At 39.9% G+C, this 288358-nt stretch overlaps 4 protein-coding genes across 12 annotated transcripts; 2 read left to right on the top strand and 2 right to left on the bottom strand.

The window, feature by feature from the left end:
* The first annotated feature begins 9342 nt into the window (after positions 1–9342).
* Positions 9343–116691, top strand: ap3d1 (adaptor related protein complex 3 subunit delta 1). 3 transcript variants are annotated; one of them, XM_087976042.1, is made up of 35 exons: positions 9344–9617; positions 52548–52697; positions 53847–53942; positions 54616–54696; positions 59254–59334; positions 59466–59573; positions 59677–59806; positions 60411–60550; positions 67738–67811; positions 71376–71425; positions 74702–74751; positions 75217–75265; positions 76047–76192; positions 77120–77268; positions 77446–77676; positions 78552–78783; positions 81402–81547; positions 82362–82506; positions 87193–87264; positions 88298–88373; positions 89071–89264; positions 91217–91290; positions 92953–92976; positions 94124–94277; positions 94925–95038; positions 96420–96473; positions 98195–98269; positions 101116–101253; positions 103131–103178; positions 105199–105388; positions 106350–106438; positions 106525–106610; positions 110041–110162; positions 112740–112819; positions 115983–116691. In XM_087976042.1, exons 4-35 carry the CDS (start codon positions 54622–54624, stop codon positions 116097–116099), a joined length of 3513 nt encoding a protein of 1170 aa, XP_087832168.1. In that variant the 5' UTR covers positions 9344–9617; positions 52548–52697; positions 53847–53942; positions 54616–54621; the 3' UTR covers positions 116100–116691. The 3 variants fall into 3 exon arrangements, with proteins under 3 accessions (XP_043577129.1, XP_087832168.1, XP_043577130.1); XM_043721194.2 differs by lacking the exon at positions 52548–52697 and having other exon boundaries at positions 9343–9617; XM_043721195.2 differs by lacking the exons at positions 52548–52697; positions 92953–92976.
* A 1879-nt stretch (positions 116692–118570) lies between these two features.
* Positions 118571–134707, top strand: LOC122565332 (uncharacterized). The gene is made up of 5 exons (XM_043721196.2): positions 118571–120938; positions 125349–125711; positions 129550–129870; positions 132827–132922; positions 134576–134707. The coding sequence occupies exons 1-5, from the start codon at positions 120854–120856 to the stop codon at positions 134626–134628; spliced, it is 918 nt and encodes a 305-aa protein (XP_043577131.2). The 5' UTR covers positions 118571–120853; the 3' UTR covers positions 134629–134707.
* A 6029-nt stretch (positions 134708–140736) lies between these two features.
* LOC122565099 (diencephalon/mesencephalon homeobox protein 1-like) lies at positions 140737–160797 on the bottom strand. 4 transcript variants are annotated; one of them, XM_043720739.2, is made up of 6 exons: positions 160589–160797; positions 157843–157925; positions 153900–154122; positions 147503–147681; positions 144520–144796; positions 140737–141176 (listed from the first exon to the last, which is right to left on the bottom strand). In XM_043720739.2, the coding sequence occupies exons 3-6, from the start codon at positions 154066–154068 to the stop codon at positions 140821–140823; spliced, it is 981 nt and encodes a 326-aa protein (XP_043576674.2). In that variant the 5' UTR covers positions 154069–154122; positions 157843–157925; positions 160589–160797; the 3' UTR covers positions 140737–140820. The 4 variants fall into 4 exon arrangements, with proteins under 4 accessions (XP_043576674.2, XP_087832354.1, XP_043576672.2 ...); XM_087976228.1 differs by having other exon boundaries at positions 160604–160797; XM_043720737.2 differs by lacking the exon at positions 160589–160797 and adding an exon at positions 158238–158338.
* Positions 160798–180615: 19818 nt separating this feature from the next.
* Positions 180616–262852, bottom strand: rexo1 (REX1, RNA exonuclease 1 homolog). Of its 4 annotated transcripts, none has more exons than XR_015751832.1 (18): positions 262557–262852; positions 260558–260593; positions 233127–235006; positions 222762–222857; positions 220745–220949; positions 218979–219142; positions 216851–216985; positions 215850–215973; positions 214963–215088; positions 211351–211491; positions 197661–197774; positions 195132–195205; positions 192449–192559; positions 190740–190855; positions 189100–189238; positions 185713–185833; positions 183903–184295; positions 180616–183546 (listed from the first exon to the last, which is right to left on the bottom strand). XR_015751832.1 is itself a non-coding variant. In XM_087976039.1 (18 exons), the coding sequence occupies exons 1-17, from the start codon at positions 262720–262722 to the stop codon at positions 184207–184209; spliced, it is 3837 nt and encodes a 1278-aa protein (XP_087832165.1). In that variant the 5' UTR covers positions 262723–262852; the 3' UTR covers positions 180616–183546; positions 184158–184206. The 4 variants fall into 4 exon arrangements, 3 of the variants coding, with proteins under 3 accessions (XP_087832165.1, XP_087832164.1, XP_087832166.1); XM_087976039.1 differs by having other exon boundaries at positions 184158–184295; XM_087976038.1 differs by having other exon boundaries at positions 180616–184295.
* Between the last annotated feature and the right edge of the window lie 25506 nt (positions 262853–288358).

Here is a 288358-nt window from a genome sequence, read left to right as displayed (position 1 = left end):
TGCCAGTCTGACCATTACATTGATATCTACGTCCTCACCCAAATTTTCCCAACACTCCCATCAGCAATGTGGCCATTTTCTGGATGAGCTGAAAATTTCTTAATTATGCCCCTTATCCTTAAAACTATACCATAGAACATGGAATGGCACAGTACAGAAACAGGCCCTTGGCCCACATGTCTATGCCGACCATGTTGCTATTCTAAAGAATCTCATGTGCCTACATATGGTCCACATATCTCTATTCTCCACCTGTTTGTGTGTCTATCTAAATGCCCCTCAAACTTTGCTTTCTTATTTGTTTCTACCACTTCCCCAGCAGTACACTTCAGGCAACTATCAAACTGTATAAACAAAACTTCCTTCACACATCTCCCTTAAATTTTCACCCTCTTATGCTCGAAACATCGAACCCCTGCTTCTCGGATGCTGCTCTGCTTTCCCAGCAACACACTCGTGACTTAAACCTATGCCCCCTAGTATTTGACATTTCCACCCTGGGAAAGAGACTGAATATCCACCTTCTCCATGCCTCTCATAATTTTATATAATCATTGGTACTTACTTCAAAAAGCAAGTGACTTAGTGCAATTCTGGACTTGAAAGTCAGTGCAGTTACTTGGTCATTTCAGCTCTCTGCTTGCTTTTCCAGCTTTCCATCTTTATCAACAGGCACCAATATCTCAGGGCATACTCCATAGGCAGTGGCTGCACGCACATCCATCATTGGATCTTTGTAGCCTCATTGCATCATCATAGCAGATTTTGAATCCACCAGAATGGTTCTGCACTTCAATGGTGCACTTTGGAGCATCATTCAACACTTCATTGGAAAATGGGACTTGTCGCTCCTGATGTTGAGCTACTCCTCACTGGCCACCTCATGCAATTCTCCCAACTTCCTCGCATATCCCTACGTCGCTCAGTGCACGTCAAGTTTCCACCCTTTGTGACTGGAATGCTGTTTCCTGTGGTGTTAGAAGGGGTTCAGTATGGTAATACTTGCCTTTGTGGTAGATATCTATGATTGTTCACAACATTGAGAAGTTCCTCACTGCCAATGTCCAATAGTTTCCCAATTTCCTCACTAATGTTCACATGATTCAATGCCTGGAAAGATTGCACCCGTTATGTTTCGCTCAACAATACTGCAAATTCCTCCACATAATATTTAGTAGTCATCAGTGGTTATCTCATGTAAATTTGTTGCTAAATAAAGATTCCAAATGACTCGAGTTCATTTTGGACCTAATCTTCATATTTAGGTATGGCGCCACTCAACTTCATGACAAAAAATCATGATAAAAAAACAAGGTATATGATAGGCAGACTGCAGCATTAGTTTAAAGATAGCAAAAATGTGTTATCCTGCAATCATAATGACTCATGTTAATTGCATATTAAGACTGGGATAAGTTGGATGCATGTTGAGTATTCGCTGAGGATTCATTTGTGCTTGTCTCAGGGATCAAAGAATTTTCTTTCCAAAGTCTCTATGTAAGACTTCCTTAAGGGCTACGTTTTTGATTTTTAAAGTTTATTCTGCATTCAGAGCTCATTTTCCACTCTTAATGTCTACTTTGTTAGTTGATGCTACCGAGTCATAACATTAACTTCTGTATTTGTGTTGAATTTCATGCAGAATTTTCTTCCTGCGATTGACAACAGTATAAATATCAAGGGTTATGTTACCAACTTTTCCAACTTGTAATTTATAATTGTTTTTGTTAACTTATTGTAAAAAGAGATATCCTACATCTCTGGAGTTTAAATTTGACTTAATTGGTGCAAGATGACTTATTGGGAATGAGTCTTACATCTGCAGTCCCTTTAAAAAATAATTTGAAACAATTAGCAACTCTCCAGCTTTTTTTGGTTTTGTTTAGCTAATTTCAGGTTTCTTTCCCCTCATACTGTCAGAATACTGACTTCCAAAGCTCCAGCTGTGCAACAAGACAAAAAGATACAATTTAGTTCTGCAACTCCAAATTACAACTATCAGATTACGAATGTTTTGATTCACAAATACTTCACATTTCAGTGAATGTTCGAAGCTCATACACCCCCTCACACAATCATCTGCTCTTTAATGAAACATAGCTTGGATAAACCAAAGAAATGTTAACCGTGATTCTTCATAACCATGTTAAAACTGAGCCAAGGTCTTGACAGCATTCATTATAATCTGAATTCTATTGTTGTCAGGCAATTTTAATGATCCATTTAAATGTACAATTCCAAGAGATTGAGTCAGATTTTGGAATTAGGGAAGAATCTGAACTGATTCAACTTTAGTAGATGACCTAAGACATGAATTTCCACCTCAAAATTTGATAACTAAAGGGATTTGAATGAACTTCAAGCATTTTCTCATATAAAGTTTTAAATAAGTATTATTCCTTCAGTTTCAAGACCACACACACACACTATAATCAGCCCCTGTCCCTGCACTGTACATCCTTGTCCAACACTTGAATCTTGGTCCCACTGGCACTGATAACTTGGGCTCTGCTGACACCCCCACTGCCCAGTTGACACTTGTGTACAGCCTCAGTGGACACGCAAATCACCTGTGGCTTCAGCATCAAGGAATAGCCCAGTGATGAACCAGAGTAATTCAAGCAGCTGTGCCAATTGCAGGCTCCCTCCCTCCTGTCTCCTGTACTGGTCTTACAATCATAGATTCTGAATAGTGAGGAGCAGCAACAACAAGAGAGGGAAAGTACAATCAGAGGAGCTGGAGATGCCTCCATGGGAGAGAGAGAGGGCAAAATTTTACAGGGGCCTAAGCAACATGGTCTGTGGTAAGATGTGTGGCAGAATCAGCTAAGAAGCCCACTGAGGCACATCTCAATGGCAGAAGCAACTCCACCCATTTTTTATGTTTATCTGGAGCTGCAAGGTGAGTTTCACAGGACAGAAGAGAGGGAGTCTGCAGTTGGCAGTTACTTATTCATCATTGGGCCATTCCTTGATGCTCAAACAACAGGCAATTTGAGTATCCACTGAGGCAGACACAACAGTTAATTGGGCAGTGGGAGTGACAGCAGAGCCCAAGTGTCAGTGCCAGAGGGAGCAAGGCTCAAATTACAGAGCAGGGTGTACAGTGCGGGGAGATGGGCTGAGTACCATGTGTGTGTGATCTTGAAACTGAGGGAATAATGTTTATTTAAAACTTTACATGAGAAAATTCTTGGAATTCATTCAAATCATTTTTAGCTATCAAAATTTTCAGCTGGAAGCTCGTACTAGGTCATCATCTACGAAATTCTGGATTAGTGGTGCTGGAAGAGCACAGCAGTTCAGGCAGCATCCAAGGAGCAGTTACTGCTCCTCAGATGCTGCCTGAACTGCTGTGCTCTTCCAGCACCACTAATCCAGAATCTGGTTTCCAGCATCTGCAGTCATTGTTTTTACCTATCTACGAAAATTAAGTCATCTCAGATACTTTTGTGATCAAGTTAAGGGGGATTATTCTGGTTAAAATTCTGTTTGTTGGCCCAACATGCCTCCTTAATATTTAGGCCCTATCTTACCAAACTCGCCAACGAAGCTGGACATCAGGAAAACTCAACATTGAAACTAGTTCAGGTACCTGGCATATTCCGCTTACCATTTACTCTGGGCAACTTCCACGTTGCCTACAACCAAACCACAGCCCAGGTGCGATCCAGGGTATGTCAAAGAAGTCTCTGTCATCAAGCAGGATCAAGTCCAAACAGGATAAGCAAATGCATCAGAAACCCAATAAGTTTACCCACAATGATTTGATATGTAACATGTGCAATCTGACCTGCAAATTGAAATTGCTTTAGCATTATATATGAGATACATATTAACCTGGCCAGAGAAAAATCAGATTCCTTACTAAGCACATATCCATCAAAGTGACGGAGAGTCCATCATCAACACTGAACATCATTGCCACAAGCTAGATTATCACTTTACATCGTGTATCTTGCAGTATTGTGCAGGAATTGTACAGAAATAGAAAAATGACATGAATTCTTTGTTTTAAGGTGGCAGATAATAACAACTCTGTCACAATTTAGAACTGAAGATATAAACAATGAAGCAGCTTTCTTTACAGTTAAGCGGTAGTACAAAGTCACCCAATAATTTTCACATGATTAAAGAATTTGTAATTTATTCAGTTTAACATTCATACATAAACACAGACTTTCCTTCATCTGCCTTGATAGGGTTTAAAGGATTTTGAAAATCTGCCACAGACATACATCTTATGCCATTTGAGGTCCAAAGCTAGGATAAGGACTTTAGAGGATTCTGTTCCATAATTACACAAATTTTTGAAAATTCAAGTAATGACTTGTTGACCTCAATCTAGATACTCAGCTTGAACTTAGTTGCATGTCTTAACGAACCCATTATTTAAGATGAGTGTTGCAGGATCAAGAAATCATGGGTGGAATCCACTGTGGTGAGTTGTGGATGAGAATTCCCACAGTCTTCTTCCCTCCAGCCCGAATAATTCCATGAAAGAAAGGCCTGTGGATGATCTTCCCACCCTGTCACGAACAGACACTGTTAAAGGGACAATTATTACTGTTGTGAACGAGATTACAGGAATGCACTATACCTCTATTCACACCACTTCATGTGTTACCATATCAAACCTGCAAATTGTAGCGAAGTCCTGACATAACAATCAATTGTATACTTTTTTTATTTTACAGTAGTCCTGGAATGAAAAGATTCATCAACCAAGTATCTTGAACTGAAGCAAAATTATTGATATATTATGGAACAAAATCAGTTCAATTAAGACACAGAATCAGTTAATACAAACCATTTGTAATGTGAAAAGATAGACATTTTCCCCATTATATAATCCAAAACAAACATACCCACAAACACAATGGGGAAAGTGGATAAATTGGATTTCTTGTTGTAGAGATTCACTGGCCAAAAGGTGCTTTTCTTTTTAATAGGTTGATCTGGATTCCTTGCATGTGTTGTCAAATCACTAATATACAGTTATCTCTGGTGTCTCGACAGACACAGCTTGTTCAGAAATTGCAGCATTATGAAGTTCTCCCAATTGCCCTTCCAGGATAACAATTAGGTTTCATCCTAATCTTATGACAAACATTATTTTTTCAGAAACAGGAGACTCAGAAACAGGACAGTCTTCCTCACAGGCTTTTTGTGGCTGAGTAAATCCAGATACCAAAAGAACACTCCACGGTCCTCACTGTTCAAACAGAAGTGGTCTATCACAATACAAATAGTTTTCACAAGACTTGAGATTCAAAAAAAAACACCTTGTCAATAAAACTTTCATATTATTATATGAAACCCCTAATATTATGGAACAAAATCAGTTCAATTAAGACACAGAATCAGTTAATACAAACCATTTGTAATGTGAAAAGATAGACATTTTCCCCATTATATAATCCAAAACAAACATACCCACAAACACAATGGGGAAAGTGGATAAATTGGATTTCTTGTTGTAGAGATTCACTGGCCAAAAGGTGCTTTTCTTTTTAATAGGTTGATCTGGATTCCTTGCATGTGTTGTCAAATCACTAATATACAGTTATCTCTGGTGTCTCGACAGACACAGCTTGTTCAGAAATTGCAGCATTATGAAGTTCTCCCAATTGCCCTTCCAGGATAACAATTAGGTTTCATCCTAATCTTATGACAAACATTATTTTTTCAGAAACAGGAGACTCAGAAACAGGCCAGTCTTCCTCACAGGCTTTTTGTGGCTGAGTAAATCCAGATACCAAAAGAACACTCCACGGTCCTCACTGTTCAAACAGAAGTGGTCTATCACAATACAAATAGTTTTCACAAGACTTGAGATTCAAAAAAAAACACCTTGTCAATAAAACTTTCAATGGCCAACAGCCTTTCAGATACCTTTTCTTGCAAGTAACTAATCCAGATACCCGCAATGAACATGGAGTATATCTTTTTGCTTCCCATTGAGAAATATAAAGTGTCTTCATAACAATACCCATTTTAGGATCATATCCTGCCACTGCTTGCCTTATCTCAGTGGTGACAGGAGGCACAGCATACATGGAACCCTAAAGGGGTTATTTGCCACCTCCAAGATAGTGAAGGAATCCATTCTTCAAAGGTATTTATAGCGTGGTTAAGGCATCCACATGGAGAAGGGGTGGCCTGCTAACAGTAACTTTCCTACTTTTCCTGCTGAAACCCCACACTCCATAAACTGCCTCCACCATCCTTCACCTGTACCTGGATCCATCAGCAATGCTGTATCTTATGTAGTGGCATACTGGCAGCAGCCATACGTTCCCCAGTGGCATTGCTCAATGTAGAAAGACTGCTAGCCTCTGTCTGGCTGGCAGCTCTCAGTGGGTGGAACTTCCTTGATCTTGGCAGAAGGTTTTCCACTGATCTGTCAAGAGTCTATGATACAGAGTTGAAGAAGGGTTACACCTGAAATCATTGACTTCTCCACCTCCTGATGCTGCCTGGCTTGCTGTGTTCTTCCAGCCTCCTGTATGACTATAGGGCTGCTGTCAACTCTCCAATCAGGGGCCAAGAACCCCATCGCTCTATTAACTCAAGCCCACACATTTGATGAGTGGTTTCCATTTGCATTTACAATTGGCACATATTTGAATGGATGTATTTCCTTCAATGACAGCAAATTAGCATAGGAGAATTCACTGGAGAATTTCTTTCCAAGTGTGCAACACTAAATTTATCACGATGAGCCAGGTCTTTAGAGCTATTGTCTCGTAGTGCCAAGTGTTGACACTTGTCACTAAGCTCAAAGCAAAACGTCCACATAGATTGAACAATTTCTATATCAAAGATTTCACCATTACTGACGTAAATTTCAATTTGACTCCTTGTCAAAGTGATCTCTCATTGTTTAGCAAAATAAACTTAACCAACCAATCACACTAAAATAGTCTTAGGCTGCAAACCAGGAAATAAAATGCACTGATCATCCTTCACCTTTTATAGATTTCCACGGAGTGAAATAGATGTTCAGATCATACACATTTGAAGCTTAAATCACATTTTAAAACTGGAATATGTATTAAAACATAGAATTTTAAATGGACTGGAAATTCTTTTTCGAGAGAAATATGGAATTAGTTTTCCTCAGCCAGAGATTATTCAGCAGTGTTACACCCAGTCACACCTCACCATGGTAACTTTGGGTTAGGGTGGTGGTTAAGAGCAATATTACAGCATAAAAGTTCTTTGTTTGTTCAGTCATTTCAAACTGATTACAGTTTGAGGAAGTTCAACAGTACACCCTGATGAAATGCTTAAAATCACTAACAGCAACATATGTCTCCATATGTGCATAATTGCAAGAGATTACTTTTGTTTTAGAGGAATATCAGTGGCAATTTTCCATCGTCATTGCCAGCACAAAATAGCGAGAGAGTTCAAAAATAGGGGCAGGGATGTCTTGCTGCAACTATACAAGGTATTTGTAAGACTATACCTGGAACATTGTGTGCAGGTCAGGAAGGTCTCCTTATCCGAGGAAGGATATTGTGATTATTGAGCGAGTGCAAAGAACCAGACTGATTCCTGGGACAGAGGGACTGACATACAGTGAGAGATTGGATCTGTTAGGACAATGTTCACAATAGTTTAGAAGAGTGAGGGGGACCTCATCGAAACCCAGAACATTTTAACATAATTAGGGTGCAGGAAGGATATTCTCAGTAACCAGTTCAGAACTAACTGTCTCAGTCTCAGAATAATGGGTAGGCCTTTTAGGATTGAGATCAGAAGAAATTTCTTCACCCAGAGAGTAATGAGTTTGTGGAATTCTCTGCTACAGGAAACTGTTAAAACCAAAGTTAAAATCACACAACACCAGGTTATAGTCCAACAGGTTTATTTGGAAACACACTAGATTTCGGAGCGCCACTCCTTCATCAGGTGGTTGCTTTCACTCCAAAAGCTAGTGTGCTTCCAATTAAACCTGTTGGACTGTAACCTGGTGTTGTGTGATTTCTAAATTTGTACATCCCAGTCCAACACCGGCATCTCCAAATCATGTTAAAACCAAAACACGGAACACTTTTAAGAAAGGGAAAGATATAGCTTTTGCGACCAAAGGGATCAAAGGATATGGGGAGAAAACAAGAACAGCACGATCATATTGCATGGCAAAGCAAGCTTGAAGGGTTATTTTTCATATTTCTATATAAACTGGGCTCAAAAGGAAAAGACCTTAAGATCTGTAAATCAGAGTCTTCAATGTTTTGGGACTGAGGCAGATAGATAGTTGATAAGCCAATGGATAAAAGATTGACGGGTCAGATTGAAATGTGGAATAATCAGATCATCTATGATTTAATTGAAAAGCATAGTCGGCTCGAGTGGCCTACTTCTGTTCCTAATTCGTATCTTCATATTCAACTGACCCAGTTTAATTTGTATGGCCCAACTACAAAATCAGGCTAACACAGGAAACCAGAAAACAATGGTGAGATTTTAAACTTTCTCATCAGGCGTGGGGAAGAGATATGTATCAATAATAGTAATGGGGATACGGTATTGAATAACATTTTACAATCCTGTCAATGCTCTCTAATTACCCCCAACTCTAGGACTCGCCCTGCCCCAGTCCCGCCCCATTCCTGCCTCAACCCCGCCCCCTCCTGCCCCTGCCGTCTACGCCCCGCCCCCTCAAGCCCCGCCCCTTCTATCAAAGCCTCGTTCCCTCCTGTCGCCAGCCGCAGGCACCACCCACACCGTCCTTCCCTGGTTACGTCATAACGCGGCCCACCCCTTTCAAGACTCGGAGATGCCGGTGTTGGACTGGGGTGTGCAAAGTTAAAAATCACACAACACCAGGTTATAGTCCAACAGGTTTAATTGGAAGCACACTAGCTTTCGGAGCGGACCTGATGAAGGAGCATCGCTCCGAAAGCTAGTGTGATTCCAATTAAACCTGCTGGACTATAACCTGGTGTTATGTGATTTTTAACTTTGTACACAGTCCTCGCCCACTGCAAGGCCCCGCCCAGTCTATCAGAGTCCCGTCCTGACCTAGGCCCCGCCCTCTCCCGTCCCAATTTCCGCCTACTGCAGGGCAGACCACACTCACTATATGTCCCGCCCTCTCCTGCCAAAGGCCTGGACCCCTCCGTCACAGGACTCTCAGAATCCATCCCGTGAACTCCACCACAGGCCCCCCCCCCCCCCCCGCAGCATTCCAGGCTCCACCTCCCGTTCCCGCCGCGCCCCCTTTTCTCCCCACCCCACCCCCACAGGCAGTTGGTCACCTGACTCCAGCCCAGCGGCCGCCATTTTCTGTCGCTATCTGTAACCTGTAAGGGGGGGAAAAAAGAGTGCGGAGGCAAGATATCTCATAGTTATCAATGGATGGTTGGCGCCTTACCTTTCCTTTCCACGGTTAAGTACAGATTTAAGAGACAAAAACTGGCATGTTTCGCAGCATTGGTTGTTGCTGAAGGAGCGACGGGTTTGTGCAGCGCTGAAGAGGTTCCCGGAGAAAGCCGACCCGAAGGAACATGGCTCTGAAAATTGTGAAAGGCAGTATTGACCGAATGTTTGACAAGAATTTGCAGGACCTGGTACGTGGCATCCGGAACCACAAGGAAGATGAGGTGAGTTGGAGCTCTTTTGCGGTCACCGTCACATCCCTCGCAGATGTGAATGAGGAGTGTTAAAGAAACACGATAAAAGTAACTGCAAATGAATGCACCCGAGGCCTAGCAATGACAGGAACGGGACAAACCGATCTTTCCCTTCCTCACTTCGGCCCGACGCTCGGAATAGTTCGTTTCCGTCTGGAATCTGGGCTGTCGGGCGAGTTGCTGCTGTTGTCAGGAACTCCCAACAATCGGCATCACCTTTATTCTTCTAACCCTGGCATTTAGTTTCCTCGCGAAAATGTAAATTCTGTGTTGTAGGAAATGTTGAAAGTTATTTTATTTCTTATTGCCACCCCCTTTCCATTTCTCCTCCAAATGTAACATTTAATTTTGATCAAATTGACAACTGACAGTTCAGGGTCCAACTGTGTTTTGGTCCATCAGCTGATACTTTTGCTGACACTCTGGGGTTTGATCGCCAAGCGACATACGTGTTCAAGCTTCTGACTTTGCTGTCACCTTATTGCTTACTTAATGGTGCAAGGAAATGCTTTAGATTTGTTAGTACTTGGCATATGTAAATGGAAGATATGCAAGTATTGATGTCGTGATGATTTGCTGTAATTTTAAATTTCTCAAGGCATTTCATTTTGTTTTGATATAGTTGTTCGCTTATGAAAATCGTCATTCACTTTCATTTAGTTGTAAAACCTTTGGTCATATTCCAATAGACCTGTAGTTTAATCCTTGTTTGATAATTCTGATACTTTTTTTTGTGTTTCTTTAGCTATTGACCAAATTCATTTACTTGCCCACTTTTTATGTTAGACATAATAGTGCTTTTCAAAATAGATGTTTTGTATATAGTGGAAAGCTCGCTCTTCTAACTGAGGAATAGCTGTACTCACTCTGCTATGGTAGTTTATACTTCAGTACTAGGTTCAAATGTTTTGTTTTAAGGTAGTGAATGGAACATTAATGATTGAGGTTTTGTGCCACTTGACAAGCATATACAGATTTAATCAGATTTTGATTAGTTCACATGTGCTGTTAACTCATCAATTATGTTGAAATATTTAAACCCCAGTTATTCATTATGAAATGTTGGTTGGATCGCTGATTTAAAGAACTAGTTTTTAAATGATTCCCTTTGTCTTTTGTGGGTGAATATGTGGCATGAGGGGGAAGGGTAAGATGGGTTTAATGGCACATGTTATGTTGGGATGGGGCAGGCTTGTTGGACCAAACTGGTGATTCCCCGGTCCAGGACTGGAGTGCTTAAAATTCGTGGTTGACACTGCATGCTTTGTGAAGGACATTACGTTGTTACATGTGCCATCGTGCAAATGAAAGCCGTCTGACTATTCAGGTGGGCATTAACATTTCGATAGCACTAATTAGTAAAAGATCTGGGAGTAAATTCTGATGTTCTAGTGATCTTTTAGTCCACGATCATCATCTTAAAAACCAATGTCTAGTCCCTATATTGGCTGTGAGAACATGATGTATGCAAAACATTTCAAAAATGCTTTCACTGTAACATTGTTTGAATAGTTGTGAAAGGTGTAACAATGGAAATGTTGATTTTTAGGTTTTAAAGAAATCAGATTGAAATAGTCATACTGCTGCAAGGAAATATTGTTAAGAAAATAATGTCTAAATTAAAATTGTCAAAAGTAATTTGATCATTTTCAAATATAACTTACGTTGAAATTGCTTTGCATTTTGAGTGGTTATATGCTTTTCAGAAGCAGCACAATCCCAAAATCTGTGAAATCATCTGCAGTAGGGATTCCAACGACAGCCCTTGAACCTCAGTGTTTTGATTCTTTCATTTAAAGTGAAGCTTCTAAATTATGTTTAGTGTGTTTGCTTCATTTGATTAATGTAAGCTACAAGTATTTGGATATGTATCTAAACTTTGTGCAGGTTCCAGAAGTTTCACCCACCCATGGCTCTGTGCACCAGAGGAAATTACAAAAAATGGAGAAAGGAAATATCTGTGGAATTGATTTAGGATGGTAGCAAAGGAGAAGCTCAATCTGTCGGGCTGAAATTCTGTGGTTCCACACTTTTCATTCTGCATAATACTGAGTAACATTATTCTGTTCTTAAGTAGAGAGTATGTGATTGCATCATCCGACATTGGCGGTATTGCAAACCATTTAAATTGAATTTACATGACTAAATGTAGCCCACAGATATTGATTATTGACATTTTCTAAGGCTGCAGTTTTGCTTCAACTCTGTTGATGCAAAAGTGCTAATGGCCAGATTGGTGAATCAGATCACCAAATGCATTTTAAATTAAAGTTGTATAATTCTTTCTAATAACTGGAAAGCATGACCTCTGTGCTGCACATCAGCTATAGCAATCTTCTCTCTGTCATTTCGGAGCAGGCTATCAGTGTTCCATGAAAATGATCAAGCTAGTCGCATTTTTAAGAAACTGCATTGCAGTTAACTAAGTGTTTAGAATCTGTCTCACTTCAGAAAGACACCCAATTGTTGAATGGTGAACTTTAAAGTTGAGGTTGGGGAAACTTCTGTTGTTACACCATCTTTGTCATTTGGAATATTCACGAAAGCATCTTTGGACACTGGAACTGTTCATGGTCGAGGTTTGGAAGGAATTCTGCTTGAAAAGATCTGTTACTAACTTGTGACTTGCAGTTTTGACATTGCAAGCCAAAGAAATTGTTGCCTTACTTAATGATTTACTGTTCTCGTGCCTAAACTAGGAAACATTTTTCATAAATGTGGTGACTTGATTAATTCAGAACTCAGTTTTCATTTATGAAAGCAAATCTTGTGTCCTTGTGAGCTGAATTTCCATATCGGTTGTAATTTTAGTAGTTAATATGTACCTTTAGACATGAAGTCTTCAGTTTTGTATTATGATCCTAGCTGATAGTAATGCCGCTCAGGTCAGATTCAAGAATCAAGCCTGGTTTGGTAGATCATATGGTTGTTGCAGTTGGTAAGCATGGTTGTTAGTCCCCAGGAGTTCAGTTGGCTGGACAGCTGGATTATAGTACAAAGGAATGCCAACAGTGAGGGTTCGATTGTGACTGGAGATGAGGCTATCATGAAAGACTCTTCTCAACTTCTCCCCGTTGCCTGTGGCGAGGTGACCGTCTCTATAATGAGTCAGTTGTCTCTCTACGGTCAGGTAAGACGATGGCATATGTACCTTTTACCTTTTTTGTCACTGAAATATTCTCACATGAGGCTGCAAGTGTTCTTTAGCAACAGAATATGACTTCATTACACACTAAATAAGCAGAGCAACATATTTTTCTTACTGATATATATATAAATGGTTTTCTTCCTTTGGACTGCTGAAATAATTTTCTTTAAAAGACTCCTTTGAGTCTGCTAGTTTGAACCCTACTACATTCCAATGGCCTAAGCATCTGTCCAGAAACCACTGCCAAGGTGTTTTGTTCCCCTGAACTAATTTAAACAAAACACTGAACAGTCGTCCTGCTAAGAGAAAATCTGTTTTCCAAATGAGCCCTGGGTTCATACAAACTGAGCCTTTGAGCCTTCTGTTCAGAACTTAAATCTAATATCTACTTAGAATAAATGTTTTAAGACAGTTAATTTATCTGTCATAAAACCAGGCGTACAAATATTTGTAAATGGATTAACATTTGGTGGGAATAAATCAGGCATTTGCTGCAGTCATAGAAATGGACGTACTTTGGCTACAGTCCACATTTCTTTTTTAACTTTGAAAACAAAACGTTCATGCAATGGTCAAAAATCCACTTTCCTCTTTTAAATCTAAATCCCTAAAACAGGAATAATATGCACATTTATGAAAGTTGACAGGATTGTAGGGGCTGTTGCCTGTGTATCCTTTCTTCAGTGCTGAAGGCAGTTTGATTTTGCCATGTAACTCTAGACCCATTATGTTTGTGTGTTGTTCCAGAGTGACTGACTTCTGCAAAGCAACGTTTTGGGATTTTGTTGCCCTCATCTGGGGAAGTGAAAGTGTAAGAAATGGTGGTCAGTTTGCTGTGCATTTCAGCACATTGAGCGTGTGTGTCGGTTTGTGAAATAAATAATTTTTGTACATTATTTGGAAACCTGTTTGTATTTTTGTAGTTATGGCATGTTTCGTTGGCATTGATATCAAATTATTGTGATGATGTTCAGAATTGCAATCAGTCGTAGCAATTTGTCCATTCTTGGTTTTATTTTCCAGTTGTACTTGTAGAGTTTTAAAATATTTATTGCTGAGGGAAGAACGCATGGTAATTTGAATGCATTATATTTATCAACACAGCATATTTTCCTCTGGTAGGAAATATTGCATTCTAAGTTTCTGACCAAGAGTTGTGTTCACATCAAATCAGTGAATAAACTTAACAATATTCTTGTGTACTATGCATTTTTATTGTAAAATACAAGCCTGAAGGAGAGACACTTCAATTTTTATCATGAGAATTAGCAACCATTGAAAGCATTGGAAGAAATGGTGAAGATTGACTTTTTTTACCAACATCTATGTGGAGGTGAAATTGTCCTATTTTTATGACAGAATAATTCATTAACTTTGTGCCACTGGTCAAAAACAAAAAAACATTTTTGCCTGGTGCATAATTAATAGCAAGTTTGTTCGTATTATGTGACCAGAAGCGTTTAGAAAACATATGCTAAATTCCAGAAGGGAATTTCAATGAGATGACTCATTCTTCTGACAGCATAAAAATAGCAAGTGCTTTTTACAGATATTTATTGACAGTGATATTAATATCTGAATCTTATGCATACTTTTATGTGCCATTACAGATTGAGATGTAGGAAAATGTTCAAATCTAGCTTTGAGAATTGAAAAATCCGTGGAAACCTGTGATATCAGGCTTTAACAGATACAGAAAATAGCATTGTAAAGTCTGGTTTTGAATTTTTGTTTAAATATTTGTTGCTGGTAGAAATGACTTGATCTGCTTGGATATTTTGACATTTTAGGACATTACCTTAACTTTCCCTATCACACCAAAGATTAATGTCATGTCTCATCACTTTTTTGATGGTCTATTCTCTCAGCTTTGTGCATGCCATTGCCTTGTCCCTGCAACCAAGTTTTGAAGTTGAACATTACAGGGCATCTTTGTTTAAGGCTAAAACATGTCAAATAAGGGCAAACTGGAAGAGGAAGTGAAGATAACTTTTTAATATATTTTGTGTTTATTGCTAATCATTTGTGGCATTCATGTCCTTTCAGTTATAATTGTGAAGAGATTATTGCAAATTATTACCAATTCTCAGCTGCACCTCGTGTTGCTGTTATTCAAACATGAAACCTGTACAGAATTATGTTCAAGTTTCAACGGCCATTTGGTTCAACTGATTAATGACTGCTCAACTGGAAAACAAATACAATCGGTTTTAATTTCTCCCGTTGAAAGATTTAGTTGTAATATTAAGTATATGGACAGTTTTCGTCTTGGGTGAAAATTAAACTTAAAGCATTTTATAATTTAAGCTTCCAATTTCTTTAGAAGATAAAAGTTTGTTATGCAACCCATTTGTAATTTTTTCTTTAATCTAATAGTGGCCCCAAGATATTTTTCTATAAAAACTGTTACTGTTGGTTGCAGTTTTAAACTTCAGTCTGCAGCAAGAGATAGTCAGCGTAATGACAAATAAGTGGCACTGGGGAACTGAAATGTTTGGACCACTAAGTACACATCAGATGTTTTGCTTCAGAGCGAGGCAAGACTGAATATCAGATATCTGATTTGGACTATGAAGTATCCAATCATATGCCTATCCATTGGAATTGTGAACTGATGAATAAAGGAAAAGTTGCCATTCTTCTGCCTAGGTTAGGTAGCTTCTGGCCGTGGAGCTAAGACTCAAAATTACAGGCACACAGTTTGACTGAACTTTCCTAATGCAGTGCATTGACAATTGTAGCACAAAAAAAGTCACTTTCTCCACTGGTTCAGCATTCACAAATGACTAGCTCTGGTTCATTCCTACAGCTTAATTGCAGTGTCGTTAATTTTTTTTACATCCAATAGTACTAGAGCAATCTACCTGCACAGAAGTAATTCAACTATATTTCTAGTGACACTCAGCTCACTGAGCTGATGTCCCTTAAAATGTAGTTTGTAGAACTTGATTGAACTTCACTAGAACTAAAAATTGGGAGAGGTTATTTTAGTATTAGTTCATGCTGCTGTACAATAATAATTCTTACAAATGACCTGTAAAATACTGAAAGCTTAAAATTTCACTGTTATAAAAACTTCTCATAATTCCATTGTAAGCATAGGATCCTTCTACTACAATGCTACTTACTTGATCAAGGGTAGAAGATTAAGTACACTGGAGCCAAATGTTTGTTAATAGATACTTGAGTGAAAAATAACAAGTTACTATTATGCATTGTCATAGTAAAAGCAAATGTAGTGACTGGACAGTCTAGCAGTGTCCATTAACAAACTTGATGTAATTATCCCTGTCTATTACTGTGTTGGTCTGTTTGTGCATTCTGATAATGTATTTAAGTGTTGTTAACAAACCAATTATTGAGTGGGACAGAATTATAATGGTAAAGTAAGCAAGACTGTCATAATTTTTCACCATCTATTTATTCTATAGACAAGGCCATCATAGATTTTACTAGTTTCCAGTGATAACTCCAAGGGAGTTTCTAAAGTAGTTGAGTCTGTTTTAGTTTGGGGAAGGATAATTCTTCAATGCGTTTAACTCAATTTGAATGGAGGCCACTTTTTAAAAGAATGAACATTGAAATTATTTTGAGAAAGTTTTGAGCGAGCTGCAACTTAAAATTAAATAGAGTTCAGTTGTGTCTACTAAGAAAATAAAAATAAAGAAATTTGACCTTGTGGCAACTCAGTTAAATACTAACTAACAGGAAATAGTTTGATCAGGTTATTTAATGAGGAAATAGGCATGTCCTGATTTCTCAGAACTGAATTTCTTACAGATCTGTGGCTTTTACACATCTGTTCATTTTTCTTTGGGGCAGGGGAGAATTGGTCAGATCATCAAAGCCATTGAAAGAAGTAAGACCTGATGTAATACAGATCTCTTCTCGCATCAGCACACGTTTCTTTTCGTTTTCAGATAGAGAGAATATATATTTAATACTACTTGTCACCTTCCACATGAAGCTCTTCCAAACCTGTAATGCCCTATATCTTGTCCTCTAGCTTGAATAAGCTTCATTGTTGGCTTGCCATTTCCCAAAAGCTCAAATACAAAACTTCTCATTCATACCACCCCACCCCACCTGCCTAGCTCCCCTCTGCCTTTATTGGCAGCTTGTCAGGTGCCTGGAATACTGAGATTCAACCCTTCAGTCACCTCCTTCCTTGAAACCTAAAACAAAAAATTGGAGATGGCTGAAAATTGAAAACAGAAACAGACATTGCTGGAAGAAACTCCAAATCTGGCAGCATCTGTGGAGTGAAAGTAGACTTAACGTTACAGGACCCTTCTTCAGAACTGAACCAATATAAATATTGATTTTATTTTAAAATTGCTCAAAGCTAAATCAGGATGGGTGCAGCTGTTGTCATGGACATGCCCTCTGTTGTTTGATTAGGATGGTAATTTAATGCACTGAAATCCATCTTGAGCAAATAGTGAAGGAGATTTTCATTGGTCACTGAGTAACTGCCCAAACAAGCGGTTACAGTTTTTAATTGGACATTTTCAAACCTCTTAATAAAATGGATTTTACTAACTTGTTTTAGAAATATTTTATTAAAGAATTCCTTTGTTTATTGTAAATTCCTGCTGTTAATCCAGTCTCTAAAATTTAGAGTTAAGTACAGACATTGAAATGTCCACCAAAAAGTGTAAATTTATTGTAAGCTAATACAAAATGATAGAGATTAGAGGTCTCTTTTGTGGTTAAAAGGAGATAGATACCGATCTTTATGGGCTTTACAAATGACTCGGCTTTGTTGCATGTTGTCACCCACACTTATGCTTTGGAAATCTGTTTGAAATTTAAGACTAATGTTAAACAGAAGTTTCAAACTGACCAAGATTTGGATGAAAAGTCTTAGCTCAACTCTTCTTAGATTTTTATTAAATGGTGATAAATAAGGTGTGATATATCAGTGGTGAGCAATGGCACATTCAGGATTTAATACAATGCAGCAAGATTCTTGATGTTAAAGTGAAAACCTGTAACACTGTAGTCAGCGACTTTCTTTAATCAAATTTGACTTGAAGCAGATATATCTGAGTATTGTACATGTTTTTCAAGGCAACAACTTCTGGTCAATGCAGGAGTTGTAGAATTTCCTTTTTCTTTATTTTTCTGCCTTTTATTTTCATTTAAAATCTGGCAAATTTCCAGTGAAAAAAGTCCTAAAAACTCCATTGATGAAGAAATTATCTGTTGCCCGAAAGCTTTGAAAGAAAGATAAGTATCAGAGTAATATGTCTGGGGAAAATTAAATGATCTCATAGGAGGAAATTGGATTCTTTCTTGTTGCCAGTACGTTTTTATTTGTATCAAGTTTTGCAGTAGTTGATTACATTTTTAAATTGACAGTCGCCTTGAAGTTTTGTTTTTCCCTTGGCATTGGCACCTTTTAAATCTGTTTTCTTAGCTTTTTTTATTTAGTCATGGGATGTTGGCATTGATGATTCAGTCAGCATTTACTGTCTATCTCCATTTACCCAGAGGGCAGTTAAGTCAACTCCACTGCTGTGGGCCGAGAGTCACATGTAGGTCAGACCAGGTAAGGACTGCAGTCTGCTTCACGGAACAGTATGAATGAATCAGGTGGGTTTTTTCAGATGATTAATAATGGTTTCCAGGTGGTCATTAGACTCTTAATTCCACCATCTGCCAGAACAATACTGCTGAACCATCACTACCTCTGCATTTGGATTGTACGTCCATCCATTCATTCTTGAAGTTGTATATGTATACAGGTTATTGTCCCTGTTAAGTCACTACATGGTAACATACTTAGAATTCTACTGTTAGGGAATGTTCAGGGGAAATTGGAATCTTCAAATATTATGGCATGTTGCTTCTATGTTATATAGGCCTTGGGTTCTTCACATTGGAAACTGAACTTGTGCTTATACTATACAAAGTAGGAAATTAATGAAAAGCCTTCACAAATTTACTTCAGTATTTCTGGGTTGGTTTGTTTTTAAAGGGACTGAGATATGGAACCTTGTATTTGGAGCGGAGAAAAGAAACTGAATAAATGAACAATATAAACAAGTTTCAAATGTAGAGGGAATTCAAGGTTCATGTTAAGTTGAAAAAAAGTTGCATTTCAGAATTTCATATTATAGAGGAAAGGAAATCAAATATTTTTAAACCTCAAAATCAAGTTGTTTTAATTGATACAAACTTGTTGAAATTCTTTGTCCTTTCACCTGTCCTTGGATTTAATAGACTGGAATTGTGAACTGAATCAATTGACTGGCTGTTAGCAACTTGGAAGGAATTACTCAAGTATATGTAGGGCTCTGAAATCAATTCAAGCATAGTTATTTCGCTTATTCCAAGAATTCTTCGGATAAATTTGCCTTGTTTAATATTTTACTGAACTGCTTTTAAAAATTGAAGTGTAATATTAAAAGTTGAACTTGAGTAGCATGAAATGCCTCACTGTAAAGTGTCCTTGCATAAGTAGCTTTTTGATGTGAAGTGAAAATAAGCAAAAGGGTAATATTGAGGTTCATTGAAAAACTTGAGTTCTGTTTAGTTTTTGTTTCGATCAACAATTCTTCAAGATAACTTAGTTTGTCAACACTCAACAGTGTTAATGCAAACAAGAAAACAATTAACATTTAATGTGTCAAAGGTTCCCCCTCCCCCCACAGCTGAGTGTGTCCCCCCGGCTGTGTGTGTGCCTCTCCTTATCCAACTCGGAGTGTGTTAGCTTAGCAGCAGTTAGCTGTACTGCTGAACAATGAAATTTCTAACACAACATCCTCTCAATGTGCTATAGCACAAAAGTATTACGTTCTATAATGCAATTAATAGTTTTAATCGTGTTTATCATTATCAAATACTTTGTTTTTGAGATTGGTTAATTATTTTGCCATTGTTTGAGTTACCGTACATGTCTGAAATCTGACCCATCTTCCATGTTCGCACTATGCCTCTGAATTTCACAAGGTTTGAAGTACCATGGTTACACCATGGAGGCTGACACATGATCTATTTTGTTGTCTTTACTTGTGCTAATGTTACTATCGTATCAAATTCCTTTGGTGACTTTTTAAGTAAATTGGAGCCTAATGCTGAAAGTAGGCTTTTGGTTTCAGCATCAACCAATCAACATAAATATTTCCACCTTCCAAAAACCAAGAGGAAAATAAAATTATTTGCTTCACTCGCTTGAGCAGGAGTGAATGTTAATGGGTTAGTGTTCTTGCAGGACTTTGGTAGTGGTGTTTGTGTTAGCGGAGAAAGTGAGGTCTGCAGATGCTGGAGATCAGAGCTGAAAATGTGTTGCTGGAACAGCGCAGCAGGTCAGGCAGCATCCAGGGAACAGGAGAATCGACGTTTCGGGCATAAGCCCTTCTTCAGGAATGAGGAAAGTTTGTCCAGCAGGCTAAGATAAAAGGTAGGGAGGAGGGACTTGGGGGAGGGGCGTTGGAAATGCGATAGGTGGAAAGAGGTCAAGGTGAGGGTGATAGGTCAGACTGGGGTGGGGGCGGAGAGGTCAGGAAGAAGATTGCAGGTTAGGAAAGCGGTGCTGAGTTCGATGGATTTGACTGAGACAAGGTGGGGGTAGGGGAAATGAGGAAACTGGTGAAATCCGAGTTCATCCCTTGTGGTTGGAGAGTTCCTAGGCGGAAGATGAGGCGCTCTTCAGTACCCAACTCCTGTCATAAGATCCTCCTAATGGACCATTGCAGACCCGCTACCATCTGATAACACACGAGACAAAGTTGTGCCTCTGTCTCTGTGTACTTAATTTAAATTTCATAGAATTGTTACATCATTGTGGTATTTTCTACTGTCAATTAGTTTTGTACTGGTGAATTTTGCACAGTCAAGTCAACTGACTAGGAACCACAGACCACCAAGCTCACTGAGCATACAAGCCACAAACAAGGAGCTTTAATCTCAGCTAGGTCTTATGATGCAGTGGTAGTATTCACCAAGTCTGGATTAGAATCCCACCAGGTAAAAACAATGACTGCAGATGCTGGAAACCAGATTCTGGATCAGTGGTACTGGAAGAGCACAGCAATTCAGGCAGCATCCGAGGACAGGCAAAATCGACGTTTCGGGCAAAAGCCCTTCATCAGGAATAAAGGCAGAGAGCCTGAAGCGTGGAGAGATAAGCTAGAGGAGGGTGGGGGTGGGGAGAGAGTGGCATAGAGTACAATAGGTCAGTGGGAAGAGAATCCCACCAGTCTTGGCAATGTCATAAACCTTGAGTTGAAAATAATTACCAAATTTAGAATCCCCCTACCAACATTACCTTCCTGCTCTCAAAGAACAAAATCCATAAAAAAAGTGAGCGAAGGATGAAATTAAAACGTGGTCATGATAAATATACCCAATCTGTATTTAAAAATTCAATACAATGGATACCAATCTCCTTGATCTGTTTGGTCCAAAATTCCATTATCTTCATTTAAAACCGAGAAGTAGTGAAGCTCCCTTCACAGCATGGGATTCCTCAACATTTCCACTAGAGATCCTCCACATTCATTATTACAATATAGTGTGGGAGGAGAGAGGTGGGCAGCAATTTTGGAATTCAACAGGATTTTGAGAAATGGAGAGAGAGTGTAAGCTTCCAAAATGACAATTAAAATCACGAGGAAAACAGATTTTAAAGAAAAGGCAAACTTCCTCATTCGAGGTTTGGTGGGGGGGGGGGGGGGGCAGATAATCCACTCAATCACAATATCAGGAGCTACAGTTCCTTTTAGAAAAAGTAACAACCAAAAGAATTCACTTCCCTGTCAAGATATGAAAGTAGAGGACAGGCCGAGGAAAGGCTCAACTTTTATCGAGCAGAAATTTGGTAATTATTTTCAACTCAAGGTTTATGACATTAGCATTTACTTGAGCTATCTATTCAGAGTTCAAAGTATATGTACCGACTTGTCCAGCCTGTGAATCACTGTGATGGTGGAGCTCTCATGGATAATGGTTTTGAAACTTATTACATTTATTTTCCGTTGAGGTTAAAATATTTGGGTGAGTACCAAGAATCATAGCTATTTCTAAGGCTCAAATTGAAGTTTGGTTTCATTTCTTTGCTTGATTTGCCTTCGTTGTTGCATATTTATTGGTATCAAACTGTTATTCATGTGAGATATTGTTTCAAGTTATCTTTACTAACTCACCAGCTCACTATATTCATTAACACTAGGTCCCTGTTCATTGATTTACAACCCTTTACTAACCCGTAGTTCACTATAACCGTGGTTTCGTTGATTCAGTTACAAAACCTGTTTTGTAGTATAGTCCTCTATTACAGTTTAGACTAAAATTAAAATATCCCCTTCACCTTATACCCTTATCAGGCCTATTTCTACATTTGATGTGGAGGAGCTGGTGTTAGACCGGGGTGGGCAAAGCTAAAAATCTCACATCAGGTTATAGTCCAACAGGTTTAATTGGAAGCAGTAGTTTTTGGAGCATTGCTTCTTCAGGTGGTTGTGGAGCAAGTCCATAAGAGACAGAATTTATAGCAGAAGACTGCAGTGTCATACAACTGAAATGATATGTTGAACAAACCTAATTTGCTGTTAACTCTCACATCTTTTAGAATGGGGTGCAAGTTTCGGTTCATTAATATGTAAATCCGAGAACTACTTTAAGTCACATTCTTAAGATAGCTTAAGGTTTTATGAAAGAAAAAGTGACATATCAGCTCAGACGATATGTTAAAGGTGTGCAGTCACCGTCTATCTGTATCCCAGTCTTGAGTCAGACTGGTTTCCAAAGTATGAAGTTATAAAATATCACATGGACTGACTGCCTGCAGATTGTGTGTGTTTTTTGAGCAAAATAGAATGTAATTCTGCAAATGCACATTCAACCCCATAGACCTATGTGTGTTTGTGTGTGCACAAGCTTGGTAAAGTGTCCATGTCAGAGAGAGAGATTGAGGCCATCCTCGTGGGTACCGAACTTGGCTGTCAGCCTCTGCTCGGTTTCTCTGCGTTGCTGCATATTCCGACCTCTGCTTTGGAGGATGGTCACCCAAAGATCCAAGGCCGTATGTCCCTGACCACTGAAGTGTTCTCTGACTAGGAGGGGACACCCCTGTCTGGCAATTGTTTTGCAGTGTCCATTTCAGTTGTTGTAGCGTTGGTTGATCTCGTCAATGTATCATGCCTTGGGCAATCCTTGCCTGCAGCATACAAGAAAAACAACGTCAACTGAGTCACATGAGTGCCTGCCACATACATGGTGGGTAGTGTCCTCATGTGTAGTGGTGGCATCCATGTTGCCACTCTTGACACATGTTTCTTTGGCTGACATAGTTGTAGAGTATTGTGGGCAATGTTGGCATAGAGATGTACAGTACAGAAACAGACCATTCAGTACAACTCATCCATGCTGACCAAATAACCCAACCTAATCTAGTCGCACTTGCCACCACCTGGCCCATATCCCTCCAAACCCTTCCTATTCATATACCCATCCAGATGCCTTTTAAATGTTGCAATTGTACCAGCCTCCACCACTTCCTCTGGCAACCCATTCCACACATGCACCACCCTCTGCGTGAAAAAGTTGTCCGTTAGGTCTCTTTTATACCTTTCCCCTCTCATCCTAAACCTATGTCTTCTAGTTCTGGACTCACCCATCCCAGGGAAAAGACTTTGTCTATTTATCCTATCCATGCCCCTCATGATTTTATAAACCTCTGAGGTCACCCCTCAGCCTTCGCTCCAGGGAAAACAGCCCCAGCCTGTTCAGTCTCCCCCCAACTGCTCAACTCCTCCAACCCTGGCAACATCCTTGTAAATCTTTTCTGAACCCTTTTTAAATTTCACAACATCTTTCCGAGATGAAGGAGACCAGAATTGCACACACAATATTCCAACAGTGGCCTAACCAATGTCCTGTACAGCCACAACATGACCTCACAACTCCTGTACTCCATATTCTAACCAATAAAGGAAAGCATACCAAACTCCACCTTCACTATTCTGTCTACCTGCGACTCCACTTTCGAGGAGCTATGAACCTGCACTCCAAGGTCCCTTTGTTCAGCAACACTCCCTAGGACCTTACCATTAAGTTATAAATCCTGCCAAGATTTGCTTGTCCAAAATGCAGCATCTCGCATTTATCTAAACTCCATCTGCCACTCCTCAGCCCATTGGCTCATCTGATCAAGATTCCATGTAATCTGAGATAACCTTCTTTGCTGTCCACTACACCTGCAATTTTGGTGTCACCTGCAAACCTACTTAACTGTACCTCTTACATACAAATCATTTATATAAATGGTGAAAAGTAGTGGACCCAGCACTGATCCTTGTGGCACTCCACTTGTCACAGGCCTCCAGTCTGAAAAACAACCCTCCACCATCTTCCTCTATCTTCTACCTTTGAATCTGTATCCAAATGGCTAGTTCTCCCTGTATTCCATTAGACCTAACCTTGCCAACCAGTTTTCCATGGGGAACCTTGTTGAACGCCTTGCTGAAGTCCATATAGATCATATCTACCGCTCTGCCCTCATCAATCCTCTTTGTTGCTTCTTCAAAAAGTCAAGCAATTTTGTGAGACATGATTTCCTATGCACAAAGCCATGTTGACTATCCAGAATCAATCCTTGCCTTTCCAAATACATGTACATCCTGTCCCTCAGGATTCCCTCCAACAACGTGCCCACCACCAATGTTGCGTTCACCGGTCTATAGTTCCCTGGCTTGTCCTTACCTGGCTTAAATACTGGCACTACGTTAGCTAACCTCCAGTCTTCTGGCGCCTCACCTGTAACTATCAATGATACAAATAACTCAGAAAGGCGCCCAACAATCACTTGCCTAGCTTTCCGCAGAGCCCTAGGATACACCTGATCAGACCCATCGAATTTATTCACTTTTATGCATTTCAAAACATCCAATACTTCCTTCTTGGGAATATGGACTGAAGGCTGGGCAGTTGGTTATGAATAGTGGTCTGATTAAGGTTTGGCGGTTGTTTCAAGGTGAGAAGTGGAGATGTAGGGAAGGTCTTGGCAAGGTGCTCATCCTCATCAATAATGTGTTGCAGGCTGTGAAGAGCATTCGCAGTGTTTACTGTCGTCCCCATATTTTGCTCAAAAGCCACACAATCTGCATGCTGTCAATCCATGTAATATTTTATAAATTCTCCTTTGGAAATAGAGCCAGTCTGACTCAAGATTATGATACAGATCCTAACCTCACACCTTTAAATGCATTGTTTGAGCTGAGATGTCACCTTTTTGTTTTATAAAAGGTCAAGTTATCTTGAGAATGTCACTTAAAAGAAATTCTGGGATTTACGTACTAATTAACTGAAACGTGCAACCCACTTTAAAAGATTTAATAGCAATCTAGGTTTATTTAACATGGCATTTCAGTTGCATCTCACTAATATTTTGCGATAAATTGTGTCTTATGGTCCTGCTCCCCAGCTACCTGATGAAGGAGCAGCGCTCTGAAAGCTAGTGCTTCCAAAAAAATCTGTTGGACTAAACCTGGTGTTATGTGATTTTCAGCTATTTCTACATCAAAAGCTGCCTCTGAATAGCTGTCAATATGGTAAACCATACCATACCCATCAAGTTTGCTTGAAAGATTATAATATTGATAAGCCCTCACCAACTGTGTCTTGGACGTGAATAGATTCCAGAAAACCAAACATTTTCCCCCTGTAGTATGTATTTGTTAAATACCTTTTTATTGGGCCGTTACGCCTTAGGAAACTAGCTGTCAAAACAGCGTTTAGGTGTAATTGAATGAATGAATGAAACTCCCCAGCAAATCCTAAACAAATCTCTCAACCCAGCTGTGGTAATCTGTTTAATATGCTTTATTCTTTAATTTGAAAATTGTACCTGTACTTTCATTAGTTAAAAAATCTCTCAACCAGGTTTAGTCCAACAAGTTTATGTGGAAGTACTCACTTTTGGAGCACTGTTCCTTCGTCAGGAAGCTGGCGGGGCTATGATCCTGCCCCTTTAGCTACCTGACGAAGGAGCAGTGCTTCGTAAGGTAGTACTTGCAAAGAAACCTGTTGGACTAAACCTGGTTTTGTGATTTTCAACTTTGACCATGCCAGTCCAACACTGGCACCACCTCGTCATAATTTAGAGCATATCGGCCTAGCATTTTTACTAAAATTTATTAACTTAAAAGACAAAAGGACGAACATTTAATTGTGCAAGCAGATCAAACAGATCACCTTAATCCTGTCACGAGTAGCACCCAGCATTTTAGCATATGTTTTAACCCATCTCCTCTCTGCCAGGGCAGAAGCTCCTCAAACCTTTGTCTTATCTGTAATACATAATGTAACAACTCAGGAAATTTTTAATATATGTAAGAACTATGTTGAGAAAGTGAGGTCTGCAGATGCTGGAGATGAGAGCTGAAAATGTGTTGCCGGAAAAGCGCAGCAGGTTAGGCAGCATCCAAGGAACAGGAGAATCGACGTTTCGGGCATGAGCCCTTCTTCAGGACTATGTATACAAGGGATAGTGTAAGAACAGTATTTCGGGATTCTATTGCTGCCTCGAACTTGCATTACTTGGAATTGCTGAATGAAGGACGCTATTTTCGCCATGCATTATACAGGTCACTCAACTTAAAATTTGTATAATTTCAAGGTTCTAACTTGTTGATAGCCAAACATCAGATGGTAGCAATCTAACCGTTGCTTTGGAAAAGATGTTTCTAGTGTTTGATTGGGCAGACTCAAACTGGCACTCAGTGCTTCCATAACAAGTTTCAAGTATTGTAACTTGTAGCAGGGTGGGTGCATCCTACCTATGGGCCAGGAGACCAGGGTTCAAGTCCCACCTACTCCAGCGACTGATTAAAAGAGATTAGATTCCCTACAGTGTGGAAACAGGCCCTTCGGCCCAACCAGTTCACGCCAACCCTCCGAAGAGTAACCCACCCATACCAATTTCCTTCTGACTAATGCACCTAACACTATGGGCAATCTTGCATGGCCAATTCACCTGACCTGCACATCATTGGACTGTAGGAGGAAACTGGATGAAACCAACGCAGAATGTGCGAACACCACGCAGACAGTCGCCCGAGGCTGGAATTGAACCTGGGACCCTGGTACTGTGAGGCAGCGGTGATGACCACTGAGCCACCATGCCGCCGTTACTAAACTATTCTAAATTAGAAAATATCTGCTCTTGGTGCGGCTGTTGCAGGATGGATATGCAGCTGGGTTTGCTTCAGTTTAATGAAGTGCGAAAATTTGGGTCAATATGCTTAAGTTCAATAATGCTTTTGAAATCAATGCTACCTGGTCTGGAGAGCTCAAGGAAAGCTGTGTAAATCATTTGTTTTTTTTAAATTCAATAGTTCACGAACATACGGATTGGTTCCTGTGAAGTGAAGGATGGTCATGTGGTTTCATGTATGTTATAAACCTCTATAGCCCTCAGCCTCTGACACTGTAGGAAAAATAGCCCCAGCTTCTCTCTATAGCTTAAACCCTCCAACATTGGCAATTTGGTTATCAATCTCTTCCGAACCCTTTCAAGTTCACATCATCCTTCCTGTAGCAGGAAGACCAGAATTGCATGCACTCTTCCAATTGTGGCCTGACCAATGTCCTTGCTGCAGGAGTCCAGTGGCACAGAAAGGCTAACAACCAGAAGCATTTGGGCAGTATGTAAAGTGTCTATTTGTTTAGAAAGATAACGTCAGGAGCAGCAGAAGTACTGTTCACAGAGCCATCTCCAAATCAGTTTGGACTGAATTTCTGAGTGGCTTAAAGTCAGCAAGGGAAAATCTCTGAAAAGTCAAGGCTGTTGAAGAGGATTTAAGACTTCTGTGGTAAGAATCAAATGAGCAGTGTAGCAATTTCAAAGCCTCAGGCCAAGACATAAACAATGGCAGGTGCGTTTAGGTGAATGTAAAATTTTGCTAGTAGAAATCAGTTACAGTCAAGCCAACTAAACTGGCATTTAAGTTGGAGACAGGGTGACTCTTCTGTGGTTTGAATGTCTTTTATGTGTTCTTTTTAAGGGTGTGTGGTGAAAGGGTTAAAATTGTGTCCCAATACATGTGTGAATCTAACCGAAAATGGAAGGTGTCGCTTAGTCCCGTGTGAATCTTATTACACACCTTCCCGTGTGAATCTTCTTATCTGTATGTGACCAGAATGGAATGTGTTTTTCAGCCTTGCTCTGCTGTTCACATGAATGTTTAGATCTCGAAAAGAGTATATCAGCTGGAAAAGTCTCCAGTTCGGTAGAGTCTGCTCCGGGGTTGCGTTTAACCGCCGAGCGTGGGTTGTTGGCAACCGCTCTACGAGAACTGACGGCTCCCAGTTCCGGTAACACGTAGAGTGAGTATAAACCAGACCCGTTGTAAGTACGAGACCTGGTTGTGGCGACGCTGCGGGGAATAAAACACTTATATTCTAGCAGACTCGCCTCTTGGCTGTTTGTTCTGTGTCAGACTACTTTCCTGCGAGCCTGGTCCTTGACCTTGAGAATTTTTTAAAACATTTTGGCGTAGTCGGCAGGATCAATCGCAATTGAGGAAAGATTTTGATACAGAACAATGTTTTGGAAAAAGGCTAAGAAACCAGAGGAACAAACTGTGGAGGTCCCGACCGTCCCGGGATGGCATGGACCGTGGCATGGCGTGGCAGTTTGTTTGAGAAATGGTGGGGGGCGACCGGAGAACTGGGAGGCCGAGGGCGTAGGAACCCCAGGGTCGCTGCTGTCCACCCTTGAGAGGATCCCAGTCCTGCCGAAGAACCCCTTGCCTGGGGTACAGCGGAGGATGTGGGCCTGTGCGGCGGCTTGTAGACAACAGTCAGACAAGCGCCAAAAAGCTGAAGCAGAATTAGCCCTCCTGAAACATGAGCAGGGACTCAGTTCGGGAGATGCCTCTATGTTGAGGCAGGAAATTATGAAGTTAAAAGCTGAATTGACAGCATTAACTGAACTAGCAGGACGAACTATTATGTATCTGTCTGCTAAGAAACGGAAAGAGAAAAGGAAGGTCCCTCGAACCCCGGACCCAGTACAAGTACGGGCGTTTGTAGCCCAGTTAAATAACGGGGATCGGTGGGATATCAATCATTGGGATGGGAACATTTGGGGAGATTCAGATGATCAGTACGAAGAGGACCTACCCGTACTCCAAGCTAAACCAGTGGTTAGGAGAAAGCAGGTTCAGAGACGTCTCCCAGTGCAACGGGAGGTAATGTTAGATGAGGAAGGAAACCCTATACGGAATGAACAAGGGGAGGCAATTATGCATGAATTACCGCGGGCTCAGCCTCCTGCAGAATTCTCTGAATTAACGGAAGATTTCACTACCGATGAGGTGCTGTTTATCACCCAGAAAACCCGACGTAATCCTGGGGAGCCATTAGAGCTATGGCTAATTCGGCTCCTCGAGGAAGGGGGGCAACAAGTGCAGGTAGACTATCAGGATGCTCCCAAGTTTGGTGGATTAGCAAAGGATGCTGCCATAGACCTGGGGTACCGCAGACAAGCCAAGGATATGGTAATAGATCGCAGTATGGGGACCTTATTTGGGATGTATGCCAGGGCAGTGGCCGAACAGTATCCCTTCCCCTCCGATTGGCCCCCCTTGGAAGGAACTTGGACAACAATTAAGGAAGGGGTTCAGAGGCTAACCCGTTTGTGTGTGCGGGATGCCCTGTTGCTGGGAGTGCTGGACGAGGTAGATAACACAAATGTTAGTAGACAGACTAGAGACCACCTAGTGAAGACTGCCCCCCCCCCCATTATAAACCACTGTTATTAACCATAATGTTGAGTGGACGGGGAGAAACCCTAGGAGATGCCCGTAGTATGATGAGGGAGATGGGTGGTTTGGGGGATTGGGGACCCACAACCCGTGCTTCTCAGGGGGGCACGGAGGGGCGTCGCCCTGAGGCTCGGGCAGGGGGAAAAGTAAACCCTAATCAAGGAAGTAACCAAGGCCCCTCACGGCGTGCTTTGTGGCAAGCTTTGATACGGGCGCAGGTCCCAGCATCGGAGATTGATGGCCTACCTACACCGGAATTAAAAGACTTATGCAGACGAAAGGGACTGAAGGTGTCCCGGGTAGAGACGGAGTCCCGACCCACTATGGAAGACCTAGTGGAATTACTAACACAAAAATGTCAGACACGGGGTCCGGTTGTTAATGAGCCTCGAAGGGGTAGAACTTCCACTTCCCAGCGGTGGGAATCCTCGGAGGACGAGGAGGAGGTACGGCCTCCCCTCCGAGAGTGTTATAAAGTGGATAGGCGTGGCCGGAAACCTAGTAAGAAAGGCAAGAACAAAGAAGGGCGAGGCAAACGTCTTTACCCAGTGCTGTCTGGGGAAGATGAATGGGAGGAACAATAGGAATCGGGCCAAGCCCCAAGGGTTTGCCCACGAACGAGCCAATGGTCAGCAGACGACATTCGACCTCATGTATCATTGACTATCTATTGGCGCAAATCCGTCCAAACCGTTATGGCTCTAGTGGACACAGGGGCGGAGGCCACCTTAATCTATGGGACGCCCCATAAGTTTAAAGGAACCCCAGTCACGCTGGTTGGGCTGGGAGGTAATCTGATTGAAGGAAAAACAGTACAATTGCCCCTAAAGATAGGTACAATGCCCATTAAAACTTATTCAATTATCATTACACCAGTTAGAGAATGGATCCTGGGAATGGACATTCTGGCCGGTTTAACACTTCACCTCCAACAAGGGAAGTTTGAATTTGGAATCACGAAAATGGCTTTGCGCTGTAGGACGGTGTTAGTGGGAAAGGTTAAAATGGACCCCTTCCCCATCCCGATCGCCGATTGCGTAATAAGTCTTAGACAGTATAGGATTCCCGGCGGACATAAAGAAATATCCGCCACAATTAAGGATTATTTGGAAGCGGGAGTGCTTAGGACATGCACCACGGCGTGGAATAACCCCTTATGGCCCGTACATAAAGCCGATGGGTCATGGCGGATGACGGTAGATTATCGGCAACTAAACCGTCACACTCCGGCCTTGACGGCAGCGGTCCCAGATGCCGTCACTATTATAGGACGAATCCAACATCATCCAGGAGTGTGGTACGGAGTAATTGATTTGGCTAATGCCTTCTTCACAATTCCTATTCCCAAAGATAGGCAGGAACAGTTCGCATTCACTTGGGAGGGTAGACAATTCACGTTCACGCGATTGCCCCAAGGATATCTGCATAGCCCTACTATCTGCCACCGGATAGTTGCAGAACACTTGGCTGCCTTTAAAGTGCCTGACGAAGTGATGATCTCGCACTATATTGACGATATGATGATACAGGGGACAAGTCAGAAGCAGGTTCAGGAATTGCTGGACCAACTGGTTCAACATATGCGAGGATATGGGTGGGAGATCAACCCAGCCAAAATCCAGGGTCCCTCACAAACGGTAAAATTCTTAGGAATCGTGTGGAACAAGGGGGAAAGGGAAATCACTGCGAAAGCTAAAAATAAGATTCAGGTCTTTGCCGTCCCTCACACCCAGAAGGACGTGCAGCAATTTATTGGGTTATTCGGATTCTGGAGACAGCATATTCCCCATTTAGGACAAATTTTAAAACCTTTGTATCGAGTTACGAGGAAAAAGGCAGCGTTCGAATGGACGGAGGTCCATCAAACTGCATTTGAAATGGCCAAGCAAGCGATACAGCAAGCTGTATCCTTGGGAAAGATACAGTCAGGACCTGTAGAACTGCAAGTCTCAGCACAGGGGGATTATGCCAATTGGAGCTTATGGCAAAAACAGGGAAGAACCCGTAAGCCATTGGGATTTTGGTCCCGAAAATTACCCCCGGCAGGGGAACGGTATACCCCCTTTGAGAAACAGTTATTAGCATGCTACTGGGGCTTGGTGGAAACCGAAGCCCTGACCATTGGACATGAAGTGATCATGAGAACAGCTATCCCTATTCTTCCGTGGGTACTTAGTGACCCCACTACCCACCGAATAGGAACTGCCCAAGAGAGCAGCATCATTAAATGGAAATGGTATGTGTCGGAGAGAGTGCGGACTGGACAGAAAGGAGTGTCAGTCCTACATGAGCAAGTGGCGGAGGCCCCTGAGGAAGGGGAAAAACGGTTTGAGGTGATTGAATACAAGGAATCACCCGTTAAGATGGGAAAACGGTATGATGAACTGACCCCGGATGAACAAGCCACGGCTTGGTTCGTAGATGGGTCAGCCCAATGGAAAGCGGGACAGCGTAGATGGAAAGCTGCCGCCTTTAACCCAAAACAAGGCACTACCCTAGAAGAATTAGGGGAGGGAAAAAGTAGTCCGTGGGCAGAATTAAAAGCAGTGCATATGGTAGTCATGCAAGCAGGGGTCATGGGAGTTTGTTTGTTCTCTGACTCGTGGTCAGTGGTTAACGGCATGACACAATGGATGCCAACTTGGCAGGCCAATCAGTGGATGATCCAGAATAGGGAAGTATGGGGTAAACAGTTATGGGAAGATATATGGGAGAAAGCTCAATACCTGGTCATATACATCACCCACGTAGATGCCCATACATCTCGAAATGATGTGGAAGCTCTACATAACCGATATGTGGATGGTATCGTCCGAACCATGATTGTGCAAAGGGGCACCTCAGTGGACCTAGCTAGATGGGCACACCTTAAGGCTGGGCACTGGGGAGTGCAAGGAACCTTGCAATGGGCTCGAGACCGAGGAATAGATCTTATGGTAGATGATGTTAAGACTGCAGTAAACCAGTGTGAGCAGTGTCAACATCAGCGGCAGGGAGTGCCCCAACACATGATGGGACATATCCATCGGGGGGATGGTCCGGGACAGAGCTGGCAAATGGACTTTGTGGGTCCCTTACCCTCCTCACAAGGATGTAACCACATATGTACAGCTGTGGACACTATGTCTGGGGTTTTGGTAGCCCATCCCTGTCGTCACAACAATCAACAGGCTACCTTGCGATGTTTAGATTTGATTGAACAATTTTATGGATTGCCCATACAGGTCCAGAGTGACAATGGCTCCCATTTCACAGGAAGGGTGGTAAAGCAGTGGTGTCACGATAACCACGTGGAATGGGTTTATCATGTACCCTATCACCCACAAGCTGCGGGACTTATAGAACGAATGAATGGGCTTCTGAAGTCCTCACTACGAAAAGCAGGAGGTTGCAATGACTTAACAGGTTGGAAGAAGCAACTAATTCGGGTGGTGAAACAAATTAATAACCGCCCATTAGGAAATGGGGTAACACCCTTGAATAGGATGATACGAGTATGTGATACCCCAAAGACTCAGCCTATTAAAATGTGGAAATTCGCTGAGGAAGCTGATATTCCCGTAAGGGTCACGCCGGCTTCGGCTGGACTGGACCTACGAGCACTAACTGCCCAGACTTTGATCCAACAGAAACCTACGGTGATTAAGACCGGATTAGGATTGATTTGTCCCCCTGGAACCTATGGGCATATCCTCCCGCGGTCGGGACTGTCACTAAAGGGGATTGATGTGATGGCAGGCGTAATTGACGCGGACTACCAAGGGGAGTTGGGGGTGGTCCTGGTCAACATCACTGCTGAACCTTACGTGATACAGAAGGGGGACAGAATAGCGCAATTGGTCATTAAGCCATGTAACCTTACAACGGTGGAAGAGACGGGAGCTCCCGTTACGGTTACTGAGCGTGGGACGGGGGGATTTGGGTCTACTGACACTAAGGGGGCCAAGGTATGGGTGCGCCAGACGACCGGCCCCCCCAGGCCGGCCGAAATCATAGCACAGGGGAAGGACAGTCTGGTCACCATTATGTACCCCGGGGACCCGACCTGGGCAAACGTCCCGGCGAACCAGTGCTACTTACGTGAGACCTAAATAATGTTGTAATTGCTATGCACCCGCAGGCTGGCCCTCCGCCTTGAACATGGGGTGGTCATGGGGATTGCGACTCCTATTGGCGATGTTCGCGATCGGATGGCCACTCCAGGGCATCGGTATCACGGCCTGGACGCTGGTACCGGTCGCCCGCCATGAGGTGCGGTGGGAGGCCAGTAGCCAGCGACGGACGCAGGACAATTTTACATGTGAACCCGGTCAGCAGTGCGTTGTTCTGACTCTCACCAGCGACTGTCAATTGTACACGCGTGCACAGTGCTACATGCGCCGGGATGGGGAAAAATATGACATATCGTTCATACCGCCTAATTGCACCCTGGTGGTAAATGCCCAAGTCAAGACGTGTTTGTGGGACCGACGCACCCAGACATGCGGGACAACGGGGACTCATTGGAGCGTCACAGCTCGGGGGGAAGATCTGTGGCTGCGCAATGCCACCGATATTCGGAATCGTCATCGATTCATGTGGTTAATAATGGTACTGCCCTCGACGAACGCCCCGTCTGAGGCGTTATTAAACCCCACGCGGGGCGGGCCAGCACCGAAGAGGGGTGCCACGGGGGGCGTGCGGTCGCATCGAACACAGTTGGCCCCTATTATGTCAACTTGTCAACAGATGGCCCGGGCGGTACTGCACACTGATGTTCATTGGCGGGTACAGTTGCCCCTCATACCCAAGTGTCATACCAAGAGGCGGCGACGAGCGTGGTACGACACCCTGCTGGGAGGCGCAGGAACTGTTATGGGTATCTCGAATGCCATTGACTCTGAGGTAACCCGTACTAAATTATCTAACACGGGACAGGCCACCTCACAAGGACTACATACTATTGGAAGGTGGATGCCATCCGTAATGATGACTCAAGGAGAGACAGCTGAAATAATGATACGATCTCTGCAATGGGAACTGGATGTCTGGGGTGCCACTCAGGAACTGTTTGAGAACATTACGGCTCAGTTAAATTGGACTGCCTGTCATATTCAAATGTTGCATGCTCAAATACAGAAAGAACGCTTTTTGCGTGTGGTAACATCCCCCAATGTACAAGCGTGGAGGGGAATATGGAATGTATCTGAGAAATTGTGGATGATAACCCATCCAGAACGAACATGGTGTAACGCAACTATGTGTAACGGATACTTTGTTACCATGAATGTAACCCACACTGTTACGGTCTGTCGATATTATGTATTACCAGTGATTACATCTTCTGGATATTATTTTCTGAAGACAAGGGGACAGTGGTTTAGCCCAGATACCAATATTACCTATGATCTGTCCGCTTGTGAACAGACTGATCAGGGGAAAACTTGCCTACTGATGGACAGGTATCGGGACCCTTGCTTGACTAAGGGAACGGCCCTGTGCGAATGGACTGTTGAAACTCCAAGGGACATGATGTGGCAGATTGGGCCACACACGCTCTGTGTGGCTACCAATAATCCACATCCTATGCTTCCCTCAGCACCGTTCTCGGGATGCCTCTCAAATGTCTATCAGTGGCACTGGCAGAATCGGACCTATCTGTTGACCACTTATAGCAGTGCTCGCCACTTTACCAAGGTGCAGTGGAAAGTGCTGATGAATCCTTGGAACATTTCCCTGGATCGGTTTAAGCGAGCATTGGACCGATCCGAGGAGCTTAAGCAGATATTACGAAAGCATCAAACCAATGTCACCAAGGTTACGGTGTCTACCTTTATACATGGACAGGAGGTAGTACATGCTGCCCGTGTAGTGGACGTGGAGTCAGCTCATCATTGGTGGGACATATTGAGTGGTATGTCCTCCACTGCGGGGACATTCCTGTTCCCACCCTTGTCGATCCTGGTAGCGGTCCTGGTGATTTTAACATGCTGTAATGTCCTGACTTGCTTGTATATTTGGCATGTACGTAGGCGCTTGTTAGAAAGAATACATATGGGCATAATGTAACACATGTATTGGGCCAAGCAGTGGAATGTGGTGTGTCCCAATACATGTGTGCTCATAATGTAACACATGTATTGGGCCAAGCAGTGGAATGTGGTGAAAGGGTTAAAATTGTGTCCCAATACATGTGTGAATCTAACCAAAAATGGAAGGTGTCGCTTAGTCCCGTGTGAATCTTATTACACACCTTCCCGTGTGAATCTTCTTATCTGTATGTGACCAGAATGGAATGTGTTTTTCAGCCTTGCTCTGCTGTTCACATGAATGTTTAGATCTCGAAAAGAGTATATCAGCTGGAAAAGTCTCCAGTTCGGTAGAGTCTGCTCCAGGGTTGCGTTTAACCGCCGAGCGTGGGTTGTTGGCAACCGCTCTACGAGAACTGACGGCTCCCAGTTCCGGTAACACGTAGAGTGAGTATAAACCAGACCCGTTGTAAGTACGAGACCTGGTTGTGGCGACGCTGCGGGGAATAAAACACTTATATTCTAGCAGACTCGCCTCTTGGCTGTTTGTTCTGTGTCAGACTACTTTCCTGCGAGCCTGGTCCTTGACCTTGAGAATTTTTTAAAACAGGGTGAAAGGGTTTTTTTTTGATATTTGTAACAAATTAGTTTCAGAATTTGTAATGTGTACCTTATCCTTTTTTTTGTAATGAAGAGTTGTTTATGTATATTGACACCTTTTTGTGAACATGTTCAGTGACTGAAGACCATAAGTTTGTTTTAGTTTTGTTATCAAGCTAATGTCACTTTAGGATCTGACTTGTATGATAGTACCATCAGAATCATTTCTTAGAAATAGTTTGCAAACCACCTAGTGATACCTGAGTGTTCTTGGTGGGCAGTGCAGGTTTTGTGACATTGCTGTTTGTCTTCTCCCTCCAATCTATTTGTACTTCCCTCACACCCCTCCCTCCCCCCCCACCTCCCTCCCTCCCCACACCTCCCTCCCTCCCTCCCCACACCTCCCTCCCTCCCCACACCTCCCTCCCCACACCTCCCTCCCCACACCTCCCTCCCCACACCTCCCTCCCCACACCTCCCTCCCCACACCTCCCTCCCCACACCTCCCTCCCCACACCTCCCTCCCCACACCTCCCTCCCCACACCTCCCTCCCCACACCTCCCTCCCTCCCCACACCTCCCTCCCCACACCTCCCTCCCCACACCTCCCTCCCCACACCTCCCTCCCCACACCTCCCTCCCCACACCTCCCTCCCCACACCTCCCTCCCCACACCTCCCTCCCCACACCTCCCTCCCCCACACCTCCCCCCACACCTCCCTCCCCACACCTCCCTCCCCACACCTCCCTCCCCACACCTCCCTCCCCACACCTCCCTCCCCACACCTCCCTCCCACACCTCCCCCCCCCACACCTCCCCCCCCCACACCTCCCTCCCTCCCTCCCCATACCTCCCTCCCCACACCTCCCTCCCTCCCTCCCTCCCCACACTCCCTCCCTCTCCTCCCCACACCTCCCTCCCTCCTCCCTCCCTCCTCCCCACACCTCCCTCCCTCCCTCCCTCCCTCCCCACACCTCCCTCCCCACACCTCCCTCCCCACACCTCCCTCCCCACACCTCCCTCCCCACACCTCCCTCCCCACACCTCCCTCCCCACACCTCCCCCCCCCACACCTCCCTCCCTCCCTCCCCATACCTCCCTCCCCACACCTCCCTCCCTCCCTCCCCACACCTCCCTCCCTCCCTCCCCACACCTCCCTCCCTCTCTCCCCACACACCTCCCTCCCTCCCTCCCTCCTCCCTCCCCACACCTCCCTCCCTCCCTCCTCCCTCCCTCCCTCCCCACACCTCCCTCCCTCCCCACACCTCCCTCCCTCCCTCCCCACACCTCCCTCCCTCCCTCCCTCCCTCCCCATACCTCCCTCCCTCCCCACACCTCCCTCCCTCCCTCCCCACACCTCCCTCCCTCCCTCCCTCCCCACACCTCCCTCCCTCCCTCCCCCACACCTCCCTCCCTCCCCTCACCTCCCTCCCTCCCTCCCCTCCCCACACCTCCCTCCCTCCCCTCCCCACACCTCCTACCTCCCTCCTCCCACACCTCCCTCCCTCCCTCCCCACACCTCCCTCCCCACACCTCCCTCCCCACACCTCCCTCCCCACACCTCCCTCCCCACACCTCCCTCCCCACACCTCCCTCCCCACACCTCCCTCCCCACACCTCCCTCCCCACACCTCCCTCCCCACACCTCCCTCCCCACACCTCCCTCCCCACACCTCCCTCCCCACACCTCCCTCCCCACACCTCCCTCCCCACACCTCCCTCCCCACACCTCCCTCCCCACACCTCCCTCCCCACACCTCCCTCCCTCCCCACACCTCCTCCCCACACCTCCCTCCCCTCCCCACACCTCCCTCCCCACTCCTCCCTCCCCACACCTCCCTCCCCACACCTCCCTCCCCACACCTCCCTCCCCACACCTCCCTCCCCACACCTCCCTCCCCACACCTCCCTCCCCACACCTCCCTCCCCACACCTCCCTCCCCCACACCTCCCTCCCCACACCTCCCTCCCCACACCTCCCTCCCCACACCTCCTTCCCCACACCTCCCTCCCCACACCTCCCTCCCCACACCTCCCTCCCCACACCTCCCTCCCCACACCTCCCTCCCCACACCTCCCTCCCCACACCCTCCCCACCCCTCCCTCCCCACACCTCCCTCCCCACACCTCCCTCCCCACACCTCCCTCCCCACACCTCCCTCCCCACACCTCCCTCCCCACACCTCCCTCCCCACACCTCCCTCCCCACACCTCCCTCCCCACACCTCCCTCCCCACACCTCCCTCCCTCCCCACACCTCCCTCCCCACTCCCTCCCTCCCCCACCTCCTCCCCACACCTCCCTCCCCACACCTCCCTCCCTCCCCACACCTCCCTCCCCACACCTCCCTCCCCACACCTCCCTCCCCACACCTCCCTCCCCACACCTCCCTCCCCCCCCTCCCTCCCCACACCTCCCTCCCCACACCTCCCTCCCCACACCTCCCTCCCCACACCTCCCTCCCCACACCTCCCTCCCCACACCTCCCTCCCCACACCTCCCTCCCCACACCTCCCTCCCCACACCTCCCTCCCCACACCTCCCTCCCCACAACCTCCCTCCCACACTCCTTCCCCACACCTCCCTCCCCACACCTCCCTCCCCACACCTCCCCCCCCCACACTCCCTCCCTCCCTCCCCATACCTCCCTCCCCACACCTCCCTCCCTCCCCCACACCTCCCTCCCTCCCTCCCTCCCTCCCCCCACACCTCCCTCCCTCCCCACACCTCCCTCCCTCCCCACACCTCCCTCCCTCCCTCCCTCCCTCCCCATACCTCCCTCCCTCCCCACACCTCCCTCCCTCCCTCCCCACACCTCCCTCCCTCCCTCCCTCCCCACACCTCCCTCCCTCCCTCCCTCCCCACACCTCCCTCCTCCCTCCCCACACCTCCCTCCCTCCCTCCCCACACCTCCCTCCCTCCCTCCCCACACCTCCCTCCCTCCCTCCCTCCCCACACCTCCCTCCCTCCCCTCACCTCCCTCCCTCCCTCCCCTCCCCACACCTCCCTCCCTCCCCTCCCCACACCTCCCTCCCTCCCTCCCTCCCACACCTCCCTCCCTCCCCACACCTCCCTCCCCCCACCTCCCTCCCCACACCTCCCTCCCCCCACCTCCCTCCCCACACCTCCCTCCCCACACCTCCCTCCCCACACCTCCCTCCCCACACCTCCCTCCCCACACCTCCCTCCCCACACCTCCCTCCCCACACCTCCCTCCCCACACCTCCCTCCCCACACCTCCCCCCCCCACACCTCCCCCCCCCATACCTCCCTCCCCACACCTCCCTCCCTCCCTCCCCACACCTCCCTCCCTCTCTCCCCCACACCTCCCTCCCTCCCTCCCTCCCTCCCTCCCTCCCTCCCCACACCTCCCTCCCTCCCCACACCTCCCTCCCTCCCTCCCTCCCTCCCCATACCTCCCTCCCTCCCCACACCTCCCTCCCTCCCTCCCCACACCTCCCTCCCTCCCTCCCCACACCTCCTCCCTCCCTCCCCACCCTCCCTCCCTCCCCACACCTCCCTCCCTCCCTCCCCACACCTCCCTCCCTCCCTCCCCACACCTCCCTCCCTCCCTCCCTCCCCACACCTCCCTCCCTCCCTCCCCACACCTCCCTCCCTCCCCTCACCTCCCTCCCTCCCTCCCTCCCCACACCTCCCTCCCTCCCCTCCCCACACCTCCCTCCCTCCCTCCCTCCCACACCTCCCTCCCTCCCTCCCCACACCTCCCTCCCCACACCTCCCTCCCCACACCTCCCTCCCCACACCTCCCTCCCCACACCTCCCTCCCCACACCTCCCTCCCCACACCTCCCTCCCCACACCTCCCTCCCCACACCTCCCTCCCCACACCTCCCTCCCCACACCTCCCTCCCCACACCTCCCTCCCCACACCTCCCTCCCCACACCTCCCTCCCCACACCTCCCTCCCCACACCTCCCTCCCCACACCTCCCTCCCCACACCTCCCTCCCCACACCTCCCTCCCCACACCTCCCCTCCCCACACCTCCCCTCCCCACACTTCATTTCAAGCATTGGATCAGCTGATAGCAAGTTAACTGTTGCAACTATGTAGTAACATTTGCACAAGACTTGCAGAACAGCGTGTCAAAAAATTTATGCTGACAGCAAGAGTGAAGTCTTTTTAAAAATTTGAACCTGTTTTTCTAATCAACCTGTTCAGATGTTAGCATACAGCTCTGGAGCAGGTAGGTCTTGAACCTGGGCTCTCTGTTCCAGGAGCAGAAATGCTATCACTACACCACAAAAGGGCACCCTGAAAAATCTTGAATTGCAGTGCTAAATGGATGATGTCACAATATTCTGATCATTATAATTAGATCTTTGAATATTTAAACACTAATTCAAAATTTTATCAGTTTGTCAGCACTTAATATTTATACCGAAACTTAATAAAATGTATTGTAGAATTACTAAACCAACTGATTTTTTTTTTTAAAAAAATGTATGTTCAAAGTCATACAGCATGAAAACAGACACTTGGCTTCAACTTGTCCATGCTGACTAAGTTTCCCAAACTGAACTAGTCCCATTTGCTTGCATTTGGCCATATCCCTCTGAACCTTTCCTATTCATGTACCTGTCCAAATGTCTTTTGGCATGTTATAAGTGTACCTGCATCTACCACTTCTTTTGCAGTTCATTGCACTTATGAAGTACACTCTGTTTGGAAAAGTTGCCCCTGTGTCTTTTTTTTAATCTTTCTCCTCTCATCTTGAAAATATGCTCCCTAGTTTTAAACATCAACACCGCCCCAGGAAAAAGGCCTTTGCTATTCACCTTAGCTGTTCAATGAAATAATTAGTGTACCATCTCACCAATCATAGGTAAAATGAGTGTTGAAAGTAACAAATTTAAATGAATTTTGACAGACAGTAGTCAAGAGGAGTTAACTTATCATATAGACAAGGGGTTGAATTTGGGTCTTTCCTCACACATTTGGCCCAGCTACTCACAAGTAAATGCAGTGAATTTTATTGGAAACATAATGTTGTGTTAATGTCATCCAGTTATCTTTGTGCAAATAAGCCAGCAAGCTCAAACATTCGGAGATAAAGTGAGAGTTATAAATCTTCAAAATGTGCTCTTAACTATGAAAAGGTTGTGACCCCATCATCTGCTTCACACACATGGCCATAATTATCTCATTTCCACCACCGCCGGATCCCCCCACCCTTGGCAAATCCTAACATCTCTCAACGTAACTGACAAATGCATACCATGTATAATTGGATCACAAATGTTACTGCAATTTCATTTCTAAAGTATCATGTTTTAAAACTGTTCCCTTATAGACACTTCTGTTAAATACAGTTGGTTCCCTTATTTTAGCATATTGAATGAAAGAGGGTGGTGTTTGGGAAATCAATCCAGATAATTAATCCTTGTTGTTTGCTTCCATGACATTCAAGTCACTTTAGAGTACAAATCTCTGTGAGCTCAGCAAGCTATAATAAAATGTAGCTGACTTGTTCGAGGTGAATTGTTAACCAACTCTTCCCCTTCCATTCCCAGAGTGAGGCAGTCCCTGAACTCAGTGCTACTAACAATGAAAGAATATTTGTAGACATACCTACGAGCATAATACCAGAAGAAACTGGGCCCTTAACCATGAAAACGTTGTGACATCACCATGCTGCTTTCTAGTCATCTGCCTTACTCTTCAAAAGCATAAAACTAAATGCAGTCATCAAAACAGATGCTGCATGAAGACAATAACCCTCCAGCCCATGTGGAGTAGATATGTGGGAACTGCCTTGCTAAATCCAGCGACATAACCCAACCAAATTCACTCCAATTCATCATGTGAAAAAAAAGCATCAGAACTTTGTGTACAAATACAACTTTAAAACTTGGGAGCTAACTAACATTATTCAACCGTAGGCCCAGGTTCAAGGCCTACTTATTCCAGAGCTGTCATTGGATGTCTGAATAGGTTGATTAAAAATATTTGCATGGTGTACGTCAAAGCATACATACCATTTATATTTTCATGATTTTCACCAGACTATTTCATTCCAGTCATTGTGGAACTTTGCAAATTCTGCAGCACAATTATTCAGAATATATATTATTTATGCTGCAGGTAAAGTCATTACCACAAGATCCAAAATGATGTTCTGACAGACCTTGTCATTACAGACATTTTATAAAAGAATGTTTTAAGCAACAGCCTGACTCTCTTACGCACAGTATTCCATCATTGTGGGCGGCACGGTGGCGCAGTGGTTAGCACTGCTGCCTCACAGCGCCAGAGACCCGGGATCAATTCCCACCTCAGGTGACTCTCTGTGTGGAGTTTGCACATTCTCCCCGTGTCTGCGTGGGTTTCCTCCGGGTGCTCCGGTTTCCTCCAACAATCCAAAAATGTGCAGGTTAGGTGAATTAGCGAGGCTAAATTGCCCGTAGTGTTAGGTGAAAGGGTAAAAGTAGGGGAATAGGTCTGGGTAGGTTGTGCTTCGGCGGGTCGATGTGGACTTGTTGGGCCGAAGGGCCTGTTTCCACACTGTAAGTAATCTAATCTAATAACACCATTTGGATGTCAACCAATATTCAAGTCATAAGATCAGCATAGAGGATTGACTACTCTGTACATGCCATGAAAAACAAACAAAGAAGATGGAAAACTATTTGTTAAATCTTGTATTTTGAAAAAAAGGGTGATGCTCTTAGGATACTTTCACCTAATAGACCAACTGAACACAGGCAGACAGAAATGCAATCCTCAATTTCTTTAGTCATCCAGCATCCCCTATACCTAACAGCCTTTCCTTTTATCCTAACAGGAGTCTCTGGAGTCTCATTATCTAATTCCTCATTATCTAATTTTCCAGCTGTCCCTTTTCCTGCGAACATCAGCTTTTGAAAGTTCTTGCCTATACCGTCAAAATTGGCCTTTCTCCAATTTGAATGATCAAGATCTCTTTTTGTAATCTTGGATGACATCCTTCCCTGTCCATTACACCACCTATTTTGGTGTCATCTGCAAACTTATTAACCATGCCCTGTATATTCTTATCCAAATTATTTATGTAAAAAAGGTCTATGACTCTATGGACCCAGCACCGATCCCTGCAAAATACTGCTCGTCACAGGCTTCCCTCTCTGCCCTGTCCCCTGTCAACAAGTCAGTTTTTGTATCCACTTGGCAAGTGATCTAACTTTACCAATTAGACCTTGTCAAAGGCTTTATTAAAGTTCACGTAGACCACACCCATCACACGACTTTGTTTTTTGAGGAAGTAACCAAAATATTCATGTTAGTGAGACATGATTTCCTACGCATAAAGCCTTGTTGACTATCCCTCGTCAGTCCTTTCCTATCCAAATGCATGTAAATTCTCTCTGACTCCCCTCAAGCAACTTACCTACCAATGATGTTAGACTGACAGGTCTGTAGTTCCCAAGCTTCTCCTTACAGCCTTTCTTAAATAGTGGCACAACATTAGCTACCCTCCAATCCTCTGGCATCTCACCATGGCTGTAGATATGGCTGCAGAGGGCCCCACAATTTCTTCCCTAGCTTCCCACAGGATCCTTTTTGAAGTTATCTTTGGCTCGGGGACCTTGTGAATCAGAGGGTTGTGGTTTCAACTCCTGGATTTGAATGTAAAATCAAGCTCTGGCTTCAGTACAGCAATAAGAGTGTGTTGTGCTTTTGGATGTGTCACCTGAGTTCCGATAGTAACCTGAAGCCCTGCCTGCTTTCAAAGTAGATGAGAAATATTCCAAAGCACGATTTCAAAGCAGAGCAGAGGACGTTTTTCTGGTGCTATGACCAATAATTATCCCTTAATAAAACTGTATAAACAGATTACCTGGTTGTTATCAATTTGCCCTGTGCCGATTGGCTTCCTAATTTTCTTGTTTTGAAACAGGGACTACGTTTCTCAAGTATTTAAATTTTCTGTGAATATCTTGAGGATGGGCTCTGGTTGTGAAAGGTGGTGTAGAAAACAGGCCTTGCCCTTTACCTTTAACATTTGGGATCAGTGACATATCACATGTTGGCTATGATAATTCTGTTGCGACGTTGTACCACGGAATAGTTCAACTAATGACTTTGAGAGTTTATCCAAATAACAATGATTTGCCTTCAATTAAATCCTTGATCAAATCTGATCTGTTTGCAGGACGTGCTCAACATTGAGCGACTCCCTTCAGGGCCCCCTGGCCGTTACAACTGTCTTGATTCATTAGATGTCTCTGTTAACTTTTAGCTAATGTGCCATTTGAAAGCAGCTCAAAACGTATACGTGAAAGATTTGTGGATACATGTTGATGTGACAGTGTAACACATGGACTTCACTCTAAGTTCATTCCTCTAAGTTCATATGACCCAAGGATGACTTGGACCATCTTCCTGGAAATCATTGGAACCTTAAAGTAATTAAAGTAAGTATTTTGCAGAGTGACCTCTAATGGTAGTCAATGGTAGTCTAATGGGCGGCACGGTGGCACAGTGGTTAGCACTGCTGCCTCACAGCGCCAGAGACCCGGGTTCATTTCCCGCCTCAGGCGACTGACTGTGTGGAGTTTGCACGTTCTCCCCGTGTCTGCGTGGGTTTCCTCCGGGTGCTCCGGTTTCCTCCCACAATCCAAAGATGTGCAGGGTCAGGTGAATTGGCCGTACTAAAATTTGCCCGTAGTGTTAGATAAGGGGTAAATGTAGGGGTATGGGTGGGTTTCGCTTCGGCGGGTTGGTGTGGACTTGTTGGGCCGAAGGGCCTGTTTCCACGCTGTAATCTAATCTAATCTAATCTAATCTAATCTAATCTAATCTAAAAGAAAAAGGCTGTCCAGAATTTGGCCTAAAAAACTGTAGTTTAGCTTTTGTCAAAGTGCAGTCATTGGTTCAAAATACAGTTGTCTCTGAAATTGTTTGACAGTATCAAACTCTGAAATTGAGAGTATACTGTATAAAAGATGTTTGGAATATCTGTAAAACACTGAAGGTTAAGTTAGCATAGTCTTAGACCATAGGACTGCTCTCTCATTGGAGAGAGATGATTTGTGGTTTAACCGGAGGATCACCATGTCTTGGGTGAGGGGAGAAGTTGAGAAAGAGAGCCTTTGTTGGTAACCTCAGCTGCTGCAGGAATTGAACCCACACTGTTGGTGTCATTGTGCATTGCAAACTAGCCATCCAGCCAACCAAGCTCAACATTGATATGTATGTAGATTGACATCCTGGGAATTAACTGTGACCAGGAACTAAATTGGGCTAGCCATATAAATAGAGTAGCTACAGGAGCAGATCAGAGGCTAGGAATCCTGCACTAGGTAACTCACTTCCTGATTCCCCAAGGCATATGTCAAGGTGTGATGGAATACTCCCCACTTGGCTGGATGACGGCAGCTCCAACAATATGCAAGAAGCATGAGTCAATGGATGTGAAGCTGGGAAAGCATAGCAGATCAGACCACATCCAAGGAGCAGAAAAGCCAACATTTGGGCTCAAACCCTTTGTCACAACTGGGGAGTGAGGGGGGGACTACAGAAATAGAGGGGATTGGGGCGGGGGGGGGGGGGGGGGCAGGGTAGGGTAAGTGGAACGGTGATAGGTGGATGCAGATATGGAGTTCTGGTGATTTGGTCATTGGGAAGGGTGGAGCAGATAGGTGAGTAGGAAGATTGGTGGGTTAGGTCGGGGAAGGCTGGACGTAGGATAGGTTGGGGCGGAGGGATCTTGAAGGTGGTGAAGTCAATATTGAGGCCATTGGGCTGTAAGCTCATTAGGCGAAATATGAAGTCTTGTTCCTCCAGTTCATGTTTGGCCTCACTCTGACAGTGGGAGAGGCCAAGAATGGACATGTCCTCCAGAGGTTGGGAGGGGAACTGAAAGGGATGGTGCCAGAAGGTTGGATTGTTTGATGCGTCCACAAGCCTGTGTTTGGTCTCCCTGATAGAGAGGAGACTACGTCAGGAGCAATGGATACAACAGATCTGGTGGTATGAATAGCGGGTAAATCTCTGTTTGAGGCCTTGGACAGAGGTGAGAGGAGAGGTGTAAGAGTGGGTATTGTACCTCATGAAGTTGCAGGGAAAGCAGTTTGACACCATCTCCAGGACAGAACAGCCTGCTTGATTGGTGTTGTGTCCTTCAATAATCATTTCTTTTACCACTGACCCAATAGCATGTGTTCCATCTAGAAGATAGATGGCAGAAATTCACCAAGGGTCCTTTGATATTTTTTAAAACCATAACCATTAGCACCTAGAAAGATGAGCAACAGCTATAAGCCAAAACCACTACCTGAATGATCCCTTCTCAGCCACCAATCATCCAGACGCCCTTCGGTGTTGCTGGGTCAAAATTCTGGAACTCTGTTCCTAACAGCACTCTAGGTGTATCTACATCAGATGGACTGCAATGGTTCAATAACACAACTCATCACTTGTTAATGGAAATAGGAATGGGCAATAGATGTTAGCTGAGCCAGTGAAGCCCACTTGTCAATGAGTTCAAAAAGTCTAAGGACTTAGATTAGTTCCCTATAGTGTGGAAACAGGACTTCAGCCCAACAAGTCTACACCGACCCTCCGAAGAGTAACCCACCCAGACCCATTTCCCCCTGACTAATGCACCTAACACTATGGGCAATTTAGCATGGCCAATTCACCTGACCACATCTTTGTGACTGTGGGAGGAAACCAGAGCAGCCGCAGGAAACTCACAGACAGAATAATGTGCAAACTCCACACAGACAGTCACCTGAGGCTGGAATCGAACCTGAGACCCTAGTGCTGTGAGGCGGCAGTGCTAACCACTGAGCCACCATGCTGCCCCAATTATTAATCTATCACGATTATCAGTCTACGCATCTACCACCCCCTGAGAAACATCACCATAGAAAATGACATCACAAACCCAAGGAAACCCACACATACAAAGCAGGAAATGCCAGTAGTGCTTCGACTGGAGACTCAGTGAAGATGTTACATGATATGGTGATGAAACGTCTGAGAATGAACCTTCCAGGTCAGCGAGTAAACCTACATCCAGAACCTCAACCTGAGCTACATATCTTCTCAAAACTTGCTAACTTATTATCAAACCTTTTCCAAACTTGAGCAATCCTTTGGAAAGAGTTAGTGCTTTATTATGCAAGTTTATTTTATCTACACTAATTTATCCATTGGGGATTTTTCCTCTCAATTTACAGCTTTCCTTTTAATGCCAGCAATTTAACTGAAGTAAATGACTGAAGACCTTCGAATCAGACCTTGTCTGATTTAACCTAAAGATGTGTGTTAAATGCAAGGTTTTTTGATTTCATCTGTCACTATTAAAATCAGAAAGTTGCGTGCTCTCTTTCAGCTGTGTGCCTTAGTTGAAGGCCTGAGGCTCTTATGTCAATGGTGCATGACAGTCAGATCAATATCTATATAAATATATCTTTCTATATTACATGTCAGACCCTTGAGCCATTTAGACAATGTTAAAATGGCTGGACCAGAGGGAGAGGTTCTTGAAGAAAAGAATTGTAGCTGTGGAGGCAACTATCTTTATGTCCTGGGTTCTCATTCTGCTGTGTTATTAAAAATCTATCCATACTATTGATAGTTTGCCTCACTGATGCCATAATTGGACATATTGCTGTTAAAACGGCAACCCATTGTGCTACCACTGGCTATCATTTTCTACTCATAGTTGAATCAAAATCAGCCATTAAGTTCCCTCTACCAGAAATTATATGCCAACTTAATTTGGAGCATTCAGCCCAACTGAATATTTCCCAGCTTCCTGATCATCATATTTGTGGTAGCTAGTGGAAATTTTGAGTTTACAAGAAATGTTATCTGGGTTCAATGTCATTGTTCGCTTATGAAAGTGGAAATTTTGTCACAGCCTGTCTTACCAAAGGATCACTAAACCTTGGCCAAAGGACCAAGGTGTCTGAGTATATTGTTTGCCATGATCCTGAGCACGCGATCTAGTAAATTTCTTGATAGTTGACAAAAGAGAGTTCTAGAAGTAAGGCAAGAGTGACAGCCTTTGACATAATTCGATGGAGTGTGGGTGACATTCGTTCACTATCGTTGGGTCAAAATTGTACAATTCCTTCCCTGAAGGGCATTGTCTATCAACCTACAGCATGTGGACTGCAGGGGTTCAAGATGGCACCACTACCTTAAGAGCAACTGAGGATGGGCAATAAATGCTCGCCCACGTCCCAGAAGTGGTTAAATACAAAAATAGTTGCTTAACTAACTTTTCACCAAATTTTGATTTGAATTGACTGGGTGCAAAAACTTCTTCTCACTTGCAGGTTCAGTTTTGAATCAATTGGGTATGGAAGTACATAATTCTGAGAGAGCTGTGCAGACTTGATCAAATTTATACAAAGCAATCCCTGAAGCATAGCTCATACTCGGACCATTCCTGTATCTGTCAAGTTTTTAAATTAGTGTAGCATCAGAACAACAAAAATGGAGACTATGTTCCAAACTGGCAAAGGCTTTGGAATTCTGAAGCACAAAGGGATTTGGGAGTCCTAAATCAAGAATCGCTTAAGGTTCACATGCAGGTTCAGTTGGCATTTGGGAAAACGCATGCAGGGAAGACAAATGTAATGTTAGCACACGTTTCAGTGGACTAGAATATAAGAGCCGAGAAATACAGTCTGAGCAGTACAAGGCTTTGGTCAAACAGCATTTGGAATACTGAAAAGTTTTGGGCCCCATACCTAAGGAAGGATGTGCTGATGTTGGCAGGGTCCAAAGGAAATTTATAACCATGTTCATGGGAATTAAGGGCTTGCTGAATGAGGAGCGATTTGAGATATCTTGGTCTGTGTTTGATAGAGTTCAGAAGGATGAAGGGGATCTGATTGAAACTTACAGCATTCTCAGAGGCCTGGATAGACTAGATGTGGAGAAGATATTTTTACATTTAAGAAACTAGGATTCATTGAGGCTGAGATGAGGAAGAATTTCTTCAGCCAGAGGGGTAGTTAATCTGAGGAACTAAGTGCTGCAGAGAGCTGTGGAGGACAAGTCACAAGTGTATTTTAGACAGAGATGGGTTCTTAATTAATAAGGGGGTCACGGCTTACAGGGGAGAAGACAGGAGATTGGGGTTGAGAAATATATCAGCCATGGTTGAATGTTGCAGACTTGATCGGGAAAATGGCCTAAGTCTGGTCCTAATCTTGGTGCATAATGGTTTTTGAAAATTGGAATTGGTGTTCTTGGGTAATTTTTCTTCTGTGTAAAGAAAGAAAGGGTGGTGACATAGGACTGATTAAAATGTTAAAATCACAACATATTAAAATCATGTTCTGTGTGTTACATGCAACATTTGTACTGTAAGCTGTTCCTAAAAGTGATCCATTAGCCTCTCTGTTTGCTGAAAAATTATTTTTAAAGCTTGGTTGGTCACCCTGTACTGGTACACAGCATGAATGGAGTTAAAGAAGTTGTAATTAAAGTACAGCGTCCCATTTTCTGCTTGGGGACTCTGTATTTTGAGTTCAATTTGTTTTATGGTCTGAGCACTTTGTCCCATATTTGTACCCTAACCCTCATACTGCCACATCTTGCCATTACGTGGGTTACTACGACTGCTACCTTCCCATTGTTAGCCACTGTGGTCACAATTTGCAGCTATTTATTTCCCCAGACTCCCCTTTATCCACTCGTTTATCTGCCCAAGTGTTCTCTCTGTAGATTAGCTCAACCTATCATTTACTACTGCCTTTTATCCTCTCCCCACCCCATCTTCAGTATATATGCCAACTTTACAATCCGTTCTGAAGAAGGGTCACTAGACATGAAACGTGAACTTTGCTTTCTGTTCACAGATGTTGCCAGACTTGTTGACTTTGCCCAGCAGTTTCTGTTTTTGCGAGTTAAGTTTGAGTTTAATAATGTTTGAAGGCTCCTAACACTAATAACGGATTGAGGAAGTTAATGTATAGGTGGCATAAAATTTGTCAAAAGGATCTCTGCTCTGGACTCCCTGATACTCAGGCACATCCTTGCTCTATTTACCTTTTTGAATCGTGTTGGAATTTTGTAGAAGTTTGAGATTTCCCCCCTTTTTTTTCTGAGCTCCTTTGAATATCATTGTAATTTAGCCAATCTCTTTTGATACATCTGTCCTGCCATCCCAGCAATCTGCCTGGTAAACCATTATGCTCCTCACTCCATAGCGAGCACATGCGAAAGGTCTAGCTTTTAAAGGCATGGATGTACTTCTGAAGCTTTATAAGGCTTGGTCAAACGTCATTTAGAATATTGTGAACAATTTTGGGTCCCAAAAGTCAGCAATGATGTACTGGCCCTGGAACGTCCAGAATAAATTCATGACAATGACCCCCAGAAGGAAAGACGTAACACAGGAACGTATGAGGATTCTGGGTCTATACTTAGAACATAGAAGAATACAGCGCAGTACAGGCCCTTCGGCCCTCGATGTTGCGCCGATCCAAGCCCACCTAACCTACACTAGCCCACTATCCTCCATATGCCTATCCAATCCCCGCTTAAATACCCATAATGAGGGAGAGTCCACCACTGCTACTGGCAGGGCATTCCATGAACTCACGACTCGCTGAGTAAAGAACCTACCCCTAACATCTGTCCTATACCTACCCCCCCTTAATTTAAAGCTATACCCCCTTGTAATAGCTGACTCCATACGTGGAAAAAGATTCTCACTGTCGACCCTAAAAAACCTCTAATCATCTTGTACACCTCTATCAAGTCGCCCCTAAACTTTCTTTACTCCAATGAAAACAACCCCAAGTGCCTCAGCCTTTCCTCATACGATCTTTCTACCATACCAGGCAACATCCTGGTAAACCTCCTCTGCACCCGTTCCAGTGCCTCCACATCTTTCCTATAGTATGGCGACCAAAACTGCACACAATACTCCAGATGCGGCCGCACCAGAGTCTTATACAACTCATGGAGCTTGATGGAGCTTAGAAGGATGAGGAGGAATCTAATTGAAACTTAGAGAATTCTCAATGGCCTGGACAAACTGGACAGTGGGAAGATGTTTCCATTGGTAGGAGAGGCTACCTCGCCTCAATTTAGGGGTAAGGGAAGGCCCTTTAGAATGGAGATGAGAAACCTCTTCAGTCAGAGTGGCGAATCTTTTGACTTCATTGCCACAGAAGGCTGTGGAGGGCAGGTCATTGAGTATATTTAAGACCGAGGTAGGTTCTTGATTGTGAAGGGGTTTAAACGTTTTGGAGAGAAGGTGGGAGAATGGGATTAAAACTTATCAGCCATGATTGAATGGTGAAGTAGACTTGATGGGTGGAATGGCCTAATTTGTGCTCCTGTGTCTTAGAGGAGAAAGTGAGGTCTGCAGACGCTGGAGATCAAAGCTGAAACTTTATTGCTGGAACAGCACAGCAGGTCAGGCAGCATCTAGGGAACAGAAGATTCGACGTTTCGGGCACATTCCTGAAGAAGGGCATGTGCCCGAAACGTCGAATCTTCTGTTCCCTAGATGCTGCCTGACCTGCTGTGCTGTTCCAGCAATAAAGTTTCAGCTCCTGTGTCTTAGGGTCATCCTATGGTATATCCATCCTCTTTTAAGGATTCCAAAACTGCGCACAATAATCCAGGTATGATCTCATCAATCTGCCCTCCTCTATCACCGCAAAACATCCCTGCTCTATACTCCAATCCTGCCACTATGAAGGCCAGCAAGGTAATTGTTGCCTTTACCACCTGCTGAACCTGCATGCTTAGCTTCAGTGACTGTTGTACAAGGACACAGGGCTCATTGCACGTTTTCCTATCTCAATTTGTAGCCCTTCAGATAACTTGTCTTTCAGATAAGTTGGATACCCTCACACTTATCCACTTAGTTCATCTTACTTTACCCCTCAACTTATTGAATGAAACATCTGTTTCCTCCTTGCAGTTGACCCACCCACCCAACTCTGTTATTTGCAAACATAGAGCTCTTTATCTTAGTTCTTTCAGCGAAATCTTGAATATATATTATAATAGCTGGCGTCCAAGCATTGATTCCTTCTGTGTGCCACCTAGTTCCCTATTCATGTTGTCACACTACCTTCACTCCCATGCACTTTACATGCTAATCTCTTGTGTGGGACTCAGTTGAACGCTCTCTGAAAGTCCAAGTAAATCACATTTACTGGGTTCCCTGCATTGTTGAGTTGCCTCCTTGAAAATTTTCAGCAGATTTCTTAAGATTGATTTTCCCTTGTGTGCCATGTCCAATTCTTGTTACTGTTTTCCAAGTGCTCTGTTACGAAATCTTTCACAGACTCTTGCATTTTCGCTGATACTGATGTCAGGTTAAACAGTCTCTTATTCATTTTTCTCTTCACCCATGCATGCATGTTAAATTTTTTTTTTAGATTGTTCTCTGCTCCACATCATTCTCTCGGCAATAACCTACCCAGTACTGATAAGTGATGGATGCCTAAATGACATGTTTGTCAGAAGCCAGCAGTATCAACTGTATGTTGTTAGCACGCCATGCCACTTTTCGTTTCAGTTGAAATCAAGTGAGTAGAATTGTAAACATGAATGTGTTCCTGGTCAAAACAGAAATTGGTTGACCGTGATGATTCTTTTCAAATAAGGTACCTTTTTTGACTGACGAAGCAAGAAGTAAAATCTGAATTCTCTAACACTTGAGGCCAAATTCAACCTCTACCTAACAGCTTGCCTTTTTTTTTGTCTCAACAATGAAACATGGCATGTTCGATGAGCAAGCTGTGCTGCAAACATCTAGTAGTCATAGGCTCATAATATTTAAATATTGCGTCTCAGGCAACAGCAGCTTGAATAGCAGCTTTAACACAATGTCCTGAAGTGTTTCACAATAGAATAATGGAGCAAATTTGTACACCCAAGACATGGGGCGCAGGCAGCAGCATTTTGGAGACTTCAGCTTTATGGAATGCACCATGTGGCAAATCGGCCAGGAGACCATTGGACTACTCAAGTTGAAATACAAAAGTATGAATTAGAGTTGAGTAACAAATGAGCAGAAACGGCAAAAAGAGTCTTGCTGTCTTCCAAAGTTGGAAGAGGGCAAAGTGGCCATGGCAAGGATATATGGTCAGGAGTTCATTTTGGTGTTGAGTATAAAGCCCAAGGTTGCAACATTCTGAGTCGGTCTTGGACAGTTTCCAGCAAGAGGATTGGATTCAGTGGCACAGAAGCTGAGTTTGTAACAGGCAATGAAGAAAATGGTTTCCACCTTTTCAATATAAAAGCAGAGGAAGTTTCTGTTCATTGTATTGAATGTCAGCTTAGCATTCTGTCAATCTAGTGCTAGTGGCAGAACTCTGTCATTTACTAAAACCAATTGGACTAGCTAATGACCTTAGCAATACTGTTCAACATCTGCCAGTGATTTCAGTCGCCAGTTTTTGCTGTATGTTGTCCATTATTATATTGTACTTGCCCTTAGTTGTATTCATTTGGTCTCCATCTCTTTTCAAGGGAAGTAGTTGGAATGTTTATTTGTATGGCACGTGCATTGTGCAAGCTTTAGTGGATGTTTTTGTTTCTTGGTGTTAACTGATGAAAGTGAGTTATTTTATAATTTACGCATGAAAGATCATACTGGTAGCTCTTCAATTTTGTAAACATTATCTGATAATTTTGCTTAACTATTCAATGTTTTGATGTTTCTTAATTTTCAGGCCAAATACATTTCACAATGTATTGATGAAATAAAGCAGGAGCTGAAGCAGGATAATATCGCGGTCAAGGCCAATGCGGTCATCAAGCTTGCATATGTAAGTAAAATGTGGCAAATTTGAAAGAACCTGTATAAAATTAAATTGTGCAGTGTGCTGGCAGTATCTATGTTTATTTAGTTAAGTTGAATACAACTGACATAAATCAGGCCCTTGGGTAAAATTCTCAATTCATGTTCGACTTTTAAGGTTGATGTTTATTGCTCTTTGATGTGTTCTGCATAAGTTCCTCCTTTAGGTGCAATAGTTAAGAACATGTATTTGAAATTGTTTTCGCAACCCCAATATTGTACTACTCAAGTACCAAAATGGCACCAAAGAAGATACGGTTGTCTTATACTTGAATTAAATATTGAGAATTTTGCTTTGTACCATCAAAAGACTGAATGTGACATTTGAAATAGAACAGCAAGTCCTGGAGGGACCTTTAGTTTGTTTTGCTAGCTAATGAATTCAGATCTTGACACCTAAAGTATGTGGAACAAGTTTCAACTTGGTAAAGTTGAGACTGACACTAAACTTGTGGTTTAAGTGCTTCATTGTGAGACAAATAGAAAAATAATTCTATGTGGAATCTTTCTAAAAAAAAAATCTATTTTGTTTACTATTTTCTTAGTGGCTTTCGTGTAATTGTTTTGAATGCTATCTTAAAGTAAGAGTACTTGTTACAGTTACAGTTACAGTTCAAAATGTTTTTCCACCCCCAAAACAGCTGCAGATGCTGGGTTATGATATCAGCTGGGCTGCCTTCAACATTATAGAAGTAATGAGTTCATCGAAGTTTACATTCAAGGTAGAAATGTTTTCTCTTATCTATACAGTGGCCTTATAAATGAAGGAACGATACAGTAATATGGCAATATGAAAGATCGTTCTTTACCACTTAAACAGTGGTATGAACTGCTAAAATATCAGAACATTTATTTTCTGGGAATTCACCTTGAGATTTACTGATGACAAATAGTCAATTCATGAACTGAGAAATGAATTTTAATTTTTGGTCTTCATGCCTCATGGTACAAGAGAGAAAAATCTTTGGCTTAGTTCAAAAAATCCATTGTGGGAGCACCTTGCACTCGAATGAAATTTTAGTTTTTGCAGGTGAAGTTGTAGTTCAACTTGTTGCTCAAACTTGTATGTAATCACAAATGATGGGTTCTCTGTGATCAGTGTGTGGTAAATTGGTGCAGTTTTACTTTTGAAGCTGAGAAGGTATTTATCACAAGCATTAATAAAAACACTATCCACCCCATGGGTGACAAAATTTTAAATGACTGAAAATGACCTTTTTTAAATAACCACCCTTCTCATTTCAGTAAGTACTGGTTGTTACAAAGAAAGAAAATTTACAGCCCAGGAACAGGCCCTTCGGCCCGAGCCGATCCAAATGTACTGTCTAAACCTGTCGGACAATTCCTAAACGTTTGTAACCCTCTGCTCCCCACCTACTCGTGCATGTGTCCAGACGCATCTTGAATGAATCGACTGTGCCTGCCTCTACCACCTCTGCTGGCAATGCGTTCCAAACACCCACCACCCTCTGTGTGAAGTACTTGCTGCGTGTATCTCCCTTTAACCTTTCCACCTCTCACCTTGAAAGCATGACCTCTGGTTATTGAATCCTTCACTCTGGGAAAACGTTTGAGTCTATCCACCCTGTCTATACCCTTAACGATTTTGTAAACCTCAATCAGATCCCCCCTCAATCTCCTTTTTTCTAGTGAAAATAAACCTAACCTACTCAACCTCTCTTCATAGCTAGCACCTTCCATACCCGGCAACATCCTTGTAAACCTTCTCTGCACCCTCTCCAAAATGTCCACATCCTTTTGGTAAGATGGCGACCAGACTGTACACAATATTCTAAATGTGGCTGAACCATTGTTTTGTACAATTTTAACATATCTTGCCAGCTCTTATACTCAAACCCTGTCCAACGAAGGCAAACATACTATATGCCTTCTTGACCACTCTATCCACCTGTGCAGCATCCTTCAGGGTACAATGGACCTGCACTCCCAGATCTCTCTGCCCATCAACTTTTCCCAAGGCTCTTCCATTCATTGTATAATTCACTCTAGAATTAGACTTGCCTAAATGCATCACCTCGCATTTGTCTGGATTGAAATCCATCTGCCACTTTGCCACCCAAAAAGAACAAAGAAAATCTTGCATAAATTAGAGATTTCAGTATTTAAATGTATTTACAAGATGCCTATTTGTGTAAATGCAATAAATAACGTAGCTTCCTTGAAAGGCCACAAATACAATTGGGGAAGTTTGTCACGCTTGGTTTAATTATAGACATGGCCAGTTTTTTGACCAGGACTGCCTTCCTATCTGCTGTTTTTTAAATTATAAAACATTGGTAAACTTGTATTGGACATTCTTTGAATTTTTGAACTATTTTAGGTGAATTGGGTAAAATTGTATTACTAACTAGTAGAATGGAAACTCTTCCTGTGCACATCCAAGGTTTTGAGTCTTGCTTATTGCATGCCCTTGTTGTCATTCTATTAAATACTAGTTCTTCTCTTGCCAAACTGACTTTCGCCATATGTCGTTTCAAGTTTTTGAGTCTTCAAGAATAAAGTCTGTCTGTCTTTTTTTTTTCCCCACCTTCCTGGCGTCAGCTGTATCTTACAATTCACTTCACAAATACTAGCAGTTGTAAATTTTGATGAAATTTGTATTTTTTCGCATTTCCTTGAAATTGAGCATTCATCGTGGTACCTTAGGCTGTGTCTGCTGTCTTTGGTCTGATCTGCTATTGCCTTTGCTTTACTAATGCCTGCAGCCTTGACTGGATCTGCTTATACATTTCTAGCTTGCAGTCCAGTCTCTGCCTCACCATAAAAGGACCAAAGTAAAGAGAGAAATAGAGCAGGAGGAGATGAAAATTGGGGGGGAAAAAAGGGAGTGAAAGAAAAGGATCAGTCAGAAGGGAAGGTGGTGAGAAAAGTGGTGGTACTAGATAATGAGACTGGCTTGTGATTATAATAACTGGTCTGTGTCCAGATCAAACTTCATTCTGATATGTAACAGACAATAAATAAATCACTTAGGAAAGGAGTGAGATCAAGAATCCAGTTGAAGTAGAGAAGGAGTGAACAAAACAAGTCCTAAAATGGTGATGCTGAGAATGGATTAATGTGATGGAATGATTTTGAGCCCACACAAGCAATGGGTGGCAAATCATATAATGAGCTGAATCTTAAAAAAAAAAGGAGAAATTAATGCGGGACAATTTAATGCATGGGAGTTCAGTAGAAATATGGAAAGAGGTCCTTCAGATATTTTTTCTAAACATTGTACCAAAATGAGAGCCTTAGAGAAAAATGAGAGTCTGGGCAATTAATGGATATAAGTAGATAGCAGGTGAATTGAACAGAGTTTTCATTAGAAGATGCAAGTGACGTGCAAAAATTGCTATAAACAGAATTGAGTAACTCCATGAAATGGCAATCATAAGGGGAGTGGTACTGAGCTCCGTGGAGCTATGAGTGCTGATGGACTTTATCCTTGAGTCTTATAGCAAGTGCCTTGTGTTAAAATTAATGTACAGCTTTAAATTTTGCACATTTCCCTAGATTTTGGGCATGTTCTAGAAGATTGAAAAGTAGTGTGTGTGTACCCCTTCATTCAAAAAGGGAAGACCAAACCACTGGGCAGTTAACTTAATATCTATCATAGAGAAAATGTTTGAAAGTATTACTAGAATACTACAGGGCACTTTTGACAAGTTCAAGGTGAACAGGCAGAGTCAGTGATTTTTTTGAAAGGGGTATTATATTTAGTCAACTTATTGGAATTATTTGAGAAAGTTATGTGCACCATGCATGTAAATTTTCAGGATTCATTTAATAAGGAGTCACATCAACGGTTAATGTGGAAAATGAACGCTCATTCATTCTGTCAGAGCTACACATTGGCATGGCTATAATTTACACAGTGGCTAGCAGTGGTGAGGGTCATGAGTCCTGAGAACATTCTTCCTTAAATTGCTTCCACTGCTTTTTTGAATTTTTTTTAAGGTCAAGGTAGAGATATTTGATAAGACATCAGTGAGGTGTTATCGAAGCAGTCAGCAATGTGGTGGAATAATCATACAACTGTGATCGTCTTCAATGGCAGAGCAGGCTCAAGGAATCTAGTAACTGACTCCTCCTGATTGCTATGTTTGTATGAATGTGATGCATTGCAATATGCATGTCTATCATTTCTCACTCTTATGCATTCCTTCTGATTTTTCTGACAATCTCTGTGGTTTGTTATCATGCAAAATCCAAGTAATGGTCAAGACATAGGCATCAACTTTGTTTCTTTGTTTCTCCCATCCTCCCTTCTCCTGGATAGAAACCAAATTTTGTTGCAAAACTTGTCTTTGCCAGTAGTAGTTTCCTCATCCTGATGCTTTGGGTCTTCCTTCCTGAATTCATAAGACTGATTTTTTGAGCTTCCATTCTAAGAACTTCCTTGAGCAAGATTGAGATTTACCAATATCTTGTAAATCTGCAAACAATGCTTGCAATTTCTCAAGGTTAGAAACATCCCAGTTATGTTACAGGTTTGAGAATGTGCTGTCATGGAGTGGCTGCTGTGGCTGAGCTTTACAAAGGAACAAATCGTGAAATGGACCTTTTGTGATTTTTGTCGTAAGCCCTGGTGATAATAGAGTTCATAACCTTTATAAGACGTTGTCTATTTACAAGCCTTTATCTTAAGGTTTCAGAAATTGTTAAATGTACGAATGCAATTATTGCTTTGTATTTCAAATTTATGCACAGTAACCTGATTAACTTGTATCTTTGACCAAATCTGAGACTCCATTTATCTGGATTCCATCGTTCTGAACTGACGTGAAGAATTCAGCTTTTTGACAATTCAGCTTCCTAATTTTCAGTTCAGCATGCATTAGTTTCCGCAAGTCATACTGTATCTGCACAGTTGGTAATAGTTCAATGTTGGGCTTCTGCTAGTTAGCCACGAGTTGGACAATATAGCTTGCTTCCAACTTCCAGATTGAGAGAACTTGGCAGTACACCTTTTTCATTGCATACAAGTGCTGAAAATTTACAATTGTGCAATTTCTTTTGAAGCTGTAAATTAAAACCATTTTGGTCAGACTTAGCAAGGTTCTCATTCTGGGCTTGAATTTAGACTGCACACTGTTTCTCATCGGAAGTCCATTTCAACTTAATTTTTTTCTTGGAAATAATTTTCTGTGCTAAAATCATGTAAGCTGATAAGCAGCATCAACTAATTGTTTACTTCAATATTGAGCATGACTAGAAAATATACTCATTTAGAAATCTTTGATTGCTAGTTACTTGTTTTTGCTTTATTGCAGAGGATAGGGTATCTGACTGCCTCTCAGTGCTTTTATGAAGGGACTGATGTAATCATGTTGACAACTAATCAGATTCGTAAGGTAACTTGAGAGATGTTTCCAATACTTTTCAATTCAGAGCAATTCTAAGTTGTGGTGCAAAATTGTACCTTTGTCTTCATTTGATCATATCGTATTATTAATCCTAATTGAAAATTTTACAACATTCACAGGACCTCAGCAGCCCAAATCAGTATGATACTGGAGTTGCTTTGACTGGTTTATCATGTTTTGTTACCCCAGATCTTGCCCGAGATTTGGCAAATGACATTATGACACTGGTAAGTGCTTTGGATTTGGAACTTGTTTATGCTTTATAGGAATTCCTTGTTGGATCGCTACTTAGATTATTCACTAACAATATACTTGACTTCTGGTCCACAGATGTCTCATACAAAGCCTTACATTAGAAAGAAAGCTGTGCTTATTATGTACAAGGTATTTCTCAAATACCCAGAATCCCTGAGACCTGCCTTCCCTCGCCTTAAAGAAAAGCTGGAGGATCCTGATTCTGGTGAGTTATCTTCTTCATGGCAAGCAAATACCAAGCAACGCATCGGAAGTTATTAAGACTTTCCCATCATGTGGTGTTTTGCGTTGTATAAATAAAGAACTCCATGGCTGTACAACTGAACTAGAGAACTTATCATTTCTTCCAATAATAATTAGGAATTCAATTAAATTAATTGCTACTTCATTAAAATGCTAGACAAGACAAATTTGAGTCTGTGTTATGAGGAATGTACTGATTTTACTTTAGTTCCCACATTAGCCTTTAATAAGAACAGGAAGTGTATTACTTGTACACAAGTTGTTCCTCCAGTTCTTGGCTAAAAACATGTTCTCAAACTCTACTTTTAGATGAGAACAGTAATGCATTCCCAATTAGACAATGCTTATGGTATTCACAAATGGTAATTTGCATTGTTTTCATATCTCATTTACAGATTTAACATTTTGAGATATTTAAGTATTTTAGTTTTAAATTCACAAAAGAGGAGTGCTGTACAAGGCCACAAACTGCTGAGCAAGCACAGTGCTAGAACATTTTCCAAGAAGGAACATGAAAGCAGATCCAGATCATTCAATGTTGACTGTTTACTCTGCCTGTCTCATAGGTGTCCAGTCTGCTGCCGTGAATGTTATCTGTGAGCTTGCCCGTCGCAATCCGAAGAATTATCTTTCCCTTGCTCCGTTGTTCTTCAAGCTAATGACTTCTTCAACTAACAACTGGGTCCTCATTAAAATCATCAAACTAGTAAGACTCAATTAACTGTTATTAGGGAAGAAGAAACTTTTGGGCAGTCAGTTATAGAAAATCAGGAAAAGTGTTAATTATTCATGGAGCTTTTCCCGTAGGAAGCAAAGTACTGTTTGTTTGTTGTGATGAATCATGAGTGTTTGACCCTATATTGGAAGCATTAAGTGGTGGATTTGATCCACAACAAATATGTAAACATGGCTTACGACCACTGTATTCAGTTTGCAAACAAATTGTGTAATATAAAGATTAAGTCTGTGTAGTCTGAGTAGACCATGGAGGTGTGCCCTCATTAGGGAGAGACAACTGGTGGTAGTTTAACCTGGGGATCACCACCTGACGGAAGAGTTGAGAAGGAGACTTCTCTTTTATGATAACTTGCGCCAGTGTGAGTTTTGAATCCACTCTGTTGACATGACTCTATTGCAAACCTGCTGTCCAGCCAACTGAGCTAACCGATCCTCAGATTATCAGTTCTGTGTAATATCAAGTATTAATCTATTGTTAACATTAAAATATTAGAATTAAGTGCAGCAGAAATTATTCTATTCTAGTAATATATGTTACTACTTCCATAGGTTGGAGGTTACCTTTTTGGTTTTACTGATAAAATTTCATAAAATTGACGTCAATATTAATTGGTGCTGAAACTTCTGGAAATATTGGTTGAGGTGTAGTTAATCTAGTATCATGGGATAATGCAAGTTTGAGACAAGTTCCGGAGCCTAGTAGAATACACAGAGGCTATGTCTCTGAGTTTAAATACCAAGCATCGATTGAGTAAACCTCCGAGAAAGCCTTACTTTTAATATGCCTTCCATGATGACTGTTACCTTATAATGCTTTCCAGTCAATACATCTTTTTGAAGTGTTATTGCTGTTGTAATGTTGAAAGCATGGTAGCATCAGGAAATTTGATTGTATTTTCTATTTATTCAACTGCTTGTAATAAGACATAGTTGTCATTTATCAAAGTGGAACTTCAGCATTTGATTCAACTTTGGATTCAATGAAACAGGGCTTTGACAAGAATAATTCTAAATTTTGTTATGACTAACTTCTCAAGAAAAAGGAAAATGCTATGCTTTTGAAAATATTTTCCTACCTAGATTTTAACTTTTAACACTGTTTTTATCTCCACACCCAATAATCGGCAGTTGCTAATGGGTTTTTTTGGTTGAAACCGAGTGTTATCATATTGATTTCATGGTATTTCAAGGAGCTTGTTGGGGAATTTGGAAAGAGGGTTGGGAGCTCTGAAGGAGGAGGCAGAGGGACCTCTGTCAAATTGGAATGCTGAGGTACAAAACTGCTTTTTATGCAGCTAATGGATAGGTGCCTTACATAGAAAAATAAATTTGGTAACATTTCTCACCTGGAGAGAATTTGATGGCGTTGGTCAAAATATTAGCATATCAAAACTCCAGAAAATGGGTTTCTGCAGAGCAAGTAGAATATAATGCTGAAGGACGTATGTTAATACTTCCAATTCCTTCAGCAGTCACAGCTGAATTTACAAATTGAAAATACTTTGCATGCAATAATTTAGGGACTGTATTAAACAATCCTTCTCTGTTTATCTTGATATTTTGTTGTGGAACCAATGTAACTACAGAACATGTGATGTTTGAAACAGTGCTTAATGCTATATTAGATTTTTAATTTGTCTGGTTTTTATTTGCCATATAAATTTGTCTAATGAGAGAGCTTTAAACTTATTGGCAAGGGAGGTTTTGGGAGAAGGAAAATGTAAACTTATGAAACAAAAGCATCTGTTGGCATTGCAGTACTCAGAGTAAAAACATAGAAAAACTGCAGCAAATGGAGTCAAAGAATGAAAAGATGACTAAAGGCAAGATTAATACCTCTTACCATAAATGTGTGGAATATTAGCAACAAACTAGATGCATTAATGGAAAAAAATACAAGTTGATCACTATGATCTTACAGCTATGATGGAGACATGATTGTAAGGCCATCAAAGATGGGAACTAATTGGTCAGCTATTTGTGACTTGTCGAAAGAACCAGCAGGAAGTTAATATTGGTGGAGTAGCTTTGTTAGTAGGAGATGGTATGTGTAAGTTTCCAAGGAATTACCTTGGACCAGATATTGCAGAATCCATTTGGGCAGAGGTAACACAAAAAAAGAAGACAGCCCTGGTGGGAATCATCTACAGAACCCTGCCCAAAGTTGCTGCTATTGAGTCATAGAGTAATAGAGATGTACAGCATGGAAACAGACCCTTGGGTCCAACCTGTCCACGCCGATCAGATATCCCAACCCAATCTCGTCCCACCTGCGAGCACCCGGCCCATATCCCTCCAAACTCTTCCTATACATATACCCATCCAAATGCCTCTTAAATGTTGCAATTGTACCAGCCTCCACCACTTCCTCTGGCAGCTTATTCCATACACGTACCACCCTCTGTGTGAAAAGTTGCCCCTTAGGTCTCTTTTACATCTTTCCCCTCTCACCCTAAACCTATGCCCTCTAGTTTTGGACTCCCCAATCCCAGGGAAAAGACTTTGTCTATTTATCCTATCCATGCCCCTCATAATTTTGTAAACCTCTATAAGGTCACCCCTCAGCCTCCAACGGTCCAGGGAAAACAGCCCCAGCCTGTTCAGCCTCTCCCTATAGCTCAAATCCTCCAACCCTGGCAACATTCTTGTAAATCTTTTCTGAACCCTTTCAAGTTTCACAACATCTTTCCGATGGAAAGGACACCAGAATTGCATGCAATTTCCCAAAATGCAGCACCTCACATTTATCTGAATTAAACTCCATTTGCCACTTCTCAGCCCATTGGCCCATCTGATCCGGATCCTGTTGTAATCTGAGGTAACCCTCTTTGCTGTCCACTACACCTCCAATTTTGGTGTCATCTGCAAACTTACTAACTGTACCTCTTCTGCTCGCATCCAAATCATTTATGTAAATGACAAAAAGTAGAGGGCCCAGCACCGATCCTTGTGGCACTCCACTGGTCACAGTCTGAACAACAACCCTCCACCACCACCCTCTGTCTTCGACCTTTTGAGCCAGTTGTGTATCCAAATGGTTAGTTCTCCCTTTATTCCATGAGATCTAACCTTGCTAATCAGTCTCCCATGGGGAACCTTGTCGAATGCCTTACTCAAGTCCATATAGATCACATCTACTGCTCTGCCCTCATCAATCTTCTTTGTTGCTTCTTCAAAAAACTCAATCAAGTTTGAGAGACATGATTTCCCACATAAGCCATGTTGACTTATCCCTAATCAGTCCTTGCCTTTCCAAATACACGTTCATCCTGTCCCTCAGGATTCCCTCCAACAACTTGCCCACCACTGAGGTCAGGCTCACCGGTCTATAGTTCCCTGGATTGTCTTTAGCGCCCTTCTTAAACAGTAGCGCCCTTCTTAAACAGTGGCACCACGTTTGCCAACCTCCAGTCTTCCGGCACCTCACCTGTGACTATCGATGATACGAATGTCTCAGCAAGAGGCCCAGCAATCACTTCTCTAGCTTCCCACAGAGTTCTTGGTATACCTGATCAGGTCCTGGGTAATATATCCACCTTTAACCGTTTCAAGACATCCAGCACTTCCTCCTCTGTAATCTGGACATTTTGCAAGATGTCACCATCTATTTCCTTACGGTCTATATCTTCCATATCCTTTTCCACAGTAAATACTGATGCAAAATATTCATTTAGTATCTCCCCCATTTTCTGTGGCTCCACACAAAGGCCACCTTGCTGATCTTTGAGGGGCCCTATTCTCTCCCTAGTTACCCTTTTGTCCTTAATATATTTGTGAAAACCCTTTTGATTCTCCTTACTTCTATTTGCCAACGTTATCTCATGTCCCCTTTTTGCCCTCCTGATTTCCCTCTTAAGTATACTCCTACTTCCTTTATATTCTTCTAAGGATTCACTCGATCTATCCTGTCTATACTTATGCTTCCTTTCTCTTAACCAAACCCTCAACTTCTTTAGTCATCCACCATTCCCTATACCTACCAGCCTTCCCTTTCACCCTGACAGGAATATTCTTTCTCTCGATTCTTATCTCATTTCTGAAAACTTCCCATTTTCCAGCCGTCCCTTTACCTGCGAACATCTGCCTCCAATCAGCTTTTGAACGTTCTTGCCTAATACTGTCAAAATTGGCCTTTCTCCAATTTAGAACTGCAACATTTAGATCTGGTCTATCCTTTTCCATCAGGATTTTAAAACGAATAGAATTATGGTTGCTGGCCCCAAAGTGCTCCCCCACTGACACCTCAGTCACCTGCCCTGCCTTATTTCCCAAGAGTAGGTCAAGTTTTGCACCTTCTCTAGTAGGTATATTCACATACTGAATCAGAAAATTGTCTTGTACACACTTAACAAATTCCTCTCCATCTAAACCCTTAACACATTGGCAGTTCCAGTCGATGTTTGGAAAGTTAAAATCCCCGACCATAACCACCCTATTATTCTTAGAGATAGCTGAGATCTCCTTACAAGTTTGTTTCTCAATTTCCCTCTGATTATTGGGGGGTGTATAATACAATCCCAATAAGGTGATCATCCCTTTCTTATTTCTCAGTTCCACCCAAATAACTTCCCTGGATGTATTTCTGGGAATATCCTCCCGGATATTACAGCACAGCTGTAATGCTATCCCTTATCAAAAATGCCACTCCCCCTCCTCTCTTGCCTCCCTTTCTATCCTTACTGGAGCATTTGTATCCTGGAACATTAAGCTGCCAGTCCTGCCCGTCCCTGAGCCATGTTTCCGTAATTGCTATGATATCCCAGTCCCATGTTCCTAACCATGCCCTGAGTTCATCTGCCTTCCCTGTTAGGCCCCTTGCATTGAAATAAATGCAGTTTAACTTATTAATCCTACTTTGTCCCTGCCTGCCCTGACTGTTTTGATTGACTTCTGTTCTCAACTGTACCAGTCTCAGATCGATCTCTTTCCTCACTATCTCACTGGGACCCCCCCCACAAACCTTAGTAGTTTCAATCCTCCCAAGCAGTTCTAGCTAATTTCCCTGCCAGTATATTAGTTCCCTTCCAATTCAGGTGCAATCCGTCCTTGGACAGGTCACTTCTACCCCAACAGAGATTCCAATGATCCAAAAATGTGAATCCTTCTCCCACACACCAGCTCCTCAGCCATGCATTCATCTGCTCTATCCTTCTATTCCTGCCCTCACTAGCTCGTAGCGCTGGTAGATATTATTACCTTTGAGGACCTTCTTTTTAAATTTCTGCCTAACTCTGTTATCTCCCATCAGAATCTCAACCTTTTCCCCTTCCGATATCATTGGTTCCAATGTGGACAATGACCTCTTGCTGGCCCCTCTCCCCCATGAGAACATTCTGCACCCTCTCTGAGACATGCTTGATCCTGGCACCAGGGAAACAACACACCATTCTGCTTTTTCTCTGCTGGCCACAGACGTCTGTCTGTACCTCTGACTATAGAATCCCCTAACACAATTGATCTCTTGTAAACCGACGTACCCCTCGTTGCATTAGAGCCAGTCTCAATAACAGAAACTTGGCTGTTTGTGCTACATTCCCCTGAGAATCCATCACCCCCTACATTTTCCAAAACAGCATAGCTGTTTGAAATGGGTATATCCACAAAAGACTCCTGCCCTAGGTGCCGACCCCAGAGGCAATGAGTGCATTTTCAAAAGGCAGTACATTAATTATGGGTGATGCTTCAGTCATGTAGATTGTAAAAATCAAATGAGCTAAGGTAACCATTAATTTCAGTGTATTTTGGACAGTCTCCTAGAATACTATGTGGGCTCAGGCTATTTTGGACTTAATAAGCAGTCGCAGCATAAATAATTCTCCAGGGAACACTGCCAAATACAGAATTTCGACAGGGAGAAACTTTGGTTAGAAGCAAATGTACTGAACTTAAATGAGTTAAATACAAAGGAATGACAGCATAGTTGGCTAAACTGCATTGAGAAAGGAGATGATCAGATTGGATACAATTGCAGATGTTTAATAAGTACTTAATTCTCAGAATAAAGATATCCCAGTGAAGCAGAAGGATTCCAGGAAGGGGTTTGATTGTTAACAAAGAAAGTTGAGGATGTTGTCAAATCGCAAGTAAAAATGTGACCAAGATGGTAGTGGTGTGCCAGAGGACTGGGGAAAGTTTTAAAAATTCAACATCCGAAATTTGACCAAAAATAAACCAAAGGAGAGGAAACTGAGGGTAAACTAACAAGTAAAATCAAAACACAGTAAGAGCTGCTTGGAGTGCAGGTTCATAGCTCCTTGAAAGTGAAGTCACAGGTCGATAGGATAGTGAAGAAAGCATTTGGTGTGCTTGCTTTTATTGGTAAACGTATTGAGTACAGGAGTTGGGAGGTCATGTTGCAGCTGTACAGGACATTGGTTAGGCCACTGTTGGAATATTGTATGCAAATCTGGTCTCCTTCCTATCGGAAAGATGTTGTGAAACTTGAAAGGGCTCAGAAAAGATTTATAAGGATGTTGCTAGGGTTCGGGGATTTGAACTACAGGGAAAGGTTGAATAGGTTGGGGCTGTTTTCCTGGAGCGTCAGAGGCTGAGGGGTGACCTCACAGAGGTTTACAAAATTGAGGGGCATGGATAGGGTAAATAGACCAAGTCCTTTCCCTGGGGTCAGGGAGTCCAAAACTAGAGGGCATAGGTTTAGGGTGAGAGGGGAAGATATAAAAGAGACGTAAGGGGCAACGTTTCTCACAAAGATTGGTACGTGTATGGAATGAGCTGCCAGAGGATGTGGTGGAGGCTGGTACAATTGCAACAATAAGAGGCATTTGGATGGGTATAATGAATAGGAAGGGTTTGGAGGGATATGGGCCGGGCGCTGGCAGGTGGGACGAGATTGGGTTGGGATATCTGGTCGGCATGGATGGGTTGGACCCAAGGGTCTGTTTCCATGCTATACATCTTTATGACTCTAAGTAATTAAAAAGGAAGGGTGAGGTCATAGTGGAAATAAGTCCCTTAGAGTAAGGAGATTGTAGTTGGTGGGGACAAGACAGGATAGTGGATTTGAGGATTGTCATAGCAGACTTGATGGAAAGATTATCTATTTCTGCTCCTATGTCTTAAGAGAGTTCATACGCTTAATGTCTTAGTAGTTGAAGTGAGCTTGTCATATTGTATGACAACTACTTTTTATTTCAGTTTGGAGCCCTTACCCCACTTGAGCCACGGCTGGGAAAGAAACTCATTGAGCCACTGACTAATTTAATACACAGGTGAGTAGTTGTATTTCATGCAGTGACTGTGTGCAGATAATTTTATAAGTCTGATTGTGCTGAGATGAAAGTTGTTTTGTTTGGTATGTTTGCTGATCTTGCTAAAGGTTAACAATGAACTTTAAATTGTTGTACCTGTTAACAAATCTACATTATTTCTCAACATCCACATTTTTAAATTCACACTTGTGTTGTGAGCATCTCTGGCTCAGCCAGCACTTATTGCCAATCAGCTGCATTGCTGTGGGTCTGGAGTCCATTGTAGGCAAGACCATGTCAAGAGGACCGATCCCTTTCCCTCAAGGGCATTAGTGATCCAGATGGGTTTTTCTGACAATGTCTTCATGGTCTTTGATTCCAGATTTTTATTGAATTCAAATTCCACCATCTGCCATGGTTGATTTGAACCCAGCTCCTAGAATATTAGTTGAGTTATTGGATGTTGAGCGATAATACCACTACTACTTGACCTCACTTCCCCCATTATTAGTGTGAGTGCTGAATTTTAAAGTAACACTGTAACAATAAGGTAGCTAAAGATTTACAAAAGGAATTAGTACCTGAAAGGATAGTGCAGCCTGAATTTGACAAAATTGTTGAAGTGCGCTACATATCCAAAAAAATTAGAATTGCTCATATGGTTTTGGAAAACCAATTAAATAATGTCGTACTGTACAGATGTTTCACTTGATAAAATTTGCACAAAGCATTCCACTACTCTTGGACAGTCAGCCTTTTCTGATTTGAATTGCTCCATATTTAATTTCAAGTGTTGTACTTGAAGTATGTTTATCATAAATCAACTTGCATATTTGTTGTTTGGCATTTAATTTCATCTTTATTAAGCTAACTTTATTCACCTTCCTCTTGCCAGCAGAGAATTATTGGTTCTTAATTTTAGAATTGTTCCTATTGTGATAGCAGCAAATCTGTGTTTCTAGTCTCTAGGTTTCCTGAATCTGTTTCATATTCAGTATGGCTAGCAAAGATGTATGGTTTTTGTGTGTCATGATTAGTCATTGCTGCTTTCACTGTTTTTACATTAAATCCTAAATGTTACATGTCACCAATTTATGCCTGGAAAGGTGTATTAGAGTCATAAAGATGTACAGTATGGAAACAGACCCTTCGGTTCAACCTGTCCATGCCGACCAGATATCCCAACCCAATCCAGTCCCACCTGCCAGCACCCGGCCCATATGCCTCCAAACTCTTCCTATTCATATACCCATCCAAATGCCTCTTAAATGTTGCAATTGTACCAGCCTCCACCACGTTCTCTGGCAGCTCATTCCATACAAGTACCACCCACTACATGATAAAGTTGCCCCTTAAGTCTCTTTTACGTCTTTCTCCTCTCACCCTAAACCTATGCCCTCTAGTTCTGGACTCCCCGACCCCAGGGGAAAGACTTTGTCTATTTACCCTATCCATGCCACTCATAATTTTGTAAACCTCTATAAGGTCACCCCTCAGCCTCTGACACTCCAGGGAAAACAGCCCCAGCCTGTTCAGTCTCTCCCTATAGCTCAAATCCTCCAGCCCTGGCAACATCCTTGTAAATCTTTTCTGAACCCTTTCAAGTTTCACAACAACTTTCTTATAGGAAGCAGACCAGAATTGCACACAATATTCCAACAGTGGTGTAACCAATGTCCTATACAGCCGCAGCATGACCTCCCTACTCCTGTACTCAATACTCTTACCAATAAAGGAAAGCATACCCAAACGCCGCCTTCGCTATCTTATCTACCTGTGACTCCACTTTCAAGGAGCTTTGAACCTGGACTCCAAAGTCTCTCTGTTCAGCAACAGTCCCTAGGACCTTATCATTAAGTGTTTAAGTCCTGCTAAGATTTGCTTTCCCAAAATGCAGCACCTCTCATTTATCTGAATTAAACTCCATTTGCCTCTTCTCAGCCCATTGGCCCATCTGGTCTAGATCCTGTTGTAATTTGAGGTAACCCTCTTCGCTGTCCACTACACCTCCAATTTTGGGGTCATCTGCAAACTTACTAACTGTATCTCTTCTGCTCGCATCCAAATCATTTATGTAAATGACAAAAAGTAGAGGACCCAGCATCAATCCTTGTGGCACTCCACTGGTCACAGGCCTCCAGTCTGAAAAACAACCCTCCACCACCACCCTCTGTCTTCTACCTTTGAGCCAGTTCTGTATCCAAATGACTAGTTCTCCCTTTATTCCATGAGATCTAACCTTGCGAATCAATCTCCCATGGGGAACCTTGTCGAATGCCTTACTCAAGTCCAAACAGATCACATCTACTGCTCTGCCCTCATCAATCTTCTTTGTTACTGCTTCAAAAAACTCAATCAAGTTTGTGAGACATGATTTTCTACACACAAAGCCATGATGACTATCCCTAATCAGTCCTTGCCTTTCCAAATACATGTACATCCTGTCCCTCAGGATTCCCTCCAACAACTTGCTCACCACTGAGGTCAGGTTCACCAGAACTTGTCACCAGTTCCTTGGCTTGTCTTTACCGCCCTTCTTAAACAGTGGCACCATGTTTGCCAGTCTCCAGTCTACCGGCACCTCACCTGTGACTATCGATGATACAAATATATCAGCAAAAGGCCTAGCAATCACTTCTCTAGCTTCCCACAGAATTCTTGGGTACACCTGATCAGGTCCTGGGGATTTATCCACTTTTAACCGTTTCAAGAGTTCCAGCATTTCCTCCTCTGTAATCTGGACATTTTGCAAAATGTCACCATCTATTTCCCTACAGTCTATATCTCCCATATCCTTTTCCACAGTAAATACTGATGCAAAATATTCATTTAGTATCTCCCTCCATTTTCTGTGGCTCCACACAAAGGCCGCCTTGTTATCTGTCTATTTACGATCACTGTTTACGTGAGGAAGAGTACTTGCTCATCTCTTCTAAGTTGAAACCCATGGTACTCCTTTCAATAGTGGCTTTCTAAATGTACTTCACCATGTATCCATAGAATGGAGAGAAAAAGAGGTATACATCTGGTGTGTCAGGAAAAGGCAGTGAGGCCAGAATTAAAATATTGAGTTTTAGCATACCCAGTGGCTTGTTACCAGTTATAAATATTTGTAAATGTGTTCTCTGAATAGCCACCTATTGTGTTTATTTTCTTTCAGTTGCAGCTATTTGGAACAGTTTAGCTGAGGAGGGAGCGGTGTCTGTGGGGCAGTGGAAGGGGATTAACATCTGGCCTGTTTGGAACTGCAACTAGAAGAATGAAAAACTGAAATTGGAGGGGTGGATTACCAGTTCAGTTGAATGCAATCTGTGCAGGGCCATCTTCCCAGATAAAGTAGAATTTTGCCATGTCATTGAAAAAAAATTGTGCTATCTCAAACTGTCTCTTGACGTATGGCCTTCAAAGTGTACAATGAGAAATTGAGTGGCGTGTGAAAAAGGTTTTGGACAGCTCTTTGTAGTTGATATTACAGTGTAAATACAACAACAGTACTGCAAAAATACGTAATATTTATATGCAATACAACTGATGTCAAATCTTGCAAATCTTTTAACTGAACAAAATACTTTCTTTTCATTGCAGCACCTCAGCTATGTCCCTTTTGTATGAATGTGTGAACACTGTGATTGCAGGTAACAAATAGTTTGTCTACTGATGTGGATTGTTTTGTTTTTCAACGTGAATGGTTGTTCCATAACCTGTTTAGTGGAGGTTGCGGAAGAGGGGCCTGGATTACATGAATTATTTATTTTAGGGCCACTTCATAATATTTGATTCAAAAAGGCAAATTAAAGCTAACCTGTATAACTTGATCGAAATACAAGTGATAAAAGTCATGCTCACCTAAAAAAGGCCTTGGTTCGATCCTAATTGCTGCCAACCTTTTGGAAAGATATGTTGACCTTAGGAGTGTAATTAGGTTGACTAGAATAATAACCTGACTCCCAGGGTTAAATTTGCAAGGAAAAGTTCAACAAATAGCATGGTATTCCCTGAAACAAGGTTCATGGGTGATTTTTTTAAAAAAAATTAATTTGGATTTTCCAGATTTTTGAAGGGAATAGTTTATAATTTGTTCCGCTGGGGCAGTATAGCGTAGAAGTTAGAATTTGTCCTTTTGGGAGTGTCATTAAACATGTAAACATTGGATGCACACTTGTTGGGAGGAAATTAGAACTTCATGATAGAGTAATTGATCAATTTAAATAAATTTAAAATTACCATATTGATTTCTATTATCTCAAGGTTTTGATAGATATGGAACCAAGACAGGTTAATGGAACTGGTTCAGAGTTAGCTGCTGTGTCATTGGTGTGTACAGGCTTGAAAAGATAAATGGTCTACATATAAAATTATTTGAATTGATGATTATTTGAGCTGCTACGTCATCGTCAAAACAATTAATTATGAAGAGACACTAAATTTAGAAAATACTTAATAAAAGGAATTAGACATTCATAAAGGCATAAAAATTAGAAAAGATTATCCTAAACAGAAAAATACTTGTGAAGCAAGTTAATTGAATCAAATTATGGCAAATAAATTATGATCAATAAGTTTCTGAACATCTATAATCATTTCAAAAAGATTTAAATTTGCTTGACTTCTCCATTTTGGAGGTTTCTTATTAGTTAAGTGGTTACAAAGTGTACATTAACAGAAGTGAAATGAGAGTTTGCAGAACTTCATGTTAGCTTGGTTCATTGTTCATCTGCTTGACTGAAAGGTAGATTCATTGTCGCATTCTTAAATCATGATAGTGATAGAAACCTTGTTTGAAGTGCTACCTTTCATATAAGGTGCTAAACTCTCCTCTTTCTTCAGGTGGACTTCACAGATCTCTAAGCATTGTTTGAAGAATAGCAGGGGGATTTTTTGTCCACAATTATACTTCAACCAACACCCACAATAGTTTGTTTATTTATTTCAGGGCCGTTCGTAGACTTTGAGGTGCATAGATTGACTGACATATTAGTCTGCATCCATGATTATACTACTCAGACCTCTTAGGAAATTCAAAATGAATTATTTCCTCCTCTTGCAATTATTGTAATAAACCCATTTTCCTGATCCCTCCACCCTTAACTCTAGCAAGTTCAATGTTTGTGATCAGTAAGTTGGACACTGTCTATTTAGCTGCCTCTGCTGCATTTCAATTATTCCCTTGCCTACCAAGTCACACTATCTCCAAGGAACTCCCTGTCCTAGCTTTGAATTTGTATTATTCTCATTTCACTGTGTTCATTTGTGAACTTTATAATTACTAATCCATGAAACCTGCTGTTCGTGATTTGATCTGCAGATCTTCATTACTGCTTAAAAAGACAATTCATCCAAGCTTTTCGACTTGCACTGGTCAGGATAATTCACAAGAAATGCCAATTGAATGGTTCCCACAAAATATCTTTGTGGTTCTGTTCGCCGAGCTGGGAATTTGTGTTGCAGACGTTTCGTCCCCTGTCTAGGTGACATTCTCAGTGTTTGGGAGCCACCTGTAAAGCGCTTCTGTGATGTTTCCTCCGGCATTTTATAGTGGTTTGAATCTGCCGCTTCCGGTTGTCAGTTCCAGCTGTCTGCTGCAGTGGCCGGTATATTGGGTCCAGGTCGATGTGCTTATTGATTGAATCTGTGGATGAGTGGCATGCCTCTAGGAATTCCCTGGCTGTTCTCTGTTTGGCTTGTCCTATAATAGTAGTGTTGTCCCAGTCAAATTCATGTTGCTTGTCATCTGCGTGTGTGGCTACTAAGGATAGCTGGTCGTGTCGTTTCACAAACTTTGAAAATGTCTTTGTTTCTGGCAAATCTGCTCTCTCGATTGCATTTCTTCACTAAATATGTTGACTTCTGTCCTTCCCCTTCTGTCAGTTAACACAGTAGGATTCTATCTCCTTGGATTTTTGCACCTTTTCTGAACCATTGTTCCTGATGAATCAACCCAAAATATCTGTCTTTTTAAAATACAGTAGTTCCCCCAATACCTGCGGGGGCTATGTTCCTAAACCTACCGCGGAAGCCCGACACTGCAGATAGGAGCAAACCCATTCATTTAAATTGGAAATTTACCTTCCTGGCAGCTTCTTGGTCTCTGATTCTGGGAGTTTCCCTATAATATGTTTGGGCCGCAGTAAACTGCGGAAAATGATTTGTTTTCCTGTAACCTGTTTCCAACGATTTTGTCTCCCAAATTCTTGATTGCCAATTTACCACTTCAAAAGTTCATACTTATTATTCTTGTAATATCACGCGTAAACCTATTGCATGAACTTTAGCCAGTTCCACAGCACTGAAGGCACTTGAATCAAAGTCACAAATAATGTCCACAATATTTTGTGCTTATGACCATGAGTACCTTACTCTTCCTTATTCTCTCAATCCCTCTGTCATCTGAAATTTGTGTGAACAATACCACTCTCCTGCAACTAATTTCCCCCATTATCCATCTCCATGGAGTTGTCTTCAGTCCGACTATCAGATAGCTAATTGGAGATAGAGCATCTCCACAAGTAGCTTCTCTTTCAACTTGTACCATCACTTGAGGATTCAGCAAGGATCAAATTTTGGAACTGCCAGTTTTTGTGCTATTTCGTCACAATGTCTAAAGATAATTAGAGTTATCTGTTGTCAGCTCGGTTTATGAAAATTGAAAGTGTTCTGTCATTGAATCAACTGCAAGATAAAATTTTTGTGAGGCTTTTTCACCCCTTAAGGTTCATAATTCAAATTTTTGCACTTTTGAATTGTGACATTAATCTTTAAATGTTACTGTGTCGATGGCAGTTATTTTGGATCATTGTTTCTTTGATGTCTAAAGCATTGATGTATAAAATCTATTTCATTGCACTATTGAATTCAGTGTTTGTAGGAAACAAATTGTTGCTAAATTCAGACTCCTGTTTTATTTTCTCTAGTTCTCATCTCTCTATCTACTGGAATGCCGAATCACAGTGCGAGCATCCAGGTAACACTTGCTATCAAGCAAAGAGAAGCTCTGCTCAAATACATTATTTTGTACATGTGCTGTATGGCTTAGACTATTATCCTATATGTGCATGTATGTAATTCTTAAACAAATACATTGTTCTGTATAATTTTGAATTTGGGCTTATTTCCTCCACTGCCTTTCACCTTCGAAGATTGAAGATTGAGTTTAAATTTAAATTTTAGACCCATTCAATAAATTAATTTGATTAGCCCTTTCAGTGATTTTTATATTGGAATCATGTTAGTGTTTAAATGTTCAGGTTCTTTGGTAACCCTTAAGGACTTGATTTCTATCTACGGTACTCAAACATAATGTCCTGTTTATTGAATTGCTATGCCTTGTAGTAAAATTAATTTTTTTTGTTTTTCTGCATTGATAGTTCTAAATTATTGATGGTACACCACTCATTACTTTAAACTTGACATTCATGTTTTCTTTCAGCTTTGTGTACAGAAATTGCGAATACTTATTGAAGATTCTGACCAAAACTGTAAGTGGGTATTTACATGGTGCCATTAAATTTTATTTCTATTTTGGGATCTTTAAGTATGTCACTCTTGAATGCTTGTCATTGTTTCCTGCAATCGAGCTGAAAAGACTGCTGAAACTATGCATTTCCCAAGCTTCACCAAAATCAAACCTTAGTTGTGCAACAGTCATTACTAATTTAGTGTTGACACAAGCTGGACTTTTCTTGGGAGATGGGATGTTTTGCTGTGAACAATTTTTTTTTTTTTTGAAGCAGTCTTTGAGTCATTCTCAAAACCTCCCATTCCATTTTTGTGGATCATGCAAGTGCATCATAACATTTTCTGGTTTTATTGGTCTTTATTTTCTGTAGAAAGATAACGCACAAATACCAAAGATTGTTTGTACATTCGTCAAATTTTTAATTAGTAAACACATGTGACATTCTCGTGTAATTTAAGATTGATGAATTTTCCATCCTCCATTTTCAAAATGGGTCACATACGTTATGACCATCTGTTTTCCCCATCCTAAAATATAAGTAGGTCAGTTGGTTGATAATTTGCAGAAACGCAACTAATGGAAAGGTACCTTTTTGTTTGAGGCCAGCTAGAAAGATTATTTCACAGACCACAGTTAGAGAACCACTGCTTTAACAGAAGTCTAATACTTTTAGAAATAGCTTCCAATTTCTGAACTTAAGTTTCAAAATGTCTTTATAGGTAACAATAGTTTTTCCGTAAGGATCTGTTTATGTAGTAATTATTCTGTCCAATAGTCAAAGATTCTGAACTGTCTTGCAGTGAAATACCTGGGTTTGCTGGCCATGTCAAAAATTTTGAAGACTCACCCTAAGTCTGTACAATCCCACAAGGATCTTATTTTACAGTGCTTGGATGACAAAGACGAATCTATACGACTCCGTGCTTTAGACCTTCTGTATGGAATGGTAATTTTAAAATTATCCTTTACTGATTAGATGTGTCACTGTTGAATGTTTCGTGAATCAAAAGAAAATTTCAGTTGCACCAAAGCAGAATACTTGAGATGGTGGAAATCTGAAATTATATGAAGAAATGCTGTAAACATTTGCCTGCCAACAAGATCAATGAAGCAAGTAACAGCTGTTCACACTGATGACTTTACAATCAGAATTGGATAATATTGAAAGATGTAACTGATTTTAAGCCTGTCCAAAGTTGAATGAGTAACAAGAGGAAAAGTTAGTGATGAGATGAAAAATAGGAGAGATTAAATTGAAAACAGATATGCTAATGGGGCAAATAAAATAAGATGAGTTTAGAGGAGGTGTAAATAGGAATAACAAAATCATTGCTGACGGGTATAGTAATTCCTCATGTAAGATCTCAGTTGTATTCCTGAAAATTATAACTTTAAATGAATTATTGTTCCACTGATCAAGTGTCAGCACTGCAACTGATGCAAAATATTATTTCCAACAAACTATGATGAACCAAGTTGTCAGTTCCTGTTTTCCAATTGTTATCATATTTAATCCAGTAAAAGTTTATTCAACATAAATTTTAAAATGTTTACCTATAGGTATTGCAGATCCATCTTTTAAAAGAAAATTTTGTCTCTCTAATGTTAAGTGATTTATGAAATTGTATTTGTTCAACATGAGTTGCTTTGAATGGTGCTTAATGAATATGTCGTAAAAGATAATACGAAAAATATAACGTTGAACACCTCACTTCTAAAGATGTCAGCGAAATAAAAAATATAACTATTTTGCCTTAATATCAGGACGACAGTCTGTATTCATTTAAAAATATTGGGTAACCACTGAGGCTTAGCAGTACTAGCTGTAATTGTTCGCACTTAAAAATTTTCTCATGGACTTAAATATTGATAGGTTTCAAAAAAGAACTTGATGGAGATAGTAAAGAAATTAATGATTCACGTGGATAAAGCAGAAGGCACAACGTACAGAGATGAGCTTCTCACAAAAATCATTGACATTTGCAGTCAGTCCAACTATCAGTATATCACCAATTTTGAATGGTAAGTTTTCAGTAGTAACAGTTTTATAAAAAGAAATTGCATTGTTTGTGTCCGCGTAGAATTTACTCTTAAGTTTTAGGCTTTATAATCAAACTGCCTTAAAGTTTAGCAAATGTTAGTCAAATTATTGGTTCATATTTAGTTCCCAAATTTCTGGTGTGCTTATTTTAAATACAGGTATATTAGTATCCTGGTGGAACTGACGCGACTGGAGGGAACACGACATGGCCATCTAATTGCAGCACAAATGCTTGATGTAGCTATTCGTGTGAAAGCTATTAGGGCATTCGCCGTGTCACAGATGGCAATGCTGTTAGATAACGGCCATCTGCTTGCTGGCAACATGCAAAGAAATGGTATCTGCGAAGTTCTGTATGCTGCTGCCTGGATCTGTGGTGAATTCTCTGAGTATGTACTATTTAATATTTTTTAAAAATTCAAGGCTGTTTGAAGGTGATTCCATTTATTTCTGTTCTCAAGTTGGAGCATTTTAATGTCAAATGGAATATTTTTAGGTCCTAATATCTATTTCGTGCATTCTGAAATCATACTGCACCAAACAAATGCATTTTTGTCTCTGAGTGCAGTGATGATTTTTCAACTCCACCTCCAACACTGAGAGTCCATTCGCAGCAGTCTGATATTTTAACATTTTCTAAACTAGCCATCTTTTGAAACAGTGTTGGAGATATATATCTGGCAACGTCTGTGGAGAGAAAAAGAGGGTTAAAGTTTTGAGTCTAATTATAACTCTGCTTCAAAACCTTCGAATATTTGAAAGTATTTTTCATTTTGTCAGAGGCAGATAAGGAGCAAGGAGTCAAATGATGTTGAGGTCCAGTGCTAAAAACATCTTAGCCATCCTTTGGCCTGTCTGATGTCATTGTTGAGTTTGGTACAGTTCTTGTCCTTTATGGTTGTACAACTTAGAAACAGCACATAATCATGTTCAAGTTGTGTAAAAACGGGAATCTGATTGGCTTTGTAAACAGCCATTTGCCTCATGGAAAATAGCCCAAACCAAAACTTTTCCACAGAAACTAGAGCAGGTCATGCAGTTCTTCAGTTTTCTTTCCATGTTTTCATTTGACTTTTGCTAATCTATACTTGAAAGATATTTACCTGCCCTTGTTGCATACGCTCCAATTTTTCACCCAACAGAAATCCTTTGATCTCAATCAAAAAATATTCACTTGACTATGACTTTGTTATACCATTAAGCAATTCTTATAGCTCTTTGAAAAATTTGGCATACATACAGTTTTAACTTATATATTTTTCAGATATCTTCAAGAGCCTAACCAAACATTGGAAGCTATGCTGAAATCCAAAGTCACAACACTGCCAGGGCATATCCAGGCAGTTTATGTGCAGAATGCTGCAAAGCTATATGCATCGGTTTTGCAACAAAATGAACAAGCTGGCAACAAGGAAGCTGCTCAAGAAATAACACAAATGTTGATTGACAAGCTACCCCAATTTGTTCAGAATGCAGACCTTGAAGTACAGGAGCGGGTACGTGAGCAGCCTTTACTTTCACCACAGATGAAGATGCAGTTTCACTGTGTCCATCATTATGGTATTTTAGATACTTTCTTCTCTTGCTACAGTAATTTTAATTTGAAAGCAAAATAACTAGATTTTGGGTGATCTGTTTCCTCCAGCCCAGGAGCAAAAAGTATTCTATTGAATAAATGAATATTATTTTTGTCTTCAGCTTTTGCCCATCTCATTTGAAAACGTTTGATTTATGTTGGATTTGTGCTAACTAATCACCAGAACTGGTATGTTACTTGCACAAATAGTCATGCATAATTCTTAACCATGACTGTGGAAAGGCTATTGAGTCATTGAAGATATATTTATAGGCAAGCATTACTTTCTTCCTCCAGTAAAGATAGCTGGTTCATTGAAAACATAGATTCTGTTTTCTCACTTAATCAAGGGCTGTTGTGGTGATGAATGGACACTGAAACTCATTCTTTGTGTCTTCAGTAGGTTTGATTAAGAGTCATTAGGCCTCACTGTTCATTCATTCATCTTTGCCTATTCCAAGACATTGTGTTAATGTTGTAAGAATCACTGGGAGCACTACTTCTTTGAAGAAACTTTTGAACTTTCTAGCATTCCACAAACAAAAGTCTTGCATGATTAAAAGTATTATTGATTATGATAATGCACAAATACAATGAGCACACAAATACTTAATTTTTTTGTAAAATAACCTTCAGCTTTTCCTGCTACAGTGGCATGTGTGTCCTTGAAGCTGCTGTATGAATTTGAGCAATTACAGAATTAGGAAGTTTGGAATATAGCCATTACATGATGGTCTCTTCTGCAGCCACCCTTGCCCCTGAAAAAATGTGCTAATTATTTCAGTCCTTGCCAAACTCCTGTTTGACCTTGCTTCACCCATTTTGTCTGATATGTACTCGATGAATCAATGCAATTGATGTCTTAATTATGGAACCCTTGTCCCATATTCAATACTTCCAAGTATTGTTGCTCATTAGAAAGCATTACAAAATTGACATTTGCTGTCTCTTTCAAACACTAATACGATAGTTTTAGTAATCTGCACTACTAACTCCGATTTTAATGTATGCTTCCTCTGAATGGCAAGAACATTTTTTCTGCTCAAAATTTGATAGAAAAATAGGATGTAAACTGTTGACGTCTTGAGCCTCCTTCATCATTAAGCTAGAGCATAATCAAGTTTTGACAATGCCATTTTCCTATACTACCCTCTTGGTGTCATTAGTGTCAAGAAAAATATTGATTTCTATCATGAACATGCTTGCTGATGGACTCTGCATAGCTTTCTATGGTAGAGAACTTTCAAGATTCATCACTGTCTAAGTAAAGAAATTTCTGATTATCTGTATCCTAAATGACCACTTCACAATCGTGAGACTGTCCTGGTTCTAGACGCTGTACCCAGGAGACTCCTCCTTCCTGTATGTAGTCTCTTGATCCCTGCAATAAATTTTTTGCTACAATGAGATCACTTTCATTCTTCTTAACCTTTGAAGAATATAGACACTATCTCCTAAAAACTCATTTGCACCATGCCAGGGAGCAGTATGAGCATGAGTTGCATTTTTTGTCTGACAAGTTTATCCTCCCTCAGGTGAGGGGACCAGAATTGTATGCAATACTCCAGTTCCAGTCTTAGCAAAGCCCTGTAAGATTGTTGCAACATTCATTGACACTGTACTGAAATCCTATTACAGTAAAAGCCACGATATCAAATCTGTTTCTTACTCTTTGTCAGACAGATTATAATTTTTTAAAATAAAAATCTTATCACTTGTGAATTCTCAACAAGTAGGCAGCTTAGGTAAATGGGCTAGAATATAATACAATGTGAATGGTGTGAAGAAATCCTGTTTTAGAAAGGACAGAAAACTTCTTAAATGGTGGGTAATTTGGACAAGTTGACATCCAAAGGACCTTGATGTTTTTATTCAAATCTTTCACAAAAATAACTCATTAATATGCTGCTTGTTTAAAATCCAAATACTAAAAGCCGCACGTAGGGTATGTGTGTCCACTCACCACCCTGAATGGAAATATGTCACCATTCCTTCACTATTGCTTGCTCAAAATCTGAGCTTCATTCTTAACAGAACTGTGGTAGCCCTCAGGACCTGAGGACTGCAGTGGTTCAAGAAGTCAGCTCACCACAATCTTCTCCAGAGCCTCCTTGCACATGTGGATGGGCAATATTTGTTGGCCTAACACCCTATGAATAAATATAAAAAATAATGTAGATGAGATATTTCCCCAGATAGTTTAGTGCCCTGGTATAAGTAGCCTGAGGTTAAGATTGGGATGAAAAGGAATTTCTTAGTATGTGGTCAATATTTGGAAACCTGTGAAAGTTCAGTCAGTATGTACAAAACAGAAAGCAATTATTTCTGGGGACTGTTGACATCATGGTTTTGAACTAGCAAGGCAAAATGGTGAGGTCTGTTGTCAGCCATGATCTAATTGAATGGTAGACCAGGCTCACTGAACTGTATAGTCTCAGCTGTTTCTTTATGCAAGGTATTTAATATAAAAATATAATAAGGCATCATTATCATAGAACTATCTTTCTGTGGGTCTCATATTTGATTTTTATTTTTCAGGCTTCTTGTATTCTTCAATTGATAAAATACATTCAAAAGCTTCAAGCGAAGGATGTCCCTGTCGCAGAAGAAGTGATGGCTTTGTTTTCTGGAGAGCTTAACCCTGTTGCTCCCAAGGCACAGAAGAAAGTTCCATTGCCAGATGGGTAAGAAGTCTTATTAGGCAGCATGGTAGCTCAGTGGTTAGCACTTCTTCCTCAAAGCACAGAGACATGTGTTCACTTCCATCCTCAGGCAACTGTCTGTGCAGAGTTAGTATGGGCTCGATGGGCCAAAAGGAGTCACTGCACTGTAGGAGTGTTATGACTGCTTATTTCCAATGTTCCAGGTGCATTTAACAGTATTGCTGTAAATTTGAAGAGCTAAGCTTTTTATTTGTTGGAATGATTTTTGCTGTGATTGAGCAAATATCTGTCCACACTAAAGAACTGAAGTGACCGATTGTCAACAGATTGATGCATTATTTACTTAAGAAAAAGATGAATGGTTCACTTTGTGGTTCTGCTATTGTTTTGGTTCCCAAGTGAGTTTCAAATAGTAGTGCTAAGTGAGTATAATTGTGTTTTACAGCTTTTCATTGAATGTCTAGGGCAATTGCTGAACTTAACAACGAGCCAAGTCCACTGAAATACCTAACTGAACAGATTAGAAAATTCTTGAGGACAGTTCTGAGTCTTCACTAATTTCACCCAGGATACTTCTAGAAGCACTTGTTCAAACAGGGAAGTGTGTGCACATTTGGACATGAGTGACTGCAGACTGTCTACTCTTTGTTCCTAAAGATCAATAGCAGCTGATGCCCACCTCACATTAAGTTTATACATGAGAAGTTGTGTCTTAGACGAAAGTATGAGCATTGTCCACAGAACTGTAACTTAGCTTCTTGAGTAGAAAAAATGAGAACATGAATTTGTGTGTCAAGTGTGGTAAGTCTTCTGTTTTATTTCTCTTTCTCTTCAGACTGGACCTTGATGCCTGGATCAATGATGCACCTTCAGAAAGTTCTTCAGATGATGAAAGCCCCAAGAAAATGATCTTCCATGAGGAGGAACAAAGGAATGTCAGGCATAGACAGCCAGAACTGGATGAAGACGAGCTTGCTCGGGTAATTTGTACATTTTACATTCTTCGGTTTAGAAAATTGGAACCTTTGTCTTTCAGTTCAATTTCTGTCAAGTCTCAACCTTTCCTTGTTTGCAAATCTTAGAATGCATTGTTTCTAACTCATTTAATCAAGCAGTTTTGATTCTGCCCAACCCAAAGTACTAAGAATTTAGCAGTCACAAGCAATAATGGTGTTCTTTGCATCACCGACAGACACTGGTAACTTTTGATCTTTTCATAAGTTCAAGTCAAATCAAGCATCTCTCCTTTCTGGGCTACTTTGATTGCATCTAATGAACTTTGTTATGTATGTGTTACCTCAGCAATGCATTTGGAGCCGTAAGACGTAGTAGCAGAAGTAAACCATTTAACCCATTTGAGTCTTTTCAAAACACTTCAATTAGTTCAGTGGCTGATCTGTTAAGCCTCAACTCCATTTTCTTACCTTATTCACAACCCTTGATTCTCTTATTGATTAAAAATCTAACTATCTCAGCCTTGCACGTCATTCATGACACAGCCTTGACAGCCTGCTGTGGTAAAGTATTTTGCAGATTCATTACCCTCAGAAGAAATTCCTCCTCGCCTTTATTAAATGGGTGACCTCTCGATATTATTTCCTTTGTTCCTAGACTGTTCCACAAGTGGAGATAACCCCTCAGCATATACCCTTTAAGACCATAGGGTATAGATGCTGAAGTAGGTCATTCAGCCCATGGTGTCTACTCGACCATTCATTGAAATCATGGCTGATGTCATCCTCAGTCCACTTTGCTACCTTATTTACATAATCCTTGATCAAAGTTTGTGAGAAGATTTGTAGCTTGGGTGCTCATTGTTGTGGTTCTGTTCGCCGAGCTGGGAATTTGAGTTGCAGACATTTCGTCCCCTGTCTAGGTGACATCCTCAGTGCTTGGGAGCCTCCTGTGAAGCGTTTCTGTGGTGTTTCCTCTGGCATTTATAACTACCGGAGGAAACATCACAGAAGCGCTTCACAGGAGGCTCCCAAGCACTGAGGATGTCACCTAGACAGGGGACGAAACGTCTGCAACCCAAATTCCCAGCTCGGCGAACAGAACCACAATAATCCTTGATCCCTTACTGATTTAAAAATCCACGCCCCCTTGAATATTCTTACAGACACAGCCTTAACGCCTTTTACAGTAAAGAATTTCACGATGCACTAACCTTAGAGGAAAACTACCCTCATTTCTCTATTACATATGCGAACCCTTATTCTAAGGTTATTCTCTCTGGTGCTAGACTTGGTCCTGGGGAAACAACTTCTCTGCATCTAACCTGTCAAGGCCTTTGACAACCGTAGGTGTTTGGATAAGGTCACCTCCTATACTTCTGAACTCCAATTAATCCAGGCCCCAACCTCCTTTACCACTTCTTTCCAGACCTGTATTAACCCAGTGAACCTGGATGGTCTCCAATGCCAGTATATTTTTTCTTAGATAAGGGACTAAAAGTGTTCACAGAATTGTGGTTGAATTAATGCGTATATTTTTAGCGACACTTTATTTTTAATTCCATTCCCTTTGAAATAAAGGCCAACATTTAACTTGCATCCCTGTTTTAGGTAGGAAACCTGAATGATAGCTTTTTGTGACTAATGCCAAAATGCCCCAAAATTCCTGTTCTGCAGCTTTCTGCAGTCTGTCGTTTTTAAAAACAATTCACCTCTTCCATTCTTTCTGCCAAAGTGCATAATCTCACATTTCCCACATTATGGTTTTGTCCACTCACTAAACTTCTCTGCATGTCTATAGACTGTCATCTTCACATTCGCAACTTTTATGTGTTGCCAACACAGAACCTATCTCATTCCATTAATAAGTATCAGGTTTCAGCCAGTATTAAATGCCTCTCGAAAATAAATTCTTAATTGATTGCACTCATGCCTCACCTCTGCAGAAGCTTTTACGCTTATGATGGCACTCAAATTTACTCTGTGATACTGGTGTTGACTCTTTAAACATCCATGTATGTTCAACTGTCCAGCAATTACCAAGTCCAAAACAATTCCGCATTTTTAAACCTGAAACCATTTAATTTCCATACCTTGTGCCTGATTTCTTGATTGGCTTTGGTCGTTTCTTGTGATGAAAGGTGTATAATGTATATATAGATTTATAGATTTTCTTGGAAGTTGGATTTCAAAATCAAGACACATGGGTCTTGGTTACTTCTGAGAAGGACATTTTTTAAAAATGATCAGGGTCCTTCTGGAACAGTGACAAAGTCCAGCATTTTGTCAAAAAGCATGTGTCCACATGTCCTTGTCATGTTAATGGAAAGATATTTTATACTGTAGTGTTAACAAACAGCATGAACAGATAAGGATATTCGTTTGTTTTTCCATTCAGAAGAATTGAGTTTTGAGCAAGGTTTTTTTAACTGCTTAATTCAGAGGACACCAAAGTTGAATTCAGAAACTCATTTAGTATTTCTTCTAATGAATAATTGAGGGAGCAAGTCACCTCAGCAGCAAGGTTTCTTTTCTGAATCAATCAAACCAAGTGTGTTAGGTTAGAAATCATGTTACTGTGCAGAAAGATGCCATTTGGGTCATGTTTTGACAAGCAAGATCATAAGTTATTGAGACTGGGCAAGTGTAAGCTCTGATTTGTCAAAGTCTTATCAGCAGATCACTCATTCAATTGTTTCTGCAGTCCACAGTTGAAGAAACTGTTGGGAGTCAGTTAAGTAGAACCCTAAAGATTTGAGCAAGGGGTGTAACTTCATTGGACTTGATTCTCTTTAATCGGGAAATGGATTAAAACATAGTTTTGCTGTTTAATTTAAATATTATTACTGTTTGCTGTTTAGCTTGGTTTATCTTTTTCTTATTTTGTACAACAAACTTCATTTGTCAAAAGAAATGTATAACCTTGTGTGAGTATCTTTCAGTGACTCACGGCCATGTTAACTAACTAAATGATAATGAAACCTTTTTATTAGATCTCATTTGTGCTACTATCAGCTAGCATCATAGAATCTGTTGACCATGTGCCACAAGGATTGTTGCTTGGTCCACTGCTTTTATTATATAAATGATTTAAATGTGAATGTAGGAAGTATGATTAGTAAGGTTGCAGATGACACCAAAGTAGGTGGCATAGTGAACAACAAAGGAGATTCGCTCAGAGTACAGTAGGATCTTGATCAGATGGACCAATGGGCCGAGAAATGGCCAATAGAGGTTAATTTAGATAAATGTGAGGTGTTGCATTTTGTAAAGCAAACCAGGGCTGGGCTTGTACACTTAATGATAGGGCCCTAAGGAGTATTGCTGAACAAAAAGACCTTAGAGTGCAGGTGCATAGTTTGTTGAAAACTGAGTCGCAGGTAGACGGTGGTGAAGAAGGCATTTGGCATGCTTGACTTTATTGGTTAGTGCATTGAGTATTGGAGTTGGGAGGTCAAGGTCATGTTGCAGCTGTACAGGACATTGATTAGGCCATTTATGGCATACTGCATTCAAATATCTCCCTGCTATAGTTAAGTTGCTATGCAACTTGAAAGAGTTCAGAAAAGAATTAGAAGGATGTCTACAGGATTGAAAGGTTTGTTATAGGCTGAGGCTATTTTCCCTGGAGTGTTAGACTGAGGGGTAACCTAATAGAGATTTATAAAATCATCAGGGGCATGGATAGGCTGATTAGCCTAGGTCTGTTTCCTGAGATGGGAGTGACCAAAACTAGAGGCCATAAGTTTAAGATGAGAGGGGAAAGATTTAAAAAGGACCTGAAGGGCAACATTTTCATGCAGAGAGTGATGCCTGTATGGAATGAGCTGCTTGAGGAAGTGATGGAGGCCGGTACAATTGCAACACCGAAAAGGCATCTGCATGGGTATATTAATAGAAATGTTTTAGAGGTAAATCCGCCAAATACCGGCAAATGGGGCGAGGTTAGATTGGGATGTCTGATAGGTGTGGGTGAGTTGAGCCAAAGGGTCTGTTTCCGTGCTGAGATTCTATGGCTCAAAGACTTATTCACAAGTTCTTAGAACTGTCTCCCTTTCAATTCTAGCTAAACAAAGAGTACATTGCTTACAATCCCATTTTAAGTCATTTTCAATCCATGTCCAAATTCTCACTTCCCTTTGATTTAGTTTTCCATTCTTCTGCATTAACTTCAAAATAAATACTGATTTTAAAAATCCAACGTCTTCCCCTTCCAATTCTAGCTTACTCTGCTTCACCTGTCCTTTGGCATGCTACTAGTTGTATTTTGTTTCAGCCAGGCTGAGTTTTTTTCCCTCACTCAAGTTTCTTCAACAGCTGGTTTTTCTCCATTTTGAACTGCTGCAACACAGATTGGTATTTGTCTCCCTCCAATTTTAGACTTGGTGATCCATTGTACTTCTACCAAAGGATAGTATGTGCACTGATATATTTTATAACATACATAAAGTCTATAATGCAATGTTATTGGAGTGTCTTAAATTCAAGTTCTTAGTTTTTAAGGTGCATTGTCACATCTGATGTTCTTCTTCATGCCTGTTACATTGTCCTTTAAAGCTTTTCAGGCAGTGTTTTTTTTTAACCATCTTCCTTCAGACTATTTTGCTGTGATCAATCATTTCTATGGGAGTTATAAACCTAGAATCTTTAAGTTGGTGTCAAGCTTCAAGTAAAATGTAATTTGTGATTTAAAAAGATTTGTTTGTTTCCTAGCGACGAGAAGTAAGGAAACAAGAACAGGCAAATAATCCATTTTACATCAAGAGTTCTCCATCTTCTCAGAAGGTGAGTTGGTCACCCGTAATTTCATACTACCTTGTAACTTTTCCTTTCAATATTGTGATGTATGTTTACTCATTCTTCAGTTTGGTAATGGGGTGGGGAGGCTTTGTGTTAAAGTGGATATTGGACATGGTGTCTGTGGTTTTCTCTTGTTCAGTTTACCTGATGAAAAGAAAATATGTTGAAGTCCTCTAGATAAAAGAAGAGCTATTCCCTAACATCTTGATGGAACGAGACATAAGCAGTTGTAAGCCTAAACCATATAGATTCAAGATACCTTAGCTAATATGAGCAGTAGCAGTATTTTTGCGGTATGGCATTGGCATTGAAGCCTTTGAGCTGAAAAGGAAAATAGAATTACACAGGATTTCACCCCAAATTCCACAAATAACTTAAAATGTCAAAATGCTTTTGGGCCAAAATACTATGAACTCGAATTTTGGTCTTCAATCTTGACTGGCATCCACAGCTGCTGGCAGTTGATACTTGGACAAGTTTCAAAAGGTTTGTTGCTTCCTTGTGGGCATTTTTCAACTAAGGTGACTGCCTGTAGAAAGAAAGGGGGTGACCTTTGGCATGTGTAGAACATTGCCGAATTTCCAGTTGAAATTAAACAGATACTTCAAGGAAATAAACTTGCAGGGTGACAGGGATACAGTTGGAAATTGGAACTGACAGGATATTCCACAAAGAAGCCAGCATGAGTTCAATGGAGGGAAGAGCCTCCTTGTTTACTGGGATGACTCTGTGACTAATTATTTTCAGAAATGATATCATAGTATGGGAATAATTGTTGTAGCTTATTGGTAAGAAGACTGACATCAGAATGGAGAAAGATCAATTTATAGTTAGTATCTTTTGTTCTTTAAGTAGTTCCATGGTATTTACTGTTTATGCATTGAACTGAGAAAAGTTAAATTTGTGCATATGAAATTCTTGCATTATTGTCATTATTCTAAAATAACTCCTTGTAGACAATGAATACAGGAATGGTATTGATTAATTTCATGAACAGCTGCTATTATTTTTATTCCAGAATTACCAAGATGCCAGTGGCGTTGATCATATACCTGTGGTGCAGATTGATCTTACAGTACCATTGAGAGTACCAGGTAATTGATAAAATTATTGCAGTTCTCTAGCTCCTGTCTATTGCATGTAAAGTGTATTTGCAATATATTGCACTGTTAATGTTTTTTATAATGCATATCTGTAACTATGTAGAATTAAAATAACAACATTCCAGTGAAGCTGCTTTCCCCCTAGTCCAAATTTTCCCAGTATGTGGTCATTGATCTGCCATTCCTGATGTATTTACTAAATACACTCAGGGAGGAATATTGTTTTTTAATCTGTCACCAGTACCATTATGCATCTCCTGTGAATGGGCAAGTCAGAACTGTCTGGCACCAAGTTAATGTGTGCAAGATCACAATGGTTCTTGATAGTGGCAACAACTGAGCAGAGGGATAAATTAGCAGTTATTGTCCACAATGTTGTATTATTAATTCAGCAAACTATCTGTATGCTGTTTAATCAGGGTTTGAGTAAATGATTAGCTGATGCCAAAAGCTTTCAAAAGGATGCATTTGGCTGGCAGTTTCTATTTTGGGAAATTGTTCATTCATTGCTGAGGTCAATGTTTTTGAAAATTGTAGCAGCAGAGTCAATGTCAGACTTTATTGTGTGTATGAAATAAATTAAACTGGTGGAAAGGATCCATGCAGTCTCCCTTTTTCCTGAGATTCTTGAAACAGCTATAGTCATGTGTAGCTCAGATGCAGTCATCTGTTATATTTATGTACACAGGACTACCTTTGTCAGATCAGTATCTTAAACTGGAAGAAGAACGCAGGCAGCAACAAAAGCAGGATAGACTGAAAAAGAAGAAAAAACAGAAGAAAGATAAAGGCAAACGTCGCCATGATTCACTTCATACTGAAAGTGATGAAGACATTACTCCAATTCATCACGTTGACATTATCACAGAAGAAATGCCTGAGGTTAGTAGTTTACTGTTCATCTCTGTTGTCCTGAACTGCTAAAAGCAAGTAAATTTAGATAATTGGCAATAGATTTGACACAGCTGAAAACAAGAGTACAGTCTGAGCAGTAGATTGGCCTTTAAAACTTGCACTAAAAACAATTTGCACGCTTGTAAAAAATCGCATGCGATTTCTCTTGATATTGCCGTGGTTTAAGTTATTTGAAATTGTACACAATATGATTAATGTCAACTGTGGTTTCCGTTAGCAATATTTTGTGTGAGGGATCAAGTTAGTGAAGTTTTGAAAATTATTGCACTATTTTATGTTTGGATGAAATCCTAATCAAAGTGGTCTCTGTCAGGCTAATTTGAGAGATCACTTCTAATTCTTCAAATGTTTAGGAATTCAGGTGTTTCCACAAGAAACTGCTTGTGGTCATTTATTGCGTGCTGTTTGGGTAATGTGACCACTGTAGAATTGGTCCTTAAAAGTATTCTTAATGAGTTCAGAATTAGCTATCTGCTTGAATCGCTGCTCACAAAAGTTTTCTTGTGTAATATTTTGACAGATTTGTCTGAAAATGATGTATCAAGGCAGGTCTTTTATTTCCCTTTACTCTATCCTGAATGCTCTTGATCTCATTCTTTTGGATCTGGATCTTTCATTCCATTTGCTTTCTTGTATTCTTGCTGCATCTCAATTTCCTGCTGTCATAAATGCATTCTGTTGCACATGCGTTTGCATTTGCACTCTGACTCTGATTGCACTATTGTGAAGTACTATTTCTCATCCTTTTGTTTACGTTTTCTCTTTTGCTAATGCTGGTATGCTTGTCTCACTTGAATTTTAGTGAGCTAAAGGAAACTTTTTACAACTTGAAGATATCTTTTAGTATCAAGAAATTGTTTTTTGTTTTAGGCTAATTTGTAAGTCAACATGTATCTTATGGCATCAATTCAGGTCAGAAATTGATGTTTTAATGGGGAATAAAGACATGACAGACCAATTAATTACCTAAAAGTAAATCAAAAAAACTACAGACAGGGAAGATCTGAAACAAAAGCAGAAATTGCTGAAGAAACTTGGCAAGCCTAGGAGCATCTGTAGACAGAAAGCAGAGTTAACATTTTGAGTCCAGTGACCCATCTGAAATCCTTTGTGGCAATGTAATATCTCCATGTTTGCAGACAAGACCTAGCTGGTTGGCAGGGTGATGTGAGGAGGATGTAGAGATGCTTTGGTATGATTTGGGCAAGTTGAGCACATGGGCAAGTGAATGGCAGATGAACTATGATGTGGATAAATGTGAAGTTATCCACTTTGGTAGCAAAAACAGGAATGTAAATTGTTATCTGAATTGTTATTTGTCAAAATCACAACACACTATCCATCCCTTCCCTCCTGCTTGGTCGGTCTAATTATTTTCTTTTTCACTATTAATGCACTCAAGAATATTCCCATCAGATAGTTTATAAATATTTTGGATGGGTTTATTGCCTTTATTCAAGCAGATCATTCTCTAGGTCTCAGTGTAATGTGTTTTTCACAGATTATGTCAAACTAATTAACATAGTACTCCATGACTGTGTGTCATTCTCTGGCACTGTCTTGAGTGACATGACATTTTTAAAATGTCTTCCATTGAATTCTATCCTGTTATGTTGCTCCGTCATCTGGCTGCTTCCCTATTAGATATGGACATGAATTTGACCTTTTGTTTTAACTTAATATTTGACAGAACCCTAAAAAATGCAATGGTGCTCATGTTGAAATGAAATTGTAGTGGGGGACATAAGTAACATACAATTAAAGTTATGTTTTGGACTTCTGAAAACCTCCAATAATTTATATGTACTGCGATCCATTTCTTCATGTCTTCAGATAACTTCAGGCTATGGTATTTTTTAATACAACCTTTTATTCTGAACTCTGCCATCAGACTTCTATTTTGTGTTGTTTGCTTATAGAATGCCTTGCCTAGTGATGATGATGATAAAGACCCAAATGATCCATACAAAGCATTGGATATTGATTTGGATAAGTAAGTGTACATGACTTTGTCACAAAGTCAAGTTTTTTTAAGCTATTAGTCTTAATTCTGTTTGCAGCTGGCATTTACAAAAGTTGCTTAAAGCAGATTGTTATTGGCTCTGGTACAGCTTTAGGTGATTTACACAAGTGTCAGCTGAGATTCAGCTCATCAGCACTCTTGTCTGAGTTAAAAGTTGAGTTCAAATTTTATTCCAGGAAACCAAAAACTATGTGATAGTCTGTTGTGACTTAAGGAATGGTGCAGTGTTGGAAGTGCTAACATTTAGTTGAAATGTGAAATTCTGGCAAAAATGTGCACTCAGCTATATGTATAAGAGCCCATCGTGTATGTTGAAGAAAGTCAGAGAAGTTATCCCTCCACCCCCAGCGTCTTGGCCAATATGTATCCATCAATAAACATCATAAAAGCAGATAATCTGTTCATCACATTGCCATTTTCTGGAGTTCACTGTGTAACTTGCCTATTTTGCTGCATTGCCAAAGCACTTTATAAGCCAAAACGCACTTTACGATATCCTGTGGTTGTGTAAAGCTCTATATCATTGCAATCTTTTATTCACCAATTCAAGGTCACGTGTACTAACCTCAAGTTGGGATTGTTTAGTGTGCCAGGAAAACTAAATTTTGACTGTCCGCGATGTTCATTCTAATTAATTTTCTTTCACAGATCATTTTGATTCTTGTCCCTATGTTTATACATTTTCAACAAGAAAATTGGATTTCGTACATGGTTTTAGAGTTTGAAATTTAAATGTGATTGAAATATCTGTGGTTTTAGACTTAGTACCCTTTTCTTGGATTTCTTCTGCCCCTCTCTGTAGATCTAGTTCTATCTTTTGCTTTCCTTGCCATTTTATAACCTTCTCAAAATTTTGACTGGCAATCTTTCCCTCCTGCAGATGTTTGGCTTTGCATTGACTGAGCTGTATGAGCTGACTGTTTTCCTTTTCCTTTTTTTTGTGTCTGTCTGTCTTCCCCTCAGTCCCATCTATAGACACTTGCACTGCATTTCCCTTGGTAGCTTGGTCATGAGCAAATGTTGATCGTGGGAAATTATGAAGCACCCATAATATGAAGTGGCATATCAATATTAAAGGGATTTTCGAGGCTTTTTATTGGGCCTTTATTGGTTCAAACAGATTAACTAATTTTAAAATTGCATAATGTCGCATATGCGAGCAACAAATAATTCAACTAAACTTGAAATGTTTTTCTGAAGTTGTGTGGGTGCGTTTTCAACTGTACATACTGTTGAATGCATTACTGTACTTTTGAACAGAAGTTCACTCATGCCTGTACATTTGTTCACCAAACCTTCAATACATTAGTCCCACTTCTATCTTTTATAAAATCATAATTGTAACAAGATTACATAACTGGGTATAGCCTTTTCCTTGAAAATGCTTGATTGCAAATGTAACTATAATAGGAAAATATGTTTTGCTACCAACTGTTTAACATCAATGCGAAATGTTTTTTTTAATTGTTCAGAAGTGCACACCACTGATCTATGGCTTTTTGAGTTCTGTGATTTCTGTCTCTTCCCTTCTCTCCTTCTATATTTAATATGCCACTCCAATTTTTTTCTGCCATTCTTTCTGTCTTTCTTTCTACTGCTTCCACAACCAACATCTTTGTGTCCCAACAAAAGCCTAAATCCCATGAAAAAAGGAAGGTATGTAAAGTGTAATGCTTTGTGTTTTAAAAATTGTGTACTTCTGAAAACTTGACTTGGAGATGAGTTTGAGTGTGCTTTTCAAGATTTAACCCTTTGTTTACCCTGTATTTGCATTTTTGAAAAGTTAAAATGTTGTGTTTGTTGAAGCTGAATATTTGAAAATCTGAATCTGTCATGCAACTCATTTGGCTGAAATATTAAAATCTGCAATTTTAGTAGTCAAAGGGTTAAATGAAGACATGATTCATTTGCCTACGATTACCGGTGTTTGGTAAAAATCGTATCAGTGAGTTACACTAGAAAACTGTGGAAAGTTTGAAAGTATTAGTTCTTTAAATCAATCTCCCAAGATCTCAGAATGGACAGTTTATTGTGGTTGCGACTACTCATTACATCCAATTTGTTACTTCCTTGTTGCAATTCTTTAATTTTTGTGAAATGGCAATGACGATATTGAGTCCATTTCTCCAATATGGACATAATTAAGAACAAAAACAAGGTTCTGATTTTCCCAGTTTAATAAACATGCTTGGCATTCTGACCTTATTCAAAATTTGTAAATGCTTTTCACAGTTAGTCAACGTTAGCTGTCTGTTGCTTTCTAATCTTAACCAGCTTTTTCATGTTCTGAAGTCTCTCAGGAAATCTGACGACTTATTATACCTGTCAATAATGTTAAAATATTTTATCCCTTGCCTTATCTCATAATTAGACCCAGAAGTATCGGTGTTCCATTTATAATTGATCAATGGTTCAAGTTGTGTCAATTGTTAAGTTGCCTGATTTAAATATATTACATTGATCTTGTAAATGGAGTATCGGAAAGCTGTGTGACCTAAGAAAGCATTCAATTCTCATCAGTAAAATTACATATAATTGGTCAGACTTGATCAGTAACATGTTTTCAGCAGGTTCAAGATTTCTTCTGAATGTGGACATGCAAGTATTACACTGGAATTGTCTAGTTGCGGCATTATACCCATATTGTTCTGTGAATGGATTGTAGAATGGATTGACTGGTTTTGATTAAACTAACATTATGGAAGGGTGAATAGAATGCAAAACTTCCCCAATCTTGTATCATCATTACTTTAACCCTTACTGTCATTTAATTGTACAATTTAATTTCCCAATTATTTTTAAGGCCTTTAACAGATAATGAAAAATTACCTGTGAGAACACACAGAGTAACTGAAAAGAAAGCACCAGAAGTTGAGGCTGCCTCAATAGAGGATAAAAGCAAAAAACCTAAGAAAGCAAAGAAAGAAAAAGACAAAAAGAAGGATAAAGAAAAAAAGGTAAAACTGAACTGTTTTGAATTTTGATTAATTTGTGGAATTTTGTTGTTCTCCAGTGTTATTTTGGGTAGCTTTATTCAAGACAAAGCAGATTATTTTGCTGGAGCAATGTCTAAGTAATAAATATATATAGTCTGAACATTGGATAGTATCATACAAGAAAATCAGATTACAGAATAGCTATGAAATATTTCAAGATAGACCTAGTGCAGAACTACAACACAAACGTAACAAACATTTGGTTTTAGTGGAAATAATTAATATCAAAGTTACATTGGTGTGTCAGGTTGTAAATTTGAAGTTGAAGTTTAGGCACATTGTTTGCAGAGACCAGAATGGAAGACCTTTGTTCAACACAAAGCCTGTGTTAATGATCTTAATATGTCAGTTTATGGATGAATTATGTGAAACAATAAATAAAACTACAACCTTACATTCTAAATTATTAGCCGGCTGAAAGACAAAAACTGTTGTGCAGTGAGCTTCTCTGGATTTTTCTATCTTTTCCGATTAAGCAGCAGACATGAACATGTTGATAAATAGGAATTGTGTTGAGAACTTTAGCTTGCTGCCTGGAAGGAATTTAAATATATTCTTCACAAATGTGGTTGCTTTATATTTCTGGGCTATCTGTTCTCTTGGTACAGAAAAGTAAAGACAAAGTCAGCAAAAAGCAGAAGTCTGCTGAAAATGCTGCACCTGAAGAAGAAATTGTTACACCTACATCCAAAGCAGAAGAAAGTGAAAAGCCCACAGGAGAGGTTAGTTCTGAAGTGAATATTTTATTTAATTATTTATTTTACTTTTTGAAAAAAATCAGTTTCCCTTAATTATGCTTGATGGCTGTCTGTTGCATGCACCTTCATTTGTTGTGCATTCGAACATGATATGGTGCCTAATTGCAGCCCTGCATGGTTTTCCACAGCAAGGTGGAACAGTTTGATTTTGTAGTGACAGATAAGACTTTCTAGCTTGCCTTTTGTCATTGCTGCTTTGAAATCGGATGTAGGTGACTCTTAGAAAAAGGGCCACCTCTGGCGAGCACCCCAGTAAAATTAATATCTAATCGAAAAAAAACAATTCTTCTTTGGATTAAGTTGATTTCTAGTTTGATTTTTGCACTGTTGCTATCCTCTTTAAGTCAAAAAGGTTGTAGGTTTACGTCCTACTCCAACCTTGAGTTGACTTTTCAGGCTGATGCTGCTTTGTGTTATTGTCATATCTGGGATGAGCTACAAAATCAAGTATTGGATTGTTCATGCTGGTGATGATAGTTATTCTGACAGAAATAAAATCTCCTACCCTGCAGTATTGAAAACCGTGCTAACAAAGAATTCAGCAGCCATACCTGCAATTCAGGTACTACATCTGTTCAGGTCCAGGGCTACTCTCCACCTATCTCCTTGGGCATCCATTAACTGTTTAAAATACTTTACTAAAACTTTGGAGGCTGACTAACTGTTAGCACACTGATAGCAGCGTCTCCCTGAAAGATCTGGTGCTCGTGGTCTGACCTAAGTAGTGCAGGTGAGAGTCAAACAACTTTGACAATTTTTTTTGAAAGAGAACATGGATTATAACATTTCTGTAGCAACCCTGAAGTTCTATAAAGGAATAAAGGTGCTGAGATAAGGAGTTAAGCAAATTGGCTGAAGGAATAACCATTGCATAGTGGAACAATTAAAGGAAAAAGGAACCTTGTCAAACACCTTACTGAAGTCCATCTCTGGTATTGAGAAACAATTGACAACAGCATTTCAAAAATTGTCAAAAAATTGTTTGTAAATTTGTTTCATCTTTCACCTGGAGCTTTGGAATATGAAAGTGAGAGTATGAGGTTTTGATTTAGAATGTTTTTTAAAATTTAAAAATATTTCATTTAGCTGCACAATAATTTATAAATATAAAGTTTTATTGTTCAACTTAATATTTCAATGTTCCTTTTTTGGAAAAGAAGGTCCAATTTGAGTCTCACTCTAACTTTTATGTTGCTATCTAAGGCAGCCCACGATTCCCTGAAAGTAACAATTTTCAGAAACCAAGCCATAAAATATCTTTAAGTGAGGAGTGCCTACAATTTTTAATTTCTAATTTTGAAACATTAATTTTGATTATAACCTTCCTGGATTTTTTCATCTTAAGGCATCAGATCTGGACTTCTGGTTATCTCCTGCTCCCGTACAAAGTAAATCACAGGTATGTATATTTGGCACTCTATTCATCTGTTCATCAATACTCATTTTAGATCGTGCTCCTAAGCTGAATAGCTTGCAAAGGATTCCATGAAATTTACAACCACATCTCAAATTAATCTGGCCTTATTTTACTTAAGTTTTCAGAGTGCTGCATAGTATCTGTATTTATTCATTGCGAATATGTTCGGAGTTGTTGAAAATGTAAAATTACTGACAGTATCCAATACTATCAGTGCAACTTGTGATGTGAAATGCTGCAGAACAACAGTAATCTAGCTGAATCACACCTGCCCATTCGGTGTAGAAACATATTAAGTAATTATATTTGGCTTGATGTGGAAATAAGTGTTGGACCTTGAGCTGAATTGGGGTGTTTTCTATACACAAATGGGGTGAGGGCGACTAGACTAAAAGTGGTGTTGTTAACTTCAATTTTGGGGTCACTAGTCCCAATCTCAAAAGTCTCCTGTATCCCCCACCTCACAACTGCTCATGATTGAGTCAAGGCTATTTTCTATGGCCAAAGTAGAATCAAGTAGAATCACAAGTCTTTGGGAAGCACTAATTTTATAAATTCAATTATTGGAAGATATTAAATTAAAGAAGAATTGTTCCAAGTAGTAGTTTACAATTTTGTCAGGATATTTTAGAATTTGGGTATTGCTTCCACTCAAGTTGAAAAGTTGAGAGCTACCTTACAAAGAGCTATTCATATATCTGAAACATTATTCTGATAAATAATGAAATGTTTGCACTTTACCTTGAGTAGCAAGGGTATAATTTTTTCAAGGTAGTAGCAAGAGCATAAATGGTAAGTTGACAGCAAAAAGCATCAAAGAAGGTTATAGGAATCTGCAATAAATCATTGACATGATTGTCAATTCTTGTGAAAATGAATCTATTTCTTGACAAAGCATGAAAGGACATGGGTAGTAAAGAGGATAATTATAATACACAAAGTGACTTATGGAAAGGAACAGGATGGTCAGAAACTGGATTTTTCCATTTTGATCAGTAATGTTTTGAATAATGCTTTTGTGTATGGTTCACAAGAATGATTTGCTAATTTTGTTTTTTTTTGAAGTGTGAATTTAGTGATACATTTAAATTGTATTTTTGTATAATAATTAAACATTAGGGAGAAAAAGAACTTTACGACCTGTGTTTGCAGATAATAGTCTTTACTTTTAATCTATGCTGAAGTGCTTATGTCTAATCAGCTTCCAATATATGGGACCCTTATGTTTCCCTATTGAATAGCTGAAATGAAGTGAAGGATTTATGCTCTGGTGTTAATATTTCTGCCGGGGCATCATACAGTGATGTTTTAGTTATGGTACTACACTAGTGACTCACGTTGAATTCAAATTCCATTATGACGAGTTGTGAAATTGAATGCAATAAATCTAACAGCAAATCAAATGTCAAAATAATGCTGAAAGAACTATCTAGTTATTATAACAACCAGAATGATTTTGTTCTGTTCCTCAAGGAAAAATACCCACAAGGCTAGTAAGCAAAAGTAGGAGTAATAAATGTAGCCTTGTAGGTATCTCCCACAATCATGGAACAAATGTCTTTGAACCTTGCTGACACTAGAAGAATGATAATATAGATCCTAATTTACAGTTGCACAGATTGATTTCTATTGAGAACTGAAGTCAAGAAAAATTGTTGTAAGTGGATAATAAGCGGTTTGAAAATGTTGGTATCTTTTTGTAGTCAGAGCCGCATAGTAACGAAGTGGCTTCTGAACCTGAAGAGACATTGAAAGAAAACAAGAAGGAGGAGGATGCAGTAAGTATTTAATTTACAGAGACTTACTTGCCATCCAGCTGTGCTTTAAACAAAATACCTCTGAGGGATTCTTGTATTATTTTGTGCTATTCCATTAAGTCTAAATACCTTCTGCAGTTAAACAGGTTTAGTTAGCCACCCTGTGATTCTTAGGGTCATGTTAGAGTTTGTCCTTCAATCATTAGTATTTCTAATCTAAGTAACCTTTTGTTAATATTGTACATTCTGTTATCAGATTTTGCTCCTTTCAGCAGTTGCTTGCAAAAATGTTAAAGTATCAACACTTTTTTGTGTAAAGGGGAGGCAATGGCCTACTAGTATTATTACTGTACTCTTAATGTTAATGTTCTGGGGATTTGGGTTCAAGTCCTGCTATGGCAGATGGTAGAATCTGTTGTCAATAAAAATCTGGAATTATGGGTTTAATGACCATGAATCCATTGAATCCATGCTGATTGTCTGAAAATCCATCTGGTTCACTAATGTCCTTTAGAGAAGGAGACTGCCATCTTATCTAGTCTGGCCTACCTACCCACAGCAATATGGTTGACCCTTTACTGCTCTCTGGGCAATTAGGGATGGGCAATAAATGCTGGCCCAGCCAGCAATGCCCTTATCCTGTGAATTTTAAAAAGTAACTGTTGAAATATTAAAGCACCATTTAAATATAGTGTGCATGTAATAAGTTTAGCATGACCTTTGGACTGCTGTGACCTTGTTTTTCAAAAGCAAGTTACATGTATACATTATTTTTAAAAATATTGGCGATAAGTTACAAACAAGTACGTATTGGTTTTGAATACAGTATATGGCACTTCAATGGTAAAAGTTCAGGTGGTCAACACTGTCATTACTCATGTACCCTCTAATGTCCCAAAAGTGAAATACTACAGAAATTGGAATCTGAAAAAACAAAATGCTGGAGAAATTAAGTAAGTCTGGCAGCGCCTATCAAAAGAGAAACTCAGTTAATGTTTCAGGTCTGTTATGATTCTTCTTCTGAACTAAAACAGATTGTCGGAAAGTGATAGCTTTTATACTATAGAATGAGGTGGGGAGCAGCAAGGGAAAACATCACGAAACAGAAGTAAAAGGAATGGTTATGTTTGTAGAGAACATAGATCCAGATTGACGCCAGATTAACACCCAGCAAAAAAGACATTGGAGAATTGGGGTCGGAGAACTAATCAAAGTGGAGGACAGTACATGGTCGGAAGTTGGTATTTCCAATATTGAGTCCAGAAGGCTGTAAAGTGCCCAAGTAAAATGAGGTGCTGTTCTATCAGTTTGTGTTGGATTTCGCCAAAACAGTGCAACAGGCCGAGGACTGAAATGAGAGCACCAGAGCAACTTGCTGTGTAAAAATGACAAGCAACCAGAAGGTGGCGATCATGCATGCAGATTAAGTGGAGGTGTTCTGCAAAAACGTCACCCAATTTGCATTGTTTCTCTAATGTAGAGTAGACCGCATTGTGAGCAAAGAATAAAATAGACTCGACTGAAATAAGTACAAAGAAATTGCTGCTTCATATGGAAAATGTGTTTTGGGCCTTGGAGAGGGAGAAGGTTCATAAGCAAGTATTACACCTTCAGTGATTTCATGGAAAGGTGCCACGGAGGGCAGGGGAGATTCAGTATTGAGGTGACAGAATGGATTAGGATGTTTCAGTGGGAGCAGTGCCCTTGATGTAAACTCATCGCGCAGTTGCTGCCAAACATGCTTAATTCCTCCTGTGTCTTCTGTTTTTATTTCCCTCTCATGATCCTTTGCTGTGTGCAGCCCATTCATTGCATTGCTTGGTCCCTCTAAGATTGTTCTGTCTGTGTGCCGAAATATTAGTGTACGTTTTGTTTATTCCCTGCACAGTATTTGTCTGTTTGCCATGCAGCCATATACCAACACAGTTTGAGGGCAATCTGGTCATGCACCATCTGTGTTGGGTAATTAAATAAGCACAAAGCCAATTTAAACTTGTCGGGGCGGTAAAAAATTTTTTAGTGCTATTTCGTGGAAGTTTGACCAGATCATTAGTACCCGAACCAAAGGACCATATAATGGTTACCAAGGGTTTTTTTCTAAGAAAATTTAGAATAAGGTCTGGGTTGAGAAACAGGCAGGAACTTACAGAATATAGGGCTGGTCTTGATGCCAAGATTTTGGGGTTTAGAGCTCCAAGATAATAGTGGCTGTTCTGGAGCACAGACTGGCTTCTGGCAGCTGAGAGATCTATTTCTGTACTTGGGTTTTCTTTCTACGGTGGGCATGTCTGATGGGATGTTTTCTGAGGCCTATTTGCTGCTGAAAATGTCTGTGGAAAGGTAGAGGGTTCATCTTTGTGAAAATTCCATCTTTTGATAGATTTTCTCCCTTAAAACTCAACTCCCATCTCAACTGAAATCCTTCCTTCCCCATAGCCAGCTTAGCAACATACAAAGTCACCAGATTTTTCACTCTAGTCACAACATCTGAAGCATTAAAAGGGATCGCACCAGGGGAAATGCTTGGAAAGCATTGCTATACCTCCTATGGCTAAGGCCATGGCCATCTGTAGCAGGGAAAAGGTGACTCAGGAACCATGGACCAGAATCTGGATCAAAGAATTGTGGAGATGTACTGCTGGAGGATATTATGGTGTAGGTATATCAACAGTGCAGTCAGGAAGTGGATTCCATGATTTTGTCTCCAGGAGATTGAAAAATTGGTGAAATTGTTCCAAGTCTGGCTGTTTCGTAAATTGGCATTACTGAATATAGATTATGGTTATGAATTTCTCAAAAAAGGCAAGTCAGTTTTAAATGGAACCTAAAATAAGATTTTTCTGATTGCTGTGCTGCTACTGCTTTAGAAATCATCGAAGCATAAAAAGAAGAAACACAAAGAAAAGTCAAAGGAAGAAAAGAAATCCAAGAAAAAGAAACACCACAGTGAAGAAGAGGCTCCAGAGTCTGTTCAGAATGGCAGCTTGGACGATGAGCCCTTGCCGGTATGCTAATTTGTACATTAGCAGGTTTTCAAGTTGTGGCTAATCCTTTTGTACAGAGGTATCAAAACAAAAATGATCGAATCACTTATGTTTTGTTGCCATTACCATGCTGTAGAACATAGAACAATACAGCACAGAACAGGCCCTTCGGCCCACGGTGTTGTGCCGAACATTTGTCCTAGCATAAGTACCCATCCATGTACCTATCCAATTGCCACTTAAAGATCACCAATGATTCTGACAATGATTCTGATTCTGTAAGACCTTATGATACTTGTTTTCTTTAGATGATGTAGGAAACCTTTTCAAATCTTTAGATTTGCAAACTGTCATGAATTTGCAATTGAATTGTCAAGTATCATTGTTAAAAGTAATTGATACAAGTAACCTTCAGGTTCATAAGCTCATTCTAAAAGTTTTTTTGGTGCATACCCTTCTTTCTGGCCCATTGCATCTGTCTGAAAAACACATGCATTTGAAGGGATGAGAATCAAAACTCATTCTGTCGTATTCTTTCATGGCCGTTAACTCTGGTCTGAGTCAAAAAGTGTGGTGTTGAAAAAGCACAGCATCCAAGGAGTAGGGGAGTCAACGGTTCGAGCATGAGCTCTTCATTAGGAAGAGCCCAATCCATATCTCGCTCTCGCTCGCTCTCTTGCTCTTTCTCTCTGGGACCAAATAATGGGGAACTAAGAGGGGATGAATAAATGCTTTGCAGTTCTCTTCATGGTACAAGACACTAATGCCATTCCAAGAATACTAAATCATGAAGGATGTGGGGAGTAGAGGAGGAAATAAATGCAGTAACTATCATTTATAGCAGACTTTTAGGGAAACTAATGGGCTCTGGGGCAATAAATCCCCTGGACCTAATGAGTTGCATCCTAGGATAGTAAAGGAAGTAGGTAGAGGGATGGAGCATGTGCTGACAGTATTCTTTCAATAATGCATAAATTGTGCAAATATCCCAAGGATTGGAAAGTTGTCAATGTAAGCATCTTTTTCAAAAAGGGAGAGAAACAAAAACAGGAACTATAGGCTGATTAGTTTAGCAACTGTCATTGGAAAAATGTTACTTTCTATTAAATAGGGTGTAATAGCAGAGCATTTAAAAAATAGATAATTTAGTCGAGTTGAGTCAGTATTGCTTCACAAAGGGAAAATCTTACGTGACAGATCTATTGGAATTCATTTGAGGGGTAACAATCAAATATTTGTAAAGGTATTGTTCATCAGGTTATTTAAAAGAATAAGAACCCAGGGTGTTGGTGTGTAGTACATTAACATAGATAAACAATTGACAAAATGCAGCATTTTAAAGATGGCAATCTGTAACAAATGGAGTGCCGCAGGGAAGAGTGTGCTGCAACAATTATTCACACTCTATATTGACAGCTTGATTGTGGGATGTGAATGTGCAATAACAAAGTTTTTGAATGATACGTAAATCGGTGGGAGAGCAGGTAGTTAGAAAGACCAAATCTACACAGGCTTAGACAGTTTTTGCCCACTGACTTAACAATCATGTGGGAAACTGAGGTTATGCATTTCGGCAGGTGAACTGAGGCTGTTTCTGATTGGAGTGGACTTCACATTCATATCAGCAATAAGTAACCTGTAATATTATGCATAATCATTGTTATTTGCGGAACTTGCGTCATTTATCTCGGGCAGAAAGAGAGGCAATTTTCTGTATCTCTTGTCCACCCAATCCCATCACTCCAAATTGGATTGCTTTTGTTTTCTCCCCCTTTTCTCACAAATTGCAGACTGTATCAGACTGGCTGGATAAACTAATGACTCTACCTGGCAATCATTTTTATGTTTTTGTTTGTATTTTTGTATATCTTACCAATTTTATTTTAAATATTTTCTAGCCAATGTCCAACTATTGCCTTCTAGCAGAAGATTCCTATGTTAAAATGGTGAGTACCATAATACATCAATTTACATTGTCATATAAGTTGCATTTTATATGTAGCATTCCATATTTTGAAGTAGCTCCAGAATAAGATTTCCTCAGTTTTGCTCTAATTTAGTACATTTTAATCCTTCACTTACATTTGTTTGAATTTCTCGCATCTACCGGTGAGCAACCTACATAGTTTAGGCCATGGCTTGTTCTGTTAATGTGTGACAAGATTTCATTTGATTGAGACTCTCAGGTTATTTTTAATGAACATGTTTCTATTACATTCTTTTAATGTAATGAATATGGAAAGATGGTGGTGCATAAAATGGTATCAGAAATTCAAATCTCTCAAGTTCTAGCTCAAGTGTATCTGACCATCTATTTGCAAACACTCTGATTTTTGTACCACCCCAGAATTACAATTCAACAAGCACGTAAATCAACAGAAATGTGTCATTCAAGCACAATTCATACAGTTGGCAAACATCACAAGATGATTTACTTGTAAATCTGTCTTTACACTGGACACAGAAATTCATAGAGGAAAATATTGCATCAAAGATTGAATTCTTGACTGAGTTGTGGGTGTAGCAGGCAAAAGGATTGTTCCTCAACTCTGAAGTATGAGAAAATAGGTGCTTGATCATCCACTCCTCTGATTTATTTGGACTTCAATATTTCACAGTTCAGCCAACAATTTGTTCAATTTTGAAAAAGCACTTCGTTTAATAAATTAATTCCTATTTCATTCTTCATTTTGTGTATTTTGTGAAGCGGTGATAATGACCTGCAGTGCCAGCTGGGCCTGTAGGTGGTGGTGCAATAGCCATTTTCAGTATTAAACTCTGGCTTCTATTTTCAAGTGCATATTTTTGGTACTGAAATAACTTCATAACTGAGCAGTATTTTCAAGTGTGCTGTGCTAATTTAGAAAATGTTTTTACTCATACACCAGTACAGAGAACCCCTATACTAATTGCCTGAAAAAGCACAGTTTAAACTTATTACTGGAATTACTGCCCCAGTCAACATTTTTCTCTGACTTTGCCAACTAACCTCCACTGATAACTTTTCCCAAGATTTAAAGGCACACCTCCACCCACCCAGGTTGAAGGAAACCTGACTGCAAAAGGCAATTCCAGCTAATTAGAATAGAAAAGCTTTCTGAACCAACATGAATGTGTGATCAGGGCAGAAGTGGGCGAAGCAGGTCCCAGAACAGGTAATGGATAAAAAAAACACACAAAAAAGTTAGGACAATGGCTCAGTGGCTAGTGCTGCTGCCTCATAGTGCTAGATGCCCAGGTTTGATTCCAACCTTGGGTAGCTATCTGTGCGAAGTTTGCACATTCTTTCTGTGTCTGGGTGGGTTTCCACCGGATGCTCCGGTTTCCTCCCTCAGTCCATAGATGGGCATCTTACGTACATTAGCCCCAGTTAATGCAAGTTACAGGGGTAGGGTAGGGGAGAGAGTCTGGCTGAAATGCTGTTTGGCAGATTCGTGCAGATAGGCTGAATGCACTGTAGGGATTCTTTGCTTTCTGTTCCATAATTCTACGATTGAGTGAAAAGTTCAGAACTTTCCTTTCCCCACCTCACCCTAAATTACACAGCCATGTCTCTGGTAGTTCAATTAACTCAATACAAATTCTCCATGAATAAATTAAATCTTTGTGATAAGCACCATGTTCAAATGCCATTTGAGTTGAACAAAGCTGATGCAAAGTTTGCACTAATAAACTGAAAAAGGTTGAGGCTGCCATTTCCCTTCTCGATCAATCTGTCATTAAATTACATGCTTAGATCTGACAGTTGAACCCCACCAGCTCTGTTTAGCTTAGAACTGTTTGCTGCTGGCCGTTTTCTCACCTTGTTCCATCTTGTTTTCTTTGCCCCTTAGCCTTGCACTCTACTTGGCCTTTATTGACTTTGTGCAATGCCATGGGTGATTGAGTAATGTATTAAATATGTTGAATGTTTTTGTAGTATGACATTATTTAAGTAAAAACATGCTCTTTTGAACTATTTACTAGATGTATGATACTCAAGGAAATCTTCAGGATGGAAGCCAAGTTGTTGTATCAGTTATCTTCCAAAATCAAAGCAATGGTTATCTTAAATCAATGGAGTTCAATGTTTTAGATTCTCTCAACACTAAACTGGTTCGACCAGAAGGATCCTCTATACATGATGGTATATCTGTTCCTTTCCAGCTTCCACCAGGTAAGACATTTCATTGCTATGGTATAATCAGTTATACTATTTACTTTCAGACTTATTTTCAGCTAACTCCTAACCATTTGAGTAGTGCTACAGGATTTGTGCTACATTTCAAACTTTGCAACAAATTAAATGCTTGAAGAACAAACAACAATGTACAATTACAAATGCAAATTTTTAAAAAGCAGCATTTGCCAGAAATCTGAAAAGACAAAAAGCCCAATCATCATCATTTGTTGAAATGTTATCTTTAATTTTGTTTGGCACTAAGGATCTGATTGCTTTATGGATTTCTACTGCCCTGTGAATTTCTTCAGTTTCTAGTTTAATTTTGTTATTCCAACTGAGTTGTGCATTTTCTTATTTTATTCAAATAATATTTTTTAAATAATCACGGACAAGTTGCTACTTGTCTCACCTGTATCACTACTTGTGTCTCATGTCTACACATTTGGTAGCACAAATCATGTGTCTGTCATCATTTTAGTATTGCCATGTTCATCTTTTTCTCTACAATGCCTGCATTTCAGTGATATCCACACGTGGGAGAAAAGAGCGAACTACCTATGCAATCTCTTAACAGTGGAAAGATGGGTATTCTGCAAGGCTACAACACAAGCCATTTTTTTTGCCATGTTTGTGCAACATAGGGAGTATTTATTTCCTATCCCTGCCTGTCCTTAAGGTGGTTGTGAACCATCCTCCTTGATCACTGTAGGTTCAAGGATTGAAGACAGCTATTTGGGAGTTCCAGTGTTTTGACTGTGATGATTTCTAATTCAGAATAGTGTGTTACTTGGAGGGAATGTTTGCAGCATCTTTGTATTGTGGTGAAATTCCAATAACATTTCAGCATTGTCTTTCTTTGTGCTTGGTAGATTTACTTGAATTGATGGCTGTTGAGTTGTGTATAACAGTGTTTGTTAGAATGTTAACCAGTTCAATTGTATTTTTTAAAATACAGAAGTTTCAAATGAAGCTCGGTTTGTGTTTACTGTGAAAAGCATAATGATGCCACAGAAACTGAAAGGAACGCTGACCTTTATAGTAAAAGTAAGTTCAATCATTGAGTAGATTTCCGTTTTCTGAATTTTTCTTGTATTCTATTCAGTCCTTCACTCTCCTGTTCTTTTTTCCAGACAGACGATGGATCATCTCATGAAAAACTTGATTTTAAGTTGCACTTCACTAGCACTTCCTACATGATCACGACGCCTTGTTATAGGTTTGTTTCAAGTTATACTAGGATTTATTCTGCTTTGAGAATATTGGTGACACCCAAGACAATTCAAGTATTAATTATACTTTAATGCCAATCATGAAGTGGTGATACTATTAAAATGAGGTCACTGAAGTGAGAATAGAAAACTTGCATGTACAATTGTGATCTGAAGTTAAATATAGGTTAACATTAAGGTCCTTCTTGAGAACCTTAAAAACCTTTGCTTACAACTTAGTTGCAGTTGTCTAATGGCAATATTGTCATTCTTGCGCATTACGCACTAACCTGGTGGGCAGCACGGTGGCACAGTGGTTAGCACTGCTGCCTCACAGCGCCTGAGACCTGGGTTCAATTCCCACCTCAGGCGACTGACTGTGTGGAGCTTGCACGTTCTCCCCGTGTCTGCGTGGGTTTCCTCCGGGTGCTCCGGTTTCCTCCCACAGTCCAAAGATGTGCAGGTCAGGTGAATTGGCCATGCTAAATTGCCGTAGTGTTAGGTAAGGGGTAAATGTAGGGGTATGGGTGGGTTGCGCTTCGGCGGGTCGGTGTGGACTTGTTGGGCCGAAGGGCCTGTTTCCACGCTGTAATGTAATCTAATCTAACCTAATTGTTCAACTGCCTTGAGCAAATTTGCATTTCTTTTCTCTTTCTAGTTATTTACAACAATGTCATGTTGCAGTTGTATATTCTTTTGATCACGGTTGATGGTAATGCTGGACAAGTCAGATCTCAATGAAACATAACTTAATAGTATAAAAACTAAAAGAACTGTGGAATCTATAATTCACAAACGAAAACAGAAATTTCTGGAATAGCTCAGCAGGTCTGGCAGCATCCATGGAGAAAGATCAGAGTTAACATTTTGGGTCGAGTGACCCTTCCTCAGAACAGGATGGACTGTGTGTTTATTTTTGCTGTCGATTATTGTGGTGGTTGGTTACTAAAGCACACTCGCATTCATATGGTTACACAAAAATAACAACCATAGCAATATATAAGCGTTTAGTTCTTAAAACCAGTAACAAAGTTTAAACCTATTTGCTAACATTTTTCCTAATGTTTGATTCCAGAGAAACATCACTCCTATCTCAAACTCATACATTTTAAAATTTAACTGATTCTTCATGCTTTTCCCCCATGGATCGCTGAGAAACTTTTAAAAATCATTCCCAAGTCTGCTGACTTTCACAATTTTGATGGCCTAAACTTTGGGTTTTAGTATCTTTAAGACTTCCATACAAGCTTACTTTGCTTGGAAACTTTACAAATTCCATACTGAGAGAAAACTGATCTGTGTTCTGAATTGAAATCCTGATTCTTCTGATCTGCTTCAAGAAAACTACTCTCGCTTCTGGTTTGAAGTCAAAAGTTAAACCACTAGCCACTAGTTTGTTGTAAACTTGGCAGTATAAACATTCCATCCATTCACCACCGGTGTCTTGCCAAGCATTTGACTGAACTCCTATAGCTTGACAATGATATATCTAGATCATTGACAAGCAACTTCATGATTTTGACTTTTTTTTTTAAGAAAAGAACATTAACTTCATAGAAGTGGCCCAAGTCTATCTGTCTGTTTATGAAAAAAATCAAATCCTGAATGATATATTTTATACTTCGTAATATGTGGATTAGGTCTTCACATCCTGTAGTGAACAATATGATGCAATGGTGTACTATTTCTGTTTAAATGAATAAGACAGTTTGCGTTTTTTTTTGTTTATATACAGAAAGATTTGCTTTTGTGAGTACACAACCCTTCTATAGGAGCATTCTGTTCTCTGTCTTCTAACTTTTTGTGGAATCTATGGAATTGGTATCTGGAATTGTTCAGCAGTGACTTAGGAATTTCTGTAAAATAACTCCAACATTTCTTTAAAAGGACCAGACTCAATGTTTGAGTGTGTGTCAAGTTTTTTTAATTGGTTAAATCGAAGGAATTTCAAGATCTTGCTAATTAAAACTTGAACACATCATGGTCTTGTAATGCCAAATGCTGTCATGGTCTCTTGTTTAGCTCCTGGAGTAGTACATTTGACACTAATATACTTGCTTGGTATAAATCTACTTTTACTTCCCTCTCCAAATGTATAAATGACTGTTTTGGTTCACTTGTTGTTTTAACCTGTTCCTGCCTATCTGAACTTGTTTCTTTTTAACTTGATTTTTTTCCCCTCTTTGGTCCAGACTCTTTCTCCCTCCACCATAACTCTAATTTCTTGATGCTGGCCACCCCTTCACGAGGGGCATCCAACCTCTCTGTACTTTCATTCTCCCATCAAGGTAGTTTGAGAGCTCTCCTTGACCCCCTAGCTTCAAGTTTCATATAATTTTAACTTGCCACTTTTTGCTCTCATGCCACAGTTCCATCCTCCAACCTGCAGTGGCCCAATAAAGCTCGAGGGACAGCACCTCACTTCTGAATCAGCACTTCACAGCCTTCAGGACTCAGCATGGAATTCCAACAGCGTCAACATTCAGCCTGTCCTCTTTTATTTGGCATGTTTTGTCTTTAGTTTTAAGTGCCCAAAAGCAAATTCATGAAACAAATTTCTTTATCTTCATATTCACACTCACTTTGAGCAAATGTTTGTTTACGACAACTCCTTGTGTCGTCTTTGTCATCATTGCCTTTTAACATTATCTAGCCTTACCGTATCCCAAATGAGTCTATTATTCACTCCTCCTCTTCATCGCTCCTCCCCCTTCATCGCTCCTCCCCCTTCATAAAACCCATTACCTTTCTACTTAACTTCAATTCTGACTTGATACAATGTTAATTGTCTCTCTCTGAACAAATGCAGCCAGACCGCCTGAGTATTCCCAGGACTTGGTTTTTATTTAGTGTAAATTTCATAACTCCTTGAGCTTATGACCAGTAAAAGTGGGCATGATCAATGTTAACAGGATTATGCCAGTGAATAGTGACATAATTTAGTAGCTATCATACTGGTATGCATCCCTCTGTCTAGCTCTAACTTCAGTATGTTTGAAAATTTGTGGATAGACAAGTGGAAAAAACATTGCATGGAAGTTGTTTGCTTTTTAAACCCAAGTAGTTCACTAAAATACTTTTATGCAAAGGAACCAGTCACTTCTTCGTGGCCTGGTATGTATGTGACTTTAGTTTAGTTACATATATAGGGACTGTGTGTCAATTAAGTTGCCTTTCAGGCCCCTCAGTTGTTAACTATTATTTTTCAAGGGTGTCCACTGCCTTGGCAACCTTCCCATTTGCCAACAGCAGCTATTTCATGTTTTAAATATTCTTCAAACTTTCACATCAAGAATTTTCTAACGACAATGATGTCAATATATGGAGTAGTTGGTTGGCTTGTTGTGTAATTACACTCTCTACAAATTAGACCTTTCTTATACTGAAAGGTTCTTGATTACAAAGTATTGTTTCTAAATGTTTTCTCTTGCTTTGCAGTGACGCGTTCGCAAAATTGCTAGAATCTGGAGAATTGAAGATGTGTTCAATAAGAGTAGATGGAATAAATATTTCTTTCCAGCTGCTTCTAGCAAAAATTTGCTTTCATCACCACTTCTCAGGTACTTCTTTCTGTACTGATATTTGTTTTGTTGTATTCACAGAGTTTCCTTTGAATATTGATGACCTCTATATAGCTGACATTGTATTTTTGAGTTAATTGCATGTAGACTTGCTGTCATAGCCTCACAATGTGCCAGCAGAACAAGTCAGAGTCTTTGTATAAAACTCAAAGCCCATAGAAAATGTACGTGGCCTTACATAAAGCTGAAACAAACAATTTGTAGTAGCTGAACATAGTTTCTTGCCATCAGTTTATTTCATGTGGGCAGAATGTTTTGGACTAGCACAGCTGTGTTTTCTTTTCCATAGCAAAGCATTCTTACTGAAAGTTTGTTTTCAACAGTGCATGATTATTTTAGTTTTCAACAATGTTTGTACTTACTGTTTGCAATCTCCAGATACCTTCAAAATTGACTGAATCCAGGATACCTTTTATATAGCACATTTGATGCCAGCCCTAATTTTTACTAAACAATGCATTTCTGATATAACCTGATGGAGGAGTGGCGCTCCGAAAGCTAGTGCTTCCAATTAAACCAGTTGGACTATAACCTGGTGGTGTGTGATTTTTAACTTTGTACACCTCAGTCTAACACCGGCATCTCCAAATCCTGATCTAACCTGGCCATTGACACGTAGAATTGCAACATTAGAATTAATCTCGCACTAAACAATTGTAATACAATCACAGTACCATTCTTTGCATTGTGCCTTGAAGATTGCTAATTCTTCCTATTTGCCTGAGACTGATGGACTGCACTTCATTGGTGAAATTAAGGGTTCGTTCTTGCTAGAATGCACATTAATTTTATCCAGTATGTATCAGGCCAGCACTGAAATCATTCAGTTTAGTTTATATGCTGCACGTATTGGATTTGCATTTAGTTACCATGTGACTTTTTAAAACTTTCGTTTTTGCAATTGCTATTCGGAAATAACTTCAAAGCTTGCCTCAAAATTCTGACTGAATCTTCTTCATTCTGGTATAGTTACACAAATCTCTCACAAATAGGTCATAATTGTTCCACTATCTAAAAATGAACACTCGTTTTCTGGACCTGACCATCCAATGCATGCAACTCGAAAGATCCATTGGTTAGTAAAAAATGTAAATGGCCTTCCACTGGGACTTAATCTTGAACAGTGAAACATTAGTCATTCTATTTTTCATGTTCAGCTATGTTTTTGCCAGGAGGTCAGATCACAAGACAGATTTCTTTTTATATTTTAATAGGGTGGTCTCTTCAAATGCAAACACTGTTGTAGATTTGGTTTTAACAATAAAACAGATCTTCATTATGCAAAAGAAATGAAGGTAAAATAGATTAAACCAAGTTATGTAGTTTAAATCTAAAGATTTTAGAGAACACGGTAAAAATAAATCCTAGTAATCCAAACAGCATTACGTTATAATACTGTTAAGGGCTAGAAATCATTTGCTTCACCATCCCACATAAGGTTTGACTTGGCTGTGAATTAAATTCCTGGCTGCGAAAATGTGATAGCCTCTGCTTCGTCATTTGACTGAGCTTAAACCTTTTCAGCTTCACATAACCGCTCTAGTGTTTTAACCAAACACACTGGTGTGGGGCTTTTTAATTTAAACACTTTACACCGCAAGTGTATTTAGCCATTCTAAATTATCTTCTCTCTCCGTCAGGACATCCAGCTTTAGTTAAGAGCCCAAAATTTAACTAAAATATACCTTTTTTTTTCCAATTTGTTTCCCCTAAGCCTAAAACAAATTTCAGAATTTCCTATCTAAGCGCCTAATGCACTACCCTATTTACTTCGCTCACCATAAACTCTTTCAGTTAAAACCAAAACCCATTAATCGCCGTGTAGCCTTTTCTCACTTTTTAAAAAAAATCTTCGTGGCTGGAGAAATATAGATATTAAACCCTTCAAAAACACACAACCCAAGTGCCACTAATTCAAATTCAAGAATGGAAACTCAAAAATAATTAATATTAAAACATCTAAACAGTATACCATACATCAAACCACTTGGTTATAAACAGTTCTTTTACTATCAATCTGAATATCTTGATAATGTAACATCTTGGAAAGTGCTTGTGCTAACACGTGCTAATTGATGAGGGTACTATGGGACAAGGTTATAACTGGAATGGATCATCTATTTTCAGATGGCCAAGAAGAGTGTGTGATAGATCTACATTTATTTTACTGGTTGCTATCAGCTTCTTATTGCAAAGAGCTCTCCTGTTAATTCTTCAGGCTTGTTATCTCCTGAAGAATGAGATATTCTGATTGAAACTCTATTTGTAAAATTTTACAAATAATGAGAGGAAATACTTTCTTTTTCCTCCTAGCACCAAACCAGGAGTATTCATTTCCTAGAGCGGTCTTGAGCCATCCTGGTCCTTGTACTTGATTAAAAAATTCTACAAAATGGGTTCATAAAACTTAGATGTCCTGCTTTAGCATTTTTAGAATTTCCTTATCATAAACCAATTTTACTCAAATGAGGTTCTGCTGTATAACATGTTGAGTGAATTTTTAAATTGTATTTTGTGGCATAATGTGTGCAATAATCTTTCTTTCCATCCTCATAGTTGTGGAACGAATCAATTCATGTGCATCTATGTATAGTCGTTCTATCCAGGGTCATCACATGTGTCTTTTGGTGAAAATGGTGAGTATGAGCCTGTAAGTAGAATGTTGTGATGTGTCCGTGTCACAATCCTTTTGCTTGTCTGTAATCCTTGGCCTCTATCAGTTTTGAAAGCTAGGACGAGACTCCAATACTTTTAGCATACAGTGAGAACTTAATCACACACTGTAAACATTCCATTAATAATTGTAAATAAAGAGATGGAAGTGAGGGAAGACTATCTCAAAATTAGAATCACTAGGGAAGCAGAACTGAGCAAACTGATGGAGCTGTGGGCTCACAAGTCTCCAAGTCCAGATCGGCTTCATCCTAGGGTGCAAGGTTCCTGATGAACATTGGTGTTAATTGTCCAAAAACCCCTAGATTCAAAAGGTTCCATCAAATTGGAAAATAGCAAATATGAAAATGGATCATTTATGGAAGTTATAGCTGTGCACTGAGAAAATCTGAAGGCATTCAGGAAGAGTTTCAGGGATTCCGCATGGAAATTGTTTAACAAATTTATTAGATGACTTTGAAAGAGTAATGTGCTGTGGATAAAGGTTGGTTTTAAACATAGTTTACTTATTCCAGAAAAGAAATTTAGAAAATTTGATCAAGTGCCACATCCAAGGTTATTGCAGAAGGTAAAAGCCCATGATGTAGGGTGTGAAATGATAGCATGGCTAGAAGATTAACTGTTAACAGTAAACAGGATATTATACAATGGATCTTTGACAGGGTGCAACAATTGGAAACCCACAGGGTTCTGTGCTGAGGCCTCGACTTTTTATAAATGTCACCAATGACTTAGATGAGCGGAATGAAGGCATACTAGCTAAACTTGCAAATGACACAGTTCAGAATGTACATTATGAAGAGGCATAGGAGTTCCCAAAATGGAAGGTTGAGTGAATGCGCATAAATCTGACAGATGGAATATAATATGAGGAAGTATGAAGTTCTTCATTTCAGGAAGAATGAAAAGCCATATCACTTAAATGGAAAAAAACTAAGGAAATCCAGTGGCAGGAGAGTTGAGTTGTTCTGGTGCACATGTCTAAAATGTTAGTATGCAGGCAAAGCACAAGGTTGATTGGATGCTATCCTTTATTATGAAATAAATAGAGCTTGAGGACATTGGTGAGGCCACAACTTGTAGTGTGTGCAGTTTATTTTCTTTCTTAAGGAACCCCATAAGATCCATATTCTGTAGGAACTGAAGTAGGTCATGCAGCTCATCAAGCCTTCTCTGCAATTCATTGAGGTTATAGCTCCTGCGACAACCCTCAGCTCTGTTTTCCTGCCTTAATGCCCATAAACCTATGATTTCCTCAATGATAAAATTCTGTGCATCACAGCCTTGAATATACTTAAGGACCCACTCTCAACAACCATTTGTCAGAAATAATTCCACAGATTGATCACATGCTAAGAGAAAACCTCCTTGTCTGTCTCTTAAATAAACTGCCCTTTACTGTGAGATTATGCCCTTTGGTGCCAGATTCTCCCGGAAGGGGAAGCAACATTAGCATCTACTCTGTCAAGACCCATAAACCCAAATGAATACAGTCTCACCTTACTTTCTGAAGAAAATTCTCTGGACCTTCTCTGGACTTCCTCCAGTGCCAGTATATTTTTCCTTGCATCAGGAGATTAAAACTGGTCACAGTATTCCAGCTAGTGTCTTGATTAGTTTTAGCAAAATGTCCCTGTTTTAACACTCCATTTGCATTTAAATAAAGCAACAGTCGGTTTGCAATCCTAGTATTTAATGAACCTGGAATTTAGCTTTTTGTGATTCATGCACAAGGATTCCCAAATCCCTCTGTGCTGCAGATTTCTGCAATCTTTCCCCATAATGTTCAGCTCCTTTATTTTACTGTCAAATTTCACATCATCCCACTTATTCCATCTGCTAAGTCTTTGTCCACTCAATCAACCTGTCTGTTTTCTTCTGTAGACTAATTCTCATCCTCATTACTTGACTTATCAACTACATTTATTGTCCACAAACTTGACTATTGCACCTTCACTTCCATCATCCAAGCAATTTATGTTGTAAATAACTATGGCACCAGCACTATTATTTTGGAACTCTGAAGTACTCATTTCAAATTTAGAATTTTGAAGCTTGTGTAATACTTTTGGAAGTGCTCATTTAACTGTCGCATTGCAATTAGAGTCATAGAGATGTACAGCATGGAAACAGACCCTTCGGTCCAACCCGTCCATGCCCACCAGATATCCCAACCCAATCGAGTCTCACCTACTAGCGTACGGCCCATATCCCTCCAAACCCTTCCTATTCATTATATCCATCCAAATGCCTCTTAAATATTGCAATTGTACCAGCCTCCACCACTTCCTCTGGCAGCTCATTCCATACACGTACCACCCTCTGTGTGAAAAAGTTGCCCCATAGGTCCCTTTTATATCTTTCCCCTCTCACCCTAAACCTATGTCCTCTAATCTTGGACTCCCCGACCCCAGGGAAAAGACTTTGCCTATTTATCCTATCCGTGACCCTCATATAATTTTTTAAACCTCTATAAAGTCACCCCTCAGCCTCTGACGCTCCAGGGAAAACAGCGCCAGCCTGTTCAGCCTCTCCCTATAGCTCAAATCCTCCAACCCTGGCAACATCCTTGTAAATCTTTTCTGAACCTTTTCCAAGTTTCACAACATCTTTCCGATAGGTGATTTGTTTGTCCAATTATCTCAGATGTCATTATGTTGTATATTCTCATTGTGACAGCTATCCTGTAAAGATAGGCAATGAGTTTGCAAATCAGAGGCCCTGTTCCCAGTGTTATGATTTCTCTAATCCAGTTACTTCATTTGAATCTTACTGATGCCAAATAAAAATGTCAGCATCCCACTTGAGATTTCTAATAGGGCTATATAGTTGAATTTAGGAATTCTGATCACAAAAGGTGCTACAGCTAAATGAGCGCATTCAACAGTGCCAGGGCTGATTGCAGTGCCCTACAATTGTGCTAACACAGCCAAACAATAAAGCATGATCTTTAGCTCAGGGTCACTCGAGGGTCTGAATTTGCGCACTTATTTGGGGAAGCTCAAGATTTTATCGAGTGTTTTTTGAGCTGAAATATTGCAGGTAAACTGCTTCAAGTTAGATTTTATCTTATCAAAAGTGAATAGGTGTGTGCCATTTCAAGCATTACAATTTTATTTTAAACAGGGTGAAAGCTCTGTCTCTGTGGATGGGAAATGCAGCGATTCTTCCCTTCTTGAAAATCTACTTGACGAATTGAGGGAGACGTTGACAGAATTGCTGAGCTGTTGTAAATCACACTAGAACTGTATTATGTTTTCCCTGAAAGCATGAGCTACGTAACACAAGGCATGTGAATTATTTATCTTCACAGTCATTTGCAGTTAGACATCTTAGTCTCGTGTTCAAGATTTTCTTTGTTTTCTTTGGCCACTACTCCACATACGGTTTCATCACAAATCCATTACGCAACCATGTGTATTATACTGGTTACTGAGACCAGCAGCCGTTCAAATATTCAAACTCCTAGAGTGTATTGAACCGGTTTGTGTATTTCAAATTGATACTGCATTCCTGAAGAACTGAATTGTAGTGACGCTGTGTAAGCAGCTGTAAACCAAAAGTAATCTGCCAGTCTCAGTCACAGACTGAACATTTACTTTAAATTTGTCTTAATTAAATGTTTATTCCAAAAATAGTGGTGTTTTGTTTGATGGTCAAAACTGTCAATCTAGCATGTAGAGTTCTCTCATAGAATCCTGTGTGTTGATTCTAGGATTTTGAACAATGTGTTTAAAATTATTTACTATCAACATTCCCTCTTGGAGGTTAAAAATAATAATGACAAGCTGCTGTATCTTTTGTGTCGATAAACCAATAAAAATGTAAAACCTTCTGTTGGCTTGCTTTTTTGAAAAAAAGGCCACCTCCTCCTCAGTTTTAGTTTTAAGCCTCTTGCAGCAGGTGTTTTATCATCCTGTAATTCACTATACGATCAGGTCAAAGCATTTGGACTTGGTGTGTTGCATCCGTTCTGGTGTCAGCTAGCAGCCAGTCACTCCACTTGATTCCAAGGAAATAAGATTCTTATGAAATATTAAAGGGCCAGACAAACTTTTCCTTTCTTGCTTATAGTGAAGGATATACAGTTCCCCTCGACACATCTTTTGAGTCCCTTTTATTACTTATAAATTTGCTAGGCTTCAGGCACCATGTGACCACGAGATTCTGTGGCATTAATTTCTTAGGTAATCCTACTCCATCAGCTCACACTATATTTTCCTGACTTCATTATAGCCAGGAGACAGTGAGAACTGGAGATCAGAGTTGAGAGTATGTTGTTGGAAAAGCTCAGCCAGCATCTGAGGAGCAGGAAAGTCGACATTTTGGCCAGAGCCCTTCATCAGGGATGACCTTCATTACTACCTGGTTCAAACATAGCCAACAGAGCTGAATCAGAGTTCAGATGGCAGTGACTGCCCTTGACATCAAGACTACACGTGACTGAGTGTAGCATCAAGGAGCTGTACTGAAGCTGGAGTCAATGCGAATCAAAAAAGATGTCTGCTGTTTGGGAATTATGCCTAGCACAAAGCAAAATGGTTGTGGGTGTTGGTCGGTTATCTCAGCTCCCAGACGTCTCTGCATGAGCTCCTCTAGGAGGACAGGGTCCTAGGCCCAACCATCTTTAACTGCTTCATTAATGGACTTCACTCCATCATAAGGTCAGAACTTGGAGATGTTTGCACGATGTTCAACACAATTTGAAACTCTTCCAATTGTGAAGCAGTTGACATTTAAATGCAAAAAGACCTGGACAGTTTCCAAACTTGGGCCAAAAAGTGGCAAGTAACATTTGCAATACACAAGTGCCAGGCAATGACCACCTCCAAAAGAGAATCTAGCCATTGCCCTCTGACATTCAATTGTATTACCATCATTGAATCCCCCACTATCAACCTCCTGGGAGTTACCATTGACCAGAAACTCAACTGGACAAACCAGAAAAATACACTGGCTGCAACAGGGATTTGGAATTGTGCAGCAAATAACTCTCACCTGTCTCCTCAAAATGCCTGTCCTCCATCTATAGCGCACAAGTCAGGAGTATGATAGAATAGTCTTCCCTCACTTGCCTGGATGAGTGTAGCTGCGACAATGTGCAAGGAGTTTGAGCCCCATACACCTAACCCACTTACCTGATACTGCATCCACAAACACCCACTCCCTGGGTCATTGGCACTGTGTAAAGGTGATGTGGAGGTGCCAGTGTTAGACTGGGAGTGGGCAAGGTCAGAAGTAACATAAACCAGATTATAGTCCAACAGATTTATTTGAAATTACAAGCTTTTGGAGTGCTGCTCCTTCATCAGGTGAAGTACTGTGTAAAGATGCAGAAATTCACCCAACCTCTTCACACAGCACCTTCCAAACTTATGACCACTTCCATCCAGAAAGACTCAGACAGTCGATGTATGCAAGTACCACCTGTCTGTTCCCCTCCAAGCCACTCACCCTCCTGACTTGGAAATATATTGCTGCTCTTTCAGTGTCATTGGGTTAGGGTTATCTCATTTTTGGTCTTGGAACTCCCTCCCACATGGGATTCTGGGATCTACATACAGTATGTGGACTGAAGAATCATCAGCTTTTGAAGGCACCCAAATGCTGGCCAAGCAAGTAATGTTCACATTGCGGAGTGAACTTTTAAAAAACATCTTAAATTCATCAACTAAACATGGGCCGAATATCTGTCGGCTTACTTATGTTGAGGGTAAATACAACTGGAAAGTATATAAAGGAGCAAAAAATGATCAAATTATCATGCAAAGAGGAAATGTGAAATAGAAATAAAAATAAATAATTAGCTTGGAAATAACAAAATAATTTACAAGGCATATTGTAATATCACAATTCGCGCACTGAATTACTTTTCCAAGTACCTTGCGCAAACCTATGGTAACAATATCTCAGCAGTGGTGAAATTCATGACCAGTTAATCATTTTTGTGATCATGTTTGCCTGGAAGCCTCTTCACATCATGTCCCCTGAGGAATTCTGATAAAATGATGCTACTGTAGTACTATGCTGGGAATAACACATTATGTGCTGTGGGCAGTTTTCCTCCTTTATGAACAGCACCAACAGGAAATTGACTGCATTGGTTTCTTTAGGTATGCTGTGCAAATATTAAATCTCCAAGGTCCTTTATCCTGCAACCCAGAAGCTACCTGTTAGCTTTACAGGAATGTGTTAATGTACAGTTGAAGCAATGCACCTGTAAATAGAAATCATCAAAATGATATGATTTCCCAAAAGCCTGAGGTTCTGGTGACCCAATTTTAAAAACATTATGGTAGGTACTCAATGATTTAGAGACCAGAAATGCAATGGGTTCAAACCTAATAGGAGAATCTAATTCAATCCTTACTAGTTGTAAAGAAACAAGAATAAATAATTCAGCCTGAGTCTACTCATCGTTCCATCAGATCACATCTGATCTGTACCCCAACTTCATTTACCTATCTCTGATCAAGTTGACTTGCCATTTTAAATATTTTTGGGCACATTTTCAAAATTTCAATTTACCCAGCGGTATCTACAGCCTGTTGATTTTTGGGTTAGCAATTGGAGGACCTTTATTCGTTTAGGCCAGTCAGAATTACACTAAGGTGTGGCAGAAATGTTTCTTTACAAGTAATAGAGATGTAGAAAATTAATAAGTGATGATTATTGTCTGGAGAACAGATATTCACCTCAATTCTCAATCTACTCATGAGGGGCAGGTGTAGCATGAATAGCCAAGGTATTTTTCCTGGAGTGGGGCGAGTCCAAATCAAGGGCATAGGTTTAAAGTGAGAGGGGAAAAATTTTAAATGAATTTGAGGGGTGCCTTTCCCGTTGAGGGTGATGTGTGTATGGATGAGCTGCCAGAGAAAGTGTTGGAGGTGGGTACATTTGCATTTAACAGGCCTCCTTATGGGTATATGAACAGGTAGGGTTTAGAGGGATATGGGCCAAATGCTGGAAAATGGGACTGGGTCAGATTGCGATATCTGGTCGGTATGGATGAGTTGGACTTAAGGGTCTATTTCCATGCTCTATGACTCTACTGATCATTTTAAGAAAATACGGTGCAGTATTGACAAGTTCTGCAGTTTAGCTTTTGTGAGCTTGCATCCTGGATAGTTGAGAGTGTGTCATCCTGTTACTGTCCATTTAATGTTTAAAAACATTGTGCCCATCCTTGTCTCACTGTTGTCAGCGTACTGGGTTAATGAATACACTGCACTAATGTAAAAGGACCAGTTAGAGAATGCAACATGGCATGTCTCAGACTGAGATCTGGTGATAAGGATCTTTGATTTCCTGATCCTTAATTTATTCTGTATCAGTACTAGACATCCTGCTGCATGTATGGCTTCTCTATTATCAACCACTGAAAAGTTCATGAATGCATTTTTTATAGCAAAAGCAAATTTAAACTTATGGCCACAGACCTTGTCTAATTGCTCCTCAGTTGAGGGATTCAATCAATAAACCCAGAGGGGACTTTATACTCCAACAGCAAACACACCTCTAAACTATTTCTTTGATTGTGAAGTATTTTGAGAGGTGCTTTATAAATGCAGTCCTCGAATAGTAATTTCACAGCTACGCTATTAAAGCACACCACCTTAAGCAATAAATGAAACCTGTTAGATATTTTAACCAGCTTACTTTAGTTCCAGATGAATAGAAGAATACTTTAGCAAGTAATGCAATTTAAAAAAAAAGAAAAGATTGCCTCGTTCTGAAGGATGTGAAGTCATTAAAATTTAAATAGAAAGTTGAGCATGTGAAAAGATCGCATTCATACTCATCAACTGATGATAAGATTGCATTGTTTTAATTTTTTTTTAAAAGCCACTTCCTGTTCGCAGCAAAATATTGTCCTTCGTCCCATCTTCGAGTTCAGGCAACAAAAGAAAACACAGTGCTGTGAGGGTTGCTTTTGTGGACAAACATTTGTTTAAAGCAAAACTTGTACTGAACATAGCACTTTGAAAACAGCCAAGATGGAACGTCAACAGCCTAAGTGTGTAGTGTTGCCTCTCAGCAACGTATTCTTGTTAATTACTTGGTGGATGTCCACTGTACAAGGTAGGCATATTTGTAAAATTCAGTAATTCAATGACTTCAAGCCTCACAAACGATGTTTTTTTGTAAATACTTTGTTATCAAAACAATAGGATTGTAAATATTTCCATGTGGAAGAGTTCTTTTAACCATCCTTCACCCAATTTGCTAAAACTCCACATTGTAACTTCAATCTTTCTGTTCAATGTTCAAATAGCCTTTGCTAATACATAGGAAAACCATGTTTTGTAACACTCAAACAATTGCATGCAGTTATATTTGAACTATTAAACGATTGCATACTCTATTAGCTTTCATTATGTTTTCTTGGTTTGTGAAAAAGATTGTGCTGGTTTACTTTGAGTTTGTTCACTCTTAAATAATATTAAAGACTTTTCTTAGAGTATGTAACAAATAAATTTATTTCATGAAAAATGTAATTGAAATTTATGCTCCACTAAAGTATCTAAAATTATAAAATTTTATAATAACACGGAAGGATGCCATTTGTACCCATGTTGGTTTTCCATAAGCAATTAGTCCAAACCATTCCCTATGTCTTCATGAAATCAGTTTCTGGGGTTTGTCAGCTCAGTTGGCTGGATGGCTAGTTTGCGATGTCAGTGATACTAGCAATGGGAGTTCAATTCCTGCACTGGCTGAGGTTACCATGAAGTATTCTCCTTCTCAATCTCTCCCTATCCTCAGTGGTGGTGATGCTCAGGTTAACCATACTAGTCAACTGTCTGTCTCTAATACAGGAGACTGGCTCTGTGGCCTGGCAAAGTTTTGGTGGCTTTACCTTTCTAAAATCTTCCAGTATGTAAGTATGTACGCGGAGCTGGGTAGTTGATTTGCAGACATTTCATCCTCTGTCTAGGTGACATCTTCAGTGCTTCAAACACACTGACCTAGACCCAATATACCAAGCACTGCAACAAATGACCGGAACCAGCAACTGGAAGCTGCAGGAATGGAATCAAGTAAATTCCAAAAGGGACGGTACAGCAGCGCTTCACAGGACGCTCCAAAGCACTGAAGATGTCACCTAATAAGGGGACACAGCATTTGCAAATCAATTTCCCAGCTCGGCAAACACACCCACAACCACGGCAACTGGCACATGAGCTACAAATCTTTACATAAACCTTGATCTTGTAAGGGCACCCAACCTACGGTCAGCAGGTCACAAATGGCTCATTAGAGCACATCATACAGTTCATTCAGAGGGTTCCCACCAATAATTATACAATATTACACATGATGTATGATACACCAGGAAAAAATGATGTAAAGTGAAAGTTTTATATGTTTTATTTGAAGCCAGAGTTTCACGTGCAGTGAGGGAGAAGAGAAAGGTTTTGCAAATAGTTGCTGCTTCCATCAGAGGCCCTTGCTCTCCCACGTGTACTGCTGCAGGCCTTACTGGTGAGGCTATGATCAGCATACATGGAACAGAGGCAGTCTGTATTTGGAAAAACAGTGAATAGCCCTTGGCCTGGAGTCATTGGACCAGCTTTGGGATTGGGAGGCTTTCAAGGAGACACTGGCTGAGAAAACGAGGGAGGAGATGACAGTCACACCACAGGGAGAAGATTATGAGAGTTGAATGGAGGGGGAGTGATAGGCTGACCCTCCCGCTGATTATTCTTCCATTCAGTTTTCTAAAAAGAAATCGCCTTTTGCCAAATTGGATTTGAATCTCATTGGGAAAAAAACATAGCCACTTTCATTTCAATGTGAAATGCTTGTTTGTGGGATGATAGTGTTGGTGGAAAGCTTTGGGGTGCAAAGCCCCATGGGGGAGGCAGAGTAAGGTACAGAGTGAGAGGAGTAAGAGAAAGAGGCTGGGTGTGGAGAGAGGGGCAAGGGTGAGAGAGAGGAAAGAAAAGAGTATAGGGAAGAGAAGATGGAGAGAATGAAAGCAGGCCGAGAGAGGAGGGCGTCCAGGTCGAAATTCAACTCTGTTCCAATCTGTAATTTCATGTGAATTCTGATAAGGTCAGCTTAGCGTATGCCCCATCAGAGGCAACCCAGGGTTAAAACTATTTTGTTTTTGGCTCCAGTTACTACCTTTTTCCCTGGTGATCATGAATTGAAGGTAATTCCATGTATTAGAATCTATTACAACAATGTATTTACTTTCTTGTTATAGGGAGGTGGTGGCATTGTGCCGATGTTACAAGTAACCCAGTTCTGCAGGTTAATGTTCTGGGGACCTGAGTTTAAATCTCACCTTGGCAGAAATTTGAATTCATTAAAATCTGAATTAAAAGTTAACCTTATGGTGACCACATAGAGACACATCTGGTACACTAATGTCCTTTAGGGAAGAAAATTACCATCTCCGGTGGGTATGTAACTCCAGACTTCTCAGTAGTGTCTCTTAAATGCCTTCTCAATGTATCAGTCTCAAGCAATTCTTTCATTAGTATGATGACAATGTAAATATTGTCAAACATAAGTCCTGTATATCTTGACATTATGTATTTGCTTTTGCTCTCTATGCCTCTCTTTCAAAAAGTAACAACCTCATTTCCTTTTTCAGAGCTTTAGCAATTTGTCCTCCTATTCTTATATTTTTGCTTCTCATTTTAAAGTTCTATGAATGAGTGCATGTTTCCTTTTTCATTTTCCCTACATAAATAAAGCATGCCCATTTTCTTTTGAGATCTATCTAAGCAATGCACTGACCCATTGTCTTTCTGAAATTATTTTATAGTTAAACATGTCTTTTGCCATCTGAAAATATTTTCATTGGCTCCAATTCTATTTTCATTGTCTGGATAATGAGCTCTTACAAGAAATAGCAGAGCAAACTGATAAAGGTGTACAGTGGATGCTGTGTATGTGGTTATTCAAGATGAGTAAAATAAAGCATATAACTGAGTGAAGTGAACACATATGATAGTGAAGTGAACCAAGTAGAAAGGATAGTACATGATACATTTTGTGTTTGTGTTGTTGCAACAAGAATAGAAATTTGGCTGAAGGATAGCAAACAAAGTTGTAGTCACTCAATAATTTGAAGACTGTTAGAATGTTACATTCTTAGTAATAAAAATTGATCAAGCTGTATTGGATTGGAGTGTGGCAGGGACCACCACTGTTTACGCCGCTTCGTTTATTTTTTAAAAAGACTGATTTTTCAACCCCTTTTACTGTCCAGTAGGTTAAAATTTGAAATCACTGGCCTCAGTCATAGTAGTAAAACAAACCTTTTTCCTCATTCCTGAAGAAGGGCTTATGTCCGAAACATCGATTCTCCTGTTCCCTGGATGCTGCCTGACCTGCTGCGCTTTTCCAGCAACACATTTTCAGCTCTGATCTCCAGCATCTGCAGTCCTCATTTTCTCCTCAAAGTTTGTAATATCCAAGTACATAAGCAGTAATTAACAAAACCCCAAAGATAATATTATCTGGTCTGATTTAAGAGGTAGGCTTGAAGAATGCAGATGGCTTCTTCACACCTATAATTATATTTCTCTATGCTATCAAAAGCCTATAATTGTCTAGTTGCAGACAGTTCCCTGGTGCTCTATCTTAGTTTCTTTCACTTTCTATACCATGTTTGTCTGTTTCTGTACAAAGGCAGAAGTCACACAACACTAGGTTCTATTCCAACAAGTTTATTTGAAATTGCAAGTTTTTGCTCTTCCATCAGGTGAACAAAAAGCTTGTGGTTTCAAATAAATCTGTTGGACTGTAACCTGGTGTCATGTGACTTCTGACTTTGTCCACCCCCATCCAACACCAACACCCCCACATTATGTTCCTGTACAATTAACTCATGGACTTTGAAGTTAACAATAACTTCAAAGTTATTGGTGGCATGGTTGCTTAGTGGTTAGCACTGCTGCCTCACAGCACCAGGGTCCCAGGTTCGATTCCAGCCTCGGGTGACTGTGTGGAGTTTGCACATTCTCCCTGTGTTTACATGGGTTTCCTCTGGCTGCTCCAGTTTCCTTCCACAGTCCAAAGATGTGCAGGTTAGGTGAATAATGATAGGTGCATCAGTCAGAGAGGGGTGGGTTACTCTTTGGAGGGTCGATTTGGGCTGAAGAGCCTGTTTCCACACTGTAGGGAATCTAATCTAATAACTCAAGCTATTTGAAACTTCAGTCTCAACATCATCTTTTTGCACTTTTCAAAGAGCACATAAAATGATACAAGAAATATAACAAAAATGGAAACTTCATTTCCATTCAATGCAGCTTGATCACTTTTGTCACAATGGATATTATTTTCTTCAAGATAGCAAGTGACCACGACTTTTTTCCTATCCTTTAGCCAAATGTTGTAGATCTGTCTGCTTCATTCACTTCAGTACCATATGTATTCATTTTATTCAAACACTCATAACACTGACTAATTTTTATCAATTTATTACTTCACAGAGCATCGAATAGTTATTGTTATTTTTCTCCTCCTCAGTTTCAGGATACAATCAAACCAAGTGTCAACTAAAACTCGCTTATTCAAAATCCACAATCTATGCTGTGGAAGGGGGTGAATTTTCTCTCTCATGCACCATGAATTACTGTAGGAACAGCTCCTCTGTACCAGAATTAAACTGGTGTAAGCAGACATCAACAGGTTGCACATTGTTACCTCAGCTGGAGGAATTTGTCAATCGGACCACATCCTACTCTCATTTTGGGCCAGGCACAATGACCTCTGTCCTCCATATCTCCCCTGCTCACATGAACCACCGTGGAGTCTATCAGTGTCAGGGCCAACTCCCTAGTTACAGTCCAGCTACTGTGATGGGCCACATGATAACAGTTTTGGTAAAAAGTAAGTATGAATAAAGAACAATTTTAAGCTTTTCAAGTGTATAATGTATAGTGTTGCGAAATTTCAAGACATGTCCAAGGCTCAATTTTCTGAACAAATTCCATTTAAGCTTTTGGTTATTGTTGTATTTTTCAACCAAGGATATATAGTACAATGCAATCTTAGACATTTTCTAGTCAGTCATATCTGAAACTGCCAGGTATGCTGCATGCATTGGCTATGTAACCATCACAACAGAGCTGTACATGTTCAAGAGCTTTTCTGCAGCAGAGGAGCCTGTATTGCTCCATTTAAATGATAGCAGGTTGCAGCCAGCTATGTGGCTTAATTTCCTGAAGCTTAATTTATAACTGGCATTCAGTTGACAGGATAGTTGTAGTACTATAGAATTTCCAAAGCTATAGCATGATTAGTTATAGATGAGCCACACTTAACAAGAAAACATAGAAATCTGAAGTCAAACAGAAATGAGGAGGCAAATCTCGAAAGAGAGAACAAAGTTAACAAAAAGTGGAAGATGTTGGGGGTGGAATAGTTTGTTAGCACTTCAGAAGCATCAAAAGCAGGGGAGGAACAAAGGGAAAGGTCTATGTGATAAGGTCCAAGGCAGGAGATATAAAGTGACACAAAAACTCAGCAAGTCTGACAGCATCTGTGAGAAGAAAGTTAATGTTTCAAATCCGGTGATTCTTCATCGGGACTGGACTCAGGATTCGAAACATTAGCTCTACTTTCTGCCTACTGATGCTGCCAGATCTGCTGAGTTTCACCAGCAATTTCTGTTTTCATTTCAGATTTCTAGCATCCACAGTTGTCAATATATTATTTTACAAAGCATCAAATAGTTATGGTTATTTTTCTCCTCCTCAGTTTCAGGACACAATCAAACCAGATGTCAACTAAAGCTCACTTATTCAAAATCCACAATCTATGCTGTGGAAGGTGTTGAATTTTCTCTCTCATGCACTACGAATTACTGTAGATCCACAGTTCCTTGTTTTAATATCATGATGAGACCTGACAAATGGAATACAGGCAAAAATATGATAGTAGTGGGCTAAACAAGGTAGAAAATCTTAAAGAGGTATAAATGAAAATGAAATCATTATTTATAGCTGGTCAGTGATAAAATATGAGCAGTTCCTTTGTATGCAATTGTTGATCACAGTATTTTACTCAGGAAGATAGTAATGTATCTGATGAGGTACATTTTCATGTTTCTGTTGAGTTTCATTGAAGTGTAGGAGGGCAAGATTGGAGAGATCACAGTTAGAGTGCAATGGAAAAATGAAATTGACCATCGGAAACTTTGGCTCATAACTAACTGGACAGATGTGTTCAGCAAAATGCAATCTTTGCTTGTTCTCCTAACTGTGGAGGATACAGCACGTAAGCAGAGCTAAGCAGTGCATTACACCATACTGAAAGAATTACAATGAACTCACTTGCCCCTGGAAGAAATGTTTGGAGCCTTGAACAGTGAGAGGAAAAGAGGTGAAAAGGCCAGGTTTGCATCTCCTGTGAGAAGATTCATTGAAAAGAGGTGTAGGAATGTTGGGAATGTGTAAAAGGTGGACCAGGATATTATGGTCCCTCAGAAAGTTGGAAAGATAAAGGAAGATATAATTGGCGATGACATTATGCTGTATGGAGCAAAGCTGTTGGAGGTTGATCTGTTAAGTGTGCACGCTGGTAGCTAGAAAGTATGGACAAAGGGAATTTGTCATAGTTCTGGGAAAAGAAGGGGCATTAAACAGACAAGATTGAGAGCCCAAACAATCAGTATGGCAGAGAAATCTCACAATAGGAAAAAAAGAAAACACATTGGAAGCACTGGCATTGAAGTTGGTACTGTCAGAAAAGATGTGTCAGCGACAGAAAATGAGAAAACTGAGAGTTGTGGGACTCAATCTGGTGAGTTTCTGAAGTCATCTGGAAAGGGGATGGAACAAAGACTGATTAAATTCCACAAATAACTGGGCATAGCTTTGAGAAATATGGGTTTGCACTATGTCATGTTATTTGGCACAAGAGTGGAATGATAAGTTCAATGAGGCAGAGAACTCTGATGGATGAGGACTTGGTGGACTTCCATCCAGGAAAAGAGAAGAGGGTACACAGGCCAATCTCAGGGAGGTGGAGGTGTAAAGCGATTGTTCGGTTTCTTTGGTCTGAACCTTGCTATAAGGCTGGTCCTCATATCTGCTGATGTTTAAGATGATGTTAACCTCACCCGACGTGTGATTTCAAGCACCTCTGAAACATTGCCATCTATCTTCTGTACATTTCCCCAACACTGTTGAGACCTTATTCAATACATCTAGCATCTTGAAGTTTTTTGATCCAGTTTTCTCCTTCTGAGTTTTCTACATAATGTGCTGTAACTTACCAGATTTCCAGCACTCTGAGCACCATCAGCCTTGAAAATCTACACTGTCTTGTGCCCAAGCACAATTAAGAGATCCACATTCTCATGTTCAACAAGCTTTGCCCCACTAGACACCAGTGATACCCTTTAGTTCAACATTCCTGCATGTGTCCTAATCTTCTCATTCCCAGTATCAGGAACCATTCCTCCAGCCACACTCTCCATGTGTTATGGAACTGCATCCCAGAACTCTCCACCTTGCTACCTTCCTTCACCTTCTGGAACCATTCCCTTTCCCAGAACTTCATTACCAGCCATCTTATATCGTCCCCTTTCCTCCCCTCTTTCCTGATAAGTACTCCAAGACAGTCCCTATATAAGAGGTACCCAACAGAAAGTGTTTCTTTAATGGTCAATCAATATTTTTTGGCTTGGAGAAAGATTCAGAGTGGAATTCACCAGCATTTGGTATGGGGGCTATTGCTTTTCCTGATATATATATAAATGATCTAGATCTGGCATGTGCAGAAAGCAATTTCAAAGTTTGCAGATGACCTGAAGCTTGGAAGAGTTTTGAACTGTGAGGAGAACAGTGTAGAACTCCAAAACAACATAAACAATTTGGTGGATTGGACAGATTGTTGGCAGATGAGTTTCAATGTAGAGACGTATGGAGTGATGCAACTTAATAGGAAAAAAATTGAAAGGAAATATTAAATAGCGCTACCATTCTAAAGGGGATGCAAAGATCATTGAAGGTGGCAGGAGAGGTGGAGCGAGCAGGAGGTAATCATGCTATATCCTCTGCTTTATTAATAGGGGCATGGAATATAAGAACAAGGAGGTGATATTGAACTTGTGCAAGACACTGGTTAGACCTCATTTGGAGTATTGTGTATGGTTCTAAGTGCCCCATTTTCAGAATAATGTGAACACATTGGACAGAGTGCAGAAGCAAATCAGAAGAATGGTTCCAGGGGATGAGGAATTTCAGTTATGAAGATCGATTGATGACATTGAGACTGTCCTCTTTGAAAAGAAGGAGGCTAAGAGTAGATTCGATCGAGTTTTCAACATCATGAGTGGGCAAGATTGAGTAGATAGGGAGGAACTGTTCCCACTTCTAAAAGGAACAAGGAAAGGGCATAAATTTAAAATTATTTGCAAAAGAAACAAAAGTGATTTAAGAAAATTCTTCTACACTCAATGAGTTGCTCGGGTATGGAATGCACTGCCTGGAAATGTGGTGTAGACAGGTTCAACTAAGGTATTTAAGAGGGCAAGGATGGAGAAACAGCAGGACATTAGTACCAGGTATTGGTGCTTATTTGAAGACCTGGCACAGACACAACAGACTGATTGCCCTCCATCTGTTGTAAGACTTCACTGCTTCTGACAGTCTCATACTGTCAGACACAAACATGCATCTCATTTGATCTTATGGTCACAGTTTTATTTTTTAATCCTAAGAATTCAAGATGATTATTCCCAATTCCAAAATGAGAGGACAAAAAGGAGGCTTCCTAAAGCTTCACTGTACTGTGAAATTTGATGAAAATTTGAATAACATACTGAAAGTATTTTGGACAAAGGACAATGAAAACTGTAGCCAGTCAATGCCAATGAACAGCAACAGTATCCACAATGAATCAATGGAAAGAGATAGACATAATTTGACACTGATTCTTGCCAAACTTCAAAATGAAGATGCTGGAAATTATTACTGCTGTGCTGCTACATACTTGTCATCACAGATCATTGCAAGAGGCTCAATAAATGTGCAAATATATGGTGAGTTATGTTCATTTTATTCGAACTTTAAGGAGCTCATATTCTCCACATATTAATGTAACATTGCAATTAGTGTCTCAGCTATCTATGCTTTTAAATGTAATTTCAGTATTTGAAAATTATTGCGTCTTGTCTTATTAAGCATGAAATCTCTTCTCTGTGACCTTGAATTAGAATGTAGAAATATGTTACCTTCTTTTTGAGGGCATTTTGTATTGAGTTTTGCAGTACAAAGCAGTCTCTACAGTATAGTTTTGAATGATGAAGAAGTAAATCTTATTACATGAAGAAAGTACAATAGTACCAGCTGCAGGAAGGTAACCATGAACAGTCAGCCTGGAAGAACAATTCACTGGGATTTAGTTTCATTGCCTGAAATCTAACCATTTCTGTTTATCCTCTCTTCTGGAAAATAGCTCAATCACATTAAGATCACAAATGTTATCCATGATTTTGGCAGAATGGTGGCAATTCAAATAAATGACTGGGCACAGTCTTAGGATAAGGGCCCAATCATTGAAGACTAAAATGAAGAGAACAGAATCCATTTAGAGATGTGAATTCTCTAGCCTCTAGGATTAAGAATACTCTTATTAAACATGTTTAAGGCTAAGATAGACAGGTTTGTTTTGCCTCTCAGCGAATCAGCAGATTTTAGAGAGGGGGGTGGTGGACTGGAAAGTGGAATTGAAGCCCAAGAACAGACATGTTGATATCAAGTGGTGGAGCAAGTTAGGTCTCTACAAATTTACCTTTTTGTGATAATAATATGTAATACAATAAACACATTGCCCAATGCCCTATCTGAGTGACATTAGACAATCAGGGCATTAATGAATCTGTAAACAGCCCATCTAACTTGCTCCACCACTTGATATCAATATGCCTGTCCTTGGGCTTCAACTCCACTTTCCCGATCTCATGAGGCCTGTGGGAGGCACTGTAGCCTTTGCCTTCAATGCCTATTTTGATGCAGTACATACTTTCCGGGGCCTGAACCTCGTGACCAACTCCTTGTCAGTGTCCAGACCATTTATTCATGGCATTTGGCCACGTCCTCCTCATTTCTGAAGTATTCATTCATTTGCTCCTGTTCCTGTAATGGTTTCAGTCTTCCCAAAGCTCATTTCGAGAAACATATGACTTAGCATCAAACAGACACTACAGAAATGAACATTAGATTTGAAAAGTGGGTGTTATCAGTAAGCATACGAAATCATGAAATCAAAGAATTGTCTGAGGAAAATGAAGAAGGCCAGGATAGACCATTTCATGACTCCAAAGGTAATGCCAGTTGCAGGAAGAGAAACCATTACTGCCTAAGTATTGGTTGCATTCAGGCAAGTAGAAATGGAAGTATGCCATTGGTGTCCCATAAAAGCTGGACAATGGAGAAGAACAATGTGTTCCTCTGTGTCAAACCTCAAGGGGAGACTGAGGACAGTAGGAATAATGGTACACAGTGGTTATGATAATGCAACTTTGTTGTTATCTGCCCGGTAGGATTTTATTTGTTATACGAGTGATAACACAACCAAAGATCTTCAAGGAGAAATGACTGGGCAGTGCAAATGAGTTAATGTTTGTTTTTGATAGAGAGAATTCACAAAGTACAACTTTGAAAGGGTGGGGCTCGTGTCACGGGAAAAGAAACCAATACAAAGTGGAAATGGGATTGGGTGATACATTAGTGGTTCGAGGTTGATTGAGGAGGGATTTAAGGAATAGTAGCCATGTCTCCATGCAAGAAAATAGAAAAAGAATTAGAATAAAAAGCTTGGAAAAGGGATGGGGGATGGTAGAGTAAATGCAGGGCATTAAGGAAACATTTTACTGAGCATGATAAGAGATTGCACACGCTTCTTACCTTACAGAGTCAGTCAGTTTGATGAAAGAGAAATGGGTGATTCTCCAAACACCTGCAAGAAGCTTACACTAGTTAGGACAAATTAGTTGACTTGATTGACACACATCCATCATGTTCAGTATTTACTCCCTTCACCATCAATGCACAGTGACAGCTGTGTGTACCATCTCCAAAATACTACACTGCAGCAACTTCCTCAGACAATACCTTCCAAACCTGTGACCTCTCCCACCCAGAATGACAATGAGAGCAACTGCATGAGAATACCATCACCTGCAAGTTCCCCTCCAAGCCATGCAGCAACCCGACTTGGAACTATACTGCTGTTATGTCATAATCGCTGGAAATCAATATCCTGCATCTTCCTCCAGCAGTGTGAGGGTACACTACCCCAAGAACTGCAGCAGTTCAAGAAGACAGCTCACCACCACCTTGTCCAGGGATGGACAATATCACATTAGGTCGGCACGGTGGTACAGTGGTTAGCACTGCTGCTTCACAGCGCCAGAGACCTGGGTTCAGTTCCCACCTTGGGCGACTGTCTGTGTGGAGTTTTCACGTTCTCCCCGTGTCTGCGTGGGTTTCCTGCGGTGTTCCGGTTTCCTCCCACAGTCCAAAGATGTGCAGGGTCAGGTGAATTGGCCATACTAAATTGCCCGTAGTGTTAGGTAAGGGGTAAATGTAGGGGTATGGGTGGGTTTCGCTTCGGCGGGTCGGTGTGGACTTGTTGGGCCGAAGGGCCTGTTTCCACACTGTAATCAAATCTAAAAAAAAAAGACAGTGGGAGTCTGGAGCTCACTGGCTGAAAGAGTAGTTGAATCAGAAACTCTGGTAATATTTAAGCAGTATTTCGATATTTAATTGGTTTGTCATAGCCTCCAGGGCTATGAGGTACAAGCTAAAATATGGGATTGGTGTGGTCAGATCTTTGTTCACTAATGTTAACAGGATAGGCCTAATGACCTTGTTCTGCACTTAACAAGTATTAGTCTGAGTCCGAGAGTTGAAAGTTGGGATTCCTCTAATGCTCAAAATTTAAAAAATTCTCGTCATTAATGTTTCATCATTACGGTTTTCTAATTTTTCCAGCATTCAACCACACCCTGTTGAACACTTCTCTGCTCATTGCCTGCAAAGCTGTTGTCTTGGTGATTGTTGTGGCAGTTGGATTTGCAAACAGAAATGGTAAGCATTACCGCCATCAAAGGGACGGCCAGTAATTGTGTTGTTTATGAAGCACGACACTCCCTGTCTGTAGTTCTTTTTTTAAAACCAGAGGATGTTCAAAAACACTTCACAGCTCTTGTTCTGTGTAATGTAAGGAACGAGTCAACTCATGTAGAGCAAGAACCCCAAAGAACAAATTGATTTTTTAAAAAATTCTTAGCTCACAATCTACTGACTCAACTTATAAAACTTGGACAGATCCAAGGCTGACAATTATGCAAACTAGACGGAAGTTTTTTTTAATCCATATATTGTGGCGATCTGTTTCTCAGTCTCTTAGCGCATTTGAAATGTTCATTGAGAGACATCTGTCTAATTTATAGCTGGGGTCCACAACCATATCAATATGACATTTTTAAAATGTCAAATCATTGTCACCTGCAGCAACAATGCTTTAACTCTCTGAAGAGGCAACTTGTTTGTCAGATTAAGAAAAAGATTTGATTCACATACTTCTGCTGTGCCTTGTGATACGTGAAGGGGGATGCAGGACATGCTAATGTCCATTTCCATGCCTTGCTTTTTCAGGAACATGTTGCCAGTCTATTGCCAGAGACTTTAGCTTGAAGGGGGAGGCCACTCCACAACAGCCTTGCCTGACCAGGAGACTGTTCCGCTTTTACTGCCTGCTGTAAACTAATCAAAATGATTTTTGGGATGATATTCTGCATGTTCAGCTGCTCTATGAACATACTTTCCTGGCCATCAAGTCCATAAGTGAGATTTGAAACTAGATCTTTTGGCTCAGACGCAATCAATGCTCCTGAAATAGAGTTCAGAAAAGTACATTTACAAGACAGTTGTACATTTATAGACATTACTATGCCTCTAGTAATAGAGATTACTATCATATGTTGAACAAAGGTAAAATGTGTCTGAGCAAATAGTCAATTATATTTTCTACCTGTCCCATGTCAGCATAACACCAGTGCACCCAAGAAGTACACTGTCAGAGTTTTTAAGGTCTACCTTGTTACACTCAGGAGACATTTAATTTTATTTTGAAGGTTTCATTGCCTTTTATTTGTGCAGAACTCAGCTCTGAGCTGTGAGCAGACTGAAGTTGGGAAATTAATTCTTTCAAATCTTGTTTGCGCTCAATGACCTAAATCTGGAAATACTTACAGAGTATGTACAGCAGGAAGTGGTGCACATGTTTTCCTATTCAGACAGCTACAGAATACATTTTAAACAGCATACATTTTAAACAGCAGGCATCACTATTTTAAAAAGAAATCTGAAATGCACAGGACTCTTAGACAGTAAATCACGTGATTTATTCTATTTTGTAGGATCCCATTTATGATGACTACAGAGACAGTGACAGTACAATTAGATTACAACATTAAATTGTGGACAGTCTTAACTCGTGCATACTGAATGCACAAACACATATTCACCCACATATAGTTTCTGACTACTTTTCACCCAGATTGTGTAATCTCTGTTACATAGAACTGACAATTATTGTGCATGCATGCTAATGAATACATTTTTTTGAGTTCTACTTTTAAATAAACATCGTAAGAAACTAATATATTGCTTTGCCTGATATCTCAAAATCTTGCATCAAATAGAGAAAAGTGAACAAAATGTTTTCATTTGTTTCAGACAGTGGCAGAAATCTGAAGAGAGAACAATGTAGTGAAGAAGAAAATAAATGAAAAGCTTATCAATGAGAAATGCTGCACTTCGCATGGATCTCAACTTGGAATCATAGAAATAAATTGCTTCACACATCCACTTTAATAATGGTGTGTCTTGACTTATAATATGCTATAAATCATGTTTTGGCTATTATTAAAATATTTTTAAATAGGTCAGTATTTCATGTGATAAACACAGATGATGGAAGTCAGGGAGTATAACATGTAGCCAATCTGCTCCATTTTCCACCTTTGCCACAAATTAGCATGAGCCTCAGTACATGGGTATCATGAATAAGTTTCCAGGAGAAAAATTCAGCAAAAAGACAAATACCTCTCTAATTATTAATCTGCATTTTCAGTGAATAATAACACAGTATAAACAGGCATATATACATTTTGTTTTATTAACAGATTGTAGCCATTTGCTGTCGTGCCAAATGACAACAGCCCACAAATCATTTCTATTTTTGGAGTGACTTGGAGACCACTGTGTAGTGATGTTTCATTAATAGTGAAGCTGTGTACAGGAGTTAAGCCATGGCTCAGTTGGTAGTGCCCTTCCCTGAGTCAAAATGCAATGGATCTTAAAAATTCAATGTTAGAAATTACTTAAAGCTCCCCCCAATACAGTCTTTGGCAGGGAAAAGAAGAATCTCATAATGGGCTTAGTTAATATGTTAACTAGTCAATAGCATTATTTTTAATCAGCCTGTTTGGACATGTGATGGGTATATGAATAGGAAGGGTTTAGTGCTGGCAAATGGGACTAGATTAGGTCAGGATATCTGGTCGGCATGGACAAGTTGGACCGAAGGGTCTGTTTCTGTGCTGTACATCTCTGTGACTCTATAACTCTATGCTTTTGGCATGTCTCCTTGGCAGGTGGGACATGAACTGGTGTTCCAGTCCAGATTAGGGGCACTACAACTGCTCCACAGAGTCAATGCAACTTCTACCTATTGCTAAAGTGCAATAAATTACATTTTGTTAAGACCATTATTTCTTCTCATGGTTCCTCCTTGAGTACTAGTAACCAAATGGCCCATGGACTCAGTACGAAGTGGAAGATTGAGGGTGTTGTGGTGTAGTCTTAGTGTGAAAATGATTTTTCTCACTTTGTATTTACTTCTTTTGCAAAACATGTGGAAATTGTATCTGCTGATTTTTGATCCTTTTACAAGTGGAAACAGTTTCTCTCTGTCTACTGCGCCCAGAACACTCATGATTTCAAAAACTTCTATTAAGTTTCCCCTCAGCTTCCTCATCCCCAAGGACAACAGTCCCAATTTCTCCGATCTATTCTCATTATTGAAGTTTTTCACCTTGGGGCCAGTCTTGTAAGCCTATTCTGCCTACTCACCAGTACATTCATATCCTTCCTAAAGTGTGGCTCCCAAAACTGGACACAATCTTTCAGGTGAGATCTAACTGGTGCCTTTTATAGGTTCTGCATAATCTTATATGCCACGCCTATATTAATGAAGCCTAGAAAGTTTTTTAAAAATAGTTTTGTGTACTTATCCCATCGCATTTAATGACTTATGCACATATACACCTACTTCTGCTCCTGCACACACTTAGGAATAATACTCTCTATTTATCCTGTTTCTTCATGTTTGTTGTATTGTCTCACACTTAAACTTCATCTGCCACCTATCTGCACACCATCAACTTGTCAATGTTGATTTGATATGTCAATGCCAGAAATCTGAAGCAAAAACAGAGAAACTCAGCAAATCTGGCAGTATCTGTGGAGAGAGAAGCAGAGTTAACATTTCAAGTCCAATATGATTCTTCTCCAAAACATATCCACTACAAACCTTTCTTCATATCAAAAAACAACCATTAACACTATTCTGTGTGTTAGGGACATGATGACCTCGTGGTATTATCACTGGATTGTTAATCCAGAGACCCAGGTTATGTTCCTGGGACCGAGGTTCAAATCCTGCTATGGTGGAATTTGAATTCAATAAAAATTTAGAATCAAGTCTCTAATGATGACTGAGAATCCATTGCTGATTGTCAGCAAAAAAACATCGTTCATTAATGTGCAGGTACACAAGGAAACTGCCATCCTTACCTATACCTGATGAAGGCCTTTTGCGCGAAACGTCGATTTTCCTGCTTTTCGGATGCTGTCTGACCGGCTGTGCTTCTCCAGCACCACACTCTTGACTCTGATCTCCAGCATCTGCAGTGCTCACTTTCACCTGTCATCCTTACCTAGTCTGACCTACGTGTGGCTCCAGACCCACAGCAACGTGGTTGACTCTTAACTGCCCTCTGGGGATGGGCAATAAATGCTGGTGCAGCCAGTGATGTCCTCAACTCATGAATGAATAACAAAAAAAGCTCTGAAGTTGAGTTGAACCATTGGAACCTGAAGTGAGTGTGTGAGAAATTTACTGTTGAGTAATTGCTGCATGATAGTACTTTAAAAGATACCCTTCTTGCAGGTACCAGGCCTATTAAAATAACCTAACTACAGAAATACAGGCTGCTTTGATTTGGCAGATGGAATTTCAGATACCAGGATGAGAAGGGGAAAAGGACAATTAGTCATAGTTTTTTTTTGCCTGAATTGTATTACTGCACTGGATTATCAACAAGGAATTGCGATTATAAAAGGACAACCCTGAGCATTCTTTTCCACTCAGGATATTGCTGAGCCAGTGCCACTTGATAGCAATATCAATGAAATTTCCATTCACTTTGTTAGCAATCAAAAATGGACTGAATATCGAGAAAATATTTCTTTAAAGATTAATCAAGTAACAGTTGGACTGAAAACGATGAATAAAATTCAGGAGTCAAATAGTTAATTGATTAATTTTTAATTTTCCAGTCAGTGAGCAATTTCTTGGAAAAAAGTCTGAAAGTGGAGCAAACAAGTTCAGATTTAACTAAGAGATGGTACAAACTATATAGGTCAAGGCACACTGGATATCGAATATGTAATGATGATAGAGATAAAATATACAGCCGACACTGAGGAGTTGGACTGCAAAGTGAGAATGAATGTGTTAGTGGTTAAGAAACTATGCTTCCAACCAACCACAGACTAATGCCCATCAGATGCTGAAGTTATAAAAAGCTTGAAAGTACAGAGATCACAACGCAAAAATGACAGATTAATGACAGATTAATGACAGATAAACAGACGAAAATTATCTTTGTAACCACACTGTTTCATTTCCCTTCCTCCCATCCAAACCATCATGCGTCATAGTACAATATTATTTAAAAAGAGAATTTGCGCATCTCCTACAGTACCCCTCAGTAAGATGGAGTGGATCAGAAATATTGAAAATTTAGTCAATGGCTAAAGAACGAATTGATCTCAGTTAGGATACGGTTGGAATTATTCTCTTTCCACTTACTGCTTGGGCCCGTTGATGCTCACAAGACCTCATAGATAAAGTATAGAAACTTGGGTGAGATTTTTGGGAGGATTGTTTCTAATGTAGTTGTACCAAGTGTGAGCCATGATCTTAGGCAGCTAGTTGAAGGAAGTAAGTAGTAAAACTACAACTGAGTTGTTCAAGTTATAAGCTCTGTGCCTCTGCTTTGTTGAGTCTTCATTAGAGCTTCAGCATCCAGATCTGAAGTTAGGGTTCTTAATTTAGTAGGTGACATGATGATGTGTAGTTATTGAGTGTATATCTCTAGTATTGACTGGCCACGTTTTGTTGATAACTGTATAAAGGGATGTATTTTTAAAAAATTAATACTAATGTTTATAAGATTCTGAAAACTGATCTTAAATGAAGGATCGAGCACACAAGCGCAGCAGGTATTGAGGAAGGCTAATGGCATGTTGGCCCTTATTTCAAGGGAGTTGGAGTATAAGAGTAGGGAAGTCTTACTACAACTGAACAAGGTGCTGGTGAGACCACATCTCGAGTACAGTGAGCAATTTTGGTCCCCTTTTAAAAAAAAATTCATTTCATTGGAGGCATTTCAGAGAAGGTTCACTCGGATAATCCCTGGACGGGTGGGATTTCTCTTATGAGCAAAGACAAAAACGGTTGGCATGCTACTCACTGAAATTGCAAAGAATGAGAGGTGATCTCACTGAAACATATAGGGTTCTTACGGAGCTTGACAGGGTAAATGCTAAGAGGATGTTTCACCTCATGGGAGACTCCATGACCAGGGGTCACAGTCTCAATTATAGAGCGCTAATATAAGAGTGACATGAAGAGGAATTTCTTCTCTCAGAGGGTTGTGAGTCTTTGGAACTCCTTGTCACAGGGAGCTGTGGGGGTAGAGTGCTCAAGGAAAAGGCAAGGAAGTGGTTGTCAGATCTGTCATGATACTAGTAAAAAGCAGAGCAGCCTTGAGGGGCCAAATAGTCTATTCTTGTTCCCATTTCCTATGGTTTTATGGTCTAAGGATTTGTTTGCATTTTCTTAGAATGTGTCTCAGAGCAGAGTCTTTGTATACCTGGATTTTTTAAACAAGGTGTCTTATTTATTTAAAATTATGCTTTATTTTCTGAACTGAACTGTATGAAGTTTCTTGGTAGGTAAGGGAACATCAATGTTTATGATCAATGACCAACTCACAAAGGAGAACACAGAGTCTAAAGCTTTTACTAAATATTTGTATACAGTACCTAGCAGCTTAGAACTCAGAAATAAAATCAAAAGTAGAGGACTAGATAATTTATATTAAATTATATCATATTTGATTGTTTTAAGATTTACACTGAGTGATATGGATGATGAGGCCAAAATCTGAGGAGACAGCATCTCAGAAGAGATGTCAAGCTATGACCTCCAAGATCTCAGTGATGTTCCTGACAGTGTCTTTTGGGTCAGGAGAGGTTTCCTAATCTTAACTTATTAAAGCAGGTACTTATGATACTGGGGCACATCTCAAGTGCCTGCAAAGATGAATGCTCTGCAAACTGTGGCTTTGGATGGCATGTTGGGAGGTGACCACAAAATGGTCTTGTTAGGGACCAGGCTAGACCACCTCAAAACTTTTCAAGAAGGTAGCTCAGGCCCTAACTTTTCTAGTTGTTTTAAGCAGCTGTAAAGTGGATATTCCAGGAGTACTGCAGCAGGCCCAACCACTCAGTTTTAAACAAAACAGCATTTATTTATACACAACCGAACAAAAACCAAATTTAGAATAACGTAACTACTTAAAAACTCAATCGACTCTATCACAACTAAATTATGCCGTTCTAAATATTTGCAACATCCACGTAAACATTCCTTGACAAAAAAGGTAAAATCAAGCACAAGCACTTCCAGGAAAAATATCAGAGAGGGAGAGAAAAGATCAGCATGGAGCTGTTTCTTTGACCAGCAGCCTCAGAACCTGACCAGCAGCTGCAATAACAGCTTGCTAAAACCAAACCAAACCAGAAAAAAGCTGAGCCTGAAGAGCTAGCCAATCCGTTTTCATTGTATAAGTGTTTTTTTAAAACTTAAAAGTTTCTTCAAGTAGAGAAACCCAGACATATTGGGACCCATGCCTTTACAACCCCTCTGAAAAAAAACAAGGACAACAAAAAAAACAAGGAGCAGCATAAACACAGTCTCCTGTCAGGTCACATCCTTAGTCCACAGCTCCAGATGGGTTTGACTCCTGCCAGTGGATGGTCTGCAACACCAAAGCTCCACCCTGAGTGTTGGTCAGCAATAACTTGCCTGCTGTAGAAACTCTAAGCTGGAAGTTCACTTGCCCACCCTGTCACTACATTGTTGGCTATGCTTGGATTGGGTGGTGATTTCTCTCCACCCCATCAGAAATGTTTTGGCAGCAGGCTGAAACTCAACCTCTACTGGCTTAATTGGCCTCTCCCTGCACCCCCTCTTTCCACCACACTCCCGGTGGAAATGCAACAGCTGCCACCCAGAAGAACTAGCCCCATTCACAAAATCTCAATTTTTACATCTTTCTTTTAATGGCTGTTAAATCATGCAGATATTCCTGTGGAGCAGCTAAAGCAGTGACCCTTGATTGAAGTGATAGTTATTCACATTATACTTCTTTAATGAAGACTTTGCATTCAGAAAACATATGCTTTAATGAAAAGATATTTATTCTTTTTGTAGGCAATCATTTTGTGAGATATGAGTAAAATAAACAAAACTAGACTTCAATGTAAACTCATTTTATTTTTGTTCATTTTGTCACTATATAAAATATGTAGCCATCCACAAATTCAGTGATTAGTACAAAGCTTCTTTAATTTTGGAGGTTATGGCCCAACAAATTTGCCTTTTGTTTGGCATGTCGCCTGTTCCCCATACTGTTGGGTTTTGGGTCTGACAACTTAGGGGAGTGGTGAATGAGTGAGGTGGGACAAGCTTCCAGTGTATGAGAACTCCTCTGGTGGTATGAAGGGTTCTGTGCAGATGCCTGATCAACATTCAGGTTTGGGAGATGAATTCCATAGTGAGATTCTGGCAGGAAGAAATTTGCTAAAGCTACATGATGCTGAATTTGATCAGGCAGAGACACACTATATTGTTGCAGAGTGGAATATTCTGGGATCTGAATGGTGATGCTTTCATCAAATAGTCCAAGCTTTGCAACGAGACCTGCAGGAAATATTATTTAGTGAAGAAGATAATTTTTAATAATACAAACAGTTGAAGTACAGGCAATCAAAATATTCCCTCCTCAGATAAAGCATAGAGGTTAATGCAGAACCAATCTCTATAATTCTTAAAATAGTCATGTGAGGAAAGTTTCAAATGAAAGCCACATGTTTCAACAGTATTAGTTATAGAATAATTGAGAGAATAAAGGAATAATTCCACTCTTCTCTTGCAGACCTCTGAGCTGACCTCTTTGCAACTAAAGGTGTAGAAGTCTCCTAAATGGAAAGGAGAAAATAAATATATCCAGAGCTCCCACTTCTGGTATTTAGTGAAAAATGCATACAAATTTTGATTTGAGATAGGTTCAATCTACCAACATGATCCATTCACATTTCATGTAATATAAATTTTATTTAACTGGTTAGTGTCAAATGATAACATCACCTTGCTAGATTTTTAAGCTTGTGCATTCCATACATTTGAGTGAAATTTAAATTCAATTTCAATTTAATCAATTTTTCATGCAAATGTAAGTAATGATAACCAACATATCAGGGCAGAGGCCTATGTCCAATCTGCGTTGGTGTTCGAGCCACTTGAAGTCTTGAAGCCTTCCTTTTGGGTGATCCTGGAAGCCGTTTGCAATGAGATTTCAGAGTCTACCCCCTTGTCAGACGAGCTTCATGTTACAAGGCTGCCATTAAATTTAGGAACCAAATTGAACTGAACTTTACCTGGTTTAAACAGAAGTGCATGTATTTATTTCAATATTTCCAGATAAAACTTGCATGTGGCCCCCTGAGGTTTTTTTTTTTTAGGAAGGATATCAGATATTAGAGATAGCAAACAAAAATAACAATGAAAGGAGTCCAACGAGTATTGGGTCATCCTTAACCTAGGTTAAATACAGCTTTTGTAGTCATCTCAGGTTTGGCACATTGTTTTCTAAGTACAGTATGCATTCAAGGAGTTTTCCACACATTCAACAGAAATTTTTTAGTGACACTGAGGTTGAGATCTTTTGTCATCACTCATGTACGCTGTGTAATTTCCATTTGTTTGTGATAGCAGATTTATGGCAAGCTGGAGGGTGAGGTCATACCCCTCCTGGATCTCAAAAGGATTTTTGTAAATTCAAATACCAAGAACTGGGCAGGACTAACAGCATGACCATTCAGCACTGACCAACATCAGCAAGATAGCCAAAACAACCATGTGGCATCTCACCTACAGATTTAGGATGCCCAATATGTTTTAAGGCAGCTCAATGCCTGATGAATAATCTGACTTCATTTTGGTAGATTTTTCAGGCACCTTTGCAGCACAGGTTGATAAACCCCAAAATTGAGTCTTGTGTTCATTTCATACCCACAAAATAGGCCAATTCCTACACAAATAAACCTCATAAACCTAAAATTGTTACAAGCAGTTTCAATCGAACTTCATCTCTTTTGGCTCATATGTGCCCTTTCTTGACAATTGTGATTTATTGCCAGCTTTCTATAAATTTTTGGACAACACATAACAGCAAAAGCCATAAAACTGTCGAGCAAAAGTCCAATTGTATCATCGATGGTCACAGGTGAGGTGCCGGAAAGCTGGAGGTTGGTTAACATGGTGCCACTGTTTAAGAAAGGTGGTAAGGACAAGCCAGGGCACTATAGACCGGTGAGCCTAACGTTGGTGAGGGGCAAGTTGTTGGAGGGAATCCTGAGGGACAGGATATACATATATTTGGAAAGGCAAGGACTGATTAGGGATAGTCAACATAGCTTTGTGCATGAGAAAGCATGTCTCACAAACGTGATTGAGTTTTTTGAAGAAGTAACAAAAAGAGGATTGATGAGGGCAGAGTGGTAGATGTGATCTATATGGACTTCAGTAAGGCGTTTGATAAGGTTCTTCATGGAAGACTGGTTAGCGAGGTTAGATCTCATGAAATACAGGGAGAACTAGCCATTTGGATACAGAACTAGCTCAAAGGTAGAAGACAGAGGGTGGTGGGAGGGTTTTTTTTCAGACTGGTGGTTGTTTTTCAGGCTGGAGGCCTGTGACCAGTGGAGTGCCACAAGGATCCGTGCTGGGTCCACTACTTTTTGTCATTTATATAAGTGATTTGGATTTGAGCATAAGAGGTACAGTTGGTAAGTTTGCAGATGACACCAAAATTGGCGGTGTAGTGGACAGCAAAGAGGGTTATCTCAAATTACAACAGGATCTGGACCAGATGGGCCAGTGGGCTGAAAAGTGGCAGATGGAGTTTAATTCAGATAAATGGGAGGTGCTGCATTTTGGGAAAGCAAATCTTAGCAGGACTTATACACTTAATGGTAAGGTCCTAGGGAGTGTTGCTGAGCAAAGAAACCTTGGAGTGCAGGTTCATAGCTCCTTGAAAGTGGAGTCGCAGGTAAATAGGATAGTGAAGAAGGCATTTGGTATACTTTCCTTTATTGGTCAGAATATTGAGTACAGGTTCCTGAAGAAGGGCTTATGCCCGAAACGTCAATTCTCCTGTTCCTTGGATGCTGCCTGACCTGCTGCGCTTTTCCAGCGACACATTTTCAGCCCTACAGGAGTGGGGAGGTCATGTTGCAGCTGTACAGGACATTGGTTAGACCACTTTAGGAATATTGCGTGCAGTTCTGGTCTCCTTCCTATCGGAAGGACATTTTGAAACTTGAAAGGGTTCAGAAAAAGATTTACAAGGATGTTGCAAAGGTTGGAGGATTTGAGCTATAGGAAGAGGTTGGATAGGTTGGGTTGTTTTCCTTGGAGCAGAGGTTGAGGGGTGACCTTATAGAGGTTTATAAAATGATGAGGGACATGGATAGGATAAATAGACAGTCTTTTCCTTGGGATGGGGCAGTCCAGAACTAGAGGGCATTGATTTCAGGTGAGAGGGGCAAGATATAAAAGAGACCTAAGGGGCAACCTTTTCACGCAAAGGGTGGTGCATGTGTGGAATGGGCTGCCAGAGGAAGTGGTGGAGGCTGGTACAATTGCAGCATTTAAAAGGCATCTGGATGGGTACATGAATAGGAAGGGTTTGGAGGGATATAGATTGGGTTGGGATATCTGGTCAGCTTGGACGAGTTGGATCTGTTTCTGTGCTGTACATCTCTATGACTCTAACTGAAACTCATGATAACATATGGGCCAAGCGCTGGAAAATGGCTTTCTGTCTGGCACAGAAACAATGGGCCAAAGGGCCTCTTTCCAAGCTCTACAAACTCTATAACTCCATGAAGAAAGACTTCTGTACAGAAATTTAATGCTCTACATAGTTACGGATCATACACAAAGAACTTTGCTGAAGAGAATCTAAAACCAGGCTTCTTACCCATATTTGTTGTAACAATATGCTTTACTGGTTTTTCTCTGCTGGACATATCTGCAGTCAAAGATGCCGTTCTAATTACAGATGTTGATGGGCTACCAATGGAGTGACAGAATTCCAAGTCTTTTTGCTGGATGTGACATTTTTCTTTTTCCAATTTGAGGTTTCTTTCTCTTCTGTCAACTTTCTTCATCCATTGACTATCGTCTATCAGAAACTCATCCCTCTCTGAATCGCGTTGGTGCTTGCGATACTTGGCTCGTCTATTTTTGAACCATACCTAAATTAGGTGAGCAATTAGTATTTCTGTTTAAAAGACAGACATTTTCAACAGAAAGTTTCTAAGTTTCCAATAGTTGTTTTGGATCTGTGAAGCGCATTTGTAAAATTCAGAAACAGCCACAAATCACTGAACTCCTTGGTGGTTTAGGGGGAAAAAAAAAAAAATCAGTTCCTTTTTTGAGGACTCAGTTAGGGCAGGATTTACTGCAGTAGTAAATAGTCTACTGCTTTGGAGCAGGGCTTTAAACACAAATAGCTTGTTTCTTCATGTTCAGTTGAGTCTGTTTTAATTAAGTTCTTCAGACCTGAATTTGCTTGGACACTACTGCCTGAACCCTCATCAATTTTTTATTCCTCTTGTTCAGACTTTGTGTCTCATTGCCAGCCTCCAAAGCTCCACAATTCCACTTATCGAAACTCTTCTGGGTAGTAGACCACTGTCAGGACCTGGACTACACATACAACGTATTCAAAAAACTATCCTTCTGTGTATTACCAATCATTAAGTCCATGAGATGGATATTTTTATGTCACCAATCTTTGGGGTTGACTGCTTTATGGTGACCAAAAACATGTGAAAAGTCACTTTAATTAAATATGATTCAGAGGCTTTTACCAATTTTTAATCCATTACAATTTTTATCCATTACAATCTGTCTGTGTAGTTCACTGATGTAAAGTGAAAAAATTGTCAAGTTCCATTTTTCCAGTACTCGGGTTGTCTACTTTTTTTTATTTGTTTCTGTTTTAGGGATCAGATTCAGTCCATTTTTCCGGAGAACTGCAATGCGTAATAATATTCTTTAAAGTGTGAGTTCAGGTGACACTCTAGCAACTGGCTTGGAGTAGTATTCCTGATGAAGGGCTTTTGCCTGAAACATCAATTTTCCTGCTCCTCGGATGCTGCCTGACCTGCTGTGCTTTTTCAGCAACACTGATCTAAACTCCAGTTTCCAGCATCTGCAGTCCTCATTTTTGCCTTGGAGTAGACAGGGTCAACATTTAAAGGCATTAAATTTATAAGTATTTAAACCTGAAAAATTACTGCAGTGACCTATGATGTGGAGGAGTTGGTGTTGGACTGGGGTGGACAACACCAAGTAATAGTCCAACATGTTGATTTGGAAGTACTAGCTTTCGGAGCGCTGCTCCTTCATCAGGTACAGTGGAGCAGGACCATAAGACACAGATTTATAACAAAAGATTACAGTGTCATGCAACTGAAGTGATATACTGATAAATTGCTCTTAAGTCTTTCATCTTTTAGAATAGGTTGCAGTTCATTAATATCTAAATCGCAGAACTTCTTTGAAGTCAAATTCTCAAAATAACTAAAGGTTTTATTTTTAAAAAGGTGTCATCTCCATTCTAACAATGGATTAAAGGTGCAAGGTTTGAGTCTGTCTGTATCCCAATCTTGAGTCAGACTGGTTCTATTTCCAATGTGGAATTTATAAATTATTACATTGATTGACTGCATGCATTAACTGCCTGCAGATTGTGTGCTTTTTGAACAAAATAGATTGTATCTGCAAAAATGTAAATTCACTCCATAGACATGTGTGTGCATGCATGAGAGAGAGAGAATGTCTGCATGTGAGTGTGAATGCATGTGAGAGAGTGTGTGTTTGTGTGTGTGCGAGAGTGTGATGGAATACAAGCCTCTGTGTTCGCGTGGGTATGAGGAGAGAGAGTGTGAGAGTCACCTGTAGTGTAACATGAACCCAAGGTCCTTGTTGAGGCCATCCTCATGGGTACTGAACTTGGCTATCAACCTCTGCTTGGCCAGATTTTTTCATTCAACTCTCGCACATCCATCAATGGGTCTCCCCACCTACTTTCTCATAATTTTGAATAATCTTAAATTTCCAATCCACTTTCTCCTTTCTAAGGAGACCAACATAAATTTTTCATTTTAAACTATGTAATTGAAGGATGTTATCCCTAGGATCATTCTTACAAATATTTTCAAGTGCCTTTATATTCTTCCTATAATATAATGCCCAAAGTTGGATACATAGGGTTAAATTGTTCCAGCCACTGAACAATGTGGGCAATGGCAAGTCAGTTAGGAAAATACAACAAGATTGGAAAAAGTAGATTTTCTATGTTAAAAAAGAATCTGATTTTTCAAGTTTTGAACGGTGAGATGAGAATCACTGAGTAGTGGCAGGCCTACTTGCACGTATTTATATTTTTTTTCCTAATTTCACCTCAATTATATTGAATTACCTATTCTCCCACGTATCAGGGATAAACTAGATAATGACAGTTCCTGACATGAGAGCCTCAGCAGGTACCTGGCAACTGCAGCCCACTCACTGCCTACTTCTGTAGGCCTCCAACTTGGCAAGCATTCCCTCTGAGTTCCCCCATCTCCAGCATTCAATGCTCACAGCCTCTTCCTCCACACCACCCTCCCAGCCATGGAGGTTGGCATTGGACTCAGCCTTACCACATCATCTTGACACATTTCAGACTAACTTGGAATACAGTTCGTTATTTCAATACTGCATGTTAGTGGTGGGGGGGGGGGGGGGGGGGGGTGGTGGACAATAGTGAAACTGGCAATATTTTTGTCCAACAATGGCCAGTTTCAGTAAATGGGCAAAGTTGTACTCAGTTGAACAATCATCCATTCAGCAGATTGGCCCACAGCAATTATAGCAAGCATACTGTAGTCTCTGACCACCTCTGAACATACCTGAATTCTTGCCTCTGGAAGGTCGATATACATTGCAAGCCTCTCCCTCATCTCCACGTCAGGGTAGTGTGTTTTCTGAAAAGCTTGCTCCAATGCCTCCAGCTGTTCAGTTGTAAAGGCTGTTCTACTCCGTCTCTGTTTCTGACGACAACTGCCATATCTCGCTTCTAGGATTATTTCTTCAAAATATTAATAAATGTCAAAATACTAATAAGTAAAATAAGACTGAAGTATTCAGTGTCTTTCTGAGGAAGTTTGACACTGTTTTACATTTTTGTGTAAAATACAAGGATAGTGGATTTTTTTTTATTAAAAAGAGAGTTGTTATCAGATGGAGATAACACTGGTATTGGACTGCCTTTCCCTAACTGACACATGTAGGAGAGAGTAGTCTACCTTCTAAGAATCATTTTCCTTTATGCTCAAGTAGCTTCCAGGCTACTGTAAATCTCATTAAAACTCGTCAATTTTGTGTGAACTAGAATTTGGGGTTGGCCAGATCTGACAAGAATGGCCGCCTTTTCCTTTAAGAAGGTTCTTGGTGAACCTGATGAGTTTTACAAGCTACATGATAACAATTATGGTGCAAGCCCAAAATTACCCAATTTGATCAATTAAATTGAGAGATTGTTGAGAGGAACTCAAAACCTCTATATTCCTAACACATCACCATACTCATAATCTTATGACAATTAATATGACAGTTGTGAGGTGAAACTTCTTCACCCAGGGTGTGGTGAAGATGCGAAATTATCTGCCTCAGAAAGTGGTTGAGGCCAAAACATTGAATTTTCAAAAAAGAGGACAGAAATAGTCTTAGGGCTAAAGGATTTGGGGAGAAAGCAGGAACAGGATACGGAGCTGGATGATCAGCTATGATCATATTGAATGGTGGAGCAGGCACAAAGGCCTACTCCTGTTCCTAGATATTTTTGACAAAGAGCATTGATGAGAGCAGAGTGGTAGATGTGGTCTATATGGACTTCCGTAAGGTGTTTGACAAGGTTCCCCATGGAAGACTGGTTAGCAAGATTAGATCACATGGAAAATGGGGAGAACTAGCCATTTGGATACAGAACTGGCTCAAAGGTAGAAGACAGAGGGTGGTGGTAGAGGGTTGTTTTTCAGACTGGAGGCCTGTGATTAGTGGAGTGCCACAAGGATCAATCTTCGAGAGCTCTATCCAACCCCTTTCTTAAACTAATCCAGAGACTGGGCCTCCATTGCCTTCTGGGGCAGAGCATTCCACACACCCAGCACTCTCTGGGTGAAGAGGTTTCTACTCATCTGTCCTAGATGGCCTACCCCTTTTTTTAAGCTGTGTCCTCTGGTTCAGGACTCACCCATCAGCGGAAACATGTTTCCTGCTGCCAGAGTGTCCAATCCTTTCATAATCTTATACATCTCAATCAGATCCCCTCTCAGTCTTCTAAACTCAAGGGTATACAAGCCCAGTCGCTCCAAACTTTCAACATAAGATAGTCCCGCCATTCCAGGAATTGACCTAGTGAACCTACGCTGCACTCCCTCAATAGCCAGAATGTCTTTCCTCAAATTTGGAGGCCAGAACCGCACACAATATTCCAGGTGCGGTCTCACCAGGGCCCTGTACAGCTGCAGAAGAACCTCTTTGCTTCTATACTCAATCCCTCTTGTTATGAAGGCCAGCATGCTATTAGCTTTCTTCACTACCTGCTGTACCTGCATGCTTGCCTTCATTGAAGGGTGTACAAGAACACCCAGATCTCTTTGTACTGCCCCTTTATCTAACTTGACTCCATTTAGGTAGTAATCTGCCTTCCTGTTCTTGCTACCAAAGTGGATAACCATACATTTAACCACATTAAACTGCATCTGCCATGCATCAATCCACTCACCTAACCTGTCAAGGTCACCCTGTAATCTCCTAATGTCCTCCTCACATTTCACCCTGCCACCCAGCTTTGTATCATCAGCAAATTTGCTAACGTTACTATTAATACCATCTTCTATATCATTAATATATATTGTAAAAAGCTGTGATCCTAGCACTGATCCTTGCGGTACCCCACTGGTCACTGCATACCATTCTGAACGGGAGCCATTTATCACTACTTGTTGTTTCCAGTCAGCCAACCAATTTTCAATCCAAGTCAGTTCTTTGCCCCCAATACCATGTGCCCTAATTTTGCTCACTAACCTCTTATGTGGGACTTTATCAAAGGCTTTCTGAAAGTCCAGGTACACTACATCCACTGGATCTCCCTTGTCCATCTTCAGAGTTACATCCTCAAAAAATTCCAGAAGACTAGTCGGGCCGGGTGCTGGCAGGTGGGACTAGATTGGGTTGGGATATCTGGTCGGCATGGACAAGTTGGACAGAAGGGTCTGTTTCCATGCTGTACATCTCTATGACTCTATGAATTACACTTTAAGAGATGATATTATTTCACACCTCTAGAAGAGGTAAGATTTGAACATAGTATCCTTGCCTCTGACACAGGAGTCCTATCACCCACTGCAAGAGCCCTTCTACTCCTTTTTACAAACGTAATCTATTTTTCTAATCAACATGTTCGGTGATGTTTTTACACACCTCTGGAGCAGGTGGGACTTGAACCCAGGCATCTCAGTCCAGGGTTATCATCACTCACCACAAGAGGGCCCTCCTACTCCTATTTTCTATCTCAATTGAACGTAACAAAGTCTGAGAATGGCATCACATGAAAGTCATGAGTTGATTGTTCAAAGGGCAGAATTGATTTGACTGAAGCTAGGAAATAATGAAGCAGTTATATTGTTCAGTGTAGTCTACAGACTGCTGACTCCTGGAAAGGATATATAGGAACGAATATGTATGGAAATTATAGAGAGGCCTAAATATCATTGATATTCATAATACAGTAGTGACTTTAATTACTCATACGTAGACTGAGATAATGGTAGTGTTAAGGGGTTGTGATAGTCAAGTGTCCTTAGATTGTGTTCTGGAGATCTTTTTATCGCAATATGTGTCCAGTTCAACAACAAAAGAGGCCCATTTGTTGGGAATTAAGAGATATAAATAAACCAGTGACAATGGGGGAACATGTAGGGGCCAGTGATCATTATGTAATTAGGTTTAGGATAGTATTGAAAAATAAATTGGACAATCCAGAGTGAAAATACCCTACTTCAATCAGGCAAGGACAGAGATGGGCAAAACAGACTGGAACCAAAGGTTGGATGGAAAAACAGCAGCAAACAGTGGGATACCTTCAGAGAAGATATGGTTTGGGCATAGTCAAAGTTTATTTCCTCAAAAGGGAATGGTAGAACAAACACATCCAGAGGCTTCCTGAAGAAAAATGAATGTGCTTATGGCAGGTGTCAGGTTGTCAATTCAGTTGAGAACCAAGCTGAATACAGAAGAGAGGTGAAAAAGCTTCATTCCCCAATCACTTTGCTTCTTACATTATCTACAGGGCAGATACTGCCCAAGTCATGGGGACAGAGGAAGAAGCTGACTAGAAAGATTTAAAATGGAGGAGAAGGAAGTATTGGATAAGACACCTGCACTAGATGCAGTGCATCCAATGGTTTGGGAAGGAAGAGGAAATGTAAACGGTACAGGCATTGGCAATAATGTTTCAATCTTCCATGGATTTGAGGGTGGAGCCAGCGGATTGGAAAATTGCAAATGTTACACCCTTGTTGAATTACCAATCAGTTTAACTACAGCAATGGGGAAACTTCGAGAAACAATGATTAATAGTCACATGCAAAAAAGGAGTCATCATGGAAAATCACATTTAGGAAACTTGCTAGAATTTTTGGAAGAAGTACCGAGGGCTGTTGGGGTGGAAGGCTGTTAATGTGGTGTACATGAACTTCCAAAAGGTGTTCGATACAGTGAGCAACAGACCTGTGAGGAAAGTTATAGGTGATGAAAAGGTACAGCAACAACGTGGATACAATCAAACTCAGTAATGGCGAATGGATATTTTTCAAGCTGGAGGAAGGTGTTACCCTGGAATTGAGACACTTCATTTTCCTGACATACGCAAATCGTCAAGATCATGGTGTGCAGGGGACAATATCAGAATCTGTGGATGCTGCAAAATTTTGGAGAACTGTAAACTGTAAGGGTAACAGTGTCGAGCTTCAAACACACATTGACAACTTGATGGAATGAGCAGATAGATAGCAGATGAAGGTCAATGTGGAGGAATGGGAGGTGACAAATTTGGTACAAAAAAACATGGAGAGACAGAATAAAATAAAAGGCTGCTATTCTAAAAGGTGTGCTGGAGATGAGAGATGTGGGTGTGTGTGCACATAAGCCATTAAAAGGTGGTCACATTAACAGCGACAACTTATCAAAGAAGCATATAGCATTCTGAGTTTCATTGATAGGGGTCCAGAGCAGAAAGGCAGGAAGGCTTTAATGAACATATAGAAGGCACTGGTTACACCTCAGTGGAGTATGGTGTATAGTTTTGGGGCCATGCTTTAAGAAGGATTTAATGCATTGGACAAGTTAGGAGGATAAATTGGAAAAGTTGGGTTTGTTTTTCCTGGAGAGGTGAAGGCTCTGAGGACTTTTGATACAAGTTTTCAAAATCATGAGATTTGGACAAAGCAGACGGAGAAACTGTCCTCACTCATGAAAGGATTGAGAGCCAGAGGGCACAGTTTTAATGTACAATTGCAAGAGAAGGAAATGTGACGTGAGAAAACCCTTTCTTGCACAGCATGTTATTAGGGTCTGGAAATCTCTGCCTGAAGCACTGTGGAGGCAGGTTCAACTTTATTTGTTCACAGGATGAGGGCAGCACAGACTAGGCAGCATTTATTGCCCATGCCTAATTGCCCAGAGGGCAGTTAAGAGTCAACAACATGGCTGTAGGTCTGGAGTCACATGTAGGCCAGGTTAGATAAGGATGGGAGTTTCCTTTCCTAAAGGATATTTTCCACAATCGATTCAGTCATCATTAGACTCCTAATTCCCGATATTTTTATTGAATTTAAATTCCACCATCTGCTGTGACAGGATTTGAACCCAGGTCCCCGGACATTATCTGGGTCTCTGGGTTGACAGTCCCATGATAAGGCCACAAGGTCATCACCTCCCCATAATGAAGCAGTCAATTAAATTATTATTTAATGAGAAACAATGTGCAGGGCTGTGAAAAAAAAAGGTAGGAGATTGGTACTAAATTAAAATGCTGAGAGAACCAGTACAGTCACAATAGGCTTAATGGCCACGCTCTGCACTACAAACATTTTATGATCCTTTATTTTGTCCCTGTATTACTCCACTGCACTTGGGGAAGTCAGTAACATCATTTGGATACTTACACCTCAATGGGTGGAAACAAAATGAATGGGAAATTACAGTGAATAACCCTGAAAAGAAAGATTAAAATAAGATGTTGAAAATATGAGAGAGATTAAAATGACAGTGGTCAAAACAGAACATCAAAAAAGCCATGAAGGTCCCAGCAATAAAGAAACAGTTGCTAAAGTAATGACAAAGTTCAAGAATTTCACATGACAAACCAAAATCTGTTCCCTAAAAAAGTTTGACTGAGTCATTATGTGTTATAGAAAGAGGAGAAAGTGAGGACTGCAAATGCTGGAGATCAGAGCTGAAAATGTGTTGCTGGAAAAGCGCAGCAGGTCAGGCAGCATCCAAGGAGCAGGAGAATCGATGTTTCAGGGATTCCTGAAGAAGGGCTCATGCCCGAAACGTCGATTCTCCTGCTCCTTGGATGCTGCCTGACCTGCTGCACTTTTCCAGCAACACATTTTCAGCTGTGTTATAGAAATGCTGAGGAAGTATGCAAGAGGGAGAAATGAAATTACTGAAAATAAAGAGGGATTGTAAAACTAATAAGGCAGATCTCTTGTCCATTTTAGAAAACATCAAATATTAAATCCTAATAAAATGAATAGAAATGACAATGGGTATAGTCATCTGGTAGTTATATTAATGGAGTAGTTAATCCAGAAGGTATAAAGATTGTGTGAATATACCTTCAGTTATCACTAAGCTTTAGGTATTTTTAATCAGCTTCTCAAGGGATATTTTGACCAACATCTGGAGCAGGTAGGGCTTCAGCCCAGACCTCCTAGCTCAAATGTAGAGAGAATACCACTGTGCCACAAGAACTCCATACCAAGCTTTACAAATTTTGAATCTACCTGCCTAGACATTTTATAATACACCTTGGAAGGGGGTGGGGACACTACCACTGAACCACAAGAGTTCTATCACCAAATGCCTAGACTCAGTGTCAGAAGTGACATCAGCTGAGGCTAAGCTGGTTAGTTAGAGTTGCAAAGCATGAGTATTATCATAGCAACGGAATCATAGTCATCATTTCCAGTCCTATTAACTCCCCTCTTACATGGTGCCAGAATAATGAACACTCACCAGCTAAGTGTTCAGCCATTGAGAGAGTTTGACTAAACGGTTGCTGCCCTCCTGACTGTGTTTGATGTAACAGGTCATTCACCTGTTGGTGCAAGTAAAATCCTGCAGCCAGGGAATTCACACTTTGCAAACAATGGCTGTTCCCTCTGTAATAATACACTGTGTTCATTTTCTGCGGGAAACTGCTATACAGGGAGGTGGACTTTATAATTCAACTTAATACCTGAAAAACAAAAATGAAATTATTCTTCAGATATAATTTAAATATAAAACATTTCCTGTTTGATATTTTACCAGTCCCTCCTTATGAGGTGATAATTCTCTACTTCACTGGACATTGTTGAAAAGACAGGAATGAGGAAAAGTTCTTTTCTCAGAATTGAGATTTTGAAACTTTGCTTGAGAAGTACAGTCATTAAATATTTTTAAGGCAGAGGTACATATGTACTAATATGCCTAATAGGAACTATTAGGCAAAAGAATCAAAGATTATCAGAGGTAGATAGGAATGTGAAATTCAAAACACAAACAAAACAGTCATGATCTTATTGACTGGCTTCTATTTTGTAGCTGCAAAGCAATTTGTGTTGATTCCCTTCAGAGTAAACACACTTTGCTAAAACAATATCATGCTACCAAACATGTGATAGTGCATTCTTCAATATGATTTTCACCATCACTGGCCTTCATCACCTTTCCATGACCTTCTGCATTACAATAAAATTGTTCAAAGAATAATACTGTTAAATATTAAAGTCGCAGATGTTCCTGGTCCTGGCACATGCTTGATTCAGTGAACTGAGCCAGTGAAGGAAGAATGCAGCCAGAAATTCTGATCCTAATTATAATACAATGGTTCTGACTGGAACGCATGCAAACATGGCTTTCAGCAGAGGACAAGCTGATGGTTGAAAGTCCTGTTTATCCTCAGTACCTCTGCCTTGTGTGAAGAGTGGCTGATCAGACAGGTCACCAAGGGATGACCTTATACAGCTGTACCACAATGTAGGAAATACCCATGGAATCATAACATAATGCAGGTGAGGGAGAGAATGAAGAGATTAAATTGAAAATAAAAGCATTTTTATCAAAAAAAAAAGGTGCAAATCACGTTCAAATTCATTTAACATATTTAAATCTTTCAGCTAGCTTCTAATTATTCCCACTTTCATAAAGATTGTATGAAATGTTGCTTCTTCCTATTGAATATAGTTAAAACACTTGAGAGAAGACAAACTATGGCCCAACCTTCTTCATTCCAGTCTTCAATTTAACGATTGTCCATTCTGGGACAGTTCACTTTGAAATGTTGCATAAAATTGCAGGGAAATTTTTTTTTTCAGTTAAGAAATAAAACGCAATTAGCTGAACAGTTTGCATTTTATACCAGAATATTTGTAACACTCAGTAAAGTTAGCTCCAAGACAGGCTCAAATACACGGAGCGTCCATGTATGGAGATTACTAAAAGGTGAAGACAAGGGGCAAAAAACATCAAAAAGGTTCATGAACCAACATCTTCATAGCATGTGGGTTAGATTATTAAGAAGAGAGAGAATACTATTGCTGCAGCCAAACAAAGACCTAGTGAGACCGTGTTTGGAGAATTCAACAACTCTGGGCACAGCACCTTAGAAAAGATATATCGGTCTTGGAGGAATTGGGACACAAATTCACGAGGGTGTAACTGTTAGATAATGGGGAGTGATGACGTACTCCAGGTTTATATTCATTGCAATGCAGAAGGTCAAAGGTTTGACTGATTGAAAGATTTAGAATTTTGATAGGATAGGTCAGGAGAAATAAAATCCTGCTTTTTGGGAAGTCTTCAAGGATGGGAGTCATGATTTGGAGATGCCAGTGTTGGACTGGGGTGTATAAAGTTAAAAATCACACAACACCAGGTTATAGACCAACAGGCTCCTTCATCAGGTGTTGGTCTATAACCTGGTGTTTTGTGTGATTTTTAACTTCAAGGATGCGACATGTTTTAAAATCAAAGAATGACCATTCCAGTAAGAAATTGAGAAACACTTCATGTGAAAAGTGACAGTGTAGTGGACGTCCCTAAAGAAAGTGATAACTTGCTAGTTAATTTAAATTGACAGATATTAGCAAGTCAGGGAATGTAGAAATAGTGTTAAGAAACATAACCAATTATATTATTTAATGGTGGACCAGGCTGGAAGAATTCAACAGGCTCATTCTGTTCAGATTTAATCATAGAATCTTCGCAGCAAGGAACAGCAACAGTCAACCTATCCAGTCTCCTCTGGTCTTCTAGCAGATGGAGTTTAATTTAGATAAATGTGAGGTGTTCAGTTTGTTAAGGCAAACCAGGGCAGGGCATATGCTTAATAGTAGGGCCCTGGGAAAATGTTGCCAAACAGAGACCTTGGAGTGCAGGCTCATAGTCCTTTGCAAGTGGAGTCACAGGTAGATAGGATAGTGAAGGTGGTGTTTGGTATGCTAGCCTTTACTGGTCAGTGCATTGAGTATAGGAGTTGGAAGGTCATGTTGTGGCTGTGCAGGACATTGGTTAGGCCACTTTGGGAATAGTGTATTCAATTCTAGTCTCCCTGCCATAGGAAGGATGTTGTTAAACCTGAAAGGGTTCAGAAAAGATTTTCAAGGGTGCTACCAAAGTTGGAGGGTTTGATCTATAGGGAGAGGCTGAATAGGCTGAGGCTATTTTCCCTGGAGCATTGGAGGTTGGGGGTGACCTTACAGAAGTTTATAAAATCATGAGGGGAATGAAATAGATGAAAAGCCAAGGTCCCAGGGTAAAAGAGTCCAAAAATAGGGGACAGACATTTAAAGAGAGAGGGGAAAGAGTTAAAAAGGAACCTTAGGGATAACTATTTCACACAAAGGGTGATGCCTATATGAAATGAGTTGCCAGGGAAGTGGTAGAGGCTGGTTTAATTACAGCATTTAAAAGGCATCTGGATGGTTACATGAATAGCAAGGGTTGAGGGGGAATATGGACGAATGCTGGCAAATGGGACTAGATTAATTTAGGATATCTGGTCGACGTGGACAAGTTGGACGAAGGGTCTGTTTCTGTGCTGTACATCTGTGACTCGATGTATCCTAGCCAGAAACTAAAGCAGTGCCCCCTCCCCCCACACCCCCTGCAAATTCCTTGTTTTCAATTAGTCCTAACACCTCGAAAAAGTAGGAAAGGAGTACAGTACAGATGGAGGGTCTCCGCCCATTTGGTCTGTACCTACCGACAAACAGTACCCAGTCACCTCCAGGTGCCCATCCAGACATCTCTGTTCAATGAGTTGGGGTTTCTGTCTCCACTATCTTTCCAGCCAGAGTTCCAGAGCCCAGACACCTCTGGGATAAATGCTGATTTCGACATGTTTAATCCTTTTGCCAATCACTTTAAACCTAAGACATTTCTTTAACGTAATTCTCTTTAGGTGTTCTTACATCGTTTCTGAATTGCCGAGAATGGGTTGTTCTGGGCTGTCAAATGACCGCGTATAGCAACTCTGATCAGGTCGATAAAATACTTTTTACAACTCTGTGTGTGTGAGAGAGAGAAAAAACGAGGGCGTTGTCGAAACGAACCATCCGCCACAGTACTATACTCCTGGTCAAAGAGCTGCATGTTCGATTCGAGGTGGCAGGAGTTCCAGCTCAACACTGGCCCGTCCAAACTTAACTGGGAAACATCGCTTCAAACCTCCATTTGAAACGCTAACTATTCTCCAAAAGCACTTTGAAAACCAGCCATAGTCGGTGTGAAAATCCAGGGGAGATCTGGAAGCGGTTTAATTAAACATGGTCATTGTAGGTTTCAGCTCCCTGGTCATAGGTCACGCCTTCTCTCTAACTCGTGTCTGGGACAAATGTCTATCCTGAGGTAGCAATAATTCGGACTTTCGGAGGGTTATATTGACTGCGAACACGAAAGCTATTCAAATAATTACCTTCAACCCTGCAGGACTGTCCAGCACCTGAAATAACTTCTTCCAGAAGGAAAGGTCGCTCAAGCCGATCCAGTCAGCTAAACCTGCAAGCGGAAAACATAGTAACGTGTTATGGGATTTGAAGAAATTGGGAGATTTCCAAACATCCCCCCAGCAAACAAATACCCCTTTACCTTCCCCATTTCAGTTCTTAATGAACTCTTCAAACCCAATTAAACAAAAGCAGAGAACTGCAGACGCTGGAAAACAGAAACATAAACAGAACTCGCTGCAGAAGCTCTGGCAGCATCTGTGAGGAGAAATCAGAGTTAATGTTTCGGGTCCAGTGACCCTTCCTCAGAAACATAGTGAGAAAAGATTCCCTGGACGGCTTTGAAATCTGATTTCGACCAAACCTTTGACTCCACGGTTTGATCGAGAGGTAGTGCAGCCTTTTCCCTCCCTGTTGCGGTAACAGCAGCCGGAACTATTGGAGACCCGTGTACGCAGACCCTCGCCAACAACAGGGATTTATATTGGACACTCGATCACTGCCTGTCAATGAGAGTGAGCTCCTGCCGGGGCAGTCCCTGGCCAATGAGAGAGAGAGAAACGACCCCCACCCCGAGGTGGGTTGACAGTGGATCCTCCCCTCCAGTTGATCACCAGTGACAACTGGCCTGAGGTGACTGGGCGGGAGTCGCTGCTGCAGTTTCCCAAAGGGCTGCTGTTCCAACAAACTGCAACCCAGGAATCAGCTGTTCACTGTCCCGGTGAACTCAAAGCTAATGTTGGCCGCGGTCACTGTTTAACTTTATTTACAAAACAGAGTGGAACATGTAAGAGATCTAAATGGATCAGATAATACAAGAGCAAGACCACTCAGCCCCTTCTATATATTCTAGCACACAATGAACTCATGGCTACTTCTCACCTAATTTGATATATTCATCTTTCTCCACACCCTTTCATATCTTTGTTCAACAAAAAAAATCAATCTCAGTTTTCAAATGAACAATTAATCAATAATCAGTCGTACCTGAGGAGTGGAGGTTTTAAACTGTCCCTAGTCTAGGTTCCCCAATGAGCGTCATTCCTATTGAAGCCTTTGTCCTATTGCGGTCTATCTGTATCTGTATTGCACTCTCGCTTTGAGGTAGACTACTGTGTGATATCCAAGACTGTCAACACCTTTAATTTCTGTCGCTCTTGCTCGGCTTGTTTTGATCGGGGCTAGTTTATTTAACGCACCTTCGAAAACATTGTTCCCATCACCCCCTGTAACATGTGAAAAATCACACAACACCAGGTTATAGTCCAACAGGTTTAATTGGAAGCACTAGCTTTCGGAGCGCTGCTCCTTCATCAGCTGGTTGTCTGTAACACATCCCCTGTAACATGGAATTGTTTGAACTCTGAAATCCCAGGTAGTGCGAGGATTTACAGACTAAACCAGAGGGATCTTCACCTTCTGTCTTTGATATTACATTTGCCCGGCCATCAATCATTAATTGCTTATTGAATAAAATCGGCTTTTAATTGCTCAATGTTTGAAATTCCTTTTCTAGTGTATTAAGTCATTAGTAGATTAGTTTTCCCCATTTCTTTAATTCCTCCGAAATTCCGCACAAGTGGAACCTTTAATTCGGCGGACTGCAGTCTTCCGGGCTCCCACACCAAGCATTGACTAAATTGCAATCCTCCCACAAACCTTTCATAAAATCTACTTCTGGCCAAGGTTTAAGGCAGGGTTCCCTTTCTGTTAGTGTGGGATACATGGGCATTTCCGACCGAGGCAGCTCCTTGTCGATGAATTGCTGTTCGAAAGTGCAGAAAGCGAATCCTTCAAAGTACAGACGGTGAAACTCGTCATTTCTCTGCAAAAGCTCATTACTCTGTTCTGTATTGTCAGGTTTTGGGGTTATTTGACGGTCTGTTATTTGCATTGTGTTATTTGGAGTCAGAGCACTTCCAAAAATACTTTAAAATCACGCGCGCCAGCTTCCCTTCGAGATGAAATGTATATTTAACTCTGCGGATACTTCAAACAATGTTTCAAATTTACATCAATACTATTGGGTATGGAAATGATACAACATTAATGAATACTATTGTCTGGTTGCACTGACACACTTCTGTAAAACAGCCAACAGTCAACAATTTTGATAAACTGCATTTTGTTTCACAAAGTCTTGTTTTGAGAGGTCGGATTGTCCAGGTCGGTACAAAACTCGGCATCACATGGAACGAAGTACCGACCATGGGGTTTAACTGCAGAGGGGAGGGAACTACGGGATATTCCTGCTCCGTGTTGAGCCCTTACAAATCTGACACAGTTCCCCACTACTCAACTCCCCAGGAAACCCCACCAACCTGCCTCCTGAAGCAGGAATTCTTTAAAAGGAAATCAGCATTGAAGTTATAGCAAACGATCTCCTGTTTAATCGGGACCTTCCAGGACATCACCTTGAAATACACTGAGAAGGGGTTTATCAGATGAAACATTAATTTAAGGAAGTTATTTAGTGTGGGGGAGTCGGGTATTGGCAGAAGGTAATTTTTTTAAAAAGTTGTAAAATTTTAAAAATGTGTCCTTTTTAAACTACCACAACTACTTGTGTGAGCTTTAGAACAGGCATTACGTTGAAAAGTAAAAACAAACTTTTTTTTCTTTACCGATAGAAATGAAACAGCGGACTAACAATACAATCAATCATGAACGAAGGGTGAGGAAGGGGATGGAAAGGGGAGGAATTAACAATTCTACCTGACAAAAGCTCACCCCACTCCGCACCATCACCTTCGTCAATATTAGCAGAATCGGCGAGGACCTTTTCATTGTGAAGATAATATTGTCATTGATCATTGAAAAGGGGGCCGAGAAATATGGAAAGAAATTGAAAGTAGGATTTGGGAGAGAACAATAACACCGTGGAAATCTGCAGAGAATCCCTCTCACTTGAAACAAACGGGGGCATTTTTTCCCATCAGTTCTTTTTTCTGCACAAGTCTTGCTTTGTCTGGTCCTAATCCGCAGCCAGCACCAATTTTCGAGCTATTGAGGGATAAACGTGCGATTAAATCGCGAGTTTTCTGGCGACAAATCTCTCTTAATCCCCCGTGTGGCAAAACAAAGAGCCTGACTCTAATCTGCAAGATTTTAAAAAGACTAGGAGAATGGGGGGCAAAGGATGATCTAAACGATTTATTTGGTTGGAAATTAATATACTTTGACAGCCAAGAAGGACTGGCAGGCACCCGGCTAGGAACAATTATTGATCACGTTGAAAGACAAGTTATTAAAAAGAGGGAGATTTTATCGTGTTTTTGGTAAACTGAGGAGACAAACACTTAAAAATAGTCCCCTGTGTAAACAAATATATTTCTGTTGACCCACGTTTTCAGAAAGGTTGAGAGTATTTGGATTTCATTCAAGTGTTATGTCAGCACAAACCCACTGGATATTATTGTATAATTGTCTACATTGCACTACCCAAGGTAAGCTTGCCTCTGTTGTATGGATTGCTAATGAACCTGCAATGACCTTCCGTGCGACCCTAAAGGAATTTCATCGAGGTTTCCCAAAAATAAAATGAAATACAGTAGATTTTAAATCTGAAAACAAAAACACAGGGCCCAGATTGCTGAGCAATTCTAGCAGTTGTGGACCAAATGCTCGCTCTAGGGAACCTGTGTGGATATAGTAATCACTCAGTGTTAACCAACCAAGATGAGAGCAGAAGGTGAGGACCAGGCATGGATGTTGAGGTGAAGCCCAGGTGTGGATGTTGAGGTGACGACTAGGTGTGGATGCTGAGGTGAGGATCAGATGTAGATGTTGAGATCAGGACCAGACGTGGATGTTGAGGTGAGGACCAGGCATGGATATTGAGGTGAGGACCAGGCATGGATATTGAGGTGAGGACTAGGTGTGGATATTGAGGTGAGGACCAGGCATGGATGTTGAGGTGAGGACCAGGCATGGATATTGAGGTGAGGACCAGGTATGGATATTGAGGTGAGGACTAGGTGTGGATATTGAGGTGAGGACCAGGTATGGATATTGAGGTGAGGACCAGGCATGGATATTGAGGTGAGGACCAGGTATGGATATTTAGGTGAGGACCAGGTATGGATATTGAGGTGAGGACCAGGCATGGATATTGAGGTGAGGACCAGGTATGGATATTTAGGTGAGGACCAGGTATGGATATTGAGGTGAGGACCAGGCATGGATATTGAGGTGAGGACTAGGTGTGGATATTGAGGTGAGGACTAGTTATGGATATTGAGGTGAGGACCATGCATGGATATTGAGGTGAGGACCAGGTATGGATATTGAGGTGAGGACTAGGTGTGGATATTGAGGTGAGGACCAGGTATGGATATTGAGGTGAGGACCAGGCATGGATATTGAGGTGAGGACCAGGTATGGATATTTAGGTGAGGACCAGGTATGGATATTGAGGTGAGGACCAGGCATGGATATTGAGGTGAGGACTAGGTGTGGATATTGAGGTGAGGACTAGTTATGGATATTGAGGTGAGGACCATGCATGGATATTGAGGTGAGGACCAGGTATGGATATTGAGGTGAGGACCAGGTGTGGATATTTAGGTGAGGACCAGGTGTGGATATTGAGGTGAGGACCAGGTATGGATGTTGAGGTGAGGACCAGGCATGGATATTGAGGTGAGGACCAGGCATGGATGTTGAGGTGAGGACTAGTTATGGATGTTGAGGTGAGGATCAGGCGTGGATGTTGAGGTGAGGACCAGGTGTGGATATTGAGGTGAGAACTAGGTATGGATATTGAGGTGAGCACCAGGTATGGATATTGAGGTGAGGACCAGGTGTGGATATTGAGGTGAGAACTAGGTATGGATGTTGAGGTGAGGACTAGTTATGGATGTTGAGGTGAGGATCAGGTGTGGATGTTGAGGTGAGGACCAGGTGTGGATGCTGAGGTGAGGATCAGGTGTAGATGTTGAGATCAGGACCAGGCGTGGATGTTGAGGTGAGGACTAGGTGTGGATATTGAGGCGAGGACTAGGTATGGATGTTGAGGTGAGGACTAGTTATGGATGTTGAGGTGAGGACTAGGTATGGATGTTGAGGTGAGGACTAGTTATGGATGTTGAGGTGAGGATCAGGCGTGGATGTTGAGGTGAGGACCAGGTGTGGATATTGAGGTGAGAACTAGGTATGGATGTTGAGGTGAGGACTAGTTATGGATGTTGAGGTGAGGATCAGGCGTGGATGCTGAGGTGAGGACTAGGTATGGATGCTGAGGTGAGGACCAGGTGTGGATATTGAGGTGAGGACCAGGTGTGGATATTGAGGTGAGGACCAGGTATGGATGTTGAGCTGAGGACCAGGTGTGGATATTTAGGTGAGGACCAGGTATGGATGTTGAGGTGAGGACTAGTTATGGATGTTGAGGTGAGGATCAGGCGTGGATGTTGAGGTGAGGACCAGGTGTGGATATTGAGGTGAGAACTAGGTATGGATGTTGAGGTGAGGACTAGTTATGGATGTTGAGGTGAGGATCAGGCGTGGATGCTGAGGTGAGGACTAGGTATGGATGCTGAGGTGAGGACCAGGTGTGGATATTGAGGTGAGGACCAGGTGTGGATATTGAGGTGAGGACCAGGTATGGATGTTGAGCTGAGGACCAGGTGTGGATATTTAGGTGAGGACCAGGTATGGATGTTGAGGTGAGGACTAGTTATGCATCTTGAGCTGAGAACCAGGTGTGGATGTTGAGGTGAGGACCAGGTGTGGATATTGAGGTGAGGACTAGGTGTGGATGTTGAGGTGAGGACTAGTTATGGATGTTGAGGAGATGATGACGTGATGAAGCCAGAACCTTTTGGCTTTTCCATCCAACAGCAGATAACACCATGGAATTCCAAAGTTACCATTTTAATTTACATTTAAGTTAAAATAGCATCATTTGGTTGGGAAAACTTAATGAACGTTTGATTGATGTCTGAGATATTTTAACCAAAGCCTATAGAATAAAGAAGATTGGGTAATATTGTTAATATCCCGATTTCCGTCTTTGTTAAAGAAAAATTGAACACCAAAAATTTTATGCAATTTGAAAAGGTTAAAAATGGTCACTCCTGTTTGATTATTTTATTTGATTTGCATTTTGTAAAGAAGAAAATAATTGTACTTAATGTAAACAGTCATTTGGTGGTATAGAACATGAGCATTATTGGAAATTACATGTTGAAGGTTTTCATCTTGCCCTCCTCAGGATTTCCACTAGAACCCCAACTGTGAAGGGGAACAATATTTTATACTACATCAGAAGAACATGCTAATTGGTCGGCAAGTCAACACTGATTTGTAGAGGCATTGCCATGAGGAATGCAGCAGTTAGATGATGAATGACAATTAATTGCAACAATTTGTATAAACTTAAACCAGATCGACTTTGATTAACTGAGGTATTGTCCAGAGGAATGATAATGGCTGCTAACAATTTTAAGTTGAAACAAGTTCAATTTATGCCAAGGACTATGCTAACAATAAATGTGAGATGCTGAGTAAGGCTCACAGCGTGGCACACTTGCATGCTACATATTTTAGTACACAGGGTCATATTATTTGCAAACAAAAAGAACATATACACACTGCTTCAGTTTTAATTTATCAAAATAGGCAACAGCTATTCTCTCATTCCTCAAGGTGTTGCCTCAACAAACCTGTCCAGTTAAAATTTAAACAAAACTTGGCAGTTAACTGTTGGTCATCATAACTCCTGTACCTAGTAGAGTCCACATGCCAACGAATTAATACTCTTTTCTAATACATTCCAAAATATGGTTTCTCTTTTCACAGGTTCTTGTAGGTGCAAGATGTAAACCTTTGACAGCAATTTCTTTCAGCAATCTACTTAGTTTTTGGTTAGTTTGGTATTGCTTCTCCCTTTGGGATCTCAGGCAGTTATCAAAAGTACTATCACACATTTGTCTCAAATGACTTTCCCGGTCTCTAACTTTCTTTTTTTGCTTTAAGGTTCTAAAATACTTCACCATTGATTTCACAGCCAATTCTTCAAGTTAAATAATACTGCATTTGGTATGCATTCCCCTAAAGGATGGAATCTCTCCATATCAAAGTCTCCATGTAAACCTGCTTTGATGTCTTTCCTTCATTCTCTATGTGGATTTTGCTATGGTTTATCTGGGCCCTTCTGTATGGCTTAATCCCATAATAGATCCACTCGAATTACCTTCACTCCAAATCGATTGTTCATCTTAGCTGTACAGCCATGTTTTGAATACTTCTACACTCCGTTAAGGTAGTTAACTCTTCTGGATTGAGGCATGAATTTCTCCAGAAGTGGTGTTGGAGAACTTTGAATTCCCCATCACAGCTCTGTATTTTGAGTCATCAGTCACCATCAGCAGAGGTGATGTCAGTGCCCTGCCGTTGAAATGAATATATTCCTTGAGCATTAGGAAGTCCGTGACTCAGTGCAGTTTCGGGAATAACTGGTCCAGAGATATTGCCCCCTAAAATTGATCTCCCACACTCTTTTTGGTGTAAGAACAAGTGCATGAGGACCAGCTTCTTCCCATTCTGTTCAACATCCTCCAGAAACAATGTGCAGCGGGCACTAGTGCTGATGGCATGTCAGCTCCGATGTTGTGTACAACCTTGACCTGTAATAAATTTTTAGCCCCTCAGTCAATGCATGTATGCTCCCATTGAATCGGCATTGCTGCAAAAAAAAGGAACCATTTCGAATCTTCTTATCCTTGATTATTTTGAGTTTTGTAATTTAGATGTTTGTGTGGATATCAACTTCTTAAAACTTAACCTTTACCTTGCTGAGATAACAAACCCTTTCATAATGAGACAAGAAAAGTACAATAATTGATTTCAGCTGCTGAAAATAGCTTATGTCACCACGACTCTCATTTGTCTCAAAAGTTGCAGAACAATGTGACATCCAATCTAACTTCACGGTTTAAAGTTATTTTGATTGAGTGCATATTTAACAGCTTTACGCAGTCATCCATCCAGTTGACTGGAGAAAAAGGAAATTCCAAATGGGTGAGGTGTCACTGGTTAAACGAATAAACTATTACCCATCCCTAAGTACCCTTGAGAAAATGGTGGTGAGTTAGCACCGTGAATCACTGCAGTCTTTAGATGTAGTTACGCCCGCAGTGCCGTTACAGCATGTGTTCCAGCCACCGGAATGGCAACTTATGATCAGCACGGTGGCTCATTGGTTCGGTACCGCCAGGGCCCTGGGTTCGATTCCACTCTCGAGTGACTGTGTGGAGTTTGCAAGCTCTTCCCACATCTGTGTGGGTTCTCTCCGGGTGCTCAGGTTTCCTCGCACAGTCACAAATATTTGCAGGTTAGCTGGATTGGGCATGGGAAATACAGAGTTAGGAGTGTGGTGCTGGAAAAGCACAGCAGGTCAAGCAGCAGCAGAGGAGGAAAATCGATGTTTCGGGCATCAGCCCTTCATCAGGAATGAGGGAAATACAGGGTTTCGGGAGTGGGTTAGATGCTCTTTGGTGGGACCATGCGGACACGATGGGCTGAATGGCCTGCTTCCACACTGCAGGGATTTTATATTTCAAAGTCAGGATGGTACATGCATTGGAGGGGAACGTGCAGGTGCTAGTGATCTCATACATCTGCTGCCTTTGCTGTTGCAGGCGGAAACTGCTGATGAAGCAATTTCATAATCACAGCACTAAGACCTCAGGATTTTCAAAACATTTTACAGAAGTTGAGGTCCTTTTGAAGTGTAGTCATTCTGAGTACAGGAAATATAGCAAGCACATACGAATTTGCAAACAGTGAGAGCATTGAGACTGACCGAATTACCAGGTGCTGATTGAGGATAAATAGTAAACGGGCTGCTCTTTTCAAAATGGTACAATGCCAACTTTTACAACCGGCTAAAAGGACAAAAAGGGTTTTGGTTTAATGTGGAGAAAGTGAGGAGTGCAGATGTTGCAGATCAGAGTCGAGAGTGTGGTGCTGGAAAAGCACAGCAGGTCAGACTGCATCCGAGGAGCAGGAGAATCGACGATTCGGGCAAGAATCCTGATGAAGAGCTTATTCCCGAACCGTCCATTCTCCTCCTCCTCGGATGCTGCCTGACCTGCTGTGCTTTTCCAGCACCACACTCTCGCTCGACTTTGGTTTAATGTGTCTTCCTCCACATTGGCGCCTCCAGTCTCTATAAGGGGGAGACCAGAAGATACTTAAGAGAGTCGAAACTCTTGTTCCTCTCGCCATAGAAGCTGCCAAACCTGTGGAATTCTCTGTGGCTCTTTCCAGTCGGGAAACAGTGGTGTAGTGGTAATGTTACTGGACTTCATAAGCTGGGGTCATAAGTTCAAATGCCATCCTGTTGGATGGCTAAAATTGAAATCCAATAAAAACCGAAAGGGAAATAGTTAATCAAGTGGTAACATGGAACTATTGTCAATTGTCATTAAAAACTCATTGGTCCACTGTCGGGAGGAAATTTGGTCTGGCCCAAATGTGAGGGGTTGACTCTTATCTGCCCTTGGAACAGTTAAGAGTGGGTAATAGTCAGCGATACCCACATCCCAGGTACAAGTAAAACGAAATGCCTGTCTAGAATTTGTGACCAGCTGTGTGTGTGGAATCGAGCCCACCAGTTTCTGACTCAGTCATGGTGCTGCAGAGTCAATGCTGTTGCTAAGCTAACTATTAAACAAAATTATTAAACAACTATTTAAAAAAAGACATTTATTTTCCCTAACAACTTGCTCAAACATGACACTTATTTTTTTCGTTCCAAACGGCCGGTTCTTTTCAGTGCCACCTGAGAGATTTTCAATGGGTCCTTTTGAATTCCCGGACTGAATATTCAGACTCTCAGCTGTTCTCTCGGCTGGAGGAGAGCAATGGAACAGCGAAGTTAGATTATCTGAAGATGATTGGAAATGGCATCCGGAAAAGGAATGGGATGAAAATAAGTTGTTTGAAATTGATGCTGTGGAGCCAGTGAGTGCGGCGAGTACGTGGTAACTGTTCTCTATCCCATACATGAATGGGAAACCTCATTTTGGGCACACCTTCTTGTCTAAACGTGAGATCGCTGGAGGGGTTCAGTGTGTAAAGGGAAGAAGGTTTAAACAAAGGCAATCAAAAATGCTTAAACTGAACCGATTACCCTTGTACGTGCAATTAAGTTTGAATCATTCCTCCTCCATTCCATAACTGATTAAAAAAAAACAGCTACCTTGTATCAAGCACAGCTTCGCTCAGGAACCTGTAGATTTAAGCAGATCACGAACTGTGACCGAATTTGAACGAATGTTACTAAATCAAAACTAAACTCAAATATTATTTTAGTTTCCTTTAGAAATTGTTGCATTGTGACGCTTCTGAAACCAGTGAGCTTTAGATCCTATGTGCATTTCCATTTGAGAAACCATACAACGTCCGTCCATGCTTATTCTTGCAAGCCAATGGCCCCTTGCAATAGGTGCCTAATTGTCGATGATTTGCTTCCGAATCTCTGTGGGACTCTGGTCAGAGTGCGCTTTAAGTGCAGCTCTGCACAAGTCGTGCAGGATACAAAGGACACTCAAGTTTTCTTTTCTCTGTTTGCAACACATCCCTTCCTCGTTATTTGAAATTAAGGTTGCATACTTGGCTGTGGATTAGGAAGGACTTTTTCTTCCCTAAACACTCTTCAAAAATGTGCTGATGCACCTCTGGAGAAGGTGGGACTTGAACCAAGATTGTCTGGCTCACAGATATGGCCCTGCCACCGTACCACAAGAGACCTCAGGATCCTTTTTTTTAAAGCAATCTGTTCAGAGATATTAGCATACAGCTCTCGAGCAGATAGGTATCGAACACAAATCTTCTGGCCTAGAGGTAGGGACGCCATTGCCACACTGCCACTTGGATCTTAACTCTTTTTAACATTATTAATCAACTTCAACAAATTGGACACACTAGTCTACACCCAGACATTTCTCAGGTGTTCAAAAGCATTTGGTGCCTTGAAATCTTGATCAATTGATTGCTATTCAATATGAGGAGAAAGTGAGGTCTGCAGATGCTGGAGATCAGAGCTGAAAATGTGTTGCTGGAAAAGCGCAGCAGGTCAGGCAGCATCCAGGGAACAGGAGAATCGACGTTTCGGGCATAAGCCCTTCTTCAGGAATGAGGAAAGTTTGTCCAGCAGGCTAAGAAAAAAGGTAGGGAGGAGGGACTTGGGGGAGGGGTGTCGGAAATGTGATAGGTGGAAAGAGGTCAAGGTGAGGGTGATAGGTCAGACTGGGGTGGGGCGGAGAGGTCAGGAAGAAGATTGCAGGTTAGGAAGGCGGTACTGAATTCGATGGATTTGACTGAGACAAGGTGGGGGGAGGGGAAATTAGGAAAATTGTGAAATCCGAGTTCATCCCTTGTGGTTGGAGGGTTCCTAGGCGGAAGATGAGGTGCTCTTCCTCCAACCGTCGTGTTGTTGTGGTCTGGCGATGAAGGAGTCCAAAGACCTGCATATCCTTGGTGGAGTGGGAGGGGGAGTTGAAGTGTTGAGCCACAGGGTGGTTGGGTTGGTTGGTCCGGGTGTCCCAGAGGTGTTCTCTGAAACGCTCCGCAAGTAGCCGGCCTGTCTCCCCAATACAGAGGAGGCCACATCGGGTGCAGAGGATGCAATAGATGATGTGTGTGGAGGTGCAGGTGAATCTGTGGTGGATATGGAAGTTTCCTTTGGGGCCTTGGAGGGAGGTGAGGGGGGAGGTGTGGGCGCAAGTCTTGCACCTCCTGCGGTTGCAGGGGAAGGTGCCGGGAGTGGAGGTTGGGTTGGTGGGGGGTGTGGATCTGACGAGGGAGTCACGGAGGGAGTGGTCTTTACAGAATGCTGATAGGGGAGGGGAGGGAAATATATCCTTGGAGGTGGGGTCCGTTTGGAGGTGGCGGAAATGACGGCGGATGATGCGCTGTACATGGAGATTGGTGGGGTGGTAGGTGAGGACCAATGGGGTTCTGTCCTGGTGGCGGTTGGAGGGGCGGGGCTCAAGGGCGGAGGATCGGGAAGTGGAAGAATGCGGTGGAGGGCATTGTCGACCACGTCGGGGGGGAAATTGCGGTCCTTGAAGAAGGAGGCCATCTGGGTGGTACGTTTTTGGAACTGGTCCTCCTGGGAGCAGATGCGGCGGAGACGAAGGAATTGGGAGAATGGGATGGCGTTTTTACAGGGGGCAGGGTGGGAGGAGGTGTAGTCCAGGTAGCTGTGGGAGTCGGTCGGTTGTAGTAGATGTCTGTGTTGATTCGGTCGCCTGAGTTAGAAATAGAAAGGTCGAGGAAGGGGAGGGAGGAATCTGAGACTGTCCAGGTGAATTTGAGGTCGGGGTGGAAGGTGTTGGTGAAGTGGATGAACTGTTCAACCTCCTCGTGGGAGCACAAGGCGGCGCCGATACAGTCATCGATGTAGCGGAGGAAAAGGTGGGTGTGGGGCCAGTGTAGTTGTGGAAGATGGACTGTTCCACATATCCTACGAAGAGGCAGGCATAGCTGGGGCCCATGCGGGTGTCCATGGCTACTCCTTTCGTTTGGAGGAAGTGGGAGGATTGGAAAGAGAAGTTGTTCAGGGTGAGGACCAGTTCAGTCAGTCAAAGGAGGGTGTCAGTGGAAGGGTACTGGTCGGTACACCAGTATATTGGGGAGACAGGCCGCCTACTTGTGGAGCATTTCAGAGAACACCTCTGGGACACCCGGACCAACCAACCCAACCATCCTGTGGCTCAACACTTCAACTCTCCCTCCCACTCCACCAAGGATATGCAGGTCTTTGGACTCCTCCATCGCCAGACCACAACAAAACGACGGTTGGAGGAAGAACGCCTCATCTTCCGCCTAGGAACCCTCCAACCACAAAGGATGAACTCGGATTTCACCAGTTTCCTAATTTCCCCTCCCCCCATCTTGTCTCAGTCAAATCCATCGAATTCAGCACCGCCTTCCTAACCTGCAATCTTCTTCCTGACCTCTCCGCCCCCACCCCAGTCTGACCTATCACCCTCACCTTGACCTCTTTCCACCTATCACATTTCTGACGCCCCTCCCCCAAGTCCCTCCTCCCTACCTTTTATCTTAGCCTGCTGGACAAACTTTCCTCATTCCTGAAGAAGGGCTTATGCCCGAAACGTCGATTCTCCTGTTCCTTGGATGCTGCCTGACCTGCTGCGCTTTTCCAGCAACACATTTTCAGCTGCTATTCAATATGAACTGATCAAACCAGCGACCCGAACCATCTCCGAAGGAACTCTAACAATAGCTAACCAACAACAAATATCACGTCAAGTTTCTTGGGATAGCTTGAGATCACATTTGAGTCAAAAATGAAACTGAAGCCATAGACCTTGCAACCTTGACCAGATTTGCCTTTCTTAGACAGCTAATGCAATGATATGTGTTCCTCTCAGTTGTAATAAAATTAGCATCACCATCAATGTACGATCGAAATTGGAATTATTTCCTATCAGAGAACTGTGAAATGATTGTAGAACATAGCTGGACTCCATGCACAGACTTTCCTTCGGCTGAAAGGATTCAGGAATTCCTTTGTGCGGGGGATCTGGCAAACGTCATGCTTTTCATAAATCATGCTCCCATTTTACTGGGAGACCAATGTCACTATAATCAGATTGTGACGTTACTCTCATTCCTGATATCGTGTTTCTATCCAAATCAGTTCTTCTTGACGAACATCACAGTTGCATAGAACGATTCCCTCCCCTATTTGCCCCAGTCATTCTTCCTCCTCTGCATTATAAAATAAAGTTGCCATAGTCCTACTGGACCATAGGGCTGTTCTCTCATTAGAGAGATAACTACTGGTGAGCTTAACCTGAGGTTCAACACACCTCAGGCAAGGGGAGAGCTTGAGAAGGAGAGTCCTTCACGGTAACTTCAGTCGGTGTGGGAAGTGAACCCACACTGAAACATTACTCTGCATTGCAAATTAGGCTTTCAGCAAACTTAGCTAACTGACCCCCTGATGTTACAAAATATTGTTAAACAACGAAACATTTCTGACTTGATTGTAACAGCTTGGAGTTTTGTCAGCTTGTCTTGATCTGGTGATTCTGGATCAGTGGTGCTGGAAGAGCACAGCAATTCAGGCAGCATCCGACGAGCAGCAAAATCGGATGCTGCCTGAATTGCTGTGCTCTTCCAGCACCACTGATCCAGAATCTGGTTTCCAGCATCTGCAGTCATTGTTTTTACCTCGTTGATCTGGTGATTGTATACATGCAGCCCCCGATTTATAAATGTCCGATTTACAAATGTGATCTCACACAGGGGTGTAATTTTAAAGATCTGACATGTGAACATTTCCTATTACTTACTAACAGCTGCTTTACATTTTCCTGCATTGTCTTCCAACTTGTATACAAATCAACTTGTGAACGAACTCAAGAATGGAACCTGTTTGCAATCCGGGGTCTGCCTCTGCTTGTCTGGAGAAGTACATGTTGTTCTTTATTGCACTAGTTTGGCAAGTGGTTGTCTGGTTGCTGATGGTGTTGTTCAACATCACCATTGGAGTGTTCTTCCCTACTCTCTTCGGGAATGAATGGCGTTATACATTAGTCTGAGTTGGTGTCTATTCTTTCATAATGTAGCACAATGATCAGAAATTAATTTGCGATGATCGGGCTGGTTGTATACTCTAAACATCTTTGCTGCATCCAAGTAGTTTAGTTTAGATTCCCTACAATGTGGAAACAGACCCTTCAGCCCAACAAGTCCACACCGACCCTCCGAAGAGGATCCCACCCAAACTCATTCCCCTACATTTACCCCTGACTAACGCACCTGACACTATGGTCAATTCACCTAACCTGCACATCTTTGGACTGTGGGAGGAAACCGGAGCACCCGGAGGAAACCCACACAGACACGGGGAGAATGTGCAAACTCCACACAGACAGTTGCCCGAGGTGGGAATTGAACGCAGATCCCCGGCGCTGTGAGGCAGCAGTGCTAACCACTGTGCCACCCTAAGTACTTGTGTTTCTAACTTGCACTTTATGTTCGGTGTTTTGGTTGTTGTCTACTTATTTATCATGGATCTCTTATATTCTTCTTTGTCTTTGAAGAAAGATGTCTCAAAATGCTTAGACAATTAGTTGCTAGGTAAGGTCAGTCATATTTGCCTTCTGTGTATAAATTGTGCTGGGAATAGTAATCGTTTCTCTAAAGAAGCAGCAACACAGTTTTAAAAAATCTTGCTTTGTTGTTCAACGCTTAATGATCATTGATCTGAGAGTACATACCATATGTTCTACTCCACCTTTGATCATGGATAGCGGAGTGATATGGATACTCTGTACTTTGTACATGTCTTGAAAGTTTATTTGTGCACTGTGATTTGTTGTCAGAAACTATCTGCTCTGGGACACTGAATAAACTGAAAAGAGAAAGCGCTCATCGTGTCAGTCGATGGTCATGCTTGTTTTGCTGCTTAGTTATTGAACAATGGAAAAGTAATCCATCAGAAGAATGTAATCTTCCCATGCACTGTGAAGTAGGTCTGTTGCTACCTTTTGTCCAAAGAGTGCATGGCACATTGTATTTATGCAGAGACTCCCTCTGTTGCTGGGGTTGGTACATTTGGCATCTCTTACATACATTCACAAGCCTTTGAATATCGTGATTCATCTATGACCTACATAAAGATTCAAACACTAGTCATTTTGTGTGTTTAATACCATATATCCCTGGTGTAACATGGACAAGATATTTTGGTACAATATTTTTGATATCAGGACTTTTTTGCTCTTGGGAATGACTTAATTTGATACACAAGGTTTGTCGCTGCATGGGCAAAACAGACAAATTTTCTCAAGTACACATTTAATACTGCCAGGCCATCCCTGGATGATGACCTTTTGATCTCTTGTAGTTGTTCATCTTCAGAAGTTACCGATAACTGTTCACAAAGGAAAACAGATGAACATTGAGAATGTCTTCAACTTTATAATTTCGAGCATCAATGTGAAGATCAGAAGGAATATGTTGATCTGTGTGTTAGGTGGGGTGCACCATGTGTCAAACAATTGTATCTTACTTCAGTCATATCCTTGGAGATCATTTACTAATTAGATTTTGTTACATATGGTTTGTTTCACCATAACGGGTGTGGTTTGAATCTCATGAATTGTGACTATACTGGTCTATGCTTACTGGTAATCCTGCTACAGTTGGGCCATTGGTATCTACTAGGGAGAAGATTTTGGGAAGCTGAGATGAACTTGCTTATTGGCACTTTGCTGCCAATGCACAGAATGCGTTGCCTTGATATGTATCAATCGTAAAAGTTTCTGATAATGTTTTATAGGTAACATAGCGTATAAGCTAACAACATTGAGAACTTAGTTATCAATGGAAAATAACCATTTGGTTGATTGGTTTTGAATCTCATTGATGCTTTTTGCATTTGTGGACATTCTTAACACTTTAGTTGTTTTGATGCTGTGTATTTTTGCTCTGGGGTCTGGCTTCACATTTGGAGAAAATTTCACACACTTGAGTATCTAATATCTCTTGGGTGCCATATAATTTACAAATATCAAAAAAAAAGCTGGATAGTATTTAGGTAGGTGTGACAAACAGTACGTTACAGATTTTGTTGGCTCAGTGCACTTTGCTGCCTTGGGCAATGGTGTTGGCTCCCAATGCACATTACTATGTCTTCATTCTTGCATCCAATCCATGGGTCAATGTTAGGCCTTTCATCCTCCCCAAAAGATCCTTCTGAACATCTTTAATAGAGGCAATGACAGGGAGCATCTTTGACACATCATTGTTGAAAAAGTGGCACACTGCCCTTTACTCCGGCATCTTCCGACAGACTGGGCTGATGTATTTATAACATGAGTTGAAGTCCATTCATCCTGAAGTTAAATCTTACTTTGAGCTAATTTTTCAGAACTTTCCAGAATCTGTCCAATCATATATGGGAAAATCAAATGTGTTAATTCTTGCAAAGTCCCTCATTATAAATGGCAAGACTTTTCTGAACATTTTCTCCTTGGGATTTTCTATTGTTTAATTGAACAGAGTGATTGGGAAAGAAAAAGTCCTTCATAAACCATAGACTCACATCTGTATTCAGCCAAGTAAAATGCCTTAATTTAAAATAACGAGGGAGGGATGACTTTGTTGCAAACAAGGAAAAGAATACGTGAGTGTCCTTTGTACATTGCACGACTTGTGTGTGCACTCCGACCACAAGCCCACAGAGATAGGGAAAGCAAATCATTGAACAGCTTTAATTCAGTAAAAATTTCACTGGATGCCCATTGCATAATGAAGGCTTTGCTATCCATGATTTGGCTTTAAAAGCATGGACTGTACTTTAAGCCATTGTAAATTTAAGCTAAGGAATACACCTGGACTTTGGGACAGTGGAAAATAAAATAGCTCCTTTTTGAATAACAAAACACAAAAGATTGGTGTTTTTGTTAACTTTCAGGAACAAAGGATTTTAGGGTCCCAGCACAAAAGTGGGCTGTAGATTATTACTTATTTATTTGAGGCAATCATAAAAAATATCTACCTTGGTTAACATTTTGAAACTAGAGGCCTTTCTTCAGACCTGAATATAGCTGGGAAAAGGTTGGTATAAAAAGACTATTATCTAGGTTACAGATATTTGGTAAATTAATTGAAGACCAACTTGACAATAGCTGTGGAACGTCAGAGAATTTGGTCAATCAGTAGCATTCGTTTCTGAGTGCATGAAGCTGTATAGATCTGTAGATGAGGCATTAACCACAAAAATGGCAAAGATAATTTCTTTTGATTGGAATGTTCAATCGTTTCTCTCTCTACAGATGCCGCCGGATCTGCTGAGCCGTTTCAGTAATTTCTGTTTTTTGGTTCAGATTTTACAGTTCTTTGGTTTTTAAAAAAACTATTTTCGTATAACTATTACATGGATTTTGCCGCCAGCAGTATATTTTACCTATTGTGACAATGACGATGTTTTCACGATGTTAAAATCTGAATGTGGATATCATAGTGTTGAAGAATCCAGAAGATGTCAATTACAGTTATCTACTGTACACAATTTGCCACACAAGTAATGGGTCAGTATTAAGTCAACAGATTATCACAGAACAGCATGCTTCTACTCGTGTCTTGCTTCAATAATCACAGTTAAGATGGAGCATTAGATTTTTATATGCTCTGCACAATATCATGGGCATATCTTTGGAAGTACAATGACCATGATACAGAACATACCTTCCAAACCAGGGACATTTACCATCTAGAAGGACCAGGGCAACAGGTGCATGAGAACACCACCAGCAAGTTTCCCTCCAAGACCTACACCAATCTTACTTGGAAATAGATAATCAATTCCCTCATTGTTGCTGCATCAAAATCCTGGAACTCTCTAACAGCAAAGTTAGTGTCCCTACACCAAATGGACTGCAGTGACTCAAGGTGCATCAGAGGTGGGAAAATAAACATAACCAGTGAATGCTAAATTTTAATTTGACTTAATCATAAAATTAACAATTTAATCTTTGTCAATAGTTTTTAAATTAGAAATGCACATTGGGGACCCAGTACAAATACTTACTGACCTCAGAATATTTTCCTTAAAAAAGGCAACCAATATTTACAGAGAAAGCAAGTTTATTGTTCAAAGTAACTAGAAATTTTAAAAGTGCTATCAATATATTGATCAGCAAATGCATACACAGAGGTATTACAGAAAACCTTGTTTTGATTATTGCAAAGCTCTAGGTTATTGTATTGGAAAACAGCTCTTCATCATAATGACAAAGTGATTACAGATGAAAAACAACCTAGTTGATCCAAAGACTCATTTATATACCAGCTTTAATAAACAAAGCAAGATGATTCACAGTGTTACAGGGAGGGTGCGATCAGCTACATGAGGATCTTGGGGAAAATGAACAAAATCTTTGTCAGGTGAAGGTTCTTAAAGCATTTTGAAAAGAGGAAAGAAAGGTAGAGGAGCAGATATGTTTAGGGTTGGGTGCTTAATTAGAACGTTGGCACGTAAGGCATGGCCATCAATAGTGGAGCAATTAAAATCAAAAATGCTTAAGAGGTTAGAATTAAAGGAGTGCAGATATCTTGAGGGGTTGGAGGAGGATACAAAGATAGGAAGAGGCAAGATTGTTGAGGAATCTGAAAGTAACAAGATTGTTTAAAGCACTGCTCAAACAAGAGCAAATGCAGATGAGCAAACCCAACGAATGTGGGTGAATAGGAAATGCTGTCAGAAAGGACATAGTGGCAGTGTATTAAATGACCTCTAATTTTACAGAATTAAAACGTGGAAGGCTGGCCAGGACAGTTGGAACAGTTGAACGTAAAGTTATCAGCAGCAGAAAAGGAGCAGGGACAGAGTCACTTAAACTTTTGTTGCCCTTATTTATGTAACGTGTTCTCAAAAGATTCCAGGAGTTTCATTTCATAATATTTTTACATGAATTCTATCCATGCATTATGAAGAATGTTGTTATATTAGTCTTTTACTTGCCTCAGTTAAATAGATTGTAAAATGAGCAATGGCTAGGAAAGTTTTTTTCGCATTCAGCTTTTTCATAGTGTTTGATATCTCGCCACAAAATAATCTCTCATGCATTTTTAAGGTACAACATCCACATCTCTTTTATCCCCTTTAATAACTCAGAGCTCCATTAATAAGCATAAGACCTTGTCCCAACATTGCTTGCTATACAAAAGAATGTTCTCCCCATCATGCTGTTTCAACTCACCCTAGGTCTCAGTGACCAATATTGGATGCGGTTCATAATATTTAGAGACTTTAGGGGCAGATTAGGAAAAGTAGTTGATGGCATATGCAGGTCCATGACCAGCTCAAGAGACCAAATGGCCTATTTTTAATTCACATCTTCATATGTATGTTGTCTGACCAGACTACTATATTTGTATTGTTTCGGTTTGGTTGTACCATTTAACACTACTTGTTTTTGTTCAACTGTTGTTTTCATTGTTTGGATACAAAACATCAAATCCAGTAAGAACTGCGAGTTTTCTTTCCCTTCATTCTTAGCTATTTGGTAGAAGTAGGTGCAACCCAATTGCCTTACAGCATATAACACTATACTCATCTGTATTAAATCTCACAGGCCATTGTTTCTTCTATTCTACATTTTTTTCCCAGTTCAGGCAATGCTTTGAATTGCCTCCAGTCCATTGACCATTTGAGTTTATGATTTGTGAATCAGAACTATTTGTTTTGCATTTAGGTCACTGATATAAAGTAATAACAAAAATGTCAACTTTGAATCATCATTGAATCCCTACTGTGGAAACAGGCCCTTTGGCCCAACAAGTCCACAACGTCAGCCAAAGAGTATCCCACCCAGACCCATTTCCCTACCCTACTACTCTATTTACACCTGACTAATGCACCTAACCTACACATCCCTGAACACGATGGGCAATTTAGCACCGTCAATTCACCTAAATTGTACATCTTTGGACTGTGGGAGGAAACCGGAGCAAACCCATGCAGACATGGGTAGAATGTGCAAACTCCACTCAGTCACCTGAGGCTGGAATCAAACCTAACCACTGAGCAACCATGCTGCCCTTTGATTGGGCATCCCACTTAGTTCATTCCTCCCGCTTACCTCTGGGGGACAAAAAAAAAACTCTCTAGCAAGCTCTGTCTTCTCTACTATTCCTTTTAAAATAAGGAATTTTATTTCTTTTTAAATAAAATGACTGATATCAGCTTTGAGTGCAACTCCCAACCTTTAACCCATGCACCTTTCAAATAAATTGTGCATTATGTGAGGTATAACTCAACATCTTATTCTCAGAAGTCAAAATGGGTCGAACATTTAAATCAATGTTACATAGAACATAGAACAATACAGCGTGGAACAGGCCCTTCGGCCCTTGACGTTGCGCCGACCTGTTAACTATTCTAAGCTCATCCCCCTACACTATCCCATCATCATCCATGTTATAAAATGCATTAAGAAACGTAAGTTTGTGCTTGAAAATTAATCCATTATTTTACACAATGGATGAGCTCTTACAGTGGCCTCACTATTACATTTTTATTCAGTTGCTGTAGGTTACGGATTGATAACAGAGGAAATGACCTACAGAAATTAAGTGCACCTCCTATCACACTGACAAAGTAGTGGCATTGAAATGCATAAAACTGTATGTGGTCTGATATGTCCAACTATTAGTCAAATGCAGTTTGAACAAAAAACATTGATTTAACAAAAATTTCACTAGAAACCAATTTTATATTGTTTTATAAATTCTTAGGCAATATCCTCTTAGCAAAATTAAATAATAGTTGAATGCTTTTTATTTAATTTCTAAATTATAATTCAGCACATATTGATTCAGATTAGCAAACAGATTAAAGCAGGAATTCAATCTTTAATTTAATTTGTGAAATTAAGAATACCGAAAAAATTTAGATAACGCTTTGCACTGAACTTGCATTCCAATATTATTCAAAGTGGTTTCTTTAACTATGAAATTAAGGGAGGTAATATTTTTGAGGCAGGTGAAAACTTGGTTTCGAAAATTTGCATCAGCTTTATCTTTCTCCAACAGATGCTCAGCCAATCTGTCCAAGGTTAATTTGACAATCACCAATCAATATAGAAATTAACATTGGTATTCACTGGTCAGTTAAGCACTTAAAAGCTCTTTACTGCTCTGCAGAACTCAATCGGTGATCAATACCACCACAATGTAGCTTTTCAACTTTAAGAAACAGATGACAACATACCATGTGTTTCCAAAAGCACAATAAAGAAAAAGTTAAAAGACTTCCTGATTACCAAAATCGATCTCCTTGGTCACCTATAACCCCAAAGGTCATGGACATTGTATAGAGGTCAACAGATGAGGCTATCCTCTGGAATAAAAACCTTCATAGATCAGACATTTACTCAAAGCCTCAGCTTTTCTACCAAACAATAATTTAAGAAATGATAGTTTAAGATAAAATGTCAGTAACTGTTTAAAAGGGCTACATGTAATGAAATTCCTCAATTAAATCAACTATTGCACAGGTGAGTTCATTGCATAAGACGCTTTAAAAATATTAGAATTGAATGCTTTGCAACTTCCACGTGAAGAATCATTGTGCAATTTTATTCGTCTTTGTGAAGATGTACTTTTCACCTGATTAGAAGCAATCTTCCAAACTACCAAATACTTTGCATTCATCAACAATTTTAAAATAAGAAAATATGTATTAATGACCAACACCAAGTGATGCATTCAGCATTATTTATAATACTTCGCTTCACTTGGAGGTTGCCACTGATGCTGTTACCTAGCCAGGTAATGAAACGTCTGGATAGCAAACCTACACCCTAAATACTTAATGTTCGCTCAAAAATGTTTGTTACACCTCTGTTCATCACCCATTATGGCTGCTTTGCTGCCAGTCAACTTCCTGGGGCAATTCTGGATCATGGATTTCTCGATTGATTTGTTCCATAACTTTTCAAACAAATATTGAAAGCGTGCTGCTCCAGCAGTCTCAATTCCCTCTTTTGAAAATGTTAAATTGAATGGTTGATCACAGTATTCCATGTGGCTCAATCCCGATAAAGCAATGATATACAAATCTCCTCACGGTTGGAAGGAGTTCAGTGGTTTGTTCCACTAGGCTCATTATAGGTATTTTAATTTCAGTGTAATGAAATACACCTTAAAAGAACCATTTTAACACGAGAAGCAAAGCAAATGCTCAAGTCTTTGGTATTGTTTAAAAAAAGTTTATTCCAAACAGGAATGTAAATCACTACAGTATATACTATATATAATGTGTGTATATACTCAGTTCCACCTCTTTGTAAACACTTAGTGGATGCTACAGATATTTAGCTGTCTATCCAGTGTGCAAGGCATAGTTTAAAACGGTGTACTGTATTTAAATATATCAAAAGTCTTTCCAATTAGCACAGTTATTTTCTGTTCAGAGACCAGTCAAAGATCTAGGAATAGAACATATTTTTGAATTCTATAAATCTTTACACAATTCACTACATTTTCAAGCTTACTGTATATCTAGGCTCTGTACTGATTCAGAGCATAAGTCATCCCCTTACTAGATTATTTTTGTAAAATCTTAGTACTTTACACAAAATTAAACATGTAAAAAAATACAAACTTTATACATGTAATACATTAAACAAAATATTAAAAGGAATATCATGTTTCAGTACAGACTTGATGGGTCTTTAAACAAAAAAAGTAATTATGTTTCCAAATATATTCTCCAGCTCTCATACATTTCAAATGAACTTCTTCATCCTTTACTGTTGCTCTTCATTACTTATGATAATATAATCTAAAGTTCTTGAATAATCATTCTCCAAACTTTGCAACCAGTTTTAACATCATTTTACAAATGGGCTTACTTCATCAGTTCTTCCAAAGGTATGCCATTACTTTTCATCACTTTAAATTAGTTAACAGGACCAGCCAGTCTATAGGGTTTTTTCTTCCTCACACCAATAATGTTCAATGATGAGCAGGAGATGCAACTCTACAATACAAGATTTGCTTTGTCCTGTTTAGTCATGAAGTACCTGATTTATTGAATAGTCTAGAAGATGCTTTCCTGAAAAGATGAGCCATTGGAAACAAAGAATGAAACCCAGGTTATCTGAATATAGGCCCAGTCATCTAAAGGAACAACTATCTCCATTTATTAATTCCCTGGATGATGATGTAGGAGAAGGCTGCCCTTCTATTGCCAATACAGGGTAGGCAATTGCATACATTAAGAGTTTAATTCACCTTTATTCCCTTGAACACCTTCACCTTCTGTGAAATAAGCTAAGTGAGAAAGTAGAAAGCTGTTTATTTAGCTGCAGCTCTGGACAATAATGTAACATTGTGCACTCTACCAAACATTTAAACAACAGAAATACAATCCTTCCATGCATTCATTTTAAAATTCCTGTTGGGGTAAATCCCAGTACCTCACAGAAAGTCTTAGAAAGCAATTGCTAGTTGCAGCCCTAAATACTTTTGGTCGCAAATAATCATAAACATGTCATTTCTAAGGGTAGGTCATGGACAGGATACAGCACAGGATCCCTAAATAATTGTGCTCTTGGGTTAAGCAAAAGATTGAAGGTGAATTGTGGCACCTCAACTAATGCTCAAACTAAGATCACATAACTTTGTTTAAACCAGGACTCCAGAATCTAGGACTTTACTTCTTGTAAGTTTTCACCATCACACATGTGTTTGCCAACTTAATTGTTAAAGAAGCTCCATGAAGATAACTCCATGAAAATAAAATGGTAACCTTTCTTCACCAAAAATATTCAGTGATGTCTCTTTGCTTACTGTTCAAAATTGTAAAAGTTACACGTGATAGCACCATCTTCCCTTCTCAACAGGAAAGTATTAACACAAGGATGCAAGGATTATCTCAAACACTGACAGCCCACAGAATCTCATTCTGACCGTCAACAGTTAACATTGTATGTACAACATGGCTAATCATTGGGAGTGGGGAACCCTAGCTAACTTTCCCTTCCTTAGCTCAGAGATTAGATTCAGTACTTTATTGTAACCCACTGAAATTAAACAATGCAGCATAGATTAGGGACTAACCCTGAATAATTTGGTTCTATGGTGCTTTTCCACACTGAATAATAAGTGCTTTCAGGGAACTTGGCAGCAATTTTACATCAAACTTTCTTCATTCTACACAGAATTTCCTCCTGCAACATTAACCCTTTGCTACATAATGCAATGTACCCACTGTCATTCTACTTTGTCAAGTTTAAATTGAAACCTACTGCCTTAAAAAAAAAATGCTCATGGCTGAATCCAGTGTACCAAGCCACCTTAAATATAATATTAAAACCAGTTTATGAATATGTAAAGCAGTTATAAGCATACAACGAACCTTTAGGGTTTCAATGAAATTCACAAACTGCTGTAACATACTTTAGGAAACTTTAGAATACCTATAATCTCTAGTATTTCACCCTTGAACATACAAACACGCGCAAAAAACTATACATATATCTACATATATAAACTTTAAAAAGATATTTCTAATTTTTGCAATAAAATCAACTGTAACCGTAAGGACATGATTATTAGTTATCTGAATTTTCACTAGAGCAAGTGTTTAGAGCTACCATAGAAGCTTTTAATGCAAATTCAATCTAACGTTCAGCAAATAAAGTATGTACTTATTGTATATTCAATTTAAGCAACTATGAACAGCCAAACATTTACTGTGAAAATATCTATATTTCATTTAACAGATGAGTCCAACTTTCTTTCTAAAATGTCTCAAAATTTTAGACCATAAAAATGTAGGAGAGTATGTCATGTGTTATTGGATGCTAAACTATGTGGCACATTTTTACAATGTGTTCACTAAAGTTGTTTCTAATAACTGACACAGCAATTGATGTGAATGTAGAAAGCAAGACACAGTGACAGAAAAGAGATCACATGAGCAATATAAACCTCTCTGTACATAATTAGGAGTAACATGTTAAGTAGTGCACTTAGATATTAGAGAGTCAACATGTCTTGGTCGGTCTACAGTTGTCTCAATATGGGCCCACGTGGTCAATAAAAAGGCAGGAGAGGCACAAGGTTAGGCTTCAGGAAAACAGCAGACAAAATCAGCCAGTCTGTCCTAAGTTCTGGAGTGGAATGAGAAAGGAGTGAGGAACTGATATCTGTAAAACAACGCAAACGTTTGCTATATCCAAAGTATAATGTAACTATAGACATGAAAGATAACGTATTAAGTCAGTTTTACAAAATCACTTATGAAAGGTCATGTGCAACAAAAGTGAAAAAGCTATACAGCAGGCATTACATATAAATGAATCAGACTTTTAATCCATTCAGCAATGAAAATCACATTACACAACATTGAAAAAATGAAACAGAAAAGTTAAGTACACTTTATCTTTGGGCCAATAGTCAAAATATTTTTCTTCAATTGGATTTTTTACAAAATCCCACTGGTTCTGTATTTTTGAGTTATACTTACCCAGACATACTTGTTACTCATCAGCAAGAATGACTGTATTTCTTGGAATGCCACTTTAAAGAAATGTTAAATGTGGTCATTGCACATTTACTGGTATGGAGCAATTTTGTGACAAGATCTTTATACATATAAAAACAAATAAATACTGTAAACAAAAAAGGCAGTCTGGATCATCTTTTAACAGCCTAAACTTTGCCTTTTGTTCTGCAAAATAATTACGTCATAACATCTGTATTACATTATATTACTTATTACTTTTGTTGGCAAAATTCAGTCCTTTACACATGACAAAAGACAGGAGATGTCATCTCCTCAGTTTTGCATCTTCTTTCAAACGCCACAGCATTAACTCCATGCAGGCACACGCATCTTCACTGGAATCGTGTCCTTCAACTAGTAACAGAAAGAAATTATTTATTGCGATTACACATTGTAAATGGTCCAAAACTTGCAAAGCCCACAGCAATATAGTGCACTAGTTTAAAAAGTTTTATCATTTTTCCAAGGTGATATTTTATGATATCTAGTTGGTGAATGAGTTGAAGTAATAATGGATCATTTTAAGCAAAATGATTCAATTACCCTGAATTGTACAGAGTGAAAAAAAAATTGCTATTTTAAAAGAGATGATGACATGATGAAAGCTGGAAGATTGGTCAGGACATAGGGCAGGGTGATATAGTCAGTCTTAGCACTCCAGGAAGAACTCTTAATCCAACACAAGCAACTAGGAAGAAAGTCACTTCTCTTTGATGGCTTTGAAAGATTACCAAGGCAACTGAATGTTGCTGTGTCAAAGCAGTGGAATGAGAAAGGTGTGAGGAATTGATATCTGTACAACAATGCAAAAGATTGCTATATCCAAAGTACAAGGTGATTCCACAGCAATAACTGTCTTTAATGTTTTACCCTCTATAACTTTAAGAAATTTAGGTCATGCTATATGTGCAATTCAGTGGTATATAATATGCGTCAGCCTGTTCCTATGTATTTGTATCAATTTTACTACTACCTTCTTTGAAAATATATAATTTATCATAAGATCCCTAACCAGAATGAATCATGAAAGCACATGCTCTTCTTGATCAGGCCTCCACTCCAAAACTGATCCACTATGAGATTTTGCAATTGTGACTCAGATTTATTGGTTGTCTAACTTATTGATGTGACATACAGTTTATGAAGTCAACAGGATATATATTCTCTGTATTTTGTACACATTTAATAATTAAACAAAATCCTTAAATCATCAACAACTTTTACAAAGGAGCTTTCAATAAATCTTGAAAGACAGCTTCATAATTAGTCTTCACCAATAAAAAGGCAACAGCATTGTGTTTAATTTCTTCAATTGATAATGTTGTTGTTCAAACCATAAAAACAATAGATATTACATTCCTCCCATGTTTTTAAAAATTGAAAAGCTAAGTACTGTACATTTTTCAGATTTTCCAATAAAAATTTGCATTTGTACTTAATCTGGAGTTATGGCACATTTATGGTCATGCATTTTACATTCAACAATTCCAAAGGTTACATTATAGAGGAACCTCAATTATCCGGCATTCGATTATCTGAATTTCGGATTATCCGGCAAGATCGCAAGGCCCAGAATCTTGGCTAAACTGTGTTATCTGGCATTTGATTATCCAAACATTCGATTATTCGACAAAATACTCCCCACCTGTCATTCAGATAATTAAGGTTCCTCTGTACTCACATTTAAAAACAGTTATTATGCAAAATTTACATATAATTAGACCTTTGAAAGTCCATCCTGATTGCCTTTGCTTTACCTACTACCACATACCATTATCCTGAATGATGCGTTTGAGGTAGTCTGCCATCAGATTTTTCAGTGCTCTTTTATACGGCAATCCCAGTCGATGTGGAAATACAACTGCTGTATCAATCACTGTGCTATGTATAAGCTGAAGGAGAAAAAGGTGATTGTTATACTATCTATACTGCAACCTCCACATACTCCTATATAATGGGAATCATTTTATTTTAAACTTTACAACCATGCTAGTTTGAAATCTTTCAGCAAATTATACCTAAATGTATTAGCATCAAATAAACACCTTGTGTTTAGAAGTATGTTTAATGTAATAAAAATAGCCTAAAATATGTTTCACAGGAGTATTAGCAAACAAATTTTGACACCAAATCTATTTGGACATGTAAGTAACCAAAACCTTAATCAAAGAAGCCAATTTTAAGAAGCATCTTTTTTTTTAAAAAAAGAGACTGTGGGTACAAGTGAACTCCAGAGCTGTGCACTCAGGCAGCTGAAGGATGCGGCGATTAAAATTGAAGACATACAAGAATATTTGGGGAAAGCAGAGCCCACTGTTATTCAAGGAGGTTACATAGAGAAAGGAGGAGGAGGCCAAAGAAGGACAAGATTTTTACAATTTATACATTGGCTCCCTGTCTGGCAAAGCAAGTCATTGAGCTCAGGGCTGATGGATGAATACAATTTGGTATGAGGATACAGGTAAAATTTGGGATGATCTCAAGTTTACAAAAGCTGGAAGATGAGAAGAAAGCCAGAAGACGATTAGAATAATTAAGACTTGAGGGGACAAATAAAGGTTTTCACCAGCTGATAAGTTGTAACACAGATGAAGACTGGCAATTTTAGAGGTGGCCAGAAGCTCATCTTTGTCAAACAGAACTCCAAGGTTGTGGACTGTTTGAGCAGGGGCTGAAGACTGTAGCAAGTTGAAGGAGTTCTTGGGAGGGATAAAAGACAATGGGTTCAATTTTCCCTATTACATTGTGAAAGGATTAGAAAGGGGAGATGGTGACATGACATACAGTTGGGTGGTGTGAGAATACAACAGGAATCTGACGTGTTTTTGGATGATGCATTGTTAAGCTGAAAAAAAAAATCAACAACTCCTTTAAGGTCTGATCAAAATAATTACAAGGCAGCACATCCACTTCAATCTGTTGGGTTAAAATACTTAATACATATATGAATTAATTTATTAGATTTTACTACTTAGACATATATATTAAAATTAGATTAAACAACTGAGATTAGGTTAAACACGTGAATCTCCCATGGTCTTTTTATCTGTCAGGGACTTGGGCAATGGTGGCACTTGGGGCCCTATTGCAGATGCCACAGCATATATCGTGTGAACCCAGCCCAATGGTGTGAAGTTCGCTGACTGGGGAGACATCCCGGATATTAATTCTGCTCCGAATCTTAGGTTACATGCTGAATCCCCATTTTGTAATAAATTCAGTACTTTTCCTTCAAACATAGATGGAAAACAAGTTCAGGTGGCCTCATATGGACTGCACGAGCAGATGGTTCCCACCAATCTTCAAGATCAGGCAGTTTCACTCCCAGTCCAAATGGGCTGTTTTCGCATTAGGCCCGTTTTTCACGCACATTTCCACATAACCACTGTTTAAGAAAGGTGGTAAGGACAGTCCAGGGAACTATAGACCAGTGAGTGTGACGGTGGTGATGGGCAAGTTGTTGGAGGGAATCCTGAGGGACAGGCAAGGACTGATTAGGGATAGTCAACATGGCTTTGTGCGTGGGAAATCATGTCTCACAAACTTGACTGAGTGAGTTTTTTTGAAGAAATAAGAAAGAGGATTGAGGAGGGCAGAGCAGTAGATGTGATCTATATGGACTTCATTTAGGCATTCGACAAGGTTCCCAATGGGAGACTGGTTAGCAAGGTTAGATCTCATAGAATACAGGGAGAACTAGCCATTTGGAGACAGAACTGGCTCAAAGGGAGAAGCCAGACGGCGGTGGTAGAGGGTTGCTTTTCAGACTGGAGGCCTGTGACCAGTGGAGTGCCACAAGGATCAGTGCTGGGTCCACTACTTTTCATCATTTATATAAATGATTTGGATGCGAGCATAAGAGGTATAGTTAGTAAGTTTGCAGATGACACCGAAATTGGAGGTGCAGTGGACAGCAAAGAAGGTTACCTCAGATTACAATGGGATCTTGATCAAATGGGCTGAGAAGTGGCAGATGGAGTTTGATTTAAATAAATGCGAGGTGATGCATTTTGGGAAATCAAATCTTAGCAGGACTTATACACTTAATGGTAAGGTCCAAGGGAGTGTTGCTGAACAAAGAGACCTTGGAGTGCAGGTTCATAGCTTTTTGAAAGTAGAGTTGCAGGTAGATAGAATAGTGAAGGTGGCGTTTGGTATGTTTTCCATTATTGGTCAGAGTATTTATTGAGTGTAGGAGTTGGGAGGTCATGTTGTAGCTGTACAGGACATTGGTTAGGCCACTTTTGGAATATTGCATGCAGTTCTGGGATCCTTCCTATTGGAAGGATGTTATGAAACTTGAAAGGGTTCAGAAAAGATTTACAAGGATGTTACCAGAGTTGACGGATTTTAGCTATAGGGAAAGATTGAATAGGCTGGGGCTGTTTTTCCTGGGGTGTCGGAGGCTGAGGGGTGACTTTATAGAGGTTTATAAAATCATGAGGGGCATGGATAGGATAAATAGTCAAAGTCTTTTCGCTAGGCTGGGGGAGTCCAGAACTAGAGGGCATAGATTTAGGTTGAGAGTGGAAAAATATAAAAGAGACCTAAAGGGTAATGTTTTGATGCAGAGGGTGGTACATGTATGGAATGAGCTGCCAGAGGAAGAAGTGGGTGGAGGCTGGTACAATTGCAACATTTAAGAGGCATCTGGATGGGTATATAAATAGGAAGGGTTTGGAAGGATATGGGCCAGGTGCTGGAAAGTGGGACTAGGTTAGGTTGGGATATCTAGTCGGCATGGACGAGTTGCACCGAAGGGTCTGTTTCCGTGCTGTACATTTGACTTCACACTTCAATTGCTTACTGGCATGTCCAATTATTCCTAAACAATTAACCCTTAATGGCCTGGTTTGAAGATATTTTAAGCCCTACACTACAGGTACCAGCCATCTCAGCAGCAGCATATCAGAAATATGAAGGTGAAACATTAGACTCTTGGGGGAATTCAGTACAGAAGTCAGAAGAGAACCCATTGTAGATGATACGTCATCTACAACTAGAGAGATGAGATATGCAATGGAAGCCACTTAAAGCTTGACTACTTGGACATACAATAGGGTGGGAAACCTGTAGAACAGGTTCAGACAGAAAAGAGTAAATAGTTATTGTGGTCACATGCACACAGAATGTCACTTTTTCAAACAAAAATGCATACCTTTAGTGCAAATAAATCACTTTCCAAGCTGTGCCCAATTAATATGGTTGCAGCACTGAACATGTTCAGTAATACTGCCTGTACATCACGAATAGTGATTGTTGTACTCTCCATATCTTCCTCTGTTACACCAGAAAATCTACATGAAAGAAAAGGAAAAGAAAAAGAAAAAAGGAGAGTGTGCTGTCTCACTAAAACACAGTACCAATGTTAAAGAAATGCCAGGTCAAGATACAGAAACCTCCTTCAGGTCAGACTGCTATATGCTGTGACCAAATCATTGACTTAAACTCATTAATGTAGTTACAATATGCTACCTCTTTGATGGGTTACACCCAACCTTCACATTATCGATCAGAACAGAGTTGGAGGAACACAAAAGGTTGTCAGGCTGGAGACAGTAACAATGTTTGGTGAAGGCAAAACTACTGTTGGATTTAACATGACCATGATGAAAGTCCTAAAGTAAAGGCATTGCTGGATCCAGAACTTCATGGAACATATGCACAAAGGCAATGGGTCAACAGAATTTGAGATAGTGAAGGTACAGCCAGCAGAGTTTTGGAAGAAAACAAGGTTGAGTCAGGGTCAAATAGCACATCATGAGTAGTCAAGTACAGGCTAAGATACTGGATAGGGAGTACAAATAAAGTGGTGGCTAACAAACAGATTGAGTCAGGGCAGAAGACACCAATTTCAGTGTTTCCAATTTGTAAACTGAAAGAAAATTTTCCTCAAATCCCTAAACAGAGTGGATACTAAAATTTTTACACTTAAAGAAATAATGTGTATTTAGTGCATACTTTGAACTCTGACAGTAAATCAGTTCAAACAAATGCTCAATTAAAATTTGGCCAACTGAATGGCACCTTCATATTTCATACCTTCCATTTTCCTTCAAGAATTAACAATTATTACCCAATGTAATTTTCCTTCCAAACATTTATCACTGTAAAAAAACTTTTGTTTTTCTTATTACCTGACCCAGGAACATCATGCATGGAGGGTTATTTAAAAAAAATGAATATTTATATTTTTCCTACACTATCTGAATGATTTGAAGGCATTTGATAAAGTGCCACATGCAGGGTTACTACAGAAAATAAAAGCCCAGGTGTACAGGCAGCATTTCGACATGAATAGAAAATTGTCGAAAAGTGTGGAGGTGGTAAAGCGCAGCCAGTCAGGCAGCATCTGAGGAGCAGGAGTGTCGCGTTTTGAGCATGAGCTCTTCATACTTTGGAATATTAAAATAATTCCAGATGAAGAGCTCATGCTCGAAACATTGACTCTCCTGTTCCTCAGATAATGCCTGACTGACTGCGCTTTTCCAGTTCCACACTTTTTGACTCTGATCTCCAGTATATGCAGTCCTCCCTTTCTCCTAGATGAATAGAAAATTGTCAGGCTAACAAAGCAGCAAATAGGTGTAAATCGTTTTTTTCAGTGTGGCAAGTGAAATGAATGGTGCACCACAGAGATCAGTGCTGGAGCCTGAAATGCAACTGCTTCTTGGCAGTGACTCACCTTATCAAAGTCCATAATTAACTACAAATGGCAGTACTAAAGAAAAAGACTTCCTAACGACAAACTAAGTCACCAAGATAGTAACAGTCCCATATTTTAATCATTAAACATACCTGGTGTTATAATCAATGACCTTGTTGTCTGGTTTGACAAATGTATCATACACCACCTTTAGATCTGGGTTGATAACAGTCAATCTTGTCAACTCCAAACCTTGTTTGGTGTAGCACTGGAATAAAGTTATTGACTATTAATTAAAGAGTGAAGGGAAACTGCAACAATGCAAAATGTCACATTACTGTTAAATTGACATATAACTACATCCTATGTTAAATTATACAAAACAAAATTATACTTCTGACAGTGACAGTATCGCAACAAATGCAGGATAGGTAACCTTTTAGAATATTAAATAGATTGTAATGCTTTCAATTAACACTGAACAAGGCACTCAAGCAATATAATTCAGCACATCTACACTATATTGCTGATAGCATGAATAAACATCTCCACTGGAGTCCTGTTCTATCAATCAGTTTGACTAATCGTACAAATTACCACCCAAACCAACAGATGAATATATCAGAAGTTAGCAATCATGACACAGGTTACTAATCCCATGTGGAGAAAGTGAAGGCTGCAGATGCTGAAGAAGGGCTTATGCCCGAAACGTCGATTCTCCTGTTCCTTGGATGCTGCCTGACCTGCTGCGCTTTTCCAGCAACACATTTTCAGCTACTAATCCCATGTTCCTTGTATTGTAAATTGTGCTACTCTGCGGCGATACTATGGCTTTAATAGGTGCATTTTTTTTTAAAACATTAGAAATGATTGAGACGGAGCTACTGTGCAGTCTGTTCAAAGCCAACAGCTTGTGAAGCATTGGGGCAGTTTTATTCTTTAAAAATGTTGGAACTATAGAAGCAGCCAGAATGGGTGAGGTCAAGTTCCCAAAGGACAAAGACTTTTCATTTTAGTTTTCTGCAGTTGCTGGGGTTTTGAAGTTGGACGTGGAAGCTGTTTTTCATATCGAGCTGGGGTTCTCTCCTTACTGCTGGAGTTGCATGTGAGACATTCTAGCAGCAGAAAGAGAACGCAGGCTGTAACAGAGAGGGGAATAAGAGCTTCCACATCCAGCTTCAAGACTCTAGCAACTGCTGAAAGCTACAAGTCCTGGTTCTGTGGGAGCTTGACCCCACCGATTCAGGCTATTAATATTGTTTCAACATTGTTTTTCAAAAAAGCTCCAAGGCTTCACAAGCGGTTTACTCTATTGGCTTCAAGCAGATAGATGGCACCTCTATCTCAACCTTTCTTCATAAAAAGAAAAGGACAAATTACCCCTCTTAAAGCCACAATATTGTCACAAATGCTATTGTTGATTGATCACTCATGCTCAAAAAAAATATTTTCTACCCTTACAATCAGCTCAACATGGCAGTGCATTTATCTTGTTCAATCACATGGCTCTCAACCAAAAATCCAGGATGCTGAATACTACGCAGTCACTATAAATTTTTATTGGGTACTGAATAATGCTGCACAGCAGTACACTAAGAATAATTTCCTGTGTGGCTCTTCATACTCAGGGTTTCATTAGTCATGCAAGAAAAACGGACTTTCTCCCATGCCTTAGCCAATGAATGTTGGCATGCATCATAGGCCAGGCCTTATTCTCCCTCCCTATAGAAAGTTTCAACCACATCAGATTTTAGGAATTCAGCTGTATGGAAGATAACCAGCACAAACCCGTATGTTTATTTCTTTATAATATATATATGCACATAAATGAAGAACAAAACAGTGTATTGACATTCCTTACCATCTCACAATCCAATGCAAAGACACCTGGGTTTTCATCCAGTGGCATTTCTTTATCAAAAGTCTTCATGAAACCACCTAATTTTTCTTTCCGGCCATCCTGTACATGTTGCTGCAGGAAGAATATATTCAATTATAATATGAATGTTTAATAAATAGTTGCACTAAAGGATCAAAATGGCTTTGGTGGATAATTATGCAGTATTTCAAGCAAATCTTCACTTATACCTCAATTAAGTGCCCTCTGGCAACTGTCTTCAGAGCTAATGGCATTAACTGAAGTAATACAAATAAATTATCTTTAGTTTAAAATCACAATGGGGTTGAAGTGATAGTCATGAGCTCCTATAATAATGTGCATATGTAAGTTGGGAGTGGGAGTTGGGGGTTTGTGCACGCATGGGGTGGCAAGAAGGGCAGGGGGTAATGCTGCGAGGCTGGTAATCCATATTAATGTTCTAGGAATCTCATAATGGAAGATGGAGAAATTTGAAATCAATGAATATACCTGGAATTAAAAGCTGGTCTGATGGCAGCCATGTAACCACTGAATTGTTGTGAAAACCCATCTGGCTTGTTAATGCCCTTTAGGAAAGGAAATCGGCCATCCTTACCTGGTCTGGCCTACATGTGACACCAAACCCACAACAAACGTGTTTAACTCTTATTTGACCTCTGAAATGGCCTAGCATACCACTCCAATCAAGGGCAATACATGCTAGTAGTGACAGAGACGTCCACTTAACGAAAATAAATAAAACTACGTAAATTGACCATCATGAGTGAAAGGCCTGCCTGATGGGTCTCAATCATTAATACTGTTCTGATATCAGCTAAATCAGAATCCAGTAATGGAAATGCATTCTGTAGTACTTTCTGGATTAATTTCTGTGACAGATAGTAAATTCAGATGCTAAGCAGTAGGCAAGTTACACTGTCACTACATTGTCATGATGATTACAATCAAGTACTTCTGAATTGTATGTGAAGTGTTTGTGCACAGTGCTCAGTGGTTAGCACAGTTGCCTCACAGCGCCAGGGACCTGCATTCGATTCCCACCTCAGGTGACTGATATTCACCCCATGTCTGCATGAGTTTTCTCCAGCTGCTTCAGTTTCCTCCCACAATCCAAAGATGTGCTGAATAGGTGGATTAGCAATGTTAAATATAGGGTAATGGTGGGTTACTCCTTGGAGGGTTGGTGTGGACTTGTTGGGCCGAAGGGCCTGTTTCCATACTTGAGGGAATCTAATCAAATTTATAAATGCATGCCTGCCTTTTTTAAAATTCAATCACTACATTATCTCATTCAAACATGGCATCTGAAAGAAGATACGTTCTAATGACATGCAAAATACGACAGATATTGGACATCAGAAACAAAAACAGAAAGCCCTGGAGAAACTCATCAGCTCTGGCATTATCTGTGGAGAGAGAAACAGAGTTAACGCCTCTTTGTAAGTACGATGTTCGTGTTAATTCTGTTCTAATAAAATATTGCCAAACAGCAAAAATGTTGAGATTTTTTTTTAATATTGGCAAGTGAAAAAGAATACATCATTACAGCACTGGACACTAAACTATTAAAATGCTATCCAAAGGTTAGGGTGTGACAGAAGTTTTAATAAATAACATAACCGCTTTCCAAAACAAATCCCAAAAAATCAGAAGTCTACTATGCACAGATTTCAGGATTTTACAGTCAGAGATAATACTTGTACTGAGTACATCAGTTTATGTATTCTCCACTCAATTATTATTACATATCTTTACTACTGCCTGATCAGAAAGTATGGATTGTTGGGACCATGGTTTAAAACACTACGTAAAAAATACTGCAACCAAATTGGTCCTAAAGCAACATTGTTGTAAGTACCCAGTTTGGTAATATGCTATTCAATGAGAGGGGGGTAAAGAACAGATAAGAATAAACGCTGTAGCCCCAAAATATAAAGGTTGCAAAATTGCAGTGTGCCAAAGGGAAAATATTAACTGCAGCTTGATAACCTCTATGCTTCTTAGGCACAACATTTGTCCTTACAATGTCATGGCAGCTCTTTCTCTGAACAATTAAATACATTTTACAAAATAGCAGCAGAGATGATGAATAGATATGAAAGCTATTGAGTTTTGAGAAGATTTGCAGCTCAGGTTGAGGTTCTGTATGTAGGTTTGCTTGTTGAGCTGCAAGTTTCATTTTCAGATGTTTCATCACCGTACTGGGTAACATCTTCAGTGAGTCTCCGAATGAAGCACTGCTGATGTTTCCTACTTTCTATTTATATGTTGGGGAGTGGTGATGTCACTTCCGGTTCTTTTTCTCAGGGGGTGGTAAATGGTGGTGAAAAGAACCGGAAATGACATCATGGGAAATGACATCACCACCCCCCAACATATAAACAGAAAGCAGGAAACATCAACAATACTTCGTCTGGAGACTCACTGAATAGGTAACCCAGTATGGTGACGAAATGTCCGAAAATGAACTTCCCAGCTCAGCGAGCAAACCTATATCCAAGATATGAAAACTACTCTCAACTCAAGGCTTGCACCAGAGGATGAGTGGAATGAACATTCTGATCTGCAATTAATTTATATCACATTACTAGATATCTCAATAATGTTCATTAATCCCAATAGTAAATGAACACACGATCTGTTGCCCTTAATCAGCTCTTCGTACCTTTGCTGTCTGACATCCTGCAGATCCTACTGCTCCTGCACAGCAACTATATTGTGTTTCCCATCCACCAGGTACTGTAACATAAACAGCAAAATTAGAAAACGTTCTCATCTAATCATTAATGGAACAAGTTCTAGAATTCTAAGTGCATTTGTAAATCAAAGATAAATAGCTTCTTATTACATTAAGTGATAAGAAGAAATTTTTGAATTTATTCTCATTCAGTTCACCATAATGGTGCAGCAATTGCCACAAACATGAATGATTTAGTGAAGAGCCAATGGCAAGGCATTTCTTTTGAAAATGGCAGCTCCTGGATTTTGGCTGAAACTTTATTGCTGGAACAGCACAGCAGGTCAGGCAGCATCCAGGGAACAGGAGATTCGACGTTTCGGGCACATGCCCTTCTTCACCACCTGAAGAAGGGCATGTGCCCGAAACGTCGAATCTCCTGTTCCCTGGATGCTGCCTGACCTGCTGTGCTGTTCCAGCAATAAAGTTTCAGCTTTGATCTCCAGCGTCTGCAGACCTCACTTTCTCCTCGAAGATTAGCTCCTGGATTTTGGCAGGCAAGGTCTTTGCTGTAATACAGTGTTAGGGGACCAAATGTAAAGAGAACTGGCAGCCATTTGGTGTTTGTTGTTTTCACCATGCCTATCATTACCCTCTTCTAATTGATAGATGTGTGTGGGACCAGTTCAATTAATTAAACATGTAAATATATCATCTGAATGGCAGAGAACTGTACCATTGGTGCAGCCCATGATAAACCTTAAAATTTATTCAAATAACTATTCCTGCTATTGATTCTTTGGCCTATGTTGTCGAGGTGGTCCTGGAAGCAGGTTATTACAAAGTCACAGCCCTTTCTCCATTCAAGAAAATTAAATCTTATCAACCCAGATCCCAATTCCAGTGGCATTAGAGTAGTAATGCAATATTGTAATATTACCAAGTATATTAAGAACGTTAGCAATAATTTCAGGTTATGATTAGAGGCACATTTTAGAAATTGTAACCTAATGGTATTATAATTCATTTAGATTTGTACAAAACTGAATAGCTTACTTGTCAACTATCCTAAAATTCCAGTATGCACAGGAGAGCAGAAAGTTATTTTTTCCAGATTGGAGCTGGGTAAAGGTCAATGTTATGAAAGGACACATGCTGATGTGGAAATACTGGAAAGGAATTTCTAGGATATGGGAATAGTCCATTAGGAGTACAAAAAAGATAGACATGTTTTCTGGAATTTGGTGCGCTGTGACTGGAAGTTGGTATAAGGTGGGAGTGCACACAGAAGAGGAATTGCCATGCGAGAGAACTCCTGTACTCCCAAGCCCAGGAAACAGCATTAAGTTATTTTATTAAAGTAATTTCACAATCCTGAAGCTCAAGTCAGAACTGGTAATTTGGCTAGAAATGTGGCACTAAGAATGTTCTATCAGCAAAAAGGAGAGCTCAGGGAGAGAGTTTGCTAAAATGCGCACTGGCACAGCATTGGGAACAGGTAATTGGGGATCCTGTGGTAGAGTGGAATGCAGTGAATGGGTAAAGGAGGATGAAGGCTTTTATTTCACAACACAGGTAATTACCTCATTCCCATCATTAATCCAAAAACATTTGAGTTCTCTCTTCTATAGCAGATACATTCAACTATTGTTTTTATATGGTTTAAGAAGAAATATGGCAATAATGGAGGGCTTCATGGTTAAAAACTGTTCCAACTAACAATTACTGAATAACACAGGAGTCTTTTCTCAATCTTCAAGGAATTGTAAATAAACAGGCTTAGAACCTTAAAATTGAAATTTTGAGCATTAACCAATAAGAATGTTAGGGCATCGAGTATTACTGATCATTTGAAGCAGAATCCATTTCAGTGTAAACAATCAGTTTGAAGAAGAAATTGGTCAATATGGCAGATGCAAAGAAATTATTTTCATTTGTAGTCACTAATAAATCCAATAGTGAACTCAAGTGAAACTGTTTCCATTCAAAATGGCCAGATAGTGAAATTTTCTAGCACAAAAGGTAGCTGATAGATTTTTTAAAAAATCAACATTTACATTTCTGAAACACATGGGACTTGAACCCAAGTCCTTTGGTCCAGAGGTAGGAACATAATCTCTTTACTACAACAGCCTGAGCATGATACTGATAGGGTGAGATGAAATATGGCACATAACACAAGTTCAGTTGTTACTTATATTCTGTTGTGCTTATATTCTAAGTGATTAGGAACATAGGACATAGGAGCAGGAGTTGGTCATTCAATCTTTTAAGCCTGCCTTGCCATTCAATAAGAATATGGCTGACCTATTTGTGGTCTTAATCCTACTTAGTCAGCCCGCCAGTGTAATTAGTTTTAACATGTTGACTGCAATATGCTCATAAGAAATATTGTTAAACTAGTCACAGCAAAACAAATATCTGCCCATATATTCACTGATGCAACATAAAATCTAACAATGTTAAAACAAAAAATTCTTTATAATTATCATTCTTGAATTACTATACCAAACTCACTTTTTTGTCGGCGTAGCCGCCCCCAGTGGTAGTTGCACTCTTCTTTGCGGATACAATCCCCACTAACGGAAACACTGTATTCAGCTCCGCAGCGACAGCAAATCCTTATTAAAGCTAAATATAAAAAACAAACTTGAAATATCTGCACATTGCTTCACAATCAAGTGACGATAAATAAAGTCAGCTACATGGAATTCCCATAATTGCCATCATACACCCTTTAAATATTTATTAGATCAGGTTCTCTGACTTTCTGAAAAATTCTAGCATTCTGCAAGGGAATAAATGCAAATCAGCTGGATTTTCAATTAATTGAGGTATCATACTAGCTAACCCAATCACCCTACATCCAAATACTTGCACCTTCCAATAAAGGCCAGTGAACAGAAACAGAAACTGGAAAACGTGTTCCTCATAATCCAAGGGTATTAAGGCTATTGCAGTGCCTCAATCACTACTCCGGCTAATTCAGCAAAGTCAAATTGTGGAAGACAGCATAACTTACCATCAGAGTCCTAAAGGACGGAGACAGGCCCTTTGGCCCAAGCTGACCCATGCCTACCAAAATGTCCATCCACTTTAACCCCATTTCCCTGCACTTGGCCCATATCCTTCTAAATTTCTCCTATTGACGTATTTGTCCAAATGCCTTTTAAATGTTATTAATGTACCCACCTCTGATATAGTATTGGGGAATCAACGGTTAAAAGTATCTGTTTGTAATAATGATTCGCCTTAAAAGTTGGAACTGGGTGCTTCAAGACATGGTGGCAGTGGCTGTGGGAAATCACAAATTAAAAGATGCAGGCATCATTATCTAACCTTATTTATTGTTCTTGTCTAATTTTCTCCCCTGTCTCTGAACCAGACTTTCTTTCTTATTAATAGAACATTAATAATCCACTTTGCTTATCTACTTTTGACTTACATGAACAGTACTAAATGTAGTAACATTAAATCATGTGGGGCTTGGGAAATTTGTACTAGTCACACACGAGGGCGAAAACATATACTGCTTTGAAGCTATAGACAGAAATCTGTTGAGGGTCCATCAAGAAATAGCTTGGATACTACTCTGGGGTGTTGATTCAAGATCTCTTGCCGGCTGAACTGAAATAAAGTGTTGAAATTGAAGCCTTTTGTTGTCCAAAGCTTTTTGAATCAACATGTGAACTACTTCCATTGGTAATTCATTCCATATGTGTATCATCCTCGGTGTAAAAAAGTTGCCTCTCAGGTTCCCTATAACCTTAAACTGATGCCCTCTAGTCCAACTTGCTTATGCTTAAGCTAGACTCTCAAACCATATGTAGGATGCACCATTATTAGGTGTCATACTTTTCCCCCTCTCATTTCATTAATAACACCAATACTATGAAGGAACACCAAATTTTCTAATTTAATTCAACCAATGACAAAGGAGCTCTATTTATTAATCATGCATTTGATTTTGGAATGAGCCAGAATTGAGTAACACCTATCATTATCTGCCAGTAAGAAAGTGGAAGCCCAATGTCAAAATGTCAAAGAAATCAATGAAGTACAAGTTAACACTCTGACCTGAAGATTAGCAGATTGCAAGAGTTCCATTTTAGGGCTTATTAGAACAAAAACTGCCACAACACTACTTAGGTGAGAGGGGCCAAGGTAAGGCATCAATATTTATTAACTTTTAATTTATTTTAAAGAATTAATTTCTTTGCTGTCTTTTTAGAAAAAAAAAATCTATCCAGAGACTTTGAGAAACAGGATATAGAAGTCGACTCCATTTGACAAGGTAGGAATATCAATTCATTCTCATAAGCATTCCATATTTTATGCAAATGTTGGTGTTCTTACTATAATATTTTATAGTTTATTGCAATGTGTTGGAAATATGCTCAGGGATATGTTTAAGCTGTTTGGTCAACATTTGAATCTAAACCACAAGTGTCACTTTGTATTTTTACTTCAACATATTACTACATTTAATTTTAAATTTTAACATATTTAATCAGTTTGAGAGAGTCTGGAACTCTTTGCTTATCAAGTAATAAGTTTCTCACACAGGCTCCAGTTGCATAATAAGTCAAAAGTGTATTGTTAGCCTTGTACCATGTTATTTCATTCAAATTGCACAAGTTTTAATTCAGAGGGGAAAAAAACAGGTCTACTAAATTGGAATTTCCTACTCAAAAGTCATAAAAGAGTTGTTTACTACACTGAAGGAGTACAAAGAGAATGAAACCCTTGCCTATTCTAAGGTTTTGAGCAATCTAGGTTACTCAAGTCACACATCCCTACCAATAGATTACTGGAATAAAGCTTCTCCCCTTTTTTGGAGCATCTTATGTTTGATACATATAGAAATCAGTTAGCAAGTATCTCAGCAGAATTATTGAATATAGCTAGACAACATACGTCTTCCAAAATAGCAGTTCTCATGATGAAAAACCATTGTTAACATTCTCCTGAGCACAGTATGGGCACACATTTTCTTCTCACACCAGTTGAAGATGCAGATCATCATCAGTAATTGCTTATTATTCCACAACCCAATTATTATTTGTCAAGTATGGGTATGAGAGGCAAGATGTAGGCTGTCCACCCATATCCGAAACAAAATCATCAATGTGTCTCTGGATTATAGATAGGACGATTAGTGGGTCTGTTATGATCCAGGGCACAGCATCCCATTTTTTTTGTACACAGGATCCAATCTGAACAAGCTTCAAGTTCACCTCTAGCAGCATCTTTGAACTGCACATAATGAATGATACTTCGTGAACATTTATGAAATGAGAGTTAGCAGCACATTTCGTCAATAAGGGAACACTGTGATACCTGAATATCCTTATGGTTAAGTTATCCACATTCTGCAGTGAGCAGCTTATCTCTTGACTCCCCAAAGCCTGTCTACCATTTACAAGGCACAAATCAACAGTGTGACGGAATACTCCCCACTTGCCTGGATGACCACACCAACATACACAAAAAGTTTCATATGGGCATGAATTGGATAAATAGGCAAAGTCTTTTCCCTGGGGTCGGGGAGTCCAGAACTAGAGGGCATAGGTTTAGAGTGAGAGGGGAAAGATATAAAAGAGACCTAAGGGGCAACTTTTGTTTACACAGAGGGTGGTACGTGTATGGAATGAGCTGCCAGAGGATGTGGTGCAGGCTGGTACAATTGCAACATTTAAGAGGCATTTGGATGGGTATATGAATAGGAAGGGTTTGGAGGGATATGGGCCGGGTGCTGGCAGGTGGGACTAGATTGGGTTGGGATATCTGGTCGGCATGGACGGGTTAGACCGAAGGGTCTGTTTCCATGCTGTACATCTCTATGACTCTATCTAGGATAAAGCAGCGCTTGATTGGCATCACACTCACAAGCAGCCATTTCCTCCACAGACAACACTCAGTATCAGCAGTGTGTACTAATTACACGATACTCTGCAGAATTCACCAAAGATCCTTCGACAGCACCTTCCAAACCCACAACCACTCCCATCTAGAAGGGCAAGGGCAACGGATACATGGAAACACTACCTTGCAAGTTCACCTCCACTCACTCACCATCGCTGTTCCTTCACTGTCACTGTGTCAATATTCTAGAATTTCCTAACAATGTTATGGATTATCTACAGCACAGATTGCAGCAGTTCAAGAAGGCATCTCACATCACCTTCTCAAGGGCAACTAGGAATGGGCAATAAACGCTAGCAAGTTAGCAGTTCCCACATCTCATTAGGAAATAAAAAGAATAGACAGACAATGGCCACTTGAAGAGACAAAATGTTTCTACATATCATTCTTTTCCAGGAAAGTGAGTGATCACCTCTGCCACATCCAGGGTGAAGGATAAGAACAAAGAGATTTTACAACCTTTCACGATTCTTCACTGGTTTTCTTTCAAAACAATCACTAACTGATTTGTCAACACTTTGTACAATTCAATTAGGGAAGTTACAAGTCAATACCACGTCACCTAGACTTCTGGTTATCCAATTTAGAAACATTTATTCTGTCATGTCCCTTCAGAATCTTGTACATTTCATTGATTTACCACTCATTTTTATAAACGCTAATGAATAAGCCATTCAGAGATTCAACATCACATGCTTCATTCCAGGAATCAGTTTAGGAAGTCACTTGTGAACTACCAATATATTCTTTTTAAATATGGGGACCAAAATTGTACACAATATTCCAGGCTTGGCCTTATCAATACCTGGTTTCATTGGTTTAAAATATCTGCCATTTCCTCCCCCCCACCCCATTAACTAATTACCAAATTGCATTCTTTAAAGGTTGCTCACTTACTTTAGCTATTCTTCCTTTCTATACACTTGTAAAAGCAAAAAGCAAGAGTTTCTACATTTGTCACCAATTTACTCCCTCATTATTAGCTGTTTAATTATCAGTTGCATGTTTTCTAAAAAAAACCCAAACCTTTGGCTTACCACTAGTTTTCATCATAGAGTCATAGAGATGTACAGCATGGAAACAGACCCTTCGGACCAACCCGTCCAGGCTGACCAGATATCCCAACCCAATCTAGTCCCACCTGCCAGCACCCGGCCCATATCCCTTCAAACCCTTCCTATTCATATACCCATCCAAATGCCTCTTAAATGTTGCAATTGTACCAGCATCCACCACATCCTCTGGCAGCTCATTCCACTTTGCATTCCTTAGTTTTTGATTGGATACTCTCCTTAAACAATGAAGCTTTTGGCCCGAAACATTCACTTTCCTACTCCTCAGATGCTATCTGACCTGCTGTGCTTTTCCAGCTTCATATCTACTGACTCTGTCAACCATGGGTGGTTCATTCTTCTCATACAGTCCTTCGCTTTGACTGGACTAAATCTTTGCTGAGTATCATGAAATATCTGTTTAAATGTTTGTCATGCTCAGCTACTGACCCTCCCCTTAGTTTATTTTCCTAGCCCAATTCAGAAAAGTCTTTCATACTGCTGTGATTGCACTTATTTAAGTTAAGGACTCTGGTTTGAGACCCTCAAACAATATTTAAAATGTTGGGATCACTATCCCCGAGAGCATCCTCAGCTATGAGATCACTTATTCACACTGCTATATCTAAGCTAGCCTGTTCCCTGGGTAGTTTTGCAATATACTGCTTCGAGATGCAATCCTTGATACACATGCTCTTGGAAGGACATCATGAAGTTGGCAAGAGTGCAGAAAACATTTACAGGGACATTACTGGAATTGGAAGGTTTGAGTTATAAGGAGGCTGGATAGGGTGGGACATTTTTCCCCTGGAGCATAGGAAGTGGAGGGATGACCTTATAGAGTTTTATAGAATGATGAGGTAAGTTGTTACAAAAGGTCTTTTGCCTAGAGTAGGGGAATTCAAAACTAAAGGGCATAGTTTTAAGGTGAGAAAGGAAAGATTTAAAAGGAACCTTGCAGCAACCTTTTCCATACAGAGGGTGATACATACATGGCATGAACTATCAGAGGAAATGGTAGGCGCAGGTACAGCTACAACATTTAAGAGACATTTGGACAAGTACATGAATATGAAAGGTTTAGAGGGATATGCGCCAGAAGCAGACAAATAGGATGAGTTTAGTTTGGGAGACCTGATTGGCATGGATGAGTTGGACCAAAAAGTCTGTTTCTGTGCTGTGTGTCTCTACGATGCCCAATTGTGTGATTTCCTTCCAAACAGCTGACATTAATTTAGTAATTAGCTATAAAATGCAGCCATCCAACTAATGTAACTAATTTAATTGAACACAGCATTTGCATGACCAAAAAGCTGTGTTGTGGTTAAAAACATTACACCCTGTTCCTTGGGTGCATTAAGTATGAAGCAGTAATAAACAAATTTTTCAAATGTTTCATAGTACTGTCAATAACTTACTCAACCAGCAAAACTATGACAAAAGGGGCTGTTATTTTTTAAAGGAATATAGATGAAATTGATACCTGCTGGTTATAAATGGCATTCTACAAGTATGATGTACCTTAAATAATTCAAAAATAACAAAGGAGCCTGGAATTTATATTGCTCAAATAACTGGATAAGACTCATTTCCAAGAAAGAAACAACATTCAATATCAAGGTTTGGATTATACTTCTAGTCCAAAAGAATTATGTATAAAAAGAATTCAAAGCACTTTTTGGTATTTATTAAAAAGCTGCATGCAATTGCTATTTACAGAACCTTACTACCACACTTGCTATTTTTCTCTTCTAAAAATCCCATGTTCACAAAAACAGCTGTGGAAATGTGCAGGTTGTAATCACATTGTCCCACTATTGGTGGCACTGCAGCACCACACCAGTATCTGCACTGCAGAAAATTTCCATGAGTGACACTCACTCTGTTTCTATGCTTTCCAAACTGCCATACATTATTAAATCAATATAAGAAACCAATGTGTTATGTAAAAATAAAGATTGACTTAATACACAACCAGGAATTAATTATATAAATACACCATTGCATTAAATGGCAAGCCTAGTTTTAAGTTATTCCTGAGCGAATGCTTGTTTAGACAAGTGGTAGACATCATTCAGATGCTTCAAACTGACAATTGCACACTGTAATGTTAAGCCCAAAAGGTTTACTGAATCTGAGATCATGAATCATGCCCAAGTATTCGTTTAAACAGCTTAGCTAGTTCAGATAACGGATTAAGCCATTCTCAGCTGCACTAGCAGGAAAACGGTGACAAATTTTCCTACCGTGGACAAAACCATCAGGGGAATTTCATCTCCTGATCACTATCCCACAACTCAGAGGAGTACATTGATGAATTTTCAGAACAGGGTGAAAGTTAATAACAGTTTGCATGGATATGCTATTTTAAAGTAATGAAAAATCCAAATGAACTTCACGAGAGCGTTATAAATAAAAATATGACACTAAGTCACATTAGACCAGATGTTGAAAAGCTTGGCGAAGAAAGGAGGAACATAGGGGCAGGAGTAGATGATTAAGCCCATCAAGCTTCCTCCATCATTCAATAAGATCACGGCTGATCTGGATGTGGTCTCAGCTTCACTTTCTCATCTGCCCCCAAAAAACCCTACATGCCCTCGCCTTTGTAAAGTCTGTTTAGCTCAGCCTTGAATGAATTACATGAGACAGACTCCACTGCTCCTTGGTGGAAAAAGTTCCATATACTAGCCATTCAAAACGAAATCCTCAACCTCATCTTAATTTTAATCTTAAACTGTGTCCCATAATTTTGGTCTCCCTCACAAGATGAAACATTCAGGTAACTAATTACCTTATATGTTTCAATAAGATTACCTCTGATTCTTCTATATTCCAATGAATATAGACCCATGTTGTTCAACAAATTTTCAAAAGGTAAGGCCTTCACTTGAGAAAGGAATCAAGTGAACAGTCTCTGAAATGCTTCCAACACTATGAAATCTTTTTCAATTAAGGGGACAAAAAATGTAAAGAGTTCCAAATGTAGTCTTACTAAGACCCCCACTCAACTGCAATAAGTTTCCCTATTTTACTATTTCATTCTCCTTGCAATGAATACCAACATTGCCAGTGTCTTCCTAACCACTTGCTGCACCTGCATACTAACTTTGTAAGTCAAGTACCAACTACCTAAATCCCAACATACCACCAAGTTCAAGGGCAATTTCACATTTTCCCACATTATACTCCATCTGCAGATTTCTGTCGACTCATTTACTCTGTCTATATACTTTTGCAAACTGTCTTTCTTGACAACTTACTTTCTTACTCAGTTTAGTGGCGTTGACAAATTTAGCTACTGTACATTCAGCCCTTTCAAAGTCATTGACATCTAAATAATTGAGGTGCCAACGCCATTCCACTAGCTTCAGCTTTACAACTTGGAAAAGATCCATTTATATCCCTACTTTCTGCTAGCTAACCTTTAATCCTTTATCCATGTTAATCATGACATCTTTTGCTTTTTCTTGTGTAGCAACTCTTTTGGTATGGCTGCTTACCTAGTGTTTTTTGGAAAATCGGTATATCACATCTATAGATTCCTTTAATCTACCTTGCTAGTTTTGTTCTCAAAATAACAGATTTAAACACAATTTCCTTTCTGGAAACCACATTGACACTGCCTGATCATATGATGGATCCTAGCAATCTCCCTATGACAAATGTTGGCTTGTTGATTTATAGTTTCCTGCTTTCACGAATAAAGGCCTTACATTGACCATTTTTCAATTTACTGGAACCCTTCCAGAGTCTAAGGAAGTTTGCACCTACCAATGCATCTACTATTCCTGCAGTCGCTTCTTTTATGACTCCAACTTGCAGGCCACCTGATCCTGGGATGTGACAGCCTTTAAGGTCAAATAGCTTTCCCAGCATCCTTTCCTTGGGGATGGTGATTGCTATAATGTTCCTCATGCCATGTTCACCTCTTGACCTTTAAGGGTCTTTGTGAAGTCTTTTATAGCAAAGTCACCAAATAATTGTTCAATGTTACAACTGTTTTCTTGTTTTTCATTATCAATTCCCCAGAATCATCCTCTACAAGACCAACAACTAGGTTTAGTTAATCTTCTGCCATTCAAATACTTGCACAAACTCTTCCCATCTGTTTCATTATACTAGCTGGATTTTTCAAACTCACTTTGAATTTTCTAATAATTATTTAGTCAGTCGTTGCTGGATCTGAAAATCAAAACAATCTTCTCACCCGTCACTAATCTTTGCTAACTTGTAGAAACTTTCCTTCAATTTGATACTATCCTCAACATTCTTATTCAGTTATGGATAATACATCCTTTTCAAAGAGTCTTTCTTTCTCATCAAGATAAAACAAGAGTTATTTAGTATCTCCTCAAGTCTGCCATTCCATCACTACTGTCATATCTTTTAGTTCAGTTTCCCAGCTCAATTTCAGCTAACTCTGCCTTCAAATCTTGATTCAGATTTAAAACTTTATTCTTAGACCATGCTTAAGTGGGATAGAGAATCCAAGGAGTATACAGAATGAATTCCAGAACTTAGGGCCTATGCAGCTGAAGGCACAGTCAATAATGAAGCAATTATACTTCGAAATGCTCAAGGGACAGGAATTAGATGAGTACAAATTTCTCAGAGGACTGCTGAGCTACAGGCAATTACAGAGATGGGGAGGTGAGGCCAAGGAGGGATTTGAAAATAGGAGTGAGAATTACCTTAAATTCAAATTAAATAATTTTCAATTCAGTCAATTTCTCATCCATTTGTACACATGACCTTGAAACCACTGCTCTAATTCTTCAGCTGCAGCTATTTTTTAAAAACTGAGAAATACGATCAAGCTAGTTTAAGTAACCTTGAGGCCTTTTTCTCTTTGGTCCAATCAGTAATCAAGTTTGTCTGAATATACTCTGTTCTATAGCCATTCTAATCTGCAAACACCTGATCTTGTCTGAGCTCAAAAGCTAAGCAGACTCAGCTGTGTTAGCACTTAGAGGGAGACTACCTAGGAACACAAGGAGTAATGTACCACTGGAGATAGCAAGTAGTTTAAGGAAACGGATTAATCCATTGTGTCAATGCACGCAACAGTTGTACTAATCTGAAATCTCAATTTCTGAAGCACAGAAGACTCTGGGCTGATTAGTGTTTGGATGGAAGGCCACCTAGAAACATCAGGTGCAGTAGGCTGTTAAGACAACATCTTGTGCAGTAGTGGTTATATCCCTACTTCTGTACAGAAGATTTGGGTTCAAGTTCCACCTGCCATGGAGGTGTGTGTGTCGTACATATTCAAACAGGCTGATTAAAAAACGTTTACATTGCAAATTAATGGAAGATTGTGCTTGGGTTTATGCAAATGACTTTGTACAGCAAATGTGCATACAGTTTCACCTTGGCAAAACTGGTGCATTGCCCAGTAGACTTTCCAGACGGTGTCCCCTAATAGAAACTTCAGGTCTCGCTGCCTAGACTAGGTATGTCCAAACAATGGGCTCATTAACCAGTAGTCCTGTCCATCTAACTCAAAGCCCACACAACTCAGTTGCACTTAAACACTCAATTGTTGGGTTTGCTCAGTTAGACTTTCTGGACTTGGAATTTTGTAAAAGGTTTTGGGTCATAGGGGAAAGATTTAAAAAGGACCTAAGGGGCACCTTTTTCACACAGAGGGTCATTAATTATGGAATGAGCTACCAGAGGAATTGGTGGAAGCTGGTACAATTACAATATTTAAAAAGGCATCTGGATGGGTATATGAATAGGAAAGGTTTAGAGCAATATGTGCCAAGTGCTGGCAAATGAGACTAGATTAGTTTAAGATATCTGGTCGGCATGGACAAGTTGGACTGAAGAGTCTATTTCCGTGCTGTACATTTCTATCACTCTATGGCTGTCTCAGCGTAACGTTTCATAGATAAATAAATTTTAGCGCTTAAAGATCTGTTTATATCAGCAGATTAAGACATATGTAAACTGAAACCAATGTAAATTCCACAAATAGCCTAAGAATCTTCAAGCAATTAGTAAAAGAGAAAAGCTACATCCAGACTCACACGCAAAGAACTTGAGCTTAACCTTGATTGTTTTTAAACAAAAAACTATTACTTAATGTCAATGACATTCTGTCAGTTTGACAAGTTTGGAATGCTTGATTCTTTAAAGCTAAGTTGGCATCATCAAAGGGCACGGAGGAGCAGGAAATTAGCAAAAATACAAACCAGTCTATGACATTCAACAAGAAACAATTATTATTTTGGATAACTAAAAAGAAACTATCAACTTCAATTGGTTAAATGCTACAGGAAGGATAGAAAGGGAGGCAGGAGAGGAGGGGGACTGGCATTTTTGATAAGGGATAGCTTTACAGCTGTGCTGAGGGAGGATATTCCCAGAAATATATCCAGGGAAGTTATTTGGGTGGAACTGAGAACTGAGAAATAAGAAAGGGATGATCACCTTATTAGGATTGTATTATAGACCTCCTAATAGTCAGAGGGAAATTGAGAAACAAAGTTGTAAGGAGATCTCAGCTATCTGTAAGAATTATAGGGTAGTTATGGTAGGGGATTTTAACTTTCCAAACATCGACTGGGACTGCCATGGTGTTAAGGGTTTAGATGGAGAGGAATTTCTTAAAAGTGTGCACAAAACAATTTTCTGATTCAGTATGTGAATGTACCTACGAGAGAAGTGCAAAACTTGACCTACTCTTGGGAAATAAGGCAGGGTAGGTGACTGAGGTGTCAGTGGGGGAGCACTTTGGGGCCAGCGACCATAATTCTATTAGTTTTAAAATAGTGATGGAAAAGGATAGACCAGATCCAAAAGTTGAAGTTCTAAATTGGAGAAAGGCCAATTTTGATGGTATTAGGCAAGAACTTTCGAAAGCTTGATTGGAGGTAGATGTTCGCAGGTAAAGGGATGGCTGGAAAATGGGAAGCCTTCAGAAATGAGATAACAAGAATCCAGAGAAAGTATATTCCTGTCAGGGTGAAAGGGAAGGCTGGTAGGTATAGGGAATGCTGGATGACTAAAGAAATTGAGGGTTTGGTTAAGAAAAAGAAGGAAGCATATGTCACGTATAGACAGGATAGATCGAGTGAATCCTTAGAAGAGTATAAAGAAAGCAGGAGTATACTTAAGAGGGAAATCAGGAGGGCAAAACGGGGACATGAGATAGCTTTGGCAAATAGAATTAAGGAGAATCGAAAGGGTTTTTACAAATATATTAAGGACAAAAGGGTAACTAGGGAGAGAATAGGGCCCCTCAAAGATCAGCAAGGCAGCCTTTGTGTGGAGCCACAGAAAATGGGGGAAGATACTAAATGAATATTTTGCATCAGTATTTACTATGGAAGATATAGACTCTAGGGAAATAGATGGTGACATCTTGCAAAATGTCCAGATTACAGAGGAGGAAGTGCTGGATGTCTTGAAACAGTTAAAAGTGGATAAATCCCCAGACCTGATCAGGTGTACCCGAGAACTCTGTGGGAAGCTAGAGAAGTGATTGCTGGAGCTTTTGCTGAGATATTTGTATCATCGATAGTCACAGGTGAGGTGCCGGAAGACTGGAGGTTGGCAAACGTGGTGCCACTGTTTAAGAAGGGCAGTAAAGACAAGCCAGGGAACTATAGACCGGTGAGCCTGACCTCGGTGGTGGGCAAGTTGTTGGAGGGAATCCTGAGGGACAGGATGTACATGTATTTGGAAATGCAAGGACTGATTCGGGATAGTCAACATGGCTTTGTGTGTGGGGAATCATGTCTCACAAACTTGATTGAGTTTTTTGAAGTAACAAAGAAGATTGATGAGGGCAGAGCAATAGATGTGATCTATATGGACTTCAGTAAGGCATTCAACAAGATTCCCCATGGGAGACAGATTAGCAAGGTTACATCTCATGGAATACAGGGAGGTCTAGCCATTTGGATACAGAAATGGCTCAAAGGGAGAAGACAGAGGGTGATGGTGGAGGGTTGTTGTTCAGACTGGAGGCCTGTGACCAGTGGAGTGCCACAAGGATCAGTGCTGGGCCCTCTACTTTTTGTCATTTACATAAATGATTTGGATGCGAGCATTAGAAGTACAGTTAGTAAGTTTGCAGATGACACCAAAATTGGAGATGCAGTGGACAGTGACAAGGGTTACCTCAGATTACAACAGGATCTGGACCAGATGGGCCAATGGGCTGAAAAGTGGCAGATGGAGTTTAATTCAGCTAAATGCGAGGTGCTGCATTTGGGAAATCAAATCTTAGCAGGACTTATACACTTAATGGTAAGGTCCGAGGGAATGTTGCTGAACAAAGAGACCGTGTTCAGTGCGGGTTCATAGCTCCTTGAAAGTGGAGTCGTAGGTAGATAGGATAGTGAAGAACGTGTTTGGTATGCTTTCCTTTATTGGTCAGGGTATTGACTACAGGAGTTGGGAGGTCATGTTGCAGCTGTACAGGACATTGGTTAGGCCACTGTTGGAATATTGCATGCAATTCTGGTCTCCTTCTTATCAGAAAGATGTTGTGAAACTTGAAAGGGTTCAGAAAAGATTTACAAGGATGTTGCCAGAGTTGGAGGATCTGAGCTACAGGGAGAAACTGAACAGGTTGGGACTGTTTTCCCTGGAGCGTCGGAGGCTGAGGGGTGACCTTATAGAGGTTTACAAAATTATGAGGGGCATGGATAGGGTAAATAGAGAAAGTCTTTTCCCTGGGGTGGGGCATAGGTTTAGGGTGAGAGGGGAAAGATATAATAGAGACCTAAGGGGCAACGTTTTCACACAGAGGGTGGTACGTGTATGGAATGAGCTGCCAAAGGAAGTGGTGGAGGCTGGTATATTTGCAACATTTAAGAGGCATTTGGATGGGTATATGAATAGGAAGGGTTTGGAGGGATATGGGCCAGGTGCTGGCAGGTAAGACTAGATCGGGTTGGGATATCTGGTCAGCATGGACGGGTTGGACCGAAGGGTCTGTTCCCATGCTGTACATCTCTATGACTCTATGGTAGGTTCTACAGCAAAAGGTTTAAAAAAATGAAGTTGCAATACGTGCAAGAGATCACATTGTGAATTCAAAAGCCTACGGTTCGAATTTGGCTATCAACAAAAGTGGTTTTATTGATTTGAGAGTTCAGAACTGTTGGTTTAGTTATGAAGAATACTAATTTTCTAAGTAGAAAAATTAAAATGTAGCTCAAGAAATAAATAATATTGGACCCATTCATTGTACTGAAACACATTTTACTTACAGTCAGTGTTATTCTTTCTCTCATCCTGATTATAAAGCACTGCAACACCAGGCTTCTCTGGATGTGGCCTTGGGTAGCAATTTTCTTGCAATTGCGCTTCAGTCAAAACATATTCACTCAGCTTCTTGTACAGCATAGCACCTGTAATTAAATAAACTTGCATCATAATAGGAGCTGCTTTTAGGATCAAAGTTTGAATACAGCCCACACGTGTAATGACGTTAAGTTTCTAGAACTTCAGTGCATAGAAATGCAGGACACAATACAGATTATAATTTGCAAGAAAATTTAGAGTTTCATTCCAAACTGAAATATGAATGCTGTATTTATGCAGTGAGGGGTTTGATTCAAGCACGATGGAGCAAATACAGTAAGAGCTTTATTCTGAATTAGTCAAATCTCAACCTTTACATTTGAATGCCTTGATGCCAAAGTGCATAATGGAAAAACAATGAAGTTGTATTTTTTTCCTTCCACTGAAAAACTTCACTAAGTGCAGACCCGATGCATTTTGGTTTAATACCACCCAATAAACTTTACAAGATTCTGCTGCAGAACAAAATTTTTACTTTGGAGAAGCAAGCCCAATTTATTTTGGGAAATTACAATGACATCTCTTAAAGAATTTCACAATTTTGGCTAAGGTTTTACATACAGCTTAATGGTACAAAATGAACACATGGGAAGTCCTGGAACTTTACCAGATGAAATATCCTTAAGTAGGAAGGGAGATAATTTCAGTTTTTGTTTGCAATTATATTTTGCTTTAGGTAGTAGTAAATTTATCATTACAGTCTACTATAACATTTTGAGTTCTTCTTCATACTTCCCTTTATTATTCTTGTTGTTGATATTTAAATTTGATCACACAAAATGGCCAAGATGACCATTCTTGTAAGGGCTTCAAACATCTATCAATGTTGATCAAATGTACATTAAAGAACCAAAAGCAGGTGCAATGATACCTGAAATATGCTATTGCCCTCTTCTAGCTATAGACAATTACACATCAATATTATAGGAAAACCCAAACTATAGCCTTTTTGCTCTTATGGATTCTGTTTTTTCTTAGATTTTTCATCATTTGCAAATTTCGTTTATACATTTTCTTTGGAACTTGGCCAGATCAGTCAATAACACTATGACGAAACCTCCAATCTTGGTGACAACCATAAAAATCTCTTCACCATACTGATTAATCAATATTCTTCTGTGCTGAAAATCATCTAGAAACACTACCAAGGGTTGCAAGGGCACAAGAACAACAACAATTTATTATCATAATTCAATCTTGGATAATGATGAAAAATCTACACTGTCCCCTCCAAGGTCAAACCTTAAGTGGCCAATACTGAAGTGTGCCTTTTAACTCGCTCATAGGATGTAGGTGTTGCTGGCGTTTTATTACCTATGAGGAGAAAGTGAGGGCTGCAGATGCTGGAGATCAGAGCTGAAAATGTGTTGCTGGAAAAGCGCAGCAGGTCAGGAAGCATCCAAGGAACAGGAGAATCAACGTTTCGGGCACAAGCCCTTCTTCAGGAATTCCTGAAGGAGGGCTTGGGCCTGAAACGTCGATTCTCCTGTTCCTTGGATGCTGCCTGACCTGCTGCGCTTTTCCAGCAACAGATTTTCAGTTTTATTGCCTATCTCTAGCTACCTTCAAGAAGATGGTGGTGAGCTACCTTCTTGAACCACTGCAATCAATTTGGTGTAGGTAGACCCCACAATGCTCTCACAGAGCAACAGTGAAGGAATGGTGATATATGTCCAAGGAAGGATGGTGAGAGCCTTGAAGGGAAACTTGAGAGTGGTGGTGCTCCCATGCATTGGCCAGCTGATGGTAATGGTTGTGGATTTGGAAAATGTTGCATGAGTCTTGGTGAATTTCTGCAGTAGTGTATTTGTAGGTAGTACACACTGCTGCTACTGAGTGTAAGTTGTGAAAGGAGCAAATGTGAGAATGTGGTACTAATAAACTGGGTTGCTTTGTCCTAGTGTTATTGAGAACTGCAGACATCCAGCCAAGTGTAAGTATTCCATTACACAAATGTCCTACAGATAGCTTTGAGGAGTCGGGGGTGAGCTACTCGCTGCAAGATTGCTAGCCTCTGACCTGCTCTTCAGGGTGGCATCTGCCCAACATTCTGTATAACGAAGAATAAATTCCTTACTCATGGATTTTGTAAGGTGATAATCCAAGCTAAATTCCTCATTCACTAACTTTAATTCAGGCTCAGATTTAAGAAACTTTGGAGGAAGACATGCCTGCTGACTGGCTAATTCAATGTTGGCAAGGGTCTGGTCAGTGCAAGACCTCTCCCCCTGCACATTTTTCCCATAAAATAAATGGCACATTTTGACTGTTGACACAGCAAAGTGCCTAAAGAAAAGCTTCCTCTTCATTTTGAACAAAGAAGGAGTGCCATTTGGAAACATGATGCATTACTTGCAATTCATTCAGATCTTTGCTGTCATTGAGAACCACCGATATCTTTCATTCCTTCTCAGTGCATACCCAAAAGTTTTGGATTTAAAATGTTGCCACCTATCAAAGGTGTAGCTAGAACAGATAACTCTACCTGTATTGTGGCTAACTGTTCTACTCTTTTTTTCCTGAAAGAGAGAAGTTTTTCAGTTTACCCCTGAGAATTTTCCATCAATTGATTCTGTAAAAGTCACGTGGATAGAATCAGTCCAAAATTTGATTTCCTTGAGGGAAGAAAGATCCTAGCAACATTCACAGTTAGGATCACACTTGAACAGGACACAGCATGAATACAAGCTGGCATTTATTCCATAAAACATCAATCAATCAGTTCAGTGAAGAGGATATAAATGAAAGAAGAAAAACAGAAGTATTCAGGACAGAAGTTATAGTTATTTTGATGTAAACATTTGGAAATGAAAAACTAGAAGTGAAATTAAATAAATATTTTCAAGTACCTAATTGTGTTGCAACCAAGCATAATTTATGATTACGACTCATATATCAGAAATGATCTTATCTCAGTTCATTTCCTGACTCCAAAATCTTTTAATTTCCTTTCACTGCATAGCAACCAGGTTGCAAAACAACCATTAAATAACTGGATATTTTTATTTTATGACAACCAAAATGTGGACTCAACTTACAAATTCAGGATCCATGAGAAATTGAAGCATGATAATTACATCAGTTAGCAAGATCGTAATCAAAATCCAAGATTTGAAGATTAATTGATTTGCAGCAACATTCAATTGCAGTTTATGACTGAACACAATCTAGATGACAGCCTTTGCGTTTCACTCCTAGATGTCCTTAACAATCTTTACATTTTGAAGTAAAACGCAGCATGTCCCTGGGAGAGATAGGTGCCTGCTGTTAATCTTTTACCAATGCTACTTCGACACTGGCCAGATTTAGCTTACCTATCAATTTCTTCTCTTGTCTCATTTCAGTACCAGCCATGGCAAAACGTAGCAATACATTCTACTGAGATCCAGAGCACAACAATTTGCAAGTTCCAATCCACTATATTACCACATCACTTGCAGATTCCAACTTAGATGAAAGATCTCAAACATCAGTATGAACCTGGGAGGTACCAAATAGTTTAAGAAAGCTTCACCCACCTGTCAGTTCAATATCCTGTTGTTTCCCAGATCTATTGAGAGTGAAACTTGTCTTCGTGGCTAACTTCCCCCCAAGCAATGCTTCATGCGACTGGACTTTCTTATTTGTCCTTACAGCTACAGTGTCTGAATGAATATACAGTCAAAAATGAAAACAGAATTAAACAGAGTACTTTCAGAGCACTCAATCTTGTAATGAGTGACATCCAAGTGAAAACACACTGCACCTAGGAACCTTAATATACAATTATGAAATGTCTTTCAGATTTTCTTTCTACTCATTTTCTCGAATTGTAACTGTAACATGAAGCAATGTCTGGATCAACAAGGGGCAAATTGCTCTGAATGACATCATTTCGTTACATTTTCAACTCTACTGATGTGCAAAAGCATGCTCTGGAGGAGGATCACTGGGCCTGAAGAATTAACTTTGCTTTCTCTCTACAGATGCTGCCAGACTTGCTGAGTTTCTTCAACAATTTCTGTTTTTGTTTCTATTTATATGCAGTTTCTTAAACCATATGCATTTCACACTTCACCTTTAACGTTGAAACATAAATTATATAAACTTATCGAACAGTATTCTTAAAAATTTCCCTGATGTTTAAGAGGATGAAGGTTCTCACTGTAGACACTCTGATGTAAATAGATACTTGGGCAATTTACTGGATAGAGTGAAGGCAATGTCTTCAAAATGGGAGAGCACAAGTTCAGGAGAAAGTGAGGACTGCAGATGCTGGAGATCAGAGCTGAAAATGTGTTGCTGGAAAAGCGCAGCACGTCAGGCAGCATCCAAGGAACAGGAGAATCGACGTTTCAGGCATGAGCCCTTCTTCAGGAGCACAAGTTAAGATAAACAAATTGATAAGTATCATTTAGAACCATACTCTTTGTAGGTGATGGAATGGCATCACTTTGACTCCTCAACTTCTTCAATGTATTTACAGCGACATTCAAGTATACGGTTCGACTGGTACTTCGGTTATACACAATCTTCTCTTCATTTAAAGCCTGCAACATTGAAATGGAAATATCACAGCTGTTAGGCATACCTTATTAATTACACAACTATAAAAATATATCCACTTCGGAAAACTAAAAGGATTCCATAACCGTACTGCAGCAAGATTAATCCGCATTTACTCAGTTGACATTAATTACAGTAAGCTTGAGGGGTACATTAAATATATAACAAGTTATTTTCAAAATCAGAAGAACAAATTCCTATTAAGCAGCACTTTTACTTTAACAATAAGTCGTACCACAGAACACTTTGCAAAGTATTAAAAATACTGCTCCAAAGAGAAAAAATTTAAAATTCTTTATCTTTAAATTTCTCAACTTCTCCCGTTTCCTTAATTACTTGTCCTTTAAACTGTAACTTTCCACCATCAAACTGGTGACAAAGTCCTTAATCACTTTGTTCTTATTCATTGAAACTTTACCAAATGCTCTGCTTTCCCTACTTTACATTGGTAAAAACCTGTTTAAGCTAATTTTTAAACCATTTTTCCCAATTCTTTTTTATGGGTGAATGGTCTTCCTCCATTGTAAAACCTCTTGGGCCGTGTTACTACTTTAAAAGTTGTTGGGGATAAATACAAATTGTAATGGACCTTTTACATTCATTTTCTCATTTGAGCAAGGCTCATTTTCAACACTTGCAGTTTAAATTTTACGAGACCAAAGAGAAATTAAACAGTATTATAATCAAACACAAATTCAAAGAGCAGTTCCAGATTAAAATTTGCACATTTATGTAAATGCATATGCTCTTTTAAAAAGGTGTTGCTTTTAAACAATTTCATTTAATTATTAGAAGCTTCATTTTGATTGGCATGCATTTGCTCAGTAATGATTTCAACAACAAAGATATGCAATCTTGTACCTTTTCAAAAGCTGTTTCTTCAGATCCACAGAACTTCAAACATTCATCAATGAAAACATTCAAATATCGCTGTCTCACATTTGTTGGAACTTTGGAGCCATATTCTGTTGGAATTGTGGGTCTCTTCAAGCTTGACTTGTTTTTAGGGGTAAAGAATAGTTAAAAAAAAAGTTGGTTTTATTCCATTCCAATGTTCATCTTCATCTGTACAACAGATTTAGACATATGAACTTATCAGATACAACATGATGCAAATACAGGCTACCTTGTGTAAACACTGCATTATAAACCTTACACACATCTCTTAACTCTCCAAGTGCTAACTACATTTATGCCTCAAAAGATGTGACAGCTAATCCTACAAGAATAAATTCTCAATAACTTCCCCTACTTTCAGATATTATTCAATACATCAGCTGTCTAACAATTCAAGGCTACAGTTCAAAGAAAAATAGGTCTGAATATTTAGCTGTTTTACTCTCTCTTTTCATTATGTTTTAATAAAGCTTAAGATTTCAAGTTTCAAGTTCTGTTCTCTTTATTCAAATGATGGTAACAATATCATGAATAAAGCACAGCAAAGTTCAAATTTAAATGGAAAAACTGAATATTCATGCTAGTGGAAGAAAGTGCACACCATCCTATCACAGATGGATGCACCCTATATCATACAAAACAACAACTATATCCTACAAAAACAACAAGTGTGCATGTTTCAACAAGACTGCTGCACAACATTCAGGGTACTGATGACTGCCTAAACTAAAAGCATTGCTATCAACACTTTACATTATTTTTGGAGGTGTTTAGTGTTGTTTCTGCCCAATAATTATGCTGCATGGAATGGAAGCCAGCAACATTATATGTAAGTGAATACTTTGATTGCAAATAAAAATTGCAAGCCATGATCAGTTCTCTTGAAAGTAGAAAAATAGTTATTTCTAAACATCAGATTTCTGATTTATTGTAATCACACTGTTGAGATATTCAAAACAGGACTTTTCCTGACATATCATCTTTAGTTCACAAAATTGAAGAATACCACCCACAGCTAACAGGCATTGAGAATAGGCAAACTTAAAGAGATCAGTTTCAAAAACAGAGGCAGACAGCTGGGGTAGATAGCATAGATAATAAAAACAAAATATTGCACATTTTGGAAATCTGAAATATAAACAAAAAAAATGCTAGCATTTCTGGCAGCATTTGCTTTGGCATCTTTCTTTTGAAACTGATCTTCCCAAAGCATGCCAATTCTCAGGGACTGTTGGCTGAGAATCATTACTTTAGTTTTGTTTTCCAAAGTATATGCAGTTTCTTCCTTGACTATTTGAACAACATGAATGCAGCAGATCAGACAACTGTCCTGTTTCACTCGAGATAATTGATATTTATTTTATTTTTACTTTCTATGGTGCCACTCCATGTAGTAGCAGAAAAGTTCAAATCAAATGGCACATAAAAAACTTCCACTGCACCGTCATAGGCAGTGTTTTGCACTATGAGGAATGAAAACATAAAGCAAAGGAACTTGCAGCAAATGGGGCTCACTGCATGGCATACAGGAGAGGCAGGGCAGAAAGTGGCACAGCACTGTTGGCAATGGAATGAGACCCCAAAGCAGGACTTGAAAAGAAAACAGGAAGCTAATCATCACTGAGAGTCATAACATATAACAGAAGTAGGCCACTCAACCCTTCAAGCGTGTTCCGTCATTAATATGATTATAGCTGATCTGATAATCCTCACTCACCTTTCTTGCCTTTCCCCCCATAACCAGCAATTTACAAGTTGACTAAAAAAATGTCTGCCTGACTCAACCTTAAATATACTTAATAATCAAACCATTGTAGTAAAACATTCCACAGATTCATTACGTTTGGAGAAGAAATTCATCCTCATCTGAGCCTTAACTAGGTGGCCCCTTACTCAAATTATGGTCTCTGGTTCTAGACTCTCTCAGAAGGGAAAACACCCTGTTAGCATTTAAGACAGCACCATGATGCAGAGACTAATTTCTGCCACTGAACCTGAATTGGGAATTGCAATGAGAGAAAAAAAAAAACTTACACTACCACTTTGGACCCTCCAACTCTCATTTGCATCTCGGCTGCATGTGAAAGTTTACCTTCAAAGTGGGAGTATGAGCTATCCTTTTCTGAGATGTAGTAGATACAGTTTTTGATGCCATACCAGCAGCGGTTTGACATCTTAAATTGAGGCTGCTGTTTCTTGGACAATTCTGAGACACTACAGTTCTATTTAAAGATTCCATCTTCAATTTTACTGGAGCTAAAATACAAAAGAACAAATTACCAAAAGTTTGACAATTCAACAATGTATTATGTATCCACATTATATTACGTAGGATAACAAAGCTTACAATTATACCTTTAGATTAGATTACATTACAATGTGGAAACAGGCCCTTCGGCCCAACAAGTCCACACCGACCCGCCGAAGCGCAACCCACCCATACCCCTACATTTACCCCTTACCTAACACTACGGGCAATTTAGCATGGCCAATTCACCTGACCCGCACATTTTTGGATTGTGGGAGGAAACCGGAGCACCCGGAGGAAACCCACGCAGACACGCGGAGAACGTGCAAACTCCACACAGTCAGTCGCCTGAGGCGGGAATTGAACCCGGGTCTCTGGTGCTGTGAGGCAGCAGTGCTAACCACTGTGCCACCGTGCCGCCCTAACTACACAATACTTCACAGCATAAAAATATACATAATTTAGTGATATTCACTATGTTTGAAAGAAGAGGAACACTGATACAGCAATCAGTGAAGCCTATTAAAGTCAAAGGTGTGTCCTTTAATTTGTTTTAAATTATTTGATACCAGAGGAAAGAAAAAGGGGCTGATGGTGATCCTAAACTGGTTTTGGCACCACAGAACAGTGGAGAAGATAGGCACCAAAGCTCCTGTTCTCAATAATTTTGTACTACTAATTACCAAAAGTGTGCATTGTATTTGATGTGTTTGCTGCACAAAAGTTCCCATTGGTAAAACAGTCCAGGCTCATAGATAAAGAATGGTTGCTTTGACAAAATACCAGGACTCTAATGACAACCCACAGCAAGGAAAAGATTGCACTATTTGATCCCTCAAGACTTTCTTGCCATTGAATTACCTCATCCGACTTAAACTTTACCTTTCGTTTGACAAATGTATTGAGGGTCACAGACTATGTTGGTCCTATAACTTTCCCTAACAAAAAAAAACTATCAATATGAGTTTTGAAATCGTCACTTCATCAAGTCTGAACATTTTTTTGAAGCAAGAAAAGAAGTTCCAGATTTTTACTACAAATTGGAAGCATTTCCTTAAATTAGTCACTGTGGGCATCAAAAATGATTTGAATATACCAACCACGTAACAGGAAAAAAAACTGCATTTTCAAAACTAACAGTGAATAAATATTAGCTTGTTCTTTTTCAATTAGGAAAGTGCCATCAATGTGACATCTAATTAAAGGACAAGTTTCAGATGTGCTGCAACATGGTATACCCTCCACAAACTTTCCAATTAGTTTGTTTTCTATTCTTCACATAATGTGCGCCTGACTTCAAAAAATTGTCAAGCCAAGAAATCTAATAGAACCTTTCACCTACTGTTTGGCATAACCTTAGTATATATTTGTATTTGTTGCCATTCTTGGCTGGACAGTAAGTAATGGAGAGAAAGCATAGAATACCAATTTGGTCAACAACAAAAGGACATCAATGTCATTAATGCAGGATCAGAGACACAGAAGAGCAAACTGATCACGGACCAGAAGTAAAGGGAGCTCGGTCACAAAACTACTCAAGGGAGTTACAAATAATATTGAAACAAAATAATTGCATGTGCTGCTACACAAAAATAGAAAGGAATGCTTACATTGTTTTGCTGATGGTATAACATCTGCTTTTGGTTTATGTGCAATTCGTCTCTTCTCTCCTCGGCTTCTGAAAGGTGTATTAACTATTTTTTCCACTTCTGCCAGTTGGGCCACTTGCTGCTGTGCCATCAAACTCCGTTGGTAACAAACCTCTTGGGCAGTAAGTCTACGAAAAGGACGGATGATTGGCTTGGCTGGCTCTACCTAAAGAAAAAAATAAGTGTTAGTGATAATGCAACTGCATATGACAATATGTTCTTTTCCCTTCTAAAAGTGAAAAATTGAAATCACATTTTGGATAAAACGTTGAAGCTAAAATTGAAGTTGGAGTGCAAAACTTGATGCAAATCTGTCAAACTCCATTGGTGCTAATACAATAACTTTTCTAATCCGCTGTGGTAATATACATTGTATTTGCAACAGACTGATCAGACTAGTATGTCCATTGTAGTGTTTATGCTTCACACAAGCTTCTTAAAATGCACTAAATGTAACCCCAATTACATATGCTAATATACCTTCCTCCAAAATTGTGAAACAGAATTCAAAAGTAGTAATCACTAATTTCCACAGTAGAAATATTGCTACCTGGTCCAGTCTGCGGATGTCTAAAATCCTTCTTGAATCTTAATGCTTTCTCAAGTTGCTAAACATGCCACCAGCTATACCGAGGAAATAGAGAGTTGCATAACAATCAATTGACAATAAATGCAGCAAACACCAAATCTAAATCCAGCTAGGAGTAATACAATTTGCATCCAATTGCTGAGGGTGAGCCCAATAACAAAAATTAAACCAATTCCAGTTGACTTGGGCCTCCAAAACTAGACCAACACATTAACCAACACAACCCTCAAACACATTAAGCTCATTGAAACTTCTGAAGTTGAAGTTTAAGGATGTTCCTTTGAGAGTTATCACCTGGAATACTAGGTGCCAAAAATAAACTGTTCCACGTATAATGTTTGAGTAGTATCACATTAAACATGTTAGAGGTTAACTTGTGCTTTTTCAAAAATCTAAACCTTAAGTTTAAAAGAGGATAAAATTGCCAAATGTTCTAATGGTTTTGTTTTAATATATGGCTGTCCCATACATTAATCTTGTTGAATTATATATTTATTTACAGGACTCATGCTGTTTGCAGTGGCACAGATAAATTGACAATTTCAGAAATTTAACTTTAGATAATGCTTTGTTGTCACAATAAACCATGGGTAGGCTTAGTGCTCAAATTTGATTCTCAAGTAAGTTATTTAATGCATGCACAAATTTTGCTAAATTCATTTTTGCGACATTTTCTTTCCCTCTTCAATATTCTTTCCTTGTCAATTTCCTGAAGGTGGTTACTTGTAGTGGGATAAGCTACCATGGAAGTGGAAACTTTGAAATATCACAATTGAAGGCTATCAGCACAAATTCAACCCTTTCTGTCTTACTAACCTCATTCACGAACTTCCAATCAGTGGTCGATTTTCCTTAACATAGCCAGGGATCAGAGGCAACTGCAAGGTTTTGATCACTACTAATGAAGGATCCGAAAACTCTACACAATGCAACAGCTGAATCAGGTATCCTTCTGATTTAAGTCGATCAGTAGCAGTCTACATTTTCTTTAAGCTAGTGAGGACAGCTCAAAATTGCATTAAGTCCACAAACAATGTAATGATGAGTTTCCTGTTTCTCACTCCGTAGATGCTTCCAGCTCTGCTGAGTTTCTCCAGCACCTTCCACTTATATCTGGCATTCGCAGTACTCTGCGTTAACAGTCAACTAATTTAGAAACATTCATAACTGCTGCATGATGTAATTAATAACTTTCCTAAAGAAGTAATGCTTCTCAGCAAAACATTCTGTAATGCATAGATATGTAAGAAGCAAATATCATCACTATTACAGATTTTGGCAGTGTATTCTTTAATGCTAGTTGAAACAGCAAATCTACTACAAGGTGAATGGTCACATCAAGTCAGCTGAATTGAGAGATACGATGGCACACTTTGAGGTTCCACTTACATTTTCTTGCTTTGAAATGTGTGAAATTCTTCTTTTCTGCCCTGGAAAAAGTGTGGTTAGGCTCGATTCTTTATCTTCAGTACTTTCGACAGACACCTTTGATAATGAAAGAAAAAATGCTTAGTACAAATTTAAAAGTTGTGAAAGTACTGCCCTTCTACACTTCACAAAACACTTCTACAATATTGAGTAATGGTCACCAAGAAACCAACAATGATGGTTGTAAAAATCCATTTGGTTCATTGATGTCCTTTAGAGAAGGAAATCTGCCAAAACAGTTAATTGGTTCAAAGGAATTCATACATTTACCTTTGTCACTGGGAGCAAAAAGTGTCATGGAGACTGCCAAGCTCTGCTGAATTGCTGTGGCAACACCCTGACCAGTGTATCTGGTCTGAGAACGAAGACTGACTGTTAACTGCTCCTGCTGCATCTCCATAGTAATGACAGCACAAATAAACAGCATGCTCTTATCATGCTGTACAAATTGGCTCCCCTCCCAACCTCAAGTCTATTGCTTGCGCCAGAGTCCTGATAAGTGCAAGATGTTTAACTTTTTGTCTCCTTTAAGCAAAGTTAAAGTTTCAGCCTCAGACAAGTGGTGAGTGCTAAATGATAACATGGAGCAATAAAATGAAGTAGCAACATTTTATTTTGCCTTTACCAGGTATATTACTAACCTTTCTTTCTTTCTCTCTTTTCTTGTGGAACCAACATTTTGCTGAACCACAGCAAAATTTAAAAAAAAACTGTCAGCCATAAATCTCAGCCAGGGTTAGAGGCATAGTTATGTACAGCACAGAAACAGATCCTGCAGTACATCTCGTCCATGCTGACCGGATACATTCGGGACATGTAAGAGACTCTTGGACAGGCACGTGGAAGATAATACAATAAATGCTTTGGAGATTGGTGTGAGCCTTTTTTCCTACTCTAATATCAGGCTAATCTCCATACCATTTATTGTACTGTGCTGCACTGTTATATTCTAAGCTTGTTCCATTTGCCAGCACTTGGGCACATATCCCGCTAAACTGCTCCTATTCACATACCCATCCAGATGCCTTATAACACATAATGGTACCAGCCTCACCACTTCCTCTGGCAGCTCATTCCATACATGCACAACCTTCTGATTGAAAAAGTTGCCCCTTCGGTCCCTTTTAAATTTTTCCTCTCTCATCCTAAACCTATGCCCTCTACTTCTGGACTCACCCACCACAGGGAAAAGACCTTATCTATGCCCTCATGGTTGTATAAACCTGTTTAAGGTCACCCCTCAGCCTCCAATGCTCCAGATAAAACATCCCCAGCCTATTCAGCCTCTTCCTATAGTTGAAACCCTCCAACCCTGGCAACATCCTTGTAAATCTTTTCTGAACCCTTTCATGTTTCACAACATCACTCTGATAGAACGGAGACCAGATCTGCACATAATATTCCAAAAGTGGCCTAACCAATGCCCTGTACAGCTGCAACACAACCTCCCAACTTCAAGACTCAATGCTCTGACCAACAAAGGAAAGCATACCAAACACCTTCTTCACTATCCTATCTACCAGAGACTCCAATTTCAAGGAATTATGAATCTACACTCCAAGGTCTCTTTGTTCAGCACATTCCATAGGACCTTACCATTAAGTGTACAAGTCCTGCCATGATTTGCCATTCCAAAATGGTGCACCTCACATTTATCTAAACTAAATTTCATCTGCCACTCCTTGGCCCATTGGCCCATCTGATCAAAATCCTGTTGTACTCTTCAGTAACCAAAGGTAATCTTATTCACAGTCCACTACACCTCCAATTTTGGTGTCATCTGCAAACTTACTAACTATACCTATGTTCACATCCAAATCATTTATATAAATGACAAAAAGCAGTGGATCATTGATCCTTGTGGCACTCCACTAGTCACAGGCCTCCAGTCTGAAAAACAACCTTCCACCAGCACCTTCTATCTATCATTGAGCCATTTCTGTACCAAAATGGCTATTCTTCCTGTATTCTGATCTAACCTTGCTAACCAGACTACATGGGGACCCTTGTTGAATGCCTTACTGAAGTCCACATATATCATATCCACTATTCTGCCCTCAACAATCTTCTTTGTTGCATTTTTTGAAGAAGTAATCAACTAGAACTGCTCGGGAGGATTTAAACTAGTGCGGAGGGGGGATGCAGGGAGATACTGAAGAAAGAGATCAATCTGAGACTGATACAGTTGAGAAAAGAAGCAAGTCAAACACTCAGGACAGGCAGAAACAAAGCAGAGAACAAGGTAGGACTGCTAAACTAAACTGTATTTATTTGAAAGCAAGAGTCCTAACAGGGAAGGCAGATGAACTCAGGGCAAGGTTAGGAACATGGGACTGGGATATCATTGCAATTACAGAAATGTGGCTCAGGACTGGCAGTTTAATGTTCCAGGATACAAATGCTATAGGAAGGATAGAAAAGAAGGCAAGAAAGGAAGGGAAGTGACATTTTTGATAAGGGTTAGCATTACAGCTGTACTTAGGGAGGATATTCCCAGAAATACCAGGTAGAAACAAGGACTGCAGACATTGGAAACCAGAGTCTAGATTAGAGTGGTCCAACTCGTCAATGCTGAACAGATATTCCAACCCAAGCTAGTCCCACCTGTCAGCACCTGACCCATATCCCTCCAAATCCTTCCTATTCATATGTCCAGATCAGAGTGGTGCTGGAAAAGCACAGCAGGTCAGGCAGGAATTCCTGATGAATGCTTTTGCCCGAAACATCGATTTTCCTGCTCCTCGAATGCTGCCTGACAGGCTGTGTTTTTCCAGCATCACTCTAATCTATTTGCAGAAATACATCCAGGGAAGTTATTTGAGTGGAACTGAGAAATAAAAAAGGGATGATCACCTTATTTGGATCATATTATAGACCCCCTAATAGTCAGAGGGAAATTGAGAAACAAATTTTTAAGGAGATCTCAGTTATCTGTAAGAATAATAAGGTGGCTATGGTAGGGGATTTTAACTTTCCAAACATAGAATGGGACTGTCATAGTGTTAAGGGTTTAGATGGAGAGGAATTTGTTAAGATTGTACAGGAAAATTTTCTGATTCAGTGCGTGGATGTACCTACCATAACCCAACCTACTCTTGGGAAACAAGGCAGGGCAGTTGATGGACGTGTCAGTGGGGGAGCACTTTAGGGCCAGCGACCATAATTCTATTAGTTTCAAAATAGTGATGGAAAAGGATAGACCAGATCTAACAGTTGGAGTTCTAAATTGGAGGAAGGCTAATTTTGACGGTATTAGGCAAGAACTTTCAAAAACTGATTGGGTGCAGATGTTCACAGGTTAAAAGGGATGGCTGGAAATTAGTGGGAAGCCTTCAAAAATTAGATAACCAAGAGTCCAGAGACAGTATATTCCTGTTAGAGTGAAAGGAAAGGCTGGTAAGTGTAGGGAATGGCGGATGGCTAGAGAAATTAAAGGTTTGTTTCAGAAAAAAAAAGAAAGCATATGTCAGGTATAGACAGGAGAAATCAAGTGAAGAGTACAGAGGCAGTAGGATTATACTTAAGGGAGAAATCAGGAGCTGGAAACCAGAGTCTAGATTAGAGTGGTCCAACTCGTCAATGCCGAACAGATATTCCAACCCAAGCTAGTCCCACCTGTCAGCACCTGGCCCATATCCCTCCAAATCCTTCCTATTCATAGATTAGAATGGTGCTGGAAAAGCACAGCAGGTCAGGCAGCATCCGAGGAGCAGGAAAATCGACGTTTCAGGCAAAAGGGGATGTGAGATAGCTTTGGCAAATAGAGTTAAGGAGAATCCAAAGGGTTTTTACAAATACATTAAGGACAAAAGGGTAACTAGGGAGAGAATAGGGCCCCTCAAAGATCAGCAAGGCAGCCGGTGTGTGGAGCTACAGGAGATGGGGAAGATACTAAACAAATATTTTGAATCAGTGTTTACTGTGGACAAGGACATGGAGAATGGAGAAGGATGTGGAATATATAATGTGGGAAAATAGATGGTGACCGGATTTACACGTATTTGGAAAGGCAAGGACTGATTAGGGATAGTCAACATAGCTTTGTGCATGGGAAATCATATTTCTCAAACTTGGAGTTTTTTGAAAAAGTAACAAAGAGGATTGATGAGGGCAGAGCGGTGGACGTGATCAATAAGGACTTCAGTAAAGCATTCGACAAGGTTACCAATGGGAGACTGTTTAGCGAGGTTAGATCTCATGGAATACAGGGAGAACTAGTCATTTGGATATAGAATTGGCTCAAAAGGTAGAGGACAGAGGGTGGTGGTGGAGGGTTGTTTTTCAGACTGGAGGGCTGTGACCAGTGGAGTGTCACAAGGATCAGTGCTGGGTCCACTATTTTGTCATTTATAGAAATGATTTTGATATGAACATAGGAGATACAGTTAGTAAGTTTGTAGATGGCATCAAAATTGGAGGTGCAGTGGATAGCGAAGAAGGATACCTCAGATTACAATGGGATCTTGATCAGATGGGCCAATGGCTGAAAAATGTGTTGCTGGAAAAGCGCAGCAGGTCAGGCAGCATCCAAGGAGCAGGAGAATCGACGTTTCGGGCATAAGCCCTTCTTCAGGAAATATTCCTGAAGAAGGGCTTATGCCCGAAACGTTGATTCTCCTGCTCCTTGGATGCTGCCGGACCTGCTGCGCTTTTCCAGCAACACGTTTTTCAGCTCTGATCCCCATCTGCAGTCCTCACTTTCTCCCAGATGGGCCAATGGGCTGAGGAGAGGCAGATGGAGTTTAATTTAGATAAATGTGAGGTGTTGCATTTTGGCAAAGCAAATCTTAGCAGGACTTATACACTTAATGGTCAGGTCCTAGGGAGTGTTACTGAACAAAGAGACCTTGGAGTGCAGGTTCATAGCTCTTTGAAAGTAGAGTCGCAGGTAGATAGGATCGTGAAGGAGGCGTTTGGCATGCTTTCCTTTATCGGTCAGATTATTGAATACAGAAGTTGGAAGATTATGTTACACCTGTGCAGTAAATTGGTTAAGCTACTGTTGGAATTTTTCATGCAAGTCTGGTCTGCTTCCTATTCAAAGGATGTTGTGAAACATGAAAGGGTGCAGAAAAGATTTACAAGGATGTTGTCAGAGTTGGAGGATTTGAGCTATCGGGAGGGGTTGAATAGGTTGGGGCTATTTTCCCTGGAGTGTTGGTGGCTGAGGGATGACCTTATAGAGGTTTATAAAATCAAGAGAGGCATGGATAGGATAAATAGACAGAGTCTTTTCGCTGGGGTGGGGGGGGGGGGGCTGGAGTCCAGAACTAGAGGGCATAGGTTTAGGGCGAGAGGGGAAAGATATAAGAGAGATTCAAGGGGCAACGTTTTCAAGTAGGTGTTGCATTTATGGAATAAGTGTCCAGAGGAAGTGGTGGACGCTGGTACAATTGCAGCATTTAAAAAAGGTATCTGCATCGGTATATGAATACGAAAGGTTTAGAGGGATATGGGCCAAGTTCTGGCCAATGGGACTAGATTAGGTTGGGATGATATCTGGTCAGCACGGCCGAGTTGGACTGAAGAGTCTGTTGTTTCTATGCTGTATATCTCTTTGACTAAGTTAGTGAGACATGATTTCCCATGCACAAAGCCATGCTGACTATCCTTAATCAGTTTTTGCCTTTCCAAATACATACAAGTCCTGTCCCTCAGGACTCCCTTCAATGATTTGCCTTTCACCAAAGTCAGGCTCACTGGTCTATCGTTCCATGGCTTTTCCTTAACAACTTTCTTAAATAGTGGCACCATGTTAGCCAACCTCCAGTCTTCTGGCACCTCACCTGTGACTATAGATGGTCTAAATGTCTCAGCAAGGGGCCCAGTTATCAGTTCCCTTGCTTCCCACAGTTCCACAGTACACCTGATCAGGTCCTGCGGATTTATCCAACTTTATGCCTTTTAGGTCCCCCAGCACTTCCTGGTCTGTAATAAGTACATTTTCCAAGATGTCATCATCTACTTCCCCACATTCTGTATCTTCCTTGTCCTTCTCCACACTGATTCTGAATGGAAAATGGTAAACTGCATTACATGATAAATATAATGTTATTTTTACAACGCATATTTGTCAAAAATTAAAGCACCAACTGAGTGCTGACAGAACTTATATATCATGACAAAGTTTTATTTTAAGAAAAGCCATACACTACAACAGGTATGAAAACACTCAAGATAGCCTATTACAGGCAGCCATTAATCATCACTCCTGCTTACACTGCAGCTTTAATTCTAGAAAGATGTCCACTATACTATTTAACATTGTTCTATACTACAAACAGAGATATAATAATAGCGGATGAATTATACAAAGTTATTTTCTTCCCTGGGGGAGACCAATCCTTTTGCTTCAGCTTAATTACCAATTATGGTACAGTAGAGTGGAAAGCACAACAAAATTCCTTAGGGGAGGGGTGGGAATAAAAACAAAAATAACTTGCTATTAGCTCCATAATTTTATTGCATCGTCTCAGTTACAGTCCTTAAAGACCCAACTTCAATTTGTGAATAGTTAGAGGGACTCAGAGTAACAATGATCACTAAATATGTCGAGGCAGTGAAATAAAAAACATGAGGATAACTTTGACAATATTGTAACCTACACTTGGTAACCGCCAAGTAACATTTTCACCACACAAACATGGATTGCTCACATGAAGTGCACGAGAACTACCCATTGACATTCAACGACCTTACTATCTCAGCTTCCCACCAACATCATTGAGGGTCTGGTCCATTTCAGTGATCTGGCCACCAGAGTGGGTCAGAGACTTTATATTCTGTTGGTGACTAGCTCACCTCCCAGCTACCTAAAGCCTCTCTTTCTAAGGTGCAAGTCAATTGTTTAATGGAAAGTTGGATGCACTTCTAACACAAGGAGTTCAGTACAATACAGGACAAAGCAGTTTGCTTAAACAGAACTCCATGAACTGTCTTGACTATTGGAGTATGATGGTTACAACACATGCTGCAGCATATCAAAGTTTCTTTGGTAACAGCTCCTAAACCCATGACCTGCAATACTTAGAAGGGAAAATGCAACATTCATCTCTAAGTCGTACACCATCCTGCATTTTGTCACTAGGTTAAAATTCTGCAACAGCAAATCCTAAAGGATTGCAGCAGCACCTTGAGCATATGAATTGCAGTGTTTCAAGATGGTGGCAAAACATCTTTCTCAAGAAAGTAATAAACAATTAAAAAGGGGTCCCTGAATTATGAACCTCCGTCTTATGACTGCTTGTACTTACAAAATGTTATCCCCTTCAGGGTTGTAATTTTAAACACCTGACACATGAACATTTCCTGCACTTAAGAACAGTTGCTTCACATTGTCCTGAATTGTGTTCCAACTTGCATGCAATCAATTTGCAAACAGATTCCAGAATGGAACCCATTCACAACCCAGAGACTACCTGCAAATGTTCATCTTACCAGTTACACCCACTTCCAGAGAAAGTAGATTAAGAAAGAGACACTAGCTCAAAAAAGGAGAATCAAAAGCTAAATTGGACAGCTAAACTAGGTAATGACTAAAATTTGCTTGTGAAACTGACAAACAAAATTATGTATTTTGCCTGGTTTTGCATAGTGAAACTCATTTAAAACTTTGTCCTAGATGCAAGCAATTGATGAAATGGATGTAGCTCAAATTCATATCAGTTTATCTTAATACACATGCTGTAAAGCACTACAAATGAGCTTTCAAACGGCACGTTAAAAGGGGAACTAAATCACTAAGCATAGACAACACTAAGCTTGAAAAAGTTGCATTGAGATGTTATCAAATAGTTTTGTATTAGATTTCCTTTTTTCAAACCTACTTAAAGATTTAGATTTTTTTAAATCTTGCTATTGTAAACATAACATTAATCTATTGTATTCTAAATCTTGACAAACGCAGATTGTGAAGAAGGTCTAATTAATTCCTTCGTCCTTTTCATAGATAAAAGTGAGATTTTGTGACGGAATAAAAACAGTCCAGTATAAATAGCTTATTATTCAAAATGTTTTACGGGAGAGAAAAGGAAAACCAGACTTGAAGGTAAAATTAAGAGCAACTTACCAGAAATTATCATGGTGCTAGCCATTTATAAAGAGAAGCCTTATAACAGGATGGAATAGAATATCAGTGTGGACCATCCACTGATCTTTACAGATTAAGCTTTACTCAGTTAATCTAACTGCAGTCCAATCTGCATGGAATCATCCTTGTGAGAACCTGTTTCTATTTGTTTTTTCATTTAAATATTTAGAAATCAAATATTCGCAACCAATGAAGAGACCAGAACTAGGTGATTGCATTGCACTGCACATGCATCTCACAACTGCTCCTAAATCTCCAGGCAATATTGCATATGGTAAATCAGTTGTCAGTATCTTGGCAGCAGAATAATACATTCTGCATTATATAAAACAAGGTGACAATATGCCAGGCTCAGACTCTAATTATTCTCAAGTAAAAATCAAAGCTTAACCAGTGATCAGGCTGCAGATCATAACCCTAGTTTGGATTACCTATGTTAAGCATGATTGCTAAGATCAATTAAGAAATCCTGACAAGAAATTCTGACTCAAACTGTACATACTGTAAGACCACAAAACATAGGAGCAGTAGTAGACCATATGATCCATCGAGATAACTCAGTTAATAAATGTGATCATGGTTGATCTGATAAACCTCAACTCAATTTTCCTGCCTTATCCCCATAGCTTTTGATTTTTTTTTAAATGATTAGAAATCTGTCTTTCTCAGCTTTCTATATACTTAGCTTTGATAGCTTTCTGTGGTAAAGCATTCCACAGATTCACCATCTTCTGGTGAAAAAAAATCCTTGACTCAGAAAAGGCAAAGCCCAAATCTCCATTCTTCTGATACAGAACAAATCTCAGGAAAAACAAAATATCTGAATTAGACTCACAAGCAAACAAAATTGAGAAGTACGAGAAAACTGAAATATTGTTTTTCTAATATTTTTATTTAACAAGTTTTTTTAAGTTGCCTTATGTAAAAGCAAAACAGACTGTCAAGAGAAAAATGCAGATTTTAAAAAATGTATTGACGGATTTAACCAGTTTACTTTCTGAATGCTAAGAAGAAATTGAATGAATGGCAATACATGTGAAAATCTGATAGACAGAAAAGGTACACATTTATAAATGTTTGTGATAATTATTATTACTTTGGAATTTTTTTGCAATGTTGAGTCCAAGGGCACACTACACTTAAAGGCCAACTGTTTAACCAAGTAGAAATTAAACGAGAGAGTACAGACATTAATTTCATCCCTTTCTACTCAGCTGTGTGTGGAACTAAAAGACATAAGGGTGACAAATAGACCTACCACTTTTAACATGGAAGGATAGAAAACTGATTGGTACATTAGGCGGGTGTAGGCAAAAGTGGGTACTGCAGATGCTGGGGATTAGAGTCAAGACTAGAGTAGTGCTGGAAAAGCATAGCAGCATCTTTAGCCTTTGAAGGAAATCCTTCATTAGGCTTATTGTCACAAAGCACAGCATTTTTAAATGGTGACATGTTCCCATGACTTTGCAGATAGTTATCATTAATTTTGTTTTGAGAGTCTGGAAACTCCATCTCCTCATCACAGATCTTGGAAGTTCAAGCAATGGCAATGTTTCTTTCCTGCAGGTGTATAGGGGTCTTCCGAGCTGTTCTTTCTGGGCCTCTTGGTTCCTGGTTCTTTTGCCCTTTTTTTTAAAAAGGCATTAGCCATGCTGAATAATTCAGGCCAAAGCCCGAAATTAAGTTCCTGATAAAGGGCTTTGGTCCAGAACGCCAATTTTTCTGCTCCTCAGATGCTGCCTGACCTGCTGTGCTTTTCCAGCACTACTCTAATCTTGACATTAGGTTGGTATGTCAACAGTGCTGGGACATCAGCTATATTACAGGCACAGCACTGAAAAATGTGATTCAAAGAAGTCAGTCCAATGAAAATCTGGACCTCATATAGTATAATCAGTATACTTAATTATGCTACTCAGAGAGGTAATAATATATACATCTGAGCAAAACCTTCTTTAAGCTGGATAGGTGTGTAACTAGAGCAATGCACTGCACAGGGGCCAAAACAAACCACATACAAATGAGGTGCCATGCATGCATTGCAATCCTCAAGGTTTGCACAGTATAAGCACAGTCTGCACAAAAGGAGGACAAATCAATGCTATAGGTAACAGTTGGCATCAAGCTCAACGTCAAGGAAAAGAGAAGGTTGTCCACATTAAAAAAAACACAAGACAAACAATTCGACTCCAGTACAGTGAAATATTTCAAAATTAAGAACACAATTTGAATCTTACCTGTTTGGAAACTCGGCCTTTATCTTCATTCTTTACTTCTTTAGACTCATTGAAAATCCTTAGGCATTCCTCCATAGGATCAGATTCAAATTCAAACTCCTTTTCAAGACCAGGGAAATCGATTTCATCTTCTGAAGGTATGGAGTGTTGCACACAACTTTGTCCCTTTTCATTATCACTGGAACTGGTGCTAGCACAGACATCTCGGTCAGAGTCTGAATCTAACTCACAACAAATGGCAGCGACAGGTTTACTGATACTTTCATCATCACTACTGTCATCACCAAACAAGTCTGTATGACTGAGTGTTCGCTTTGTTAAGCATGCTTTCTCTTTTGTTTTTTCTGGATGTTTTATCTTATCTTTCATAGATTTTGACTCTTTGATCTCCTCTTTCCTTTTGCTACCAACATGAACCCCATTTTTATGCACCAATGCTTTGGATCTTGAGGTGCCATTATTTTTATCAGATTTCTGGATACTTGTGATCTTAACTTCACGACATTTGACTTTTCCTGCACTATCCGACAAACTGTTTGATCTTGATTTTGATCGATTTTCACCTCTTACCTCATCTGATTTGCTCATTTTTGATTTATCCAATTTTCTATCAGAATTCCAATTTTTAATTTTTTGCTTTTCCTCTTTGGTCTTGCTTTTATCATCTCCTTTCTGTTTGATTTCATCAACGGGGTCATCCCCATTCCTTTCTTTGTGTCTCAATGTCTCCCTTTGTTTTTCTCGCTTAATTACTTTTTCACAATTTATTTTCTCCTTTTTGTTAGCCTTCTCTGTGTGATGGGAAGGTTTAATTTTTGTGCTGCCCACTTTGTCATTGTGTGCCTTAAACTTTGAGCTATTCAGGTCACCACCTTTATTCTTTTTATCCTTTGGCTCTTTTCCTTTAAGTTTGTCTTTATTAGATCGTGAAATCTTAGATGAATGTCTGCTGGACTTCAACTTTTGTTTTTCTCTATTCTCTTGTCGTTTACGTTCAAAACGGCAATCATCTACATCATACTGAACTGCAATTTCTTTCATTGACCGTCTATTCAAATCTTTAGCCTTTGAAGGAAATCCTTCATTAGACTTATTGTCACAAAGCACAGCATTTCGAAACTTTGAAATGTCCCCTTGACTTTGCGGACAGTTATCATTAATTTTGCCTTGAGAGTCTGGAAACTCCATCTCCTCACAGATCTTAGAGTTCAAGCGGTGGCAACGCTTCTTTCCTGCAGGTGTATAGGGCGTTTCTGAGCTGTTCTCTCTGGGCCTCTTGGTTCCAGGTTTTATTGTCCTTTTTTTAGACATTAGCCTTGCTGAATAATTCAACAAAGGATCATACTCTAAATCAGTGCATGGCTTGGTGTTGTCAATCACATATTTGTTACTGGGTACAGAGGTAGAATATTTGACTGGCTTATTCATGAGTGTTGGAACATATTTTAATGAATTACCCTTTGCATCAGCTTCATCATCGGTGTCCAAAGTATACTTACTGAAACAAGCAGTAGCTGAAAGTGGCGTTGGGGTGTACTCTACATTGCTATTTAGACCATAACTATCTGGATTATATTCTAAAGAGTTTTTCAATTCATCCTCAATCGGTAAATGCTCTGTACAACTCTTGTTCTTGCCAAGTGCCTTCTGTGTGGATGGCACTGAAGGGACATATTCCTCTTCTGTATCCAGAAGATCCTCATATCGCAAAAGCCTTTTCTGCTCTTGTTCAACTTCATTCTTGACAACCTCAATGGCTTTGTTGACCAGTTCCAATTCCAGCGTACTGGAGCTGGATTCTGTAAATTCACTTGATATTCCATCTCCATTTCTGGATGAACCCTTAGGAAGCTCAGGATTATAAGGATCATAACCATGCTCTAAAGAAAGACAACATTAAAGTACTGTAAATATTAAGGGTTGAAATATCTACAAAACTGAATTAGTCTCCTACAAATACAATTTAATTCTATCAAAATAGCACCAGAATAAATATTGCAACTAAAATGAATGCAAAGATCACTTGACAAAAGTACATTTTATCATGGTGAGGTACTTACTATTTCCTTCTCCTTCCTTTTCTCCAAGTGCTCCATTACCAAAGCAAAAATACTGCTTACAATTTAGAATAAATGAATGAATGAATGAGAACAGCATGAAGAGAATGGAAAATAGTTCCATTTGGTGTGAAGTCAGAACCAAGATATTTGTGTTTTCATTTAGGAATCCAATCACCTAAAATGAGCTTGTTGCTGTTAACTGAACTAGGTAGGAACAAAATACGCAGTGAAAATGTAGTGGGTGAAAATCATAAGCAGCAGCTTCAAAAGGTTTCCTTGTTTGTTAACAGCATTCACCAGCTAACTGCAATTCTGCTGCAGTGTAGTAAAATGTAAAATATTGTGCTTTCACCCCTTAAACCTTTCGTTTCCTCAAGCAATCCTACTCCCATTCAAGGTCTGGGAATGATTGCTTCAGTGATAAACATTATCTTTGTCTTACTACCAAAGTCACCATAGTCCTATCGTACCATATGGTGACTTGCTCATTAGAGACATGATTGGTAATAGTTTAACCTGAGGGCATCACAGGAGAGTAGTTATGAACGAATGTCCTTCATGGTATCTTCAACTCGTACAGAAATTAGCATCACTCTGCACTGCAAATGAGCCATCTAGGCAGAAGTGGGTACTGCAGATGCTGGCGATTAGAGTCAAGATTAGAGTGGTGCTGGAAAAGCACAGCAGGTCAGACAGCATCAGGAATGAAGGGCTTTTGCCCGACAAATCGATTTTCCCGATCCTCAGATGCTGCCTGACCTGCTGTGCTAAATCAGCCATCCAACCAACTGAGCTAACTGTTCCCAGTAGCAAGATAATTCTCCAAGAAGCAAAACAAAACCAAAATTTTAATCTAACAGGAGGCACACATATCAACAGCTACTTCCAAAGTACCATTGATAAAAGCTTAGGAGCATTTTGCTCACCTGCTGTCAGCACAGAAAAACAAAGATTGATAGATTTCTAGTTATTACCGTCATCAGGGGCTTTGTGATAACATAGTAAATGGTGTTGAGGCAGATGATCAGCAATGATCTAGAATGACAGAGCATTCTCGATGCAGAGTTCTCTACTCCTGTTCCTACGTTCCTATTTTCCTTCGAAGTAACTTAGTTTATATACTTCACCTCTATAGTAAGACAGGCTATTAAAAAATCACTTTTTTTAAAGCCAATCGAACATTCTGATCCCAATATCTATGAGATGTGAGCATGTCGATATTGCTGCTGCTGTTACAAACAGCAATGTAGTAATGAATCTTGACCTGAAAACAAGTTTTATTTCAAGCTATCTTCACGCTAATACAAACTAAATCTGAAACTTAAAATATATCCATTTTTGAAGACTGCCTACGTAATTCATTATAGGGACTTTCCAGCTTTTAGTTCTCCAACAAAATTTCTTTACACTAGGTAATAGTACCAATTAATCTGCTATTGACTCCATCTGAACTCTTAATATAAATGAAACTCAACAACACAAAGCGCAGACTGCAATTATCAGTGACTTGATAATTATAGTAAAAATAGACTTAGAGATAAACGCAAGGTCATCAATCTTGGAATATGAACTCTGTTCCTCTCCTCACAGATCCTACATGATCCAAGTACTTATAATACTTGTTTCAGATTTCCAACATGTTTTAAAGTTAAAAGATCCTATAGTAGGATGGAGATATATTCAGGTTCCTGAAAATAAATAATTTTCCTTTGTTTTTTAGAACCAGATTTTCATAAAGAAGGTCTTCTTTTAGTTACTGGCCTGTAAACAGGCCATAAAGCACTGCCAAATCCCAATCTTGAGTGACTTACTAAGCATTTTAATAATAACAGATCCTTTTCAAAACAAAGGCTCCTAATATTTCTACACCTGTCAATCTTTGTGATTTACATGCAGACAAATCAGTTAAAACAAACAGAAACTGCTAGCAGAGTCACAGATTGAAAAAGATGTCAGGCAGTTTCTGCTTCCGTACCATTAAATCAGAAGCCAAGGCAAGCTATGATTTTATTGCATTCTTCCTGTATGTTGAGGGCTGGATGTTTAAATTTCTGAGAAACTGACTAAACCACTTCTTATAGTTTGCTCTCACAAACGTCATCAAGATAGTCACCACATTTCTGAAGTTGAGTTATTAACTCTGAAACAATTGTAGCTATGTATTTATCTTGTTTATATCTTTGAGAAATTGTCTTTTAAAATATAACAAATTGAATTTGTAAAGTCAGAAGTATTGGTTTCTAGGAGTACATCACACAAAGAGGCATATCACAAAGAACCACAATGGCATAAATATTGTTGGACAATATCACTATACTGCTTTAATGCAACTCTTTTGAAGTCTTAGTTTTCCTAAAAGACTGACAATTTTTCCTAAATCCTCAAAGTAACTTCAAAGAAAGAACACCATTACAAACAGGTTAGCCTAGAGAAAGGAGGGCCATTAACACTAGGTGACCAAGGGTCCACCTGCACCATTATTCTTCAATCCAAGTGGCTGTGATGAATAAACTATCCTAAATCAAGGAAATTCACAATTGCTGTTGAGTTGCATGGGAGAGAAAGGGTACGATAATCAATTTTTCATGGTTAGACAAAAAGATATTATACAAAGATTCCAGGAAAAGTTTGCACAGTAATGGCATAACACAATTACATCACATTCACAATGTGACATAATTTAGCTTTGTGTGGCTCTGTAGCCCTCAAACCATATTTTAGGGAAATTTTAAGCTGTAGTACTGACTCAACAATACACACACACACATCTTCAGGTTCTTTAATCCAACTGAAAGATTAATTTAATTCAGAGGAAAGCAATGCAGAACTTCTGGAGGCCAGAAAATTCACCATATAAACTATAAACTTACGAGATGGTCAAATTTCCAATCACGGATCTGCAGAGTTTTAAGATCTCAAGATCATTAGTATAGTGACACAGTAATACAATTCTATATTTAGAGTTTGGAAAAAAAATTAAATTGATTCCTTAATTGTTTTTAAGTTATTTATAAGCATTGAGGTGTGGCTCTGCCGGTAATGTCAGCTTTCTCGTATCTATCTCAGCAACGACAAGTGGGCAGCCAGCATCACAGCAAAGTTGAATCCTGTTCCCATTTAACATTTAGATTTGTATATTGCTCAGTGTATCGACAATAAATATCCCAAAGTTGGACATATCAGTTAATATTTTGCTATGGTTTTTTAAATAACCTACTGACAAACTGTTAGTAACATTGAACATAAAAGAATAAAATGAACCAAGTACTCTAAATAAAGATGTAATTAAGCAATAAACAGATGCAGTTATACCTACACTGAGCAATACACAAGCCTGTAAACAACAAACTACTCCTGAATAAAGATAACTACCAGACTTATTTGAATGCATCAACAGTTGAATGTATTTTTAGCATAATGAATGAAGCATTTTATTTTAAATGCACTAACTTCCAAACTAAACAGTAAAATTCCTTGCATGGCTACATCAGGATAGAAACAAATACAGTACTTTCTGTAATATGCAAGTATTTGCACTAGAAAAGCACAAACCTGTAATAAAAAATTACAACGCGTTCTGATATATGAATATTTGCATTCCACGGTATTTTAAGCATTATCTACCTAGAGAATGATTTACCCACAGTACAATGCCACACGCTATTCCTTTCCAAAGTCTAAATTTAGATCTGTAGACAGACAAAACAGTTACCATAATTTTGGTTGCTCAACAGGTATGAAATATACTTGTTCATGTCTTTCTAGAATTCAACTTTGCACCATACCACTCTCTGCACCACTCATGTTTGCAACACACACTGCTAACAAGGGACCACTTGGTTTCTGAAGTCAATATGCTTTTAGTATCAGAGATCCCAGGGTTACGCAGCTGCTATTATCTCATTAGCCCATCCCCTTAAAAAAAACCTTTCTCTGCATGAGGAAGGTGCTCGCTTCCCAGTGATGATTCACATTCAACTTACACTTCATAATTCTGAGAGCGTTCAAGATGAACATTACTCACAATTCCACTGACCTGTAAAAAAAATTGAGATTCAAATCAAAAGGCAATCAAAAAGTAGTTGTTTCTAATTCAAAAACATTATGGTCAGTGCTAAAAAGCAGCCACACAAACTGGAAGTTTGCTTTCTAGAAGAGTTCAGTGCAGGCTGGACAGAATGTATAACCCTCCAATGATCCTAATGGGTTTGTTCCATGGATTATAATAAACCTACATTCAAAAATCAGACCTGAAAACAGTGCTTTTATAACATACACAACATTCAATTTCTAACCATGTGTCAACGCCCAAATCTTTTTTGTTGGTCCCAGTCGGGAGACCTTGGGGAATTAAACTCAGCTCAGTCAAAAATATCTAGGTGCAACTTATGCAAAGGTGAAGACAGAGGCAGCTTTGCAAATGAGTCACACAGTTGAGTTGCTATATTCTATTCTGTGTCAAACTAACGAAGTCCAGTGGGGTGGCACTAGGGTCAGCCCTAGTACAAGCAGATGAAAAGTCAGCCCAGACTCCACCTTAATTTGCAATGTTTATTGTTAAGACATTTCAATTGTGGGCATCAGCTGAGAATACAATGCCACCTACAGGTAAACAGACTGCTCATCATACCTACTTACTCATGCAAAACAGCCACCTTGTTAAAAACAACCATAAAGCACTTTAGAGCCCTGAAATGCCATTCAACGTTAACTAAATTTGGGCAAATTTATTGTAAAAAAAACTAATTCATTAGCACTAGATTGTTGTCATCAGTTCCTTGGCATAGAGATTACTCTAGTAAACGCTAGACAAGTTCTCAGATGACTGAAGCCCAATTTCAGATTCACTTTGTGGGAAAAGTTGTGGACAAGTGGATTTCGCAGCCTGGATCAGTTTCTTTTCCTTCCCTCTGCTACTCCTGTTCACCTCAAGGTTGAATCACTGAGCCTCAAAGTGGACAGTGACTTGATGAACAAGGCCGTGCCATACCAAACAATCAGCAGGCTTTCTGCACCCAGTCTGTAGTGTTAATGCTATGCCTTACAGTGAACTCAAGTGCGTCCCTATTACTTTTCTTTTGGCTACAGGATAACTTGGAGTAAAGAACCTGCCAAGGCTGAGGTTTTCAGATACGTGGAACAGAATTGGTTTTTCAGGGACTTGTGGAGATGCAGCTTCATGGACGGATGCTCATTGATCCAGTAGTCCTTCCATTTGATCCCCAGGATTCAATAATGGCATCACTGGTAGAAATTAAAGGATCCTGTGATATCCAGGTTTCGCTGCAGTGCAGATGGTGTTGGAAAGTTTTAGCATCCTTTGCATGCTCTGTGTTAACATCTGTAAACAGTCATCTTAAACTGAAGGTCATGGATGTCCATAGTGGTGAACTTTGTTTTTGCCCAGAAGCAACCAAGGTTGAAGATCTTCCCATTCAGACAATATTGGTTGCCAACAGTCAGGTCAGTGCCATAACACTATACCAACCATTTCCAAACTGGCATACATGTTTCCAAATCTACCTCTTAATTTATGCTTTTACCTCTGAACTTATAGTTCTTTCAACAAATGAGCATTTCAGACTCAAACTAATGCTGTTCTGTACTCAGCACCAGAAAACATTCTTGCAGTAAAAGGTGAAACTGAATATTTCTGAAAAAATATTTATACAATGAAGAAATTGCTTTTGAAGATATAGTCACTATGGTAATAGAGGCTATTGTAGAACCTAGTTCCAACCTGAAAACTGGCAGGTCCAATAACGCAATATTGCCTGTATCAAACCTTCTGATACTGGGTGCTATTTTTAAAATATATTTTAAAAAAGCAAGCCACACAGAAGAAGCACAGCGTAAAATATATTCACTCATGCAGACATAATCAGCCACAGGTTTGATATTAATTTATGACAATGAAATTATTTAAATTAAGCAGAAAAAGAATCGAAATGTGGAAATCAGAGATAAAAATAAAGAAAATCTACTCGAAATACAAAACAGCAGGACTAATCATGGAAAGAGGAAGATTATGTTCAATGTTTCCAGTCTTCTGGCTATTTGTCCACCTGAGAGCGCAGTTGGGGTTATAGTGCAGAGTCAGAAGACAGGAAATGTTTAAGCTTACCTTGCCAGATGCTGCCAAACTTTGCATTTTTAATTTCAGTCAGACAGCTGGTGGTATACTTCAATGGATTCATACAGATAAGTTTCTCTTATCCTGAATATTATCCAGCTAACTCTGATTACGTAAATGTACTCGTGTCAAGTGATAACCAGATTGAACTGGATGGCAAGCCTCGAATTATATGGGCGACCGTTTAAGTTTCAATGCTCTGGTATGAAGAATTGAGAGTGCATGATCAGGAGCAGTAGCAGCTGGCACCTGTGGGTGCATACAAAGCAAAACAAAGAGCCTATACGCAGAATATGGAGGAAGCTGACAGCCAGGACATTGAAAACCTAGGGTTAACGTCAAGCATGAAGTAAGTTCATAGTTACATTTGTTAGAATACAAACTTATTCAAAAAAAGGGACAAAAGCCAACTTGTTCAATGGTTTTAGTAGTCTGGGCGATGTGGTGATGAGCCAAAGTAGACCAGTCAGCTGAACAGCATTACAGATTCTATGTTTCAAGTCCTATCTGCTCCATGGGTGCATAATTTCTCTGAACATGCCAATTAGGAAATATCCACAGAGGGATAAATAAGTCAATTCATAACTGTCCGATGTCAAACTTTAAGGGATCTTGTGGCACAGAAGTAGAGACCCTACTCAGAGCCAGGAGGCCAGATTAAATTCCTACCTGTTGCAGAGGCGAGTGATAACATATCTGAAGAGGTTGATGTTTCAGAGAAAATACTTTTGTCTTCACATTCCAGGATGCAAGGCCACAGGAGTTAAATTAAGCCTGAATTTCTGTATCTGATGGCTGTCTAACATGACTCAAAATGATTCTAGGGCCAAGACAGATGTGGTTGCTTTCACATTGTTTATCAAATGGTTTAACAAGACATTTTAAAATCTATTCGTTACTTTCAACATTAATTGTATATATGATTAGTGAGATGGTACAGTGCAATTGTTTCATTGCAGTATGTAATACATGTTCTGACCTGTTCTAAATTTCCCCGCTCTGTATGATATCAGTACCGTAATATATCAATTTGAAAGAGAAACAGATTTTAAGTTGAATTGTTAAATAATGGATGAGTATATGAATAGGAAGGGCTTGGAGGGATATGGGCCAGGTGCTGGCAGGTGGGACTAGATTGGGTTGGGATATCTGTTCGGCATGGAAGGGTTGGACCGAAGGGTCTGTTTCCATGCTGTACATCTCTATGACTCTAATAATTATACTCACTACAGTAAATAGTTTCTACTTAATTAACTGTTTTGAAAAAACACTTTTCAAACTCAGAAGTTTCAGCAGGCCTCAAAGTTGGTCAACACACACCGAAAGGATATAAAGGAGACAAAACAAAAAAAAAGAGAGTAATTTGGCTGCTTTAACACGGAATTGGTCATGACAAGATACGCATTCTGGTCAAGATTCCTGCTGCTCTGCACACCATCCTGTGTCATCACTTCAAAAATGTCCAGCACACTAAAACCAAAACAAAAACTTCAGTTCCACAGCATCAGACCCTTTGAAATAGGTTATCAAATTCAAAGAAAAATGTAAATCACTCACTGTACTATTTAATTGTCCTATTTAGTAATATTTTGTTTTTATTATATTTCTGACTTTCTGAAGGCACTGATTTCTTGGAGTGCTATTATGTGCAGGCACTTCTCACACATAGGTTAAAACAATGACTGCAGATGCTGGAAACCAAATTCTGGATCAGTGGTGCTGGAAGAGCACAGCAATTCAGGCAGCATCCAACGAGCAGCAAAATCGACGTTTCGGGCAAAAGCTTCTCACACATAGCCAAATTAATGTATTAAATTAAACTGAAGCATTGTTTTTCTTACTGAGGCATTATGCTCAACCACTGTCCATTCAAGAACCATCTAATTGTACTACCAGATATCACTTGTTGTAGGAAATGGAAAACTACTGCACATTTTCCCCACTAAGCTAAAAGGCAATGAATCATAGAATCACTACACAGTATGAAAACAGGCCCTTCGGGCCATCAAGTCTATACCAACCCTCCAAAGAGTATCCCACCCAAACCCATTTCTCTACCCTATTACTCTACATTTACCCCTGACTAATACACCTAACCTACCCATCCATGAACACTATTGGTAATTTAGCATGGCCATTAACCTAACCTGCACATCTTTGGATTGTGGGAGGAAACCAGAGAAAACCCATGCAGACATGGGGAGAATGCGCAAACTCCACACAGTCGCCTGAGGCTGGAATCGAACCAGAGTCCCTGGCGCTGTGAGGCAGCAGTGCTAACCACTGAGGCACTGTGCCGTGTTGTTGTTTATCAATTAACTTAAAACCGGTTTCTCTTTCAAATTGGTGTATTAAGGTACTGGTATTAAATGGAGCAGGGAATTTTAGAACAGTTCAATACAGCATGTCTTACACACTGCAATGAAATAATTGCAGTGTATCATCTCACTAATCATTTATAAAATGAGTGTTGAAAGTAACAAATTAAATGGATTAAATGAATTTTGACAGACAGTAGTCAAGAGGAGTTAACTTATCATACAGACAAGGTCTTTCCTCACATATTTGGCCCAGCTACTCACAACATAAAATAAATGCAGTGGATCTTATTGGAAATATAATGTTGTATTAATGTCATACAGTTATCTTTGTGCAAATAAGCCAGCAAGCTCAAGCATTTGGAGATAGTGAGATTTGTAAAATCTTCAAAATGTGCCCTTAAATATGAAAAGGTTATGACACCATCATATGGCCATAATTATCTCGTCTTCCCTCCCCCCACCCTCAGCAAAATCCTAACATCCCACACAACATAACTGACAAATGCATGCCACATGTAATCGGATCACACGTTACTACAATCTCATTTCCAAACTATCATGTTTTAAAACTGCTCCCTGATAGACACTTCTGTTAAATACAGTTGGATCCCTTATTTTAGCACATTGAATGGAAGAGGATGGTGTTTGGGAAATCTATCCAGATAATTAATCCTTGTTATTTTCTTCCATGACATTCAAGTAATTTTAGAGTACAAATAGGAGACCCATCTCTGTGAGCTCAGCAAGCAGTGATAAAGTGTAGTTGACTTGCTCCCGGTGAATTGCTAACCAACTCCTCTCCTTCCATTCCCATACTGAGGTAATCCCTGAACTCCATGCTACTAACATGAAAGAATATTTATAGACATACCTACAAGCATAATACCAGAAGAAGCTGGGCCCTTAACCATGAAAACGTTGTGACATCACCATGCTGCTTTCTAGTCATCTGCCTTATTTTCAAAAGCATAAAACTAAATGCAGTCATCAAAACAGATGCTGCATGAAGACAATAACCCTCCAGCCTGTATGGAGTAGATATGTGGGAACTACCTTGCTAAATCCAGCAACATAACCCAACCAAATTCACTCCAATTCATCATGTGAAAAAAAAAGCATCAGAACTTTGTGTACAAATACAATTTTAAAACTTGGGAGCTAACTAACATTATTTAACCATAGGCCCAGGTTCAAGGCCTACTTATTCCAGAGCTGTCACTGGATGTCTGAATAGGTTGATTAAAAATATTAGCATGGTGTATGTCAAAGTATGCATACCATTTATATTTGCATGACCTTCACCAGACTATTTCATTCCAGTCATTGTGGAACTTTGCAAATTAGTCAGAATATATACTATTTATGCCACAGATGAAGTCACATTACCACAAGATCCAAAATGTCATTACAGACATTTTATAAAACAATGTTTTATGCAACAGCCTGATTCTCTTATGCACAGTATTAAATCATAGATCAGCATAGAGGATTGACTATTCTATATATGCCATGTTAGAATATTCATAAAAAACAAGAAACAAAAGAAGATGGAAGACATTTTGTTAAATGTTGTATTTTAAAAAAAGGTGATGCACTTAGGATACTTTCACCTAATAGACCAACTGAACACAGGCAGACAGAAATCACAGGATCAAGTAATGCACCTGGACTGGACTCCTGGCTCCCAACCAGAGCACTGCAGTACTGTTAAGCTATCAGGGTTAAACAAAGTGGGCTTGTGTGGACCAAAGACCATTTGCTGTATATTCTTTGTTTTTCTTCTCAATCGGCAGTCTTCTCAAATTTTCCAACCAGTATTCCGATCTTATGGACATAGCTACAGATTTGTAATTTAGAAATCTTTAAAATTTCTATGGCTACTTTGGATACAGAATGATAACTATAAGATTTCAGTCAGTCTTCTGAGCAAAGGCCCCATGAACTTTGATAACAAAACACTATTTGATCGCTATCTTAGGTAGTGGTATTAGTTATACACATAGGAGGCAATGACCTAGTGATATCATCAATGGATGTTAATCCCAAGACCAGATAATGTTTTAGGGACATGGGTTCAAATCCCGCCAGATCAGATGGTAGATTTTGAATTCAATAAAAAGAAAATCTGGAATTAAGAGTCTGGTAAGGACCACAAATCCATTGTTAATTGTAAGAAAAACTTCTAGTTTACTAGTGTTCTTTAGAGAAGGAATCTGCCATCCTTACTTGGTCTAGCCTACAGATGACTCCAGACCCACAGCAAAGTGGTTGACTTTTAATTGCCCTCTGGGCAATAAATGCTGCCTAGCCAGCGATGCCCTCATCCCATAACAAATAAAGAGAAAATGGTCATTTAACTTGTGTATCAATTTGCATGTACACGGTGCCTTTAAAAGAATAAAACCCCCATTGGGATTTATTTACAAATTCAAAACATTTGATACAAACATGCAAAAACATATAAGCATGTTTTTGTCATTATGATTTAACAGATAGGTTTTAAGAAGCAACTTACAGAAGGCAAGGGAGATAGAGGCAGAGATTTAGGAAACAAATTAAAGAACTTAGGACCTTGCCAACTGAAGACAAGGCACCTGAACTGAGTGATTAAAGTTAGGAATTTTCAGGAGACCATAACTGGCATAATGCAAAGGTGTGTTCTTTTCAATGTGGATCTTTGCAAGAATGGAGTAAATTTCAGAATCATAGAGCTATACAGCATGGAAACAGACCTCTTGGGCCAACGTTTCCATGCTGACCAGATATCCGAATTAATCTAGTCCCATTTGCCAGCATTTGGCCCACATTCTTCCAGAGATAGGGAAATCTATGGAGTTGAAAACAAAAATGAGAATTCGAGGCTCAACTGGTAGCCTAAGTAAGTCAATGAGGTCATGACAAATAAGCAAGATGGGCTTGCTACAAGTTAAGATATGGACAGACATTTGCCATAGAGAGATAAACTGTGGATGCTGTACAACAGTGCTTTGGAACACAAGTCTCGAAATACCAGACACATTGAACAGTTTCAGCAGATAGACTGAGGTAAAGGCAGAGTTAAGTGATGGTATGGAGTTGGAAATAGCTGATTAGAGTCAGAGATGTACAGCACCGAAACAGACCCTTCAGTCCAACTCATCTATGCTGACCAGATATCCTAAATTAATCTAGTCCCTTTTGCCAGCACTTGGCCCATATTCTTTTAAACACTTCCTATTCATAAAACCATCCAGATGCTTTTTAAATGTTGCAATTGTACCAGCTTCCACCACTTTCTCTGGCAGTTCATTCCATACATGCACCACCCTCTTGTGTGAAAAGTTGCCCCTTCGGTCCTTTTTAAATCTTTCCTCTGTAACCTTAAACCTCTACCAACTAGTTTTGGATTCCTCTGCCCTGGGTTAAAGGCCTTGACTCTTTAGTCTATCCATGCCCCTCTTGATTTTATGAACTTCTGTAAGGTCACCCCTCACCCTCTGATGTCCAGGGAAAACAGCCCCAGCAAATTCAGCCTCTCCCTAGATCTCAAATCCTCCAACCCTGACAACATCCTTGTAAATCTTTTCTAGCCTCTTTCAAGTCTCACAACATTGTTCCTATATGTGTGATATTCAAATTGCTGTAGGCTTACAGAAATGACAATATCGTTGAAAACCAGGAGAGAGATAGCACCTATAAGCAACAAGTAGTTATGGTCATAAAAGGTGCATGATAAAGGACTAGAAGCTCATGTTGGGGTAAAATAAATAACTTAGCACAGTCTTAAACTGTTGCCTCAGAGGGGGGACAGAAAAAAGGATGGTGACCAAAGATGGTAGTTTCCTTCATCCTGAAATTTAGTTCCAGGATGTTTCTCATCTAGAAATTGCAGTCAGACAAGTAGTCTGACAGTTTAAAGGCAGAGGAAAAAAGGTAGAACTGGATCCACGTTGCTCTGATTTTGGATGTCATTAACATGGGTGCAGTGTCAAAGATTAATAACTACATAAAATCCTAAGAAATAAGAGCAGGACAATGCCATAAAGCTCAACAAGCCTACTCTGCCATTTGAAAAGATCATGGTTGACCTTGAGCTCCAAGTGCACTTTGCTGCCTGCTTGCTATTTCCTCTTATTTACTGAGAAACAAGAACTGTCTAGCTCAGCCTTATATATCTTCACTGATGGCAAATTCACAAATCTCGTGGGCAGTGAATTCCAAGTATTCACACACCTTGAAATTTATCATCTCAGTCCTAAATGAGCAGCCCCTTAACCAAAAATGTGCCCCTTGTTCTAGATTTTCCAGCCAGGAGAAATAACATTTCAGTATCTATCAGTTCCTTTCATTTTTATCTCATTCTTCTAAAATCCAAAGAACATACTGGATGTAGGTTTGCCTTTTTTTTTGTTTAGAAATAGAAAGCAAGAATCAGCAGCAGTGCTTGGCCCAGAGGCCCACTGATGATGTTACCTAGTAGGGTGACGAAACATACGGAAATGAACCTTCCAGCTCAGCGAGCAATCCTATATCCAGAACCTCAACCTGAGCTACAAATCTTAAAACTCATAGAACATAGCTTCAAATTATTCAGCCTCTCATATAGGACATCACCCTTATCCCTATGAGAAAGTTTACAAGGTATGAGCTGGTAAGGAAAGAGTGAGGTTTTGAATTTTGTGAAACAAAAGATTTAGCTGAGTATGACTCAGATCAGATAAGAACTTGCAGTTAACAATGAGGTGCTGGAGGCAAGGGTAGTGGGTTAACAAGTGGAAAAGCATTCATTATGTACAGCCACTTAACAAGATGAGGTGGCATTCAGTACGTAAAGTCAGTTAACAAGGGGAAAAGTATCCATTATGTGAAACCAGTTAACAAGGTTAAGAACATTCATTGTGTAACAGCAGATGGCTTAATCTTTACTATTGACACTTGCTGATTGTAATGGTCACCCAATTGATATATATGTTGCCTTATCTGGATGCTCCTCCCTTTGAATGACTATGTATTTCACTAAAAAACTGCTGTTCGAGAGAAGACCATGAACCCATGTCCCTGTGCACATAGGCAATCGTTCCCTCCCTCCAGGGCCCGGAATAAAGATGAAGGAGGTAAAGCTATACTGTGTCTCTGAGCATTTTGCTTTGACTAAAGCAGGAAAGTGACAACTTATCGATAAGTCAACCTTTACGTACTGCCTCCAATATAAGTATATCCTTCCTTAAATACAAGAGACTAAATTTGCACATAGTATTGATCTCACCAAAACTCCATACAACTGTAGCAAGACATTTTGATTCTTATCCTCCTTACAATAAAGGCCAATATGCCATTTTCTACTGAACCATGTTCTGTTTCATATGCCTTGAGAGATATTACATCCAAACCTCTTAGAGCATTGTTTAACACCTTTTAAAATAAGTTATGCTTTTCTATTTTTATGAGCAAAGTGAAAACCTCAAACTTGCGCACCTTATACTCTATCTACAACTACGTTATCCATTCATTAACATGTCGATACTCATTATGCAGCTTCCTGTACCCTCCTCAAAGCTTACATTCTCATTGCTTTCTATCATCAGTAAATTCATAGTTGGTAATATATCTGTTTATGACCTGGGGTAAGTGACAAAGGGTGGAAAATTCCCCATTTATAACAATAGTCTCTCATTTACCTGAGCGTTACCATTGACCAGAAGCTCAACCAGACTCGACACAAATAGAGAAACTAGGAATACTGTGGCAACTTACCTTCTGACTTGTCAAAGTCTGTTCACCATCTACAGAGCACATGGATCAAGAACGAGAAGGCACACGTTTAAGATCATTTGCAAAAGAAGTAAATGCAGTGAGTGAGAAAACGTTTTCACATGGCAAATGGTTCATGTCAAGAATACACAACACACTATGGTGGAGCCAGGATTCAATCAAATACTCAAGGGCATGGGATGATTATTTAAATAGAAACAACACACAGGATTAGGAGGAAAGAACAGTAGAAAAGGCACAAAGCCACAAACTGCAGACATGATGGGCTAAATGCCCTTGTTTTGCACTATAACAATTCTCTGAATCCGAGGTAATGTAATTTCTTTTAAAAAGTTGTGCTGCAAAATGTGAAAGCATATACCAGATATGTTTGAAAAGAAAACTTGATAATCAAAATTTTGTTTAGAGATGCAGAATTCTAACACCTACTCTACAGTTTCAAACATATTACATAGAATGCAGGCGATAGAAACAGGTCATTCAGCATAATTGGTTTATGTCAGTGTTTTTGCACAACAGGACCATCTCCCACTTTTACGTACATCACCTTCTATTCCTTTTTCTGTCCTTGATTCTCGAGCTTCCTTTTAGCTGCATCTGTTATTATTATTTTAACAATTTGGGGTAGCAACATCCACATTCTAATTACTCACTCAGTAAGAAAGTTTCTCCTGAATTTAACGTAATTATTGATGACAGTGAAACACTGGCTGATTACCTTTTCTTCACAATTTTGTTCCAAAAGTTGAGGCCAGTTGTCTGTTCATCTTTGTCTGAAGCTAAAATAAGCCAACTTATTTTAGACTGGAGGCCAGACAAATGCAACTCAGTGTCTATTTACCAAGACAGTCACCATCAGACTAGCTGCAGAAAAGGGTGAACACAATTTCAGTCAGCTGCATTCTAACCTCATGTCTTCATCAAAACTAATACTTGCATGGAACTAAGGCATGCTCCCAAAAAAAATGACTGCTATTAAATTTATGGTTTTCTCAACATTACAATAATGAACAAAAGGACTTTGATAACTGCAATGCATTTTGGGACATCTTGAAGCCGTGGAAGTTGTTATAAAAATTTAAATGTTTTTATTTCTTTACAACTGATAAATAATGAAAGTGATTAGGGTGAGAATGAAGTAATGAATAAATGTCTACAAATTGTAACTTTCAATTTACATGCAAAAACATCTAAATTGACATCAATGTTTTTACAATAGCGAATAGATCTGTTTGCTTTCCCTCCTTACGTAATTTTGCTTTGTAAAGACCTTAAAAACTACCAGCTGTCTTTTAAAAGGAATTTCAATCTGCACTAGTCCTGGGAAAGCAACTTCTCAGATTTTTCAAAGTTGAGAACAGTGTACTTGAAGAAATAGAACTGTGATAATCAAAGCCTCTGGTGTTTTAACTCCAGCTTCCTATTATATTTTGGATTGTTTATGGAAATACCTCATATCCAATGTGCAATTTTCCAGTGTACTATTCAGAGGTCCATTTAATTCAGTTTAAGACTTTTTTTGCCCTTGCAAGTATAATTGAAGGCCTTCAAAGAGGAAACAATTCGGGTGTAGTCTAAGCCCGTACTGAAGAGGGAAAAGGAAAAGCTCATGGTATTAGAGATAATGTATTGACGTGGACAGAACTGGTTGGCAGACAGGAAACAGAGTTGGAATAAATGAGTCCTTTTCAGAGTGGCAGGCAGTGACAATTCAGGTACCGCAGGGTTCACTGCTGGGATCCTAGCTGTTCACAAAAACATTAACGATTTGGATGAAGGAACTGAATGCAATATCTCCAAATTTGCAGATGACACAAAGCTGGGTGGCAGTGTGTACTGTGAGGAGGATACTAGGAGGCTGCAGGATGATTTGGTCAGACTGGCTGAGTTGGGCAAATGCAATATAATGTGGATAAATGTGATGTTATCCACTTTCATGGCAAAAACAGGAAGGCAGATTATTATTTGAATGGTGGCAGTTTAGGAAATGGTGAAGTGCAATGAGGCCTGGGTGTCACAATGGCACAGTCATTGAAAATTGGCATGCAGATGCAGCAGGCAGTGAGGAAAGCTAATGGCATGCTGGCCTTCATAGCAAGACGATTTGAGGAGAGGAGTAGGGATGTCTTGCTGTAGATATACAAGGCCCTGTGAGGCCACACCTTGAGTATTGTGTGCCATTTTGGTCTCTTAGTCTGAGGAAGAATATTCTTGCTATTCAGGGAGTCCAATGAAGGTTCACCAGACTGATTCCCAAGATAGCAGGACTGACATATGAAGGAAGACTGGTTCAACTGAGCTTGTACTCACTGGAATTTAGAAGAATGGGGGTGGAATCTCATGGAAACAGGCTAGACGGGGATGAATGTTCTCAATGTTGGCAAAGTCCAGAACTAGGGGGTCACCATTTCAGAATATGGGGTAAGCCATTAAGGACAGAGAAAAGAGGAAGAACTTCTTTACTCAGTTGTGAACCTGTGGAATTCTCTACCATACAAAGCTGTTGGGCCCAGCTCGTTGGAGATGTTCATGAGTGAGCTGGTCATGGCCGTTGCGGCTAAAGGGATCAATGGGAATGGAGAGAAAGCAAAAGTAGCATACTAAAATTCTTGCTGGCCTTCATAGCAAGAAGATTTGAGGTGAGGAGTAAGGGTTCATTCCTAAAGAAGGGCTTTTGCCCGCAACGTCGATGTTCCTGCTCCTCAGATGCTGCCTGACCTGCTGTGCTTTTCCAGCACCACTCTAATCCTTACTAAAATTCAATTATGAGCCATGACCATATTGAATGGTGGTGCAGGCACAAAGAGCTGAATGCTCTACTTCTGGACCTATGTTTCTATGTTCTAAGTAGCCTGAATGTGTGTGGCCAGCTCTCTCAGACAGGATTTCTACTTTTTGTTTTAGCTTTAAGCAGTTTTTTTTGGGAGTCTCATCAGAGTTGGAAGCTGCTGGAGTTTTGAAGAAGCAGAAGTTATTTTTTCCGCTCTCTTGGTAACAGCTGGAAGTTGGGGTTTCTCTTCCTATTGCAAGCATTGTATGTGAGAAAGTTTGATTTCTGAATTTGCCTTGTTGCCAATGGGTATGTTCATGGGATGTTCCTATATTAGAACAGTTAATGTTACTGAATTGTTCCGTTAAATTTTCCCAAAGAGTTGTTATTCTTTCTTTAGTTGTATTTTAACTAGTGTTTGAATAATTGTGTTTTGTTTAACATTGAGTAGTTTGATTGGACAAATTGCATCTGGAACACAGCATTTTACATTTGCCGTTAAAATAAGCAAAAGGGTTGAGACTATCTTCTTAAAATGTTTTGAGAGCGTCTGGTCTGGTCCATAACAAATCTCTCACCACTTTGGGAGGAAGAATAAAAAAAACTGTTTTACATTTTCCAACATTATAACCTGTAACATATTTGCCCACATTTAATCCACCTATATCCCTTATAGCCTTCTTCTGCCCTCTCAAGAACGTACTTCCCTGCCTCTTTGTGCCATTAGTAAATATAACAAACATACCTTAATCCCTTCATCCAAGTAGTAATTGAGAAATGGATCTTAAAAATGGATGAGATAAAAGCAGTGAAAGCAGCAGAAAGTTAACTATTCACAGCACCCAAAAGTAGGAGTCTCCCAAGCCCGATGTGGCTGAAGTAAGCAAGGTTGGAAAGAGGTTGCTTTCATCGCACTGTTTCAATGCAGACATGGGAGTGGCACTAGAAAACTAGGAGATTGCAAAGATATCCTTGTTCAAAAATAAAAGAGTGAATCAGATGTTAATAGGGCAAGAAAACAAAATTAGTGAACATAATCCAGGAAAAAAATAATTTTCACTTTGAAGAATATAGGTTAATAAATGTCAACCAGAGATCTGTTAAAGAAAAACTGTCTGACCAATTTGCTTTGAATGATATAGCAGAGATGGTTGAATAAGGTAATGCAGTTCATGTTTACATGGACTTGCAAAAAGCTGCTTCATAGTATACTATATAATAGAAACTAAAGTCAGTGGGAGTTAAGGGATATGGATAGCTAAGACAGAAATCAGAAAATGGTGATGATTGATATTTTACAGTGGACAGGTTATATAGATTGAAACAATACCAACAAAATTCACAGTAGGGCCATTGCTCTTTTGGAAATATATTGATGACCTGGACATGGGAATAGGAGTATCAGTCTGAAATTTGCACCAAGCTACAAAATGTGAAAATGTAGTAAACAAGTATGAGCTTAGCACATACTTCAAGAGGGCAGATAAAACTGGTGAGTAGAGTGGCAAGATAATTGATTTACTTTAATGCAGGGAAGCGTGAAATGATACATTTTCAAACAAAAAAATGGCAGGTAATATAAATAGAAAGTACAAATTTAACATGAAAGCACAGAGAATGGCACAAGGTTTGTGTACATCAATTTCAGTTGGGATGGTAAGGGGAGATATTAGGTGTTTTAAAAAGTATACAGGCGCACAAATCCCTAGGTCCCAATGAGATGTTTCCCAGACTGCTATTGGAGTCAAGGGAGGAGATTGCTAGGGCCCTAGCAGAGATACTTAATATCTTGCTGGTCACAGGTGAAGTGCCAGATGACTGGATGAGAGATAATGTGGTTCCTTTACTCAAGAGGAGCAGCAGGGATAGGCCAGGTAATTACAGAACAGTTAGTTTGATGTCAGTAGTTGGGAAATCATTAGAAGTAATTCTAAAGACAGAAATAATTAATACTTGGAAAGGGAGTGATCAGCGCTGATTTGTTAGAGAGAGATCCTGTCTGACTAATTTAATTGAGTTTTTAAAAAATATATTGAAGAAGGTAGTGCAGTTAATGTGGCTTACCTGGACTTCAATATGGCCTTTGACAAGGTCCCACATTGAAGGTTGGCTCATAAAATAAGATTCTGGATCAAGTTGGTAACTGGATCCAACTTTGGCTTACAAATAGAAGGCAGATTGAGGAGATTTGTTTTTGTAATTGTAAGCCCATGAACAGCAGTGTACCACACAGCCTGGTGCTGGGATCTTTCCTTTTGTTATTTACATTTAATGGCTTGAACATGGATGAAGAAAGTATAATCAGCAATTTTACAGATGACACTAAAATTGCTGGTTGTTGTTGATACTGAGGAAGATGGTCTCAGGCTACAGTCTGATGTTGATCAGCTGGCAAATTGAGCAGAGCCATGGATGATGGCATTTAATCCCGATAAGAGAGAGGTAATGCATTAGGTCCCTTTGGTGTAGTGAGGAATAAAGGGAACTTGGTGTACAAATCCATAGATATTTGGAGGTGTCAGCACAGGTAGACAGGGTAGGCATATAGATGCTTTCCTTCATTAGCCAGAGTGTAGAATTTAAGAGCAAGTGTGTGTGCGTGTGTGGTGGTGGGGAGATCTTATGGAGGTACACAAAATTGTGAAAAGTATAGAAAACGTAGATTGTAAGAATCTTTTCCCCGTGGCAGATGTCTTTAAAACCAGAGGGCATTACTTTAAAGTGAGGAGTAAGTGCTTGAGAGGTGATTAGATTAGATTATTTACAGTGTGGAAACAGGCCCTTCGGCCCAACAAGTCTACACGGACCCACCAAAGCGCAACCCACCCAGACCCATTCCCCTACATTTACCCCTTCACCTAACACTACGGGCAATTTAGCATGGCCAACTCACCTAACCTGCACATTTTTGGATTGTGGGAGGAAACTGGAGCACCCGGAGGAAACCCACGCAGACACGGTTGGAATGTGCAAACTCCACACAGAGTCACCTGAGGCGGGAATTGAACCCGAGTCTCTGGCGCGCTGAGATCGGAGAAAGAATTTTTTTCACTTGAAGGATGGTATAAAATGCCTGAGAGTGTGGTACAGGCAGATATTCTCAACATTTAAGAACAATATGTACGAGTACTTAAAATGCCAGAGATCGTAGGGAATGGACTAAATGTAGGTATGTGGGATTAGTGTAGTTTGGTGTCGTTGCTCATGGGGCGAGTGAGCCCAACGTGGCAGAGAGCGAGGTCCTCCAACATCTGCAGCGGCAGACGGCAGACAGCAGACAGCCTGAGGCTGCCGCGATTGAGTACTGTGTGATCTGGAGGTGAGGCCCAGCGCAGTCTGCTTGAAGGACTGGAATACTGTAATTATTTTTCTAATTTATTCCTAAGATCCTATATCTAGGACCTTTGTACATAATATGGCAAGGTAAATGGAGACTTCATAAACTTTTCACTGCACTCGAATACATGTGACAACATATATAATTATACTTCTACTCAAGTAAGCAGCACTTAAAAGCACAGCAAACCCCTAATACAACTCTGAAGAATCAGCCTATACTATGTTCAAATCTCTAAAGTGGGCTGAACCCACGGTTTTACAATTAGCCATTAATAACACTAAAGTAGAGCTTTTTAGTTTTCTAGAAATGTTGAAACTTTTTTACACATATTATTTCAGTCACTTCAGGTTCACACATACAAATAAATTAAGAGTACCAACACTCTGATGTAGCCGGTTACGATTCAAGCTGATGTTATTACTGGACAAAATCAGATCTCAGCCTGAAATATGCCTTGATAAATCATACAGATTTATTAAAACTTTAAAAAAGATCTTCCACCAAAACAAAAATACAATGCTACAGATTCAAGTTTCACAATTAAAGAATGTTATAATACAAAAGAAATGAAGATAAAATAGAAGAAACCAAACTATTTATAGATGGCACAAGTTTAAAGATTTTAAAACACACAGTAAAATACAACCCCATTATTTTAAAAAGCAGTTCTTTACAGTACTTGGAAATAGCGAGGACTGCATCATCAAAGTGGGTGGCACGGTGGCTCAGTGGTTAGCACTGCTGCCTCACAGCAACAGGGTCCCAGGTTCAATTCCAGCCTCAGGTGACTGTCTGTGTGTAGTTTGCACATTTTCCCAGTGTACTCCGGTTTCCTCCCACAGTCACAAAGATGTGCAGGTCAAGTGAATTGACTATGCTAAATTGCCCATAGTGTTAGGTATATTAGTTAGAGGGAAAAGAATCTGGGTGGGTTACTCTTCGTAGGGTCTGTGTAGGCTGGTTGGGCCGAAAGGCCTGTTTCCACACTGTAGGGAATCTAATCTAATCAAATCAAAATAAGGCCATACACAAACTTGTGGAAGAAAATCTCATCTCCCACCTTGGGAGCTTACAAATTTATGGCCTCAACATAGAATTCACCACCTTCCAAATCTCCCCACCCCAACCTAGGTCCAGCCCTCCCTCTCCATCCACCCCCTTGACCTGACCTAACCTATCTATCTTCCTTCCCACCCATCCACTCCAATATTCCCACTGACCAATCTCAATCACCTCCTACTTGCATCCACCTATTGCCATCTGACCTACCTTTCCCCCAGCCCCAATACCCCCACCTCATTTATTCCCCCTCCCCAATTCTGAAGAAGGATCCTGCCTAAAATGTCGACTCTCCTGCTTGACCTACTGCGCTTTTTCCAGAGCCATATTTTAATCAAATCTTTACAGTACTAATACCAGACAGAATTCCCTGGTCTTTCTCATCTTGGAGGGCCTAATTGTACTGTGGCTTCGACATCACATCTTGAAAGTCCGATAATTTCTACACGGAACCTTCATACAACTGGGCTTAGAGACTTTCTCAGCTTAAAGTAGCTTCAAATACTTGAGGTCTAGAAGTTCTAGACTAAACTCCTTCCAGGGAGGTAACAAATTTCTGAACAGTCCTAAACTACCTCAATTTCTCAGGAGCATCTATTTTACACAGCCAGCTTCAGCAAAGACATTTGTAAAACTTCTTAAAATTCATTTTAATTCAAAGTCTTTTTTCCAAGCTCCAAACAATCCAGAATCTTCGATAATGAAAACCCGATGCACTAGATTGTTTACATGTAAGCTTTCTCAAATTAATCAAAACCCCCTTACATTCAAAAAGATTTCACACTAATATTTCAAAAGAAATCACCATGGCTACACAAATATTTACAAGTTAATCATTAATCCCCAGAGAGACAGATCAAAATCCACAAATTACTGATTGAAATCCAAACTCTAAATGATCGTTAAATATATATAAATCACACACTTTACATCAGAACCCTCACTTTTTACCATGCTATAAAAATCATCCTCAGCCAAGGACTTTCCAGATAATGAGTCAAGATTAACATCAAGTGAAAAGAAAGTGCGCTCAGGAAGTGACCAAAGAAATCAAACATGTAATATGTTTGACAAATTAAACAAAATTTCTTGAAGTGACCAAATGAATTAAACAAGTAAACATAGTGCATATGGAATTTTGAGGGCATCCCACAAAGCTACTCAGAAGACTTGTTATAAAATGATCAAGTGTATACAGAGGAACCTCGATTATCTGAACGAGATGGACAGGCAATATTTCGTTCAGATAATCGATTACTTGGTTAATCGATTAAATGCCTTTCCTCTGGGGCTCGGAGTTTTTAAAGTCTGCTCCCTGTTCAGGAAATGAGGCAGCAGCAGATCACATGCTCCCCCCCGCCCAACGCTGCTCTCCGCATGCCCTTAAAACCTGTCCAACACCAACCCCCCACCTCCCCCCCAAACCCTGTCCAACACTGTCCCCTACCCACCCGCCTTTCCATCCCCTCTCCAGGGCAGCTGGACTGGACACCTTCAACAAGACTGCTGCTGCTGCCTTTGTGGGGCAAGTTTCCAAATAGCACATACACACACAACATTTTATTGCAACATTTTGACAAGTTCCACCTTTACCCTGTACAGGACAATGTTGCAGAGATTATCTGGGGAAGGGAGGTTTAGGGTACACCTCTCTGTAGAACTCCAGGGAAAGTGTGGGCAGAGAGGGAGGGCTGAAGGTCAGTCATTTGGAGACGGTGCCTGTTTAATCATTGTAAACAAAAGACACAATCAGTGTTGGAAATACGTCTGAGGTAATGTTTCTATCAGGACCTTGCAATCTCCTTCGAATAATCAGATATTCGGATAATCGAAGTTCCCCTACATATAATACTTTTGGAAATGTGAAAAGAACAAGAGGGTTTGTTAAGAGAAATTAGAATAACAGAAGCTGTACAGATTGGAAGTCCCAAATTCCAGAGATCAACTGGAAATATTTTTCTTTGTACACAGATAATTGGAGTACTGTATTGGAGAAGAATATCAACTTATAATGTTAACATTGTACAAGAAAGGCAAACAGTAAAGTGATTGTAAAATATTTCAGGGCGCAACAAAGATTACAATAAAAATGAATGTGGAGAACTGTGTGCAATAATTTTATTACCATAATTATATCTTTTTCTTCAATATAAAGGTTTATTGATTTTCAAATAGTCAGTTCTTCTATTACACGATGGTTGCATTCTTTTGCAACATCGTGTTATAGAAAAATTGTGCTTTAGAAATAGCACTTAAAGTATCAGCAATGTGATTGTGTTACAGCCAACACACATTTTAAAAGCTCATGCTTTAGAAACAGCTTCCCAGATTCATCAATTGCATTACAGCAAATTTGCATTACAGTTACTACCTCAGAATTTCAGTAATTAAAAAGGTCTTAAACTAGGGGGAAAGAAAAGTACAAAGTGGTCACCATCAATCATTTGACCAGAAATTGGCCAAGTCGCAAATGACTTAGAGTTGGTTAGTTCAGTTGGCTAGATAGCTAGTTTGCAATGTAGAGTGATGCCAACAGCGCAGGTTCATTTCCCTCATTAGCTAAGAAAACCACTAAGATCCCATTTCGTCTACCTTGAAATGTTGCAACCCTCAGGTTGTTACCACCAGTCAGTCAATCCCTCTGCAATGCAACAGAGAAACTATAGCGACTTAATCTTCCATCTCTGGAATACGTGGCCCATTGTAGCAGCCTCCTAGCTGCCCAAACACTGATAGATTGCTAACTTGAACAACAAGCGATGCTGGGTACACTGGTCAAGTGAAACACTGAAATATCAAAAATTCTACACCAGGCAGTGCAAACATAGCAGTAAAGTGCTCATGATATTAACATAATATAAAAGGCAACAGTTTTATTCTGCCCAGACACCCTCAACAATCTATACATGAAACTAAGGACAGCCCAGACAGAAAGGTACCGGGTCCTACTACATAAAAGAAACTGACAGTAGCATGCTATCTAAATGATTGACTCTTGTTTAAAACTATTAAGTATATTTCCTTGATTGGCCAGAACTATAGAAAGTTCCAGAAAACCATCTAAAAAGTATAAAAACATATCTCTTTTGGAACCATCTGAGAAGACCAGCATGGCAAAAAGCAGAGATTAGCTGACCATCCAGAGAGAGAGGAAGAAAGCAACTTTGCAGACCCAGAGACACAGCCACAAGTAGAGTACCTGCGTAAATTTATGAGTGACTCCAGAAGTATTGTAACCTTAATGGGCCAAATAGGATTAGTGATAGTATATTTAGTATTAAAGATTTTTGTAGTTCTGTTCCTAATAAAGTGGGAACGTTGTGGTACCAGCTTGCATTCATATTGATTTGACCGCTTTAGTATTGTATAACACCTGGGTGAATTCTTTCATAACATTCTGGTTGGAGTTCTCTACAACTTGTTTAAACTGTAACAGACAACATCAGGTTCAAGTCCCATCAACTCCACAGGTGTGTAACAACATCTATGAAAAGGTCTATTGGAGAACAAAAATCCACTGATGTGAGATAAGCAAAGACAAAACTGAAATTATCATCAAAAGGCACAAACTTAGTATTCAGACAGAATACACAAAAACAAGCTTGTATTTCAAGGAACTACTTTTAAATATTACACGCTTTTACATAACATAAATGCATGACATGACATCTTTATTTATGTTCTCCCTAATTTCTTGTGCTGACTTCTGAGTTCTGTGCACAGTATGCTTAAAGGGAAGCAGGATCATATAGCTGAAAATGACCAAGTACACACAGGGTTTCCCAATGTCTCACGTCTGTGCAGTATTACAGTACAACACATTGCTAAGCAGATAATACAACTGATCTTTCTTTCACTAAGAAAATCTTGCAAGTACTCCTTACTGATCTAGACATTGGGTACCTGTATTTTAATTAGAGGTATAGCTTAGTGCTTAAACAAGGAATTTTGTTGTTGCAGTCAACAAGATGTGTAAAGTGAACCTTTCATGCCTCACCTGATTGCATACTTTCATTGCTTTTGTCACAATCAACTGAAAGATATAAAAGGATGTAAAGAAGCAGTAAATTATGGATTAAAACAGTACACCTTCAAGAAACTGTATAGATTGGGAAAATACAGCTTGAAAATAAACAAGCCAATAGTAATGATTTAGTAAATAGGAGGAAAGTAAGAACAAGTAGTAGTGTTAAATTTAAGTCAGGAGTTGGAACCGTAGTTCAGTTTTGAATACATTACAGAATGTACATCAAAGCTACTGAATATGGAGAGTAGGTTCAGGAGAATGACACACATAAATTCTTGGTCTCTTGGAATCAAGAAATATGAGGACCACGTAGGAAAATGGACTGACATCAGCCAAGATCATATTACTCAGAAAATGTTCAATGGGTCATATGATCTACTCCTGCTTCACATCTTGTACACTTTGCATGAAAAATTAGCTCTGGAGAACTGACGAACTGTGATTAATTCCATTGGATCAAATAAAGTGAAAGGAGACCATTGTGTTGTTTTTCAAAGCTACTAAGAATTGTTCTAAGGTAATGGTGGCTCAGTGATTAGCACTGCTGCTTCATAGTGCCAGGGATTCGGGTTCAGTTCCAGCCATTGATGGATGACTGTATGGATTGAGCTTGTATGTCCTCCATGTCTACATGGGTTTCCTCTGTGTGCTCTAGTTTCCTCCCACAGTACAAAGATCTGCAGGTTAGATGGTTTGTCCATGTGTCCAGCATGGTGAGAGATGTGTAGGCTAGGTGGAATAACCAAAGATTGCTGAGTAAATGAACAGAAGTTTTGAGGACTTTCTTTATACAGAATTGCTGGAATATAGGCATTCAGGTAGAAATCATTCCATTTTTGAGAAGAAAAATATTTAAACCAGATGCAAGGACTAAACTAAAGAATCGCAAATGCTAGAAATCTGAAACAATAACAGAAATTGCTGGAGAAACTCAGCAAGTCTGGGAGCATCTGTGTACCATGATTTGGAGGAGCCAGTGTTGGACTGGGGTCGACAAAGTTTAAAAAAATCACAACACCACGTTATGGTCCAACAGGTTTAATTGGAAGCACTAGCTTAAGAAACAGTTCGTCGAAAGCTAGTGCTTCCAAATAAACCTATTGGACCATAACCTGGTGTTGTGTGATTTTTAACTTTAACAGCATCTGTGGAGACTGAGCAGAGTTAATGTTGAGACCAGGGATCCTTCTCCGGAACATACATTGTTCCTTTTGACCTTTTCGTTATTGCTGTACAAAAAGTGTGCTTCAAAAACTGGAGAAAAAAAGATGCACTGCAGATGGATTTATCTAAATTTGTGTACAAAGATAATAATTACTTTGAATCTTATTTAAATTAGACTAATGACAATAGACCAGTGATCAAGTTTTTATAATTAGTTAGAGTTATTAGAAAGATGGAGGCCATTGCACACTTCTCAGATTCTGGAGCATAATGTTGATTACACCAACATTTGTTGGATCTGGACTGGCTGATAAGCTAAGAAAATGCAACCACAACAAAACCATGTGTAGTTTGAGGTCAAGTTACATGGACATTTCTTTCCCCAAACGTGTCACACCCTTTTTATTGACAGATATCAGTTATTGCAAAACAGTTACATAAGACGAGAAACATATCTCAGATAAACACACAAATGAACCTCATAACAGAAGTTTCCCGTTTTGTCGTTGGATCTAATGGTGACTCCATATAGAAACTGGCTGGCCTTGACACTTCAAAGACTATTACAGTACTGAATAACACACCCCAAACACAAACGTGTACAGGGAGGAAAGCCCTCCCACTTCCCCAAAGGGAAAGTCTGTTCAATAATATGATCCACAGTTTAGGCACAGCACCCAGATGGAGACCACCTCACTCTCACACAGAATAAAATACCCCAACATCAGGTATAACCAAGGAGGGTTCAGGAAGGAGACCCAGGCTCCACAAGACAGAGCTAGGAAACCTGCTGTTGCCGACTCACCTCGGTCGGCTGTTAGACACTGCCCGTCTCCCTCCGGCTTCTCCCTGGGCTTCTGGCTGCGGTGCCGAAAGTGACAATAAGGCCGGTTGCAGGAGCCGCCATCGCCGCTGCCACCGCCGTAAAAGGGGCACTCGATGCTGCGGAAAAACTCGGTGGAACGCAGCATTGTGCACTCGGGGCCCGGCCTCGGGGACAAGGCATAATCCCCCTCTCGGCAGAAGATAATGATTTGGTGGAGGGGAGATGGAATCGGAAGCCGAGGCGGCCTTCACGCTCGGGGACAACTCCTCCGTTCCTGTCCTCTCACCCCCTGAACACCGCCCGCCCCCCGCTGCCGCCCGACGCCGCCATCTTGGTTCCTGCCAGACTCTGACGTCAGTGAGGCCTACTCAACCACACGCGCATTTTGGAGCCATTGGTGGGGGGGAAAGATAAATAGAACAAAATTTACAGTTATATAGCACCGTTTACCACCCCAGAGCTGTTCCTCGGGGGTCCTCAATGATGATGAACACACCTTTAAAGTCACTGCTCTCACGTTGGAAGCACTGCAGCAAGCTCTGTTAAGTTTCATGACCAGATAGAAGCACAGAACATTCTGGAGAAACTCAGTTGGTCTGGCAGCATCTGTGGAGCGAGAAGCGACTTCATGACCGGATAATCTGTTTCTTCTTTGTACTGTTAGTTGGAGGATTTTTTTTACTAATTTGTAGGACATAGCCATCGCAAGCTGTGCCAACATCTATTGCCTGTCCCTAGTAGAGGAGTTGGTGGTGAGTTGCCTTCTAAACCTATCCTGTTCGTGTACCCATCCAGAAGCCTTTTAAATGCAATTGTACCTGCCTCCTTGGCCCATCTGATCAAGATCCTCTGAGATAATTTTCTTCACTGTCCAGTGCACCCTACCTATTTTGGTGTCATCTGCAAACTTACCAATCATGCGAAAATCATTTATATAAATAACGAAAAGCAGTGGACCCAACACCAATCCTTGTAGCACATCACTGCTCACAGGCCACCAGTCCAAAAAGCAACTGTCTACCCCACTTTCTGTTTCCTACCTTCAAGCGATTTTTGTATCCAATTGACTAGTTCTCTCTGCATTCCATGTGATCTGATGTTACTTACCAGTCTACCATGTGGAACCTTTTCAAACACTTTTCTGAAGTCCCTATAGACAATGTTTTCTACTCTGACTTTATCAGTCTTCTTTGTCACCTCTTTGAAAAACTCATTCAAAGTTAGAGAGATACAATTTCCCACACATACAACCATGTTGACGATCCCTAATCAGTCCTTGCCTTTTCCAAACGGATGGATACCTTGTGCCTTAGAATCCCCTCCAATAGGAGACAGTAAGGTCTGCAGATGCTGGAGATCAGAGTTGAGAGTGTGTTGCTGGAAAAGCACAGCAGCATCTGAGGAGCAGGGAAATCGACGTTTCAGACCGGAGCCCTTTATCAGTCCCCTCCAATAACCTACCCACCACGGACTTAAGGCTCACCAATCTTTAGTGTCCTGGCTTTTCCTTATAGCCTTTCATAAATAACGGCACCATATTATCAAATGACCATTCTTCTGCATGTAACCCGTGGTTGTCAATGATACAAATATTTCAACAAGGAGCCCAGCAATCTTTTCCTTAGCTTGAAGTTCTGGGAAACAGCTGATCAGGTCCTAGGGATTTATCTGCCTTAATGTGTTTTAAGACCTCCAGCACCTACTTTTCTGTAGCTGCCCTTATCTAGTGGGGAGTATTCCATTACTCTCAAGACTTGTGCCTTGTAGATGGCGGACAGGCTTTGGATGTCAGGACATGAGCCACTTGCTGCACTAATGTCTGACCAGCTCTTGTAGCCACTGTGTTTATATTGTGAATCCAGTGGAGTTTCTGGTCAGTGTAACTTCATGGATGTTTATGGCAGGGGATTCAGTAATAGTAACACCATTAAATATTAAGAGGTGGTGTTTAGATTGGCCTTTATTGGAGATAGTCATTGCCTGATACTTATATCAGGGATAACACCAGACTCATCTTTGAAATCATACTGTGGATCTATAAAAAATCAATTAAGATAGGCTTTGAATATTAAAAACCCATTGAAACAATGGCTGTTAACAGGACAGTGGTTAGTGTTACAGTGGAATGTCAACCTAGTCTTTTGTGCTCAGGTCCCGAAGTAGGACTCAAACAGTTTTTTTGATTCCAAGTGTTATGAAGTTGCAGGCGTATACTGTACCTTTAAGCGAGAGAGAATGCTGTTCTGAACTGAGAGCTTACAAGTGCCTGTGTATATGACGAGATGGCAGTCCTAGAGTGTACTGGAAAATTGAATATTTGTAACATTTAGCTGTGAAATGGACACCTGAGTTTTGGTTGTTGTTTTGATAACAATTCGAATTTAACCAATTAGTTCAAATTTTGCCCCAGGATGCAAAAATCCAGTTGAGTTGGAATTTATTATTTTGCCAACATCAAACCAATGAGACGATCCAATGTTGAGGGTATAGAAATGTGGGCAGAGAATTGAAAATTGGAGAGAGAGCAACTGCCATCAAGACAGAAACACATTAAGATCTAAAATCTTGCTGTCCAAGAAATTAGGAAACATTCTCTATCAAACGTACCTTTTTGATATGAAACATAAGTAAAAAGGAAGAAAACAACCCAAGAGATCCTCAGCCAGAAGAAGAAAAACATAGAAGATGACAGAGGCTGTGTGGTTTTGAAATTAAGTTGATGTAACTTTAATAAGTATCTTATTGGAACAGCATATTGCTATAGAGTTGGAGGCAGATAATAAGCAGTTAAAAGAAAGGGGAAGCTTAGAATTGCGAATACTTGCCTAATGTTCACTTTTAGATTTAAAAAATAAATTGGTATTATTTTCTTTAAATAGTGGAATTTATGAGTTCTTTGGCACTCATATTTTAACGGACTATGAGGCGAGGTAAGCTTTTCTGGGTGATTGGTTTTCTTAACAGAGGGGTTCACCCCTGTATCATAACACAAGAATTTATGGTACACAGAAAGATGACACCTTGCTGTGTACCATAAATTCAATGAGTCAAAAAGCACAGATATAAACTCTTTGGTTCCACTCATCTATGCAGGCCAGGTTTCCCAAACTTAAGCTATTCCCATTTACCTGCGTTTGGCCCATATCGCTCTGAAGCTATCCTATTCATGTACCATCTTCAACTTTTCTTTAATAAAATGATTTGTCATATTCGTTCTCCATGGTTTATATGATTGTCAAAATCAAGGAAGTACTTTTTTGAAAGCCTAATTCTGTTTCTGTTTCCACGGATTTTATCTGACCTGCTAAGTACTTCCAGCATTTTTATACATGTTTATACTTGAAATTTCCAGTATCAGTAATTCTTTTCCAAAAACATTTGGGAGGTTTTAGGGGTGATTTGGTATATGGGTTCACCGCTACATTATGATATAAGTACAACTAGACTGCATCATCAGTGATGTGACGTGCCCACTTAGAAGAAAGTTCTGGTGGAATTCAGCCCAACCCAACAATGCCAATGTATATAGCGTGTACAGTTAATAAAGATTTGTCAGTTTTCACAAGCATGCTGTCCAGTCCACATTTGTCTAAAATCAACTATAACCTGGTGTTGTGTGATTTTTAACTTTGTACATTCCAGTCCAACACCGGCATCTCCAAATTATGATATCCCAGAAACTGCATGTGATATTAATGGTGATAGTGCTGTGGGTGTGCCTAAACTACCAAGGACTGCAATGATTCAGAAAGCTAGCTCAGAACAACCTCCTCCAGTGGGCGGCACGGTGGCACAGTGGTTAGCACTGCTGCCTCACAGCGCCAGAGACCCGGGTTCAATTGCCGCCTCAGGCGACTGACTGTGTGGAGTTTGCACGTTCTCCCCATGTCTGCGTGGGTTTCCTCCGGGTGCTCCGGTTTCCTCCCACAGTCCAAAGATGTGCAGGTCAGGTGAATTGGCCATGCTAAATTGCCCGTAATGTTAGGTTAGGGGTAAATGTAGGGGTATGGGTGGGTTTCGCTTCGGCGGGTCGGTGTGGACTTGTTGGGCCGAAGGGCCTGTTTCCACACTGTAATCTAATCTAATTTAATCTCCAGAGCAATTAGGAATGGGCTGTAAATACCAGCTTGGCCAATGCCATCCACATCTCATGAATGAATAAAGTTATGAAGGACAAAACTCACTTCTTAATGCAAACATAGAGAAGCAATGAAATCAGCTTTGCTTTTACCCTCACCAAACAACAAAAAATTCTGAACTGGAACATTCTGGTGTGTAAGGAAGTACAGATCTGGAAGTGGCTCTTTCTGTTTGGCCCACAGTAAGTCCTTGTGTATTTGTCGCAGATGTAATCATTATTTATAAGTTTAAATATGAAAATACAACATAAATATGGATTTGCAAAATTGAAAAATGAGTATTTCTGATAGATATCCGATAATACTTTATTAAAACAGATTTATGGCCAGACTGATAAATCATATTAATATTAGAGAATGGGTCTTCACGTCTGTTCCACTGTGCTGATTAGTAATTTAATTGCATCTACTCTATCCCTAAATGCTCTTGCCTACCAAATGTTTATCAATTTCAGTTTTAAAATTTCATTTGATCTTGTCTCAGCAGTCTTTGGGGAGGAGAGGTCAGGTTTTCCACTATATTTTGTATGAAGAGTTGTGTTTTGGCATTAATCACATCTGAACTCTAATTTTTTAAGATGTGTTCTCTTTTTCTTGACTTTACCACAAAGTCACCAGAATTTTTCAGGAGTCTCTCACACATGTGCTTGCTCTTTAAAAAAACCTCTCTTTGTATATAACATATACGTGTACTGTTGTTTCACAGAAAACTACAGTTGACTTTTCTCTTTTGGGAAGGAGAGAGGGAAAAAGACCAATAATAGATTCTTCTAGCATTTATTTTAAAAAGTAGGACATCTACCTTCAAAAGTATCTTTTTTATAATATTCTTTGTTGACAATGTTTACATATTCTAAATAGTACAACTACTTTTAGCATTTCCCTAGCATCAGATTTCTCAATATTCAGGAGGATTATTTGAAATGAGCTTTTTTCTTCAAAAGTAAGCAATTTAATTGGAGTTGCTATAGGAAATATTCATCAAATATTTTATTGATCTTGTTTGCATTTATTAGCCAATTTTACTTTTCTTGTTATGGTAAACAACAGTAATATAAAATATTGAAAACTATGGGATTTGAAGTTTCTGTAGATAATATTCCACATGTGGCCTGTTGCTTTAAAATATGTTTGGAAGAAGTTTTAGTAAAAGAGTAGCTTATTTTACTGTACGTGTATGTATGTGTATGAGAGAAAGACTACTTTTGTTATTGCGTAATTATGTCATTTTAAATTGTATAGCACATTCTTCAGTCATGTGCTTTTGGCTTTGTCTGAACACATAAGTGCCAAACATGTAGCTGACCAATCTTCCAAAACCTGAGGTGAACGTGTTTGACTACACAGCACCTCCTTGAACTTGACTGAGGAGCCTTAGCACATTAAGTCTGCTCTTTAATTTGAATATAGTCTGGTTCAGAAACTGGCACAAGCATGTGATTACAAATATCTACATTGTCACAATATACCATGCATGAGGGATAAAATTGTCTTACAATATAAAAATAAAGCAAATAATCAACATTTTCACTTAGATTAATTAAACTAATAATTTAGAATATGTTCCTTTGATATGCCATGATTTTGTTTGGTTATTACAGAAATAATCCTGGTTTCATAGCTGTATTAAAGTACAGCTCGTTCCTGATTAATATAAAATGATGTTAATGGACTGGTTGCACTCAGTAACTAGATTGCAAAACAATAAAGTGACTAATGAACCATATGGTATAGTTATTTATATTCGAACCACAAACTAAAAGAGAAAATGGTTAACTGCATAAACTAGACAGGTATGTAGGCTGGGTTCATAGTAGCAACATAAAGCAGGCTAAAACTATTCCACCAGGAGCTAAATTTATTTGGCAAATAGCTTGTACATACAGATCAGCAAGTCCCATAGCTCAAACTCTCATCTGTGCTGACTAGCTGATTTCAGTTGGGATGTCTCATTAAAAAAATACGTTTAGTCAAGGAAGATCAGTTAGTGTAGCAGCTCCTGATTGCCAGTTAGAAACCTCTTGTGGAAAGCCCATGTTGGATGAGGATGACATTAAGTTAAACTATTTCTCCTTCAATCAAATTTATGACTGACACACATTGTCAAAGTTCAGACAACACAGAATTGTATTTGATAAAGACCAGCTGCGTTTAAAAAAATTTAGGAACAGGACACACTTTTCCTTCTCAGCTGGAGACTGCTGATTACAGTTAATTCCCCCTTTTAAATTCACAAGTTGTGCAGAGAGGCTGAAAGGTATCCATTATAAAATCTCTGCTTAAGAAGAAAAGAATAGATCCAGTAAATACAGACCATTTGTTCCTAAATCAACTGTTGGAAAACATATAATCCATATTTTAAAATCAAATTAGTCAGCACGTACAGCGAATAATGAGAGGTAGCCAGAGTTTATTTGTTAAATTCAAGATTTGGAGGTGCCTGAGTTGGACTGGGGTGGACAAAGTTAAAAATCACACAACACCAGGTTATAGTCCAGCAGGTTTAATTGGAAGCACTAGCTTTCGGAGCACTGCTCCTTCATCAGGTGGTTGTGATGAGGCAGCACCTCGAAAGCTAGTGCTTCCAAATAAACCTGTGTGATTTTTAACTTTGTTAAATTCAAGACATCTTTGAAAATATTACTGAAGTGAATCTCTATGACTCTACAACATTTATATAAATAAAGGAAATACAGAAAATGCAGCATATATAGATTTTCAGAAGATGCTCAAAAAGGATACTATTTATAAGAATGCAGGCAGTGGTCTAGGAGGAAATTTGAATACTTGATAAGAAACAAATTATTAAACTGAATAGGGTTGTTTCACATTGAAGACAAATTGGAAGTGGCAAACTCAGCATTGGATACACAATTGTCCATGATATCATGGATGTTTTGGATTTGGACCTTTGGGACACAATATCAGAACTTAATGACAACACAAAAATTCAAGTTTGTTACGTTGTGAAATGGCAGGCAGTTGACATATGAAATTTGAAGTTGCAGTTCATTTACTTGGAAAAGCACAGAATCGATACATAAATTCAATATAAAGATCCCAAATGTATAGAGGAATATAAGAAACAATGGTAAGTAAGTATAATAATTCCTTGAAAGTGTGAATTGTAGGAAAAGTGATTCAAAAAGAGCACAATCAAAATCAGAAATTGCTGGAAAAGCTAATGAGGTCTGGCAGCATCTATGGAGAGAAGTCACATCACCAAAAACTAGAATCCAAGTTCATCAGGGTATATGGAAGACAAATATTCCTTGATTCAAAGGGAATGGAATATAAGATTAGAAAACTGTACAAGGCATTATTCAGACCATACCTGGAATATTGTGAGTAGTTTAGGTTCCCTTATCTAAGGAAAGAAATATTAGCATTGGAGGCAGTCCAGCTAAGGTTCATTAGGTTGATCCCCAGTGTATAGGGATTTTCTTCTGAGGAGAGGTTGAGTATTCATTGGAGTTTGGAAGAATGTGAAGACACATTGAAACACAAAATTCTTCAGGGTATTCACAAGGTAGATGCTTAAAGGTTTTTTTCTTTTTGTGGAGAGTCTAGGATGAGAGGCATGACCTTAGTGCAAGGGTTCCCCATTTAAAACAAAGATGACGAGGAGTTTTTCCATCAGAATAGGGAATCTGTAGAATTCTTTACTGCGGAGGGCTGTCAAGGCTGCTTCGTTTAAGTATATTCAAGTCTGAGATAGATAGATTTCTAATCATTAAGAGAATCAAAGCATAAAGGCATGAGATTGGACTTAAAGATTATTCGATCAACCATGATCTAATTGAAAGGCAAGGCACACCCAATGGATTATAGGAGGTGGCATCAGGCTCTCACTAGCTTTCCAACCAGCAAGTACCACATTCATCAAATTTCACTCATTGAGTTCAATCAAACTACTTTAGGAGTATTTCCATCATTGAACCTTCTGTATTTCAGTGGTACACTGTGCAACTATGACTTAGACATTTAGTTTGCATACATTTTGGCTAAAATTATATGTATTTAATGATCTACAATGGGCAGAACAGGTCTGCAACAATACGTGGAAAAGTATCCAAACCTGAGCAGAACAGTGGAAGCTTACACATACCCATCCCTCTCCAATGTATCAAAATCAGTTATTCCTCCTCAGAGGTTAATTCCATCAATCTATTCCCCATTGTGTTTCAGATTCCTCCAGCATATTAATTATTCCCTTCTCTCCTTTGTGATATAAGAGAAGACAGTTATGTGATGGACAATCTTTCCCCATCTTTTCAAGGTTAGGTTGGTTTCTAGAATTTTCTGCCTTCAAAACTTTGGTATGCTTGAATCAAAAATCATCCAGATTCTGTTTGCTAAAATAATTTTCTTTCCCCACACTGAGAACAAGAGCTTCCATTTACAGCATTTTAATTGTGCATCTGCCAGGGCCCAAACGTTAAGCATGCATTCTGAAAAACAAATACCTTCTATTGTAACTTGCAGTCTGTTCAAGGTTTATGCAAGATTTGCAGTTGCAAAGAATATCTTGGTGCAAGGTGCACTAAACCCAAAATAGAATAGCCAGAATACAAAATGATGAATTGCAAAACATAATAATGAATAAATGTGTAGTATGTAACAGATGTTTCAACAGAATTTAGCTTTAAAGATTTTTGTTCTTTAAAAATAGTAAAGATGTGTTTTGCAAATGCACCGAAAGGGCCTGTACTGTGCTGTATTGTTTTATTTCAGATCACAAACTGTTTTCAGTGTTTTGTGTTATGTTAAGCAAGGTTGGACAGGTTGTATGCGTTGTACTTCTGAATTAATAGTGAATGAATATAATGGTCTAATTGTTGTAAGTAGTTCAATTCTGAGTTTAGAGTAATTCCACTGTTTGTTGAGAACAACCCAGCCAACCATGATATTTATTCAGCTGTTAGCTCTTACACCAGCTATGTAACCACTGAAATGTTAAGGGCTTTGTAGTAAAATAGAGTCATAGAGATGTACAGCACAAAAACAGACCCTTTGGTCCAACCCGTCCATGCCGACCAGACATTCCAACCTAATCTAGTCCCTTTCACCAGTACCTGGCCCATATCCTTCTAAACCCTTCCTATTCAATACCCATCCAGTTTTTGCCTTTTAAATGTTGCAGTTGTACCAGCCTCCACCATTTCCTTTGGCAGCTCATTCCATACATTCTCTGCATGAAAGATTTGCCCTTTCGATCCCTTTTAAATTTTTCCCCTCTCACTCTAAACCTATGCCCTCTAGCTCAGGACTCCCTCACCCCAGCGAAAAAACCTTGTGTATTTACCCTATCCATGCCTCTCATGATTTTATAATTCTTTATAAGGTCACCTCTCAGCCTCCAACACTCCAAACACCCCAGCATATTCAGCTTCTCCCTCTAACTCAAATCCTGCAACCCTGGCAACATCCTTGTAAGTCTTTTCTGAACCCTTTCAAGTTTCACAACATCCTTCCTGATAGGAGCGAGATCAGAATTGCACGCAATATTCCAAAAGTGGCCTAACCAATATCCTATGCAGCTGTAACATGACCTCCCAACTCCTACATTTAATGATCTGACAGTAAAGGAAAGCATACCAAATACCTTCTTCACTATCCTATCTACCCACAACTTTACTTTCAAGGAACTATGAACCTACACTCCAAGGTCATATTAATTGGAGCAATCCATTCAATTTGACGAAGGGCGTGGGCTACAGTCAATCCTAGGGATCATCTCAATTAAAATCAATGGATTATTAGTCTAAGTACTTATACAGGAGTCCCTGATTAATGAACATACAACTTTTCAATGCTTGTACTTATGAACGTGATCCCATACAGCAGTATCATTTTAAAGATCTGGCATATGAACATTTCCTTGTATTTACATACTGCATTATAGTTCCCACTTGCATACAAATCAACTTGCAGACTCAAAAATGGAATCTGTTTATAACCTAGGGACTGCCTGTAATAAATAATTCTTGTTCAGTACAGAAACCTGTTCCATGCTTCCTATGAACTACAGTCATAAAGTCAGGTAAATTGGGGTACGACTCTGGGATTAGTGGGGCTCAATTGATAATGTGCCACCCAGTGGGCCGTAATAGAAAGAGGTTCAAGCATTGCAGATGTTGCCCATCAGATGTAACTTACAGTTAAGGGTGTGTGAGACATCTTATTAAAGATTGAGCTCTGTTTAAGTAGAAGCAATAACATTGCGGTTACTTCAGTACAGCAGAATTAAAATTCTGGAAGTCTTCATCCAACAGTCTTCATTACACATTCACCACATGGACTGCAGCAGTTCAAGGAGAATGCTCAACACAAACTTCTCAAATATAACAACAAGGCAACTACATCTCAAATTGATGAATATCAATAGCAGCCTTGCTAGTGATGCCCATATCCAGAGAACCTGTTTTTTTTGTAAAACATCTCAGTGACAAATACAATCCACTTTATCTTTGATTTCTTCACAAGATGGTAACATCTCCTTTATAATAATAAATTTCTGCTGCCAATTACCTATTTTTAGCTCTTGTAATCATACTGCCTGTTGTCATGTCTGATGGGATAATCGAGAAACATTAGTCAACTAATTTGGTTCACATTGAAGATCCTAATTAAGTACTTTCATACCCAGCTGTTGAATCTGTCCAAAATTCTTTTTTGTCTAAGTCATAAAGATCTTCAAATTATGCCCTTACTCAAGGGATGAAATTCCCATAGTAAGCCTTTAATTAGAGGAGAACAGTTTGAACAGGTAGCTCTTCATCTAATAAGACACACCTTTATGAAGGTTCTGAATCCCATAAGGTCTACTCTCCTTTGCAATAGAACCCACAACAACATAGCTTAGGGGCTTGATTTCAAAGTAATGTCTCATGAAAAATTACTGAAACTAATGAATGCAACAGACATGATTAATGCCTTAAACTGTCATTTCAACTGGAATGCAAATTAAAAATCTAATCTAATCGGAAAAAAAAGGATAGAATCTCTACTGGTGTTCCCCTATTTCCTGCCAGTGCATCAGTAGACATTCAGGAGAAGTTATTCAGAATGTTTGAATATTTGTGAAAATGTTTGACTGAATTATACGTGGAGAGTCATGATCATTTCACTTGACTTAGACAAATTTGTGTGCAGGAAGAGTTGCTGGCTGCACATTTTCAGCTCTGGCTTTCAGAGCTTGAAGTATAAATTATATTGAAATCACGGCAAAGCATGAAGAACTAGGAGTCTCTATCCCTAAACTGTGTATAAGATTTTGGGATATAGGCAAGAGACACAACAAAGAACACAACCACATCACCCAAAGAGGAAAACAGAATTGCTGAATTTGCTAGTGAGGAAGAAATTTGTTTACATGTTTACATCACTTCACTATAAGTTTAGGGCAGCAACACAGAGGTAATATATTTGCATCTTTGGTAACTTCGCTTTCCAAATGCACAGTGCAAGGAAGTATGTAACCCAACTAATCTTTAAGCACAGTCATGCAAATAGATGGTGCATGTTGTTACTAAATTAGTAAATATGGACTAGTGAATTTTAATTTCCATCATCTGATTGTTGTACCTGTGACCTTTCAGAGATGAAATTGTTTCTTGCAAAGGAAGAAACATGGAGCTAAAATGACTGCAGTGGTCACCTGAACACAGGTTGTGCAAGCTTTTTGAGATCCAAGTGGGTTAACCAATTTTTTTTTACCTTTACTATGTTGGTGTCATTGTCTAGGCAGCATTTGTTAGTGAGTAAATTAAGAGTGAACAAGATGGCTGTGGGTCTGTAGTCACATGCAGGGCAGATCAGGTAAGAATGATAGGTTCCTTCCTTAAAAAGGGCTATGGACCAGGTGGGTTTTTCCCCAAAATTCAGAAATGGATTCATGGTCATCATTAGACTCTTAATCCAGATTTTTAAAATTGAATTTAAACTGCACTTTCTACTGCAACAGGATTTGAACCTAGGTCCCGAGAACATTACCTGGGTCTCTAGAGTAACAGTCCAGCAATAATACCACTAGGCCATCATTTCCCCTTGCTATTGAGGTTAATGTTTTATCTAAAAACAGCAGAACTAGGCAACCAAATCGGCATCAAGAAATTTGCCCTTCTTCCTTCATTTACATTTATATGATTATTTCACATATCAGAAGTCAAAGACATGAGCCAACTTGGAAAAACAATCAAGTTAGAGTAAGAAATAATACACTGAATTATACTTCAACAGTTGTTTTTTCAGCAGCAGAAGAGAAAGAAAGAAAAATGAATTTGTGGCAATAGGAGCTGGAACGCACTCTTTCCCAATCTATTTCTCTTGTTATCTCAGAACACAGAAAACTAAGGAAACAGCTTTTGCTGAGAACTTATAAGATATCTACAGATTCTGTTACTACTGAGGATACGTTGAACATCTGTGATCTCAAGGACTTTTTAATATTGTAACCTCTCCCTGTTTATATAAAACACTCTCCTTTTTAAACTTGTTATTTGTCTGTGAAAATGGGTTTGATGATGCGTTTTGTTACACTTTTTCAGGGTTAGTAGGTAATAAAATTCTTTTTTCTTTCACTTAAGAAAACCTGCAGTAAATTGACTCCTTGACTTTGTTTTATTTGAAGTATATGATAGCTGCGTGATTAAAAGAAGTATAAGTATTTGTTGCAACCAACTGAAAGAAAATTAAAAAGGAATCGACACCCTCCCCCTCATCATTATATCATAACAAATGTAACTCTAACCATTGGCAAAGGTACTAATTTACCATGAAATCCATGAAATAGAATAACATAGTAGAATATGCCAATATTTTTGAAAAAGGTGAGAGAAGACTTGTGTGAACCATAATTCCTGGCATTGCTCAGTTCTTTTCCTGTATTGGAGAAAAAATGGCTGGCACTTTCAACCTCTCCAATAGCACCTGGAATGAGCTGTCATGCAAGGTAAATCATAAGGTGGGATTGAATGGCAGAGGACCGCGCCTATGTCATCTACCAACCTCTGTTGGAATTTTGAAAAAAGCAGCTTTGGTGACAAAAAGCCCACACAGTCACAGGCCAATTTAAGCACTGATGTGAAAGATTAGTGGGTACCACCTGTTGGTATTTTACCATTGCTGATTGTGGGTTGTGGTGGGCACACTGGGGAAGAGAGTTGGATAAACCCTAGCAGGGAGCTCGGGAAGGAGTTGGCAAGTTCAGGTCATTGTGGCCAACCCAAGCCTAACCTTTTTTTACTCTGTGCCTCGACAACCACCAGCCCTACCCCCCGCCCCACCATCACACCACACCCTATATTGTGGCACCCTTCATTTTGGCCTACCTGACCGTGCCTCCCCATCCCAGTTAAATTGATCCAGTTACCACAATATCTCGTCTCTCGCCATTGTATTCTTGGGTGATAGACTGAAGTTCCATCAATAGCCACCATTCCCGACAGCTCAATTGAGTCTGGAGAGCTGTTAGACATCTGATTGTCAAGAAATTCTTGGTGGCACAACTTCGTCCCATGTGGGGTGGAAACCTTAACGTGAGGCAATGAACAAGTCAAAGGCTATAGGTCAATGCAGTTTCAGCAATGCAAAGGTTAGCTCAACTCTAACCTCTGTGACACCACTGCTCCTGTCTGAAATTTAACCCAGTGTAACTCAATTTTTTAAACTCAGAAAATGGAACAATTTTACCTCTTTGCACCTTTGCTTTCTACCTTAACCAACCTGTATTTATCATGTTAGAATTCTACGGAATAGAGTTTGATCCTGAATAATTGTGTCACAGTGCCTCCAAGTGGCATTTTTAGTAACTGCAATGAATGAAGTTGGTAATTCCAAGTTCGGGTGAAAACAATTTGGTTTCTTTATTTGTTAACTGCTACAGCACTTAGATAAGAAAGACAAAACGCACCCAATGTTCACATTCTGATCCTTTCTAGTAAGTAGAGAATGCAAGAAATTTTGGGGAAATGCCACACACCCCCAAACTTCAAAAAAATGTGGTATAGATGCAAAAATTTGGTATTTGACAATTTGTTTAGCCATTGATGGAGGCACTCCAAAATCCAGCTTGCAACTCAAAACAAAACTGCTATTCTCAGTACATATGAAGTGACGCCTAGTTTTATAGTCACACTGTAGATGGCTCATGTTATTTGGACATTTTCACTTACATTTTGTGATCATGAATCAGAACACAAAATACTCAATAATAATCTTGGCCTATCTTGGAAGCAATAAAATAAAGCAATAGAGATGAAAGCTATTTGATTGATTACACACATATGTAAATCATTCTAAATTCTATGGATTGGTCACACAGAGAAGATTAATGCGCTTCTGCATTGAGATTATGAAATGCACTGCACAGCACTCTGCACTTCACATGAAGTGAAGCTTTAAAATGTAGTTAATTTAATCAGAGGAAACTCTAACCTAATAAGAATAGGAGGAGAAACTGTTTCTGCTCGAATCTAGAATGCTAAAGGCATCTCACAATAGGAAATGGATCTCAGCAATAATATAATCATATAGATCTCTACCTATTATCGCAAGAGAAACGGCTTCTGCATGAATGTATTGAAACACCCCTACAGCAAATCCATAAGAAAACATATCAAAAGAGCTTCAGCAAATGTTGTTGTAACAAGAGCCTCGACATCTATTAACACCATTTCTAACCCAGAGCCACTTTGCTAAAGGATAGGATAATAAGAATGGCAGTAGTCATTTTGCTTCTTGAGACTGTTAAGCCGTTCCATAAGTTAATGACTGAATAGTATCTCAATTCCAATTAGTCACTTTACATTCTGTGATCTGGGTAAAAACAATGACTGCAGATGCTGGAAACCAGATTCTGGAGTAGAGTGGTGCTGGAAGAGTACAGCAATTCAGGCAGCATCCGAGGAGCAGGAAAATCGACGTTTTGGGCAAAAGCCCTTCATCAGGAATACAGGCAGAGTACCTGAAGGGTGGAGAGATAAATGAGAGAAGGGTGGGGGTGGGGGTGGGGGTGGGGAGAAAGTAGCATAGAGTATTATAGTTGAGTGAGGGTGGGGATGAAAGTGATAGGTCAGGGAGGAGGGTGGAGTGGATAGGTGGAAAGGAAGATAGGCCATAGGACAAGTCATGGGGACTGTGCTGAGCTGGAAGTTTGGAACTGGGGTGAGGTGGGGGAAGGGGAAATGAGGAAACTGGTGAAGTCCACATTGATGCTCTGGAGTTGAAGTGTTCCGAGGCGGAAGATGAGGCATTTTTCCTCCAGGCATCGAATGGTGAAGGAGACGGTGAAGGAGGCCCAGGACCTCCATGTCCTTAGCTGAGTGGCAGGGGGAGTTGAAATGTTGGGCCACAGAGCGGTGTGGTTGATCTGGAAGACTTTGTGAACTCAAACATCTTGTAGAAAATGCACTAGAGGTATTATTATGGATAAAAATTAAGAGCACCCAAATTCTATATCAGGGTACATGACATTATATGCATTGAGGGATCACTTCTGCCTGATCACAGATGTACTAATTCTTTTTCATTTATGTCATATGAATGGACAGAAGATAAAGAATTTTCCATGAATGCTGAGCTTGTTAAAGGCAGTGACTCTGATTGCTAAATCTAAAAACTCTTTAAACTTCACCAGCGAAAATGAGCCACTTATACATGCAAGTACAGAAACCTATCAGGACTGTAGAAAGAGATGAAATGTGGTTGAGGAGGTTCAAAAATGGAGTTTCAGGGAAGGTGGACACATATTTGGGTGCCACAGCACATTTAAGAACTTTGCAGAAGAAGTGAATGTTGGAGGTGGTCCATTAGTTTGTAAGGATAGAGGGGCCAAGGGCTGGGTTTTTATAAAGAAGGGTGTTGATAACAAATTTGAAGAAGAGCAGATAGCCCCTGAGGGAAGGGAATAGTTGGTGATTTACAACTCACACAGGAGCTAAGAAGGGAGGTTAGGTATCCAGTAATTTGAATTAATAAGGCTGCAATAGCATTCAGAAATTGCCTTAACTGCTAAGTGCATTCAACATTTTCTGTTTTTATTTTGGATTTCCAACATCTACAGTAATTTGCTTTTGCTGCTGAATTTTATTTGATTAGCTGCAATGACTCTAGGCATTAAACCAAACAAATGAAAACAATATCTCTAAATGGATTCAATACTTAAATGTGCCTTCAATTTGGTGCCTTTCCAAACTGAAAAGGACAATAAGCAGATAAATGTATACATAAAAAGAAAAAAGGAACCTTACACTAAAATTATGGCTGTTCTGCCTTGACATTTGATTCAAATGATTCTTCAAAGCCCATTCCTTTAAGTTATCCTCAAGAGTTAATGACATAAACAAAAGATTGTGGATGAGAATGATCACAAAAACTGGAGACTTGTTTAAATTACTGAAATTTTACCATGAAGATCTCAACATTAAAATTATAGTGCTATTCCATAATTTAGAAACTCTGAGTCCTTTTGTTGATGCTTTACTTCCAGACGTTTATTACCATAATGCAGAAGGCCTTTCTCTATAGTCAACTTTCTAATGAAGGCTGAAATGTAGACAAAAAGAGATTCTCAGAATAATGAGCAAACAGCTGGACAAGACTGCTGGTTGGCTTCCTCTGAAAAACTCCAGATTACCTTGTAGGGCAACTTATTCCTGAAAAACCAATGAAGATTATCTTTTCTCTAAGATGCTTTGAAAAATCCGTGTTCTGTTTAGGAACATGACCAAATATGGGAGCACACATTCAACTGACTATCTCTTGTCATGAACCTTGTCATTCTGGCTGTATGCTTTAACGAAAATAGAAAGGAGGTTGCCAAGTCTTGTCACTCATGACAGTGTTTGGTTATGTCATTTATTTGGTCAGGTAATATACCTTTGAGGCAGCAGAGAGGATACATCCTGAACTATGCACACTCACTGAAGGAGCTGTGCTGTCAAAGGACTTCGCTCTTAAAGTCAATTTATATAATACCCTTGCATATTATCTTTGAGTATTTGCGAGATGTCAAAATGTGACTTATGCTGAGACTTTGATGCAGTGCAGTATAGCAAACAGGTCCCAAGTCTATCTCAGCCAGAGCGAGGACTGCATCCTGCACTGTTGGTATTATTCAAAACCAAAAATAGCCATTTATGCAGCACTCCCCCCACCCCCAAACAAGTTCTACATGATGGATCTTAAGTTCTTCCTGAGATTTGTTTCTATGTTTCCTTTAAAAGCAGTCGAAGTAATATTCCAATCTTTGCAAATGGATAAAGTAACTATATGTGTACATCTGGTCTCCTAGAATCTGGAGTCAATGAACAAACTCAACTAAACGCTGACTGTAGGCCAAGATCAAATTGTTAAAGTGATCTACGTATGCATTTTAAGCAACAAGCTTAGGGTCTTCTGCAGTTAATTTAACACTTTTGGATCAGAAAACAATTGTAGAACAGCATTACAGTATTATAAAGAATGCCAATACTTTTTTTTAATTGTACTTCTCTGGCCCAGCTAGATGCCCCATACTGTCTATCTTTGGATCTACTTACCTCTGTGAGCAAGGGCTTTTCAAGTATGAATTTCATCAAAAGCCAGGTGAATGTAAAAGTTAACATAAAGCAAAGGATTACAGATATTTGAAATCTGATCAAAATCAAAAAGTGCTGAAGATACTCTGCAGGTATGTCAGCATCTGTGAAGAGTGAAACAGAGTTCACGTTCAGAGCCCAAGAAGTGTTCTGAGTATGTGTTCTCTCCACAGATCCTGCCAGACCTGCTGAATTTCTTCAGCACTTTCTGATGAAAGTTAACTTTCATGTTTGAAAATGAAAACGACAGCACAGTGTTCAGATTTCAAACAACTCTCCAAAGAAGTTTACCTTCAGAGCTTGTAAGAGGTATTCATTTTTATTTACAGAAGTTAATGTTAAATAATAGCTTGTTTTATTATTTTTTAACATCTTCAACATGAGAAAGCATTCATTAAATTAATATCTTTTTGTCAAAAACTTTAAAAATATTTGTTTATCAACATTTTTGTTTGACAGTAAATATCTTTATGAATGCCACAATAAAATGGTATTGCATAGAAATCCATAAATGTGTCACTGACTGGTTTTTAATTGTATTGATGTTTGAATAATTGCAAAGTGGTATTTAAAACATTGTGTTTTTGGATAAATTTTGTTTTCAAGTGACTCCTCTTGTCATTAATATTATGGACCCTGAAATATCCTTTACCATTGTAGGGCAATACCACTTTCTGTCCCAAGCACAACTGCCTAGCACTACATGAGCTTTTTGGGAGAACATAGGCACCATCCCCAAACCTGTAATTCCTACTGGAAACTTGTTTAAGACCAGGCCTCTGTGTATCCATGTCCTAGAGGAACTTCTGGCTTTCCATACAACTACCTGAGATAGAATGATAAAATAAGGAACTGTGGATGTTGGAGATCTAAAACACACAAAAACAGAAAGTGAGTGATTGAGCATGTCTGGTAGCATCTGTGGAGAGAAAACAGAGTTAATGTTTCGAGTCCAGTGACCCTTCTTCAGAAGAAATTTGTGTTTCTGTGTGTACCTTAGACAGTAGGCTGAAGACGTAGGCTGTTATACTGTCAGAGCTCATAGACCTACCTACCTACTCATTCTAAGTCCCAAGTTCAGTGATAACATGTTGATTATCTTGTCTAAAAAAGATAAAACAGGCCAATAAAGATTCAAAGGAATTTTTCTTTTATTCTTTCATGCAACTTGGGCATCACTGTCAAGGCCAGTACAGTGCTTGTTGATACAGTAATCGCTAATTGACCTTGACTGAATGGCTTGGTACAGCACTACAGAAGGTGGCTATAGGTCAACCACACTACTAAGGGTCTGGAGTCACATGTAAGCCAAAATAGGTAAGATTAGCAGATTTTCTTCTCATAGGGATGTTAGTGAAACAGTTTTACAACAGTTTTAAGATTACTAAAACTAGCTCAGTTTGCAATCTTTCTAAGTTATAAATCTCTGATCAAGAGCAATTAATAGGAAATTGATTTTGAAACAACTGGTAACAAACAATTGGCTTCGTGTTGGTTACGTTCTGCAATCAGGTTCTTGTCTACCTTTCAGATTTCTTGTTCCACATGGTGCCATTGAAAGCATGACGTACCTGGGAAAGAACCCAAATCTGGTCAGTCAGGCTTAATTGAGCCATTGAGACTGCTGTCTTAGTTTCATTTGAGAATAGTGAGCTCTGTATGCATTAAAACTATCAGATGCTCTCATCTCAGTCACTGTTTCAAATGTTTGGATACTAACAATCTGACTTGCCTGCTTACTCAAACATTCCAGAGAGTGGGAGTTCCACCAGAAACCCATTGGCGCTGATAATGGAGCTGGGGGCAAATATATAAATAAATAAATTACAACCGGGAACAATATTAGAAAATATATCAATGTTTACTATTATTCAGCTGGCAGGGTGCATATTCTGGTTAGTTCCTGGTGTCAAATGTGTAAATACAATCCAAGACTCAGGCAATGGCAAGCAAAAGACCTAGGCTACATTGCTTCTGTGAACGCTGACTCGTAACTGCATTTAATTAGTTAATGGAAGACTGCGATTCTAATAATTTGCCCACCTGAATATACTTGCAGAACACAATGGTAAATAAATAATACCTTTTGTGTGTTTCAGCAATTCTGCTGAATTGTTCTGAATTAGTAACATCTAATAAAATATAATTGAAGTGCACATGATGACAGAAGTTACTTATGAGAAAGTGAGGATTGCAGATGCTGGAGAGTCAGAGTGAAAAAATGTTGGTGCTGGAAACTAATTTCACAAAATTTATTACTGATTTTAAAATAGTCCATCTTACATAATTTTCTGCTCCTCAGCTTTTTTAACTTCTTTAGCGAACATTCCTTCTAAGTAAATTTAATTTTCCTTGTTCTCTTTCACTTACTCACAAGTCCAATATTCTGTTGGAACGTAGTGAGGGGGAGGTGACTTGGCACTGGATTAGCCATTCTGTCTACCACCCTTCTCACTTCTGGGAGAGCAGGATGCGCTTAATTGCCAAAGACAACTCTCAGACAAACCAACAGGAACAAGAAATGATCTTGAATTTATGAGAGGAATTTTATGCCCTCAGACGAGTGGTTCCCAAGCCTTTTCCCTCCCAGACCCCATTTCAAGGCTAATAAGTTGTTGCAAGCCTCAGTGAGAAATGTCAGAGTGGGAGGGCAATTCCCTAGTGGCCAGTGCTTCCTCAATGCTTGCAATCCCAAAATTTCAGCTCATTTTGGGAAGCCCTTCTTTAGACTCTGTAAACCATAAAACAATAGGCCAAAGATAAAATGGTGGACTGGGTGACATGGACTATGGCGAGGTTGTGGCAGTATGAGGCGTGAAATACAATGACACCTACCTCAATGTAGCGAGCAATTTGCTGCATCTTTGCTGAATGGTAAGGCAAGCAGTAGCAAGTTGCTTGTCAAACACCCTATCAGTGCCACAAATTGTCTCAATAACATTGAACTTGCTATCCTACTAGATCAAACAAGCTAGATGTTGTGAATTCTTGACTTGGAAACCAGAGCAGGTGCCTAGTAACTTCAGCTTACCAATGGTTCCAAAGGAACAGCATGTTGTACACAGGGCATCAACATCTCAGTGCATACTCCATGGGTACTATCTCATGTCCACAGAAACTGGCATCCAACATATCATAACCTCTACAAACCCTCATGGCACATCTCCGATCCACTTACAGGATGCTTCTGCACTTAACAGCTGTCCCTCAGTTCGAGGGACAACTTATCTCCATAATGCTGCTGCAAGGGCACTGTGTACTCAGGGACATGCACCCAGGTCATGGCCTGAACCGGGCTGTATTTCCAGCCTGTTCACATGCTGTCATAGCACTCACTGACTCTGAGCTTACCTGGATACCAGTCAATTCTGGGATATCTTGGCAGTGGTGTACAGTTATTTGGATGAGAATTGGATGAGAGGGGCACCATAAGGTTGAGGTGGATTGTTCCTGAGGCGAGTTTGATAAGCTATGGGGAGAAAACGCGCTGGGCTTCAAGGCTGAAAACTCTCCAGAAAACTTGTATAATTCACATTTAGCTTAAAAAAACACAGCCTCTTCATCTTCCTTGCTACAAACTAACTCTTGGTTTAAACATTACAGTTCGGATTTTCTGCATCAGCTATCCTGACACAAAATGGAAACATGTTCCACTCTCCCTACATAGTTATTGCTTTTCCACCATTAGTTTAAATGGTCAGAAAGTCAGAAACTGAGATGCAGAATTTCCCTATATGTGATTCCAATGTGTGTAAGGGGAACTGAAGCAGAAAGTTATGATCGATTCCTAAATCCAAGTAATTTTATCCAGGCTTATGTATTACAGATACCGAAGGGATAAAATCTCTTTGACAAATTAATGGGTGACTTCTTGTTTCCATCCATAATTAATAAGCTACTAATTGAAATGTGATCTTTGGAAGCATTAGGGTCAGAATCTTCTTACGCTGCCATCTTCTTTCCACTTAGAAACAATTAAGGTACTGACCTGATTCCAATGTTCATGTGGCTTTGAAACCTGTCATTTCTACAACTGCAAATTCATTAATAGTGGTGAAAATGTGCTTTCATGTGTTTTTCGATTAGAAAAGAATTTTGGCCCATAACTTCCCTCTGTCCATAATGTAACTGAACCTCTCATGTTTTGATAAAGAAACAGAAACACACTTTCTTCATAAATATTTAAAAGCAAATGGCAAATGCAAAAGTAAGAGGCTAGAATTGCTGCGGCAAGTAACTCACCACCTGACTCCCCAAAGCTTCTCTACCATCTACAGGGCACCAATCAGATGTCTGATGGAACATCCCCCATTTGCCCAGGTGAGTGCAGCTCTGACAAGATTCAAAAAGCTGGGCACCATCCAGGACAAAGTAGCCTGCTTGATTGGCCCCACATCCACAAATATTCAAGCTCTCTAACTCTGATGGTCAGTTGCAGCAATGTATTCTGCAGAAATTCACCAAGGTTCCTTCCAAACCCACAGCTACTATCACGTAGAAAGATAAGGGCAGCAAATACATAGGAAGTACCACCACCTGTAAGATCCTGCCAAGCCACTCACCATCCTGACGTCTTACTAGATGGCTGTTCCTTCAGCATTGCTGGGTCAAATGCCTAGAACTTTTTCCCTAATGACATTGTGGGTCTACCTACACCAGATTGATTGCAGTGGTTCAAGATGGCAGCTCTCCACCACCTTCTCAAGGCCAATCAGAAACAGACAATAAATGTTGGCCCAACCAGTGATGCCCCCATCCTGTGAGTGAATAACAAAAATATATATATTGCAGACATTGGAGATCTGAAATAAAAATAAGAAGTTTGAGAGTAATTCAGAAGGTCTGGAACTCAGGTGATTTCCGAAAAATAGTCAGTGGACTTGAAATGTTAACTCTTTTGCTCTCCACCAGTGCCAGTATCATAAGGATTCCCAGCATGAAACTGAGTGGACTGAATTTATAAAAATATAACTGGGTTATGTTAAAGAAATAACTTATCAGTGCTACTGTATGCTACTGTTGAATCATTACTTTTACAAGTAGAGCTGTGGGAAGTAATTGTTGCTCTCACTTGATGGAGTAATGCACTTCAATCAAACTTTGCATAAGCACTATTTTGGAATCCAGCAGCCGTCATAAGGATCTAGTAGCAGTACTGGGCAATACCTACATTATTCAAAGTTTGTGAGAAGATTTGTAGCTCGGGTGCTCGTTGCTGTGGTTCTGTTCGCCGAGCTGGAAATTTTTGTTGCAAACGTTTCGTCCCCTATCTAGGTGACATCCTCAGTGCTTGGGAGCCTCCTGTGAAGTGCTTCTGTGGTGTTTCCTCCGGCATTTATAGTGGCCTGTCCCTGCCACTTCCGGTTGTCAGTTTCAGCTGTCCGCTGTAGTGGCCGGTATATTGGGTCCAGGTCTATGTGTTTGTTGATGGAGTTTGTGGATGAGTGCCAAGCTTCTCGGAATTCCCTGGCTGTTCTTTGTTTCGCTTGCCCGATAATGGTAGTGTTGTCCCAGTCAAATTCATGTTGCTTGTTGTCTGCGTGTGTGGCTACTAGGGATAGCTGGTCGTGTCGTTTCGTGGCTAGTTGATGTTCGTGGATGCGGATCGTTAGCTGTCTTCCTGTTTGTCCTATATAGTGTTTTGTGCAGTCCTTGCATGGGATTTTGTACACGACATTAGTTTTGCTCATGCTGGGTATCGGGTCCTTCGTTTTGGTGAGTTGTTGTCTGAGAGTGGCTGTTGGTTTGTGTGCTGTTATAAGTCCTAGTGGTCGCAGTAGTCTGGCTGTCATTTCAGAGATGTTCTCGATGTATGGTAGTGTGGCTAGTCCTTTGGGTTGCGGCATGTCCTCGTTCTGTTGTCTCTCCCTTAGGCATCTGTTGATGAAATTGCGAGGATATCTGTTTTTTGCGAATACCTTGTCTAGGTGTTCTTCTTCCTCTTTTTGCAGTTCTGGTGTGCTGCAGTGTGTTGTGGCCCTTTTGAATAGACTACTGCAAAGCTGGTTTGACTGATTAGTATTTTGATATTGGGCAAGTTGCTTTGGGAGAGGTAGAGCTGTTTACCTACATTTCTTGCCAATGGATTTAGAGGATATTTCAAAGGCACCACAGCCTGTAGTTTTCCACATCTCCTCACCTTCCACCCAACTAATCTCTGGCTACAGCACATTATGCTCTGCCATTTCCAACACCTACAATCAGACCCCACCACCAGAGATATATTTCCCTCCCCACCCCTACTTGCGTTCTACACAGACCTGCACTCCAAGGTCTCTGTGACTCCCTCATTAGGTCCAGCGATTCTGACTAGGGTGACAAAACACTTAACGGTAAGGTCCTAGGGATTGTTGCTGAACAAAGAGACCTTGGAGTGCAGGCTCAGAGCTCTTGAAAGTGGAGTCGCAGGTAGATAGGATAGTGAAGAAGGCTTTTTGTATGCTTTCCTTTATTGGTCAGAGTATTGAGTACTGGAGTTGGGAGGTCATGTTGCGGCTGTACAGGACATTGATTCGGCCACTTTTGGAATATTGCGTGCAATTCTGGTTGGAAAGATGTTGTGAAACTTGAAAGGGTTCAGAAAAGATTTACAAGGATGTTGCCAGGGTTGGAGGATTTGAGCTATACGGAGAGGCTGAACAGGCTGGGACTGTTTTCCCTGGAGCGTTGGAGGCTGAGGGGTGACCTTATAGAGGTTTACAAAATTATGAGGGACATGGATAGGATAAATAGACAAAGTCTTTTCCCTGGGGTCGGTGAGTCCAGAACTAGAGGGCATAGGTTAAGGTGAGAGGGGAAAGATATAAAAGAGACCTAAGGGGCAATTTTTTCACACACAGGGTGATACGGGTATGGAATGAGCTGCCAGAGGAAGTGGTGGGGGGCTGGTACAATTGCAACATTTGAGAGGCATTTGGATGCATATATGAATAGGAAGGGTTTGGAAGGATATGGCTGGGTGCTGGCAGGTGGGACTAGATTGGGTTTGGATATCTGGTCGGCATGGACAGGTTGAACCGAAGGGTCTGTTTCCATGCTGTACATCTATGACTCTATGACACATTCCATGTGTGAATTTATTTTAAAAATGGGGAGTATCATTTAAGCAGAACTTAAATCTCTATGAATTGATGATATTGGAAGTAAGTTGAAACATTGTTCATGATTTGAAAATTTATCTAAACCATTTTCGATGTCAAAATATTGTTTTTGTTTTCATCATGTGCAATATTCAATTGTTAAAGAAATTCCACAATTTACATGACTACATTTCAGTGACTGACCACCCAGTTAACCAAAATTTTAAAAATTTATCAAGCAAAATTTCATTCTGGGAAATTGTCCAATAGAATCATCAGAGCTGAAAATGTGTTGCTGGAAAAACGCAGCAGGTCAGGTAGCATCCAAGGAGCAGGAGAATCGATGTTTCGGGCATGAGCCCTTCTTCAGGCTCATGCCCGAAACGTCGATTCTCCTGTTCCTTGGATGCTGCCTGACCTGCTGCACTTTTCCAGCAACACATTTTCAGCTCTGATCTCCAGCATCTGAAGTCCTCACTTTCTCCCAATAGAATCATCACCCTGGGTTATAACTGTATCCTGAGTATACACTTCTCCCTTTGTCTTAGTTCCTTGATAAACTCTGATTTTTAATAGCCAGATAGTGGTCACACTAAGTATAAGAGACATCAGTTTTTCCTACTTTGTAAACCCGAAAATCAGCCACAGTGGAGGTGGATTAACCTGATAGAGGCAGTTCCATAAAGTAAATATGTCATTGACCATGAGTTCCTCAAATTTTAGCAGCCATTTAAATTTAATGTTTCCATATTAAAGCTCAGGTACAGTGAGGCTGGAGCTGCCAGTTCCAGCAAGTGGGTGTTTTTCTGATAATGCCTGTGAGCCAGTGTGTTTACCTCCCCAGCCCACGAGTCATGATTAATCAACCCACCCTGGGATCACATACTCAGCATCTCCAACCTACCAGTCACATCTGTGCTATCTCCCCAGTATTCCTAGGTTTGCCAGTTGCTGACACTCAAATATCAGTATAGAAATGACTA

This window comes from Chiloscyllium plagiosum, unplaced genomic scaffold (genome assembly GCF_037043375.1).
Source record: "Chiloscyllium plagiosum isolate Xiang-an unplaced genomic scaffold, Cpla_swu_hap1 HiC_scaffold_28, whole genome shotgun sequence".
Taxonomy (NCBI): Eukaryota; Metazoa; Chordata; class Chondrichthyes; order Orectolobiformes; family Hemiscylliidae; genus Chiloscyllium; species Chiloscyllium plagiosum.
The sequence above is the reverse complement of the archived record's forward strand: the minus strand, read 5'-3'. Positions and strand labels throughout refer to the sequence as shown.

Coding starts and splice junctions, on each gene's coding strand:
- ap3d1 (XM_043721194.2), top strand. CDS start 9,522: ATGGCTCTGAAAATTGTGAAAGGCAGTATTGACCGAATGTTTGACAAG. Junction 76,193..77,119: donor TAGACCTTCTGTATGGAATG/GTAATTTTAAAA, acceptor AAATATTGATAG/GTTTCAAAAAAGAACTTGAT. Junction 112,820..115,982: donor TGTGTCTTTTGGTGAAAATG/GTGAGTATGAGC, acceptor TATTTTAAACAG/GGTGAAAGCTCTGTCTCTGT.
- rexo1 (XM_087976038.1), bottom strand. CDS start 262,722: ATGCTGCGTTCCACCGAGTTTTTCCGCAGCATCGAGTGCCCCTTTTAC. Junction 235,007..260,557: donor CAATGAAAGTATGCAATCAG/GTGAGGCATGAA, acceptor GTCTTTCTTTAG/AGCATGGTTATGATCCTTAT. Junction 197,775..211,350: donor GAGAAAGAATAACACTGACT/GTAAGTAAAATG, acceptor TTTTATATTTAG/CTTTAATAAGGATTTGCTGT.
- LOC122565099 (XM_043720739.2), bottom strand. CDS start 154,068: ATGAACACAGTGTATTATTACAGAGGGAACAGCCATTGTTTGCAAAGT. Junction 147,682..153,899: donor AATGGCTGAACACTTAGCTG/GTGAGTGTTCAT, acceptor AATATTTTGAAG/AAATAATCCTAGAAGCGAGA. Junction 141,177..144,519: donor TATTGTTACAACAAATATGG/GTAAGAAGCCTG, acceptor TATTTCCTGCAG/GTCTCGTTGCAAAGCTTGGA.
- LOC122565332 (XM_043721196.2), top strand. CDS start 120,854: ATGGAACGTCAACAGCCTAAGTGTGTAGTGTTGCCTCTCAGCAACGTA. Junction 125,712..129,549: donor GATAACAGTTTTGGTAAAAA/GTAAGTATGAAT, acceptor TTTAATCCTAAG/AATTCAAGATGATTATTCCC. Junction 132,923..134,575: donor TGGATTTGCAAACAGAAATG/GTAAGCATTACC, acceptor CATTTGTTTCAG/ACAGTGGCAGAAATCTGAAG.